The following is a 236946-nucleotide window of genomic DNA, read 5'->3' as shown; positions in this document are numbered from 1 at the left end:
CCAGAGTCCAAAGCTATGTCAAAATCTGCTCTAAGAAGTATTCTAATGTCAGACAATTATGCTGGAAGGTGAGTTTGAACATGTGTTCTTCTACCTACAACATGTAAATGAAAAAATAATTTCTAATGGTAGAAAGCAGGGTTTCTGGTTTTATATGTCAAAATTGTAGTTATCAGCTAAGAGAGTGTGTACAATACTGTAAGAGATTTAGGAGTTTTCTGCCACCCTATACTATTCTATGTAAGATTAAAGCTGTTGCAAATATTTTAATTAACCAGGTAAAATCTACATGAGTGTGTGTGTGTATGTGTGTATAAGAGTGCGTGTATGCATAATGTGTGCGAAATGGAGAAACAGGTCGAAATGCGTGTTTTATATTGTGATCCTAATTAGGTTTATATATACTATCTCCATCCGTCAGTTTATAGCAGATTTTCTCCAAATACACAAAGTAATTAAGTTGGGTATATATAGGGACAGAAACAGGATGGTGTTCTAATGTCACTTGGAAATAATTTTGTGTCTGAGAGATTGCTTCTCAAAAATATTTTCTCAAAGATTATAAAACAAGTAATGTCACCACAATATTTCCACTCTTTTTTTCTTCTTAAAATCTCTTTCAACCTATATCATCATCTGTTTAATTGAGCTGAATGCCACACATACAATACCCAGAGTCACTGAAATGTGCAGATGCCTCATGAGTTTTGTGTAAACATTAAAAAAAAGTTTAACTCAGATGATGTCAGATTTCTGACAGGTATTGTGCTGCACGAACTTCATTATACTTTCTCTACATTCTCTTTGGATAGACCGATATGAAAATGATCTGTCTCTAATCTGTCAAGGAGAAGGAATACTAATTAGAATAAAGTTTTCAACAGAATAATTTATGATTTCTAAGAATAAATCATGATCTCTTCGTCAAGTCGCTATGAGAAATTGAGACATACTTTGTATATAGAGTTTTAGCGAACAGACTAATTTAGCACAAGAAGTCTTTGCAAAGTCTTTGCCAACTCAGCTGCATTGACCTCAGTAAAAGCCCTTCCCAATTTGGGCCCCTACAAAGTATTTAAAGGGCTATAGTTCTATTATCTTACTTACCACAGTGCACTGTATTGATTTGTAAATTTTTCTCAACAACAAAACTTTGGGACTCAAGGAGCATTTCTAAATAATCTCTGGGTGCCCAATATTCAGCCATGGTCTAGCTCACATTAGGAGCTCAATGCCCATTACAAATGCCCTCCTCATTTTTGGCTCCTTAATTTAAATCACTCTGGTACTCAGAATTGGAGTTATGCAGGACCCTCCATGAAAGGGGATAATGGGAGTTAAGGCCCCCTTGTGTAGGGTTTTTCCTCTTTGTAGCCTGAATTAGGCTCTATTAGAGTGCTCTTACATTCTGTTCTTTCTTATTTCCAAGTTCATTCATTCAAAATATCTTTATTTGATATCTACTCTATGCCAGTCACTGCTTTAGGCTCTGGGATTCACCTGTGAATGAACCAGATGGAACCCTGCTTCCGTGGAGTTTACATTCAATTTGGAGAGACAGAGAAATAATCAAATAAGTATACAAAATAATGCCAGGTCGTGAAAAGTGTCCTGAAGAAAAGCACAGAAGAGGAGTTCCCACTGTGGCACAGTGGGTTAAGAAACCGACTGCAGTGGCTCAGGTTTCTAAGAAGGTGCAGATTCAGTGCCCAGCCTGGCACAGTGGGTTAAAGGATTTGGCATTGCCACAGCTGTGGTGTAGGTCACACCTGTGGCTCAGATTCATTCCCTGTCCCGAGAACTTCCATATGCCCTGGGCAAAGCCATAAAAAGAAAATTAAAAACAAAACAAACCAAAACAAAAAAAAAACCCTTAATGTATAGAATATAAAGGGACAGAAAGTTTCAAGAGATGCCATGTTTAGATAAAGTGGTCAGGCCATTTTTCCAAGGTGGTTATAGTTGATCAGAGACAGTGGATATGTGGAGAAGGGATGTTCTAAGCAGAAAACAGTAAAGACAGCAACCTGAGATAGAGCATGTGTAGTGCACTTGAGAAGTAACAAGAAGAATTGTTTGGCTTTAGCACAATAAGCAGATGGAAGCATGGTAGGAAGTGAGACGAGAGGTCATGGACATCTGACACTTTAGGATTTTGAAGGCAGTGGTACAAGCCCTGGACATTACTCTGATATATACACACTTATCCGTGTATTAATATAGTGGGGCATTATTTTCATATGGGTAACCACTTATCGTTTTGAACTGACGAAATGTGATTTGTTTGTAAAAGAGTTACTCTGATGTCTCTGTAAATTACAAACTAGAGGAAGGCGAGAGTGAAAACGGATAAACTGATACAAAGGCAGACGACCATAATCTAGGCTCAGAGTGGTGGTAGTTTGGACTAGTAGATTAATAGTAGAATGAGCGAGGAATTGTTGGTTTCTAGATTTATTTGGAAGGTCAGCCAATGGGAAATATGGATAGATTAGATGAAGGTTGAGAGGAAGAGAAAGTAAAGGGTGGCTCCATGAGTTCTGGCCTGAGCAGTTGGGAGAATGATAATATTAGTGAGATAGGTAGCCTGTGCGATGGGCAGGAGGAAGGCAGAGAGGAGCTTGTTTTGAAATGGAGAGGGAATTGAGCATTCATGATGAAGCTTTTTTTAAGTTTAGACACCAAACTGGAGTGTCCTAGATTTGGGGGATATGGGGAAAGCTGGTAGTTTAAATTTGGGACTTATTAGTGCTTTTAAGCCATGGATTCAACACTACTCACCTAGGGATTAACTACAGACAAAGAAAGGAAGACATAAGAGAGCAAGACCTGAAGTGCTCCAAATTTACAGGTCAGGAAGAGGAAGGTAACCTAGAGAAAAAGACTGAGAGGAAGCAGCTATTGAAGAAAACCACGTGGAGGACCTGTCAGGGAAGTTGAAAAGAAAGAAAGAAAAAAAGATAGCAATATCTAGTGATAACCTATTTTTGGGGTGTGTGCTTCGAGTAATTTCTTCTCATTTGCTGTAAACGTCAAAAAGTGAGATTGATTTTATGACCTAACCAATGTATTAGAAACACTCCACCTCTAATTCTCACATTACATCTCCCCAGCCTGTAAAGTGATGTCTAAATGGTCCATTGTGGGAAAAGCTGTTCCAGCTTCCATCAGCTGTTAGCTGACTTACCTACACTTAGCTTACTGTACAACACAGGTAAGGAGCCAAGATGCTTGGACTGTGTGCATTAGATTTACTCAAACCCAATCTATGAGGAATAGTTCATCTATTTAGGTCAATTTTGCTAAAAATTTATAAATGATTTGAAAGTACTTACAGAAAATGCCTTCTTACTGTCCTCTCAGCAACTGGCTTGATTGTTTCCCATTCTCTCCTTAAAATGTGCTGATTCATGATCCTAGTCAGCAATTGATCCCAGCCAGTCTTCTCTTTACAATGCCCGTGCCCTCCTGCTCCTTCTTGGATTAAGATGCTTCTCAAAATAGCATTTGTTTCCAACCTGTATATGGCAGTTGTATTTATCAGGACAATACCTAACTTGAAATATTTATAAGTTGATATAATATGAAAACAGAATACACTGCATTGGTAAGTACTGATGAAAGTGGGTTGCTAAAATAATTCTGATGATTTGGTGTTAGAGAGATTGACACAAAGTCCCCCCAAACCCAGTTCCCCTTCCAAGTTTACGTTAACCCCTCTCTCCAAAATCTTATTCCCTTTCTTGTCTCCTTCCTGTTCCCCTCAGCATTGAGGGCTATCAAAGAAAAGGGGGGATTGAAACCAAGCAGGACCCTGCAGGGCTCTCTTGGATATAAAATCCTCTTTGTGTTCCCTGTTTCTTGTTTATAGAAAAAGGTTTTAGTCGCCTAGGGCTTCTCTCAGCTCCAAAGAGCAGATTCAAGCAGTTACTAATTAGGGAAGTGAGGAAACAAAGAAACAAAGGAAAAGCAATGATAGTTTAAACAGTGGTTCAGTGATAAAACAGAGTCCTAGGTTCTCCTCAAGGGTTAGATGTCACAGTCCAATGCAGATCTTTGAGTGTTCCGCAGAAACTGAGACCTCCACCCAGGTGGTGGATGGTGATCTCATGCTGACCATGAGCATGTGGACTCCAGACTAGTTGGAACAAGATGGTTGATGATTACAATCCCCAAAATATCATCCCGTTATCTCAGCACCAACCAATCAGAAGAAAAATCTATGCGCTGTAACCCTCACTCCAAGTATTGCCTTTAAAAATCCTTTTCTGAAAGCCATTGGGGAGTTTGTGTCTTTTGAGCATCAGCTGCCCGTTCTCCTTGCGTGGCATTCTGCAGTCAACACCGTACTTTCCTTCACCACAAACAGTAGATTGGTGTCAGCAGATTGGCTTTGCTGTGCATAGGCAAATAGACCCGAGTTCAGTTCAGTAACAAGATAACTGAAAATTAGGGTGAAATTATAAAGATTAATGAAGGGTTGCAACCAAGTCCTGAATTGTAATCAAGTTTTGAATTCAGATTGCTTCACCTGTCTCTTCAAGCTCTCCTTATACTGGGAGGAAGGAAAAGAGGGGAGGAAAGAGGGATACAAAATGAAATCCATAAAGGAAGATAAATAAATAAATAAGTAAATAAATGAATAAATAAGTTGGGACTGTGAATAATGTATTTTGTATGTGAGTCACATGAGAGAGACAATATAAAACTTTAAAGAAAATGCCATGTCTGTCTCTCTACATCCAACTATTGGCAAGAAAATGCACATGTATTTTTTAAGTTAAAATGTTTAAAAGTTGTATGTATCATTTTTATTAGGTACACTATAAAACTTTTATACCTACTACTGATTTTCTTATTATATTGGTATTTATGTGTATGCATATATGTGGCTTAGAATAACCGATTAGTGTTATTTTAGAAGGGCAATGTTGCTGCAAAACAATCCAGGCAAAAAGAGCTTATTACGATGAAAGCATTTAAGAATCATTTGATTGGTAGCCTTTTGAACTTTTCATCCTATTCTTGCCATTTTACATTTGTTTAAAGTTTAAAGTTAAAAATAAGTATGGTATACTTTACAGATTTATCTTTAACAGTATAAAATCAGCAATAGTTATGTTTCTTATTTTAATTTTGAAAATCATAATACAAATCATTAGATTTAAAGTGCTTATGTGGAAAGCACAAAATGAAATAGTTAATTTTTCTTTAAAAAAAAAAAAGAGAGAGAAAATTGTTTCAGAAGAGAGAAGTAGCTGAAAGAACACCAAAGAAGCCAATTTTATGTGATTTAGTGAAAAGAGAGTAGCTCAGCTCTAAGCTTAGCTTTATCATAAGTAAGACAGCAGTTTTGAATATTTACTATAAACCAGGCACTATACTTACCCACTTAATCCTCCTATCTATCCTTCAAGGTAAATATCCTGCACTGTCTCACCTCATCTTTTCATGTCTCAATTTCTTCCTTTGGAAATTAGGGGTAACGTCATCTCTCTTCCCCAGAGCTGGTCAAATGAAATGAGAAATGAAAAAAAAAATTTTTTTAATTCTGGAGCTTTGCAAATGTTAGGAAGTGTTTATTGTTATTATCTCTCAAACAAAGTTGGAGAGCAGATGGAGAAACACTGAGCAGAGGAGCTTGTTCTGGAGAAATGGAATTGTGCTCAGTCCTCAGGCCAGAGTCCTCCAGTCTGTCCTGTCTTGTCACCCCTCATGTTAACCAGCAAGGATTCCATGGGGCTGGACAAGGTGGCCTGCATTTTTCTGCTGCTTATCATTGGGTCAGAGAACTATCAGATCACCTTTCTTAACAACTTTCTTTGATAAAGGGAAGAACTAGAGGTTGTGTAAGCAATCCAGATTTTAATAGGAGCTAGTGATCAGCTACCAGCAAGCATGGCTGTTTCATATATCTCCCACACTTGGGAGAAATTCCTAATGAAAGGAAATGACAGAATGGACACGGCAGAGAGTCATTAACTGTCTATTAGGTAAAAGATCAGGACACTGTTTTGAAAACTCATTTGAACATAGGCCTAATTTTATTAAAGTGTGGCCTCTGTGATGAGATATGTGTAGCATTCCTAAAAACAAACCAAAAACACCTCTTGCATTTATATAGAAAAAAATATTCCTGAGTGAGAGATAACACAAATGTAGTGTCTTTTTCAATAGCGTTTAATCTGTTTTTTAAATTTGTCACTGAACTCAATAATTCTCAATTATATCAGCAGCAAAAAACTCCAGAGACTAGAAGTTAAAATGGATGGCCAGATAAAGTGGCTTAGGAGTGATTAAAATTGACATTTTACTGAGCAGGAGTGAAGACGAAACCCAAGAGTGAGTTTTAAGGCAGCCAGTGTGAACAGCAGTGCTGTGTAAGTGATTCCTGAGAAGGAACTTAAGACATTTGTCGGCAGCATATCCTTTGGGAAACTCACTAATAAAGGAGATCTTAAGAACTGTTTTTTTTTTTTTTTTTTTTTTCTTCCCTCAAATGTTATATGCTAGCTTCAACTTGATACCTCAGTAAACAGGAGGGTGAGGGGAAGATAGGGGTGGAATAAGAAATACATTAAATAAATAATTTAAAAAAAGAAAATGTTCAAATTCCCATCCTGGGGTGCCTCATTTCACCATGTCAGTAGATGGTGTTTCTTCAAGTTTCCCACAGTGTCCTAAATAAGTTTCTCCAAATACTTAGCTGAAAAAAAAAAAAAAAGTACATTTCCAACTAAAATTCAAGTCAAATCACAAAATCAAATAAAACCAATGGAGGTGAACTTTTATTATGTTCCTGGGTTTGTTGCAAAAACTCATGTATGACAACTAGTATCAATCAGAGAAAAAATCTAAGTTTCAAACCCAGGTCTTTTCATTACAAAGGCTGTGCTCCTTTCAACACTATGCTGCCTATCAGCATAGTCGTTAAATGCTAATCTGGGTTGGCCTGGCACTTATTGATGAAAGAGTTCCTTCTTTCTGAAGTCCTAAATTTAGTATCTTGCATGTGTGAAGCTGATTTAATGACAGCAATAATATTAGTAGGCATTTTTAGCTTTTTGTAGTTGAGCTACAAACTCAACTAGTTTGGGTTTTCTTACATAGCTCATTTAATCATCATAATAATCCCGCATATTATAGATGGAAGATTGTCCCATCTTCCTTGTCATAAGTGATCAAATGAAATTTGTCAAAAATCCTATTGTTCAGTATAGAACAGGAGAATATGAACCCCAGCAGATGGGTCTTTAGGAGAAAAAAGCATTAAGGTGGGGGAAAGGGGAGATTGGAGGAAGATGGTCAAAATGTAGAAACTTTCAGTTATAAGATAAATACATACTAGTGATATAACAGACAACATGACAACTACTCTTAACACCGTTGATATATAAGAAGAAAGTTGTAAACAGGGAGTTCCCGTCGTGGCTCAGTGGTTAATGAATCTGACTAGGAACCACGAGGTTGCGGGTTCGATCCCTCGCCTTGCTCAGTGGGTTAAGGATCCGGTGTTGCCGTGAGCTGTGGTGTAGGTCGCAGACTTGGCTCGGATCCTGGGTTGCTGTGGCTCTGGCAAAGGCCAGCGGCTACAGCTCCCATTAGACCCCTAGCCTGGGAACCTCCATATGCCACAGGAACGGCCCTAGAAAAGGCAAAAGACAAAAAAAAAAAAAAAAAAAAAAAAAAAAGGTTGTAAACTGAGTAGATCCTAAGAACTCTCATCACAAGGAGAAATTTTTTTTCTTTTCTTTGTATTGTATCTATATGAGATGATAGAAGTTAACTAAACCTATTGTAATAATTTCACAATATATGTAAAATCAAACCATCATGCTGTCCACTATAAAACTATACAGTGATGTACATTAATGATTTCACAATAAAACTGGAAACACCTAAAAATAATTTTTAAAACGTAATATAAAGAGAGAGACAACTTCAGTAGAATTCTTAATGCCGTAAGTGTTAGAAAAAAACATTTCAATATATAGTTAAGAAAGTGTAAGTTCCTGTGTGGCACCGCTGGATAAGGATCTGGCATTGCAGCAGCTATGGCACAAGTCACAACTATGGCACAAGTTCGATCCCTGGCCTGGGAACTTCCACATGCTTTGGTGTGGCCAAAAAAACCCAAAAAGTGTGAGATAATTAAAATTGTAAGGAAAAATAAAATACTGTAAAAGAAATAAAATGGAACAAGAATTACCCTACTTGGCTCTCTAGGGCAAAATATTTACCTAGCCATACTCATGAATGCACTATTTATGCATTCAGCTAGAAAGAGTGATAAAACCAAATAGGGCCAGCGAGATAGAGAGGTGGGAGATCTAAATCTTCAGAGCAGGAACTCAGCAGATAATATTTGAATCAAATAGCCAGAAAACATGAATCTGTGTATTTTTCTCGAATGTGGAGAAATAACGATTAGAGAAAATAGATAGAGAATTAAATATTTTTGTCTTTGAGATGGAGCAATTTAGGTGTGAGAAGCAGAGTTTAGATATTCAGTATAGATCTCTTTAATATAGGGATTTTTAATCCTATGTATATATTACTCTGGTTGAAAATACCATTTAAGTGACTTTAAGAAATGAAAAATGGGAGTTCCCAATGTGGCTCAGTGGTAACAAACTGGACTAGTATGCATAAGGATGAGAGTTCAATCCCAGACCTCGCTCAATGGGTTAGGGGTCCAGCATTGCTGTGAGCTGTGTTGTAGTTTGCAGACGTGGCTCGGATCTGGCGTTGCTGTGGCTGTGGCACAGGCTGGAAGCTGTAGGTCTGATTTGACCCCTGGCCTGGGAACCTCCAAATACTGTGGGTGCAGCACCCCCCAAAAAGAAAAGAAATGAAAAATTCTCAAGACTGATCAGAGATAGATAGATAGATAGATAGATAGATAGATAGATAGATAGATATAGGTAGATAGAAAGGGAGAGAGAGAGAGAGATCTGGTGTCCACTCCTCATCCCCTGAAGGCAGGTCATGCAGTTAGCTTTGCTCCCACATGGCTGGAATGGAAGCTAAAGCACCTCTTACATGGAGATATGGGTGTGTAGGGATCAGACTGCAGGGAGCCCAGGATAAATGTAGAGAGATCATTCAGCAGCAATTTTCATTGTTCAAGTAACAAGAGTTTAGTTTGGACTAAACAGTAGAGCCAGTGAGCCTGAGAAGAGTTCTGGATATTTTGAGCAAGGGCAAGGACCGAACCCACAACCTCATGGTTCCTAGTCGGATTTGTTAACCACTGCGCCATGACGGGAACTTCCTAGAATTTCTTTAGAATTATTAAAGTGTATAGTATACATTTAAGTGCGTGTGTATGTGTCTATATATGTATATAATTTTCTAGGAATAAATATTTCTAGTGTTTTTCTAATAATTTTTTATAAAGTAGAAAATGTGCAATTTATATAATCTGTGTATTTTTATTTATGCATTTATTCTCTTACTATTGTATAAGAAAGTAATCAAAGGAAAACAAAACAGATCCCAAGAAATATTAACATGAATACTCCATTTCCTAATTGTGAAGCATAGTTACTTTTCCTCTGGGTTTCCTTATTTAACTTAAATCTTATACATTAGCACAAATTTAACATATTCCTTTTGTCACTGGAATATTCACCACTCAGCGTTTCGCAAATGACTTCGTAGTATTTTGTGAGCAATAACTTCCTTTGGCTGCTTTGCCAAGCAGTTGATATCCAGATGCTCGTAAGCACAATAATGTGTTGGCATAAACTAATTATCTGCCATGTGCAACTATTTATACATTCTCACTACATTAGTAAGATATGAAAGCGGTTTACAATTCCCTTTAAATAGCCACATGCACCTGCAGGCAGTTTTGGTTCAATAACACAGAAATGAATGATAAAGATAGGTTAGGCATCTTTGTTCTTTATGGCTTTAAGAGTTCAAATGATTATGAACAAAACATTTCTTCTCACTTTGCAGCACTGCAAATGCTGTGAGGATTTTCTTTGTATGTTCCCAAACTCATTCTGGAGTGTGACATTTTGGAAGCAAAGAAACTGGAATTCTCCCACAGAAATTAGCCTAAAGTTGTTACATTAATATATACTTTTTTTGAAGTTTGGGAAAAGTGGAAAAGAAGGTGAGGTTGGTGATTTAATGGTGGTCAAGATGAGAGGAGTCAATGGAAGGACATAGTTTCTTAACTCCCTCCATAGGTCTGAGTTTGAATCCTGTGTTTGCCGCACTGTAAACACGGTGTCTATTTTAATTTAAAATTCTCTTAAAGTTCGAAAGTAACAATTTAATATAAGAATAATTGGAGTTCCCGTAGTGGTGCAGTGGAACCGAATCTGACTAGGAACCATGAGGTGTGGGTTCGATCCCTGGCCTTGCTCAGTGGGTTAAGAATCCGGTGTTGCCATGAGCTGTGGTGTAGGTCACAAACATGGCTTGGATCCCACGTTGCTGTGGCGTAGGCCTGTGGCTGTAGCTCTGATTCCACCCCTAGCCTGGGAACCTCCATATGCCGCGGGTGTGGCCCTAAAAAAAGGCGAAAAACAAAGAATAATGAACATATAATAGTAAATCCAACCTGGATATTAATTATTTTATATGTATGTAGTTAACAAAAATATTCTTTTATTTTAAAGTAATATTTTGTTGGAGGCTTGCGAGATATGCATGTATACAGGCCATAGTGAATCAAAGAAACTAAATGGCGCTTGAAGAATGATGCTAATCTAGTCTTGCAAAGTATATAAGACTTTCCTAGACCCCTGGGGGAGAGGGAGTGAGATAGGAAATGTACGTCCTATGAGTGGCTGCTGGAAAACAAGTTGCCAAATACTCCAGATGTCTTTGATGGAAAGCCATTGACATTTTTTTTTTTTTTTTGTCTTTTTGCCATTTCTTGGGCTGCTCCTGCAGCATATGGAGGTTCCCAGGCTAGGGGTCTAATCGGAGCTGTAGCTGTCAGCCTACGCCAGAACCACAGCGATGGAGGATCCAAACCAAACCGTGTCTGCGACCTTCACCACAGCTCACGGCAACGCTGGATCCTCAACCCACTGAGCAAGGGCAGGGATCAAACCCGCAACCTCATGGTTCCTAGTCGGATTCGTTAACCACTGCGCCTTGACAGGAACTCCAAGCCATTGACATTCTTGTTCTCATGACCAGAACCCTAAGGGAATTGTAGGGAAGGGCGTAATAGCCTTAAGCGTAAAAAAATATAATATTTCTCTGGAGGGTTAATCATTTATAGCATCTATGAATACAAAGGGTCTGTGTCTTGCATATCTGTAGCCTTGATCAGTAACATTGTAAATGACATAAGTGATTCTGTACGTACAAGGAAGTAGAAAATAGTAAATAAAAATCATGACTTGGCTCGGGGGTTGCTATTGTCTCTCGAAGGCGGTAGCCCCCTGACCCCCACTCTGTTTCTTTGTCTCGTCTTTCTTAAATCTGTGGCACCGCTGACTTTGGGACCTGGTTTGACGAGCAGGTCTCATCAATATTTTATTTTATTTATTTATTGTTTATTTTATTTTTTTAATAGAGGAAGGGGCCCACAAAGGCCAAAGTGCCAAGGGCTTATGAAAATCATAGCATAGCTGTGAGTGGCCCTGTCACCTTGAATGTATAACTTAACCAGGTTGAACCCGATTCTTCTCATCTTTAAAGCAGAGCTAATATCTGAAGGGGCTGTAATGAAAAGCTGGTGAGACGCTATATCTGAAGTTCTCTGAATAGTGTCATGTACAGGGTAGATGCCTGATAAATGTGAGTTATTATTAAGTTTTACTAAAAATGGAGAACTTGGCTCCATGACTGCAGCAAAAATGAACTAAAGAGCTCTCTCTCTCTCTCTCCTCTCTTTCACTTTCTTTGAACACTGCTTGCTACATCTCACGCTACTGTATGAAGCCGACTGAGAGATTTGGCAAATTCCATAAGAATAGTCCTTTGTAAAGGTAATTGATAATGTTATAAATTAACTGCTTATTTTAATTACTCAGCTATTAAATGGAAATATCTTGCGTTGTACAGCCAGGTGCCTTAGCTTATGTGGAGCCCAGACACTACAAGGACTTGGTGTCCATTTACATGTTCTTTTTTAATTTGGATGCTTTATAAATGAGTGAAAAACTACTTTTTACCAAATTCTTAAAATGTGACTATAGGCTCTTTGTTTTAATTTGAAAAAAGACTATGTATAAACTCTTGACTTCTACCATATTAAATAGGATAGCATTCTTATGAAAAGTAATTGACTCAAAAAATTAAAGTCAGTTATAGTAGTTCCTCTTCCTGGGCACCCAGTGGTTACAGAAGGGTCAGCCAAAAAGAAAGACCCAGAAGCATTTCTTTTTTTATCTACTACTTTTTAAAAGAAAAGATGGGAAGTGAGTGGAGAGAAGGGCCTGGACATTAATTTTCTCCACATAGACTCTGATGTGAATGTCAGTCTATAAGTGGGGGCAATGTACCCCTTCCTGAGGCCAGGTGGTATATAAGGCTGGGCTTGATTTCCTGTTCTTGCCATGTTCTGGCCGTCCCATCCCTGGTTACTAATACATTAATCACACCCTCCCCCAAGTAGAGAACCTAATAAATTTTTTTTTGGCGGATGGCTTAGACTTGCTAATCTTTCATCTTTCTCTTGAGCTGTGGTCCATGGTTATAAATCTGTAATCCTTCCATTCCAGCCTGGTTACCCACGTTAGCATGTGCTAGGGTGAATTCTCTTTGGGAAAAGATGCTTAGACTTAAAACGTCTCTGGCTCTGACTTATGTCCCAATAAGCATGTTCAAGAGCTGCTTTCTATATTATCTACAAGTATTCTAGAAGTAAAGTGCCTTTTCCACCCCATGGTTTCCTAACCTATAGTGTAAGTTTCTTTTCCCTGGGAGGCCTTGTTCAAGTTCAAGAGTCTAGGCTTAGATGTGAGTAAGTTTTCTCTACCTCCTCCAGCCAACTTGTGTCATATTGCTACCTTCAGCCCTATGCCAAGTGTAGAGCCCTGGCAGCATTTTCTTAAATACCAGCTGCTCACTCCTTGTTTTCTCATTTTCAGACTCTACAGTTCTTGTGAAGAGTTTCAAATTACCCAAGTGTGCCAAAATCAATTTGGTCCCTTAGTAAAGTCAAGTTCTTTTGGTAAACATCAGTAACCACCCCTGGTTAGAGGCAGCCTCTATTCTGCAACTTCTCTATCGAAAGGAAATCTTAAGGCCAAATCTTCCTAAAACAGAAGATGGTTAAATTAATAAGCAGGCTCAATCACAGAAATTCTTTAGTTCAATTAAGAGAGTTTTTTTTTTTTTTGCCCTCATGTATACTGATCAGCATTATCCTTTAAAAACACTCACTCTGAATGGGACACAAGAAGTTCCAATGGCAGGAGGTGCAGTCTTTGTCATTGGATCCAGATGCAAGATGTCTCCAGGTCAAAGGCTTTAGACATGGTGCACTGCTCTAAGGGCACTGGTTGTTGCTGAGTTTGGTCCTCTCATATCTTATCCATGCAAGGACATGAGATTCTCTTAAACATCCCTTTACTTTTCACGTATCTCAAATCCTACTGCTATTACCAACAAAAAGTTATTTCTCATATGGCTTATGCAAATTAATTAATCCAAGGGGGTTGATTCATACTGAGACATTTCTTAGGCTAATTAACTCTCTCTAGAGTGTTAGTTAAAATTAACTTGTCCATGCACATATATACTACTGATACTGAAATATTTAAAGTTAATTACACCCAGGAAATATAATGAACAAACCAGTTTGTGGGGTGGTGGTAATGAGAGGATTCTTTAGTAATTTCCTAGATGACTTAATAAATAAAGACAATGGGATCTTGAAGCCATTCAACTTTATAGATCAGACATATAGTCCTCAGTAGATGTAGATGGTAGAATGAGTTTAGAGGGTATTTATGGTCCCTTGTAAATACTTGAGTCTATGGTTCTCTAAAGCCAGAATACTTCTTTACCTATTAAACTTTGTCAGCCTTCTCTAGGATTATGCTATTTAAGGGGCCAGACTCTTTTTCAATGTCATATAGAAAAACCCCTGAGAAAATGTAAAGGAAGAAAACAAACAAGGAAATGAGAACAGAGAGCTAGGGGGACACAGAGTTCAAGATTGTGATTGAGGTCCCAAGAAGACTAGGAGGAACAAAACAGTAACTGATGGTTTAAAGAGAGGGCATATTAAAGAGGGAACCAGAGCAGGAGTCAGATGTGGAAAAATTAAGTGCCATCCCACTTATCAAAGCCAAATTATTGGTTAGAACTTAATCAAAGAACTCTGTTACAACAATTATAAGGGCAGATCAGAACTGAACCCCAACAAGTTTAACTTGAGGTCAGGTAATCAAACCTGTTCCAGGACATTATTTTGTTCTAGTTATTTTCAGAGCTTAAGGTGAGGTCCATACTTGGGTGCAGTTAAGCAACTAATGAAAAATATTATAGGAACAAAACGGCACCTCCTTGCTTTTTTGTTTTCAAAAGTTTTATTTATTCTTAACTAGTATTAAGAATAGTTAAGTCATTGCACTAATATTTTTATGCAGTAAAAACCAGTGTTTCTACTGTGCATTTTAAGAACATTTCTCTTTCCAAAGCCACCTCCATATTTTGTTCGGATACCCATAATTCCTACCAAGTAATAGTATAAAAGTCAACACCCAAGAATTACTTGTATCAGTAGAGAGACCAATACATTAGAATTTGATTTTGTAGACAATTGCTTAATAATTGGCAGGCAATGATACCTGGATAAAGAACACAATCTATTCTTAACTAGATTCCATTTCATTTTATTTTTGCTTTTAGACACTTTGCTAAAACGTCAATTACTGTGCATTGTTATTGTTGTTGTTTAGTTCAGTACATTTTGTGAGTTAAATCCTAGAAATATTTTAGCACAATCCTGTGACAAAAGACATAAACTGTGCGAAAACACCAGGAAGTTCCTCTGCTAAGTATATGTAACATGAACAAATAATATCAACTTGAGTATTCACAGAATTATCAGGTAGGAAGGTATTTGTCTCCACAAAACTCACATTTTTACCTCTCCAGGTCAATCTGTTTTACGATCTTATGACCAATCTCAGGTGTAATCGTAGAGAATAGTAATGTCCATTTGACCTCATTATCTATCCATATATTCTTTTGTCCTTCCTTTCAACAAATTTTTACCATGAACTCACTCCTGTGCTACACAGAAGGGGTTATAGAAATAAATCATTAGTTTCTGTCTGCAGGAGTTCACGTGCCACCTGGGGAGATGGGTGAACACATTTTACAGTACAGTGTGACAGTACAAGCAGAGGATGGCTGGTATGAGAGAACCAGGGAAGTACACTCAGCAACATGGAAGATACACACAAGACCTCTTATTGTAGGGTTTTGGTGCAGAGCTCCCATTCTGTCATCAAACTCTTTCTTGAAGGTGTTCATCTTGTTTTTGCCTTGTTTTTGTTTTTGTTTTTTTTAATTTAAAATGAGGTCTAGGGTAATGCTTTGCCTTCTATAAATTGTATATTAAAAAAACACATTTTTTCAATTCTTCTCTTGGAAAAGAAGATAACAATTTGATTTACCAAGACTTTTTTTTTTTTATATTAATTGTACAATATTCCCATAGGACCTAGAAAGGAGCCTTCCCAATAGAAATTGCTAAGGAAGAGGTGTAAGACCCATTCTATTACACAGCCTGATTTTTCTAAATTGCTGCTCAGATCATAGAGGCAACTCCTTCGCTTAATTCAGAGGTTGGCAAACGTTTTGTCTTAAAGGATCAGATAGAAATGTTTTAAGCTCTGTGGGCCGTATAGACTCCTTTGCAACTCCTCTGTGTGCCATTATAGCACGAAAGCAGCTCTTAGACAGTACCTAAACAAAAAGCATGGCTATGAACCAGTAAATGTTTATGTATGAAAATAGGTGACAGGCCAGATTTGTGCAGCAGTGAATTTACTGAGTCCTGAGTCTTATTTGACCAGTTCATATCATGCTATAAATATAGGTACATATGAATGTGCAAATATTAATTTTGTTTTATATTTATATCATGTAAAATACATTTCTCTGAGCATATGCTTGGATTTATAGAGATATGGGACAGAAAAACAGTTCTTTGACTTAGGAGCTTAAGATTTAGGAATAACCGATACAAAAAGAAACTCCCCATTTGTAATAATCCTAGAGAAATGAGTCTCTTAGTAGATAAGGAGAGTTTTAATGTAAGAATGTGTAAGAAATAAAAGGCATCTTATATTCCATGCACTATAACTCCTATATGGCAAAAATTATTTTAGAATACTTATAGATCCTTCAGATGGTTCATATGGGGCTTCTAATTAGTCCTGCATTCAAACTAAATAAGGATAAATCGCCCCATTCTCGGCAGAATATACTAAGGCAAGATAAGTTGGGATAATGAATTCTTGAAGACCAACCTAGGTTTTCAGCATGTGGTCCTAGCCTTTGAAGTCAAGAATCCACTGACTTCCACCATTACCAAATGCTCCTAGATGCGCCGCTTTCCTCACTGGGAACGAATACGTGGTAATTTTTCTTATAATTTCCTCTTGCTCATCAACCACCCACAGCCCACCCTCCTTCCCCACCATCAATAAGTGTCCCCTCTTCTCATTTCTCAAAAGCACAGAAGCAGTGACATGATGTTGATCTATTAGTTCTCCATAGACGATACAGGTAGCAACAATCCAAGTTACTGGACTACACATTTGTCTGTAGGGATATGAGGTACTAGTTTTGAAAGTGACATTGTACATCTAATCCTGTGTTTGTTCCACATTTGTTTACCCTTTTATGTGTTTCAATGACTGTCGCTGTCAAGCAGTGTACTAATTGCAGGGGATACAAGGTTAAGTGAAAATAAGTGTGGTTCCTGAACTCATGGAACATCCAGACGGGTTGGTTAATAGATTTTAACCAAATAATCACACGCAATGATGTAAAAACTGAGACGAAATCTCTAAAAGGAAGCACGTATAACAAAGGAAACTAACAGAGACAAGTGAGGCTATGTCAGAGAACTCATCCTATTTTTTTTACATGAAGGATGAATTGGTGCGAATCAAATGAGTGGAAGGGGTAAGAACTTTCCAGCAGAGAAAAAATATGTGCTGAAATGACCTACAGCAGGAGAAGAAATGGTAGTAGGGAGCCCAGCACATTCCAAGAACTGTAGAAGGCCGAGCCTGATGAACCAAAGGAAACAATGGTTCAAGGCCAGGCAGGAGTCAAGGCATCTAGGCCATTTAGGCATAATTTTGGCCATGAAAAGGATTTTGGTCTTGACCTTATGAGAACTAGGAAATGTGTGAAGGATTTTAAGCGAGGCAGTGACATGAACAGATCTGTATTTTGGACAGAACTCTCAGACCACTGCATGGGGACTAGGCTGATGAGGGTCAAAACAGCTAAGGGAGGAGAGATGAGCTACAGTGAACAACGTATATGAACTCCTTGACACAGCCTAACATTCTTCTCTGAGCATCACAGGAGCATTCTTACTAAGCATCAACAATAGGAGAAGCACAGCAAGGTATAAAAAGAGAGATAAATCATAGTCTCTGGTCCCTGAAGAGCTTATTAAAGACAAGTATATTTATCTTCTTGCAATTTGCATGTTAAATTGTCACAGTGGTTTGTACTTGAATAATGTTGATTGACTTGCTAAAAGCAGTTGGAACCTAGACACTTTTGCTCCAGTGAAATGTATAATGACACCAACAGAATTCATATGGAAATTGGTGAGTAGCTGGCCTTCTCTACCTTGTTGGAAATCTCTGGAAATAGCTTTAAAACCCTTTCTATTTAGGTCAGAGTCCATTTCTTTTGTGTTTCTTTGTGTAGTAGAAATGTGAAGACAGCTCCTAACATTAACTCCTCATTGGACCAGTCTTCTTATCCACTTCTCATTCACTTTTTAAAAAATGATTTTTATTTTTTCCATTATACTTGGTTTACAGTAGTCTGTCAATGTCTACTGTACAGCAAAGTGATGTAGTCATACATATACACATTCTTTTTCTCACATTATCCTCCATCATGTTCCATCACAAGTGACTAAATATAGTTCCCTGTGCTATATAGCAGGATCTCATTGCTTATCCACTCCAAATATGATAGTTTGCATCTATTAAGCCCAGACTCTCAGTCCATCCCACTCCCTCCCCCTCCTCCTTGGCAATCACAAGTCTGTTCTCCAAGTCCATTTGTTTCTTTTCTGTGGAAAGGTTCATTTGTGCCTTATATTAGATTCCAGATATAAGTGATATCCTATAGTATTTGTTTTTCTCTTTCTGACTTACTTCACTTAGTATGAGAGTCTCTAGTTCCATCCATGTTGCTGCAAATGGCATTATTTCGTTCTTTTTTATGGCTGAGTAGTATTCTATTATGTATATGTATGTATATGTATATATTTGTGTGTGTGTGTGTATATATATATATACACACACACACACCACATCTTCTTAATCCATTTGTCTGTCGCTGGACATTCTCATTCACTTTTAACATTTCACAGTTGCTCTCCTGGTCACTGTCCCAGTCAGCCTCTTTTTCTTATCCCTTTTCTTTTTATCATTTTTCCATCCTATTTCTGAGACCTGTTGTGTGCTTTGGTCATTTACACTCCTGCTGGAACCCAATGAACACCACACTCCTTCCTCCTCAGCTCCATGTCCAGTGTCTGGGCTGCTGCAGGGCAGGATGAAGCCGAGGTTCAGAGGAAGTGTTCTCGTCAAGAACCACTGCAGACTTTGTCTAAACCCCTCTGGGTGTTTAGGTGGAGAAAGAAAGCAAAGAATGGTTAAGAGATGGAAATAAAGCACAAGTGTTACCAAGAACCAAAGAAATCAATTGGTTCAGACTGAAGTAAACAACTATTCATATGCTGTGATTTCTCCCTGCCAGAAAATACTGTGTGTGCCACTCCATCATTCAATTCTGTATGTGTGTGTGTGTGTGTATACATACACACACACACACACAGATAACCAAACTTCCTTTTCTCTTCATCCCTAAGTGGTCAGGAGAGGCCAAGTTATTCTGTGGTTAAACAACAGCATCCCAAATTTTAGAGGCTTAACACAACACATACTTATTTTAGTTCACTCTGTGTGTTCATTGTAGGTCAGCTAGGAGCTCTGATTTTTGTTTCCCTCCCTCAAGGACCCACTGAGCGACCATTTGGAGCAGTGCTGGTTATAGTCAGATAACATAGGAGGCAGCATGGTGAGTGAACACAGCAGCCTCCATCTGGAAATGGCTCGTGTGTCTTTTTCTCAACTTTCATTGGTCAGAGCAAGTTCCACTGTCACCTCTGATTTCAAGGAGAGTAAGTAAATTCAATCTGTTCATATATCTAGGCTGGAAACTGGCACTATTTGCTGGACAGCACTAATATCTGTCGTAAGCCTCTTTTAAAATAGCTTTGGAATCATCTTGGTTAAAAGGCGCACACTTGGATCAGGGAGGGCCCTAGATCTGGTCAGGTATGAAAAATAAAACAAGATAATTGGTTAAAGAAGACAAAGACCCAGATGAACTCTCCTATAAAAGTGATTTAAATCACCTCTTGGGCGCACTCCTCATACAGGGGGACACCTGTACCCTCGCTGCTGCTTTGGATATGTATTTCAGCTTTACTTCTGCCTTAGATAAACAGACCAATTCTATGTATTTCTCTGCTCTCCCACATGTTGTACTGTGTTTCTAAAAATACATTTTATACCTATTTTTACAGTCCAAAAAAATAGCTCCCCTCAAAAAATATTCTTGAAGGTTAATTTGTTAACTCCTAACTCATAATTCAAAGAGGTCTCTGATCTTCCTCTTCCAGCTGAGTAGCATGAGAATATTAGATACCTGCAAGCCACGGGAATAGCAATTTGTAACCATATTTTCATCTAGGGTATGGCTGGCTGGGTGCTGGAAGCTTCGACTTTGATTACTGTCATTGGCTGCTGGATGTTACAGATATGGGTCTCTTTTTAACAGAAGATCCAACATGTGGTGATTTCTCTATTATGGAAAAACCAGTAGACTGTTCAGGAGAGAAAGTCACTTGACTTTTCTATTCAATTCCTATAATGGATCATGTAGTATACTTGAGTGAATTTAATAGCATGGGTTTTAGAGAGATGGACACACATACACACAGACAGGGAGCCCATATATCTTTGGAGCAGAGGCCCTCATAGTCCCACTGGGCTAAACAGACACTTGCTTGCCTGTATGTACTCTTATAAACACACCTTTTTCCGTATACTAAAGACAGTGTGTGCATAAAAGCAGACTTATGCTATATATAAATTTCAAGAAAGAGGGAGGAAAAGGGGACATTAGAGAACTAACAAAAGATGGAAATGCAGGCCAAGCTGGAATAAAAAGGAGGGCATGGTATACTAAAAGGAGGACAGGGAAAAAAAAAGAGCCAAAAAAGAGAGAGAATGAGGGATCCCATGTATTCATGAGAGAAAAAAAGGCAACATAAGAGAATGTGGGTGTTTGAGGAGGTAACGATGGGAACTTGCATGTTAGTGGGAAAGAGCGGTTGGAAACATAGGGGGAAAGATAAGAATCAAAAAATTTAATAAACTCAAGGGTGAGGTGGGCGAATACATCTCACCTACTAAAGGTTGACACAGTGAACTTCAAAGCTTTCAAATAAGTCAGTGATAACAGCAAAGGCCACAGAGTGTTGCCTAAGATCCAGGTGTTGTTCTGTGCCCCAGTATCTTCTAGCACTCTCACACAGTCCCCATGAATTTGGTTCTCCAATTACCCTCAGTCTACAGGTACGAAAACTTAAGTATAAGGAGGCTAAGGAATTTATCCGAGCTTGTGTAATGAGTAACGTTTGGAACCTGGACTTGAACCTAAGTGTTTGCACCAGAGTCTGAGCGCTTAACCGCTACTCCCTTGCATCTTATTTCCTCTGAAGAAAGTATTGTGTCTCTCACATATGAAGGCACGGGTGCTCATGTAGTCTCTCATTTAGTCATTATGTTGTTCCTTCACTGATTCATTATTTTTTTCACTTATTCCTCAAGAATTCCCTTGAGAGATTACATAAGCCTGGTTCTATGCTGGGCACCTGGAAAGTAAAGGTACAATGAGGCTCACAGGTGTGAGGCAAAGGCGTTAATAAATAAGCTCAATGTGCTCGTCTAGGCTTCATGTTAAACATCTGTGCTAAGTTGAGCAGGTGCACAAAAGGATGGTATGAACAATTACATCTGGACGTATAGGAAAAAGTTTATAGGGGTGAGGCTTGAAGTGCTCACCAGGCAGATGATATGAAAATGGCATTTTGGCTGAAGGGGGCAATGACAGCTAAAAGCACAGAGATATGACACTGTTGGGTGTTGAGACAAACATAAACATTTTCCTTTGTAAAGAGAGTAGAGAATGGGATGATGTTGAGAAACAAGCATTGGTTGTAGGTGTGTGTGTGTGTGTGTGTGTGTGTGTGTGTGTGTGTGCATGTATATGTGTGTAACAAGGTGTCAGTGTAAAGACCATAGTTGAGACTAGAGATATAAACAGGTCAGATATGATGCACAAGAGTGTAGACCCTTTTTTTTTTTAATCAACAAAGGATTTTAAATAATTGAAAGATACCATCAGATGGGTTTTGGAAGACTCTTTTGTTGGTCCCGTCGAAAACAAATTGAAGAAAACTGAGATTGGAGGGAGAGAAATCAGTTAGTTGGTTACTGCTTATTGATACTACAGTAGCCCAAGAGAGGACAGAGTAGAGGAGATGGTAGGATGGGTAGATGGTAGCAAGTGCAATAGAACAGATAACAGGGAGAGATAGGACAGCAGTGGTAAATGTGTGTGAGCTGGTTTCTGTGAGTGTGGGTGGGTGTAGGGGGTGTGTGGAGAAAAAAGAGTCCAGAATGTTCAGCATTTGGGTGAGAGGATGGTGATAAGATAGCAAACATCAGAAGAGAGACCTTTTGAGGACAGAAGGTGACCATCAGTGATGTACAGTGATCTGGGAAAGCTGGAGAGAGCTTTGAGAATCACCAATATATTATAGCTATGACTGCCCAAGGTCATGGCCTTTTAAACTCTGGAACCAAGGCTCCCAATTTGTATTCTGAAGTGCTTAACTCTGTAAAGAAATCAGCAATTATTTATTGGACATCTATGAGCAAGTTACTCTGGCAAATAAAAGAGGTCTCTAGAAAGGAGAAATGGTCTGCATATTATTATTTGAAATTATCTGATATCCATAATTAATTTGCCATGGTATTATTCACTTTTTCTTAGAAATGATTGGTTTTAATTTTCTCTTTCATGTCTCTCTGACCATGACATACTCCTAGCCTGAGTGTATTTTCACTTATTTCTTCGCAATATTTATACCCTCTCTTCCTTTCATGATAGAAGAGCTTTGATGCTAAAAATAATGATACTGGAATAATCCTTCAGTTGGGACCAATCATCCCACCTGAAATGTATGTAAATAAGCTCAAATTAGGTCCTGGACTTCCTCTAGCTTCTCACTTTGTTTTTGTTATTGCTTATTGTTTTCTCCTGCAGAATTTTGCCTGTTGAGTTGTCATTATTCAGAACATATCTATATAAAATAGCTATTCTTTCCATTTTGTATATAAACCTTTCCTGTCCTAGGGGCTTTTTAAGCGGCTTTATGTGTCATAGAAGGCACTTAAGCATGTTCTTAATAAGAATCCATGTATTAATTGTTATGTGGTAACAAACATATTTGTAAATTATTAAAGGAAACACTCCCCTGTTGTATTCTTTTTCTTATGCGGCATGTTACTACTTAGTAAAAGTAGAATTGTTTTAGAAACATGAAGTTTTTATAGTACATGTATAGGCTTTGATTGTTAATTTGTTTTCAATTAACAACATGTTACGCCATGCCCTTTTTTTTTTCTTTTTAAAATTACAGTTGATTTACAATGTTCTGTCAATACAATATGATGTAAAATCCCATGAGGGTAGGGACCATGACTTCATCATCATTATATCCTGAGTGGCATCTGATGGTGTCTTATACATAGCAGACACTCCATAAGACTTGTTAAATGAAAGAGTTTCCACTGTGGTGCAGCTAGTATCCATGAGGATGCAGGTTCAATCGCTGGCCTTGCACAATGGGTTAAGGGTCCACTCTTGCCACAAGCTGCGGTATAGGTTTGCAGATATGGCTCGGATCTGGCATTGCTGTGGCTGTGGCATAGGCCAGTAGCAGCAGTTCCAATTCAACTCCTGGCCTGGGAGCTTCCACATGCCACAGGTACGGCCCTAAAAAGAAAGAATAACAAAAAGACTTGTTAAATGAATACATGGCTGTTATTAAGAGACTTATACTACTCAGATGACACCAACACATCAACAGTTAAATATTTTGTCCAAATTTTGTTGTTGTTGTTGCTTGTTTGTTTTTTCATTTTAGGGCCATGCCTGAGGCATATGGAAGTTCATAGGCTAGGGAATCAGAGCTGCACCTGCCAGCCTACACCACAGCCATGGCAACTCTGGATCTGAGCCACACCTGCAACCTATGTCACAGCTTGCACAGATGCTGTATCCTTAACTCACTATCACTAGGGAGGCCAGGGATCGAACCACCATCCTCATGGAGACTATGTCAGGTCCTTACCCCGTTGAGCCAAAATGGGAACTTCATTGTCCAAAGTTTTAATGGTGAGACTATTAGACTCCACATAAGAATCTAGAATTGTGGCTGTCAAGGAATAACATGGAGATAACACAGTATAATAACTAAACATGATTCTGGAACCATATAGCTTGGGATCTACTGCTGGCTCTCCCACTGGAATACCTTGAGCTAGTGTAATCTTTCTGTGCCGCAAGTTTTGGTTCAGTGAAATGGGAATACGGTTTAATAATAAACCTCTTCCTTGTGAAGATTAATTAAATAAATAACATGCAAAGTATTTAGAATGGGATCTAGAATTTTACACTAATGAAGACATTATAGGTTTACATGTATGGTTTTCATTATTATGATTATTATTTAGGGAACATAGCTAGCAGGCAAAAGCTGCCAATCATGTAGCAGCTTATCCTTCAATGAAATACACAGGATGTTTTCCGATAAGGGAGGTTTTGGTTTGTATTACTGGAATGTTCTCTTTACTTTAGGAAGCAATTGAATAATATGAAAATAAATCCTATAGTTTATAATTTCACAAAGGAATAGCAAAAAATTTCCTTGTAAATTACTCTCTCTATATGTTTGATGTAAGTGGTTAGTTTTTAAAATCTTAGGAAGCACTAGAATATCTTGAATGCATGATATATTTGATTTGCAAGTTGGATAAGAATTTATAAAATTATTTTATAAACAGAGAGTTACTGTTTGAAGAAGGTAATGTTCATAGTTTATCGGAGCTAGTATATGTGATATATTTAGCTCTAATGAAATGTGACCTAGATACATTAATGTAACAGAGTAGTTTTGGAATTATTTGTTTATAAGGCTAGTTACTCCCACTTTACAGCTGTTTCTTTTTGCAAAATCTTGGGAGTCTAGTGGGCATATTAGAACTATCCATCTAAATTCAACTTACAGGGAAAAATGGAACTTGACCAAGCCCTGGTTTTGACTTGAGAATTACCAAGTAGCTATTCACTTCAGTTTTTTTATTTTTATTTTTTAAGGATAATGTGGTGAATCTGAATATGTGAGAATAGACTTACACTCGAAGCACACCTCGAAATTAGTAAAGCATTTTGGGGAAAAGTACAGAGTAGTATTTAATTTTGTGAGAACAGGATAATCTACCTTTTAAGTTCCTATTTTTTCACAAATATATATTCAAATTTGAATGAATGACTCAGGAAAGTATATAAAGTGTATATACATTTATTATATGAAATACATGCTGATATTTTAAAATCTGTAAATATGATGAGATGCTATTCTTGTTGAAGTAATCCTGGTACTTCAAAGCATGCAAAAATCACTAAGCCCAAATTATGTGGTAGTGAGACTAAAAGCATTTTGTGGAAATGTGTTACATAAATGCTATTCTCATTAAAATCCTTATGCCTATTAGTTCAGATGTCTATGGGTAAATATCTGTGTATCTGACTGCATGTAGGCATGCATGTAATCTATATGTATATCTTTTATATATACCTGTATATACATATTATCTTATAGAACCTAAAGATTCATGAGGTCCCCTATATATAGATTATAGAGTAGTAGTTCCCTGGAGCAGTAGTGCCAAGTCTCTATATAGCTGAGCCCTAAAAAGGAAGCTCTACAAAATATCTGCTAAAAAACATGAACAGTTTTGTGAATTTTAAATTTTAAATGAATTTTAAAACTGCACAATATTGTGAGCTATCAGGAAACAAAATCAGACAAAACCGTGATCTCCCGATTCTTCATTTTCTTTTTTTCTTGGTCCTCATGTGGAAATCGCCTTAGGGGTATGGTTTTTAGGGATGGGAAATACATAAGAAGTGACCCCCTCACACACCCACACCAAATCCAATTTGTGGGAAAGTAATTAAACATGTTCAAACAGAAGGTTTTGCACTGCCTTAGCCTGCGCAGGAATGGATTTACTGGCAACCAGTTAGTTGCCAGTTCTTCTGCAGGGACTGGTTGCCTTAGGACCTGCTCCAAAAGGAGTGGGTGGGAAGAGCTTAGTCATGACCTACACAGGCTGGCTCTCAAATCACAGGCAGTTCGCTCAACTCTATCACAGAGAGGAAAGAAGGCTATCAGGCTGGATTTGTCAGAGGTTGGTGGAAGCTGGACAATCCTAGAAGAGATTGGACTGGACTAGTAACACAGTGAAATATCAGTGCAGATACAGCAATAAAAGTAGAGGTCTGCTGTTTGCAGTCAGCTTTTCTGATTTCCATTTCCTCTAATATGCTTTGAAGTTTAAATCACAGCTATCCAGCTTCAATAAAATTGCAAAGCATTTTGTGGGGAAGAACTAAAACTCATAGTTTTATAATGAATTTTTTGAATCCAGCTTTTTCTGAGTCTCTCTCAAGTAAGTGAGTATCTAAATCTATAGACTGTCCTACCATAGTTTTTTAAAAAGCAGATAGTAAAAATCTGCCAAAACAGCTTGAACTTTGCGAAGTTTCACATGAATGGGTAATGTGGCCAAACGAAATCACAAATTTATTAAGGGTGCTAAGGAGAAAGGCTAATTTTTTTTTTAGAACTAATTCCAATAAATACACATTTTGAGATAAAGCAATTAAAGCTAAAATCCATAATTCATCATTAGAATCCAAGGAAAAGGCTACAGTGGTGTGAGAACAATCAATGAAGATATTCACAAAATTGTGACATTCATGAAAGAGAAATTTTGGAGCACAGCAATTAAGGTTGGGAAGAAACCATGGGCTGTTTAACTTTCATTATCAAAATATAAACAATTTAGTAGTAATATAAATAGCAAAGTGATAGAGATCTTAATGAAGATTGACTCATAGCAATGGAAAGGAGGAAAATACAGTAGGAAGTGAAGTGTTCACACCGAGTAGAAGGTGTTTAGATTCCCTAGTTGCAAGGTTTTAAATGGCATGCTTTTTATCTCTGTGAATTTCAATTAGACTCTGCAGTGGGCAAGTCAGGAAGGGAATATTAATGATTGAAGAGAAAGCTGGGGTGGTGTTCCATCCTTCACCAAAGCAGCTAAATAGAGCAAGTGTTTGTTTAGGTTGTAGCTTATTAAATGCTCATTCAGAAAGTGGTGATTAATAGGTTAAAAAGAACAGCTTGAAATATTTACAATGTACAGGTTTTACTCTCCTCACATAATCTTCAAAGCAAAGCTAAAATGTACTGTAGATTAGAAGAGACTGTTGTTATGAAAACTGCGCCTTCTAGGAAAAACATCTGGATTTGGGGTTCATAACTAACGAAAGTAATGTTTGATATATATTGACTGAATGTAAAAACTACAGAAACATATCAGCATACTTTTTTTTTTCCTTTCAAAATGTCTAATATTTATAACAACTTGTCGAAGAGACAAACACCTGTTTTGCCTTAGTAGGATATGCATAACGTTCCGGCATATGTGCAGTACAAAGAGGAAACTGTCTCTCTTTGTTGTTGTTCAAGTTGCACATTTGGATTTTATCGCCACAGATAAAAAATAGAAGAGAAATGAGACAGATTAAACGCAATGTTGAAGGTGTGCGGTGGAACTGAAATTACAACAGGTTTCTATGCCAGCAAAAACCCCTAAAAGGGGAAAATCTCAAAACTAGTTACGTTCCCCTTCTCCAGAAGGAACTTGCAGAGGTAGCAGAAACAAAGCAGGTCCCTTTTTGCTGGGGGTGGAGGTGGTGGGGTGCGGGTAATGGGGAGAAGATGTAAACTTTTTAGAGCTGTTGATTGAGTTTGGTCACCAGGTAGGGAGGACGCTTGTGAAAAGAGGTCGCTGAAAAGAACCGCTGAAAGTGAGCGGATTTCCCAGTGTGTTTAATCTGCAAATGCACCTTACTGACCGGCTCCAGGGAAGTCTCCAGCCCTCAGAGTTTTGAAGGGAAATTGGTTCAGATTGCAGGAGTGTGAAGGAATGAGCGGTGCATGTAGAGGGCTCAGGAAATCAAAGAAACTTCCTGCTGTCTGATTCCACGCAACATGCCTTGAACTTGGTCCTGCGAGGATACGCTGATGACCAACTACAAGCGTGATTAGTCCCCTCGCCCTCCAGCGGGAGCGGTCCCTCTCCGTGGCAGCGACGTCGCTCCAGAACCGGGGCACGTTGCGGGGCGGGCAGGCAGCATGGCGAGGCTGGGGGTTGGGGGTGGGGGGATCTAGGGCTGCACAGACTCACATGCGTTCCCGACTGCGCACCAGCACCCGCCCGCAGCCCCCCTCAAGAACCTTGGAGCCTTGGAGAAGCCCCAGCAAGCGGCCGCGGGGCATCGTCCCGGGCGGCGCGTGGGCTCTGTTCCTCCGGCGAGGCGTGGGTGCGGGAGCCGTGCTCCGAGCGCACCCGCGCGCTCGCGACTGCCCGGGACTGCGCTGCTGCGGGTGCCCAGCGGACAGCCGGCTGTTACTCGGGATCCGGGGCGGGGTAGGGGGGGGTCCCTGTGTCCCCAGGAACCTCTTTAGCCCTCCTCCCGGGCCTGGCTCCTCCTCCAGGCGTGAGGCTCGTGCCCGCCGCTGCTTGCGTGCACAGCGCCTCCGCTCGCTTCCCCCACCCCGCCTGCTTCTGCCAACGCTTCCCCCTCCTCCTCTTCCTTCTCCTCCGCCCATCACCGCCACTACGGACGCCTTTGCCTCCTTCTACTCCGCGCGCCGCCGCCGCCGCCGCCGCCGCCGCCGCTCCTCCCGCTCTCCTTCGGCTTCCACCAGCCTATCGCTCCCGCTCGCCGGGCTGCTGCAGTCAGTCCCTCTCTCCCCTTTCTCAAGTTTCCCGTCTCCTCAGGATCAGGGCAAAGGGAGGAAAACACCCAATTCTGCTTGCTATTTCAGGTAAGGTTGCACACGTTGTTCCTATTAGGGACCTTGCTTCCCCATTTACCTTTGCCTCCCATGAGCGGCTCATCTCTCCCCACCCCACCACCCCTCACTCTCCGATGCTCCCTGGAAATCCAGGAGGCTCAGGTCGCCCCCTCCTCCCCAGCACCTTTAAAAAACAATTGCCATACTGCTTATCAGAAGCCTATTTGCAACTACCCTAAGATTCGAGCCGCCCGCCCGGCGGCACGTTAGACTGGCTCTTTTACAGTCTTCAACTTTGCACACTGTGACCGCTACTGCCTGCCTGCCTCTGCTGGATCCCGGAGCCTCACGCTCCTGCTGGGATTGTGGTCCTTGGCTCCGGAACAGCTGTCAAACGCGTCGTTTCGCAGCAGTTAATCCGAACCAGGCTGCCTCCGAGACGTGGTCGTGGGCAACTGTGGATGGGCAGGGAGGGAGGTTATTTTATTTTTATTTCAGAGGGAATAAAACTAGTGGAGACTTGAGGACTGCAGTTCACTGTAATGAAAGAATAATAATCGAAAAAAGTGGGCTGGCTGCCCCTTGCTTTTCCCACTATGGTTGCGGGGGTGGTCTTGTCTGAGGGGATTGTGGCATGAAGTACCCATCTCTCCTCCCCTTTTTCCTTCTCCCCTCTAACCCATTCTTTCCTCCAGCTCCTATGCCAGTGCACAGTACCGTGTGTTATTGCGTGTGCACAAAATAGTGTTTGCTGACGATGGGGCTGGGGGAAGTTCCTGGCAGAGCAAAGTCTGATGATTTGATCATCTTTCTGTCAAGAGAAAAAAGAAGAAGAAAAGAAAGAAAAAACCCTCTTCCAATCATCACACTCTACACACGCTCCACTGGAATAATCTCTATAGCTTTAACTCCAATTCCCAGTTGAATTGACATTCTTTTGGGGTATTTGGAGGGTGGGATTGAATGTAATTTTAAGTGTATTTTGTTTTTCTTCCTTGACTTTAAAACAGTGGTGATGAAGAGGAAACTGAACATCTCCAACATGCAGTTGCTGCTTTTTGTTTTCTTGGTGTGGGACCCAGCCAGGTGAGACAATTATTTACCATACTGACATTTTAAAATCAGGGTAAAGGTGTGTTTCTTGAATGTCCTTAATACAGAGGTGGCTTTTGAGAAGCTGAAGTATTTTAAAAGATCATTTCTAATGAAAAGAGGTTGTACCAGTGAACAGAACTATGAAGGGTCAGAGACTATTAAAAGTTTGCTGCTTCGTGTTTTTAGGGATTAAATATGAAAGTGAATACAGACATTTTCTAAAAAAAAAAGAAGTCACAGGAGAGAAGAACATCCTTTGAGTGGCATGATTTTGCAGGGAATTGAAGTGGTTGTTATATAGGATTGTAATGACACCAGAATCATGAAAGAAGCCAATAGGTTTCCTTTAAGCCAAACAGAAAAGCACAGGCTAAAGTAATTTGAGTGTTAATTTGTTTTTTCTTTTTCTCTCTTTCTTTCCTTTTTTTCTTGAATGATCTTGGCTCTTTTAGTCAACATAGAAAACCCAAATGATGTGTGAGTCTTAAACCTCTAGGTGGAGGTAGTATACAACTTCACAATCACAAACAATAAAACAAAAGCTTGATTAATCAACTTTTCATATTATTTAGAGATCTTTTATTCCTAAAATGGTGCTATCATAAAAAGTGCTTATTTTGAAAATGTAGCAAATTCTCTTGTGCCTGTGAATACAATTCTATGAACATGAGATTTAATTTCTGTTGCTTTCAGCAACTTCATCTTAATTGTAGTCTTTTCTGATTTTTATCATCAGTGGACATCTTTTATTTTTTGCCTGAATTTAGGGTATGGTTTTCAAAATACCAGAGCACTTAAAATTTAAAACTCATAAGAATATCCATGTAACCATTCCCTTAAAAATTTAGTCCTTATGATTTTATGATACCTTTATTTCTCTTTTGAATTTTCATTTTTCTGTCTAATTGTCAAAGTATGAAAATACATTCTAAAATTTAGAAGAAACCTCTTTATAAAGCTTTATGTTAAATTTGAATATATCACCTCATTAACATCTTAATATTGACTTTAGAAAGAAAATGTCACATGAGATTAAAAAACACTCTCCAGTGAAAATCTCTAAATGGAACTTTATGACTATCTTGGTGATTGGATTTAAAATGAGCTTAAGGCAATATGGAAACTTTTGAGGCTTAAAGATATGAACTAGTTTGCTTACATAATTTAAAGATGTTTGTCTTTATGTCAGTATTTTGATATTTTCTCTCAAGAGAATATTTGAAGTTGGTTACCAATTTTTGATGAACCATGACTATTTTTAGCTCCTGGCTGAGTAATCATTTAAATGCAAATGAATTCCGTCAATGATATTTCACACAATACACCTTGATCTGATTGCAATTACATATAATCATTGATTTTGAAGGAGTGAACAAACCATGGTCAGTTAATAATCACTGAAAATCCTCAGTACTTAACCATATTTCCTTCTACTAGTTTTCTGTTCTATATTTGACCAGTAATGCTCATGCCAGTATTTTATTCTATTATATAAATGATTCTTTTTTGGGGCCAGTAATTTAAATCTCTGAATCATTCTGGGGGAAAAAAATGGCAGTGAAAAGGGACATTCTGTTTTATACATCCAGTTGCTTCTGCACCAAATTGCTGGATGTCACAAAATCAGGTCTCTGGCTTTCTGATGGAGAAATAATGGAGAGAATCACTGTTTCTAGCCCTCTCCCGGTGTTTTAAAACCATTTATTCCTCCTGCAAATTTCTCTCTCTCTCTCTCTCTCTCACACACACACACACACACAAAGTAGCTGGGCATTTTAATCTTTGAATGACCTCTGTCACTCTCCTCAAGACCAGCCAGGAGGGGTACTCCTCCAAGGCTCTCTGCAGCTGTGTGTGTGTGCTGCTAATCCTTTCAGAGCCCACCTCCACCTCCTGACTACAGTGGAGCCTGGAACACAGCCAGCAGAGTTTCCCTGATGTCTATATTGCACTTGGCCATTGGGTGGAGGTATACCCCAAGTAAGGAAATCATCTTGGTTTAAAAGAGAAAAAGACATAAAAAGAAAAGACGTTCGTGAGGAAGCTAGAAAAATTGCGTACCTCCAAGGGAGGAATTTAATTTCCAATTAATATTTAAATCACTGAGGAATTATTTCAGGAGCCCCTTTGGTTTCTGTACCTTTGTAGATGTGGAATAACATTATTAATAGTAACTGCAGGTGATAATCTACAATCATAGGATAGTCTAGGGAATAGATGTTAGAAAAAAGTGAATAGTCCACACAGAATGCTAAGTGGTAGAAATATGAAATAATTTTGACATCAGACTTTCTGATAATTTAGTAGTTATTAACCGTTTCCAACAGCATGTTTACCTTTCCCATAGACACATGGGTATTTATAAACATGAAAAAAAAAAAAAAAGAAGGAAAATGGGTGGCACTGATAGCTTAGGGAGGCTTATAATTCAAATCAGAGAAGAAGAGCATGTTGGCACTTGCAAAATACACATATGTATATATATCAGCTTGTAAAATTATCTGTTTAGGTTGGCGCTGGCTAACATCCAAGAAGATGAGGCTAAAAATAACATTACCATCTTTACAAGAATTCTAGACAGACTTCTGGATGGTTACGATAATCGGCTTAGACCAGGACTGGGAGGTAAAAATAGTTTTCCTTTTCTTAAACTCTGACAAAATAATGCCTTTAAGAGATAAGGGTAATATTTATATTTTAATACATTTTATATGTGAATGCACTGCCACATATTAAAAAACATAGATAATAGAAAATAAGGTATATGAAATAAACATCATCTCTGATTCCTTTTATACATGCATAATGTATTTAACATACCTTTTATAGAATACCTGAAGTCATATAGAGCCCACACGTTGTGCATGAATAGATTTCAAATTAGTTTAGTTACAATGGCTAAATTTTTCAAACTTAGAGTATGTGAAAGCGTGACATCATTGGGCAGATATGCTTCTGTAGTATCTTTGGTTTCCTTCATTGAATTTTACAGATGCCTGTTTTCACATGGGTACGGATACATAGAAAAGAGGAACATAAAAAAAATAAAGGAATATCTGTGTTGTCTTTTAGCAAATACAGTTATTAGGATTCTCTGATGATATTTCTTTACACATACATGCGACGTTTATAAAATACAGCACCCATTTGGCATTCTTGAAACAATCAAAGACATTTTGCATATACTTTAGCTGTAGGCCTAAGTTTATTGGGTTGTGGCACAGTTTGATTTCAAATTTAGACGTTCATTTTCAACTTAGGAAAACAAATTTATTTTTATCCATAAAGGTAAATTAAATTAGACTTGATTAAAATGTTAAATTTTAATTATCCTTCAGCATAGTTGGGTGATACTAAGGAGATTAGGTCAAAGTAGGGTAGGCGTGTAATTCCTAAAAGGACTCTGAGTCATAATATTGTTACTCATCAATTCTAACATCATATATATATGTGTGTGTGTGTGTGTGTGTGTGTGTATGCATACACTCATTTACCAAATGTATATTTTACTTATTAGGATGTGCAGTTTAATAATTAATTTAAAATTAAGACAAATTAGGAGTTCCCATCGTGGCGCAGTGGTTAACGGATCCGACTAGGAACCATGAGGTTGCGGGTTCGATCCCTGGCCTTGCTCAGTGGGTTAAGGATCCGGCGTTGCCTTGAGCTGTGGTGTGGGTTGCAGACGCGGCTCAGATCCCGCGTTGCTGTGGCTCTGGCGTAGGTTAGTGGCTACAGCTCCGATTTGACCCCTAGCCTGGGAACCTCCATATGCCGTGGGAGCGGCCCAAGAAATAGCAAAAAGACAAAAAAAAAAATAAATAAATAAAAATAAAATTAAGACAAATTAGTTGAACCCTTGATATTAACCAAAGGCTTATATTAGTTAGCCTGATTATTACCAGGTTGGCAACTTTGCAGTATTAAGTTGCTTGAAAAGATGTGTATTGACTGAATGCCTGGAAATTTATGTAAATACTGTCTTTGAAAAATATGGGTGGTTAACTCTAGGAGCTGGAAAAGGTTGGAAAAGACCCAACTTGGTTTTAAATAATATGCTATTAAAGTGCTATTCATTTTTGACTTAAATCCTGAGTGGATACGCTCATATTTTAAGAGAGAAGTGCTGGGGAAAAATAATGTTCCGGATCAAAGAATGACACATTGTATCTCTCACTCAGTCCAGGAACATAAAGGAGAAGAAGAGTTCCTTAGTAATTAACATGTCTAATGACTACAAATATAAGGAATTACTGTCCTTGTTAGCATATAGAGCAAGGAACTAATGTTAAACTCATACAATAGGAATATGCCTAACTTGAGGCTGTCATAATTCATGATGGCTTGAGGGGTAGGTTGTACTAAGGCAGATATTTTTCCCAAGGCATGGATTTTATTATTTTTAAATAAATCATGTGCTGTCCAAAAAAAAAAAAAACCCTTAAAATATTTGAGCTAGATATTGGATTTTGCCTCTGAGTTTTTAGGAGAAATATTTACATTGTGGGCATGTAGTTGGGAAAGTAAAACTACCTGTTGTAGGACATAGGTATTGCCATTTATGTCTTCACAGTTCTCTTTTAATATCTCTTCCATTCTTTTTACTTGCATTGTCAGGATTCAGATTCAGATGGTTGTACTCATTCTGTAGGTTATTACAATAGACAAAGTGGCTCTTCTTGCCTGGTATCTTCCTTCCCCAGTCCGTCTCTGATATTGGACATATGCTAATATCTCACAGTCAGATTGGTCTTCTTTTAGTCAGTGCTTTTCATATGTCATTCTCTTTTCTTGATCAGATAACTTCAGTGACTTACCATTGCCTCCATAGATGGCCATGTTGGGAGGGGGTAGTGGAGGGAATATAAGCCTTGCATCGATATAGTTCTAGATTAGAATTTCTGCTCCACTGATGCATCCCAAACAGTGCCTTGGCCAGGTAATCTCTATAAAATGGCCATGATATATTTACTTTCTACCTTGTAGAGTTGTTGAGAAGATTGTATAAACCAAAGTGTACACAAAGCAAGTGCCACATACTAGTAGTTAAACACAGTCAATTCCTTCCCTCCTCCCATAGTTTTCTACTGTGACAATCAAGGTCTTTACAGTTTACTTCCCTGGCTTCATTTTTTACTTCGCCATCCATCCATCCATCCATCCATCCATCCATCCATCCATCCATCCATCCTGTACTTCAAAGGTGTCCATTCATTTTCTCTTGGTAATGGATTCACATCTGCTCCCCTGGCTCTTGATCATATTTTTCCTCTCTGTTGGTCTAACCCTACAGCTCCTGTGAAGATTACCTCAACTTGGGTCCTTTTTAGTAACAATCTTTCTTAACTGAAATGAAGCACCCATATTCAATTTTCTCCTTGTTGCATTTCGTTAGCTGTTGTTGGCCCTATATCTCATTTGGTACTTATTATATGCTCTCCTGGATTATTTATTACCTTTTTATGTGTCTCTTGTTACCTTAACAAGATTGTAAACTTATTGAAGCAAGATATTGTATCATAAATCCTCTGTACTTACGGTAACCAAATACTGATTTGCATATGGTGGCCATAAAATAAATATTGATTGCTTGATTAACTTTTCTATCACCAGTTAATCATCTGTAAAATGGGGCCACTCACATTTGGCTGACCTTTTAAATGGGAATGTTGAGGCGATATGTCAAACATTATGCTTTAGGAAGGTAGGGTGGCTTAGTGAAGAGAACCTAACTTTAGATTGTAGAGATTTAGGTAAAAATCCCAGCTCAATACTGAGCGGTCCTTTGACCTTTCCATACTTTGTCTCTCTGGGGCCACATTTGTTAGCTATAAAATGGGATTACTATTACTGTTCTTAGGGGTTTGGATGAACATAAGGTAAAATGATATATGCAAAGGATTTAACACAGTGACTGGCATAGAGGGGTAGTTAATACATAACAATAACTAGAAGACTCTGAGGATATTTGGAAATATACTGCTGTAAGTTTCAGTTATTATTATGGTGCTTTTGTGTCCAAAATTCTTTGCCTGAATGTTCATATGTCATTTCCAATAGAAAGTTCAGGGGAATTATTTGTATCATTATGTTCCAGAAATTAATTATAAGGAAAAATGATTCAGCTTTAATATATCAAACGGAGCATCTCTATTGATGGATAATCTGGATAATTAATCTCAATAATTATTATTATTTTTTCCTTTGTAATTTTAGTGTACATGAGTACATAGGAAAGAGCAATCAGTTTTGGATCAAGAGTAGAAAAATTGTTCTTTTCATCTGGCTCTACAATTTACTAGATTTTTATCCCAGACACATTACTTAGCCATTCTGAACCTTGGTATTTTCTTAAGAAAAATTGGAATAATAGTATTTTATTCTGAGGGGAAGAGGGTAAAATGAGATTCATATATATGACAAAGATTATATAATACATTGAGTGATAATATTTTAAGGCACTTTAAGGTATTTAGTAAGTAACTATGAAAAAAAAAAGCAGGGGGGGGGGCGGATTCCCATTGTGGCTCAGCAGGTTATGAACCTGATATGGCTTTGATCCCTGGCTTTGCTCAGTGGGTTAAGGAATGTGGTGTTGCCATGAGTTGTGGGGTAAATCGCAAATGTGGCTCAGATTCCGTGTCGCTGTGGCATAGGCCAGCAGCTACAGCTCCAATTTGACTCCTAGCTTGGGAACTTCCATATGCCTCAGGTGTGGCCCAAAAAAACAAAACAAACCAAAACAAAAAGTAACTATGGGTTCTCTCTCTCTCTTTTTTTCTTCTGGTTTTATTAAGGTATAGTTGCCATACAGAACTGTATACATTTAAGGTGTACAGAGCTATGCATCCTCCTTAAACTCTGGGTATAATCCCATTACTGAACTGCTCAAGATCCTGCAGTATTCTCTACTTCAGTCAGGATAAAAAACAGATTTCTTCCAGTGGCCTCTGAGGCTCTGCATGATCTGTCTTCCTAATCTTTCCTTGGCCTTACCTCACACAACTCTTCTTTCTGAGACCCCTGTCAGTCACACTGGCTTCCTTCCTGTTCTGTGAACATACCAGGATGCTCCTTGGAGCTTCTTCCCCGAGTGTCCCCTTCCCTGGCATCCCTTGATCGCACCTTCGCAGTGATGTCTGCCCTGACCAATCTAATAAATACTATGACATGTGCATCCCCTAGCAATTCTGATTCTTCTTACCTAGTTTCATTTTATCCTTATAAATAAAGGATATTTTGTATACTTTTGAAATATACAGTCTAATTTTTTTATCATTGTGTCAACTGCTTATTTTTTTTGTTTGTTTTTTGCTAGAATGTAGGTTAATAGAGATCAGGAATTTTGGCCTGTGTTTCGTTGCTTGGCTCCCTAGCGTCTAGAACAGTGCCTGGCACATAGTAAGCATGGGATTAACTATTTCTTGAATGGATTTTAATTTTATTTATTTATTTTATTTTATTTAGTATGCTACCACGAAAAGAATCAACTATACATCTTGCCTTATCCTTGAGATCATTGGGACAATTATCATTTAATTAACATACTGGCCTTTCACTATTAGCATCAGTCTAGTTTAAGCTGATTTTTGGTGTATTGAAATAATTAAAAAAATAATAAATCCCCTTTATTTTATTTACTTATTTATTTTGGCCACCCCTTGATATGTGGAGTTCCTGGGCCAGGGATCAGATCCTAGCCGCAGTTGCAACTTAAGCCACAGCTGCAGAATGCCAGGGCTGGGGATCCAACCGGCATCCCAGTGGTTCCAAGACGCCACCAATCCCTTTGTGCCATAGCAGGAACTCCTGGAAATAATTATTATATGGGTTATTCAAACTCCTGACTTATGTTAACTATAATTCTACCTTGAACTAACTGTGTGATTTTGGGTGATTCATTTATCCCATCTCTGCCTTAATTTACTCATCTGTGTAATTAGAGGAGAGATTCTACTTATTCTATTTATTGTGTAAGGATATGGTGTGGTTCATGTTAATTAAAAATTTTAAGAAAGCATAATGTTGCATACAATTGATAGGTGTTAGTATTGTTAGGAATAGCAGAGGGGAGTTTTTCAAGGCGTACATCATCTTAGAAGGTAGGATCCTTGAAAACATGCCAAGAAAATATTGGTAGGCCTTGTGTGCATTTGGTTTGGCATACTTCCTTGTAAGTCTGAAAACCTGAGATGAGTCTGCTTTCTTATCTACCAAGTCTGTTCATTCAAATGAGCTAGAACTAATAACGAAATCAAGTTTTCCTTTTGTCTTCATTTTAGTCATTGGAGCTAATAACTTGGGTACCACTTATGGATTTTTCACATTCTGTAAGAGGCTTTCAAATTGTTAACGGAATAAAAGGAGCAACAATTGTTTTTTGGACCAGTTTTATGGGGTCATTGAAAAAGCGAATGTGTAGACGACAGGCTATGTATATTTATGACAGCTAACATCCACAGTGCTCAACAGTGACAACTATTAGAAGTGACAAGGCTTGGTATCTAAATTATAGATTCAGTCTGGAAAATCCAGATTGAGCACCATGCTTAACTGCATTTTGAAAAGCTGTTTCAAGGACCTTGTCTAGATAGAATATTTTCCCCCAGTGCTTTTGTTTTGTACTCTGAAAACTTGAAGACACTTCTTGCTTAAAGCCATGAAAACCGTGATGTCGGGTTTTAGACTTAGGGACTGAAGGTCAGTTCTCAACTTCACTTTTCGATATTTATCTTCAGGCTGAAGAGAGATGGATGATAATAGATTTCTAGGAATATTACTGCTCTCAAATTTGTAAAAATAAAATATAGGCTATTCAGTGGGCAAAAATTAACTAAAGGAATCTGGTCTCTCCCAGAACCTAAGAGGGAGTCTGACCTCAGAATTAGTATCATATTATTTTATAAAGTAAAGGTTCAGATCAGTGGCTATGAATACTAACCTCTATGAATTTGCATTCTGTTGCCCCCCCCCCCCATATTAACTACGGAACTTTTAGCATGTTATTCAACCTCTCCTTGCTTTGGTTTCTTTATTTGTGAAATGAGGGGAGTAAAAGTATGTGATGTTGGTTTGTTAAGGATTTAATTTCAAAATTTTTTTCAGCGTCTAAATCCTTTGGAGTGTCTGGCAAGCAGAGAAGGCACTCAATACTTGTAGATATTATTGCTATTATTGTTGGTTCTACTGCTATTTCTACTGTGAATGCAATAGAGGCCTTGTCTCAATGGAGGCAGGTAAAATACAGGTATTGGGCTTCTACTTAAAAGCTGTGATGCTTGGCATTCTCCTCATTTAGCAGCTGTGATTGGGGCTGATGCTTCTGAAGAGGCACAAGGCAGCGGATAACCTAGTTTCCCCACGCCCTTCTGACTCAGCCTTCTGAGGCCCCCCAGGGTGCCTGGAGTGGGGTAAAACCTTCATATTTGAAGCCTGAGGCATAAGAAGATGTCAGAGCCTTTCTCATTTCTGCCACCAGATCTTCACCCACTTGAATTGGCCTAAAGGTCACAGGAAACACTAGGTTTGATTATTTCATGAGTGAGAAAATGAAAATAAGTTGAGATGACTTCATGTATGTGTGTAAGTACCTTTCGGTAAATGTATAAGTGATCGATATCAAGTTCTTTTTCATTTCCTCTTTCCTTAAAATTCTTTTGTGGGAGGCATGAAACAGAACGAGAACGTTGCTAGTTGCTTGAAGTGGGAGGCTGTTTGGGAGGCTGGAAATTCTGGATGTGACTTTCAAAATCAGTTCCTTCAATTTTGTCTGGGGCCTGTCCGAGTAGTCTCTTTCTAGCCTGGAAATAGTATGGGCTTTCTCACAGTACATGCTAGCTTAAACTAGAAAGATGGTAATATTACATGGATACTTTTAGATTCTTTTTTTTTTTTTTTTTTTGTCTTTTTAGGGTCGCAGCCATGGCATATGGAAGTTCTCAAGCTGGGGGCTGAATTGGAGCTGCAGCTGCTGGCCTACGCCACAGCCACAGCAAAGCGGGATCTGAGCCACGTCTGCGACCTACATACACCACAGCTCACGGCAGTGCTGGATCCTTAACCCACTGAGCGAGGCCAGGGATTGAACCCATGTCCTCATGAATACTAGTCGGGTTCATTACAGCTGAACCACGGTGGGAACTGTGATTCTTTTTAATATTTCTAAACAGATTAAGAATCAGCTTAGTGTTTCCATGCACCCTTATTCTAAAGCTGTGTATTATTTTCCCACTCCCTATCAGGGAATGATACTAAGACAGGCTTCTTCAGAAATGGTTAGAGTGAGGTTTTGTAAGAACTCTTTCTCAGTTTGCTCTTTTAATTACGTATGTAGCTTGTGATTATTTTATAGGAAAGGCACAGTGAGTGCATTCAGAGCAGAAGGGGATACATTAGATTAGATGGTGGCACTTTCTTCCCAAAGAACAGCTCATGCAATATTCAAGGGGACATCACTGAAGTACCTGACCCAGAGGATAGGACCCTTTTTAGTTTTTTTGGCCACACTCGTGGCATGCAAAAGTTCCTGGGCCAGGAACTGAACCCCCACCATAGCAGTGGCCTGAGCCCCAGTAGTGACAAAGCTGGATCCTTAATGCTAGCCCATCAAGGAACTTCCGACCCGTGTTTTAGTGAACTGACATTAAGGCTTTGCTGTCACCTTAAAATAATTTCGATTAATAGCATTGCTTCTCTCAACCATTGCTGCTAGAAAGGCATTGCCCTCAGTCATAATTTTGAGCGATTATTATTTTTGTTCTTTCAAGCACAAGCCTGCCTCACTCCCTGTGTTGTTTTCTCGCTAGCTTTTAAGCTCAGGTGCAATCAATGCTTTTCATTTTTTTCACCCTTTAATACACAGTAGTAAATTGGACCAGAAGCGTGACCGATCCATTTGTTTTTGTGTTATTTTTTTGATTGCTACAGCTCAATCGTGTTGTAGAAATCTATACTGATAGTGGAGATGGCCAGGTGGACAGCTTGTGTATCCAGCAATTCATTACTCTTCAATGTATGAACATGAAAAGAGTCAAATGGCATTATTCTAGTAGTCTGTTCCCTAACACATGTATATTGAAGGCTTATAATATGTGAGACACTGTAGGATCTAAAGCCGTACAAGGTGTGGTGTGGGCCTCCAGGGAAGAAGCCCCTAGGCGGGCAGACAAGGCAGGTACAGTGTGGTTCTCAAAATGAAACAGTACATGTTCCATTATAAGACCATGCTATTCGAGTTGAGCGAGGTAAAGAATCACTTTTACTTGCATCATACCACTGGAAATAGCCAGAGGTCTGTCTCTATAAGCAGAGTGCATTTATTCATTTGTTTCTTGCCAGGAGTCAAGGATTTGCTGGGTCTTGCTATAAATGCTGGAAATACTATGATGAGCAGGACCAAGTCTTTGAAGAAATTCATATTATACTATATTTTGGTTCTTTCTGTCTTTCAGGTGTCTTAACAGTGGCCTCTTCTTTCTCTTCTAAATTAAGAATATTGTGTAATTAGTCTATGTTTTTCTTTATTGAACTGTAAATCTTTTCTCATAAAGAGTGATTTCTGATGTTCTTACTGCAGACTGAGTAATATCTGTGATATTGCTGTGATATCTACAGAAGAGTGTAACCTCCGGAGAGTATGTCTTTCGTGTCTGTAGCTGTGGTGTTGAGAGCATTTTTGGCAAGAGTGGCTTTCTTAAAGGTAGTGTGGTAAGAGTTAATTCCAGTCAAAACCTCTGGATAACTCCTCAGTTCTCTTTCTAAGGAAAACTTATTTTCTGCCTCATCTTAATCCGTTTTGAGCTGCAGATGATTTAAATAATAACTAGACCTGCCCTGTGAAATAAAAAATAAATGACATGAGTTGTAATATTATAAGTATTTAATATATTTCCTTTGAGGTTTTAATGTTCCTGACCCAACACAGAATTCCAAAAACTTGTTTTTAACTTGAACTCATTCCTCAAGGCACAGATCTTATAATTTAGAAGTATAGTATCACAAAAAATAAAATTCATGTTAAAATCTCAAGAGATTTCATATAGAAGCTCATCAAATTTGGGATATCAATTTATAAGATACATATAGATCCCTTCAAATTCTCCATTGGGTTTTTGCATTTTAAGTAACTTACCTTAGGTAGTAGTTTTGATGTCTTCATGTATTTTTATTATATCTTTTTAACAAATTAAAAAACTAGCAGGTAGAAAAGTATGAGTCCATCTTCATCTTAATGTGAATTAAGTGATGTCCATTTTTATTTTTATTTTTTTTTACATTTTCTGTTTATTTAAATATTTAAAACATGCCCCTTAAAAACAAAAAAAATAGTTTGGCACAAAATTAAAAAATATAGTACTTTATTATAAGAGCATTCTTATAAATACTTTGCTAACATTCAGGATGGAAGTTCCTTTTTAGGAGAATAAATGCAAAATGTAGCACAAAGATTATTCCAGTAGCATGTATGGCATTATTCTTTCTGTATAAAAGTATTTCATTATTCTTAGAGGATAGTTTAGTTAGAATATTACTAAATTGATTTAAACATAATGAAAGAAAAGGTAAGGTTTTTCTTCTTCTGATACAGTATCCATTCTGTGTTAAAAAGAAGATACTGCCGTTTTCAGCTATTTTGTAGAGATGCTTAGTAAAGTCTAATAAATTTTATGACTATTTTAGGAATATGATATAATGAATGGTACAATTGGATTTTGTCTGTTGAGTAGAGGAATAAAGCTATGTCACAAGGTTAAGGAAGGTTGAAGAAAGGATAAAAATTATAAATGTCTCTTTAGAACATTTCCAAACCCATAGTCTAGATTTTTTTGTAGTAGGACGTAAGTATTCAGAGGGCATTTGACTTCCACTAAGAACGTGAAAGGGCCAGGCGCTTTTCGGATGGTGTGTGTGTATTAAAAACTTTTCAGGACTGAAGTGAACTCAGGCTTAAATTGGAGGAATGGTTTTGAATGAGGAAGTCAAACATCATGGAATGTTTGGAAAAAGATTGAGAGAGAAGCTTCTGGTTTCCTCCTGCTTACTCCTGAGGAGTAAATACATTTTGAAGCAAAAATGCTGAGTTACTACTCAAATATTTGAGTTGGAGGGGCCACATTTTTTCAATCGTATGAGTTTTTTAGAAGCCTTTATGAGAGAATTAAGCAAATCAGCCATAGTCAGAGAATGAGGATAAATGGAACAAATTCATTTTTGTTGCCGCAGTTGCATAGAGAAAGTCTCCGGTTTCTCAAGAACGGAACTTGGGGGCTAAAATGCCAGCCAGGTTTACAAGGAAGATTAAAACTTTGTGGATACCAAGAGAGGAAGTCGTAATTAAAAGAAAATGGAATTGTAAGGCTGGTGGTCAGGTTGGGTAAAGGGGAATGTGGAAGGGTAGATTTAATTAGTTATCTAGGGCATGTGAGAGGATAAGCATCGAAGCAAAAAATGTGAGCCTGATGATTGTGCTTCATAGAACAGCAGAAGAATCATCCAGCAGCTCTGAGAGGAAGAGAAACTCTAGATTCTTAAGAGAGTAAATGTGGTGGGTATTAGGTGGAGAAAAAGTTAGAATGGAAGGGGGTGAATGCAGAGCCATTGTGAAGGCAGCTCTCATTAAAGCATTACTAGGAGAACAAAGTCCCCTGATACCCCAGAGCTAAAACTGACTATCCTTTTATCATTTTGAGTAGCTTTTGCCTTTAGTAATGATTATGGAATTACAGGATCAAAGAGAACTAAAAAGAAAACTATACACAGAGCCTTATTATCAATAGTGCTTATGTTACAGTATGTTGCCATTTAAAATAGAATAAATATCAAAAATGCACTTGTTATTCTTAAAACATGTACAGCCACCTAATAGGGTCTGAATTCTTAAAGGAGAACACTAGGCGGATGAAGTAGTGAGGAGAATATTGCTGGAGCAAAAGAATCCCTTTTGACTTTCACTCTTTCAAGCCTCCCAGATAACCAGAGGAACTCTTGGAGGTGTTTTGGGCTGCCACCAAGCGTGGTCTGACTCACAGCATTAGCAGGGAGGGTCACTGAGGGTTCACGTTACTATCTGTGAAATAAGGGGTGATGAGAAGTCCCCGGAGGGCCCGATGCTGACTCAGGCTGGAGGTATTTATATTTAGATGCAGTTCTGCTAGTTTCACTGATGTTGCCTGCCTTTGTCACTCTCCTTTAGCTGCTGCCACACCTAATCTAGTCTTTGTCATTTTTTGGTGACAGCTTCTAATACAGGCATGTCACTCTCGGACCTCTGACTGCTACCAGTTGTGGGCACAGCTGCAGTTTCTGCCATTGTTGATGCTGCTTCAGAACATCTGGGAGGTTAAGCAAAATCTATCAGTAGATAAGGAAAGTGCTCAGGTGCATGTTTAAGTGAGTGGATATGAAAATTAGTGGGGTGGAAAGTGACTCTTCATCAAATCCCTTCCCTTTAGGGAACTGTTTTGTGGTTTGTCATTTCTGTAATTTTCCCCACCCACTCAGAGAGGGTGGTGTGACATATTACATACTTCCATCCGAAGACATTAGCAGAGGGCATCATAATCCCAAGTGGCTTTTTATAGTGCACGTTTAATGCCGATTGGAACAAAGGAAACCTTGCCCCGTAACACTGGCATAAACTAATAAAACATAGGTGAAAGAAGAATATCATGGTAGACTTTATCAGCTAAAGGTGTGTTTGTCTAAAAATGACAGAAAAATCTATCTGCTGTGATGTCGGCAGGGATCAATTGTTTTCACAGCAAGAAGTCTGGAGGTAGTTGGCTCCTAGTCCCTAGTTCTTAAATGATGGCACCAAGAACATCAAGTACCTAGAATTTTTTTTAAAAAATGTGTTCCACTTCCTCTTCCTTATTGTCGACTTCTGTCCTTATGCCGTTACCTTGTGGTCCCCAAATGGCTGCTGCAGCTCCAGCTATCATATCCATGGTGAAGATTGGAATGAAAGGAAGGGATGATGCCAATTCCAATAGTTCCCATCATCAGAAAATAAACCTTCCCAGCACTTGCAGCTGATGTCCATATTTATCTCATAGTTAATTTCAAGCTAGAAGAGCATCTGGGAAAATGAGTGCTTTTCCTGGGGTTGGGCACATTACTGCCTTAAATGAAATCAGGAATTTATTAGAAAGAAGGAAGATGTGTTGTCTACTCAGTAGGCTACTGGCAATGCCTGTCACATTTACTAATCCTAATAAAAGTTACTTAGTCTTTTTGTGCCTCAGTTTCCTGTTCTGTAAAATGGAATATATTAATTCCAGTGAGGAGTTGCCATATCTAAAGTACTTAAAACTTGAATTTGCAAACTTTGCAAATTTTTAATTTGCAAAACTTTAATTTTAATTTGCAGAACTTTTAATTTGCAAATTTTTAATTTGCAAAACTTTAATACAAATTAGACTTGTATTTAATTTGCATACAAGTGACCTGGATGATGATTGTTAAAATGCAGACCTTGATTAAGTAAATCTCTGTGAACCTCAAGATACTGCATTTTCTAACAGGCTTTCCGGTGATGCCATTGCTGCTGGTCCTTGTGCCACACCTTGAATAGCAAGGAAATACTCAGCTATGGCAGCTGTGTTGTACAACCTCAGGGGACAGTCATAAAAATTATAATGCAATGAAGAGAAGAGGCTCTTTAAGTGCTTACTAATTGTTACTATTGTTATTATTGCTGTCATGTTCTACTTTGACAATTAGGAACTCATAATTTATGTTCCTAAAGGTTGCAGTGGAAATCCTTATTTTTATCAGGGTATATAAACAGATAAATCCATTCCTTATGATATGCTTTTACAAAATTGCTAGTAAATATTAGATTGACCATTAAGGTCTGTGGATATGATATATAATGCTAAATGTAATTTCTCTCTCCAGTCATCAGTACATTTTAATTCTGTCACACTCTATAAATAAAAACATATTCCTATTTCTATCCATAATAAAAAAATTAAAACTAATTTGTGGTAAAGCCATGATGGTATTTGAAATCTGCTTCAAAGAAATGTGTTGGATACTGCAGTTAGCTTGTTGTGAGAAAAAAAAAAATGTTGAGATTAAACTTGTGAACTAATCTAGTATAAATAATTGATTATAAAAAACTAATTTAACTCTAAATACTGCATGGTGGTAAATAAAATTTTACCACTGGTATAATTTTGAGGGTATAAATAGTAAAGCTCTCTCTTTAAATTATTTTATGTTCCATCTAATTTGCTCCACTGGGAGTTCCCACTGTGGTGCAGTGGGTTTAGAATCCAACTGCAATAGCTTGGGTTGCTGCAGAGGTGCGGGTTCAATTTCAGCCTGTTGCAGTGGGTTAAAGAGACCAGCTCAGATTCAATTCCTGGCCCAGGAACTTCCATGTACCATAGGTACAGTCTTGGGGGGTTGCGGGGAATAAGGATCGTTTTTCACTTTTCAAGACATTAAAAGGAGAAGGGCCTTTACTTTGGTCAGAAGAGACTGTGATGGCAAAAGTGTACCAGAGCATAAAAACCATTAGTTTATATATGAAAAATCCCTTTTTATAAAAGGCCAATTATTATCTTTGTGCCTCAGTTTCCCAAACATAAAGGTAAGGGGGGCCATAGCTAATGACCTGTAATGCCCCTTACATCTGAAATTACTCCCATCTCTCTGTGCCTTGTTTGAAGGCAAACAGTGTAGAAATAAGCTTCTTGGAACAGAAATCTAAAACCAATTTTTTTCTTCATTGTAGAGAAATAGAGTGTGGGCCTGAATACAGGCTAGCAGAATAAGGCTGCCAGGCCTGTAAACTGACCATCTGAGAAGAGAACAAAGGCTGTTTGGTTCTTCCAACTCCCTAGCAACTCCTAGTTTGTACAAAACTAGGTACTTATATTTCATGAATATGCCAGTTAAGAACTTCTCTAAAAGCCAAGCAAGGTTGATTAGGAAGCAACTGGTACAAGTGAGGCAGTGATAAATGTGCCACATTACACTTGCCAGTGTTTTAAACATTGCTAGGCATTTTTTCTCTATGCTGGAAATGGCGACTTCTTTTCAAAGCTCACTCTCTTTGGACTTCTCTGCTCTGCTTGATACTTTAGATTTATTGCTTCTTGAAACTCACTCCTTTCCTGAGTCTCGGTCTCCCCACTCTTATTCATCTGTTTCATTCTTTGGTTCATCTTTCTCTCTTCTTTCCTGAATGTGAGTGCTCTCCAAGATTCTGTAACTCTTATTGCTTCTCACTTTCATGACTTTCCTGGAAGAATTTCATTAAATTGAATAGCTCCTGATATTAAACTACATGTAGATTCTTTCTCATCCTGCTGCTGTTTTCTGATGTAAATTTACCTCTTACTGCCCAGATGAACTCTCTTTAGGACCACCCTCTACTTTCAGAATCAAGTCCAGAGCATTGAAAGTAGTAGCCTTGAGTTCCTGTTGTGGTTCAGTGGGTTACAAACGGGACTAATACCCACGACAGTGTAGTAGGTTCAATCCCTGGCCTCACTCAGCTCAGTGGGTTATGGATCCGGTGTTGCTGTGGCTGTGGTGTAGGCTGGCAGCTGCAGCTCTGATTTGATCCCTACCCCAGGACCTCCATATGCTGCAGGTGCAGCCCTAAAAAGCAATCAATCAATCAATCAATCAATCAAGCAGTCTTCACAGCCCCTAGCCTCTGTTCACTTTTCTGGCCTTATCTCTCGCTGTTGTATCACTGTCTTGAATGGACTGGCTGAGATTCACTGACTGTGTTTCACTTTTTTTTTTTTTTAAATGCATTGGGCTTTCTCTAGCTTGTGGGCCTTTATCCAAGCTGTTGAATCTACTGGGAACATATTTTCCTTTCTGCAGGTTCCAGCTTAGACGTCATACTTTCTACTAACCTTACATGACTGTCATCCCCTCACATAAACACATCTCTGTTAAACAAATTATCCATCCCTATATTTGGCATAATATTAACATACTTTTTTGTAGCACCCTATTTTACCTGTTGGAATCTAAGATCTCTAAAATCAGAGATTTATGACTCCGTGTCTGTTGTTCTAGCCCCTGTACAGTGTGTAATGCGCCTAGAATGTAGATAGTAGTCGTAGTATTTATTGAATAGATGAATAGACTACATATGAGTTGTAGTCTGAAAGCTAAATTCATAATTTTCCACCTGAAATGGCTTTTCTTCCTGTGGTTCTCTTGCATGGTTAAAGGTAGCCACTTTTGTCAAGCTGCAAGAGCTGAAAATCCATCTGCGAATGATTTTTCAAATTCTCTTTCCTCCTTTGCAGTCACCTGACTCTAATTCTGCTATCCTCAGAAACACCCATAGCAACCTGATTGATTGGTTTGTTCTTATTTTTAAATAAATAATTAGCTGAACATATTTAGACATTAGGACATTACAGTAAAATTGTGGATTTCTTTCTGTTTTGACAATGGCAGATTTGGTGATCCTAGGCCAAAATTCCTGATGACAGAAATTGAAATTGAAATTGGATCGATGACAGCAATTGAAACTAAGTAACAGCTTTCCCTATTAGAGGAGGTATGGCCTTCATCTTTAACCAGAGATCTCATTCAGCTGATCTCACCCAGTCATGTTACCTGCCTTGATGTGTTAATAATGTGCTATCCCCCCAAACACTTGAGTATATAAACCTGTTCTACCCTTTCTATAATTGTCAGGTATTTATTTATTTATTTATTTGCTTTTTAGGGCTGTACCTTCAGCATATGGAAGTTACCAGGCTAGGGATCAAATTGGAGCTGCAGCTGCCGGCCTTCACCACAGCAACACCAGATCCAAGCCTCGTCTGTGACCTACACCACAGTTCAGGGCAATGGCGGATCCTTAACCCAGTGAGCAAGGCCAGGGATTGAACCTGAATCCTTATGGATACCAATCCAGTTTGTAACCCACTGAGCCACAATGGGGACTCCCAGATTTTTATTTTTTAATTAGAATTGATCATTTCATTCTTTTGCCTAACACTCTCCAGTGGCTTTCTTTTTTTCCTACTTTCTGGAGTGTAATCTCCTGTCTGTGTTACAAATCCTTCGGAAACCAGATCAAGGGGTTCCACACTCTACTGCTTCTTTTGGGCAGACCAGGTAAAAGAATGAGTTGACATTATGATGACTGAACAACTGGAGCTTGTATATTCCTTGTTTAAAGGAAGGTGAACTTTATCTGATATTGCCATATAAGTGTTTGAGATTAGAGTTCCTAGATACACCAGTTATTTTTCACAAGTTGTTCAAAATATCAATTTTTATGAGATGTTTCTTAATTTTAAAGGTCAACCTATTCTAATTCTAATCAAAACAAAATCTTGTACAACTCAAACACAATACACCTGAATATTATTAGTTGGCAGGTCTTGGCCCTAAACCAAAATTTCTCATTAAGGATATGAAAGGATCAATTGGAGAATTTGTTAAATGCAATTTTAACAAATCCTCAAAAATTCAATCAGTTCTGGGTCGAGCCCAGGAATCTGCATTTCATCAGAAATTTTTGATATTTTAAAAAATTGTTTTTTATTAAAGTTGATTTACAGTGTTGTGGCAATTTCTGCTGTATAGCAAAATAACCCAGTCATGTATATATATATGTATACATACACACATATTCTTTTCCTCATATCATCCCCCATCGCTTTTTATCCCAAGAATTTGGACACAGTCCCTGTGCTATGCAGCAGGACCCCATTGCCCATCCATTCTAAATGTAATAGTTTGCATCTAAAAAAAATTCGTGGTTCTGATGCAGGTGGTCCAAATGCTGGACTGAATTATTGATATTTAAGTTTATGGTTAAGAATGATGTTGTCTGGAGTTCCCATCGTGGTGCAGCAGAAACGAATCTGACTAGGAACCATGAGGTTGCGGGTTCGATCCCTGGCCTCGCTCAGTGGGTTAAGGATCCCGAGTTGCCATGAGCTGCGGTGTAGGTCACAAAAGTGGCTCAGATCTGGTGTTGCTGTGGCTGTGATGTAGGCCGGCAGTTGTAGCTTTGATTCGACCCCAGCCTGTGAACCTCTGTATGCCGTGAGTGCGGCCCTTAAAAAAATGCAAAAACAAAACAAAAGAATGATGTTGTCTGTTCTCTCATAGTGCTTTATTTGTAACCTTTAGTGAAATTAAAAAATAAATATGTATAGCAAGATCAGTCTGTCACCAGTAAGTTTGGCTAGCATTTCCTCAATAACTTGGAAGAGAAGCTTTTGTGCATCGCTGTTCTGAGGTGACTTTCAATTTTGTAGGATCAGAGCCCTGCTTTTGTTTACTAAGTGTATTAGTCTGAATTAACTAGCTTATGCTATAGCAACAACTCTGAGTTTAAAATACGCTTTATTTCTCTCTTATTTTATCTTGTTCATGACTCAACACTGCCCCCTGGGGTCTCTCCCAGGGTTTGAGCTCTCTTAGTCATCATCCTTCCTTAGGGTCTCAAGCCAGTGGACTTGCACCATCCAAAATATCGCTGATTGCAGTGTCAGGGAAAAGACATGTGATCAGGAGCACATTGTCACTTAAAGCTTCTGCCCCGATGTGGCAAAATATCACTTCACAGATTCTTTGCTCAAAGGAAGGCTTATAGATAAACATGCTTAATTTTAAGGGAGCAGAGAAGTACAACTCAACTCTACCATGTACTCAGAAGTAGAAGAATTGGGCACATTTGGCAGCAAAAGGACTACCATTCTTTTGTTTGTTTGTTTTGGCCATGCTCATGGCATGGGGAGGTTCCAGGGCCAGGGATCAAACCAAGCCACAACAGTGACAACACCAGATCCTTAACCTCTAGGCCATCAGGAACCCCTGCTGACTACCATTCCTAGCAAGATTCCCCATTTCTCAAAGTGTAACTCATCTTTAATAGTGACAGATAATATGCACTGCTTGGTGATACAAGTTATATCTTATTTCAAGATATAATTCAGGAACTATATTTTCTGGGTAACATGCTTAACATATTTAAGACTTAACTGTTACACTTTGTGGACAAATTGATTTCATATACTCTTAAAACCTTCTTCCCCAACTCCTGGGCATAAAGAACTTTGTGTTTGGGCTGGGAAGCCAGAGCTAGAATTGTAGGTATTTAAGAGGAGACAGTCTTTGAAGTGTTAGCCTGAAGTCTCAAACCTCTGTGACGGTAATTGCCCGGGAGAATGGAATTAAGTGGAGGAGGAGCAGAGGCCATGTCTTTCTAGTTTGCTACTATGTCTTCAGTGACTGGCAGAATACCTAGAATTCACTGTTTGTCAATTGACTATGTATATGCATCCAATGCTCATACATAAACATACGTGGACACATCTGTACTATGGATAGCTCCTCATTTGGGGTTTTCAGATACATTTTAGGCATTTAATAATGAGTTTTATTTTTAAATGTTAGTTATTTAGACCTCTAGCATTTCTTACAATAAATCACTCTTCTCAGACACAATGTTGATTGATATATGGGTTTGGTTGCTATGCTGAACCTTAAATTCAATAGCACACAAAGTCAGAACTGTTATGAGGGCCTTGGATTTAATATGACCAAAGGACTAATTCAGTGGCCTTCACTGTTGCTGAACTGGGGGGACCATATGAGCAATGATTGTGAAACAAAGGATCCATGGGTTCAGCACTGTATTCTAACCCTGAAATGAAGCAGGATAGAGCCACTAGTTACACATGATAGAAACAAAAGCAAAACCACAAAAATATGTCTCAGGAGTTCCTGTCATGGCTCAGCGATAACAAACCCAACTGGTATCCATGAGGATGCAGGTTTGATCCCTGGACTTACTCAGTGGGCTAAGGATTGGCTTTGCCATGAGCTGTGGTATAGGTCGCAGATGGGGCTTGGATCCCACTTTACTGTGGCTATGGCATAGGCTGGCAGCTGCAGCTCTGATTGGACTCCTAGCCTAGGAACTTCCATATACCATGGGGGTGGCCCTAAAAAAAACCAAAACCAAACAAAAATATGTTTCAGAAACTTGAGTCACATAAGTCTAAATGCTAATCTATGTTGAAATTATGCAAAACCATTATTAGTTTCATACCAACTATTCAAATTTTTCATTTGTCTTGCAGAAGCTATCTAATAACATTATAAAATGATGCTGATCATAATAAATTAATAATAACAGTATCTAACATGTTTCTAGTACCAGGTAATATTTTAAGCAGTTTACCTACGATTTAATTCTCATTATTAGTCCCACAAGGGAGGGAGGTAATTTGATGATTCCCACTTTATTTCCTCATTCAGTAAGTGAGATCCAGAGATTAATTATTTGCCCTTTGTCCCATAATTATTTTATGAAAAAATGGGCTTTTTGACCAATGCATTTTCTCCAGAGCCTTTGTCTGAGAAGTCAAGAATTAAGAACCCTCAAATCCAACAGAGGTGGTGAATTGCAATGAAAACATCTCTGCTCTGGGAGCCTCTGGATAAGTACCTCTGGAGGGTGGAGAGTGGTGTGCAACTTCACTCATTTATTTGCTTAGGCATTCTCTTTATCACATTTCTTAATCAGCTTAACTTTGAGATACATCCTGGACATGAATCTGGGCGCAGATATGAAGGGACAGAAAAGACATTGATTAATAGAAAAATCTCTTCGGACACTGGTGAATTAAGCCAGAATCTTTGACTCTTACTCTGCTGGTTTTAACCCTTCTTTGATGTGAATCAGGTCTTTTGTTACTATGTTCAAGAATAGCTAATGGGAAGGACATAAGAAGACTATGTGGTTTAGGTGAATAACTTCAATATTACTTGATGCCTAATAAATTAGTATTTATATTATTTGTGGAATTAACAATGCAATGATGCAATCAGACATATACATATCAGCTTCGATTGGCCTGTTTAAGTCACACTTAAAGAACATGGTGCATAAATGAGGGATAAGCCAGTGAAAACTTGAGAAATGAGGAATATTAAATGCACAAACCCTTTCTTCTAGACACATTTGCCTTTGTCCCCATTTGACTCTGTTAATCTTGCAAAGCAATATATTGTACCCAGGAAAGAGGTCAGAGTTTGGAGTCTGATAAACCTAGCTTTGTATTCTGGTCGTAACATGTTCTAATTATATAGTTTTTATACACATTAGTTACCTTCTCTGAGCCTCAGTTTCTTCATAGGTAAAGTAGAAATAAAACAACCAACATTCCTAAGAATGTTAAAAAGATTAAATGAAATTATGTATGTAATCTTCCCATAAAAGTACCTGGCATTGGTAGGTGTTTATTACTAGCTAACTTCCCAGCTGCCCTTCGATTCTTGCTAATATGTCATAACATGGAGATTTGTTCAGAGTTTAGAAAATGATGAGTTTAAATGAGCAGTCCTTTAAAAAGGACATGGGAAGTTATTTTTCTAAGAGAATTAATGAAATTGGATGATCTTTTAACGACTTCCCTTGGGGTTAGCTATGATTAAACATCTCCTTTTGGGGGCGCCTTTCCAGTAGGAGCTTGTTGCAGAATCAAACTTCAGAAGTTTTTAAGAATCTGTGAATTGCATGGTATTTCTTGTCACACATTGGAATTAAATGAAAGGGAATTTCTGGCCTTCCAGATTATGTCTATGGAAGTACAAAACGAAACAGGAGAATAAGGTGTTTCTGAGAAAGCAAGAGCAGGCAAGTAACAGACAGTTTACTTTGGGCTTTTTCGTGGAAATTTAAGCTCATAAATATGGTGTATCTCCTTTGTTAGAATGTTTATAACTAAACATTAATAGTATAAAACTTAAGAGATTTTATTAGGCTTCTAATCATAATTACTTATGATTTCTTCAAATCTCAGGTAACTTTTTGAAATGACTGCAAGTGTTATGCAGTAGATAGTTACTAAGATTGTTATCACAGGAGTTCCCGTCATGGCACAGTAGAAATGAAATCTGTCTAGGAGGGTTGTGGGTTCAGTCCCTGGCCTCGCTCAGTGGGTTAAAGATCTGGTGTTGCTGTGAGCTGTGGTTCACGTTGCAGACGCGGCTTGAATCTGGTGTCCCTGTGGCTCTGGCATAGCCTGGCGGCAGCAGCAGCTCTGATTTGATCCCAGCCTGGGAACCTCCATATACTGCGGGCATGGCCCTAAAAAGACAAAAGACAAAAAAAAAAAAAAAAAGAAAAAGAAAAAAGACTGTTACCACAACTACTGTGGTAGATAGATGATATATCCCCCACGATTTCTGCTGTATGTCGTATGCATCTGTTATGATCCCTGGGACTGTGAATGCATTGATTGCACGAGTAGTTTTGTTATATGGCACTTTGACTTTAAGAAAAGGAGGTTATCCAGCAGGCCCTTGCGTGATCACAGGATTATGCTTGTTAACCCATTCTGTCTGGTGCCAGAGGTCAAAGATGGTCAGAGAGGGAGAAGTCAGGGAGATTTGAAACATGGTCAGAGAGGGAGAAGTCAGGGAGATTTGAAACAGGAAAGGGATTTGACCTGAAGGAGACGGTCCGCTGCTGGAGAGGGCCATGGAGCAAGGGATGCTGACAGCCTCTGGGAGATGAGATGTGGCAGCTGGCAAGAAATGGGGACCTTAGCTTTACAGCAGCAAGGGAATGAATTTGGTCAACAGTTTGAAAGAGCTTAGAAGCAGATCCTTCCCCAGAGTCTCCAGAAAGGAACACAGCCCTGCTGACACCCTGTTTTCTGGCCTTAGACTCTGAGCAGAGGATCCAGATATACCGAGCTGGACTTCTTAAAAGGATGTTGTTTCATGCTCTTAAGATTGTACTAATTTGTTACACAATATAAAACAAATACAATCACTATTACCAATTTAAAATATACAATTTATGTTAGTGTCTAGCCTGTGCCAAGCACAGTACACTTTACAGACATCGTTTTATTTGATTCTATAAGAACACTGTCAGACTGGCACTGTGAACCCCATCTGTGAGAAAACTGTAGCACATACAATTTAAGTAAAGCACACAGGGTCATAAAATTATTATTTATAACACAGATTTGAACTTAGGTTTCTCTGATTCTAAGTTTTGACATCTTACATATCCCTTAATTATATAGGAATGAACATTCCATGAAGATGATGCCAGGCCATCTGCAGGATGAGATATGACCTTGATGTGATGCCTTGATCCATAAAATATCTTATTTATATGAACCCTTAGCAAGAGATAAACAAATTTTATTTTAGTTTTTACACAAGATTACAAGATGTGGGTGTTGTAGTTTTAAACCATTATATGTGAATGCATTTTTTCCCCTTAAAATTGTCATGAAAAAGTTGAATTATATCCAGCAATACATTTTAGATGTCGGTTGTGGCTTCACATTACCATTAATATAAATACAATTATATATTCTAAAATGACTGACTCAAAGTGCATTATTGATACATTCATAATGTTTAATTTTATTTTTATCACCCTTGCCTATATTGAATAAATGTCTTGTAAAACCATTTTAGGGTTGTTAATGTTCTTGTATCTTTATTAAATGTCTTATGAAATAGTCTCAGAGTATTAACTTTATAGCTGAAAGGCTAAACTATTACACACTAGAAATTCTATATAATAAAGTTAATTTTTTTTCTTTAAGCCTTCCATTGCTAAATTGTTCTTTGAATTAGTTACAGTCATTATATATTCTCAAATAGGCCATTATCTTGTCATATTTTTTAGTTAGTGTTAGTATGTTTCTACCTCTTTTCTCTCTTATGACCTCTTTTCTTTTTCCTTTAATATATAGAGATATTTCTTGCTTACATTCTCTTCCTGATGGTGGTCTCATGTGTGTCCAGGAATTTAGCTGCCCTCGTGTGCACGTGTTTCTAAAGTCCTCTGTTTTCTTTTTCTTTCTTTCCTTTTTCTTTTTTTGTTTTTGTTTTTGTTTTCTTTTTAAAGCCTTATCTGCGGCACGTGGAAGTTCCCAGGCTAGGGGTTGAATCGAAGCTACAACTGTGGGCCTATACCACAGCCACAGCAATGCAGGATCCAAGCCACATCTGCGACCTACACCACAGGTCACGGCAATGCCAGATCCTTAACCCACTGGGAGAGGTCAGGGATTGAACCCTCATCCTCATGGGTACTAGTCAGGTTCGTTTCCACCGAACTGCAACAGGAACTCCTCTAAAGTCCTTTCTTAGCTTAGATACATCATGCCTCTCTACATCTACAGGTGTAAGTGTCTCCTAGCTTTGTCCATTAATACTTACTGGTTTCTCCATTAATTCTTTTTAATTGAAGTATAGTTAGTTTCAAGTTTATAACAAAGTTCAAGTTTATAGCAAAGTGTGTCAGTTTTATATATATATATATAAATATATATATATATTTCTTTTCATGATTCTTTTCCATTATAGGTTATTACAAGATCTTGAGTATAGCTCAATCATTTATCTGTTTTATATTTACTAGTGTATGTCCACTAATTCTGAATACTCTCCCTGCCACTTATCTCCTCACTGTCTTGTTGAAATACTTTATTCTTTCATTCTCTGCATTCATCATCCATCCCTTGTCATCTGTCTTATCTAATGCAGCCTTATTCATTTTTCAAAAACATCTGTTTTGGAACATGTCTAGCAAGTAGCGAAGTAGTGGAACTTGTTAGACTAGATAAGGTGAGAAAAGAAAGTTCAAGGATGTCTCAGGTTTTGACTTAGGCAAATGGGTACAAATTGCTCAATTTTACTTAAAGAGGGAAGAATGAATTAGTGTTACTTTTGTGTGTGCCTTGGCTTCCTCAGTAGATTGTGAATTTCTTGAAGATAGGAACTAAGTCATCTTGATTGTTTAAACCAAACAGCATTTAGCACAACATCCTACATAGAGTATCACTCAGTAAATGTTTAATACTTGAATAAAGCAGTTTAATTTTATCATCATTTGTCCTTTTGCAAACCGGTTGCTTTACTGCATATAAATATGTTAAGACTTGATTCTCTCACTCAGCTTAATAATAACCAGCCACTATATGGCAGGCGCCTACAACCAGTCGTTAAAATTTTAGAGGCAATCCCAAGTCTTTTACTTAGTAGCTTTTTATGGTTTTATTATAATGATTTGATCTACATATTTTTGAATCTAGTTCTATTTCCAAACCATGCTTTTCTTGTTGGTTGGAATGTAAGTTAACCTGTACCATGCAAAGCAGTGTTTGGACACGTATTTTGTTTGTTTTGTTTTTAGTGGTTGTTTTGTTTTTGATGAAGTTTCTTTTTTCAAGCTTTAAGGTATGTTGCCTTTATTGTTTTTGGATTTCCTGAACAAACTAGATTCCCTAGGAACCAGGAGGCATATTATCTAGTTTCGCTGCTCCCAGAAATAATAGGACAGGAGAAGGGAATCTTCTTTTTCAGTTGATTTTCTTCTTTCTGCCCTTCTCTTTCCAGGCATGTGAGTGGAGCTCTCACTGCTCTTATAGATCTTTCATGCTCTCATTTATCATTGTATTATAATATAAACATAAAAATCACTACATGAGGAGTCCTTCCTTATTGAAGTTATTTTTGAAAAAAATAGAGTTGTGAACAATTAGCTCACCAAATTTTTTTTTGAATATTACTGGATGTATTAAAAATGTATTCCAACCAAGCAATTGTAGGTGGGTTGTTTTAGCAACACATCACTGAGTAAAGAAAGATATGACATTTGTCAAACATCTGATTTTTGATGGTGCTGACAGTGCCTTTTCTAGGGTCCTATCATGAATATCATGAGTGTCCACAATTGAAGGTAGATCCTAAACTGTCAGAGAACGTTGTGTCATTAAGCTTTAGTTTAAGACTATCTCCTTAGATTTGGAGTGAGTGATTTGTGTTAGATTTTACAACATACGTGGAGAGAATGTGTCAGACAATGTCAGGTCCCGTAAGGATTTTGTTTCCGAATATCTCCTTAAGTTTGCAGTGAGTAACTTTTATTAGACTTTACCACGTAATTGGACAATTTTTGGTAAACTTCTGCAAACCAATATCTGTAGTTTGGTAGATTTTGGGTCCAGAGGAAAGTATTTTACTTATTGCTTCTACTTAGTATCTTTATGACTCCATGTATATCATAATATTTAAGTTCTTGAGGTTTTCACTTCCTGTCTCAAAATGAAAATAGAATTGCAGATCATAGCATTTGCAAGTAACAGTCTTGGGTTTTGCTAGTTGAATGAATGGAGGAAGACAAGGAGCTGTGTTTGATAGTTATCCATTACCTGTGAAAACTACCTCAGTCCTTACATAGAGAACATTGATGAGAGTGAGATGAATGGACCTGTCACAGATGGCTAGATAGGAATTCAAATGGACAAATTTTAACAAGCAGCTGAGCTAGTGTATCAGATCCTCATAATTGGTGTGGCATGTGGATGAAAAGTTCTGTTAGAAGAGTGTGTGAAGAGTTCCTTCTGAGAGTAAATCTAGATCAGGTGCATTGGAGAAAGTAGCTATGCATGGACCCAGGGGCAGGAGTGTGCTAGTAGCCATTCCTATACGAGAACCAGCCCAGCAAATATGTGAGCCCAGAATTCCCAACTAGCCAGTGTGTTCAGCTGAGAAATGATTAGAATGATTAGAATATTCCTTTTTTTTTTTTTTTTTTTTTTTTTTTGCTTTTTTTCTGGCAGGGGTGGAGGGCTGCATCTGTGGCATATGGAAGTTCCCAGGCTAGGGGTAAAATTGGAGCTGCAGCTGCCAGCCTATACCGCATCACAGCAATGCCAGATCCGAGCCACATCTGCAACCCACACCACAGCTCAAGGCAGTGCTGGGTCCTTAACCCACTGAGTGAGGCCAGGGATTGAACCTTCATTCTCCTGCCTGCTAGTGGGGTTTGTTTCCACTGAGCTACAATGGTAACTCCTAGAATATTCTTAAAGCACTGCCAGTTCTGTTTTGTCATCTTCCTTAACTTCATAGATGTATTTATTTAGCAGTGTCCTCCTGCCATGTAGAAGACCAGGAGAAAAAATTTTTTCAATATTGCCTTCACAGTCTGGTTGAAAGTACAATATGAAAAGTGTATTTTACTTGAATGTGGCAAAACAAAACACACACACACACACACACACACACATACAAAATGACTTTCAAAGTCAGAAAAACTCAATTCCTCCTGACACAGCATAGCATATTAAATAACAGTGTCCTATAAGGAGCTGAGTATATGATTTGAGAGTGGAGTTTAGAAATCAGAATTTATGGCATAGTTTCAATTGCATCATGATGCATCTTGGATGAAGCTCAGGGACAATCACAGAGAAAGAAGAACTACATTAATGGAAAGTTTTGCTCAGAGGTGGCGGTTTCCCCTAAACGAAGCAAAGATCATCATCATCATCATCACATTATTAAGGGCTTATTATGCTCTAGGTGACACTGTACGTGTATCTTATTTACCAACCATTTAATTCTTATTCTGACCTTACATTGCAGAACTTTCAGTTTTACAGCATGAAAGCTCTGTGAACATTCTATTCTGTTTGCCTCTGAGCATATTGTGTGCCCTCAGATTCTAGAACAGTACCTGGCACAGACCACATGCTCATTAAATATTAGGTGAAGGCACAATTGAGAAAACTGAGACACTGCGAGATTAAATAATTTGCCTAATAATATATAGATAGTAAATGACATACTTCAAATTCAAATTGGTCTTTAAACTTCACAGAGTCCTAATCAACTGACATTCAACATTTTGGGTGAAAAGCCTGTATAGTGGCTTCTCTTTAGCTGTGGAGTGTCTATGAGGCCAGTAAGAAGACTCCTTTATTCCCCCTCTAAACTGAAATAAAACCTGGCCATAGGAAGCAGACATATGAAGATCATAATATCAGTTTTATTTCTGACCAGGCTAGATTGGGGAATGTGGCTTAGATATATAGTCATGGTCAAGCTTCCTTCAGGTGTTTGGGCCTGCAGATAGGTAGTCTTACTCCTGGTCACTGCTTAATGTGTGTGGAACCCCAATAGTGTAGCCAGAAAGGGACACTTGGAGCTCTGTCTCTGGATGACAAGCTTATGCCTGATGTGTGCTTATCACAAGAAGCAAGAACACAGGACACAGCTCTCCTGGGGCAGGTAGATCTTAAAACAAAGAAAGTGGCAGAGAACAACTATGTTCAGTTCCTTCTCCCAGTCTCTTTTGTCACAGTGTTCTTTCAGGGGAGGCATGAATAAGTAGGGAACAGGGCTGGAAGTGCTTGTTCATTATAGTTCTCAGGAGAATGTAAGGAACCCCAAGAACAAGGGTTCCCCCCAACACCGGATTAAACCTCCACGGGGCAGCAGTTCCTTTTGCCTTCTAGGAAAGTAGAATGTGCTAATTCTGAAACCATTAGATTTGTTCCTGACTGTCCTGTGACAGTCTCTTCAGACCCAGGGTTTATGTGAGGCTCATGAGTGGTTTTGATATGCAGACTCTAGATTCCTCAAAGGCATATTTGGATAGAGCTGCCGTGACCCCTGTAACTGCTTGATAAACTTCAAGGAGAGAAGCCATTAGATGCCATAAATTTGGAAGCTGAAAAGGGTGACTACTTTTTGTTCAGTGAGTTTGCCTTATCCCCAGATAATTGCCAAGCTGTTTCATGCCTGGGCAAAGGTGTGAAGAGGCAGAGGCAAGCAGGTTCCCAAATGGGAGATTTCAAGAAAGTCAAAACTTTGACAGGTACCTTGACTTTAGCAAATCCATAGAGAAAGACTGGCCAGGAGGATAAAATTAGAAGTCTTGGAAGAAGAGATTATAAGCAGAGCAAAAGAAAGCTGATTTTGATTTTCTAAGAAGTCCCAAATTATTAAGGTTTTCTGAGGAGCACAGTAGAGCAGTGGTTGAAGGAAGTGATTTTAGGAGTTTAAAGGTTGAATTTGAAGGAAATGGTGTGGGTGGGAGCATGGAGGGCTGTGATCTAACTAATATTTAACAGGGATATGACCCTGGTACCTGATGTGAAGCAAGAGAAGACACATTTCTGCAGGTTCAGTGAAGACAGAGATGAGGGCTCTTGACCCTTGGAATGGGTAATGTATGCATCGCCATTGTGAGAATAACAGGTGAGGAATGTAAACAAAACTGATGTAACCACAGTTAGGTCCAGTGGTCTAATAAGCCACTCGAGTGTGTATTCAGAAAGAGCATAAAGGAGTCTTGGCTTTCCAACCGACCCAGTCCTAGTTTAAAGTAATGTGGAAAAATATAGATAAATAAAAACAAGGCAGTAACCATGTAGCATATTAGATTGTCGTGTACTTTCTTCCAGTGGTGCTCTGGTAGTGCTCTGCCTCCTCCCATAGTCCTGATTACCTGAAGGTTCTTATGCCCCAGGGGAATCTTGGCCGTGGGAGGATCAAGAATCCCACACATTTAAATGAGCCATCCTGCAGAAGTGCTGAAGTGAATGCTTTGTGCATATAAGAATTCTTCTCTTGATTTCATTAATTTAATAATAATTTTGATTTAAAAAGAAATTTGAGAATCCATTTAAGAAAAATTATTTTCAGTTAAATGTTCTACCCGGGGGGAAAATGGAACATAGCTTGACCTCAAAGGATATATTATCTCTTCACTGAGCTTGCAGAGGGAGGGACAACCGCTGTTTAAGGCACTGTTTAGAAAGACAATCTGCTGCAGTATTTTTAAAGCATGATGGATGTTTAATCCTAAAAAATATTGTTTAGTGCACTGAAATGCCAGGACCCTAGTGACTGCTATGCATTCCTCTATGTTTATACCCCAAGATGCGAGCAGTGGCAGTGATAAGGACTATTCAGGTTAAGAGAATACTGACAAAAGAGAAAACAAGAAATTGGGATTGAAGCATTTAATATAAATTGCCAGCACTGATATGACTCACCAGGCAAATGAGAAAGAAAGTGAAGTGCTGGCGTGGGTGGAGGGTGCCTCAGAAGGGAGCAGACTAGGATATTTTTATCAGAATGTGCATATTAAGAGTCTCCTTGGTTCATGGCTGCCTGTTAGGTGTGTATAAAATGAGTTAGTGTGTATAATTATATCCAGGCGTCCTCCCAAGGAATTTGGAATCTGAGATACAAGTGGTACCAGATCTGACATAGATGGGGCAGGGCTAGATGAAAGATTCAAATCTGAAAGAAGATCATGTACACAAGAATATACACTGGCACCGTGAGTGAGAGACGTTAAAGATTCTCAGGCTTCATCCACACAAGACCGAGTGTTTTCATTCTTGAGACCATAGCTGAATTCAAGAGAAATGCTGGGAGCCACCGAGGATCCACTGGTTGGTTGCTTTGCATTAGTCCAAATGAGACAAACATTCCAGTGATCTGAGCCTCCTAGTTTATTTGGAAATGCTGAATTTACCAGATGGTTTGGGTACTGTGTTAATTGAAGGTCAAGAACAGAGGTCAAGCATTAGAGAAACGTAGGAGTTTTTCCCAGGGGGGGTATTGAGAATCTGGATATATTGCAGTGAAATAAAAAGATAACACATTAAAGTTCACACACGTTTCCTCAGTTTTCCTTGCCCTTTTCTAGAGAAGTTATGAGCCAGTATCTTATTTCAAAAATTTTTCTAAATTAGGATGAGACTCTGGAATAACATGGCTCTTGACAGTTACTTTCTGCTTCCCAGTCCACAGAGCTCAATCCTTGCCTACGCATAAGAGAAGTTAGGAAGATGCAGAACTGTGGAGTGAAACAAGTGTTTACCTGCAACCTGTCACAGTGGTTAATATTCCAAGTTTTAGAGTTGGACATGAGTTTCAGTCCTGGCTCTACCATTTATCTGGTGTTTAACCTTGGACAAGAAACAAATGTTTCCAAATGTCAGCTTCTGCATTTGGAGCAACAGGGAGCTCACAGTGCTTTATGAGAAAGATAAGGTAATATATGAAAAACATGTAGCAAAGCCCTGCAGTGTAGTATAGACTCAGTAAAACCTGATTTTTTTATTCATTCTATCATAAATATATATTTTAATAAGTATTCTTGGAGTGCCATGTATGTTTCAGCAGTGGTTCTAATCCATTGGACTGTTAATGAGTGAGTAAAACAGATTCCTGCCCCCAAGTTTACGCCTTTGTGAATGGGGCAGAAATAAATACACATAGTAAGTACATTATGTAGAATGATGGGAAGTGTTGAATGCTATGGAGAAAATAAAAACAGAGCAGGGAAATGACTAGTGGGAAAACTGAAGACAAGATGAGTATTTTCCAGTTTATGTAGGGTCTTCAATAGTGGTCTCATGGAGCTGTTGACATTTCCACGAGGATTTGCAGATGGTTGAAGCAGTCACCTGTATGGATGGCTGGGAAAGGAGCATTCTGGGATGGAGAGGGGGTGCAGTCAGTTCAAAGGCTTTATGTGGGAGAATGTCTAGAACAAGGAGCTCAAGTTGCTAGAGGGAAATGCAGTTAAATACATGATGGAGAAGGTGGCTTACCTCACTTGGGGCTTTGTGGGTTTTCTGAGTGTTGTATGAGTGTTGGTTTTACCCTGAGTGAAATAGGAAGTTGTTTCAGACTTCCAAGAGGAGCAGGCATGATTCAATATTCGTTTAAGACACAATCTGTATGACAGAATGAATGTAGACTCTCTGAAGGCAGCAGTAGAAGGTGGGAGACCACTTATGGGAGTATGGTTGTTATCCAGGTAAGAGATGGCAGCAGCTTGGACCAAGGTAGTAACCATAGCGATCTTGACAGGTGGTGGGATTTCTGCTACATGATAGAACTGACAGATTACCTAATGGATTGGATGTGGGTGCGAAGAGAAAAGTCAAAGATGATTATACGGCTTCAGCCTAAGCATCAGCAAGGATTGTAATAAATGTAATGAGTATTATTATTTTACAATCTGTGGATTTGTATTTTATCCACTTAAAAAAGAACAGTGAACTCACTCGTACTTCTTTGTATTCTCCACAGCACTATGAAAATGATAAGTAACCAGTTGGTGCCGAATTAGTGGTTGTTGAACCTCTGAGGAGTCTGGGGACAGCTCTCTTGGTCAGAGAAAATAGTAAGGCAGGAAAAGATACTATGACCTATCAAAGAAAAAAATTTCTTTTCCTTTATGTCTGGCCCTGCCTGTTCATCCCCCATTAAATTGTCTAATCCAGGCACTTTACTGCAGCCCTTCTCCAAAATCAGTATGGGTGCCCACAGCCTTCTTGATTTCAGAAAATGGTCCTCCTTGTTCTGAGCCCTAGCAGTGATCTGGATTCATTGTACTCTGGCTCCTTAGAGACAAATACCAAGCAGTCAGTGGAATTGGACAATGGATGAAATTACCTGACTAAATAAGTCTAAAAAGTCTATCTAATATTTTTCTTACATGGGCAAAAGGGGATCTCAGTTCTTTATGTGGTGATATATTCTTGGGCACTAAAGAGAACTGCCACAGTACTTCCTGGAAATGATGTATTTCATTTCTGTATCAGATTTATATTTTCGTGAACATTGACAGAAGGGACTCATAACAACTTTCACATTGAGAAAAGAAGCAAACATTATTTCCGGGAGGACTGAAGGAAAAATAAATTATGTGACTTGCTTGCTATTTCTGTTTTTTCATCATAATCAGTGAGTCACAAATATAAGCAAGCTACTAAGACCTAACGGTTGTAAATAAAGTTCAGAAACGTAGTGTCGGCTCCTTCCAAACAGGAGAGCTATGGGTGAGGATTAGAGCATAAATGAAATACCTTGATTTAGCTATAACTGTCCCCGTGACTATAAATTGGACGTGTTTTCCTTGCATGAGGTGTAAAGGCGCATTTATCAATGATTCTTTGCCCTTATCGTAAAAGGCTGAGAGGCCCACATTCTGAGCTCAGTGAAGGCAAACATGGGATGAATCTCTTTGACCTATTAGCTGAGGTTGTAATGTAGCTGCCTTTTAAAACTGTCTGGACATCCTTTGGAATGGGTAAGCAATGAGAGAGATCCTGCTGTATAGCACTGGGAACTATGTCTAGTCACTTATGATGGAGCATGATAATGTGAGAAAAAAGAATGTACACATGCATGTGTGACTGGGTCACCTTGCTGTTCAGTAGAAAATTGACAGAACACTGTAAACAGCTATAATGGAAAAAATAAAAATCATTATGAAAAATAAATTAAAAAAAACTTCTGGACGGCTGAAACAGCAGTTGTTAAAAGACTACCAGGAGTGACAGGAATAAGTAAGGGTGGGTAAAGTCAGAATCATTTTCTGGTAAAACCCCAATGTATCAACTTGCAAGTTTATGTAACAAATACCTTTATAGGAAGTGGTGCTGACAACTGAATTTATGATGGGAGAAAAATCTACTGCTCATAACGGTATATTAGAAGGAAAAAGGATAAAATGTAAAGGCAAATCACAAAAGAGATAAGGAAGTGAGAATATTTACCTTGAAATATTTTATGAGGGAGATATGATCAGAGGTGAGAAATTAATGGTATGCTATAGATTAAGAATGAGTAAATTTAATGTTTTCTTTCAAATATGGTTTGTAAGCACTGTCCTTAAAAGATCAGTTTTTCAAACCTAAATCTTGAATGTTATTACTCATATATGTCTTTTCAAATATTCTGACTCTAAAAAATTTTCAGTTAAAAAGTCTTCATATCTCTACTTTTTCTCTAGTAGCAAATGTCTGAAGTAAAAAAATATTTTATTCTGAAAAATACATAGACATAATTAGGATTCAGGGAGAGATCTAGAACAAAGTAAAATATTATGGAATCACAAAGGAGTCTGGGTTTGAGAACTTGCATTCAATTAAAATGAGTATTTTCTGACCAGATCTAGGTGTAGCATCTAAAACAATTTTGCACAACCACCAGAGACTCTTATCATCGCTTTAATTTCATAGTTATCTTCTCTTTTGAACCTTTCATTTATCTCCTGGCTTTAATGAATCTTTTCTGTTAAGTTCCCTCTGTTGCATTTCTGCCCTCACTTTGAGTCCAAACCCTATGCTGAAATCTGCTTTCTTAGGATGTTGTCTCTAGTTAGAAGTCTAGGCCTCCTAAAATTGTGCCAAAGAAGCCTATCATAAGAATGATTAATGGTGACAGTTAAGAGCTGTATTTCTTTTTTTTCTTCTTCTTCTTCTTTTTTTTCTTTTTTTTTTTTGGTCTTCTAAGGGGCGCACTTGTGGCATATGGAAGTTCCCAGGCTAGGAATCAAATCGGAGCTGCAGTTGCTAGCCTACGCCACAGCCACAGCAACACAGGATCTGGGCTGCATCTGCCCCCTTACACCACACCTCATGGCCATGCTGGATCCTTAACCCGCTGAGCGAAGCCAGGGATCAAACCTGCATCCTCGTGGATACTAGTCAGATTCATTACTGCTGAGCCACAATAGGAACTCCATATATTTCTATTTCTTTTTCCTTTTTTTTTTTTTTTTTTTTTAGCTTGCAACTATGAGACCAAGTAATAAAATGAGTTGAAGTGATAGAAGGGAAAGGTTTTGAGAGCAAAAGAAAACAATTTTTAAAAAACAGGCATTGTAAATAAGAGGATGGCTTGAGATGTTTTATCTGACTCCTCGGTTTCAAGTTCAGGGTCACCTCTCTTCTTACGTCAGCCGCCATGTTTGATTATTTTTACCAATTACACATGCTTCCTGGACAATCATCTATGGATGTGTTTCTTTTCCTTCAGAGAGTGTGATGGCTACACATTATGTTCTTTATTTGTATTTATTGATGTTTATTACATAGTGTAGCAGGCAATCACTCAATTATGATTTTTTTGAAGAAGGAAAGACAGGAAGAAAGCAAAGAGGAAACAAAGAAAATGTACTTATCCATTTCTTAGTATCTTAGTATCTTTCTACATGTAGCCCTCTGTGGAGTTCCAGATTTAAGACAAAGAGATATGTCTTTTTATTTAAATATGAGGCAATTCAGCACCAAAATTTATTTTTTGATGTGTATATACATACAAACATATGCATATATATCACATGTTGTAATATATTTATACACAAACCAATATATTACACATACAAACCATAAATACATATATGTAGGTGTACATACATACTAATATGTATCATATACATATTACATCATATATATAATAGAATGAAAAGTTTATATGCATATATATGTGTGTGTGTGTCACATAGATGTACATATAAACTTTTCATCCTAATCTTGAAATGACATTATGTTTTGTAAAACTAACACTGCCTGTTTAAATAAACTATAGATTTATTATTATTTCTATATTATTATATCCCCTCAAATATATAAGTTGAGACCTGGACATGACAAGTGAGAAATAAATATATATGATTTGATTATACTGGCATTACCCAAGATACTGAACAATCTTAAACTAAATAAAAAATTATGTCATTGGTTGTTTTTGAATAGCATTTTGTTATTGGAATGATTATGAGCATGAAATTTTTAAGTCAGAAAAAAAGTTTCAGTACAGCTGTTGAATTTGGCTGTGATTAAATGAATATAATTATGCACAGTTCACAGGGTGATCATGAAAATATGCATAAAAATGTAACCCAATCTATGCATATAGTAAATGCTTAATAAGTGATGTTACTTTTATTATCCTACAACCGGAATTCAACAGATAGGACAAGTATTTAAGAGTTGCTAAGTAAGTTTCTAAAACTTCCGAATTAATGTTAGGTCTAGAGTAATCATAATGTTTTCCAATGCATACACTATCAGGAAACAGTATCCAGTGATGGGTGATAAAGTTAATTAGGAGATTTTTTTTTCCTTTTATACTACTTTAGGCCAAATATATTTTTAAGAAGTTGTTACTAACATCAAATTGGAATATCAATAAGCTCCATTTTATAAGTACAGAGTTTCTTTTTGAAGTTGATCCGGGAGATTCAGGGAAAGATAGCAAGAGTTTGTCATATTGCCAGCAAGGTTCTTCATGCATTTAACTTTAGATTGTTGTAGGTGAAAAATCTTGGGTTGTTGAATATGAGAACTGAACTCTATTTGAAACAAAGGCAAATAAATGATCTTGTGCTTTAAGCACCTAAATCTAAAACCTTGTCTTAAAATTTTTCCATATCTGATTATTATAATTCAGCAATTTCCCATTATAATACTTTTCCTGCATTAATTTATTCCAGATTATCCAAAGGTGTAAAGTAATACTTTATCTCATATTGAAGTGACAGGATAGGTATGGCTTCATCCTTGATCATAATCTACTCATTATGTGATATGTAATGATAATCATTCTGTGATAATCTGTGCTGCTCCATTATTACTTGTATAGAACACAGGGCTAGGAGCTGTTGAATGGTGAATAGAGTGGAGAAACATACAACCATTTAACAACTCCTCATGCGTTAGAAGTTACAATATGATTTGATTCTTTCATTTGAAGAAGTGAAGATTTCTGGAACCAAAAGAAAGACTAATTATTCCAGGGATGGCAAGGACAGCTTCAAAAAGGAAGTGTTATTTGAGCTTATTTTTTAAGGATAAGGTTTAAATAAGAGGACATTTTTATATAAAGGAAAGAGCAATTGCTAAAAAGAACAAAAAAGGATGAAGGAGAATAATATCCAGTGTTATATGGCTAAGGCTTATAATACGGAAGAGTGTTGGATCAGGATGGAAACAAGACAAAGGTCATGAAAGGTTTGATGTGCCAAGATCTTTGAACTTGACCTTTAGACAGACAGTAGTCATTGAAGAAAAAAAAATGATCAGAGATGATACATCACATGATTTATAATTATCAGTGTCACGGAGGGTATATAGGAGTTGGTGAGACTAGAGGCAGGAAAACTAGGAGTTTTCCTGAAGTCGTTGCCAGTAAGGATGGAGAGGAGAGGAACAGTTGAGAACAATCTAGGAAATATAATTCATAGAACTCAGTGAACAATTAAAATGAAACAATAAGAATAAGTTCAGACTGAGACTAAAAGTTTGACAACTGATAAAATGATGGTGCCTTTTACCAAGAATAGGCACAAAGGAGGCAGAATCTTGAATATTTGAAGCTATGGCTTATAGAGCTTTTGAAATTGTATTTTCAATGTCAATACTTCTATTACATTTAAATGTTTTCCTTCTACAAAATAGTAAAGAAAGAACTGAAAAATTATTTTGCAAGGTAGACGGAAATATCGCTGTCCACAGCAGTATTTCCTGAGAATGGTGAAAAGGTCATAAAAAAAGTCATTTAGCATGCTTTAACTTATGGATCTTTCGTATAATAAAGAAAATGAATAGAGCCTAATTTTTTTAATCCCTTGATATTAGTTATATATCTATGAATTGCTTTTCTTAGTGCATTAAGAATCCTCAGTTTATATTGATTTATAAAATAATTCATTATCTTAAGATTAAAATATATCCTTACTATATATTGGACATGAGAATCCTTTTTTATTAGTACCTGTATTTGGGGAGCAAAATGTTAATTTGTATCAGCATGGGTTTTATTTTTAAATGCTCATAACTGAGTTGTTAAGCTGGTTTCTATCACTACTCAGAGAACAACATAGGATTTATGGTAAGGATTTAAGGTGCTTAATAAACTCCAAGGGATGACTAACTAATTCAGGGATAGTAGATCTATAATAACCTGTGCCCAGGCTGAACTCTCAGTATTCTAGCATATTCCATGTGCCCTGGATGATCTTTAACAATTGGAAATAGGATGGGGTCACTAGAATCTCCTCACAAGTGAATCTAACTTATCGAAAAGTGAGATCTTTGAAAACATCTTCATTCTCTCCCTCAGAGTCCCAAACTGAGCACACAGCAATTGCTTGATGAAACATTGCCTTGAGGAACATAAATTCCTTCTGGTACCACTAACAGCTTCCCTTTGGAAACATTCTCTCCCTTGTCTGTCAGTCAGGGGGTGTCTCTGGACTGTACTTAGGAAATCCTTAGTAGCTCTTTGTTAATTGAACCAAATGGTCCCACTCAATCCATGGGAATCGATGTGCATTCAGTCTCCTGTTCCCTTTCCTGTTTGAGCTCTTTTACTAGTACTTTGGGGAGAGAGGTGGTCTTCAGCTTCTTCACCAGGGAAGCTGGAATCACTGGGTATTGAAAAAGGATATTTCAAGGTACCAGTGCTGGTTCTAAGGCCTGAACTGTCCCAAACCCTGCTAAGGATAGAGAGACCCTCCAGTGATTTCAAAGTCAGATTCCTTTGTAACCCGTGATCAGTGACTGTCATGGTGGGATATGTTTAGTTTATTCTTTGATGACTTTGTATCTTGTCCATAAATGTACAGGCATCCTGATTCTTGTTTGGGATCCCCAAATAGGCAATACTTTTTAAATCAGTGCATTTTCATACAGGGAAAACATTGAAGTAAATAAAACTACAAGAACAAACATAATATATAAGGATTCAAAATTTTCAGAGCACCAGGAGTCTTACACTGAGAGGAAACTTCATGTATTCTATATATGCTTATGGAGTTCCTGTGTGGAACAGTGGAAATGAATGTGACTGGTATCCATGAGGATGCGTGTTCGATCCCTGGTCTCCTGCTCAGTGAGGTGGGGATCCGGCATTGCCATGAGCTGTGGTATAGGTCACAAATGAGGCTCGGATCCTGTGTTGCTGTGGCTGTGGTGTAGGCTGGCTGCTGTAGTCCCAATTCGACCACTAGCTGGGAACTTCCATATGCTGCAGGTGTGGCCCTAAAAAGCAAAACAAGCAAACAAAATATATATATATATATATATATATATATATATATACACATACATACATATATATGTTTATACTTCATGTTTCCAAATCATCACAAAGAATCAAAGGCCAAAACCTAGAACAATAATAAAAATAATTGTATGAAAACACAATTCATGCTGATTTTATTATGGTTCTTACCTCTTCCCGACTTTACGGGTGCTATATTTATCAGAGATGTCCACTGTCCACTGGGAGGAAGATACAGAGCAAGGACCAGCAATTCTTTTGTGGTAGAATGTTAACAAGTTATGTTATCAGATTCAAAGTTTTCAACTTTTAACAGGGAACATTAAGTGCCCATACACAAAAGTCACTTAAGTACTTGTTGACTAACGAAATTGATGATGACAAATGGCACATGTAGGTGTTATGGGAATCATCCCAGGAAGCAAAATGTCTTTGTTGTTGCTGAGAGAGTGAAGCAAAACAGCAGTGACTAACTTGTCTTAAAATATGTCCACGACATTCTATTTATGATGCATGGTGCACAAAATTATTAGCATCCTGATCCTCTTGAAGGGATATCATTTGCAGTTTGATTTTACTCTCCATGTTGTGAGTTTGTGCCCTTATTAATATCACTGTTACTATCAGAATTACAGGGGTGAAGACATTATAGGTGATGGCTTGGATGCTTAGCTCCAATTAATTGATGTCTTTTAATACAATTACTATCTTTCCTAAGTCCTTAATTATCATTATTTCTTCTTAGAGCAAGTGAATGATGTTGCTACGTGGCTTTGGTTTCTCTCGGAAGCAGACTTTAAGATATGCAGTCATTTGGGAAGTGATGTCAGGAGGCACCAGCTTAGGGAGGGCAAAGTGATACAGGGAAGGGAGGACAGCCAAAGCAGGGTACCATGATGAGCATGTTACTGCTGAGGGCAGTTGGGGTTTAGTCCCACTGAGATCACTGGGGAAGTGGTATAGATCATGCCTTAGAGGTGTCTCCACTAAGAGGGGGGAAAAGATGAGTTAAATTTCCTTCAGCTCCTATTAGTCATTGGCTGATGACTGTTCTCAGGGGCGCAAACTTCTCTGCATTTCCATTCTGCCCTCCACAGCCAGGAAAAGCCCCCAGGCAGAGAGAATCATAGGTGCTTGCAGTAACACTACAGCAGGTGGAGTCATCCTGATTGTCGGAAGATATGAAAAAAGAAGTTGTAGCATATGCTCCATTGGTCTTCTATGGATGTATAGTATTTTAAATGTTAATATAATTATTCAAACTATCAAACTTTTGCCTTGGAATCATCATCTATTAGAGTAAGGATGGTGCACAGATATTTTGCACATTACTCAGAATGCCTCTCTTGTCCAGGAACTTTCTTAACTTTCCTGCCACTAGACCTAAAAACCTACTTCCATTTCTTTCAACACTCTCTTCATGCCCCAACATAAGTAAGGCCATGCCCTCCTCTTTCTTTTACAGTCTCTTTTACTCAGAACACTACCTGCTGACTCAGGAATATTCCTCTCTCACTGATCTTTTCTCCTGGATATTCAGCTACTCCCTTAGTTCATCCCATCTGCATTGCCAGATGCTTAACTGTCTTCTACCTTAAACCAGCAAACAGAAAACTGTCTCTTTTCCCCACCTTTCCCTGTAGCTGGAGTCCTCGTCCCCTTTACAAGCAAACTTCTCAAGGGTTCTCAAACATCACTAGCCTTTCTGTGTTCTCCCACTTCCCTCCCTCCAAGCTGATCTCTGCATGCATTCTTTATTTCACTAGTGGCCCCCAGGTCTCTAAATATGGCAAATATTCTAGACCTCGGATTACTCCATTTCTCTGCAGCAGTGACTACATAACTCATTCTTCATACGGGTATAAACTGCCCTTGTAACACTCTAATCTCTATTTTTGGGGATACTTTATTGTCCTCTGCCTTCAATTATGTTACCTCTCTGGATTCTCCTTCCTAATTTCCTAATTCTCCTTTTATGAGTTCTTTAAATGTTGGGGCTGGGGTCATTTTTCTTTATTCTGAACATGCATGGCAGGAAAATATCCCTTGCAATGCATACATTTTTAAACTATGTCTATGAAGCCGATAAATCCTGAACTCATTTCTTTAAGGTAATTTTGCATATATGTGTTCTGAGTCTTACTGCTTAGAACCTTGAGGGTAATCTTATTTTTCTCTTTATAGATTCTTAGCTGGTACCTCACTGTCGCCACTCAGTGGTCATATTCTCTCTTACTCTTTATCTTTACTTGCCATTAGGTGTGTAAGCAGAGGGTCTTCATATCCTTAGCATGAATGTATTCGCATATTTTTTCTGTGTGTGTCTTTTTGTCTTTTTAGGGCCGCACCTGCGGCATGTAGAGGTTCCCAGGCTAGGGGTCAAATCGGAGCTGTAGCTGTCAGTCTACACCACAGCCATAGCAATGTAGGATCCTTAACCCACTGAGTGAGGCCAGGGATCAAACCCACAACCTCATGGTTACTAGTCGGGTTTGTTAACCACTGAGCCACGACAGGAACTCCTATTCACATATTTTTATCATCTCTCTTCTCTAACTTTACAACTCCAGACTAAGGAGAATAATTGCACTTGCCTCTATTTGGGTAAAGACTACCTTAACATTTTAATTTATCTCCTCTGGAACATTTTAAATCAATATTTATAATGACTAAAGTTTTCTTCAATTGTTTATCGAATAAATGTGAGTGCATGATTGATTTAGTATGAGTAAGAGTAAAAAACATGTAATTCAGATCCAGGACCAGCTACATAATTTGTGAAGCCCGGTCCATGATGAAAATGCAGGGCTCTTTATTAAAAAAATAGTTAAGAATTTCAAGAAAGCAAAAACAGAACAGTAGACCAAGCACAGAGTTTTTTTGAGGACAGAGTCCTATGTGACTGCACAAATTGTATGGCCTTGAGATGGACCCTGTGCAGGTGCTTGGGCAGGTGGCAACTGAGGATTAACTTTATAAATGTATTTCAAATGAGTTATTATAATAAAGTTCCAGGAATACCACTTTTTAAGAATTAAAATAATATATAAAATAACAAAGTTGAATGGATATACTTATTTGGAACATTATATCTGTGCTTTTTGGCACAGGGTATTCTAGTAAATAGAAATATGTAGTCAATAAGAAGACATTTTTAGTTTTAGTTTCAAATGAATTCTTGAGTGTGGTATAATGCTTTGTGTATCCCGAGAGCCAGTATCAGGAGCCAGATTGCTTGGGTCCTAAAACCTGGCTCTATCTACGCTACTGAGTGTGGGTCATGGGGAACATTTCTTTACCTTTCTATACATTGGTGTACACATATATTGGGGCGATAACAGAGAATCTCTCAGATTTATCATGCAGATGATAATATTTCAAGTTCTTTGAAGAGGAAGCATTCATCTACACTGTTATTTCAAAGTCCTTTTACTTTTTATTTTCACCTTAGTGGGTATGATATCCCAGACTTACTCTCTTTTATGGTTGTAACTAGTATCCAGTATAATATTAAAATATTACATGGTATTATTTATGTAGAATTATACATTTGACACAGTAGTTGAGGCATTCCGCACATGTCAATAGAAATTAATGTATTTGTTTTTATATAAGAACATGGAAAGGGTTTAATTTCTAAAATTTTTCTTTGAGCTTTTCCCTATTGCCATTGGATTATTTAAAATCAAAGATCTAAAACACCTTGTTAATAGAGTGATCCAGTTAATCGTATTACAGTTTATAAGCTACATAACTCTCAAATCTAATTCAGTTTAATCATAGCAGTTCAGGTATTCTTAAATACATTTAAAGACAAGGCAATACCTGTTTGGGAGTTATCCTTGTGATTAATGAATGTTATTTGCTTTTATTTTTATGTCACTGAATGCTAAAGCTTTTTGTATTAATATAAATTATATTTATTTATAATGATTAACAATGTTTTTTTGATTTACTGATTTACAACCTACAAATTAATATACTAATTTACAATCTACAAGCTATATATCTCTGCAATCATGAAACACCATCTGAAATATTTGGTTTGACAGTCAAATTTAGAACCACATCAAACAGTACTCATACTGAGAGTACTTTATTCTCCATGATGATGGCACATTTATTATAATCCACCTCAGTTATGATAGTTTCTGAGAAACTATTCATTCTGAGCAGTGTGCTCAGAACGAAATGCTTTAGTAGGATATAGTTTCCAAATAACAGTGTCATAAACCTTCTAGGCATTTAGCATTGTGAGATCCTATGAAGTAATTAAGCAATATGGTTATTTTTGTTGGTTGTAATCATTGAAAATAAAGAAGGAGCACTATTCCCAAATATCACAAAACTTTCTAACCATGCCATGTACTTGATTGCTTTTCTCTCCTATGGTTCTTATTATATAATATCAATATTCAATCTCTTTTTCTCACATCAGACAGTATTACTGAAGTCTTCACTAATATCTACGTGACCAGTTTTGGCCCCGTCTCAGATACAGATATGGTGAGTTTTTTATTCATGGAATGGGAAGAGTGTGGGGGTGGGTGGGTAATTTAGAATAAATGTTATAGCTTATGTATCATGCCTGTTTAATCTACCCCAATACATGGAGAGTTGAAGGTGTCAGTCTGCTTATATCTGTAGTGCACCATTTTAACTGGAGTATTCAGATTGACCCCTTATATTTTATGTTCTTTTCAAAACCTTCTATCTGGCTACAGTGTGGTAAACAACTGTTTAAATAGCGATGATGATATTACTGAGAGTCATTTTTGAAGATGAAGGCCCCTGCTTAACTTCCATTGTCTGACAATTTCATAGACAACTGTTTTCTACAGATTGTGGCATGGTCAGGGTTACAAATGAAAACCTTCAATGGCTTTGAGTAAGGTGGATTTCTTCTCATACTAGCTACGTAAATATACATACACATTGTAGGTACATATAAATCAATCTAAAGAAAATTAGCATCTTAATATTCTTGAATTTTATGGAACTGGTCTTTATTTTTCTTTATGCATCAGTAGAAGAGGAAGTTGGTCTGGCGGGCTAGAAATTAGAGGACTAGATTACATTATCAATCATTTCTTGATAAAGCATAAGCATTTTAGTAATCAATCTTCCACTTCTACTGCTACCTGTGATGCTCTTTTATAGACATTTTTGGTAGAAATTGCCTTTCATCCACCTTCCTTAGGGTCATCGAGTGAGAATTAGAGGAGATGCTTTGTCATTTTTCTATCTGTCATCCTCCATCATGTCATCTGTCCCCGATTTCTTCCTTTTCTCTGATACCCCAAGGGGAAGGACGACAAGTGTGGAGGTTTTCCACCTTGATAAACACACCACAACTAAAGACTTTCCCTTTTGCAGATGCTCATAAACAATATTAGCCAACTTTTATTGAAGAATAGTTGATTGTGTTCATTTCAGGTGTACAGCATAGTGATTCAGTTATTTTGTTTTCAGATTATTTTCCATTATAGGTTTTTACAAGATATAGAATACAGTTCCCTGTGCTATATAGTAAATCCTTGTTGATTATCTGTTTTATGCACACTAGTTTATATCTTTTAATCCCATATTCCTAATTTATTTCTCCCCCCTCCCCTTTGGTAATCATAAATTTGTTTTTCTATGTCTGTGAGTCTCTGTTTCTGTTTTGTATATAGATTCATTTGTATTACTTCTTAGATTCCACATACAACTGATATCAAGCAGTATTTGTCTTTCTCTCTCTGACTTCACTAAGTATAAAATTTTCTAGGTCCATGCTTATTGTTGCAAATGGCAGTATTGCATTCTTTCATTTCTATGGCTGAGTAACATCCCATTGCGTGTGTGTATATATACCACTTAAATTAATTGTCTATTGAAGGCACTTGGTTTGTTTCCGTATCTTGGCTATTCTGAATAGTGCTTCTCTGAACATTGGGGTGCATGTGTCTTTTCAAATAAAGTTTTTATTTTTTTCTAACTATATACCCAGGAGTGGGATTGATAAATCATATAGTAGCTCTATTTTTAGCTTTTTAAGGAAGCTTCATACTGTTTTCCATAGTGGCTGCACGAATTTACATTCCCATAATTATCCAGTTTATTGGGACCTCCCTGCCTTTCCTTTGGGGAATAGATATCAGTTTTTTCATTAAAAAGCTGTTTTTCTTTCACCCAAAGCCACTTCTCTGACCTCATAGTTCCTTTTTATATTAACTGAGATAGCTAAAGATGGAAGAGGGGTGATGACCCCAAACTTTGGCGAAGTGGTTGAGGCTTAACACTGCAGGTCACTGAAGTTTTTTCGAATTAGAATGCGAAGATTAAGTGCCCCTCCCCCCCAACTTCAGGCCTTAGAAACAATTCTTTAACAACAGGAAATATCTCATTTTTCAATGTAACCCTCCACCTCCTTGCAGTATTTTATATTGTAACCTGAAACATTAATCCTATTCTTTCTATAGATTAATGTCAGTGTAATTTGAAAGGATGACAGACATATTTTTAGTGAGAGTGTGTATCCCAAACATTATTGGTTCCCAGTAAAGATAATATTTCTGTGTTTTTTTTTTTCAAGTTTTATTGAAGTAGAGTTAATTTATAAGGTTGTGGTAATTTCTGCTGTACAACAAAGTGACCCAGTCATTCATATACACATATCCATTCTCTCTCAGATTCTTTTCCCAAATAGATTATCACAGAATATTGGGTAGAGTTCTCTGTGCTGTACAATAGGTCCCCATTGGCCAATCATTCCATTTGCTTCAGTGTGCATAGGCCAGTCCCAAACCCCCAGCCCATCCGTCCCAACCCCTCACCAGTCCCCTTTGGTAACCATAAGTTTTTCAATGTCTGTGGGTCTGTTTCTGTTCTGCAAAAAGTTAATTGTATTCTTTGTTTTATATTCCACATGTAGGTGATACCATATGATATTTGTCTTTCACTGTCTAACTTCACTTAGTAGAATAGTTTCTAGGTCCTTCCATGTTGCTGTGCAGCTTGTCTTAGAAAATGCTTCCACATCCTAGAGAGACACAGTGAGAATGAGAACCTAATCTCTATGGGGAGTGAAGTGCTGAGAGTCAGAATTTTGTCAGGAACTATCTTGAAAAATTAACAAAACTATATAAATTATGGTTCTTACAGTGTTACCTTTGGTGTTTTTATTCCAGCCAAAACAGAAAGGCAGATGATATAGGTCCCCAAAATATCAATGTTTAAAATGTTGTAGATTTTGTGTAGTAAATATTAGTGCTAACAGTTACTATTTTAAAGTTTTTTTTCATTTGTTCATTTTGCATGGTGAATTATTTCACTTCAAAAAATCAAAAGTGGAGTTCCTGTTGTGGCTCAGTGGTAACAAACCCAACTAGTATCCGTGAGGACATGGGTTTGATCCCTGGCCTTGCTCAGTGGGTTAAGTATCTGGCATTGCCCTGAGCTGTGGCATAGGTCACAGATGTGGCTTGGATCCTGTGTTGCTGTGTAGGCTAGCAGCCGTAGCTCCAATTTGACCCTTTGCCTGGGAACTTCCATATGCCGCAGGAGTGTCCCTAAAAAGACCAAAAACAAAACAAAACAAAACAAAAACAAAAGTAAACATACATACCTTTCCTAGACATACAAATGTTTGTTATTCAGGGGTTTTAGACAAACAGTAATATAATTTTTAGCAAAATGTATGAAGTGACTTTTTTCAAGTGGTGATAGTGGAGTAGACTAATTCTCTTCTCTTTGCTTTGATCACTTTTTTCTATTACCGACACATTTAGAAAGCTGGTAGCCTCAACTCAAAATAGATTAAAGACTTTATGTTAGTTAATACCTGAAACCATGAAACTCATAGAAGAAAACAGGAGATGCATTCTTTGGCATTGGTCTTAGTGATGATATTTTAAAATGTGACACCAAAAGCAAAAATAAAAAAGTCTAACTGACTATATCAAACTAAAATCTTCTGCACTGCAAGAGAAACCATCAACAAAATGAAAAGGCAACCTACTAAATGGGAGAAAGTATTTTCAAATTATAAGTATGATAAAGGCTTAGCATCGAAATATATAAAGAATTGGCCCAATTCAAGGTAAAAAAGAAAAAGAAAAAGAAAAGAAAACAAAAACCACAATCCAATTTAAATAAGGAAGAAAAGCTTTTTTTTTTAATTAAAAAAAGACATAAAATGACCAACAGGTACATGAGAAAGTACTCAGCATCAGTAATCATCAGGAAATAGAAACAGACTCAGAGACATAGAGAACAGACTTGTGAAAGGGGGAGGAAGGAGGGAGTGGGATAGACTGGGAGTTTGTGGTTAGTAGATGCAAACTGTTACATTTAGAATGGATAAGCAATGAGATCCTATGGTATAGCACAGGGAACAATATCTAATCTCTTGAGATAGACTGTGATGGGAGATAATATAAGAAAGGGAATGTATGTATATATATAATGGGGTCACTTTGCTGTACAGCAAAAATTGGCACAGCATTGTAAATCAGCTATACTTTAATAAAAATTTAAAAAAATTAAAATTATCATGGGAATGTAAATCAAAACCACAATGAGATATTGCCTCACATCTGTTAGAATGACTGTCATCAAAAAGATAAGAGATACACTGTATGATATCACTTATCTGCCTATATGTGAAATCTAGAAAATAAAACAAACTAGGGAATATAACAAAAAAGAAACAGACTCAGATACAGAGAACAAACAAACTAGTGGTTACCCGTGGGAAGAGGGAAAGGAGGAGGAGCGAGATAAGGGTACACAATCAAGAGGTACTAACTACTATGTATAAAATAAATAAGCTACAAGGATATATTGTACAGCACATCACAGAGCATAAGCCAATATTTTATAACTGTAAATAGAATCTACCCTTTAAAACTGTGAATCACACATTTACACCTGAACTTATGTAATGCTGCATATAAACTATACCTCAAAAAAATGTTTTTAAGGAAATTCCCTGGTGGCTTACTGGTTAGGGATCTGGTATTGTCACTGCTGTGGCTTAGTGGTTAAGTGGCTTAGTGGTTAAGGATTTGGCATTGTCACTGGTGTGGCTTGGACTGCTGGTGGCTTAGTGGTTAAGGATCTGGCATCATCACTGCTGTGGCTCGGGTTGTTGCTCTGGCATGGGTTTGAGCCCTGGCCCAGGAAATTCCAAATACCAAGAGCACAGAAAAAAAAAAAAAAAAAAAAAAAAAAAAAAAAAAAAAAAATCTTTTAAAGTTACAAATGTTGTCCAATGACATGGAGAAAGGGGGATCTTTGTGCACTGTTAGTGGGAATGTAAATTTATGTAATTACTATAGAAAACAGAATGGTGGGTCATCAAAAAAATTAAAAATGGAACTACCATATTGTTCAGTAATCCACGTCTGATATACATCCAAAATGAAAACAAGACCTCCAAGAGATATTAGCACTCCTGTGTTTTTTCACCATTATTCACATTAGTCATGATACAGAAGGAAAGATGGTGTGATATTTATGTGCCACATGAGAAGGAGCAAAATCCTGCACTTTTGACAGCATAGATGGACCTTGAGGTCATATGTGAAGTGAATAAACCAGGCAGAAAAAGACAGATATTGCATTATATCATGTACATGGGTAATTAAAATCAAACTCATAGAAACAGAATACACAAGTGATTGCCAGAGGCTGGAGGGTGGAGAAAATAGGGAAGAGTTGGTGAAAGGGTACAGACTTCCAGCTACAAGATGAATAAGGTCTGAGGATCTAGTGTAAAGCATGGTGACTATAGAGGGTGACACTGTGTGGTGTAAATGAAATTGACGAAAAGAGTACAACTTAAATGCTCTTGCCAAAGACAAATAAATAAATAAATAAATATGAGGTGATGGAGGTGTTAATAACCTAGACAGGGGGAATCCTTCCCCTACGTCTATCAGATCACCATGATTGCCTCAAATATCTTATAATTTTTTGTCGATTATCCTTCAGTAAACCTTAAAATGTAAAAATAGGTAACTGTGATCACTTAGTGTTTTCATGCAGGGATTCCTTCCAGGCATTTGTTGGGAAATTTATATATTTTTAAAAATTCTAAATTCTGAGAAAAATCCAATCAGCAAATGGGAAAAGGCATCCTAATTCTCCTGCAAGGTTTAAAGCTAAGCATAAGGAATCCACTGATGTCAAGTTGAAATCCAGAGCAGGGTATGTGAAACTGAACTCAAGGTTAAGGACAGTGTGTTCCAGAACTGGAACAGGACCGTGTCTGAGTGAAGCAGTCACGATCAGGCACTCATGTGTCTAGCAGTTGTGTGTTTGCATGCCTGTTTGCTGCTGTCATTCTTAAAAATGAGCTAAATATTAATAAGCCATATGCAAAAAAAATAAGTACAAATAAAAAGCTGGTAGCTGATGTTAGGTGGTACCTTCATTAGAACAGAACAAATTTAAACTCTTAACGCTGAATTGAATTCAGAACCTTGGTCTCTTCAGTGAATTGAGCCCAAGAACTTAAAAAAAAATTTAACAAGCTCAAGAGAAGCTTTCATAGTTTGGGCTGACACTACCACATATTATATTAAACATGAAAATGGAACTCACATTTCAAACTACCTAGGTTGCATTGAGCTGAGTAGAATTGTAATTGGCAACATTTAAAGTTTTAAAATTTAAATCACTTATGTTTGAGTTTTTAGTTTTCTTTGTGTATTCTGGATTATATATGTGTATGTATGCATACATGCACACTTGTATATTGAGATATTCCCTAAAATGAAATACATATTTAACATCTTTTAGGTTCTTGAAATTCTTGAGGGCCCCAGACGCTGTTCCTAATATACTTTCCTGGAATCACCTAGCCTAACATAGTCATAAAGAATTCTCTTTGGTCATGTCAGATTTTCCACTTTATTTCCATCTTTCCTCAACTTGTTTACTCGGTCTTACCAATAGTTAACTTAGGGGGAATCTCATTAACTGCAAGACTGCAGGCTGGGCACATACTACTTTATCATCAGAGTCCAATTAGAGGAAAGGATCCATAACAGTAATTAGAACAGGAGAAATCTAATATAATGAATTATTAACTAGTTTAAGATGGGTAAATAAAAAGAAAAAGACTCTAAGCAATATAGATTTAGCAAATGCAGAAGGCAGCATCTGCTTGTGGGGTGAAACATCACGAACACTGAAAGAACTCAGGGGTTGGAAGGAAGTCCTTCCCTCCAAGGACGAGATTTAGAGCTCACTGGAGAGGATGCTGTGACTACAGGACAGTGCAGCTGCTGCCAGCGATGAAACATAGGAAGGTATGTGCGGAAGCTGGTCCTGAGGAGCATCCTGCCTGGTGGCTACAAACTCCCAGCATGGTGGTCCCTTGAAGGCTGTGCCCAAGCCTGAAAATGCACCTGAACCAGAAAGAAGCAGAAAGAAAAGCCCGCTTGCCTGCTCTGACATCGGTACTCCCTCCAGCACTCTTTAAGGACAAGGCCTATTATTGTGTGAACTGATGAAGGGTGATGTTACAGAGCCTTTCTCCTGCATCATAAAGAAGGGGAAGGAGGGTGGATTTGACGCTGAAAGGCAATTCACTAATGACAGGTGTACATGATAGTGTGGGAATGTGGGGAGGATTTTGAGGGAGAGCAAAGAGACAGTTTGATCACTCAGCAGGGACTGTTTAATATTTGTCCAAATCTAGAGAAGAAAATCAAAGTTGAGTAACATCTGTACACATACATGCTGACACACTACTCATATTACAAATCTATTACGGAAGACACAGCTCAATTTCAAAATGTATACCTTTTGTGAAGAGAAATGATCTGGTTTTCTTGAGGCTAACACATAGAGTGGTTTTCAACCTCATTACTTCTTTTGGAAAGCAAAAAATATATAATAGAGAAAAGTTTGAATGTATATTAGTACAGATGGCCAGGTCAAGAAATGAAACTTGTGAAAGAAATGTCTCCTCTTAAAAAGCAAGAAAATTATTATGATACAAAGGAAATATACTCACATTATTATTACCCATACATAAAAGTTGATATGAAGATAATTTAATTCATGTATTACAGAAGCAACTTGTTAAATACAAGTACAGTACAGAATAATAGAATAAATTTAATTTCACTTTTGGTAGCTTAGCTGTACTCTTATTTCAATGCAGTGTGCATGCTCAGAAGAAAGACCTAAACTCTTAAGTTCTCCTGCGCAGGTCAGTGATGTAGATTTGTTGTGACATTAGCCTGAGAGGAAAAAGCAGCATAGCAAAAAGAATTAAGAACCAAAAGAGCAAACACACACACACACACTGCTGTCTCAGAATCATTAGCTAGTGTAATTGTCCAAAGAAAGTTGCAGATCTAAATTATAATTAAATATTCTAATTATCATGTTTTCAATTAAGGATTTTTTATTTCAACATTTTAAAAAATTCATGAGTAAGAAGGTAAACTTGGGGGTATACTAGTAGCTAGTTGGCAAAGTTGGTGGTAGGCAGGCACATTTAAGCAATTTATAACTCTTCTATGTTTTGTTTTGTTTTCTTTTCTTTTCTCTTTGGTCCACATCAAAGGTCTTTTCCCATACTAGTAAGCATTTTCTCTGTGTGAGCATATTCTTCAGGCATCAGTGGTATAGCCACCAATCATTGTACTAAAACCTAGACTAACAACCTCAGCCCACATGTTATCTCTTGCACTGCTAAGCAGTAGGGTTAGACCTTGAAGAATGGACACTTTGAAGTCATCAAGATATCTGATCTAGAGTTTACCATTAGATTATTAAAAAGCAGGCAGTCAGGTAAGTGATGACCTTGGTTTATTGATCATATCAATCCCCTTAGTTAGTACTTGTCTATCTTATGAAAACACAGAGTATATGATCTCCTAGAAACCCCCAAAGCTATTAGAATATTATGTAATTCAGTAGTTAACATCATAGGGGGTTTTAGAGAATTACTAGATCTTATCTGATCAAAAACTGACACTGGGTTTAAGCTGTAAACCCTTATCATAAGTTGCCATTTGTAAATAGAGCTAGATAAGGACAACTGCTACAAACAAAGCAAATACTGTATATCAAAAATAATAATGTTTCCTCACTTTTAAGCCAGAATGTAGAAGTTTATTATTGGAAGTTTATTGATATTTGGAAAGGATAGGAATTAGACTTAGGGAACATTTAGCGAATATTTTTCAGCACCCTCCTAGAATTTTTGTAATGTTCCTCAGAATGAGATTCATAGACACTTGTGTTGGATTCAGCTGGATTTATTTATTTAAAACGTTATTTCCTAGGTTCCTTCTCAGATCTGTGGAATCATAATTGCTAGTTGTAGGGCATAACAGTCTGCCTTTTACCAGGTCAAGGTTTTTGACTGTATGCTGAGGGCATAAAATTTAAGGTAATAAAAAAGACATGTGAAGAGTCAGATTTTCTGTAATCCAATAATTTGTCTTAGAGGATGCGAAAAGGAAAAACTTGTTTGAAAGCTGTTGTATACCAAGCAAGAAAGTCAAGAGTAGTGGGATTAAAGATGGAAAGAACTGAAAAGGTTTGAAGGATCTCCATGAGGTAGAATTGACAAGACTTGGTGATGTGTTGGAGGTAGAAGTTGCAGGAGAAGTATAGGATGAAGGCTTGAGGGTACTGGGTGGATGGTGGTACCATTCACTGGGATATGAACTAAGAAAGAGAGTTTTGTTTGCTTTGGTTCTGGTGTTTACAGGATGAATATCTATGTTTTGGACATTTTGAGGTGGGATCTTTGTGAGGGATTTAATTGGAGATGTCTAGGTAGCAGGCATAGACCTGGAGTCCAAGAGAAGGGCTTAGAGTACAGATGGTTTGGGAGCCATCCAATGATAGTTGAAACCATGGACATCCATTAACTTGTACAAGGAAAGAGATTAAAGTGAAATGGCCATCATACTTTTATAGAAACTCCAGAACAGAAGAGAATAACAGATAGCAGAGGAGACTGAGAAGGAACAATCATGGCTGTCTGTCAAAATGGAGGTAGGTGCCTTCCCTTCGCTGAACTAGACTGCTCTTGATTCTTAATATCAAACATCAGAGGTCACTGCCTTTCCTTCCTTATCAGATGCAACCATGTTCAATAGTCAGGTATCTATATCAGTTACACCCTCTGCCCAGGTAGGTTTCTATATGCTGAAGGGGGTATGGTTTGTTTGGTAATGGGATGAAACCATAGGTTTTGCCCACAGTAAAATCTCACCAAGGGAATAGGGTAATAGTTTCAGAAAAGAGTGCTAATTAGTTGGACTGGTTTGACTCCATCCATTATCCTTCTGCCAGAGGGAGGGCTGTAGGAACTAGGTACATCCGGTCATAGTTCACTTGGCTGCCTTGGGGGAGGAGCATTCCTTACCACTACCCCTGTCATCCTTTTGTATGTAAATAACAAATAGCTATGACTTCTAAACATGAAGTGGTTTTTAAAATAAAAATTACAGAGGTGGCCTGTTCTTTCCCCAGCGTACAAGGGTGAGACCTGTCTTTCTGGAGGAACTATGTAGAATTTGTATGCCTTGATGAAGAATAATAGAAACTGTCCTCTGGCGTTGCTCCCATATATTCTCTAAGAGATACCATAACACGTAGATTATTGTCAGACATAGACACAGAACGTCTCAGGTCCCATGATGAGCATTTTTCAAGAGTTAACTACAACACCAGGAGAGTATGGTTTTAATGCCAATGCAGGAGGGCATTACAAAAGTAGGGAGAAAACAACAGTGTCGTATATTATGGTAAAGTCAAGAAAAGGATTTAAATGCATCATTAGATTAAGAACAAGGAGATATTTGTTGATCATGGTAAAAAGCAACCAGATTGCAGTGGGTTGGGGCATGTGGGAGGTGAGGAAATGGAGAAAGAGTGGAGGCAACATTTTTAAGCAGCTTGGTTGAGGAGAAGGAGGCAAGACAGAGGGCAGTAGCTGTAAGGCATTATAACTATCAGAGAGGCTTTTAAAGATTGCATTGAACTTCTCAGTTCTCTGAATATGCCATTATCTTTAACAACTCCCTGGCCTTGAAAATGTTTTTCCCTGTTCTTGTTATGCTTCCCTTCCTCCTTTGCCAACTGGAGATCTTTCATTTATTCAAAGCCAAGTTCAAATTTCATCTTCCCTGGTGTTTTTCTAAGCTACTCCAAGTAGAGTCAGTCCTTCTTGTCCCCGTGCTCCACCACATGGTGTTCACACGTTTTTATGACTTTGCATGCTGGATTATAAAAATCTTTACATGACTTTCTTCTTTATTGCAGTCTGAGCTACTGAAGGCTTGAGTTGTGTTTGTTCTTTTTCAACCATATTTGCTAAGTACACACGCTGTATCTGTCACAGTGTTGGGAGCTGAAATCCTTAAGTATAACTAGTGCTGCCCTCATGTTGTTCACAGTGTAGTGGGGGGACAGCTAAGAAAAAGAATCATCAATTTAAAAAAAAAAAGGTGTGCTTATGTTTTTATTGAAGTTTTATGCATTAATATCGTAGAGAGGGGATGTGGGTAGAGGATATATGTGTCTGAGAAGGTTTCTAGGAAAAGAAGATAGCAGAGGAGGACAAATAAGGAGTCGCCAGCTACATAATGGGAAGAGTGTTTTAGCACAAACTGAAAGAGCATGGTGAATTTTGTAAAATGTAAAAGTTCAATGTGACTAGAGCCTAAATGCTCTTAGGGATTTGGGAAGGAGATGAAGCTAGAAAATAACTTGGAACCAGATCATGAAGGGCTTTACAGCCAACTGTGCCAAAATGCCATAAAAGCATCCCCAAATAAAACTTGAAACATAGGATATCTCTCTTATCACAGATCTTGTTATAGCCTGGCTTTTTTGATATGAGTCAATATACTTCAAAACATAACATATGATACAGAAGAAGAGCCTACTGTGAGTAATTTAATATAGTCATACAGACACACACACACACTCATGCACATGCACGTGAATGTACACACTGCACACTTGTGGAATTCAAGGTTAGGGTATTGCATGCAGGGGATGACGCAAGATATCTGAGGGTATTTCTACCACCCAGTTGTGCGGGTGCCTTTCTCCTGAGTGCCATTGAGCTGTTAATAACAGTGTTGAGCTGTTATTGCCCAGAATCTTTGTGACAGCATTTAATTTCCTGTGACTTCTCTCATTCACTTATTCCTGGACTAATTCTGGTTTATTTCCTATGTCCCAGGAAGTTAGATACTGGTTAATGCATTGAGGAAAGTAGTCATTGTCCTTGTTCTCAATGTGGAGTAAAAGTTGGCCAAATGTAGGGGTTGGCAGGGAAGAGAGATGGAAGGGAGATCAATGAGGGCGGGTGTAAGACAGAGCATGACACATCAGAGGGCCTGCAGCATCAGTATTGCTGTAGGCAGAGTATATGGAGAATTATACAGCAAGACTAGAGAGGGAAGGGAGGGAGAGATCACTGCGGGTGGTGAGAAAGCATTTGAACTTCATCCCAAGGGCTTTGGAAATTCAACTAATCAAACTTGGCAGCACTCCACTCTTGGATCTCCTTTCCCCACATCATGACAGTATCTGTGGTGCATCTGTTTTCTTTCTGTTCACTTTCAAATATCCAAGAGCCTGGTCTGGTCCGATGTAAACTTCAGTCTCTATGTCATTTAAATCTTCTCTCCTGTCTCAGCCATGGTCGCAGATGAGGGATACACAGTGGAGGACAGGCCAGGATCTACTCTTCTTCTCCTCTTTCTGGGTCTTCCAGAGTTGAGTCAAGGAAAAGGGAGATTAGAAAAAGTGGAGAGGGAGTGGGAGGGATCGGAGCTTGGGCTTATCAGACACAACCTAGAATAGATTTATAAGGAGATCCTGCTGAATAGCATTGAGAACTATGTCTAGATACTCATGTCGCAACAGAAGAAAGGGTGGGGGGAAAAAACTGTAATTGCAATGTATACATCTAAGGATGACCTGACCCCCTTGCTGTACAGTGGGAAAATAATAAAAAAAAAAGAAAAAGTGGAGAAATATTGTTTTACTTAGCTTGTTCTGTAAGTGCTTTCTTGGCAGTAGATGATATTTGCATGACTGGTATAGGACCTCTCAGGGGGCATGCTTCCTATTTCTTCTCAATGACCTCTTTATTGTCCAAAACACCAAAAGCACAGGTATCTTATTTTTCATGGACCTCTTGAGGCATCCTGCTTAGCCTTTGCCCCATCACTTTACTCTGTACCTTTTGCTGTGGGGTGTCACTCCCTTGCCAGGCCACCCTCTTCTTGAGTATGGGGAACTGGCAGGAGAAGGATACCTGGAAGGTGATTTGTACCAGGCTACCTTCTTTGATGCCCAAACTATTTCTAAGAACTTGACATGTGTTATCCCACTTCATTCTTATTAGAAGTAAGTTGTATAATTATCCCCATTTTAAAGGTAAATCAACTGAAATAAAGAGAGATTAAGTAACCTGCTCAAGGTCAAGTACCCCAGTCTTCCTGACTTAATATCTATTTTATGTTATTCAGCTCATTGTTGGTCTCCTTCAATCTTTTTTGAGTCAGTTTTAAATGTGGAAAGCAAACTGACAGAGATTCCAAAACTCCAGTCTCAGACTGCAAGTAAATTCTCCCTGTAACTTTCCATAATACATGACTAGTGTCTATTTTTCAGTCTATAAAAGAAGGAAATTTCACTCTGATGTCATGCCTCCAGCCTCCAAGGATTGTTTTTATGTATGGTACAACAAAAAGAACATGGTGTTAGGAACCATAAGGTTTGAGTTCAAATTTTGGCTTTCTCTCTCCTTGTTTGATGAAACGGCTTTTGAAGTATTTCCCACCTGTGAAGTGGGAATACTGCTGCATATTTTAATAAATTCATTTTATGAATTCATTTAAATAAATTCATTTTATGCATTTAAAATGATAAATTATATCAAAGTGAATTGCAATTAACATATAACAATTAACCATTTTAAGTACTTTGATTATATTTTAACAATCTACTATTAGAATCTGAATCTTTTTTTTTTTTTTTTTTTTGCCTTTTAGGGCCACACCTGCAGCATATGGAAGTTCCCAGGCTAAGGGTCGAATCAGAGCTACAGCTGCTGGCCTCTGCCACAGCCACAGCAATGCCAGATCCCAGCCACATCTGCAACCTTTGGCACAGTTCACAGCAACACCTGATGGATCCTTAGCCCATTGAGTGAGGCTAGGGATCAAACTCACATCCTCATGGATACTAGTTGGGTTTATAGCTCCCTGAGCCACAACGGGAACTCCTAGAATCTGAATCTTTAATATCAGTTTCTAATTTGTTTGTAAATTTGCCAGGCATCTAGTTGCAAAGAGAAAGTCCAGGCATCTTGCCTACACGATGGTCTGAACATGCAGTAGCTGTGGTGTTCTGCAGTCTGCTTCTTTGCATAATAAGGTTTTATGATCTGCACTAAGTGGGTTTATTGACACTGCTCATCTCTTCTTTTAAGACTCACTTTTTGCAATTTTTGCAATGCTAATACTGGGCTAAATTCCTGGTTCACAGTCCTTTGAGTATCAGTTGAAAATTTGGGGGCCTAACCATTCTTGTGTAGTAGTCTAAGTGTGCTAGTTCTTTAATTGCTCCATACCTGCTTCATAAACCATGTTTTTCTTCATTATAGAAGAAACACACTGATTAGAACTTATTCAGAGGAAACTAGGCTTTAATAGCAAAAGGATATAATGATGTAAATTTTGTTTCTTTAAAATACACTTGGTATGGAGTTCCCGTTGTGGCTCAGTGGTTAACAAATCCATCTAGGAACCACGAGGTTGCGGGTTTGATCCCTGGCCTTGCTCAGTAGGTTAAGGATCTGGTGTTGCCTTGAGCTGTGATGTAGGTCGCAGATGTGGATCTGGTGTTGCTGTGGCTATGGCGTAGGCTAGCAGCTACAGCTCCAATTAGACCCTCCCACCCTGAGAACCTTCATATGCCTCGGGTGCGGCCCTAAAAGGACAAAAAAAATAAAATAAAATACACTCAGTAAATCAAAGAAAATGAGAAATCAGTCCAAGAACAGTCCTGCAATTTGGTTATATTTTAGTGAGTAGACATAATTCTTCAGAAATTGGCTACAAGCATTGACTTATAATCAATGTAGCCAGGCGCTAAAAAATCTGCTGTCTTCCCTAAGTTAGTGTGTTCTTGAAACCATGTTTGGACAATAAACTGTGCAACAGAGAGTGATTTCCTTGTTTGCAATACATTTTATGGAAATGATACTTGGTGGTATTAAAGACATCGACTGGAAATTGTATCCTTCTCCAGCTTCTGCCCCTCACAAGCTTGGAAACAGGACAATCACTAAATTTATCCATAATCCCATCTGTGAAAAGGAGAAATTGAATTAAATTTCCTGTAAAGAATTTTCAAATCTCAAAATGTATGGACTCTTCAGTTCTTCAGTCTCAACTAAAAAGTCTCTTGTGTCCTATACACAGGCCAGAGGATAGCAGCATGCTGATAGGTCCTTATGACTTTTGGGTATTTATTTCTAAATTTGCTCTTTAGTTGTTTGTGTATTCTCTGAGTGATTTTGTAGTTGATCTTGGTTATTATTTATTTCTTTTAGAATCTTGGTTCATGGGACTAAGTCTGGTTTGCATGAAGTTGCATTGTTTTGTACTTTTCCAGCAATTTTCTTGTAACACACGAATCAAGTAATTACTGTATTAGTATATACTCATGTCAAACTTGAGGTTTAAGAAACCTTTCAAGAATATTCTTTTCAAATATTGAGACTGTGCATTATATTTGCAGTTAAAGGTATCACATGCAAATAATTTGTTTGGAAATCTTGCTGTAGCTTAGTGACTATGCAAGAAACATTATTTGATTGGAATGATTTCTTTCCCTGCTATTTTAATCTTGAAAGCAAAATCACAAAAACTATGAATCAACTGTATATATTTGTTTATGTATCATGTCTATATCTATATGCTTTTATAGTAATATATTGAAGTATTTTAAGAGAAGCACAAAACTAGAAATTGGAATGAGATTGAATTAAAATACACAGTTTTTTCAGGAATAATTATTATCTCATAAATAAAATAGATTTACTCCCACTTAAGATTTATATTCATGAGAATATTTTAGCAATTAATATGTTTAAATGTCCCTTATTGTTTTAAAAGTCTTTCTTAAATATAGTAAAGCAATCAAAAATATGATTCTAAATTCCTATTAATATTTAATTAACACTTATCTTAATTACAGCCATAGATGAAAAGATATATAAATTTAGATTTAAGAAGTGCATCATTGGCTATTGGTTACTGAATCATCATGTCAATTAAAAAAAAATCCGCCAATTTTAGATGTTTGTCTTCGTGTTCTGGATATTTGGTTTTCAAAATAACTTCTCTTTGCAATGTCCTTATGCTATCATTAACCAATATTTCATGGTACAATGTGTGCTTCAGATGAAACTCATCATTAAACGCAGTGGTCGTAAACTCACATTTTATGTAGCCTAATTGAAAATTATGCGTTTGCTTTCCACATTTCTTTTTAGAGTTGATTAGTTCACCATTCTTTATGTGGTTTATGAAGAACTCATATTAGACATAGAAGTGAGATGCCCTTTTCTTGTGCTTGTATAATTTTCAGTGTTTTCTTTCAATCCATGGTGTCATTTAGCAATAATTTTTAAGTCAATTGTCTATTCTCACCAGAATTAGTCTAATCAAAACTAGATATTATAACTTGAAAGTTCACCTGAGTACAAATCATAGGGCACTGAAAGCAAATTAATTCAGCATCTCTTGACCATTCCCTGTTGTGGTTTCTTCTTTTCCCACAGGATGCCTTATATACATGACCTTCATCTACTTACAGACATAGTGAAAGTACCAATATCATTCCACATATTATTTATTAGCAAAGCCTCATTTACTTGTATTTGGATAGAGTTCTGCCTAAAAGTAAAGATTCTAACATTCTCTTCCTGTATCTATATAAGTTATCCCATCTATCTTCATCATTCTGTCACTGCTAAAAATAGTATATAGCCTGGGGACAGGTCCAATATATTAGTAATTATGCTAAATGTAAATGGACCGAGTTGTCTTACTCTTAAAAGATGGAAATGGTCATATTCAATAAGAATTTTTTCTTAAGATATTTTCAGTAAATTGAAAATTTTTGGTATCTTCACAGCATAGTCCGTTATCACAAATGCAGTAGAAGTAAACATTATTGACAAAAATATAAATAAAAGAAACCAGTACATTTGGAAACATGAAAACATACCTCACAGTATCTCCCACAAAAGGAAAAAATAAGAGAGAGTATAAAATGTCTTTGACAGAACAATAATAAAAATGCTATTAATTATAATTATTTTATAGCTATAGAAACCATGACTTTGGAATTGTTGCAGACATAGATGGTAGAAAAGAAATCTCAGAACAGAGCCATGCTATATGAACACTAGACACAGAAGAGAAATGCCATTGCTGAGCTGTGGGGAAAGATGGGCCAGTCAATAAATTGTATCAGAATTTACTCTCCATTAAAAAAAAAAAGTCAGTTCTGTATCTCTCATATTCTATGCAATAATTCCAGGACTTAAATGTTAAAAGCAGAACTTTGACATCTTTAAAAGAAACATAAAAGAATATGATATTTTATATTCTTTGTAATCTTTATTATAATTCATATTGAGTTCTGTACTTTCTAAAATATTTATATATAGAAAATATAAAGAATTCCTATAACTCATTGGGAAAAAGACAACCCCAAAGGAAATTGACTAAATGATATGAACAATCGATAAAAAACTAGTGTTTAATAAACATATGAAAATGTGTTGAATTTCATGAGTTAATAGAAAAATCAAATGGCAGCACTGTGAACCATTTAACACCAATCACAATGGCTAAAATGAAATATTCTATCTATACCAAGTTGTACAGAAACAAGAAAGTTTATACACTATTAGTGGGGATATAAATATACACACCTCTTAGGATTCAACCTGACAATATCTTGTTATTTTTTGAGATTTGACAATATCTTATCATTTATTGCAATGTACGTACCTCTTACCATTTCATTTTGATATATCTTGTTATTGATTGCACATAAAATAAATTTTTTACTAAGCCCACTTGTCAGTTTATTCTGGTGCAGTGGTGGGCATGAAATGATCCATGGGCCAAATCCTGTTGGCTTCCCTTATTTCTAAACAAAGATTTATGGGAACATGTCCACTCTGAGTCATTTAAGTGTCATCTGTGGGGGCATTCACACTACAACAGCAGAGTTGAGTAGTTGTGATACTGACTACATGCCTAGCAAAGCCTAAAACACTTAACTGGCCCCTGATGGAAGAAGTTTGCCAACCTCTAGTATAGAGGAACTCTTATACCTTTGTCCTAAAAGCATCGTATAGTAATATTTATAGCAGTATTGTTTGCAATAGTGACAAGAATGAAATAGAGGGAGTTCCCATTGTGGCTCACGAGGTTACAAACCTGACTAGTATCCATGAGGATGCTGCAGCTCTGATTCAGCCCTTTGAGAGTATGGAAAAAGAGGGAATATTGTAAAGTACTCTTTCAAGGTAATGCTAGGGAGCAATGAAAATGAACCAACGATGAACCAAAGTAATAGATATATTGCTATGACTAAATCTCAACAATGTAACTGAAAAAAGCAGCCTCAGAAATATATACACAGTATGATCTCATTCATATAAATGTTAAAAATGTGACATAGAACACATGTTTATATATTAAATATGTAAGCCCATGTTTGGGAATGACAGACATCAAATCCAAGATGATTATTTCCTCATAGAGCAGGGGTGTGTGATTGAGGAGGGATACACAGGACAGAGAATGCTTCAATACTATTTGTGGTTCTTGCTGGTGTTGGCTGCAAAATGTTTATAGTATTCTTTATGCTCTCTTCTGTGTCTGAAGACGGAGTAAAACAATGCACAAATGAAAGGCATGGTGCCTTTTGTGACTCTCTGCTAGCTAGTCAGGAGGCAGAGGAACAAAGGTATAACTGGAGTATATGATCTTGCAGTGGTGGGAAACTTTACGAGTAGTACAGCTGTACAAATAGCTGATTGTGTATCATCCAGGTGTTGAAGAGACTGGGAGCCTGGCTGTGAGTAGAGTTCTTGACCCAGGCAGGTAGGGGACTTTCTCTTATCTTGAGGAATGGTGAGGATGGAGATTGCTAAACTTGCTTAGAGCAAAACATAAATGTGCCTAGTTGTGGGGAGCGGGAAAAAAGGCATAGGTCATTGGGTAAGGTGACAGGGCACACCTGGGACACTGGGAAGGCTCAAAAACAGTGTTCTTAAAAATACTTTGTAAAAAGAGCTCACCTTAAGTGTACTGTTTAGGAACTTTTGTGATGCTTCTATAGGAAATGGTTGCTATGGCAATAGCTTCTGAAAAAAATAAGATATCCCACAGTTTCATAGAAATGGAAAAAATTTTATCAACAGTTGTGAAATATATTCATTTTGCCTGAACAGGTAAAATTTCCAGTGTATTCATATCAGGCTTGGATTTGGGGGAATCACAGTTGGAAAGAAACATTTGCTTGAGTTCCCCTCGTGTCTCAGTGGTTAACAAACCTGACTAGTTATCCACAAGGACTCAGGTTTGATCCCTGGCCTCGCTCGGTGAATTAAGGATCCGGTGTTGCCGTGAGCTGTGGTATAGGTTGCAGACACAGCTCGGTTCTGTGTTGCTGTGGCTGTCATGTAGGTTAGCAGCTACATCTCTGATTTGACCCCTAGCTTGGGAACTTCCATATGCTGCAGGTGCTGTGGCCCTAAAAACAAACAAACAAACAAACAAACAAACATACATATGCATAAAAACTTATCACATAGCTAAGACTTGTCTCTTAATCTAGTTTTTATTTAAATTGAGTTATTAATATAGAATTGGGTTTAAAAAATGACTAAACCACAGAGAGTGAGGGCAGATTAGATGATAATATTTTCTCCTAAGAATCAGGAGCCCAGAGCCACTCCTCACTTCCTGTTCCTATGCCATTACCTGTTGCTGACTTACTACCTTTGTCATTCAGTTTTTGAGTGAACACTGGGAATCATTTACTTTCATTTACTTGAGTAAGATTTATACAAATAGTTTGTTATTGTCATAAGTATGTGGCCTTCTTAATGTCTTTTTTAAACATAATTTTAGTTGAGTGAAATTGCATTTGTTAGTTTTGTTGGTTGTTTTGCAAACGTGATGACTATGACTTTGTGCTCAAAAAGACCGTTTCTGAATTTTCAATCTCAGGTATTTAACTGAACATTTTAGTTATTCATATGTAAGTGTTTGCACAAACATATATTGACCAAAATTTTGATATCCAATAAATTGTCAGTATTGATCACAATTGTGAATTGAGCATCTCATCTAAAATGCATATGTTGGCATTCCTGTTGTGGCACGGTGGTTAACAAATCCGACTAGGAACCATGAGGTTGTGGGTTCGATCCCTGGCCTTGCCCAGTGGGTTAAGGATCCAGCGTTGCCCTGAGCTGTGGTGGTGGTCACAGACGCGGCTCGGATCTGGCATTGCTGTGGCTTTGGCGTAGGCTGGTGACTACAGCTCTGATTAGACCCCTCGCCTGGGAATCTCCATAAGCTGTGGTTGCGGCCTGAGAAAAGACAAAAGAGATAAAAATACATAAAATAAAATGCATGTGTTCTCTTATCCTAAGAGAGAAAGACAGAGAAAGAGAAAAGAAAGGATGTGGGGAATGAAAAAGAGAGCTAGAGAGTGAGAGAGAGAAAGAGACATTGACTAAACCAACTTAAAGTACTGTAGGATGATAATAGGGAATTGATCACTAGGTGGTCTGTAGGAATATTTAAATGTACATTTTAACTGGAAGGTGTTTATTTGCAAAATAGTCATATTTTAAATATTCTAATACCTTGTCGAGGTATTTTCATTACAGCTAATTTCATAAAGTAGACTTTACTGAAATCATCATTCCTGAATACATTCTTATTAGCAATATGATATCTATCATTTTTTTAGGATTAAAAAATAAATATTTTATAGTTTCTTTGGCAACAAGAGAAGTCATATAGATTCTTTCCCTTTCTCACTTTTTTTTAGGGCCGCACCCACGGCATATGGAGGTGTTCCTAGGCCAGGGGTCAATAGGAGCTGCCGTCACTGGCCTATGCCACAGCCACAGCAATGCCAGATCCGAGGTGCATCTGTGACCTACACCACAGCCTCACGGCAATGCCAGATCCTTATTCCACTGAGCGAGGCCAGGGAGCAAACCTGCGTCTTCATGGATACTAGTCAGATTTGTTTCTGTTGAGCCAAGATGGGAGCTCCTCTCTGTCTTTCTTTTCTTTCTCTTTTTCTATTAAGAATTAGGCTTCCTGCTTATTGAGTCTTGGGGTAAATGATTTAGGACAGTCCACCTAGATACTGCCCAAGCTTGGTTCTAAACCACATGATGCAGTGAAGCAGTTTGACTAAGACCTTGTCCATTGAAAGAGTCCAGAGAAAGTCAATTTATTATTTTTTTCGTAATAATATGTAGTTCATTGTGTAAGTGGCAATCTTTATTGATAAGGAATGCTCTTTCAAAATTCACTTCTCAAAATAGCTTTCTCTTTTTAAACTATTTACGTTATTTATATTATTTATGTTATTATTTTTTTGGAATTTTATGGTGTCCTTGTATCTAAATCAATATTTTCAAAAGAATCCTGGTTTATGTTTTAGGAATATACAATAGATGTTTTCTTTCGACAAAAATGGAAAGATGAAAGGTTAAAATTTAAAGGTCCTATGAATATCCTTCGACTTAACAATTTAATGGCCAGCAAAATCTGGACTCCAGATACCTTCTTCCACAATGGGAAAAAATCAGTAGCTCATAATATGACAATGCCAAATAAGCTTCTTCGAATCCAGGATGATGGGACTCTGCTGTATACAATGAGGTATGTTTTTAGGGTTGATATGTTGCCTTTAAATACTGAAAAATCTATGTACCAACTATAACTAGCCAAGCTAGGTGTCAAGTATTAGCAAGATGAACATTTTCACAACAAATTATTAAGGTAACCATAATATGCTTTGTAAATGCTTGGATATGAAAAAATAAAGCTAACATAGTATTTATGATTTGAATCTCATTTTAATGTGTTAAAACTTGAAAACTGCTTTAGCTGTTAAGAATTGATCTTTTTGCTATTTGCTTTTCATATTATACTTTAGTTAAGTACAATTTTAATAGTATGTATGATTTAATTTTTTCTTTATACCAGGATGTAATTTTATTTTTAATATCTTGTCAAATATCCCATCAAAATTTTAAATGATTTTTAAGCAAGTTTCGCTTAATTAAATATTTTTATCCTCCTTATGAAGTTGCTCTAGAGGAAAAAAATAATTTTATAACCTCAGACTTGCCATGTAACAAAAATTCATATGACTCAGCCTTAAAAAATTATGTAAAGAAATAGATATTTGATGACTCTAACAGCAATTCCATTTAACCCTTCTCATGAATTAACCTTTTAAAATAAGTTACTTATACTGTGTAACAAAAAAAACAATCAAAAGTCTGATAAAATGGTGTATAATCTAAATTGTAAATGTTTGATAAAGACTTTAAAGCATAAATAACTTTCTTCAGAATTATATATAGACATGTGTATTCCAGGTATTTGATGTATTATTATTTCATATTAAGCGCTGTGTAGTAGATTTTAATTGTAAAATTTATCTAAGAAAGGACAATTATACAGCCCTGGTCTTTAAGTAAAAACTCTTTTAATTTCTCATTACTAAAAAAAATATCACCTAAAATGGAAGTTAGCTATTCTTTGTGCCTCTCTCTCAGAAACTTGCAATACAGATGCTGTACCCCCTTGATTTTACATGTTGATTATCTCTCTGAATGAAGACAATGATTGCAAATTTGGGGTTTCAACAAAATGTGGGCAGAGAATACACCCACATTTGGATGTTTGGATGTTTGGGAAAATATGTAGGGTTCTACTTAAATACTTTCTTTGAAGTATATAAACTGAAATTAAATTGTTAGTCACATTTGTTTTGCTCATCATAAGCGATTCTTCTATAAGTTCAACTTAGTACCTGTTTTATATACTTCACCTTTGTGTGAAATGGAATAATTGATAATTTTCTTTGTAGCAAATTTGCTATGATTACTCTTTATGTGATCAGGTAGATACAAAAAAAGCATCATGTAGATACTTTAACATTCATAACTTGTGTCCATAATTTGATCAATAGTCTCAACAAGGTATCTCTAGGGATATATCTATACATGTATCTGTGTATATACATAAACATATGTATATATGTGTATATATATGCATCTATATACAGTATATGACTCCTTTACAATTTACATATTTTTGAAGGGAGCTCATCTGAGCCAACTGAATTCTTGTATTGTTTTGTTTGCTATATGGTTGTTGACAGGATGTTGTAAAAAAATAACATTCTTTTTAGGATAATATTTTTCATTAAGTTTTCAAACATTAACGCTGAAGTTAATGGGAAAATAACCTTCAAAAACATGTACATACCTTCTTAACTAACCAGAGCGTACAAAATGCTTAAGTAAAGTATATTTTTAAATAAATAGTGTTACTTGAGCTCAGATTTTGTACATGCTGTTGTCTTCTGAAGGATTGCCTAAATGTTGAAAGAACAAAAGCATATTTAAGTGTGAATTAGCCTAATCTGATAATGTAATGAAGGTCTTACCTCATCGTTAATTCTGTTGACAACAATAAGGAGTGGTTTGTCTTGACTTGCCAATTTACTTAAACAAAGAGTGGAATTTTGACTTTTAGGCTTACAGTTCAAGCTGAATGTCCAATGCACCTGGAGGATTTTCCAATGGATGCTCACTCGTGTCCTCTGAAATTTGGCAGCTGTAAGTATGGGGATGAAAGGACATGTTTGGGGTCAATAAAATCAAAGAAGGCAGCACAACTTAATGGTATTTTCTTCTCATATGATGGATGGTTAATACTTGCCTAATAAGATGCAGAAATAAAAAACATACTGATTTCCCTCAAGAAATCAATTGGCTCATCCTATTGTACTCTCAAGTATCATTATATTTCAGTTATCATGTTTAATTGTCATTTACTGCTAATAAAGAACATCCTGTGCTTTTAATTTTTAAACATGTGAAAAAGTAGACTGTGAGCTCCTTGAAGGTCAGGACTATGTCATTTACTTTCTTCTCCAAATGCTAGAACATAAAAAAGGCAAAATAAAGGCTTTTTTTCAAGCAAGAATGAAATGTAAAGGATAGATTCTATATTTTATCACAGTAGTGATCAGCTTATTGTAAATGGCAGGAACAGAAGCTGGATCTCTGTAATTATTTTTCAACTTTCTAATATTAGAAAGAATATTTTTTTCCTAAAACAAATTTGAAGGAGATGGTGGAGCTGGATTCCTACATGTGGGCACTTTTGTGTACATAAAATATTTCAGAAAAGGCTCTGTGCATTTGGTCATTCTAGGTCACTGAGGTTATATCTTGTATGTCAAGCAGAAGCATTCACTCTCCCAGAATAATTGAAAAGATGGAAGGTCAAATCATTTCCTTAGGCCCGCAAGGCATTCAGGGCAGATTCAGGATAAATTCACAGACACTGCTAAGCAGCTTCTCTCTTTGTGAGCCTGGCCCATAGCCTGACCTTTTCAGAAACCTTGCTCTCTCTGGCACCTCCATCTTTGTCCATTCTGGGCAGCATTTGACTTTTCATTCTCTTGAATAGAAATGCAGTTCTCTCACCTGATTAAAAACTATGTATGACTGAATAATGTGCCTTCTCCCCACAGAATGTATCAAGTGAAAAAAAAGGGAAGAATGACGGGTAATATGAATGCAAAACCCTCTAATTATTTTGATGACCATGGTTTTGTGGAATGAGAAGTTCAATCTTGTTTGTTCTGTTCATTCTTACAAAAGGTGTCAGCTCTCAATTTTCTTTGAGAATCTCCTCTTTGTCTAACTACAAAGACTTTTTTATTGTCATGGAAACTATTACTTCAATGCTGCCATTTCTTCAAAAATTATTTAAGATAGTCAATCACGTTATACAAAGTAAACATGATGCTGAAAAAATTACAGCAGATGCAGCAGAGAAAAACTCATTTGCATTGCATAAATGGCATTAAATAGAAAACTGAAAAGCCTTGATACCAAAGAAAGGCTTTATTCAAGATGCAGTAATGGTCTAAGAAGGGAAGGTGTTTTTTAGTGGACAAGTTAGTGCCATTAAGACACCAGATGTAAACAATGTGATGTCTCAGTTCTGAGTATGAAATAAATACCCCTGAAACAATTTTAAATGAAATTTTAAAATTCCTTATAATGCATCTTCAGAGTAGTATAAAATTGTGTACTTGAGCATATGGCTTTTTGTATCTAGAAGCAATACAGGCAACATACAAAATTTTTGTTAAGTATTTTTTGTTAAAGAAATTGTTTTTGTTTTTTTCTGTGTTTATTATCTGACACATTGGGTAAACATTTGCATATTCTTTGATTTATCCTGGCCAATAGGAGGTACTTGATTGATAAGTGATGATAGGATGAACACTGTCATGGAGGATAGCCTAACCAAACTAAACCTTAAAATGTTGGCATAACAAATTTTGGCAGAAGCAGCCATGGCTTTTTCTTCCAGTCATTTACTGTTCTCTAGTTGAAAAGGTTCCATTGTCTCTCTTCAAATGATGAAATTTCTGGAACTTTATCATTGTCCTTAAATAAAAGAAGCACCTTCTCTATTAATTTAAAATTTTGAATTCAGTTTTGTTTTGCTTTATTCCTATGGCCTCTTATAATCCTTAATCCATTTTATAATTCCTTGTGGTTTTATTTGACTTACAACTTCCTGGATCAAAATCTAAGAGTATTCTGGGCATTATCCCCTAAGAAGTTGTAAAAATAATTTTGGATAAAAATTAATAATTAAAAATGATTTGGGGATATTTTTGGTTATCAAATATTAAGAATCAGTCAATATGCATTTGCTGTCTCAAGCAGATTAGGGCACAAAATGGTTATCGAGCAAAATTAACTAAAATTATTTAATGGAAACCTAACCTAGATATGGAATTTATAATGAAATTTGTCTTTTTGTCCTTTTATGCTTCACTGAAAAACACTGCAATGATCTCCTAATTTATATGTGTGTTGCTGGGCAAGGAAGTACCTCTAATCTGCATTGCATAAAGTTCTGCTCTCTCTTCTCTCACCAGACTCCAAATCTAACAAAACATATTCCTGCCTAACAAATGAAATGAAAGAATTGCTTTTACATAAAAGACATGGGAAGGGTCAATCATTTCCTTTAACATATACCTGGCACCTATCTAGATTTCTATCTCCTATAACAGTAAATAACAGAATTAAAATAGTATGAGTTTATTGATTCATCTAACAAGAATGAACTGAGAATGTTTTCTTTGTAATAGGCACCTGTACCAGGTGTGAGAAGTATAGATATCAGAAAGATAGAGTCCCTCCCATCAGTCTCATTAGTTTCTGAAAACTATCACCATGTCTGTAGAGTTTCATGTTGTATTATTTATATTTAAGAGTAAACATCAAAATTCAAAAGCATGATTATACTCTCTTAAAATAAAACCTCATAATCTCTTACGATTCACAACTACTGAGTCTTGTGAGGCCTTCTGATATAAAGTGGAGCATGTGATGTCCTAATTTGTTAAATTCCATGTCATCTGAAATTTTATTGAAGAGAAGGCCATGGTATGTACTCACAGGGAAAACAAAACAACCCCTTGATGATCTGCAAATGGATTGCTAGTTAGACACATTACCATGTCACTTATTCACAACAGCAGAATCATCAATGATTAATTGAAATCAATTAATAAACATTTAGACCTTAGGGTAACTGGAATTCATTCATATACAAACTATATGAATATATCTGCTATTAAAATATATTCATATGTAATGATATATATTTTTTAGAATCCTATGCAAAAATTGTTTCACATAATTTACTTGTGGATGTAGGTGAATACATGTATTTCACTGATATCAGCATTTACCAGTGACATTCAGAAAACCAAACAACACCATAGCATGCCATTGAAAGACCACACAGTGAGGCACTCCCTGGTGACCTAGCAGTTAACGATCCTGAGTTGTCACTGTTGTAGTGCATGTTCATGACAAACAAAGCAAAGAACAGCAACTAGAAAAAAACAAAAACAAAACCAAAAACACACAGTGAATAAGACACAGACTCAGAAACATTTACTTTATGGTTACTAATGCTTACGTGGGAATGAATTTGTTATCACACATTTGGATCAAGGTGAGTACCAGGACACCCCAGAACAACTGAGATGGCAGGCAATGAGCTTTTCAGTATCCTGAAGGGTGAGCTAGAGACAGATATTGCTGGAGACAACTGGTTCTTTCTCTCCCTCAATTGAAAACACAACTGTGATGCTGAGTTTTGCTCAAGGACTAGGAGTAACTAATATTGCTAAACATTCCATGAACAGAAGTACACAGAAGTTCTTGTAGAGGTCAGTAGTAGAGCCAGAATTGTCTGTTTATTCAACTGTGGAGAGACTGCCTGCATGAAGAGGTCAGCTGTGCCCCCTCAGGACATTCCAGCTCAAGGGAAATGCCAGGGCCAGAGAAATGCTGAGACAAGATATGCTGCCTGCCTTCCAGCTTTAGAATCACTCGCTTCTGCTGAGTTCTGTGTCCTTGGCCAAATAATCAGAAAATTATACTTGGTCCATATGTGATTTGTCTCCTCCTGCCAATCCTTAGCTTAATTAGGATGCTATGGATGTATAGTCCAGTGAGATCTGTGTGCATTAATTAATTTTAAAATGAACAGGTTTTAGAAAATGTTTTCAACGTATGAAACTATAACATTCTGAGTTATTTTACATATTCTGCAAAATTCTAATTCTTCTAATGAAATGAATTGCATCATTATAGCTAAGTCATTTAATTCTTAACTAGGTAAAGGCTTTGAAGAAAAACCTGCAAAACTAATTACAAAAATAATACTTAAATAAATACCATTATAATGGAAAAAGATAAAAAATCATTATATAAAAAATAAATACCATATATGTCATCATTTTTCTCACATTATGAGCAATGCCATTTTGGGATATGATCATTAATTCATGAGCAATTTCTATTTCTATATTAACTGGTTAAATGGGCTTTGGACATTCATAAATTGTTCACTGCAATGCCTTCCTCTACTACCTTGGGTACTACAGAGGGCCATCTCAGGGCCCAGTGAATTTGCCAGTTCTTAAAGAGAAATTCACTCTTCGTCCCTCAAAGTGGTTGCAGTGAAAATACTCTTATATCCTGATTGTCTCTCTTGGTTTGCTTCCCATCCTTCATATTGAAGTTGTAAATTTCAAAGACACTTTTTGCCTTAAAAAATCTGTACATAGCAATTTTTATAGAAAGCAATGATTCTATGAAATATACAGCCTTTGATATTGCATGTTCTTGATGGTTTTACTGAAATGCTTAAAATATTTTTTTTTCCTGATTTCCTACAGATGCATATACAACCTCAGAGGTTACTTATATTTGGACATACAATGCATCTGATTCTGTGCAAGTTGCTCCTGATGGCTCTAGGTTAAATCAGTACGATCTGCTGGGCCAATCAATTGGGAAGGAGACAATTAAATCCAGTACAGGTTAGTAAAATGACTCTAAAGAAATGTAATGGGTTAAAGTCATTGGAAATGGGTCAGTTTGCTTAAAACTTTTTGCTCTTATGTCTAAGAACTAGCAGCATAGACAGTGCTTGGGAGCTTTTTAGAAATTCAGAATCTCAGGCCTCACTCCTTACTAAGTCAAGATCTGCATTTTAACAATATTTCAAGGAGATTCTAAGGTGTGCATTTAAGTTTAAAACAACTGCTTTAAAATATGCTGCCTATTCAAAACGTGCTTACCTTTTGAGACAAGCTAATATTACCTTCAAACAGTGTTACAATTTCCCTCATTTTCTAATTCTTTTTCTGCTATTCTGGATAAGTTATGACTATTTAACTCTTGACTATGGGTAATTACTACTGGCCTTTGTGGGAAAGCTGAAGCCCTTTCTAAGGGCTCCACTGATCTAAGAAAACGCAGCCATATGAACTAATCTCCCAGCTGGCAGATGTGAACCCAGAGAGCAGAAATGAAGGTAGCTATGAAGATCAGATGGAACCGATCCTAGTGTATTAGCCCAGACATATAACACAGAGATTCAGACTTGGTGGCAGGATCAAAAGTAGAAAATCTGGGCCAGAAGATCTGTCTTGGAGGTGTGGCCAGAGATCACCACTTAAAAGAGCCAGAGAAGACTGGACTGGAAATAATCAATGCAGAGGCTTGAGGTTGGTACCAGCGGGGGTGAGGACCTAAGCGGGGAAGATGATCTATGCCAGACAGTAGTTATGAACCCTCTACCCCATTAGTCTGTAAGCATGACCTAGAGAGAAAAACAAATACCATGCCATACACGTGCAGTGCTAATTTCTTGGACATTTAAAAATTTTCTTTTAAATACTCTTGCTATGCTAAATGGGCATTTAAATGCTCTATACTTTCCATGTCATATATGGGACAGATTCTTTCCTTTTTTGAATCAGGGACTGTTTTTTCTCTAATCCCTTCCATTTCCAAAATGTTCAAACTATTGACTACTACAGTTTCTTAAGCTTCTTAAATTTTTCCTCTAGGTGAATATACCGTAATGACAGCTCATTTCCACTTGAAAAGAAAAATTGGGTATTTTGTGATTCAGACATATCTGCCTTGCATCATGACTGTCATTCTCTCCCAAGTGTCATTCTGGCTTAACAGAGAATCTGTGCCTGCAAGAACTGTGTTTGGTGAGTGAATAACTACCCACTTTGCTGTACAGCACATTTTGTTCCAGAGCACACTTCCAAAACATGGTGTCTCTTAATCCTCACCCCAACAACTTGTGGTGTGTGGAGTAGGGAGTATTGGCTGCACCTTATAGATGAGGAAACAGGCTCAGAGAACTAAAATACAGAGTCAGTGTCACACTATTAATAAAATATAAACAGCACTCAGATTTTCTGAATATATTATCTTCTTTCTATTAAGTCATTTTGCTTTTCAGTATTTCTTTCCATGTTAGTATAAGGAGAATATGCTTAGAGGTTTTAATGTAAAATACAACTGTGCCATATTTCTAAGCTTTCTATCTTTCTTTTTCTTTCCTTTTTTTTTTTTTTTGGTTAGGTTTTTAGATGAACAAAGATGATCTTAGTACTTTAAGTGAGAGAGAGGGAGGGAGGAAGGGAAGAAGCGAAAGAGACCCCCTCATTCACTCCAACAGTATGTTTAATATCAAAGTTAATTTTCTTGATTTTAAACCATGCCAGGGAATTTGGCTACTGCTTTTTGGATACATGTGCATATTTGGTGACAAAGTAGATCACCTTTTTGTACTTGGTCCACTCATTTGTTTATGAAAACTTTATCGAGGATCTACTCTGTCAGGTAATACATCAGGCCCTAAAGCTGCAAAAACATATAAAATATAGTCCCTGTATTCAGTCAGCCCTGTACAGTGGAAGGCACCAGAATAAGCAGGAAAGATAATGGTAAAAAAGAAGAAAACAGTATAAAAGAGACATGTACTGGCCATTAAAAAAGATAGCAAGCATGGATCCTTTCTAAGAGAAAGAAGTCACTGAGTTAACATTTGAACTAAGTCTTGAGGGACACATAGGAGTTTTCCAAACAGATGAGATGGGACAAGAATTCTAGCCAAAAAGGATAAAGTGTGCAATGACATTGAAGGATGAAAAAAATGAGGTATACTCAGTGACAATGAGCTATTTCAGTGTCAGTGGATACACATACAAGTAAAAATATAGTTTGAGGCCTATGTGAAAAGGGCCTTGTAGGCCATGTTAATATAATGTACCTTTATTTTATAGAGTATAATGTTTTGAGGCTACAGATACGTGTAAAGCTCTTAGAACAATGCCTAGCATTTAATATGTGCAATAATACTGTTAGCAATTCTTATTATCAATGGAGAAAATTCAATTTTATTCTCAGAAACTCAAAAGGAAATTAAGAAAATAATTTCATTTATAATAGCATCTAAACTAATAACATATCAAATTTGTTCCTAATAAATTTGACCAAATAGATGAAAGACTTGTCCACTGAAAACTATAAGACTTTGCTGAGAGAAATTAAAGACCTAATTAAATGGAAAGACATCTCAGGTTTTTTGATTTGAAGATAATACTGTTAAATAGGAATAAACCCCAAAGTTATCTCTAGATTCAGTTCCATACTTGTAAAAATCCAATGGCTTTTTTTCTTCAGAAATGGCAAAACGAATCCTCAAATTCATATGAAAATGCAAGGGGCTCCAAATTGCCAAAACAATAGTGAAAAAGAAAAAGCAGTTTCTGGACTCACATTTCCTAGCTTCAAAACCTAGTACAAAGCTGCATTAATCAAAACAGTATGGTAGTGGGTTCCCATCGTGGAGCAGTGGAAATGAATCTGACTAGGAAACATGAGGTTGTGGGTGTGATCCTGGGCCTTGCTCAGTGGGTTAAGGAAGAGGCATTGCTGTGAGCTGTGGTATAGGCCACAGATGTGGCTTGGATCTGGCATTGCTGTGGCTGTGGCATAGGCCAGCAGCTGTAATTCCAATTAGACCCCTAGCCTGGGAACCTCCATATGCTGGGGGTGTGGCCCTAAAAAGCAAAAAAAAAAAAAAAAAAAAAAAAAAAAACAAAAACGAAACAAAACAAAAAAACAAACAAAAATACCAAAACAATAACAAATAAAACAGTTTGGTAGTGGCATAAGGATAGACATATAGACCAATGGAATAAAATTGAAGTCCAGAAACAGACTCAAATGCCTATGGCCAATGGTTTTCCACAACGGTGGCAAGATCATTCTGTGGGGGAAATAACAGTCTCCTCACCAATGGCACTGGAATAGCTAGATAACTGATCACCACATGCAAGGAATGAAGTTGGACCCCTGCTTTACTCCAGAACAATAGTTAACTCAAGTGAATACAAAACATTAATATAAAATCTAGAACTTTAAAACTATTAGAAGAAAATATAAGATAAATCTTGACTTCGGATCTAGCAATGGATTCTTTTTTTTTTTTTTTTTTTAATGGCCACATCCACAGTATATGGAAGTTCCTGGACCAGGGATGGAATCCAAGCCGCCGCAGCTGTCACCTATCTTGTAACTGCAGCAATGCCAGATCCTTTAACTTACTGTGCGAAGCCAGAGATTAAACCTGTACCTCTGCAGTGATCTGAGCCACTGCAGTCAGATTCTTATCCCACTGTGCCACAGCGGAACTCCTGGCAATGGATTCTTAGATTTGACATCAAAAGTGTAACAAAAAAAATGGATTTCATTGAAATTGAAAACTCCTGTATCTCAAAGTACATTATCAATAATGTGAAGAGACAGCTTACATATGGGAGAAAATATTTGTAAATTATATAAGGGTTTAATACTTTGAATAAAGAAAGAAAGAACTCTTATAACTCCAAAACAAGAAGACCAAAAACATGATTTTAAAAATGGGTAAAGATAGAATCCCTTTGTGGTTCAGCAGGTTAAGAACCTGACATATCGTCTGTGAGGATAAGGGTTTAATTTGTGGCTTCACTCAGTGGGTTAAGGATCCAGTGTTGCCACAAGCTGCAGCATAGGTTGCAGATGGTGCTAAGATCTGATATTGCTATAACTGTGGTGTAGGCCTCAGCTGCAACTCTGATTTGACTCCTACCTAGCCCAGAGACTTCCATATGCTGCAGGTGTGGCCATTAAAAAAAAAAAAAAAAAAAAAAAGGACAAAGCTCTTGAATGGACTTTTTTTTCTAAAGAAAATATGCAAGTGGCAAACAAGCACAATAAATCATGTCCCTCATTGTACATTAAGGAAATGCAAATCAAAACCATAGTAAAGTACATTTTACACACACTAGTATGGCCATAATAATTAAAAAAGAAAACAGAACAAAAGAATGTAAGTGTTGGTGAGAATACGTAAAAATAGAAGTCCTTATTTATTGCTGGGTGAATGTAAATGGTATAGCTCTGTGGACCACAGTTCAGCAGTTCCTCAAAAAGTTAAACATAGAATTACCATATGATCCAAGATTTCCACCTCTAGGTATTACCTAAGATTAATGAAAACATAGGTTTACACAGAAACTTGTATGCAAGTGTTTACAGCAGCATCATCCTAATAGTCAAAGATTGAAACAACCCAAATGTCCTTCTGTAGATGAATGGATAACCAAAATGCCGTATATATTTACAGTAGAATGTGATTCATCCATGGAATGGATAAATACTGATAACAGGCTACAACGTGCATGAATCTCAAAAACATGCTAAGTGAAAGAAGGTAGATGAAAAGGGCCACATATTATATGATTCCTTTCATATGAATTGTCCAGAATAGGCAAAGCCATAGAGACAGAAAGCAGTTTAGGCCTCAGCTGCAACTCCACTGGTTGCCAGTGGATAGATGCAGGGGAAAATGGGAAGTGATTATGTAGTAAGAACAGGGTGTTCTAGAATGATAAAGTTTCGGAATTAGAGAGGGATGGTGGTTGCAGAGCATTGTGAATGCATAAATGCCACTGAATTTTACACTTTAAAGTGATTAATTCTACGTTATTTGAATTTCATCCCCATAAAATCATTTTTAAGTCATGAGTTGAAAAAAAGCAGCTTGGAGTGAGCACACCAAGGATTTTCTAGGATTTAGGAATCTTTTAGATACCTATTTCAAAATTTGCCAATTATTGAATTAAAGGGAAAAAAATGATGTGGCTAAAAATATGAGAAAATTTCCATTCATATGGCTTGAAAAATAAGGTTACATGATTTTCAGAGCACAAATAATGCAGAAAATAAAGTTTTAGGGGAAATTACATAATTAAAAACAGAAAGGAAGTGATTAGGACAGAGTTGATACTCCAGAAAGATATAAATTTATATATAAATACATAGCATATCAGATACAATTGTATAATGAAGTATTTTTTAATAAAGGTTGTACAGAAAATAAAATATTGCTTTGAGGTAAATAAAGACAGATTTCATAGCATAGATGAATATGTTAAAAATTCAATAGAAGACTACCTAAGTATAGAAGAGAGATAAATAGATGAATAAATATTTAATTCTGAATCAACGGAATGTGTTAGTATCAAGGCTGCTATGTTCAACTATAATAAATGTACAAAAATTTTAAAAATTGATTAGAAAAACAACATATATAAAGTTAAAAATCCAGGTTGTATTTAAATGTGTAAATTTTATATGTTATATACAGTATGTATTTTCATGTAAATATGAACTGTTAGGTGATACAAGCATCTTAGTATTATCTCTACAAGTTAAACATTGTAATAAATATAATTCCATGGAAGTGTATGTGTATATGTGTGCAAGTACAAGATAATAATCTATCTTGTCTGGAGTGAGACTAGAAACCTTCCAGCCTCTTTTTCTCATTCTGTTCTTCACTATTTTCTGCCTCCTTTTGAGTTTGAACATCATCATCTGACTGATATATAGCAGTTACCTAAACAAAGTGTCTACTCTTCCCAAACTTCTCTCCCTGAATCCCCAGTCAAGGTCACAAGCTGGTGAGATAGCATTAAATCATCTGCTCTCCTCCTGCCTTGGAGGCTTTCTGTGGTGGGTAAACCCTCAAGTAAAAAACAAACAAAAGACCCAGCTATTACAGTTAAGAAATTAATATGCCCTGGGAGATAGATGTCAAATTTTTCAACGTTTGAGGTCTGGCTTCATGCTGTGAATAGAATAAGAACAGAGCAAACAAGACAGCTGGCAGAGGAGTTGAAAATAGAATGTGCACCCCTTTGATGTTAGAGAATTTGCTCCATTGTATTGGGTTTTATGTATTTGGTGTTTTGTATACTGCATTTATTTTGTGGTTGGAGAGGCAGCTCAATATTTTTCAAAGATATTTCTTCAAAGGGGCTGCCCACGTATCTTACAATGACAGATGATAAAAGTCCCCTTTGACTTTCTCTGAGTGCTTATGCCAAGTCTCTTCAACACCAGTGCATATTTATTGAGCACCTATTTATCACATGATTCTAGATGCTTGGACAAAAACCAAACAAAACTCCCTTCATGATGAGGTAGTTGCTCTCTGTTGCCAATCCTACAAGAAAGCACTGGGGAAACTTTGAACCTTAAACCTCAGGTTTTGTGCTTTCAAGGCTCTTGTCACTAAACAATGCATTCGCAATGTAAAAATCTCACTTTGTTTTTCTATAAACATATCGTTTATTCTGTAAAACTGTGGCTTCTGTTCTTTTCAGTTGCTTAACATCCTTCAGAACTTCATATGAGTAAGATGTAACCATAATGAGTTTGCCAATTACAGTGTGTATATTTGAAGCCAAATCATTTTTCAAATTTATGAATAAGTTTATGAATATATGACTATAAGTTTATACATGAACATATGATTATATGAATATGTTTATGTGTAAGAAATATGTCCTGGGATCTTTGTCGTAACATTATATTCAGTACAGAATAGGAGGGCTTTTCCTATTAAAAACTAAAACCAAATGAGAAGCATCTGTTAGGATGTATGTTTGTCTGTCAGTGCTCCAGCCATCACTTCCATATACAGGAAACAGGAAATAGTAAAGGAAAAGGACAAAAGACTCCTTCCAGCTCCGTTTACCATTAATGAGCTTTCCCCGAAGACCCTTCAAATAATCTCTAATTATGTATTATTAGCCTAACTTGGTCTCATAGTTGGAGAGTCTGAGAAGTTGCCACCCTGAATAAATTCAGCATTCTAATGTTATGGATTGACTAAATATTGAATTAACAGCTAATGATTTCTGCTACAATAAGAAAAATAGAGGGAAAAAAAAGAAAAAAAATAGTCATTTGCTATGAAGGTCATGAAATGATTAAGAGTACATATTCCGGACCCAGAGCACAGACATACCTCATTTTACTGTGTTTCACTTTATTGCACTTCACAGTTTGTTGCATTTTTTACAAATTGAAGGTTTGTGGCAACCCTGCATCAAGCAAGTCTATCAGTGACATTTTATCCAACAGCATTTGCTCACTTCATGTCTCTGTGACATATTTTGGTAATTCTCACCATATTTCAAACTTCTTTATTATTACTATATTTGTTACAGTGATCTGTGATCATTGATCATTGATGTCACTTTTGTAAAAAGGTTGTGACTCGTTGAGGGCTCAGATGATGCTTATAATTTTTTAGCAATAAAGTATTTTTAAATTAAAGTATGCACCTTTTATAAGAGATGATACCATTGCTCACTTAATAGACTACAGTATAATGTAAACATAACTTTTATATATATCGGGAAATCAGAATTTCTACCTGACTTGCTTTACTCTGTATTCTGTGACACTCACTTTATTGCGATGGTCTGGAACTGAACCTGCAATATCTCCAAGGTATGTTTGTATCTTGGTTCAAAGTCTGGCTCTGCTATTATTCAGAATAGGTGAGCTACAGAAAGTTTTTTTAACCTCCTTGTACTTTGGTTTCATCATTCTACAAAACTCGAATTATACTATTGCTTCGAGGTAGTTCAGGGATCAGTACACACACACATATTCATAGACCCATGGAACACAAAACAGTTCTGACATGTAGTAAATGCTATGTAATCATCTGAAATTATTATTACTACTTATTATTGAATACTTAATGCTCTTCTTCATATCATAAAATATGTAAAGAGTGGTCAGATCTTGTTTTACTTTAGGTTGGATATCCCAGGATGGCACAGTTCGGGAGTTTTGAACTCTATGAACTTCTAAAGACATATCTGTGCAGCAATCCAGCTTCTTTGACATTCATTATTGTCATCAGTGTTTAGCTGTTTGAAAGGAATATCAAAATCTTTGATATTAAGTGAAATATGCCAGTGATGTGTTTAGTTTTAATCATGGCTTCTTTAATTAAGGTAAAATTAATACCTTAGTTACCAAGTCAAGCTAACTTACACCTCTTTGTTAACTTCATTCTTAACTGTTCATGAGCTTGTCTAGACACACACAAGAAGCACCATCTTAGAGTCCCATAATTGAGTTAGATGGGGGTCACATTCCCACCCCTGATACAATCATCATGGACAGATTCACACTTATTAGTAAGTCTAGGAGAACTGGAGGCTATTATTAGAAGGAAACAACTTCTCACACATCCTCACTCTGCACTTTGTATCTCATTTGTATCTCGCTTGGCTCTGTGATGATGTCCTTGACTTTCACTTCACTGAGAAAATTGAAGCAACTAAAAAGAAACTCCCTAGCATCCCATAGCCTCATCTACTCCAGGTCCCACACCCATGAATGCTGCTTTGACTATATTTCCATATACAATGCTAACCCTTCTACCTATACACTGAAACACATCCCTTCTCACCTGCTTGAGGGTATTATTCCAGCAATTCTCCACATTATCTCTAATGCCACTGGTCTCTGGGGTCCTTACTCAGTCATCCCCAAAAGAAATACAAATAAAATGCTATTTATTCAATCTTCAAGTCAAATTCTCTTGACTTTACTAAGCCCTTTGGCTACCACCTCATTTCTTTGCTATCCTTTTAAGCAGATTTACTTGAAAGAGTTTACTGTGAAAGAGTCTATTATATTTACTGTCCCCAATTTTTCCTCTCCTGTGACCTTGCAAGCATACTCTAATCAGGCCTTTGTCTCTCCTCCTCCACCAGATCTGCTCCTGTCAAGGTCTTGCACATTACTAAATCCAATGGCCAATCCTCAGATCAATTTAGTTGTCCTATCAGCAGCCTTTGATAGAGCACATCCCTTTCACTAAATGAGAAGAAGTGTCTTGGAAAGAATTTCTTCCTGTGGGTTCCAAAATAGCCACACATTATTGATTTGTCTCTTACTTTTCATGCCTTCTTAGTCTGCTTTGCAAGTCCCTACTGCTTCCCAGACAAATAAAATATTAGAGGGTTCCAGGACTCAGTATTTAGCTGTTCTTACCTCTGTACTCTCTACTTTGAAGACTTCATCCTTTATCATGGCTTACTGGTATTTTCATGTGATAATTACCAAATGAATAGCTTCTGTCCAGACCTCCTCCCTTAACTCCAAACACAAAAACTCAATTGTCTTTCTTACATTACTACTTGGATGTCCAATAGACATTTCAAACTCAATATGCTGAACGTTCAATCTTCTTCTCAAAACCTAGTCACCCTGTAACGGCTGATACTGTAGACTGAGTCACCATTATCCCTCTTGATCACTACATGTCTTAGTCAATTTGGAATGCCAGAGCAGAAAACCACAGCCTGGGTCATTTAAACAACAGAAATGTATTTTCTCACAGGGCTGTTCAGGGCTGGAGGCCAACAATTCAGGGCTGTCGAGAGCTCTCTTTCTGGCTTGCAGATGCTACCTTCTCATTATGTCCTCACCTGGCCTCTCCTTGTCTGTGCACACAGAAGAGAGAGAGAGGGAGGTATGTCTCATTAGAAGGACACTAATCCTATTGAATCCAGGTTCTATCTTTAGGACCTCAATTAGCTTTAGTTACTTTCAAAGAGGCCCCAACTCTTAAATACAGTCCCACTAGGCATTAGGACTTCAACATACGGATTTTTGTGGGACACCGCCATCAGTCCATAACACTGCACTAGCCTCTTAACTGTTTCTTGTTTCTACCTTTGTGGAAGTTTGTTCCAAACATAGTAGCTAGAATAATCCTTTTCAAAATGTAAGTCAGATCATATCATACTTGTTCTCTAAACCCACTGGCTCACCAATATACTGGGAGTAAAAGCAAAAGGCCCTCCAGAAGTCAGGAGGTCCTTATGCAGTATGAGCTCCCTTGCCTTCCAAGCTGCCCCTCCTATGCCCTCTGCTTTCTTTAGCACTCAGGCCTCTTTTTTATTTCATGAATATACCAGCCATTTACTTCTAAGGCTTGTCTCTTCCCTCTGCCTGGACTTCTCCCTCCCCAGATATCTGTGTGGATAACTCCTCCATTTCCTTCAGCCTTGTCTAAACTGCCATCTTCTCAAAAAGACCTATTTGCCAATCTAAATTAAAATTGTAAACTGCTTCCCAATCCCGAGTGGTCTCCTTTCACTGATCCTACCCTCTTCTCCATTCCATATTCCATTATTTAGTAGAAAAAATATTTTTGTTAAATTTGTCTTGTTCACTAGAATTTAAATTTCAGGAGGGCAGTTATTTTACTACTTTTTAAGCTGATGGAAAATAAGTTAAACTGAGACAATAAGTAAGTGGAAGATGATTTTAAGTGGAGGATATAGATAAACACACTTGTGAGTTCAACAAGAGTTAGGTTAACAAAGACAAAATCATATAGGCTAAAAGCATAAGCAGGGTACTTTCCTAATTTTTTAATATAGGAAATCAGACTGCTGTTTCCAAATGAAGGTTGAATGGATATTGGGGGAAAAAATAAACAAATAAAAATTACCCCATTGCAGTAGTTTAGCCAACAGTGAAGTTTAGAAGGAACACAAAACAGAAGGCTGCAGTCACTCTGACCGACTATAAGTAGAGAGATCACAATGCTACTCTCGGATCTGATAATTCATCAGAACTCACAGAACACACTGGATGCTGTTACACTCACAGTGTGGTTTATTAGAGGGAAAAAATACACATTGAAGTCAGCCAAAGGTGGAAACACAGAATTGAGTCCAGGCAAAGTGCCAAACACAGAGCCATGGACCTTCCCTCATGGAATCAGGGACAGCATTACTTTCCTGGTATTGATATGTGACAACACACACAGATATTGCCAGCCAGGAAAGCTGACCTGCACCTTGGTGTCCAGAGGCATTTGGGGCTCTTTCACATGGGCATGGCTGACCAGTCTTGTGGCTGATCTCAGTTTCCACCTCTCAGGAGGCAGAGTCAATACAGTCTGTTCCAAAACTCCCACCATTAATACAATTGTCGCTATTTGTCTGGGTCAAAGCCCCCAGGCAAGGCCATTCCTATCAAGTGTGATATTCCAGGCCTAGAGATGACCTCCTGGGAGCTGAAAGCAAAGACCAGACCTCTCTTTGGTTGAGTTGAAAATTCTGTATTACATATATAGTATATGTTATAAACCAAATATTAAATATCTAATTATTAGATTATCATTTTGAGTTATTATATATCTACTGTCTTCATAGCTTTATCAATACTCTCTCTAGTCTTCTTCTTCCCTCCCTGATTCTTACCTTCCTTTTAACCTGTTTGCCTCATCATTATCTAATCCCCCATAGGTCTCCACATTAGTCTTACTCTGAGGCATTTCTCTCCTTTATCAGTATATCTAACAGGTTATTTAACATTAGAAACATCTTTGGACAGTGGAATTGGTGAGTGAAAAATATACTGCTTCATTTAGTTCTAAAGAGCTATGCAGATAGTGGGCTCTGTGTGCCTATTAAATGAAACACACTATAGGCGATCATGAAATTGGCAGATAAGATCATTCCAGTTCAGTTTTTGAGAAACCATTCATCCATTGGTCAGAAAACCCCTTAATAATGAGGTTATTATAGTTTAGTGATGAGATAACTATGATCTGAATGAAAGAATATACATATTTTTTCCTTTAATAATACAGCAAATAACAATGTTGAGTGCTAAACTATGTGTTTGAGACAACACATAGCACCAGGAATGAAGAGAACTTCTTTCAGGTCCTGATTCCACTTCTAGATTAAGCACACATGTAATCTCTCTAAAGTGTAGATGTTTTCCACTGTAAATTGATTAAACTCTTATGCCGTCCATTTCATAAGGATGCTAAGAGGATCCCAGAAACAATATGTTTACAGATTTTTTTACATCTCAAAGTAAACATATCCTTTTGTTGTTTTGTATATTCAACAAATAGCAACTTGAAATATTTTCTAAGAACCAAGGATACTGTAGAATATGCTATGAATCCAAATGGTCTTTGGATCAAGGCATGAATGAGCTGAAAATAAAAGCGAAGAAAACACTGAACTCATAAAAACAGAGAATAGAATTGTGGTGGCCAGGGGCTGGGAGTAGGGGAACAGGGAGAAGCTGGTTGAAAAGGCACAAGTTTTCAGTTCTAAGATGACGAAGGACTGAGGACCTAATGTATAACCTGATGACTATGGTTGATAACCTGTATTGTGTAACTGAAATTTGTTAGGGGAAGAGAACTTGTGTTTTCACGAAAAGAAAAGAAAAAAGGTGAATATGTGAGATGAGTTTGCTCAGTAACTGTGGTGGAGATCCTTTCATTACTTTTATCAATTCATCATATTGTACACTTTAAATACATTACAGTTTTATTTGCCAATGATACCTCAGTGAAGCTGAAATGAAATTGAAAAAAAAGAGAGAAAATCAGGAAGACCCGGATACAGCTACAGCCTGTCTAGGCTACGGAATTGGGGCAGCCTTAGAAGGAGACGTAGATGGTTTGATTTGGAAAGAAGGGAAACAGTGGCAGCAGGAGTAGAATGCCTGGTTGGTAGCAGGGTGGGACGGCAGTGAACGGAAAGCCTGTGCAGGGCAAAAACAGTCTGCAAAACTGGTTCCAAATCCCTGTCTTCCACGAGGCATGGGCTGCGGAGTGCTAACAGGCAGCACACCTGGCATCCCAGAATTGACTTTGGCACGAGGCAGCACATGCTAATCAGCAAGCTGACAGCCCACCAGCCGCCCTTTTCCCGCTGTCACAGAATCATCCCAGTCAGCCACTGCCAATTAGGAAAGTGACTGAAGCAAAATCCATTAAGACGCCATGGCAAGGAATATGAGAAAGCCTTGCTGGTTCTAGTCTAGGGGCAGTTTAAGGAGTTGTTTCAGGATTGACTGGTGAGAATGGATTATTGGGAAGGGCATAGGATGAGAATTAAAAGTGCAAGCTGTTAGTTTTGTCAGTGAATATATATATTTTTTACTTTTAGATTTTTTTTCAGAACATGCAAATATCACTTCGATACAGTTATGACCAATCAAGTTATGAGGGCAGATTATCCAATCCCATTTCCTGCATTGAAATCTGTGCAGTCACAGTGATGAGAAAAAAATTTGAAAATAGTGTTTTTGAGCATCTCTATGGGTCATGCATGGGTCATACATTGTGTTAGACACTTCAAATTGAATCATTAATTCTGGAAAAAAATAAGATATCCCTGGTGAGAAAAGTAATTATCCCTGCTTTTCAGACAAGAGTTTTGAAACCTGGTAGTGTTAAGAGACTACTCCATTATCAGAGAGCAGGTCAGTAACAAAGAAAGAATTTGACCTTTCAGTTCTCTAACTCTAATGCCTTCATTTTCTTTTTGTACTGCACTATTATGCCATCAAACTACTTTCTCCTTTTTTTTTTTTTTGGTGCTTTTAGAGCCTGAAATCAGAAATAACCGGGGTGATTGCTTCAAACGTGGGTAATTTTTGTTTGAGAGTCAGCTCACTAAACATAGATCAGAAGTTGAGGTGAATGTTCAGATTTGAACAATAGATACCTGTTGGCATCAGAGGCTGCTTATTGAAGTATTTCAGATTCCTTGCCCTATTTCCTACCCAGAAGTTGATACTATCGGATTATGATATAGAATGATACAGTAATTAATACATTGAAGGACTTTTCAAAATTCACTCCTGTCCCAGGGTCATATTCTGCATTTTAAGCAAATTTAACCTAGTTAATCCAGGACTATAAATGAATAGCTACCTATAATAGGTTCACTTTAGTCATTAGAAACTTCTGTCTAATTTTAATCTGAGGTAGAGAATTTGATTACTACTTTTTTTTTTTTTTTTTTTTGTCTTTTCCTTCTGGCTTTTCTAGGGCTGCACCCACAGCACATAGAGGTTCCCAGGCTGGGGTCCAATCGGAGCTGTAGCAACCAGCCTACACCACAGTCACAGCAACATGGGATCTAAGCCGCATCTGCAACCTACACCACAGCCCATGGCAACGCCAGATCCCTAACCCACTGAGCGAGGCCAGGGATCAAACCCTCAACCTCATGGTTTCCAGTCAGATTCATTAACCACTAAGCCACAACGGGAACCCCATGATGACTACTTTTGACTGCATTCTGTAAAACCATCCCTCTAGAATATACTTTGTCTTGGAACTCATGTGTGAAAGCTTGATAACCTTATAGAATATGTAAGGGATATTTCAGGTATTTCAAGAGGAAGGTTTTATTTCTTACTGTTGTCATTTTGTTTTGGTTTTTTGTTTTTAGTTCTTTTTTCCTTCACTTAAGCTTTGAAATAACAAAATGGAGAAAAATGGCTTTTCTACTCTGATTACTTTCCTACTCAAATAGCTTTAGGTCAATAAATACTTAGTTTTACTATAGCAAAACTTTGCATATTTATTCTTAGTTTTTATTTTTATTTATTTATTTATTTATTTTTATCCTTAGTTTTTAAACTCTCAAAAAAATTAAAGCTATTATTTATTTTCAAATATGTTCTAGTCTTTTAAGGAAACAATTTCTACTTGGGTGACCTTTTCGTGATAAAAATTATTTAATAATGAATTATTTATCACAAATAACATACCTTCCCAGTTAAATCACCTCAGGGAACTATAAGAAATCACTAAAAGTATTAACGTTTGAACAGTCACCTTGCATTTTATGACAATACACTTATAAGATTGAAATAGTAAAAAGATCTAATAACAATGGGGAGTTTGTACAGACAGTGTTTTCTGTGGTCTTTTTAAAATTGCTTTATTGTCATCATACTTAATATATTATTTTCTTTTAAATTTATGTAGTCAGAATATTACTGCTTTAGTTTAAGCCACTTTAACAGTATCATAGCCTAGGTAGTTAACAGACAACAGAAATTAATTTCTCAGCGTTTTGGTGGCTGAAAGTTTGAGATCAGGATGCCAATGTGGTATGGTTCTGGGGAGGGTCTTCTTCATTATAGGCTACTGTGTACTTTGTACCCCACAAGGCAGAAAGAGAGTGAGCTAACTCTCGTGGCCTTTTCTTATAAGGCACTAATCCCATTCAGGAGGGCTCCGGCTTCAAGACCAGGCTCCCTCTCAAAGGCCCCACCTCCAACACATCAGGGATTGGATTTCAACATATGGATTTGAGGGGAACACAGGCATACCGTCCATAACAAATACGGTGATAACTGCCAAGTTACACCAGATAGAACTTTCTTGGGTAATGGAGCAGAGGTGTGGGGATCCCAGAGTAATATACCTGGAAGGCTGTACTCAGTCATTTTTAGACCTAGCCTTACCTAGCCACAACTCCCATCTCTTGTCTGCTATCATTTGGGATTAGATGTGAACCACGCTAGATTTCTTGGAAGTCACCCACCTCTCAAATGGAATAGATTATGATTGATGGATAGCTCCTGCAAGAGGTTGGTCTTAAGTCATAATGACACCACTTAATCTATTTGATGGCACTAGGCTATCACATTATGCCTAATTGAGGAGCTATATCACATCCTTTTTAGAAATCTGGGAACAAGGAAGTTCAGTCATGAAGAAAATGTTTAAAAAGACCAGAAATGTGTGAGTCTATTCTGAAAAGATTTTTGGACATCCTTAGGACAGTGGAGGAACAGACAGCAACCCAATGCAAGGCTTTCTCCTCTCTTTCTCTGTGAGCCACATTAAATTATTTCTCAAGGTGGGAAATGCATAACTAAAATAAATTAGCCCAAGGCTTTCTAGGCAACCATTTAAGCAGTATAATCCCTAGGTGTGTTTTGATTTTTTTCTTAAACCACCACTAGATGGGACTCTTGCATCCTTGGTTTGGATTCTTAACAGCTTCATCTACACATTGGGGCCCTAAAGAACTCAGAAGTAATAAGGAAGCTATACCATTCTTTATTCAGCAGGTTCCAAATGGGACATTTGCATAAATAATTTAATGTCCAAGTATACAAAATACCGTATTACAGTATACTAGAATTCCCATTTTAGAGATCAAGTCACTGAGGCTGAGAGAGAAAGGGGGCAGATAGAGGGAGAAAGGAGGATAATTTTACATTTGTTGGACAGTTCTATGTACCAGGCATATAAGCTCATACTTTATCCTCTCAACAATCACCCCTCTGAAAAATATCATTTTTATTTTAAAGATGGAGGAAGTTATATAGCTACTGTGACAGGAGCAGAATCCAAATCCCTGCCTGACTTTTTTTCTTTTTTTCTAAAATTAACTTTATTCTCCTAAACAAGGGGGACTTGCATACTCTTTTTTTAAAATTTTTTTTATTGTTATTTCCCCAATACAATTTTTTTTTCTACTGTATTTTTGTCTTTTTAGGGCCACACATGGCATATAGAAGTTGCCAGGCTAGGGGTTGAATTGGAGCTGCAGCTGCCAGCCTGTGCCACAGGCACAGCAAAGTGGGATCCGAGCTGCATTTGTGACCTACACCACAGCTTAGCAATGTCAGATCCTTAACCCACTGAGCGAGGCCAGGGATTGAACTTGCATTCTCATGGATACTAGTTGGGTTCTCTGCCTGATTTAAATGCACATTGTGCGTAGCCATTTTTCAAGCAATGGAAACTTTTTTTTTTTTTTTCTATTTTGGCCACCCCATGGCATATGGAGTTCCCAGGCCAGGGATCAGATCCAAGCTGCAGTTGAGACCTATGCTCAGCTGTGGCAACCCAGGATCCTTTAACCCACTGTGTCCACCAGGACTGCAGAGACACCACCAATCCCCTTGTGCCACAGCAGGAATTGCTCACAACACTTTAATGTACAATATAACTTTAAAATTTTTATTTTATTTTTTGTCTTTTGTCTTTTTAGGGTGGCAGCCGTGGCATATGGAGTTTCCCAGGCTAGGGGTTTAATTGGAGCTGTAGCCGTCGGCCTACACCACAGCCACAGCAATGCCAGATCTGAGCCATGTCTGCGACCTAACACCACAGCTCATGGCAATGCGGGATCCTTAACCCACTGAGCGAGGCCAGGGATAGAACCTGCCACCTCATGGTTCCTAGTCAGATTCATTTCTGCTGCGCCATGACGGGAAGTCCTAACTTTAAAATCTATAAAGATCTTAGGGGTTGCAGTAGAAAATCACAAGCGTTAGATTCATGATAGTGAAAAATACATAATATAGGCACACAACTGGCTTTGAAAGAGAAGACCACTTATAGATTAGGCAGTACAATTTAGTGATGAGCGTGGACTTCTGAGGCAAAGTGCCTGGGTTTGTAATCCTGCCTGTACCACTTGCTAACAATGTGATTTTCAGTAAGGCGCTCAGCCTCCTTTAGCCCCAATTTCCTCAATTGTCAATGAGGATGATATTAATACCTAACTCACAGGGTTGTTATGAGAATTAAACCAATTAATACATGAAATGTTCTTATAATAGATGTGGCATATAGTTGCTGCTCCTAAGTGATACTTTTTAATGTAGGAATATATGATTTATGTGAAAAAGGTATCAATTTATACTACTATTTATATCTGTTTCATTCTAAGCCTTCTTAGTTCCTTAATCTATGTTCCTTCTTAGAGAATTTATAAATATGTTCTCTCAGTATTACTGTTTGCAGGTTTTTTTAATTATTTCATCTGATGAACCAAAAGAAAATAAGAATTTACTCTAGCCAGAATCTGGGTTAGGTGTGGCATTTCCATGTGCCTACAAGCTGCTCAGAGTATGGAGCAGCGAGAGAGGCATATAAATAAGTAAGTGAAATGAAGGATCACAGATTCTTGGAGAGAGATATTCCAAAATAAGGTAAGGGCAAAAAGGAGTTCGTGTCGTGGCTCAGTGGTTAACGAATCCAACCAGGAACCATGAGGTTGCGGGTTCGATCCCTGGCCTTGCTCAGTGGGTTAAGGATCTGGCGTTACCCTGAGCTGTGGTGTAGGTCATAGACACTGCTGCGATCTGGTGTTGCTGTGGCTCTGGCATAGGCTGGCATTTATACCTTCAATTCGACCCCTAGCCTGGGAATCTCCACATGTGGCAGGTGCAGCCATAGAAAAGACAAAGACAAAAAAAAAAAAAATGATAAGGGCAAAAAGAAGGAAGCAGTTATGTCTGAGGAAGTCAGAGAAGCCCCAAGGGAAGAAGAATCAAGTCAAGCCTTGCAAATTAGCGTAATGGAAAAAGCCATGTTCTAAGCAGAGGGTACACACTTATCAAAAGCAACTTGGAGTATAAGAAGAACAACAGATTGTTGCTCGGTTATCTCAGTCATGGGATTCGTTTGTTTGTAAGGATGGTTAGACTGAAGCCAGTGCACGTACAGCTTTACATTTCAGGCTAAAGCCATGGAAACTGATTGAAGGGTAATTTAGTGAGGGAGTAAAAGGGATGCATTTGAGTTCAGGGAAGACTGTGATGGGGAGCATTGTTTAAATAGATTGAAATGGTATGGGTGATAGAGGGTGACTAGTTAAGAGACAAATAACATCATCTGGGTGAGAAATAATGAAGGCCTGAAATAGGACAGTGAACCCTGGTAGAAAGAAAGATTCGAAAGAAGCCAGGGGAAGAGATGTGTGGGACATGGTGAATCTGAAGGGGAGATAAATGCAGGAATTGCAGAATTATCCCGGATTTCTAAGTAGGTGACTAGATAAATGTCATGTTATTCTCTACAGAACAGAATTATGAGACACGGGAGGTTATAGTTTAGACTGTAGATTCAGTTGTGAATGGAATTCTATTGTGAATAGAATTTGGGATTTCTCTGGGACTTATTTCTGTAGGATTACTGTAAAACGTTTCTCTGGTCTCTGTCCTTAGTCTTACTTTTCTTCATTTTGTTCTACATAGTCTGGCAAAGGTGGTCTTTCTGAAACTCAAATCTAGTTACAGAACCCTCTCCTGAATGAAACTTTTCCATGACCTTACAACAGCCATTGACAGACACTCTGACCATGATAATGAGGGCTTCGTGAGCCTACCCAGCCTAACCTGAGTGTACCTTTTTCTACAATGACCCACTCAGACCTAGGAACATGTTTTATTCTTCATTGAACTTATTCTTTAGACTCTTCAAATGTCCTTTATATACCAGTTCCTGTAGTGAGCTTTCTCTGAGTCCAAAATCTTGGGGAGGTATTTTTTAGGTAATCTCAGAGCACCCCATACTTTCTCCATCCCTTATCACACCATCTGTAATTATCTGCCTGTCAGTTATTTGCCTCTTCCAAGAGATTATATTCTCCCAGAGCCGATAACTCTTGTTTTTTGATATTCGTGTCTAACAAGGTGGCCAGCACTTAGCAGATTGGATAGCTTTTTTTGCTGTCTTTTTAGGGCTTCACCCATGGCATATGGAGGTTTCCATGCTTGGGGTCAAATCGGAGCTGTAGCCTCTGGCCTACACCACAGCCACAGCAATTCCAGATCTGATCCATGTCTGCGAACTATACCACAGCTCAGGGCAATGCCAGATCCTTAACCCACTGAATGAGACCAGGGATCAAACCTGAGTCCTCATGGATGCTAGTCAGATTGTTTCTGCTGAGCCACGATGGGAACTCCTGGATAGATTTTTAATTAAAAAATAATGTCATATAGGAGGATCAATAAACTTCTATTGAGTCCACTAGAGAAGATGGTCAGGCTGAGATGGGTGGCACTGGAGCTCATCAGATACATCCTTAAAGATCTTTATCATGTAGCAGCAGGTTAGGAGATCAGAGTAAATTATATTGTCCAAAGAGAGCAGTGAAGTAAGAGGAGAAGAGGAGTAACATGTGACCTTGTGGAACCTGAACAACTGAGTAAAGAACAGCCTACAGAGCAAACTTTAGAAAGGTAGTTGAAAGACAATGTGCTTAGCTTGGAGAATAGACTTGCAGTTGCCAAGGAGCATGGGGGGAGTGGGATGGACTGGGAGCTTGGGGTTAATAAATGCAAACTATTGCCGTTGGAATGGATTAGCAATGAGATCCTGCTGTGTAGCATTGGGAACTATGTCTAGTCCCTTACAATGGAGCATGATAATGTAAGAAAAAAGAATGTATACATGCATGTGTAACTGGGTCACCATGCTGTACAGTAGAAAAAAAATGTATTGGGGTAATAACAATTGAGTACAATAAAAAAAAAAAAAAAAAGACAATGTGCTTAGAGTACTAGTAGCTCTAGGATCTCTACTTAAATGGGACCTAACCACTGGGGAGTGGGCCTTGGGACTATCTCAGAGCTGCATTTGCATAGCAAGTGCATTGGAATGTCTTGCAGGAGGGTACTGCATTCCCTTATGTTGAATTTTGTTTTAATAGATAGTTTGGTATGTTAGAGGCTTACTGTGAAACACTCTTCTTTTCCTAAATTTCCTTCTTTTCCTAAATTTTCAAATAATTTACATTGTCCACAGGCCTCTGTCAGAGATGATTAGTTACTTCCTAATAACTTACAAGAACATCAGAAGTCTTGAGTCTGTCTGTGTACATCAGGTCAAGACTATATTTCCCTTCCTCCTCCACTGCTAGATGTGGTTATGTGACTAAGTTCTCAAACACATATGAGTAAAAATTAGGTGTGTAATTTTCAGCTTGCACCCTTAAGGTGAATGGGTGTGCCTCTCCTTCTCCTTCCCTTCTTGTTTACTGGAATGGAGGCCAAGTGTTGACAAGCCCTCTTCAACCTTAGGGACAGGATCATTGCCTTGAAAACAGCAGAGAAACAAGATAGAGGAAGCCTGTGTCTCTGATACCACAGCAGACATACTATCAGGGGGATATCTGCTGTGGTATCAGAGGATAGTGCAAGCCTTTCATTGTATATTGTCTGCTTTCTCATCTGCTCACTTCAGAGAACAAGGTTAGCTTAATATCTTTTCTAAGCCTTAATATTAACATTATTTTATATATATAAATGTAATTTTATAAATTTATGTTACATATATAACATTTTTATATCTGTACATTATATATACACTGTATGATATATATACTATTATATATATAAAGTATTACATATATATATTTTGACCAACTTATTGAGTGGATAAAATATTTACTTAAACCCATTTCAATGACCATGAATTTCTCTAATCCAAAAACTTCTAAAGGCACCCACTTCTTTAGTCATTGAATACTGAAAAAAAATAGCTAGACTATTTTTGTGTGTTTATGTATTTAACCCCAGACACACAGACATACCCACTCATTTCTGTATCTGTATCCACACAAACAGCAGTATTTGCTTCAAAACTATTTATTCATTCATTCAGTTAGAGAATATGTGCCAGGCGCTATGCTAGACCTTAGAGACACAAGGTAAGCAAGAAAAATGTGATCCGTATGCTCAGAAGTTATTGTCTGTTTGAGGGGATGGGAAAGTAAACAATAGCATATATTATGATACACTATATTCTGGGAATATTCAGGGTGTTACATGAATGGGGCACTCAACAGACATTTGGAATATTAACTGATACTCATAGCCTGAGTCTCCACCACCAAGTCCCCAGAGCTCTGGAATATTCATATGCATAGATGTGTATGTACTTTTACATTCACACCAAATGCAAATAAATTTCAGTCTGTATCCACAAAAGTTTTTAATACCTTACTAATTTAACTAGTGTGTAGAGATGTTAAATTAGTGTCACTATCATTACTGTATGAATTTTCTTCTTTCAAATTTACAATATGATTTTGGTTATTCTTGTAGTGAAAGCATTAAATAATTTGGCCAGATTTTATAGGTAATAATTTTGAAAAAAATATCATCAAGCCAGTTAGTGGGGGAACAAATACTAAGCAATCTGATTGAATAAATCAGGTATATATGATTAAAAACTTGGTTGATTCCTTGGATTTTCCTACTTTTACATGCTATTTTAAAATCATGTAAATACAGTAATATAATAATACTCTGACATTATATTATAATTCACTTTAATTCATTTGTATTTGTTTCAAAGTTCCTCTTTTAAGATTTCAGTTTTTGGAAACACAGTGAACCGTTAGAGCATCTGTGTTTTAAATTTAATTATGCTGGCCAAATGCAGAGATTTATGAATTTGCCTTGTTAACTATCAGTCATCTGCTGATATCAGTTAATTCTTTTTTTCCAGAAGGTTATCTATATTATCTTGATTCATTACCTTGCTGAATATTACCTAGCTTTTCTGATTATCTGTAAAATTCAACTAAAACACAACCAGAAACTCCTTGGAAGAAAAAAAAATAGACATATGACTAATAACATGGGAAGTTATAAAATACCATCAGTTAAAATCAAGGTACTGAGCATCAGGTTTTAGCACTGACATGTGAAGAGCTTGTGAGTTGTCACTCACATCCTTAAGTAAGAAAAAGCTTAACAAATGAAAATTAAGGGCTTTTATTGCACCTGTATGAGAATTGAGGTGACAGGCAAAGTGGCATCCCACCTTGTGAAGAGGCAGGCTCATTCAGAGAGATATAGCTAAGATTTATTTATTTATTTATTTATTGACCTGGAAGAGATGCTGCTGAAACATCACACAGCTGTAGTGGCTCGTAAATGGTCATTTTGATGAATTGTTAGAGACCGAGTGTGTACTTGGGTGAGTGAGAAACTCCTAAGGTCACATTCTTGTGGGGTTGTTGCACATATTCATGGGCTTTACCTCTGAGAATCCTACCGATTCTCAGAGGTAAAGAATCTGAGAAATATCCATGCCTGACAATGGCAGGAAGGGGCAAGGGAGAAGGTGTTTTTTGAAATATACCCAAAGCCTTCTCCATAACCAAAGTCCAAGTCCAAGGGAAGGGACTTGGCCAGAACCTCATCCCAGCTGACAGAAGGGCACTCCTTCCTCTCCAGCCTTCTCTAATCTTACTCTCTCACCTAAAAACTATGAGGAAATGAAACATTATCAACAGGGATCAGAATACCAAGGGAATAGATTAGACTTGCTATAGCCACTAAAAGGAGTTAGGAAGAATGGGGAACAAAGCTGTACCAGTGCAGAAATAATGGTGAAGTTACAGTCTGAGACACAGGCTGCCAAAAAGGCTGAGATTCAGTCAGAAGATTGGAGACGTCTCCCGCCTTACACTTTATGATAACACCAGTAAAGATCGTCTTACTTTTCCCCTTTTCCCAGTAAGACTCGAGTCAAATAGCAGCAGCTTATAGCAGAAAGAGCTGAAGACACAGTCTCCCTGGGAGGAGTAGCTAGGAAAGTTCAAATTCAAGAGGGGAAGTCACAAGGACACAAGAAAACCTTGAATCCCATAGCACCTGCAATGACAGCAAACATTCAACACAGCCAACCTATAGCCAGGTTAACATAAATCCTACCCTAAAGGTCTATTTATCTCAGTACCTGTTACCCAAATCAACATGGTCAGCTTTCAACAAAAAATTATCAGTGATGCATGTCAATTATATCTTTTATTGGGGAAAAATTGGAAGGCATACCAAAAGGAAAAATAAAAACAAAACACAAAACACAGTTGAAAGAGAAAAAGGAAACAGAACCAGACTCAGCCATAACACAGATGCTGGGATTAGTAGAGAAGGAATTTAAAATAACTATGATTAATATGTTAATGTCTCATTTGGAAAAAAGTAAACATGCAAGAAGATATTGGTTATATAAAAAAGAGAGATGGGAGATCTAAGAATCAAAAGAAATAATAAAAATAAAAATAACACAGAAATAGAAATGGAGAAGCCTTTAATGGGCTCATCAGTCAACTCAATAAGGCTGAAGACTGCATTGATAAGCTTGTATGTAGATCCCTAGAAACTTCCCAAACTAAAATTCAACTAGGAAAAAAAAATACACAATTGAATAAACAACAAGAGAAACACAACAAAACTTTCAGGAACTGTGCTACAAGTTCAACAGGTATAACATAGTCATAATTGGAATACCATAGTCATAAGAAGAAGAAACTGAGACCAGAAGAAGTGTTTGATGTAAACATGAATGAAACTTGCCAAAAATTAACGATCAAACCATAGGTTTGGAAAGCTCAGAGAATACCAAGAAGGACAAATACAATAGAAAGCAAACAAGAAACAGACCTAGTCATATATTCAAACTGCAATAAACCAAAGGCAAAGAGAAAATGTTGGCAAAAACTAGAGAAGAAAACAACTATCTTAACTATAGAGAAACAACAGCTAAAGGAATCCTTCAAACAAGAAACAATGACCGTTTCTAACTAATTTAAAACGAACTCTTTAAAGCTTTCCCATTGCTCTTGAGAAGTTATATCACCTTAATACCATCAGACAAGCTCTGGATAGTCTGGCTCTTGCCTCCCTCTCTGGCCTCCACTTCATGAGACCCTTCTCTTCTGCCTTCCCACCTTGCAGGCATCTCTCCATTCCTCACAAATGCCATATTTTCCCATGTCCCTGGGCTGGGCTTCTGTGCATATTCCTTCCTCAGTCTAGTATTATCTTCCCTTGTCTGGTGATCGTCTTACTTTTCCCCTTATTTCTTCGGGGATGCTTAACCCAACTTCCCAGTCTAGGTAGGTCACCCAACTATAGTTCATCATAGACCTTGCCCAGTTGTGATGCTAAGTTACTTTGTGCTCTTTTGAAAAAATATCTCATAGAGAACTCATTTGGTTTGGCTCCCATTCCATTCACAGCTCCACAGTACCCAGCACAAGTTGGGAACTTAATGCCTACTGCTTTATAAAAGAAGGGATAGATGTCTTATAATTATCCCAATAACTTAATGTTTAGTAATTATAGATCATTGGGGGAGTACTTTCAGTTAATATGTACTAATTCATTTAAAAATTATTTAATGATCTCCTACCCTCTCTTATGTACCTTTTTACATTTGGGGGAGAAGACAACAAATAGACTTTTATCCATATAGTTTTGGGGGATATACAGCTATGTAGACCAACAGAAAATTCAAAAAGGACATGATATGATGGAGATATGCATAGGACCAGGTCATAGATGCCATTAGAGGCAAAATCCTATGGAAAGAACAGGCTACATGTGTATACTTCAGCATTAGTCCAATGTGCATGCTTTGGATGCAGGAAACTTTGCTATTTTGTTCATGGGGTGTTCCTGGTGCCTAGGAAAAGCATCTGGCACTTACTAGGTGGTCTTTATTAAGAGAAGGAATAGGATTTTGTTAAATAAAAGAGAGATAGATGACAAGGAATAGATTCTTGGTAGAGGAAACAGTATGTTTCCCAGACTGGCAGAATATTCATGTCACTACAACTTCAACCTGGAATATGAAAAATGGCTTCATTCAGCTCTCAGAGGCCTTTCACTGAGTAAGGGACATTAGGATGAAAAGGGTTTAGGGAAAAGGATATGAGTTTTGGATTTCTTAAATCCACGATGTATTCCATGATGTAAGCATAAAGAAAATTTGTAATCCTTCATGGTTTTGTCTACACGATAATCAACCTTTCAAACTTTTTCTTCCAGATCATAATCAACAGTTTCTAAGTTCACAAAACTTAAATTAGTGGAGTTTGAGATATTTAGGTTTTATGGCAAAGTATATTTTCCAAGTTCTAATTTCTGCCTCTAATACATAGAAAGTTCCAACATTTTTATTATTCACATGTAGCATGCTTAATATTTCAACCTTAAAAATAAAATAAAATTGTAACCTTTCATAGTGAACTTATACTGTATTTGTATATTTATATTTATTTATTTATTTATTTATTTATTTATTTTGGAGGGAGGGAAGGAAGAATTATTACCTTGTCCACTAGGCTGAAGGGGTGGTAGGAATCCAACATTTTCTTACCAAATGTCTGTTATTTCTGCCATTTCTAGCAGTAACCAGCAGGTGGTATCAAACAATTTTACATTTCTATTCTATTACAGTTTTTGTGTATGTTCTGTTTCTGAGATTTCTCCTTCCTAACTTCCACCCCACACCCTAACCACAAACACTCACACACAAGCATTTGATAGGGATAAAGGTCTCAAGGAGGATTTGATTTTGTTTTATTTATTCTTGATTAAATATATCCCGACTTTGCTTTCAGGGTGATTTATTTTTTTTTTTTTCCCACACATGCACTGAAGTACCTTTTTATAATAAAAGCATTGCTTTACATGCAGTAACTCATTTGGTTGCTATAACAACACGATGGGAAACACTACTCCTAATCCCCACTTTACAAATGAGGAGATTGTGGAACAAAGAGGCTAGGGAATTTCCCCAAGGTCACAAAATTAGAATTCAGGCATCTGGTCCTGGGGACCACTGTCTCAGTCTTGGTGCTGAAATCATTTCCTCCTATTTGATTTTCTCCTTTCAGTGCATATTTTCATTCAATCCTTAGCATTTCTTTACTTTGACACCATTTTTTCAGCTACTATAAGTTGAGGGTTTTGGCACCTACACCTTGAAATAAATATTACATAGAATAAAATCAGAGTATAAAATGGCTATATGTTAGATATTGCTTGTGGAATGGTCACATATTTTTCACACACATGTATAGAATTCCAGTGCTGAAAGAACTTTAAAATACTTGCCTTTTATTTTACTGCAAAGAAAGTTAGGCTTCCCAAAGAAGCGTCTAGTTTCAGGGGTCACACAAAGGTGACGAGGGAAGACACATTTTGTTAAAGAAGTGTTGCGGGGACATTTATTTAGGGAGGCCCTACTAGCTAGAGGAAAATGCCCATTACTGGGAGGTGTGCATGTGGAAGGTTTGTGAGTTTTCTAGGTAAGTGCAACTCTTTATTTAATGCCTAGCTCTCCTGTCTACAGTATAATGGGACCAGCGTAGGCTGAACTAGCAGGCAGAAAGGCTGGCATACAAAAATCTTATACTTCCAGTAAAAAGAGAAAAGCGAAGGAACAGAGGGAAGGAGGAAGGAACTTATTGTCACTGTTAACAATTTTAATGTCAAGTTTCCATAATCCGATGAAAGAAAATAAAAGTTGGATATAGGGAAAATTTGAATATGGTGAAAAAGAGCCCCACAGTAGATTCATATTGAAACTGCTATAATGTTTCATTGGCTTGAATGACTAGACTCAAATCTAATTTGAGCTAAGAGTATAGACTTAGAATCATGGGTAAGTGTATGGTTTGCCATAAATTGAATATGTATTTCTTGTATATTTTCTTTAAGTCACCATTTATGTATTTATCAGTCATTCCCAAGAATTCACACTTGAATTGGAAATAATTAAATATCATTAAGTATCTCTTATTTAAGTTAAAATTTTTTGTATTTTTTTCTTACCACAGAAGCAATGCAGGCTCACTGAAGGAAAAATAAAATGGAATTTCCTTCAATGTTAATTCCCCAAAGTAGCTAATATTATTAGTTTAGATTGTATCCTTATAGATTTCATCTTTTCATGTTAATCTGATAAAATACCAAAAAAAGAATAACAGTAAAAAATTCAGTCGCGAAACCATTTTGTATTTAATCATTCCAAATTTTTCTTCCCCAAAGTGGTAACTTAAGATGAGTGCCCTTCTTGATTTTTTTTTAAACTAAGTTCATGAAGTATATCTGTATTGATGCATAAATCCATATGTATATATTTTCATGAAAATTAAATCATGAAACACTTTTAAGCAAAATATATTGTAGATATTTTGTAGTCAATATATAGTCCAACTTCATTGTTTGCAATATCATTGTGGTATTGCTAATGTAGGTATGTAACAATTTATTAAACTATTTCTCAGTCACTGATTATGCCAATGTTGGCACTATTTTACTTTTATAAGCAGTGTTTATGTAAAAGGCCCTGTACGTCATTTATCCTTAAACATTTTTCTGCTATCATTTCAATAAGATAGGTTTCTGATTAGTAATAGCAACAAAAAAGAGAATGAAAATAATTAACTTTTAATAAATTCCTATAATGTGCCAGGCTTTATGGTAAATGCATACTTAACCTTCACAACATGTTTCTGAGTAGGTACAGTTTAAAATTCTATTTTGAAGATGAATAACAGAATAGTTGAGAGATTTGCTCAAAATCACAGAGGCAGCAAGTAATAGAGCCAAAATTAAAACCGAAGCAATATGATCATAAGGCCTTCTGAGGACATAGCTACATTATTAACCAGTACTTTATACTTCCCTGGCTCATCTAGAAAAATAATTGCTAGGTCTCAGGGTAGACCATTCAAAATGTTAGAAGTGACATCAGCAAAAGTGGTAAGAGTAAGAAATTCTGAAGTTCCATATCTTCATAAAGCAGTGAAAAACAGATAAAACTGTTAAAATCAACTTTATCAGAACTTTAGAAATTAGCCAACAGCTTGCAAGCCTGAGTAGACTTATTCAAGAAAAAATGACAGAATCTTGGTAAGAACAGTAATCTTTGTGTTGTTGCAACTTACCCCAGTCCCATGCCCACTCCTCAGCTAAGTGGTAGTCTTGAAAAGAAAAACTTGAATTCCTTATACCAGTGGGAGTAAAATGGACCTCATTCTAAAAGAATTATCATAATTTCATCTGTATGGGGCCTTCCTGGAAGATCTTCCCCAAAAGCTTGTCCTTATTTCACTTGACTCAGAACTCCCCCAGTGTCAAATCTACTACCAGAGGGATGCCACTGAAACCACTTACAAGCAAATGTTTTCATTTCTTCTGCCTTAAGGCAGTGGTAACACTTGGAGCAAACATTGGGCTAACCAAAAAGTTTGAGAGGAAAAGCTGGGGAATGAACTGTACATAAGTAATTTGAAAAGCACTGACATTTTTCTTGGAATCTAGAAGGTTGCCTGCATACCCAGAGCTATGTGAATACTGAGGAAAGACCTAGAAAGCCTAGGCCTTCCTTTCCTTCTTACTGACTTTGAACCTTGACACAAGCAGGAAATGGATACTAAGGGAGAGTCGTAAACTGCATGGCTGAATGTTGATGACATACCCCAAACTACACACATAATCATTCTCCAATCATTAGATGATCGCTGAGCTAAGAAAAAAAGGTACTTTAGTGGTCCCAAATGAAAAGAATATAGACTTAACAGAATTAGTTTTTAAAAGTCACTAAAAAAGCAGAGATAATAAATACAATGAGCAGCAACTGACAGCAGACCCTGGAGAGGGCAAGAAGGTGATTTCCAGAATTGCCATGTTACAGTATTCAAAATGCACAGTTTACAACAAAAATATAAGGTCTGCAAATTAAAAAAAAAAAATAAGTATAGCCCATTTACCAAAAAAAAAAAAAAAAAAAAAAAAAGATGAAGCCCAGGTGTTAGACTAAGTAGAAAAAAACTTTAAATAAGATAAATCACATACAATGAAAGAGCTAAAGGAAACCATGTCTAAAGAATGAAAGTGTAATAATGATGTCTCACCAGACAGAGAATATTAACTCAATAGATAGAAATTCTAAAAAGTAAACAATTGGAAGTTTTCTAATTCAGAAGTTCCAAAACAAAATAAAAATTTATTACAGGAGTTTAACAGATTTAAGAAGTCAGAAGAATCAGTGAATTCAGAAATAGGTCAATTATTAAGTCTGAGCTATAGAAAGGAAAAGAAATGAAAAATAACCAAAGCCTAAGACACCTGAGGCATATTATCAAGCTTGTCAATATATGCATATAAATATAACCATAGTAATCATAGTCACAGAAGAAAGGAGAGAGACAAATGTGTTGAAAATATCTGAAGAAATAACGGCCAAAACCTTTCAAATTTAATGAATAACAGAAATCAAGACATTCAAGAAACTCAGTAAACTAGCAATAGAATAAACTTAGAGACCCACAAATAAACACAACAGAATCAAATTAGAACGATAAAGACATAATCTTGAAACCAGTTAGAGAAAAGTGATGCCTCATGTAAAAGGGACTCTCAATGTGACTAACAGCTAACAAATTATCAGAAAACATGGAGTCCGGGAGACAACAGGATATCGTATTCAAAGTGTCAAAAAGATTTTCAAGCAAGAATTCTATATCCATAAAAACTATGCTTCAAGGGAGCTCTTGCTGTGGTGCAGTGGGTGAAGGATCCTACTGAAGTGGCTTGGGTGCTATGGAGACACAAATTCAATCCCCAGCTTGGTGCAGTGGGTCATGGATCCAATGTTACTGAAGCTATGGCATATGTTGCAGCTGTGGCTCATATTCCATCCCTGGCCCAGGAATTTTATATGCCACATGTGTAGAAAACAAAACAAAACAAAACCCTCCCTGCAAAAACAAACAAAAATCCTAAACAACAAAAACTACATTTCAAAAATTAAGATAGTTCCATATAAAGAAAATTTGAGTGAGTTCTGTCAACAGTAGAACTGCCACACAAAAAATGCTAAAGAAAACCATTCAGTGTGAAATGAAGGACACTAGCCAGTAAGTCTTAACCACTGGAGGAAATAAAAAATAAGTGTATATAAAAGATAGTATAAATGTATATTTTTGTTACTCTTTATTTCTATCTGATTTGAAAGACAACTTCACAAATCAATAATTTTACATCTGTACTGATGGGCATACAAAGCATAAAGATGTTAATTTGTGTTACAGCATAGAGAAGGGGATGGAGCTATAAAGGAGCAATTTTTCATATTCTCATAATATTTCTAGTTTGTATTAAATTAAACTAGATTGTTATACATTTTAATACCCAAGAGCAAACACTAAGAAAATGACTCAAATACATATAGTAAAAGAAAGAGCAAAGGAATGAAAATGGTACATTAGAAAATAATCTGACACAAAAGAAGGAAGTAATGGAGAAACTGAGGAACAAAAAGATAAAATAGAGAAAACAAATATAAAATGGCAGAGGTAACTTTTCCTTTATGAGGAATTAATTCATATGTGAATAGATTAAATTTATCAGTTAAAAATTCAGAAATTGGCTGAATGGAAAAAATAAAAAATAAATGTGATCCAACTATATGACGTGCTGTCTACCAGAAACTAACTTTAAAGATACAAGTACGGGTAAAATAGAAGGATGGATAAAAGATATAACAACAAAAAAAGAGAGCGAGCTTGCTTGTCCACACTAACAGACAAAACAGATTTTGAAACAAATATTTCAAGAGACAAAACATAATGATACATAATAATAATAAATAATAAAAAATAAAAAAATAATCAATCAAGAAGATATAACAATTATAAGTATATATGCACCTACCAAAAGAGCCTAAAAACACACAAATCATAAATTGACAAAACTGAAGGGAGAAATTAACAGTCCAAAAATAATAGTTGCAGAGTTCATTGCCCCACTTTCTTTTTGTTTAATTTTTAATTTTTTAATTTTTAAAAGTTTTTATTTTTTTAAAATTTGATTAGAGTATAGCTGACTTACAATATTGAGTTAGTTGCAGGTATACAGCAAAATGAATCAATTTTTTTTTTTAAGGGTCACACCCATGGCATATGGAAGCTCCTAGGTTAGAGGTTGAATTGGAGCTACAGTTGCTGGCCTTCACCACAGCCACAGCAATGCAGGATCCGAGCCATGTCTGTGACATACACCACAGTTCACAGCAACGCCAGCTCATCTACCCATTGAGTGAGGCCAGAGATCAAATCCACATCTTCATGGATACCAGTCAGATTCAATTCTGCTGTGCCACAAGAGGAACTCCCTGAATCCATTTTTTACATATATATTTTTTTTTCATTCTTTTTCAGATACTTTTCCCATATAGGTAGTGGCCCACTTTGTTTTTTTTAGGGTTGCACTTTTGGCATGTAAAAATTCCCAGGCTAGGCATAGAATCAGAGCTGGAGCTGCCAGCCTTAACCCATCAAGTGAGGTCAGGGATTGAACCTGCATCCTCATGGATACCAGTCAGGTTTATAACCCACTGAGCCTGACAGCAACTCCTATAGTATCCCACTGTCAATAATGGCTTGAACTAGACAGGAGATCTCAAGGAAACAAAAAATTTTAACATCAGTATAAGGCAACCATATCTAGCAAACATCTCTGGAGTACTCCACCCAACAAAAACAGATTGCACATTCTTCTCAAGTGTACGTGGAACATTCTTTAGGAAAATAATACATTAGGCCACAAACAAATCTCAATAATTTCAAGATTAGAATCATACAATGCTTGTTCTCTTATGACAATGGAATGAAATTTGAAATCAATAACAGAAGAAATTTTAAAAATTTACAAATATGTAGAAATTAAATAAGAACTTCTAAATAACCATTGGGTCAAAGAAGAAATCACAAGAGAAATTACAAAATATTTTAGAATTAATATAAATGAAAATACTATGTACCATAACTTGTGGGATACAACAAGCGCATTTCTCAAAGAGAAATTTATGGCTGTAATGCCTACTTTATTTTTTTTAAGATCTCAAATTAATTACCTGACTTTCTACCTTAAAAACTAAAAAAAAGGTGCGTATGCAACCCAAAGAATAAAAAAGGAATTAATAAAAATTAGAACAGAGCTAAGTGGAATAGAGAAAAGAAATAACAATAGACAACCAGCACACAACCATAAGTCGGGTTTTGAAAAGGTCAACAAAATTGTCAAGTCTAGTTAGACTGATCAAGGGAAAAGAGAAGATCAAAATTTTAAATTAGGAAATAAGAGGGGATATTACTGATGATGTTTTAGAAATTTAAAAAAAAATTATAAGGGAATCTGTTGTGAACAATTGTGTGCTAAAAAATTATATAATATGGCTTAATTCCTCAAAACAAAAATTTAACAAAACTGACTTAAGAGTCTGACTAAATCTATAACAAGTAAAGCCATGAAGTGAGTAATCAAAAAAATCAATAAATAAAAGCCTAAGCCCAGCTGGCTTTGCTGGGAAATTCTGCCAAACACTGAAAGAAGAATTAACACCATTCTTTCTCAAACTCTTGGAAAAAAAACAGGTGAGGGAACTTCTAACTCATTCTATGGAGTCATTTTGCCAAGATGCCAAAATCAGACAAAGAAATCACAAGGGAGGAAAAAACAATCTGCAGATCATAAGTATATCTTATGAATATAGATGTAAATATCCTTAACTAGAAACTAAAAAGCTGAAACCAGCCACATATAAAAAGGATTGCACACTGTGACCAAGTAGAATTTACCTGAGAAACATAAGATTGATTCAACATACAAAAACAATTAATGTAATACCAAACACATTTATGAAATCTGGAAAAAGCATACAATCATCTCAATAGAGTCTGAAAAACAGTATGAAACATCCTTTCATGATAAGAAACAGTCAGTAAACTAGCAATAAAAAAGTTTTTCAACCCAATAAGCAGATATAAGAAAAGCACACAGCTAACATCATACATAGAAGTGAAAGATTAAAAGCTTTTGCAATAACGTCAGGAATAAGACAAGAATATCTGCTTTCATCAATTCTGTTCAACATCATACTACGGGTTTTAGCCAGGACAATAAGGCAAGAAAAATAAAAGGCATCTAATTTGTAAAAGAAGTAAAACTCTTTGAAGATCATACATTATTATACATAGAAAATTTTAGAAAAACACATAAAAGCTATTAGAACTAGTACATTCAGCAAAGCTTCAGAGTACAGGATCAACATAAAAATATCAGTTTTGTGTCTATACACTAGCATTGAACAATCAAAAGGAAATTAGATTGCTTTGGGTAGTATGGGCCATTTTTACAATATTAACTCTTCCAACCCAGGAGCATGGAATATCTTTCCATTTTTTGGAATCCTCTTTAACTTTCCTGATTAATGTTTTATAGTTCTTAGCATGTTAGTCTTTCACATCCTTGGTCAGCTTTATCCCAGGTATTTGGTGTTTTTTGGGTGTGATTTTAAAAGTTATTGTATTTTTATTTTTCCTTTTCTAATATTTCATTGTTAGTATACAGAAATGCCACTGATTTCTTAATGTTAATCTTGTATCCTTCTACTTTGCTGAATTTGTCGATTGATCAGTTGAGTAGTTTTTGTGTGCAGTCCTTAGGGTTTTCTGTATATATAGTATCATGTCATCTGTATAGAGTGATAATTTTACCTCATCTCTTCCAATTTGGATACTTTTTTATTTCTTTTGTTTGTCTGATTGCTATGGCTAGGATTTCCAATACTATGTTCAATAAAAGTGGTAAGATTGGGCATCCTTGTCTTATTCCAGATTTTAGTGGGAAGGCTTTCAGCTTTTCTCCATGGAGTATTTTATTTGCTGTGGGTTTGTCATAAATGGCTTTTATTATGTTAAGGTATGTTCCCTCTATACCCACTTTGGTAAGAGTTTTTACAATGAATGTATGTTGGACTTCATGAAATGCTTTTTCTGCATCTATTGAGATGATCATGTGGTTTTTGACTTTTCTTTTGTTAATGTGGTGAATGACATTGATTGATTTGCATATGTGGAACCATCTTTGTGAACCTGGGATGAGTCCCACTTGGTCGTGGTGTATGATCTTTTTTATATGTTGTTGGATTTGGTTGGCTAAAATTTTGTTGAGAATTTTTGTGTGTATTTTCATCAAAGATATGGCCTATATATACATATTTTTTGGTAGTATCTTTGTCTTATTTTGGTATTAGGGTGATGGTGGCTTCATAGAATGTCTTTGGGCATGTTCCTTATTCTTCAACCTTTTGGACAAGTTTAAGAAGGATGGCTAAAAGTTTTTCTTTGTATGTTTGGTAGAATTCATCTGTGAAACCTTCTGGTTCTGGATTTTTGTTTGAAGAGAGTGGTTTTATGACATATTCAATTTCATTTCTAGTGATTAGTCTCTTCAGTTGATGTATTTCTTCTTGATTCAGTTTTGGCAGTCTGTCAGTCTCTAGAAAGTTGACCCTTCTAGGTTGTCAAATTTGTTGGCATATAATTGTTCATAGTTTATATATTATTTATTTCTGTGGTATCTGTTGAGATTTCTCCTTTTTCATTTCTTTTTTTTTTTTCTCTCTCCTCTCCTTGGTGAGTCTTGGCTGATCTCCTTGTTTATAACGTAGCTTTCCAGTGTGTTGGTTCCTTTTTTCTTTTCATTTCTCCCCCTCAGGAGTGCTAGTCCCATTTTGATTATTTTTCAGTCTCTCTCTCTCCCTCTTTTTTTTGTTCTGTGGAGGATTTCTTGCCCTTTTTGGAGTTTTAAGTTCTTCTGCCAGTGTTCAGTAGATGTTCTATGTAAATCGTTCTACATGTAGATGTGTTTTTTGATGTATTTGTGGGAGAAGGTGAGTGTAATGTCTTATTCCTCTGCCATTTTGATCCTTCTCCTCTGAATTACTAACTCAGTTTAAAAAAAGCTGTTTTATTTATCCTATGGGAAAGTATAAAATAAAATATAAAAATTTCAGTATAAGAATGAACATTTCTTTAACATTTAATTCTCTTTTAATTTAATGTGTCCCCTATGTACATAATTAATTCTCTATTGAATCGATGATAAAACAGGTAATTGTACACATTTTTGACTTGCTGATATTGCAGGTACCTTCTGAGCTATTGCTTTCTTTTTGCTTAACCACTGTGACTTCCCTGACTATAGTCAGAAAAGCTTTATAATAAAAGCAATGAGAATATTTTTAAACCAACAGAAGTATAAAATATTTCTTAAAATTAGTGATTTACACTTGATAAAATTTGTGGTTTAGTTGCTTTATTTTCTGTAGATTCTAAGCTTCATTATGAAAGAAAGTATGCCCTCACAATGCTCGGCAATCCAGGCCTAATTTCATACTTACGTAACTATTCTTAGACTGAAGAACTTCTTAATCATAGTTCTGTTGTGATCATCAGTGTGGATGATTGGTCCATTGCTTAGACTGATTCAGATAAATGAACAAATTAATGCGAGGCTTTGTGTATGATTTTTTAAAAATTAATGTTAATGGGCAGTGGGTCAATTTCAAGTACCTGCTTTCCTCATAGGAAATTCTGTTTCAGTTTCACCACTCTTTCTAACCTCAACTGTACCAAAAAGAAAAAGGGATTTATACAAAAACAAAAAATGAAACCATTTCAGTCATCACTTCAAAAATTATAATAACCATTTATGGTAATTAACTTTGCACTGTTTTCTTTCAGAAGATTTTGGTTTGTTTGCTTTTTTAGTGGCTAGAAAGGGCAGTGAAAGTATCTTTCTAAAAGGAGTATTTCCAATGCTGCTTTGGTGGTATTTGTTGATGTTTTTGCTTCCTGTCTTTCTGCAGGAGTAACAACTGTTCTAACAATGACAACTCTAAGCATCAGTGCCCGGAATTCTCTCCCCAAAGTGGCTTATGCAACTGCCATGGACTGGTTTATTGCTGTTTGTTATGCCTTTGTGTTCTCTGCCCTAATTGAATTTGCAACTGTTAATTACTTCACCAAAAGAGGATGGGCTTGGGATGGGAAGAGTGTAGTAAATGACAAGGTAAGTGAGAACTTCCTTCCCACCATCATTAAAAGGATCCCCCAACATATTTAGCTTGTAGCAGATACTGTTTCTAAAAATTGACCTTAAGAACATTCAAACATGAAAGATTTCTTTTAAAGCATGCTCTTGCCTGAAATCCTTTAGGAGTGCTTCTAATATTACTTCTGTTAAAACCACTTGCTAGTATGTGTTGAGCTCTGCCAGTATGTCAGGCACTGTGCTAAGTTTTCGAATACATTCTCTCATATAATCTTTACAAATTTATAACTAGGGTCTCTGTTAATTCTCTCTCTCTTTTTGCTGATGAAGAAGCTATGGCTTAATGAAGTCTTTGCTTACCCAAGCTCACACAACAGATTGATAAATAAACTTGAACCCAGACCTGCTTGACCATTAAGTTCATGTCCTCAACCACACTCTTTTATAGTAAAAAGATCTGGAAAGGAAAGTTGGCATTAACTTTTCATGCTGGAGAATTTCAGGCCCTATCAGTGGGCTGAGTTACTCTTCACCTACCCCATTTCTGTTTCTTGGATATAAAAGACCTGACAGCACTGCAGTGTCTCCTGTGTTGTATGGAATAAGTATTTAGGTCTTGAAACACCTAGATGTTATAAGTTGCCCATGTAGTCTATAAGAAAAAATTATTTGTTTTATTTTTTTGGAATTATTGGTGTCCATTTTTAGGTTTCAAGTACTGAAGAAAGTGAGAGTTTTGTGCATTGATATAATAGCTGTTTTCTTTCTTAGTCTATCAATTATTATTCATCTACCTTAAGAGGAAGCTTTGGTAAATCACAAAGAGATATAAAGTATTTTAATAATTATAAAAAGCTTTCCATGGAAAAAAGTTTGAATGGGATACCATTCCACTAAAATTGGAATAACATACTTGCTGATTTTCTTGTTTCAACTATTTGAAGATAAATATTTTTTCTAATTTTTATGACCTTATTGCAGTTTAAGTATAAAAACAGTTGATGTTATAGTTTAATAGTTTTCCACTTTTCCCTGAATTTTGTAAACTAGAGAAGTTTTAATAACAGAGCTGATTAATTTCACTTTATAAGCTAGGTTCTGTAAACTGATAGCCAATGAGTAAGTATTAAAGGGACTCATTAATTTTCTATGCATAACGTCTAGGTAATTTTGCCATTTTCATTACAATTTATTATTGATTTATGTTCTCATTCCCCATATAGTATACTCTTTTTTCATTGCTATCCATGTAATTACTTCTTTTTAGTTATATTAGTTACACATGCATTTTTCATACTAGTTTTTGAAAATAAAATGCTTTGTAAATATGTCATGAAAAAAAAAATGCCCCATGTAGAAATATACTGATATATGTTTTCTTAATGCCCTGAGGGTACCAATCAAATTGTCATTGCGATTTGGCATATCAAATAATATGCCTTGTCAACCCCTGAACTTGGAAAATAGAAGTACCTATAAATACAAAATCACATTGTTGATAATGCATTCTAAAAGGAATAACCTACTACTGTCAAATACTGGATTTAAATCTAACCCACATAGAAGATCACAAAGAGAGAAGATATACCTAGGTTGAAATCATTTCTGTTCCAACCTAATTTGCAGGGGAACAACTAACAGAGTTTTTATTATTTCAGTTCTCAGTGGTTCAAGTTCAGGAATTAAGTTAAAGGGACCATTACATCAGGCATGCTGCTAGTTCTTAATCACTCTTCCATAGCTAGAATGCCAAGGCACTTAGTAGGTGGTGCCAGGCATTTAGTAGGCATTTCAGAAAGTTTTTTAGAATAAAAGAATAAAGGAGTTTCTGATATTAAACCTGGCAGTATAATAGCAGTGAGAAGACTTTTTTGCCTTTATGGAAAGTCTTTTAAAACTTTACAGTGGTGAATTTGTCAATGGGTACTCAATCTAGTTGTATGATTCAAATGGATTTTGGGAAGCGTTTCCTATTTCAGAGCAATTTATATCTGCTTTAGTTTTCCTTAGATTTAATTTTTAAATAGAAAACAATAATTTTCCTGAAATACAAAGTTTTTATCCATAGGCCAAATTGGCATCTTTTCAGTTTAACAAGACTGGCAGAAGTCCTCTTCTTTGAGGTTAGTAAACCTGAGAAATGCACTTAAATTATCTGTCAATACAAAGCGGTTATAATAAGTTTCTAATGGTTTGTTACCTGGCAAATATTAATTTGTCTCATAAAAATAATCACTCAGATTTATATTAATATTATATGTTTGAAAAAAGAAATATGTATTTAACATACAGCTTATATGTAGATTATTCTCTGATGATCTTCAAAGTTAGTTTTTGCAAATAAATAAGTAAATCCACTCACTTCATATGCAAGCCACATTTGAGCCCTCTATTAGAAGCCCACTTCGCCCTGTGATCTTGCACAAGTTATACACTGCTTTTGGCCTCAGGTGTGAAATTAGACACAAAACTTTATCATTCTAAAAATGTAGGGCCAGATAAAATAATACAACTTCAAATTTTTATGTCCTTACATATATGAACGTTTCTATTTATGCAGCCTCCCAAGTTCTTCTGGTACCTTCTTTTATACCCAGTGTTCTTCCATTTGCTCAGGACTAAATTCTTCCACTCCATCTCTTGATCCCTTTTCTTCTTGTTCTTCTTTCAATTTTGAAGCAATCAGTTATTATTTTCTTCTCTTATTTATTTAAAGCCATCTTTTCCTTTTCAACCAACTCCTTCTTTTAAGTTTTGAAAATCCTTAATATGCTTAATTTACCATGAGGCAAAACCAAAATTCTCTTCAGATTCTGTGTCACCCCTTTGCCCATCCTCAGATTCCACCCTCTTTTTCCATTCAAGTTTTTCAAAAGCCTTGCTCACCATATCTGTGTTCTCACTTTTAGTTTAATTCTCAGCTCACTGTAATCAGATTACCTTTTCATTTGTTGTCCTGTAACTGAAGGACACCAATAATCTCCACACTTTCAGATCAGATAATTTTCTGTTTTTCTCAAGGGATCCCCAGTGAACACATTGAATACTGTTATGCTCCAGAACTTCATTTCAGGTCCTACTCAGCAACTTTTTCCTTCCTTCAGGCCTTTAAAACATACCTTAGAGTATCAACTTCCTTCTTCAAATCCTGGCAGTTGCCACTATTCATTCTCTTCTTTGAAATGCTTTGCCTGAGTTTAGAGTAGATCCAGTCTCCCTAGCATCTGCTCTTGTTTTTCCCCAAAGCCAGTCCCTTAAATTTACTTTAGATTTTTGTTTCTAATATCACTATATGACTCTCACTTTAAGCATATTACTGACAACACCTGGAGGAATGTCTGCAACATTAAGCACACTATCCATCATTTATTGTCTCCAAATACGTAAAACCTACTCATCCTTAGCAAAACAGCAATCCTCAGAAAATTTCAGAAAACTTGTTTCCCCCACCCCCAAGTGTGTATAGTACCCTGCTCTTTTGCATTTAATTCTTTATCACAGTTTGTAATTGCATGTTTACATCACGACGCCTTCACTGATCATAACAACGGCCGTGTTTATTTTAATAAATAATTTATCTTTGGCCCTTTGCACAGGGTTTCGTATATATTAGTTGCTCAATAAATATGGTAGGAATGAAGTATAACCCAATCACATTTACAGTCCATACCTTTATCTTACCTTCCACAGTTATTATCTACAAATAAACTCCATGTCTCTCTTTTAACTTCCAGGTTCATATATCCAACCTGTTCCCTAGGCACTTCTGCATGAATATAACATTTCAGTCTTCACACATCTTTTTAAAAAGGTGAAAGAAACAACAAACACAATCTCCTAAACTGATTTGATATCTCTTTCCTGCCCATGCCTGCTTTTTTGGTTTTTGTTTTTTCATGTATTCCTCAGTTCCTGGCAAACCCTAATCTCAATACCAACAGCTTGGAAGTATCCCTTAAGATCTAACCAGTCATTGAATGGTGTCCGTTTTCTTAGCCCTATGTCATAGACCATGCTTTTGCCATCTCTCATTATTGTGAGTCTCTTTATTGTTCATTATTGCTAATCATGTCTCCCTTCATCCATCCTCTACAGTAGTGCCCGAGTTACTTTCTAAGAAATCTGATCATTTAGTTTTTCAGCTCTTTAATGAACTGTTGAAAGCAATTCTTCAAGCAGCTCAGCTAACATGATCCAAATATATAGCTTTCTTGTATATTTGTTTACACAATGAATAATGAGAAAAATATTTTTTGTTATTTATTGTGAACTTATTTACTGCTATGTGCCTGGGAATATCTCCATGTTAGAAATGAAGACATATAAGTTTAGTCAAGTAAAGTTACTTGCTCAGGATCACACAACTGCTAAGTGGTGCATCCAAGACTGAACTGAATAAGATCTAAGGTCCATGATCACATTCTTCCTCTAGCCATTAAAAACACCCCTAAATATCCATGCCTCTTCACATCTCCATGATGTTAGATGACCTAATCCCTCTTCCTAAATGTTCTCCCCTTCCTTCCCTAATTGAGGAACTACTTATTCCTTAAGATCTATCCAACTGAATCTAATGGCCACTCTGCCCCATAATGTTTCTACAGTACTTGATTTCTTCTGTGTAACTTTTTTATGTAATACTTTTATAATTAAATCTGTTTCTAACAGTAGGTTAATAGTCTAAGAAGGTAGTAGTTGTGTCTTATTATTTCTCTGTCACTTCTTAGTATAGCATTTAGCACATAGTTTATTTGAACTGAATTTTCAAAAATAACTTTAATCTCTTGAGATTGTTTTATTTCTAAATCTGAGCCAATGGGTCTACACTTGCCAAGAAAAGCATATTTTCTGGAAAGACACTATATATTAAATTACTTAGGAGTTCCCGTCGTGGCGCAGTGGTTAACGAATCCGACTAGGAACCATGAGGTTGCGGGTTCGGTCCCTGCCCTTGCTCAGTGGGTTAAAGATCCGGCGTTGCCGTGAGCTGTGCTGTAGGTTGCAGATGCGGCTCGGATCCCGTGTTGCTGTGGCTCTGGCGTAGGCCGGTGGCTACAGCTCCGATTCAACCCCTAGCCTGGGAACCTCCATATGCCGCGGGAGCGGCCCAAGAAATAGCAACAACAACAACAACAACAACAACAACAACAACAAAAAGACAAAAGACAAAAAAAAAAAAAAATTACTTAAAACACAGACATAGGACCATAATATCCAAACTAACATAAAATGTGCCATTGTTGTGTGATTTCACTCCATACAATTCATAGAAAACATCACATTTTAAGTGTTTTTATTCTGTTTTTTTTTTTTTTTTTTCATTTTGCATTTTTAACACACTGCCTTGTTCCAAAAGCATTTCAGGCAGTTTACCAGAAGAATTCATGTACTTACATTATCATAATAAAATATAAATAGAAGTAGAAAATCAGGATGAAGGAAAATAGATTATGAATATATCTGTCATTTGGGCCAGAACATTAGCTTTAGTCCATAGCTAGAGTAGCTAAGATTCAAATTCTGAGCTTCTTGGCTATGAGAGTTAACTATGGGGGGTGGGAGGACTTATTTTTCTTTAAAAAATGAAAGTATACATTTCCTCAGGAAAAAAAAAAAAAGATTTTCCTACACAGAATTCTCTTTTTTTAAACAATATCATATGGGTCTTATATTAGGGAAAAGCTGGGTGCTATGCAAGTAATGTCAATATTTTCCCAATAAACGCAGTAATGGATTTCATATTGATGTTTCTTGTAGTCCCCTTCAATAAAAGCTGAAGGCATTACATTAACATACAACTCAGTGAAGGCAATTCTTCAAGGAGCTAAGCTAATATGGTCCAAGTATATAGCTTTCTCATGGCCCAGTTTAATCCAAGGAAAGACTTTAGAGTACTTAGAGAAGTGGATGGACTGTATAACCTTCAAACAATCTTCTGTAAGTATCACTTTTCTCAGTCAGGATGCTTAGCTGACAGACAGTTAACAATAGCATTATCTGGCCAGGGAGCATGTTGTTTTTTTACAAAGTAATGGGCTTTCTCGTAGCCACAATGACTGTAAAAAAGCAACATGGTATGTAGAAATAGCATAGATTTGCCACTTTGGAAACCTGGAGTTTTCTCTAAAACGGTTATATTTAGTGTTATATTTATGAGAACACTATTTCCTTATTCTAAGGGACAATCTCTAAGATTCTTTTCAACGCTGAAACTATGTGATTGTTATTTTTATTTATGTGCATGTCACTTCACCACTAGGCATCTAAATTTTAGCTGGAGCATTTGTTCAACTTATTAACACATCATTTTATCTAATACTCTAAGAAAGCCAAGATCAGTTCGCCAAGATGATATAGAACATTTTAATTTTCGTACTCAGGAAATTTCCAGACTCGAAATTTTAACTATATATTTGGACATTCTAAAATAATAGACTCAATATTCTGAATCTTATAAAATGCCGTTGAAAAACAAAGTTTAATTAGTATGGGTTATATTTCCTTTTCATTCCACGTAAGTAATGGCATCAAGAGATTCCATAGCAGCATAGTTTTACATTTTCCCCAGATAATGTATAAACATAAATCATTTACTGTTTTAGTGTATAGTCATATTTTCCTGCTTCCCTCTTACACATCTCAGTCACAAGTAAAACAATGTCCACAAACATGTGGAAGTTCCACAGCATTATTTTTCAGTAGAGCTTATTTTATTATTTCCCAGCCTCCTATATCTATAGATGGTGAAATTGAGGACTTTCAGGATAATTATATAAAATAATTGAAGAACACACTATTGAAGCACAAGAATAAATACTTACTGTATTCTATACAATACTTAATATGTTTATATACATCACATATATATTATCATATTAATCATTCTAGTAAATGTCTTTCATTTATTATGAAGTGAACATTTTCTGAGTCTGTGCTATTCAGGAACTATGCTAGGAGCTCTGCATTACACATTCTGTGCTTTCAAGGAGCTTACAATCAAGTGGGGAAAAAAGAAGTGAGAAAAATTATGTGCCACTATAGAGACAAGCACTAAGGTTTGTGAAGACACATGGGGGATGCTTATTGCAGTAGGAAGTGATGTCTCAATAGATGTGACTGAGCTGAGTCAGTGCAAAATGGATCTGACTAGGGACCAGAGTGGCTTGACCAGGTGTCAGTTCCTGGCTCAACTGTGGTATCATCCACAGGTTAAGGAATACAGGAGAGTGTACAGATTTAGGATGGAAGTGAAAGTAACCTGCATTTATTTCTGGATGTTTTATGTTTTAAGTACCTGTGGGATATGTAAGTGGAGAAGTCTAGTGAAATATGCTGGGTAAGAATTCTGGTGAGAGATGTTTCAGTCATCCCTTGTTTGGTAGCAAGAGCCATAAGCGTCACTTAAAATTAATAGAAATTAGCAGTGCCAGTTTTCCTTCACCTCCCCCATTCTCCTTCTATTGATTTCATTCTTCATATTTAAACAGTGTTTTCTTTACTTACATTTTCAGCTGTGTCTGGCCTTATTCTTCAAAAGTGGCTTTCCTAAGAAGCTTAAAGTTGAAATATGGAATGATAAAATTAGACTACGAGAAATTAGGTACCACAAGCTATCAGAGCTTGCTTAGTTCTCAAAAGAAACTTTATATAGGGACATGGGCACCCCCCCAAAAAAAAAAATCTTGGGGCAATGAGTACTGTTAATACAACAATAGATGTCACTGTACTATTTCTTTTCAAGGATCTCAGGATATGAGCGTAAGCCAGGGATTGCGCTAAATAAAGTAAAATTGGTCTATTGGGGTCAAAATCCTGTTGCCCAAGCAGTCAGCCTGCTGATGGTCTGGCTTGATCAGAGACTTGAATGATATTCAAAGACTTTATAACATAGTATCTATTAAGTTAGTTCTTTTTAGTAGAAGTTAGTCATGAATAGATAAGGTGAAATCTATTAGTAATAGCCTAGAGTATGGATATTTTGGGTACTATTACTCGCAGATCTATGTCTTACAAGTCACAGTAATAGAATATATTGTGGGGACTTAATCTGTATACTCTACTTAGAAGATCTCAGAATTAAACTATGCATTATTTGAAGTCAGTTCTGAATTCAATATTATTTTTTTTTCTATACTCATGATGTTAATTTTAAATGAATAGGAGGAATTTCTTTTACTGTAGATTTGTAGTAATTATTCTCAGATAGACTGAGGGGGAGTTATTTTATCTTTAAAACAAGATGTTATAAGATTCTGAGTCAGAAAGGCTTTCCTGGGCTATGGCTAGGAACTGAGGTTGAGTCCCATGGGGGCGCCTGTTATGATTTGTTAGTGCCTCTGCCCTTCATTCGATAGACTGGTAAGAAACTACAGATGCCATTCACTGGTTTTTGGCTAGAGATAGTTGTCATTCATTGCTGTTGTACTTTCCTTGCTACTGGTTTTGAAATACTCAAGTTTCAAAGTTCTAAGGGAACATTCTAACCCCAAAGCCATCATCACTACTTATTATATTGTCCAACAGTGGCTGGGTTAAAACAACACCACCATATAAGTATAGAGGATTGATGCTTGGCTGATATAGACTGGTACAGCCCTTCTGGGTATTTACAGCTGATGTCCATTCGGACAGTTCAGAGTATCTGTTATGATTTGTTAGTGCCTCTGCTCTAGAGTTTGTTAAATATTTTTAGTGTCACCTGTACATTTAGGTATAATCGAATGGTATTCAGTTGGGAAGCAGGAAGGCTGTAATAAGAGTTAGTAGTTTCCATCTATAGATTCTTCTTGCAACAAAGGATATTTTATATTTTAACTTTCTTTGTATAAACCCTATACCATAATTCTGACCCAGGTTGAATGTCCCTCTTCCACAAAGCCATCATTATTTTCTTTGGCCATGCCCATGGCATTTAGAAGTTCCTAGGCCAGGGACTGAACCCATGCCACAGCAGTGACCCAAGCCACTACAGTGATAATACTGGATCCTTAATCCATTGTACCACAAGGGGACTCCCCACAGACCAGTTTCAAGCTTCTCCATGCCATGTTTATGTCTTCTTCCAAAATACAAAGTATATTACCTATACATCTTGTATGCCAGTAATCACTGTCTAGCTTGTATAGCCATCACCACTCTCCCCTAAGAAGTTGTGTTTCTCAGTGTAGTCCAAATATACATTAGTCCATAATTGAAATAATAATCTGTACAGTATATGTTATATACTTTAAGGGTTAAAGAGTCCTTTTTGAAGATTAACCTAGTTTTCAATTGGACTATTTAAGAAAAAGCACTCCCAGGTTTCAAATAGCTTCCTCAGAGATAAAGTCACATCACATGCTGTTTAAAGCAGGGGTTGGGAAGCCATGAACATGTGAATTTGTGTGCTTTTTCAGTCATGGGAGATCTGGTCATGTCACAAAACCTCTTTAGCATCCATTTCTGATTTCCTAACTTGGGGTTACAACATAGAACTTATTTATCCAGTAGTGAAGTTTGTCACCAATGACACTCTTAAGCTTAACACTCAACCTGACACATCCTAGTGCTCAAAAGGTGTGAGCTGTCATTGCTACCAGTTACACACTTGAGGATTACCCTCCATGTGTAACATGACTGAAAAAAAAAAATCAGTTTTATAGTTTCCATAAAGCTACAAATGGTAACCTCTTATTCCTTGTCCTTTTATGCTCCAGCCAAGTCTGGAAAAATACTTCATCAGCAAGGGAAAGAGGTGAGGGAGTACTAGATGCCAGTGAAGGATAAGAAATTCAAGAAGTGTTTTCAGATCCTATGGGGCTTTTAGAGGCCCCCTGTTAGCTTATTTTACGCAAACATTTTGAAAATTCTTATTCAAAATACTGTCATTAGAAATTCCTTTCTAAACCAATTGGTCCTATAAATCTGTTGATTTACACTATTCATTATTTTAGATAATTCACTGATGGCTCAATTTTGTTTGCATTTAGATAACTAATGGTGCCTTTACATTAGTACAGAATTTCAGATAAACTGTTTTTCAGGTTTAATTAAATACTATTATATAATACTGAATAAATAATTTCATGTTTTGTTAATTTGGCTACCTGTTATGTGCCTCGGGAGGAATCACGGTAAGCTTATAATTGTGAAAAAGACAGAAATAGCACTAGCCTTCATTGAACTTAGTCTAATAAGAAAGGAAGGTGTCAGTCAATCATACAACTAAAGAAAGAATTTACTCATTTTGAAAAATGCCTGGATGGAAGTAAAGTGGGTGCTATGAAAGCAGGGACAACATTAGATAGAATGGGTAGGAAGGCTGTTGTGAGGAAATGACATTTAATCCAAGGCCAAACTATGAGAGGGGATTGATCAGGTGGGAAATGAGATGGAGGGAAGGATTCTAGGATGAGGAAGCAGCATGACCAAAGGCACCAAAGTCCCGTGAACACAAGTTATTTCCAGCAGGACTGGTATATAATGAACATAAAAAGATACCATGGCAAGAAGTGTTGATTGTATTCTAAGTTCCATGAGCTAGTATTGAAGACACTTAAGCAGAGGCGTAACACAGTCTAATTTATGTCTTTAAAAAAATCCCCAGGGGGTATATTTTGTCTAATGATTGGATGAGGTCAAGCTAACTGGGAGAGCACAAAGTGAGAATGAAATTGGTATGTCTCAGCAGAAACACATTGTGGACGAGCTGGGCAAAAATCCAAAACTTTGTGTTTCACTTTCCTTATATGTTTTTAGCATTTATTACACTGCCATCTGTGTATCGTTACAATTTCCTACCGTCAAACTAAAGCCTTACTGTCTGATTTTGATACGAAGGGGAGAAATCCTGTTATCAAGTTAGAGAAATTAATTTTTAAATTCAGAATCTGAGATCATTCACTGTTGATGATCATTCCTTTTGTTAAATTATTTCTACACTTCATTTATTCATTCACTCATTCATTTAACAAATATTTGAGGAACTTGTAAGAGTAAAAAATGTGTCATTTATTAAAGTTGTATTTTTGATTGCCAGTGTTCCATGTAAAGAACAAAAAAAAAAAAAAATGGTTCTCCAGAAAAATGGTACCATTGATTTTACTCTGGGTGTTTCCTCACTGTCATGGTTTTAGGACTGAATAAACTCATTTTATTTATTTCCATAAATTCCTTCTCCCCAGTGGATAATGATGCTTATCAAAATACTTTTCTTCAGAATTTGAACTGGAGTTTGGAAAATGTTAAGAAGCAGTCTCAACCCACATTCTGTTAATTCTTGTATTTTTCAATAGAAAAAAGAAAAAGCCTCTGTCATGATACAGAACAATGCTTATGCCGTGGCTGTTGCCAATTATGCCCCGAATCTTTCAAAAGACCCAGTTCTCTCCACCATCTCCAAGAGTGCAACCACGCCAGAACCCAACAAGAAGCCGGAAAACAAGCCAGCTGAAGCCAAGAAAACCTTCAACAGTGTCAGCAAAATTGATAGAATGTCTAGAATAGTTTTCCCAGTTTTGTTTGGTACATTTAATTTAGTTTACTGGGCTACATATTTAAATAGAGAACCTGTATTAGGGGTCAGTCCTTGAATCTAGACCTAGGTTATCTTGGAATGTATAGCAACAGTAAACCTGGTTTGTTTTGCCATGTACAGTCTGACTAATAACTGCTAATTTGTGAACCAACATGTACAGTATGTATATAGCGACATAGCTTATAGACCTCTAATGGAGACACGCATTTGCTAACTCATGGAACTACAGGCAGAAAGCACCCCCATGCCCAAAAGCCATTGCCTCTTTAAAAGATTTACCCTAGGAACTGATTTAAAGTGGATTTCAGATGACCTGATGTATTTTCTCTTCTGACAGTGATGAAAATGGAGATCCTCTACCCCACTTTATAAACCCTTTTGATTTAGGTCTTAAGTAGGAGTACTTTCTACTGTTGCCTAACTATAATGTAAGATGACATTGTCTTTCCAAAGGAATTCCTCTAAACAACGGAACCTCATATCTCAACATCAGTTCCCTTCCTGAGTGCTCAGAATCCCTGCTACTGTAATTGGAAGCTTAGCATACATCAGAAGAAAAACTAGAGTTTTGAAATCAGCTTTTAATTACTCTGTATAGTATCTATAGCCATGTATATATTACAGCATGACAAATGCAAATAATTATGAATCACCCTGACAAGATGTTCATCATGCCTAGAATTTAATAACTATCGGAATGTCATAGTCAACACATGTTTAGCATCAGAATTTATTTGAAAGTAATAATTCAAATCCTACAGATTATTTTAATCATTGGAAACTACCTTAAATTAAACAAAAATAAGACAATAAATATGTCTTACTCTTTTGAGGTATGTGTTGTATTGAAATTGATCAGCTAAATTTTCTTGGTGCTGGTGACTGGAAAAAGCATCCAGTTTGGCTGCTGTGGAGCAACATTCATATTGGATTAGAAAACTGTGCCAAAAACTCCCACTGATGAGAATTCATAGGTGTCACATGATACAGATGAGCACTTATATGATTCTCTCCTTTCCTGTTTACTGCAAATTCTGCCTTAAGGCTTCTTTTCATCAGGACTCAGAAGCCACTAATTACAAAGGAAAGGGCAGTTAATTGGCACATTTTTCTGTCTTGAAAGCAGCTCTTTCAGATAAGAATTAATGTAAATCTGCTTTTGTAAATTGCAACTTTAAATTTCGCTGACTCAAATTTACAGCTTTGTATACCAGAAGAGGTTTTGGTAAGAGTTGAACATTTTTAAACTAAAACTTTAAAGCATCACCAATGAATTGTGGATTAGTTCACATGTGCAAACACACACACAATTCCACTCAATTAGGATGCACACACAAACATGTAGCTAAATTAAAAAACCACAGTTTTTAATTGTATATTATTACTAATGACTAATGGGTAAAATTCGTTTTTTGTTTAGTATTTTAAAAATATTCTTTATGCCCCAAAACATGTTAATAGAAGTTAATAATTGTGTCTCATGCTAAGATTCAACATTTTTGGCAAACAAAATCCTTTTGACTCACATATACATTAGCAGTTATTAGTTGACTTTTACTAATAGATACACCTTTATGATGGTGTTTTTGTAAAAACATAAGTAGTCAAATAGTGGCATTTCTTGCAGTTTTGTACAGTATTTCAGTATAGTGCATAAACAGGTATGTTCATAAAATCAATAAAAGGAGTATATTATGGAAATAAGCAAAATCACAACAAAACTACTTTTCTTTTGCCTCGTTTAAATTTCATTTTTTCATTTTCTTTGTTTCAGTGTGATTCTATTATGTGCTTTGCATGGTTGTATTAATACCAAGGTCACAAATGCATCTTATTAACAGAATTTGCCGTGAAGACAGCTTTGACCTTAAAAATTCCCTCATAAAAGGTAATCCATAATCCTTAATAAAATAAATTTGTTATATGAGCCATTAAATGTATTTCTTTAATTCCCTTCCAATAACACCTTCGTTGTCATCTAAATAGTTTTTAAAAGTGTACTTTATTCTAACATTGGAATGGAAAATATCCCATTTTCTTACACATTTAAATATAACATAGCTCTTCTGGGTGGTTTAGGGAAGGGTGCAATAATCTAAAATGGAAATCAAGGCTTGAAGGCAAGCAATAAAAATGCTTTGTATGGTATTTATTATTAGATACTTTACAAATATTATTCTTATAAGTTCTGGTTCCCCCTTAATATGTGTATAAATATGTACATATGTAAAAATACTTGTAAATAGCAGTTTCTGTAGGACAACAGAAAAGACTTATCTATACCTTTGGCAAAAGGTTGCAGCTACATTGATGGTATCTGTTGTATTAAAATTTATGGTAGATTGACCTGAAAAATTAACATTATTTTTATTTTTACTTTCAATTGTTAAAGTCTTATTTGAGCCTAAGTAACATCCTGATGGTTGAGATTTTCTGATAACGTGGATCAGGATTTTCTATTATTTCTCTAACTTTGGTATTTCTTTTACACATTTCTTAATCTTTGAAAATTTATATAAATTGAAAGGAACTTTTAGTCTTGCTGGAGAGAGGGAGGATGCTGCATGGAAAAGGATTTTAAATTCTAGAACCAAAGTCTTTAAAATTATTCTCCCTTCCATAAACCATTTTAAAAACACAAAATAACAGTGACATGGATTTATTAAAACAAGATTAATTTTTCAGGAAACATTTTTCACAAACTAACACTGGTCATTTTGGTCCATAATACTATGACTATTTTATGTAGTTGTATATTGACATAAAGAGTAATGGTATGTACAAAATGTAGATAAATACATGTACATATATAGAGATATATTCTCAATATTATATAGCTACTGCTCTGATTAGCTAACATTTATTCAACAAATATTTTTACCTCCTATTATTCACCATGCCATGGGGATGATGTTAATATACTCATATCACACCCACAGAATTTAGTTGAAAATCAAGTGCATCTCATTCCTATACAGACTTAAAATCAAAGACGAAATGTAATATATAAATTCATTTAGAACTGAGAGTTGTTTAATGAGCTATGAGATCATAAGTGTGCTAAGATGGTGGCTGTTTTGCTATTTTCTTCTATTTGTGTTTCTAATTGTTTGAATATAAAAATGGAACTAATATAACCATTTAATTTTTTTAAAAAATTTCAGTGATTTTTAAAATGCCAGTCTCAACTTTAGCAATCTTTTCAGGGATCTCTCTATTTTGAATTTGTCTCAGGTTTGGATAAGTGATCCCCTGGAGCCACATTTCCATTTTTTTTTTAATTGCTCATAGTTTATTTACAAAAGCTCTTTTTAAATAAACTAGCACAGAAGCTAGTGGCTCTTTTCATATTTCTGGTGGAAGGAACTGAACTCTGCCATGATATTAGAGATTCTAGAAGGATACCAAACCTCCAGGGAGTCTTTGGCATGGCCTGTCATCATTCCAATGGGAGGACAAGGAGAGTAGCAAAGTCATGGCTCTTCAAAATCTATTACTATTTTTTTTTCCAAATGCTCCATCCTTGTTACCCTCAGACAATGTCTGTGAACCATCAAAATGTTTTCACTTATTTTGAAATTTGGGACCATATTAATAGGTTTATTATACAGGTTGTTCCTGTTATTACTCTTCTAACATTCCTATAGCCTTCTGCATATTTTTGAAGCAATTCTCAGATTTTTTTTTCATATAAAGAGATTCAGAATTTCAAGGGACTTATGAGTTGAATAATTGCTACCCTGTAGTCTATTTATTTTCCTTTTAATTGAGGTCTTATGGGAACTCTGGGTTTACCTTTTCTAGTCCAGAGTATCCAGAAATGTAAGATTAAAATTGGGGAGAGGTGTAGTTGTTTTTAACACCTGCATCCTTGGGACCAAGAACACTGAATCACAATTACTCATAACAGTGTGGACAAGACAAATTATGATATTTTTCTCTATTGAATTCATGCTTAAAAAATGACATTCATGAGCTCCTTTAGCAGCAGGGTAAGGATCTGGCACTGTCACTACAGCAGCTAGGGTCCCTGCTTTGGTGCAGGTTCGTTCCCTGGCCCAGGAATTTACACATGACATGGGAGTGGCCAAAAAAAAAAAATGAATTTCAGTAGTCAATAAAATTATTAATTTCCATAATATTATGTTATCAACATGTATATGAAAGATACTAATCTTTTCTGTTAATACTTATGGATTCATATTTTCATCAAATACAAAGAAAAATCCAAGACCTCATAGAGGAAAAGTCAAAGAGAAAAACTCACTCAAAAAATGACCCCATTGCTAATTAAACCTAATGAGGCATTCCTCCTATTTAACTAAGAATGATGAGAAATTATACAGAGATATTTAACAGTTATGATTCTATCAAGGTAAGCATTATGATTAAAATATTAGGATTAATGAGTTCGTGTGAAAGAAATTTGGAAAAGGAGATCATCTACTTCTTATGAGAGTTTTGTATCTTTTTCTTGAAAATTCTTATTCAACATGTTTAGATTACTGTTTTCAACCTTATTTAGCAGAAATATTCTATTTCATCTGTTTATATAAAGAACTTTTTCAATAATGTAATTATATACCCCACTTCAAACCCCTCTATGTTGAAATTAATAGATAATATAACAGTTAATATTGCCAATAGGGAAGAACAAGGAACAGATTTAAGTGTCAGTTTATAGTAATTTTCTCAAAGAACTTTTCATAAGGTTTGATTAGAAGTGTCTGTGTATTTTCCAGATATAAAAAAATTTGAGAAATTTATGAAATTGAAACAATTTATTAATGGGCTTCCTTTAAAATGTATCTCTTATTAAACAAGTAATTAATTTAGTCCATAAAGAAATTTTTTCAGTAGATCCAAAAACTCGTTATTTGGAACTTAGTCTTGAGCCATACATATGGTTAGAAATAGCCATCTATAAAAGTATAAACATTTGTCTGATATATTTCTAGTTGGCTCTTTTGAGCCATTAAATTCAACATATCACAATTCTGGTTGTAAGGTAAGACAGAAAAATCTTTCAATTACAGACTTCTTAATAGAAGTTTGTTACAGCCTCCATTAGTTTTAATATCCTGTTGATCATTTGCAATTACTGTCCTGTATATGTCACTGATTAGTTTCATACCTTTTTGAATTGTACAGCAACCAAGAATCCATTTTTTTTTTTTTTTTTTTTTGGTGAAACTATCTATTCACTAACATTGGTTAGAATTTAGTTTCTGGGAATACATCATATTTTTCTTTTTGGTCTATAGGCGTAATAATGTACAAAAATGTTTAAAATTGATTAGGCACACAAAGTAATAAACACCTCTCTCTTTATTTTCTTTTACTTATTCATTTGTTTAAATTTGACAGTTGTGCTAAGGGTTGGCGAGGTTTTGTTTTTATTTGCCAAAATGTTGGTTTTATAACATTTAAAACCACTGAACTTCAAGGATTATATATTGATTGACTTCATCAATCTCTTGCAAGGTAATATTTATATGAAGAAGTCTAATCTGATATGTATAAATGCCAGCTTTGGGACTGTAAGTGTTAAAATAGCTTGGTTGACATAAAAATTTCAGTTTTTCATGCTTTGTTTTGGAAGACTTACTTTACCACAACTTTTTGCCAAATGTAAGCTTATATCATTGGATAAATAAGAGTACCTCCAATAAAATTGATTTGTGAAAACAAGTGGTATTAGGAAAGCAAAACAAAGCCATTAGACACGGAATTACTTTAGGAGTAATGGCTTCAAGCCCACCTATTTATTTTAAAATATTCAACACAGTAGTTGAAGCCATTGACTGTGTTTTAAACCCAGCATATTATGTGAAGGAGGTTAATGTATGATTTCAAAGGCCTAAATGAAACTGAACTTGGAGCTACAATTTTTGTGAATTCAACATTACCATCCATGGATAAATCCTTGATTGTTGATCTTGGGTGCCTGCTACCATATTTCAGGTTTAATGGTATCTAATATTTGTTAAGATTCTTTTGAGCAGATACAAATTCAGGTTTGGGGTGCTCCAAACTGAGGAATATGACCTTTCATGAAATATTCTACTTAGAGGTGACATGCATGGAAACTTAAAGCTTCATACATGTTGCCAAAGTAGAAAAGTAAAAACCAAAAAAGAATGAAATGGTTTCCCCTTGCTACACATTAATAATAAAATTACATGCCTAGAGAATGTATGATAAAGCTCCAACACTAAATTTTTTGTATTCATTATTTGAAATTTTCTGGGTAAGAGTATGCTTGAATGGTAGGTATTCTGGTTTGAGAAAATCATTCTGGAGCTAATAATATTTGTAATTTGTGACCTTGTTGTAATTGGGAAAAGTCATTATTTTTTATGTATGTAAGATAATTTGACCTTTATTGAATGTGTCAGTATGCTTGCTGTTTAAAAATTCCTAATTTTAATCACATGCAAAATAATGCTAAACATTATCTTTTTGTACTTATTAAAATTAATTTAAATATACTGGATGTGAACATTGTGTTTTTTGTACTCTAACCATTCACTACATATTTGCTTAAAATAATTGAATTTTTTGTAAATGTGACTTTTTTATTGGGATCTAACACTAATATTTTGTAATAGTTATTTTAAATGTTATTGGTTTCTTGAATTTCTTTTAAAATGAAAAAGTTATGAGGGGTAAGAATAGTCCAAACCTACCCAGAAATTTTAGGAAGGTATCATGAATTGTTAATGTCGATCTCTTTAACACATTAAGAAAGTGATGCTATGGAAAATATAAAAGTTCACCTAGAAAATAAGCTCCCTTCTATCATAAAATAGTGTCATATTTACATGAAACTATTAAATAAATAAGATTTTCTTCTTTTCTTTAGATAGACTCAAGTTCATCATTCTATTTGTTACCCAGAAATCTTACAGTTTTCTTGTTGGATATCTTCTCTTAACTTAATGCAATATTATTTAAATGAGTTTCTACTTTGATTACTGTTATTATTGCTAATATCACTGAAATTAAATGCTTGTAAATGTCAAAGAGATATCATAACAAAGCAATTTTCATCGATCGACGTTATAAGTTTACATGCAACATTTCTTAACACTAGCCACACTTTAACATTAACTGAGGACTTTTAAAAAGCATTGGTTATGTCTTAGAATCTTGAGTGAGGAGGGGTTATGAGAAAAACTTTTTTAATTCCCCAAGTAATTCTACTCTATAGCCATGTGTCAACAAGTTTTCATTTTATAATCCTATCATGGACTCTTTATAATGTGTCCTATGTGGAGATCTCTGCTTGCTTTTTCTATAAACTTTTAGTTTAGTCTGTATTAGTGAAAAAAAATTAAATTAAATTAAATGAATGTTACAAGTTAGTTTTTTACATGATATAGTGAATTTAAGTGACACTATCACACCTTATGTAACAGTGTTTGTTCTTGACATTTTACTACCTAATGAATTAAAGTCACTCTTCCCCATAATTTGTACCCAGTTAACTATCAAACGTGAGTATATGCGGAAGATAAATTCTAATTATTTTTCAGCATATGCTTTTTTTAATCAAATATTTTAAAAATTATTTATACTCACATTTTTTGTTTTTTGTTTTTTTTTACTATTTACCTGGAGGAAAGTATATTCAACTTAAATAATGAGGTGAATGTTTACAGCTTCAAATTCACATGTCAGTTAAATTATAGCTAGTGCAAAGCAACATTTTTTAGCACCATTTGCTAGTTTCCCAAATATCAATATATAGTCATTTTCAATTCATGTAAATGAAAGCATGCTATAAGTGGAAACATTTATGTCATCTTTGCTCTGAAGACTTCATAAAGGGAAGAACTTAGGTTTCAAAGGGTTTTCTATGGAGTTAGAAGTTTTGCCTCACCTTCAAACTGTAAAACCTAGGAAACTGCTGAGAAAGCAGTCAGACTCATAGCAGTAGCCCTTGAAGACTGTTGCATTGTCAAATGGAAAAGTTTTATATTTTTGGGCCTGTGGCCAACATTAACTTGCAAGTTCTCAAAAGAAAACTAGATAAACGGAAAATGAAATACAAGTAGTAAATAGAACTAGATCCTTCAATTGCCCCTTGATAAAATGTTGAATTATATCAAGTACTCTTGGTTTAAGAAATCAGAGAAATGGGTATTTTTTTTAAACCTGTAAGCTTAATTAAAAGTTGGAGATTAATTCCTTAGGGTTCATCTACATGGAAATTTCACTCCTGTGGAACACTTTATTCCATAAATGGCTTGAAATATTATAACATTTCTTCCATGAATCAATAAAAATAATCTTATGGAGAATTTCTAAATGTTGTCTTAAGATATAGAATAATTTAAAAACGTAAACTAATAATAAAAGCATATCAGTTTTGAATTGCTTTTGCACTTACTGTCTGAAAGCTAGTTTTACTTTGTAACTAAAATAAGTATGGAATGATAGATGAATAGAAAAATGAGAGTTTATCAATATTTAAAAGTCATTATGCATGTCTCCCAAACCAGCTTACAAAAGCTTCTGCAATGAGTAGGTACAAGATCACCCTAAGGCTTATCTCAAAACCCAATCCATTCCAGACAACGGAATCTGTACCAGAGGAGAAAAATGTTTATAATTCTCTAATTCTTATTAACTTTATCTCATACTCATCAGTTCAATTCTCTTTTTCAAATACTACTATCCTATCCAGTAATTATATTGAGCTTTTTAACTTTTTCAGGTAATTTTAGGTAATGTTGAAATTAAGATATTTTATTAAAAGTCCTATCTTGCTTACTGACAGCATTTTAGCCATAATTTCTTTGACTAAGAATAAGAGCAACTTCTAACTAGTGTGAGCACAAAAGGTACTCAGGGAAAGAGGAGCATGTCTCATAATAAGCAATAAAAGCCCTAAACTCAGGGAAGGTAGGATGGGCTTATGGACTTTATTAATGCTCTGGAATAACAAGACTTACTGCCTATATAGCTTGGTTCAAATTCTTGAGTATTAATTTGAAAGGAGCAGTGTGGTCCAATGAGCTATATGATCTAGAGTGAAAAATAAGCACAGGCTGTGTCCACTGAACGATTTCAACATACAGCTCAAAACATTGGCTATAATGCTTAAGTGAGATACTTTGGAAAAATTTCAAGAAAGTTTTAAAATGTCTTAGAAGAGTTCCCGTGGTGGCTCAGTGGTAATGAACCCAACTGGTATCCATGCGGATGCTATGGTTGCCACAGTAAAGTCAACTGCCATTAGCACTCTGCTTTCCAGCAGAAACAGCTGAAACAATAGAAGCACAGTTTTCAGATTTTATCAGTCTTTCAAATCTCACAGAATTGCACCTGATTGGTCAAACATAAGTCAGCCAGAACTTGGGCAATATGATATTTCTCTTTCAAACTTCCAAAATGTAGGAAGTTACCGTCAGTTTATGCATATGACTACTCTATTTCCACAAGTACTCTTCTTTCCATACATAAGTTTACCAAAAAAAATAATAAAAACCCATGATAGAAATAACAATAAGCTAATATCAAACATAATGAAACCATCATTGAATAGCAAAAATATTTTCAGCAACTCTCCAAGGTGGGGAGGACTAGAAGTTATTGAATATTTCTCTGGTAAGTATTTGGTCTTGATATTCTTTAGCACAACCACAATTCTGTGTTGATATTTTATAAAGAGATAAAGCCTATGTCTAAAACCACAGGCTATGTGAAATATGGACAAAAGGAAGAGAAGAGAAAAAAATGAAAAAATTTATAAATAATAGGGCAAGAAAGAAATTATAAATAAATACTTCTGTCCATTGTTTTCCAGTTGATGAGGAGGCTATGTTTCATAATTATAACATTTATCCTCCTCTAACCATTTAATTTTTGTTGTTGTTGTTGTTCTGAGCCATATTGGAAGCATTATCAATGTGTGCTCCTCAACTTATGTAGGTCCCAGTTGGAGGACCCTGACAATGGCAAACAACACTTTCTTTCCAAGGGAACCAAATGTGTTCCAGGACTATAGTTCTTGTAAGGAAACCAGGCATTAACTTTCTTTCCTCCTTAAGACATGGTGAATTGTTTAAGAGACCTTCAAGTATTTAAGGAAATATTGCCAATAGATCATTTAGTCCTGGGATTATAGAGAGCTATCCAAAATGAAGTTATACTTGATTACTCAAGGAGGCTTCTAAGAGCTGACTCATTATTCATAGGAATCTTGAGGACACTTTACCCCGAGAGTGGGAGTTACCCAGTTAGAAAAGGTGGGAGGAAATTTGTTTCCTAACTTTCTTTGAAATGATCAATGACACTACCTTGACCCATAAAGACCTTCAGGTCATTCTCAACTCACTGGACATGGTTGTTAGGGATGATAGACAGTCCCAGATTTTCTCCTTGAGGGGTAGGCCACAGTCTGCACAACTGTTAATGCATTCTGTTCTATGTAATTAATGGATCTGGACAAGGGGAAAAGTTAGGACAAAAACTTATACAGAAAACTTCCTAGCTGTTTAAGGATATCTTGATGGTTTATGGGACTTGCTCAGCTGGTTGAGTTTGAGGACCTAAGATACCATGGTTATAGTCAAAACTGCAGATCTGCTTCATCTTGCTTCTTGGAGTAGGACTTATGATAGCCCTAGTTACATGTTGTATGTGACAAAGTGAACAGATATAAGCCAAGCTACTATCAGTCAGATTTATTAGAAAAATCAATAAAGTGGCAAACACTCATGGAAAAATTCACCAGAAGCAAGGTGATATAGAAATAAGTGGCAGATCTTTTTGAAAAAATTCTCCATGACTATCTCATATTTCTGCACATTATGTCAGCAAAGGTACTGGCTGCCTTTGTCCCAGACTATCTTTTCAAATATGCTTGTATAACAAATAGCCTTGGAATAAGAAAACAGCAGCAAAGTCAAATTGTTTATAGTCAAGTATGATAAAGATAATGTCTTTGTGTGGGCATAAGTTTATTGTCCATTAAAAAATACTCAGGTTCCCTAAACTTGAAGTTTCTCTTATAATATAACCCATTGTGTGTACAGGTCTTTTCTGAATCTCTTTTTGTTGCTCTGTAGGAATTGGGGCTCGGGAAACATATACAAACATAGGGAAATGCTGGCTACTGCTATTACTTTAAGTAAAAAGCTGAGTTTTGTCTCTAACCCAGGAACTCATGTCTTATGACAATATTTGGATAATTTGGCTGGTTAATTTATTATCTTGCATACAAGGTAAAATCTTAGACTCAACAGTTCTTGACAAATCACCATCACCACAAAATAATAGCAATGATAATATTTACAAATAACAAAAAACATGCCCTTCTAGACATTGTTCTAGGCACTTTAAATATATAAGTATTTTTTTTACCTTCATTCAAAGCTATAAGTTAGTACTATGTTACAGATAATGAAATTGAGGCAGATACATTCAAAAACTTGTCAAAGGCCATTTAGCTAGGATACGGTAGAACCTAAATTTAAACATAAGCGATGATTCTCTAGTCTATGACTTCAACCAGTTTCATCTACTACCTCTCACAATTCAAGTAACCCATTTAACATTAATTGTTATAGACTATCCATAGCCCATCTCATGTTAGTAGGAACATTGCCAACTTTAAACTAGGTCATCTAATCAACTCCAAATTCTCATTCCTTTAAGAATCTATTACTATCATACCATCTTGCCATTTTATCAGCCATTGCTAAGATGCAGACTAAAGAAAAAGAAAATGAATTTTTTTATAGCATATGAATTGCACAGAGACTTACTGGAAAACTGTAGAAAGGAGGTCTAGGTTAGTGAATTCTCTCAAAGATATGCCGCAGTAGAGCTACCAAGGGAATTGTTAACTCTCCCATAATCAGAGAGGTGCAGGTGCCATAACTAAAGCCACTGCCACAATCAACCAAGTAGCTTCCATTATTATTATTAAAATCACTATCATTACCATAATTAGGAAAGTTTTTGTACCTTGCTTTAGAGCCTGTGGAGATGGAAGAGTGGGAACACTGCTAATATTATTGTAGAAAACTCTCACATTTCCTAGAATGAGCAAAGTGAAAATAGTTTTCAGTTCTTGTATGAGTGTATCTGCTGAATTTAAATCAACTCTAAAACTCTAGCTTCATAGGGACGCTAAAAAATGAAGATGCTGTCCTGACCTGGAAGACGATGGACTTAGATGTTGAGAAACAGTCCACCAAATTCTTGATAAAGCATCAATTTATAATATAGTATAAATAAAATCTGCTCCAAATAAGCCACAGCACTTAAAAAGTCACAACTACATGCAAACGAGTTTTTTTTTTTTTAATTAGTTGGTAAGCAGCAGAAAAAGGATTTCACTTAGATCTCTACTCACTTCCTGATGCCCACCTGCTACTCCTGGTGCAGGTGAGTTTGTTTGTTGCTACCTTTTGAGCTCTTTCATGTAATCTGTTATGGAGAGAAATGGATTTGAGGTGATGTATTCCAATTCCCTAAGGTAGGGATAAAGAGTCTTATCTGCTACATTGTGGAAAGACTAGGAAAGGAAGGATAATTATGATAAGTAGAATCTATTTGATGAGAAAAAAAGTAATGTCCTAGATATTAAAATATGGTATTGTCAGGAATCAATAGTATTTCAAATTGGTTTTGTTCACTATCAGTTATGTAGATCTCTTTTAAAGAGGATAGTGAACTCTGGGCTAGACATTTTAAAAATACATATAAATGGTTTCTATATAATTGAATCTCTATAAAACTCTTGAAATTGTAGAACAGTTCAGAGAACTGTGTTATGAAATGCTCTAGAAAGGTACAGTGGGTAAATTTAGCAAAAAAAAAAAAAAAGACCCCAGAATTAGAGCATTCTTCAAGCTAAAAATATATCAGCAATGAAATGCTGTATATACTAGATAAACTTCCAGCGCTTATTATGTGATGATTTTGTGGGTAGTGAAGAGAGAAATTAAGGGCATGGTACAATCTGTCCCTCAGAAGATGCATTGTGACATGCTCTCAGGAGAATGAAGAGGGAATAATGAATGCATGAGAAGGGAGCTGTTTGTGAACCAAAATATTGATGAATAAAGAGCAGACAACTCTTGGGAAAGAAGTAAAGCCATGAAGACAGGTGATTTTTAGACTTCAAGTTTAGTTTCTTATTGAAACATAGGAGAGAATGAATGTGAAGCAACTCGGAAATTATAATTATAGGGAAATCTATAACAATCACTTTTGCAAACACCTCTAAAAGTGACAGTGGGAGATTTTTAAACAAATAATTTTCAGGTCTATTGAAAAGAAATGAAGTGTGTAGTTCTCTCTTGGCACAGACAACAGCTCACTCTGTCCAGAAAATTATAGGGCAAGCAATACAGAACACTTGGGCTTCATTAAGAAGAGCGCTGCACTCTGCCAACTGGGGAACAAGTAGCAACTGGAACATAAAGCCCAGAAAGGCATCCACATCTTGCCTATTTGCCATTTTATTCAAATATCGTTGTGAAGATTTAAAATTATTCTCTCATCTCATTCTGGGTAGAAGAAAATTCCTGTTTTTGTAATGAATCCAGCTGTTCATGCAGGTTAAGGATAATGGGATGAATGGGTATGCATATTTAAAGCTAATGTACAACGAAAGGGAAGTTATTTATGGTATAACAACTATAGACTGAAAGTCAAGAAAAATAGGATTTGTCTTGCTGGGCTTATGAGCAAGCAGATCACAGCTGCATGTGCTTTCACTGTTTATGTGATTGCAATTATTATTCTTAGGCTATTCTAAGAGTGACATAAGAAATTCGCATGTGGCATAATGAACTTTCTAGTTGAAAGGCATATTACTAATCAGATATTGACATTTTTTAAGATCTATATTTTTTTGCATCAAGTCAAAATTTTAAAATTCAATTGTGGTATGCACCCTCACTTCTTAGATTCTGGAATCAAATAAATTCTCTCTGAGAATTAAACCTCGAAGTCACAAAGGAAGTTTCCAGTTCATAATTAAGAGACAAAATATCTCCTAAGTCATATGGACAAGAATATAACCTGATTACAAGTTTTAACATTTCAAAACAGCAAGTTTAAATCAGAGAACTGCTGGTTGGCCACAGAAGCCTAACAAAAGTAGACCCTTACAAGCAAACACCTATAGTGCCCATTCTAGCTCTACACCAAAAGAGAAAGACTTAGTAAGCACATTAGAATATCCTTGTCCTTGACTATGGGCAAACTCATCCCTGCTATGAGATGGCTGCATTAGGCAAAGTAAACCTAATTTAGGCCATATTCAATTTATCGTATTCTTTTGTTCTGATTACTTACTAAATTAGGTGTTCTGGTACCAGTTCCAACATGTGTGTTTGGGAAATCATGGTTTCCCTACTCACCACCAAGCAATGCTTGGTACACCAGTTGGGTGTCCTACAATTTAACTAAATTCTGACAGTATCTACCTGAGATAGTTTCAGGTTCCACAGGTTAAGAGTCCGGTCTTACAAGGCTGGTCCTCCCCCACACAGTCCGCATACCTCAGATGCCAATCACAAGCTCTGGTCTTCAGAGGCCAGTCCCAAGTCCAGGTTTGACTTATACTTCCGATCAATTAACTACAAATCAGAGGTTCCATGACCTCCTCCACGGAGTTGATTAATTTGCTAGAACAGCTTGTAGAACTCAAAAGCAATATTTTTACTTACTAGATCGTCAGTTTTATTATAAAAGAACATAACTCAGGAATAGCCAGAGAGAAGAGATGCACAGGGCAAGATCTGAGGAAAGGGCAGGGAGCTTCCACGCTCTCTCCTAGAGCATCAGTCTCCCTAGATCTCCACATGTTCACCAAAGCCCAAGCTCTCTGAACCTTCTCCTTTGGGGTTTTTATGGGGCTTCATTACACAGGCATTATTGATTAAATCTTTGGACAATGGCAATTGCTTCACTCTCTAGCCTCCTTTTCCCTCTCTGGAGGTCAGTGCGATAAGACAAAGTTCCAATCCTGTAATGACATGGTTGGGTCCCAGGGTAACCAAGTCCCCATTCTTAGCTGAGGTCCAGAAGTCACCTCACTGACATAACAAAAGACACCTTTTGGTTCACAGCACTGAGGAAACTCCAAAGGTTTTGGGTTGTGAGCCAGGAACCATGGGGAAAGACCAAATATATGTGAGAAATATATTTTGGGCATCTGAAGTCCAAATATATATTTTTCTTTTACATCACAATATCACATTTATACCCTGAGCTAACTCTTCATCAGTCCTTGGCTTCTCATTTAGGTCTGCCTACAGTGACACAATGTGCTGGATGTATGAATAAGGAATGTTCTTGCCTCTATAAATAGTTTTGTTATTATAGTTTAGCATCACGGTTGTTCAGATTTTGTACATCACTTTCACATTTAGATTACTATGAGCCTATCACCAAGAGAACTTCCAATGATCTGCTGACAATGTCATTTCTGAAGCAGATTTTAGATAAAGGTAAATTACCAAGGTTGCAGGTGGGATCCTGAAAGTCCTTTCTGGAGGAAAGCCCACTGGACTTCCCCCACTTCTAGATCACTGTATCACACATTTATTTTTCTCCATATTGGGATTAATCATAATACAGTCATTTCCTCCTTACATTTAGTGCAATTTATACTCGGTACCTTATACTCTTTGAATTAGGTAACATACAGTACCCACTACATACTGATTACCCAAAAAATGTTAGAAATCACTGGCTTTGTTATGGTTACTATTACTATTATTATTATTATTATTATTTTAAATTCACTCACCAAAAGGGATTGTCAACACAAGTATTCTTCTCTTCATCCACAACACTTAAGTTTAGAGAATTAAGCTTTTCAAAGTGCAATGCACACGTGTCATTTCCATTTCCCAGTTTCCAATCAACTTTCTGAGGAGTTCCTATACAGACTGATAATATTAGTATAAACTTTCTATTTCTAATTAAGGAGAGATATCATTGAGAGAAGAAAGAATGGTCTTGCTTCTGTTTTCAGGTGACATATTTGCACAAATGGTCCACGCTTTATTTAAAAATAAAAAAAAAATCCCATTATCTTTGTAATTAGGAGAAATGCTTTACAAAAACTAGCAGTGGGTAAATGTTAGACCCTTTCTATTGTGACAAAATTAAGTGATTGGTTTTGTACTGTGTGTAAATGTTGATATTGACATTATAAGTGGAGAACTGTGCCACACCCTGGAAATCAGAACCACGTGTAACAGAAGTGATGTAGCTACTACTGACCTTTCTCATGCTCACAGGAAAATGTACTTGCTCACCTCCACTCCCACCTTGATCACAGGGTGAAGGTGACCCAGTGTGCCATGATCCTCTACCACATTACCACACACAGGGTTGGAAGTGTTCAGGGGCATCTTCCATCATCTCATGGCTGGCTATCTTCAGGCTCTGATTCCCAGGCTCTGGTTTGGTAATGGGTTCCTCAGTTGACTGGGGCTGAATAGGCTTCCCATCCTGCTTCAGGTAGTCTTGCTGGAGAGGCCTTCTTTCTCATTAACCTCCCCATGTGGTCTACCAGGATCCAGATTTATCCATTCCTTTGCTTTTTTTAGGCTATCTCATTTTCTCTTGCTTTCTCTATAGTTAAGTTTTAATAATAGCTAACATTTATTGGGGTATATTTACTCTGGCAGTTACTTACACAAAGAATTTTCCATGAATCTACTCACTCAATTATCATAGCAAATATCAGGCAGGTACTAGTATGCCCATTTTACCAATAAGAAGCCTGAGACTCAGTGGAGTTAAGTAGCCTCCTAGGTCACACAACCAGGAAGAGGTAAAGAAAAGGACCCATGTACCAGCTCTCCCAACACACAGCACTGATGGATCATTTCCTAAGGGTTGAAAATCTTGCTCACACACACATATTTCTGTCCATGTATTTGTGATTGCTTATGAAGTGACTATCTATATAAAAATATAAAAGGAACAATAGAGGAGTTCCTGTCATAATGGACCTGGCTAGTATCCATGAGGTCACGGGTTCGATCCCTGGCTTTGCTCGGTGGATTAAGGATCTGGTGTTGCTGTGAGCTGTGGTGTAGGTCACAGGTGGAGCTCGGATCCCATGTGGCTATGGCTGTGGTGTAGGCTGGTGGCTGCAGCTCCTATTCAACCCCTAGCCTTGGAACTTCTATATGCCATGGGTGCAATCCTAAATAGATAGATAGATAGATAGATAGATAGATAGATAGATAGATAGATAGATAGATAGACAGACAGATAAATGGGATGAAAGAAAAATGCCTGAGAGGAGAGATATACAGAAAACACCAGAATAAACAGTTCAAGTTAAAACTCAAAACACAACTTATTATAGCAGATTTTAAACCTGCATATTGTACTAAATTATGTTTGAATAATTTTAATGTATAAAATGTTATGGATTTTTACTGATTTCCTCGAGTTGCTGAATAAGGTATGATCTTGCTAAAAGTTTTGTAAAACTTTAATAAAAGTTTAACAAAGAGCTCCTGTTCAATGGGACAAACTCGTTTAGCTATGTATTGGAAGCTGTTTGAAAACTATAGTGATGTTATTAAAATGTTTTTCCTCTTAGAGCATTTTAGTAGACTCTCATGATTTATTGCACAGATATATGGAGGTTATGGAAATCTTGGAAGAAATGCAAATATAAGATCTAATTTTGTAGTTTATGTCCATTAACATCATCTTACATTATAAAGAGAGAAAATTTTCCAGTATACAATAAAGCACATTTTTAAGTTATAGAGACACAATTGCTTATAAATAAATGAGTAATAAGCTAAGGGGATTTGTGGTTCCCTGAGGTATATGATTCACCCATTAAACATCTCCTTCTCTTGGGATATTTGCCTAACTCTGTAGTACTATAGTTCTGGTAATTTCCAGAGTTCTGGTGATGGATAAAGGTCATAAAATAATGAACTGATGTGTGGTTTTGGCAAGATGGTAGCAATAATTATCCTGGCCTCTTTACTTTATATCAGTCAACTTTGATATGGATTACACTAGGCTCCTTATTTACAAATCAACCCCAGAATATCCATCTCCAATGTGGTCACCAATAAACGGCAGGTGACAGTGCCGAACTCACTGAGAAGAAACATTTCAGAAGGCTGTTGGTTCTTTCACAAGGATTTGCACCTTGGTAGTCTCTGGAAGATGTTCTCTGTGTAATTAATGTGATCAATCCCCAAGATTTTAGATGCAGGTGAGTGTTTTAGAAATATTTTTGTTAATAAGTAATACTGTGAAGTTTAGGGAAAAAAATCGTACATTGAAGAGCTCTATATTCATAGTCAGTGTCTCCATTTAACAGAATACATTTTCCTGAGCAACATATGATGGGTTGCCAGGGTTTGCCAGTGAATGTAAAGTGATTTTGTATTCACCCTATTTCTGCCCAATTAGTTTTATTGTTCTGTCTTGTTTTGTTTCATTTTGTTTCCTGTTAAGAAGCCATTTCAAAGAGAATGGCATCTGAAAGTCTCTGTGGAAATGTATGCATTAGTATCTTCATATGCATGAAAATCCACATATTCACCACCATAGAGATACCTGAGTGCTGAAACATGCACTCCCAAAGGTAACTTAGGCACTGACCACCTGAGAGGACACACCGACACTGTTGGTTAAAAGACAATGCTTATAGTCACTGTATATATATATTTTCCCCTACTCTCATGTTTAAATCATCATCAATTCTTTTTTTTTTTTTTTTTTTTTGCTATTTCTTGGGCCGCTCCCGCGGCATCTGGAGTTCCCAGGCTAGGGGTTAAATCAGAGCTGCAGCCACCGGCCTATGCCAGAGCCACAGCAACGCTGGATCCGAGCCGCGTCTGCAACCTACACCACAGCTCACACCAACACCGGATCGTTAACCCACTGAGCAAGGGCAGGGACCGAACCCGCAACCTCATGGTTCCTAGTCGGATTCGTTAACCACTGCACCACGACGGGAACTCCATCAATTCTTGTCAACAACAACAAAAAAATACGCTAGGTTTAGCTGAAAAAGAAATGTTGCTTCTTTCTCTGAAGTGTCCCTTGGACCCTTCCCTGTTCCTTTTACCCTAATGTCATTACCTTCACTTAGGCTTCTGGCTCTTTCCCTGGACCTCCTGAACAAATCCTGTGCCCTATCTCTCCATTCCTATTTATCCTCCATCTCCCCAACAGAGCTTTCTTTCTTTTTTTTTTTTTTTTTTTTTTTGTCTTTTGTCTTTTTTAGGGCCGCACCTGCGGCATATGGAGGTTCCCAGGCTAGGGGTCTAATCAGAGATGTAGCTGCCAGCCTACGCCAGAGCCACAGCAAGGCCAGATCCAAGCCGCATCTGCGACCTACACCACAGCTCATGGCAATGCCGGATCCTTAACCCCCTGAGCAGGCCAGGGATCGAACCTGCAACCTTATGGTTCCTAGTCGGATTCGTTAACCACTGCGCCACGACAGGAACTCTCAGAGGTTTCTTTCTAAAGCCCAGATCTAATCACATCAGGGCACTGCTTAATAGCTAACCATCTCACAAGGAAAAATTCAAACTAAGCATAGAAGTCCTTTCATAATGTGACCCATATTTTAAATCCTTTTTTTTTTTTTTTTTTTTTTTACTATTTTTCTTTCTTCTCTCCTTCAAGCACTTTTATCTTCTATCTGTAGCAGAGTATTTCCTGACTTCTAAATGGGTTGTATTATTCCTTTTTGTTACTTGGTATGTGATTTTTTTTTCCCCTGCCATGTGCCTTAACTTCTACCCATTTCTCCCTGTTGAAAACCCTTTCATACTTCAAGTTACAGCTTTGTCTGTAGCCTCTTCTGTGAATTATTTTTATATTTCCCCAGAGGTAGTTTTGTCTTTGAGTTCCATTAGAACTTTTAATGTTATTATGTTTTACAAGCATAGAACAATGTCTATTGATGCGAAATATATTCATTTTGTGTCTGACTACGTTTATCTTCTAGGCTCTGTCCAGTGTGTCTGAGGCTAATAACCTATGGATGCTTGAAATCTCTGTAGCTCATTTTAAATCATGCCTTTAATAAATTCTCAAAGTCTATAATTCTTCATGATCTATACCTTATACTGATGCGGCATTTTTTTTTCACTTCTCTTTTTAATGAAAATAACAAGGAGGTTAAAGCTCATGTCTGTTTCAAGAATCCTAATTCCACTTGGAATGAAATTAACTCCCACAATCATACATTACAATTTATGATCTCCCTTTGTCTGCAGACTTTCAACCATCTGAAATTATGCTCTAATAACCTATCCAATTTAAATCACTTGGCAATGCTAATGAACCCCACCTGGGAAGTAAAAAAGAGACGTAGATACCCATTAATAGTAGCAATCTCAGCCAAGCCTGACCATCTCTGCACATTAAACACCATTCTTTGAAAATGGTTTCTGACATATGCAGCTATTTGAAATCTTATATGCCGTTTTGCATGAAAAAGTTTTAAGAAACATAGATTTTCCAAGTATTTTTAATGTTTTTTTCCAAGATTATAGCTAAATGAAGAATTAAAGTTAAATGGCTTAAAAACATTTGAGGAAGTAGAAAACTTTTAAGACTGGACCCAGTAGGATATACTGAATTAATTAGATATATTAAATGGAGAAGGGAAGAAAAATTGTGAAGAAGGTTAAAATACTTCATAAAATTAATTTATAATATAGTACAAAACACATGGGGTAAAAAATTTTAGATTGAAGATAAAAAGAAAAATATAACATATATACCTAAATGGATTCCCTTATTATGAAAATGTATTTGACTCCACATTTCAAATATCAAAGAGAGTTCAGGTAGTAAGAGTTTAGATAGTAAGGGTTACAGTTTTCTCCACAAGAATCTGAAAAAATATATTCAAGTTTATTGGGTTTTGAGTTTTCCTAATGAGAATGCTCTGTTTTATTAGAATTGTGTATATTTATACTAATTTCTAGGATAATTCTTTGGGCAATTGTTGTTCCATACCTCAAGAATGCCTTATATACAGTCATTTGAAATGGGTTTCTTTGAAGAACATTTCTTTTTTTTTTTTGAAATGTTTAAAATTTTCTCATTAAATAACATTGCTTTTATTCATAACTGCATAAGCAATTCTTCCCAACTTTTGTCCAGTCCTGTTTTTACCAGTTAGGAGAAAAAAGGTCTTTGAACTGAACACTTAGAACATCTTGAAATTCACTTTCAATGAACTTCAAAAACTTCATACTCCTTCCCAAGTATTTACAAAATTCTTAAACCTCATTGAGATCCATCATTTCCTCACTTCTTACTTATTTTTCCTTTTGGACTGACTTAGGACCTATGCTCCATTTATTATAATAAATATCTAACACCCAAGCATTTTGCCATAATTCCTCTCCTTAATACTCTCCTGGTAAAATCCATACCTGGTTGCTTCCAACTGTCAGCCTTCTCTGTACTTCAACCCAAACATTTGAAACATCTTGGAGAAAAGTTATACTACTTGGCAAATTATACAATTTTAAATCACTGTCTCAACTACCAAGGGTCACTTAGAATTTTGTCAACACTAAATTGTTATGCTTACTTACTGAAATGATTATTTATATCTCCTCTCTGATCAGAATTGCAACCCCATCCCCCCAACCAAATTAATTCTCAATTGATGATTCACCTTATATCTAGCTAAAAAAAAAAAATAGACAGTATCTCTTGTAAGAGACTTTTCCTACTGCACAATTCTTTGTCAGCAAGTTAGCAGTGACTAAAAATGACAGTGGTTCAAGTAAGATAGAAATACATCAATTTACATCTGTTTAGGTCTGAAGGCAGGCAGATATAAGACCTCTGCCACCCAGATCTATAGGGATTCATCTCTTTCTAGCCTATTGTCTACTCTTTCTCTGTTTTCACTTCCAAAAACACTTCATGAACTAAGCCTCAGCCATTTCCATTCCACCAGAAGGAAGGCCAAAAGGAGAAAGAAAAAGGGACATGTGGCAGCTGCCAACTGTCATATAAGGAAGATTCTGCTTTCATCTAATTGCTCAAAACTTAATTTCATGTGCAAAACTAGCTACCAGATGCCAAAAATGTAGCAATTATTCTAGGCCACCAAGTACCTAGCCAAATAATATGGGATTCTATTACAATGAAAAAAAAATCTGACTGGAGGTTTCCTAATTTTATTAATATTTTATAAGGAATACCTTTTGGCTTTGGAGATTATCTCCCTGTATACACATATACCTACAGTCATTCCTCCCTATCGGCGGGTTCCGCATCTGCTGATTTGGAGGGACAAGTTATATTTCTTTTTTTGTTGTTGTTGTTAATTTTTGTGTTTATCTTCATTTTTTTTTTTTCAGAGATTCTCAGGTTTTATTTTTTTGCTACCTTCTTCATTTAAACATTGGAATCTTTAACTCTGAAGTTTTCTGCTCTTCTAGTATAAACACTGATGGTTATATATTAGCTTCAAATATTGCTTTTACTGCATTTCACAGATTTTCTATGTGATAATTTCATTACTCCACTATAATTAATTTTAAATTTCCTTTATGATGATTTTTTCTTACTCATAGTTACAAGGAAGTGTACTTTTTAAAAATATATAAAATAATGGGAAATTTTTGTTAACTTTTACCATTGATATCTAACAAGTTGAGGGAAGATATATTATGTTTAATACAAGTTTATTTTAATTTGTTGATATTTGCTTTATGACTTAGTGTGTAAGAAGAATGTTATTTATTTATTTATTTTTAGGGCCATATCTGAGGCATATGGAAGTTCCCAGGCTAGGGGTCGAATCAGAGCTTTAGCTGCCAGCCTACACCACAGCCACAGCAATGGTGTTCAGAGCCACATCTGTGATCTGCAACTCATGGCAACATGAGATCCTTAACCTACTGGGTGAGGACAGGGATAGAGGCCTGTATCCTTATGGATGCTAGTTGGGTTCCGTACCCTGAGCCACAATGGGAATTCCAAGAATGTTTTTATTTAAATACTAGATGAGGAATTCAACCTTTTCAAACAAAATTGTTAATCACATTATTCAATATTTATAAATATTTATAAAAATTTTCTCTGCCTGACTTAAGAATAACTGAGGAAATTGCGACTGTGCATTTATAATTTTCCCTTTAGTTTTATCAATATGTGCTCTCTATAGCTGAGACTATTTTATTAGAAGCAAATGGATTTAGAATTACTGTATCTTGATGAAATAAGAATCTTATAACTTTGTAGTGATCCTGTTTTTTCCTAACAAAGATTATCCTGAAATATGTTTTTTGAATTTAATATAATTTCTATTTGTGTAAACATTTTTCCTGATTTAACTTTTTTAATTCTTTTTACTTTATTCCTTTAACTGTCTTAATGTCTTATTTAAGTTTATTTTAAACTTACTTAAATTATTTAAACTTAAGTTTCTTTTAAACAGCATGTAGCTGGATATTTTTACTCTGTTTTGTCAATTTTTTCTTAAATATTAACTTTGATTCATTTTTGTTTATTGGTAGTTTTTAAAAATATATTTGAATTTATTTCTACTTTTGTATTTTTTGATTCCTATTTAAATTCCATTTTTTTATTCTTTTTTCCTATTCTTTTTTTTTGCAGTATCCGAAGTTTTCTTCTTTCATATTCTATTTTTCTTTTTATATGTTTAGAGGTTATACCTTCTATTTACTTATGTGTTATATTTTTCTTCTTTTAGTGGATATCTATCCCTTCTGTGATCTTACAGCTTCTCCTCCAAATAAATTACCTGTTTTTCAAACTTTTATGAAAAATCTTTTCATATATTCCTGTTGGTAGTAACTTTTAGAAAAGTTTACTTATATGACCCTTTAATGGTGTATTTTTTTCCTTAAACATTTTTCATCAAAATTTTCATAATTCTTCCTGTGTTCTCTGGCTTATACTATTTCTGGTAAGAAGTCTGATGGCAACATTATTTTTCCCTTAGGATCCCGTCTTTGTATTTAATATTCTTTACTTTACACATTTTTTTTAATCCTCTTTAGAATATCCTCTGCTTTCTCTGTGGATTCTTGTCCTTTACCATCACTAGACTATATTCAGTTCTCTTCAAATATCAGATTTCTCCTTTTTTCTCTAAGCTTATTTCTAATAGTCTGATTGGGTATATGTTAGAATATTACACTCTATTTTTTATTTTGATTCATTTTTTTCCCCTTCATAATTTCTTCTTTTTTCCTCTCTTCATTGCATTCCGGGTAATTTTCTCAGGTCTTTCAGTTCACTACATCTTTCTTCAACTGTATCAAATATGATTAACTCATCTATTAACAATTTTACATCAATATTTATGGCTTATGTTTTTAAAATATCTTGTTTCATTTTTATATCTCTCTGGGAATTTTTTATACTTATTTGTTTCCTACTTATTTTTGTGATTTTTATGATTTATTTTTAAAATGTTTTCTATATAATTGCATTATTCTTCATTATATACTCTATCATCTGAAGTGTTATAGGAGATCTAAATCAGATAAGACTATTTCTTCAATTTGTTTCTCTGACCACAGTGATTCCATATGTTCTTGTATCTTTGGTGATCTTTGTTTATAAATTCAACTATTTTCATTTTAATACGTGGGAATCTAGAGTACCCATATTGCGTATCCTCTTTCCAGGGAAAATTTACATTTGCTCCTGCCGACCTCCAAGTGTAGTATTTTCCTGAGATAAATTTGGCCATTTTAAAGAGGCTAAATATAGGATATGGAGGTTTAATGTCATCATTTAAATCCAGATTCAATGTTGGGTCTTTGAGTTGATATTAGTATTTCTTCCAGGCTACCTCACTTTTTAGCTTACTGCCTTTTATTTTTCTTAGACACCCAGACCTTGATCAAAATAATGTTTTATGGGGAGTTCTCTTGTGGCACAGTGGGTTAAGAGTCCTGCATTGCCACTGCAGCAGCTTATGTTGCTGCTGTGGTACAGCTTTGACCCTGGCCCAGGACCTTCCACGTGCCATGGGTGTGACCAAAAAAAAAATTAATGTTTTATGTAGGATGTAGTTATATTAAGATTCCCTTCAGATTTCCTAGCTTATCATATCCCCAGCCAACTTTGTCCCATATTGTTTCAGTTGTCTTTTGTATGTGAATGGTTTCTTTTGTAAGGACTTTATTTCTATTTAAGCAAAGTTTATAATTTTAGCATATAGAAATATTCAACAATAACTTAAAATATATTATATTTGGTAGTAATTTATATCATATATAGGATAAATAAGTGCAGAATATTGAATGTTGGTTGTTTATTTACTAAATTGTAAATGACGGTTTAAAGCTGGAACAACTTATGTTGTTTAATACTCACTGACAATTTGACACTTGAATTTCCACATAAAGAATTGTTTTTAATTGGGGAGACTGAACCAAAAGTGAATCCTTCACTGAAGAGATAAATTTTCAGGCTACTATGACTCATAGTATGTTTAATTAATGTTATATATTGCAATATAGATATTGAAACATTTAATGATACAAAATTATATCAGTGTGCATGTGTAAAGCTCTACAAAATGTATTACCTCACTTAATCTTCACAACAAATTTGTGATTTTATAGATGAGGATACTTCTGCTCAGAATATTTAAGCAATTTGCCAAAGCTTAAATACAGGCAGAGCTAAAAGTTATTTTTCTCTTCCAAGTTAAGTGGACTTCCCACTGAATATCAGAAAGCACTTTATTTTTGATTGGTTAATAAAATATTAATTTGTCTTGACAACACCAATCAAAATAGATAATTAACCTTCATTTTCTTCTATCATCAGTATTGCCTGTATAGTTTAGCTCCTTTATAATTTTTCAGTCTTACATAAGCATGAGAAAATTATCTGAAGTTATTGTCAATTTTTTTCAGAGTCAATAATCTACCAAATGAAGCAAGACATTGGAGTACTGTTGCTGATTGAAAATTAATCATCCCTTTTCATATTTGTCCATATCAGTGTCAACTGGGATTTTACAAAATAATTTAAATTTAGCATGCTTTTGGTAAGTTTCCCAAGTGCCATTCAATATAACATATCAAGATTAGGTGACAAGAGTCATTTCCTAAAAAAAGTTAATGTTAATTATCTCAAAAGCTATTTCTATCTAAATATCTCATATTGCAAGTGATAATATATTTCCTTTCTAGCCCTAAGGAGCAAATCTAATTGGTCTATCCAATAAAGGTAAGAAAATCTAATTGTTTTTATTTCTAATTGATTATAGCTTATTCAATGGAATGTAAATTTTCTTGGTACAGTTTAGCAAAATTAAAATAATATAAATATTGTAAGAGAAGTACGTAGTTTAAAAATGTACTTTTTAAAAGAAGAAGTCAATATTGTCTTAAGAAATACATATATATGCTATTTGGCTATATTTGTAAATATTATATCCTGGAAGTTCTGTTGTGGTTCAGCGGTAGTGAACCTCACTAGTATCCATGAGGACATGGATTTGATACCTGACCTCACACAGTGGGTTAAGGATCTGGCATTGCTGTGAGCTGTAATGTAGGTCAAAGATGCGGCTTGGATCTGGCATTGCTGTGGCTGTGGTGTAGGCCGGTGGCCACAGCTCTGATTCGACCCCTAGCCTGAGAACTTCCATATGCTGCAGATACGGCCCTAAAAAGACAAAAAGAAAAATAAAGAAAATACTATGTCTTTCTTTTTATTTCCTCTTTTTACAAAAGTCATATAGTAATGTCCACTTCTATTAAAATTGGATTAACAGGGATGTGATTTGCTCCCATATCTAAAAGATCCAAAAAAAAAAAATAGATAAATACATAATGCAACACTTTTTAAACATTAAGCAATAGGTAATGGAGGACAGTTATCCTTGAGAGACAGAAAGAAAATGAGGTAAGCTCTATAGTTTTGAGAGCATTTAAAAGATAGAGTGCAAGAGTGGCAATTAAAGCTGAGCTTGGAAGATTCTGTGAATTGAGGAGAAAGACATGATTCCAGAGAAATTAACCCAGCTACAGCATGGGATAGACTACCAGAAATGAGAGAACTACACAGAGGTAAGAACTCTGGAAATTTGCAGAGGGTAATCTGGAAACTATTCATCAGAGCAAATGTCCAAAAAATATACTCAAGTCTAGAGAAAGAACCATTCCAATCAACAGAAGGAATACTTCCCAGTTCCCACACAAGGATAGTCTCAATGCCTATTCTCAGAACCTTGACTAGAGAAACTCATAATTTCACAGAGCATTGACTAGAGAACAAGGGAAGGTCTTGCCTCAGTACTCGGGGATAATCAGCCACAGGCTGATCCCTGCTCAGGACCCACCTAACAAATCACAGATGTATGAAATTATGAAACTGTTACCAAGTAAATTAACTCCATCCCAGAACAATGCTTAAAATTTATAGGAATGGGAAAAAATCTAACATTCAACAAGTTAAAATCTGAGACAGACTGAAACCACAGTGAAGTAATCATAGTTTAGGCATACAAAATGGAATGGGGTGGCCATGAGCATCTGGCCTCAGATATGTCTCTGCATCACTGAGCGCTTGAACATTCTGTGAACTGTACCAAACCCAAGGACCCTAACAGCCATTTTAAAGACAACATTAGCTAGGATAATCTGAATTCAGGGAGCCTGATTCCTCCAGCTCTTTCTTGTTTCTCAGAATTGTTTTGGCTCTTTTGAGTCTTTTTTGTTCCCATACAAATTTTAAATTCTTTTGTTCTAGTTCTGTGAACAACGCCATTGGTAATTTGAGAGAAACTGCACTGAATCTGTAGATTGCCTTGGGTAATGTGGTCATTTCGACAGTATTGATTCTTCTAGTATAAGAATATGATATATCTTTTAATTTCGTGTGTGTGTCCTTTTTTATTTTTTTCTTCAGCATTTTACAGTTTTTGGAATACAGGTCTTTTGCCTCCTTAGGTTTATTCCTGGGTATTTTATTCTTTTTGATGCAATGGTAAAAGTGATTTACTTAATTTCTCTTTTTGACTTTTCATTGTTAGTGTATAAAAATGCAAGAGATTTCTGTGTACTAATTTTGTATTCTTTAATTTTTCTAAATTCTTCTTTTATGCTTTTTAAGGGCCATACCTATGGATAATGGAAGTTCCCAGGCTAGGGGTTGAAATAATAGCTTCAGCTGCCAGCTACAGCCACACAGCCACAGCAGCATGGGATCCCAGCCATGTCTACAACCTACACCACAGCTCTTGGGAACACCAGATCCTTAGCCCATTGAGCAAGGCCAGGGATCGAACCTGCATCCTCATGGACTCTAGTTGTGTTTGTTTCCACAACAGGAACTCGAGTTTTATCAAATTAATTGATGATCTCTAATAGTTTCCAGGTAGCATCTTTAGGATTTTGTATGTGTAGTATCATGTCATCTGCAAACAGTGACAGTTTTACTTCTTCTTTTCCAATTTGGATTCCTTTTATTTCTTTTTCTTTTATGACTTCTGTGGCTATGACTTTCAAAACTATGTTGAATAAAAGTGGCAAAATTGGACATTGCTGTCTTGTTGATGATCTTAGAAAAAATACTTTCAGCTCTTCACCATTGAGTATGAGGTTAGCTGTGGGTTCATCATCTATGGTCTTCACTATGTTGAGGTATATTCCCTCTCTGCCCACTTTCTGAAGAATTTTTATCCTAAATGGATGTTGAATTTTATCAAAAGCTTTTGCTGAATCTATTGAGATAAATATATTTTATCCTTTAATTAGTTAACATGGTTTATCACACTAATTGATTTGTGGATATTGAAAAATCTTGAATCCCTGGGATAAATCCCACTTGATCATGGTTTATGACCCTCTTAATGTATTGCTGTATTTGGTTTGCTAATATATTATTGAGAATTTTTGAGCCTATGTTTATCAGAGATTTTCTTTTTGTCTGGTATCTTTGCTACAGTAATGAAAATAATATGGTACTGGAAAAAAAAAAAGCCCAGAAAGAAACCCATGCACATATGGGCAATTAATTTACCACAAAGGGGCAAGAATATACAGTAGAAAAAAGACAGTTTCTTTAATAAGTGTCACTTGGAAAACTGGACAACCACACATAAAATAACGAAATTAGAACATTTTATAACACTATTCCCAAAAATAAACTCAAAATGGATTAAAAAGCTAAATGTAAGAATGGATACTATAAAACTCCCAGGGTACAGGACAGAAAGCCCAGAATTAAACCCACACACCTACAGTCAACTAATCTATGACAAAGGAGGCAAGAATATACCTGTTCAATAAACGGTACTGGGAAAACTGGACAGCCACATGGAAAAGAATGAAATTAGAACACTCCCTAACACCATACACAAATATAAACTCCAAATGGATTAAAGACCTAGATATAAGACCATATACTATAAAACTCTTAGAGGAAAACATAGGCCAAACACTCTCCAACATAAACGATAGCAACATCTTCTCAGATCTACCTCTTAGAGTAATGACAATAAAAACAAAAATACACAAATGAGGCTTAATTAAACTTAAAAGTTTCTACACAGCAAAGGAAACCCTAAACAAAACAAAAAGACAACCCACAGAATGGGAGAAAATCTTTGCAAATGAATCAACTGACAAGGGATTAATCTCCAAAACTTATATATAAACACCTCCTACTGCTCATTACCAAAGAAAAGTGAACAACCCCATCAAAAAATGGGCAGAAGATCTAAACAGACAATCCTCCAAAGAAGACATACAGATGGCCAAAAAACACATGGAAAGATGTTCAACATCACTAATTATTAGAGAAATGCAAATCAAAACCATTATGAGGTACCACCTTACACTGGCCAGAATGGCCATCATCAAAAAAGTCTACAAACATTAAGTGCTGGAGAGGTGTGGAGAAAAAGCAATTCTATTACATTGTTGGTGGAAATGTAAGTTGATGCAACCACCGTGGAAAACAGTATGGAGATTCCTCAGAAAACTAAAAATAGAATTACCATTTGATCCAGCAATCCCACTCCTGGGCATCTATCCAGAGAAAACCATGACTCGCAAAGACACATGTACTCCGATGTTTGTTGCAGCACTGTTTTCAATAGCCAAGACATGGAAACGATCTAAATGTCCATAAACAGAGGTGTGTATAAAGAAGATGCTGTATATATACACAGTGGAATATTACTCAGCCATGAAAAGGAAAGAAATAACAGCATTTGCCTCAACAAGGATGGGCCTAGAAACTGTCATGCTAAGTGAAGTCAGTCAGACAATGAGCCACCAACATCAAATGCTATCACTTACATGTGGAATCTGAAAAAAATGACACAATGAACTTCTTTGCGGAACAGATACTGACTCACAAACTTTGAAAAACTTATGGTTTCCAAATGAGACAGTTTGGGTGGTAGAGGGATGCACTGAGGGTTTGGGATGGAAATGCTGTAAAACTTGATTGTGATGATTGTTGTACACCTATAAATTTAATAAAAAATCATTGAGTAATTAAAAAATAAAATAAAATATACTACTAAGCCATAATCAATCAATCAATCAATCAATCAATCAATCAATCTCCTAGGGGAAAGCATGGGCAGAACACTCTTTGACATAAATCATGGCGATATCTTTTTGGATCCATTTCCTAGAGGAATGGAAATAAAAACAAAAATAAACAAATGGGACCTAATTAAGCTTGAAAGCTTTTATATAGCAAAGGGAACCATAAACAAAACAAAAAGACAACACATAGAATAGGAGAAAATATTTTCAAATGATATGACTGACAAAAGATTAACCTCCCAAATATATAAAAATAGCTTATACAGCTCAATATCAAAAAACAAACAGCCCAATCAAAAAATGGGAGAATAGACTTGTGGCTGCCTGATGGGAGGGGGAGGGAGTGGGAGGGATTGGGAGCTTGGGCTTATCAGACACAACTTAGAATAGATTTACAAGGAGATCTTGCTGAATAGCATTGAGAACTTTGTCTAGATACTCATGTTGCAACAGAAGAAAGGGTGGGGGAAAAACTGTAATTGTAATGTATACATGTAAGGATAACCTGACCCCCTTGCTGTACAGTGGGAATATAAAAAAAAATTATTAAAAAAAATGGGAAAATATCTAAAAAGACATTTTTCCAAAGAAGATATACAGATGGCCAAAAGGTACGTATAAAGATGCTCAACATTGCTAATTTTAGAGAATTACAAATCAAAACTACAATGAAATTTCACCTCACATCAATCAAAATGACTGTCATCAAAAAGTCTAAAATAATAAATGCTGGAGTGGGTGTGGAGAAAAAAGAATCCTCTACATTGTTGGTGGGAATGTAAATTGGTGCCACCACTATGGAAAACAGTGTGGAGGCTCTTTTATTTTATTTTTATTATTTTTCTTTTTACAGATACACCTGCAGAACATGGAAGTTCCCGGGCTAGGGGTTGAATTGGAGCTACAGCTGAGGCCTGCACCACAGCCACAGCAACACCAGAACCAAGCTGCATATGAGACTAAACCGCAGCTTGCAGAAACACTGGATCATTAAAACACTGAGCAAAGCCAAGGATTAAGCCTGCATTCTCATTAGAAAACATTGGTTCTTAACCCACTGAACCACGATGGGAACTCCAATGGAAGTTCTTTTAAAAACTAAAAATATAGCCTCCATATGATCCTGCAATATCACTCCTGGGCATATATACAGAGAAAAACATAATTCAAAAATATACATGTACCCCAATATTCATAGCAGTACTATTAACAATAGCCAAGTCTTAGAAACAACCTCAACATCCATTGACAGATGAATGGATAAAGACAAATGTGATATATATAATTACTCGGCCATAAAACGAATGAAATAATGTCATTTGCAGAAACATGGATGGACCAAGAAATTACTTATTAAGTGCAGTAAACCAAACAGAGAAGATAGATATCACATGATATCACATATATTTGGAATCTTAAAAAAAAAGGATACAAATAAAGTTATTTACAAAATAGAAAGAGACTCACAGACACAAAAAGCAAACTTATAGTTAACAAAGGGGAGGGAAGGAGAGGGATAAATTAGAAGATTGGGATTAAAACATATATACGACTATATACAAAATAGATAACCAACAAGGAACTACTATATAGCACAGGGAACTACACTATCTTGTAATAACCTATAATGCAAGAGAATGTAAAAAAAAGAATATATATAAATGCATAATACGTGCACAAATGTTATTAGCAACATTATTCATAATACCTCCAAGTGGAAACAACCCAAATGTCCATCACCTAATAAATGGATAAATAAAATGTGTTATATCCACAAAAGGAATGATGTACGTGATACACACTACAACATGGATGAACCTTGAAAACATTATGCTATTTGATGAAAGTCTAACATGGAAGCCTTCATATTATGTGTTTCCATTTTCATTAAATTCCTAGAATAGGCAAATCTACAGGGACGGAAAGTAGATTTGTGGGCTGGATTGTGCGGAGGAGGAGGTTTGGGAGCATAAGAGAAGTGACTGCTAACGGGTTTTTGTTTTCATTTTTTTTGGGTCGGGGGAGAGGGTGATGAAAAATGTTCCCAAATTGAGTAGGATGGTTGTTGCAAAACTTTTTAAATATGCTAAAAACCATTAAATTGTAAAATTTAAGTGGATGAATTGTATGTTATGTGAATTATAGATTAATAAAACTGTTATAATTAAAAACTAAACAGAACAAAACCAACATCTGCTAGCTACATATTTATGGTCTTAAGGTTGTTCCCCCTTATTACTATGCGACCAGTTTGGCACCAACCAGTCCTTGGTTTACAAGCACTCTTCTTGCTAGCTCCAATTATCATTCTTTATAAACAATACAAATAATTAACTATGGCCTTGGCGTTTTTGCCTTTATAAGCTTCTCTATTTTCTAGTCGAGCAGAATACTTCTTGCATCTGTGTTTCCCAGGCTGCAGTCCTAACAACCCCCAAAAATGATCAGAGCTTCGACTCTGAAATTTTGATTAACAAATTCATAATATCTGGCATTCAATCAAATATTATTCAAGGCAATAAAACACAGCTTACAATGATGATAATAATCAACCAATAACAACAGACATGAATTTTAGATCAGCAGAAAAGGACATTTTGACTATGTCATATGTTGTCAAATAGTTAAGTAGGGACAAAGGACACAAATAAGATCCAAATAAAACTTCTAGATACAAAAATGCCAAAAACTACGAAGAAAGATACACTGGATAGTATTGGTGGCATGAATGGATGATAGGGATTAATTAGGCATGACAGGAGAAAAGTTTAGCAAAATTAGAGACATAGCAGTAGAAACTTTCCAAAATAAAACACACAAAGAAAAAAATTGAAAACTGAAAGAGCAGAAGTGAGATGTGGGATAACTTCAAGCAGAGAGGATCAGAAACATTTTTGAAGACATAATGGCTGAAAACTTTCCAAATTCTTCATTAAATGAGGCAGTGTGTGTAAAGCGCAATGCACAGTTCTCCAACACAGCATATGGCAAAAATTCAATTATTGCTAGCTATTTTGCATATCAAATATATCTCTGTTCCATTACTTATTCATTTTTCACCTAATTATATTGTTCTCACTAATTAGAATGATACATTTATGACTTAAAAATTTATCTTTTGCCTGCCACTTGTGTTGCAAATATTTTCCCCTGGTTTATTTTGTTTTAATTTTCTTTTTTCTTTTATATTACTTTGGCTATACAAAAGTTTTAAATCATAGGTGCTTAAGTCTACTAATCTTAAATGTATGCCCATGCATTGCTTTTAAACTTAGAAATAATTGTCTTTTTTATATAATGATATTTATTCTTTTCCATTATAGGTGGTTTACAGTGTTCTGTCAACACTGTTTCTACTGTACAGCATGTGTGACCCATGTTACACATACATGTATACATTCTTTTTTCTCACATTATCATGCTCCATCATAAGTGACTAGACATTGTATCCAGTGCTACACAGCAGGATCTCATTACTAATCCATTCCAAAGGCAATAGTTTGTATTCTATTAACCCCAAGCTCCCCATCCATCCCACTCCCCCTTGGCAACCACAAATCTATTCTCCAAGTCCATGATTTTCTTTTCTGTGGAAAGGTTCATTTGTCCTGCACTGTTGGTGGGAATATAAGCTGGTACAACCACTATGGAGAACAGTATGGAGGTACCTCAGAAAACTATCCATAGAACTACCATATGACCCAGCAGTCCCACTCTTGGGCTTATATCTGGACAAAACTTGCCTGAAAAAAGACACATGCATCTGCATGTTCATTGCAACACTACTCACAATAGCCAAGACATGGAAACAACACAAATGTCCATTGACAGATAAATGCATTAAGAAGATGTGGTATATACACACAATGGAATACAACTCAGCCATAAAAAAGAACAAAATAATGCCATTTGCAGCAACATGGATGGAACTAGAGACTCTCATACCAAGTGAAGTTAAGTCAGAAAGAGAAAGGCAAATACCATATGATATCACTTATATATCTTGAATCTAATATACAGCACAAATGAGATAATTGTCTTATTGAAGAATCAAATAAATATTCACAAATGAATTTCTTTGTTATGGCTGGATTTTCTTCTCTATTTAACCATTTAATCAATTTGGGACTTGTTGCATGATGATGAACTTAAAGGGCCTTTAAGGGCCATCACAGCAGGGAAAAAGCCATTTATCAGGTATCAGTCATGCCTCCTTTACTTGTATTCATGAGAAATCACATTAGCATATGTGTTAAGTTGTTCATTTGACAAGCTTGTATTGAATGTATACTAGACACTTGGTCACATGCTAGATCCTAGAGATAGAGGGTGAATGAGACAGAAATCATGCTTTCTTTCATGAAAGAAAAAGAAAGGAAAACTAAAACAAAGAACAAAAAAGTGTTAAAATTGTGATGTAAATGGCATGAAGGAAACAGAACATAGAGGTGGAGAACAGGAAAATATTAGAAAGATGGGAGGAGGAAATTGCTTCTTAAAATTTGACCATATTCTGGAGTTCCCGTTGCAGCTCAGTGGAAACGAATCTGACTAGCATCCGTGAGGACATGGCAAAACACAATTCAAGTTGCAGAAAGATTTTTGTTCTTTAGCTATATTCATTTTTAAATTGAGGCGGTCTTTCTTCATCACTTTGTCACTGCAATAGCCCTGTAAGGAAAATTGTGTATTGGATTTTACCACTTTGCTCTTGAACCACTGCTTCTGGGGTAGATGGTGAAGAACAACACTCAGGAAAGAGCTCCTAGCTATTATACACAGTGGGAATAAACAACAAGGTTGTACTGCATAGCTCCCATGACTATATGGAATGACTGTGATAAACCATAATGGAAAAGAATATTTTAAAAATGTGTGTGTGTATATATATAACTGAATCACTTTGCTGTACAGCAGAAAAATAATACACCATTTCAAATTAACTACATTGCAATTAAAATTAGAAATATAAAATAAAGTATCTTAAAAACACACACACACACACAAACAACAAAAGGAAAGGTCTCCTAGAGGCAAGGACATTGGGGTTAGGGCATAGGTTAGAAGGGAAAGAGAATGAGTTCTGTCTTATTGAGGCTGAAATTCATAAGGGTCTGAAGGAATTGATAGTGATCTTATTAACTAGAGATTGGGAAATAATTGGAAAATTGACGTTTACTGAAACAATAGAGATGAATGACATCAGAAGATAATCTGTCAGAGAAGTGAAGACCTAACATGAAGGAATGTTGTTGTTTACAAAAGGGACATAAATATGAATGTCTCCAAATAATACAAAATGAAAACAAAAACAAAACAAAACCAGAGTCATCACTAAGTCTTTTACAATGGTATTGTTGATAGAAAAATCTTAGGATAGTAAAGTTATTCTACTTCCCCAACATTCTGAAGGTGACCTTTCCCTCTAGGTGGATGGACTGGTTCTAGAATTATACTATTAAACCATGTTAATTTTGAAAGTCTCAGGAAGACAGACAGAAATGGAATTTATACTTTGGATTCAACTCCAAAGAATGTAAGTCTAGAACAATTTTAGAACATGGGTCCCATTAGTCTGAAATTACAAATCGGTTTGGAGCCCTGTTACCTTAGAATCTAGACACTCAAATTCCTGTTATTTTAACCTCGGGTAAGTTTCAATCTCAATCTAAACAACAATTACATTTTGTGGTAAGTACTTCAAGGAAAAGTGATGTATTGTACAGATGTTACATAGATGTAAAAATTTCTCTGTATTCAAAATCTGTATACTTCAGAGTCCAAAAGCTGTTCCTGCTCTTGTTTCTCTCATTCATAAATGCCACTAGCTATAGTTTTAGAAATTAAAAGGGAAAAATAGCGTTTTGGTTCTCAGCTTGTATTTAGCGATTCATGTATTCATTCACTTATTTGAATTTAAAAAGAGAACAAAGCCTGATTTTAGTTGTATTTGTCTGATTACATTAAAAATATATACTTGTGAATATTTGATTATTCTTTTCCTTCTCTTATAAAGTGAATATTTAAAAGAAGTTTAAGATGAAATTTGGTAGATTCTCTCTTTTCCATTGGCATAAGTAATCAAGAAATGATTAGATACACAATGTTTTGGTATTTTTTAAAATTCAACAATCTTATTGAAGTACAAGTAAATATTATGCTTCCTTCAATTCTGATCATTCTTTTTCTCTCTTCAAATCATATATTTTATAGTAACTGCAACTATCAGCAAAGAAAATAACTGGAAGATTAAATACTTTCAAATACCTTTTTCTAAAATAAAATAAATTTAATCCTTACGATTACAAGTTATTGCTTGAACTTGATTTTAGCCCAGTCTCACAATGTTTATAAATCTTACCAACCTGAGTTACATTCATCTTTGGTTGAATGTAAAGAGAAATCTTGCTGTGGTAGAGAAACTGTCAGGAATAAAACGTGTCATGTTTTATTTGTGCAATAGGTTTTATTCTTTTAAAGATCCCACATGCTTTTCTGTTGCTTTGCTGAACAAGAGTATAAAATAAAATGTGACATGTTTAGGTGGGATGATTTATTTTGTCTCTCTACCTCTAATCTACTAACTCCTTGAAGCTTGGTTATTTTACCCTTGTCAAGTGACTATAGGCTATAAAAAGCAAGTCCTACTCAAACAAATAGAATCAAAACAAACAGAATGAGGAAAGAAGCATATTTAAATGTTTTAATGCACCTGATGGAACATGCCTTTAATTACATAATTGGATCCCTGGAACAACACTTCATGGTAAGAATAATATGCCCATTTAATAGATTAGGAAATTGAAGCCCCAAAGGGCTTTATATAATAGCCTAAAGTCTCATAGATGTAAAGGAGGTAGGTTCTCCAAAATCTCCTTGGTTCCAAGAACACATTACTCTGGTTTTTAGTTGGGGATTTCACAGATAATATTTATACATGGCATTTAAGAATCAATTGATAATAATTATAATGTTGATAATCAACACATGCATAGCCAAGCACTAAGTACCTTACATAAATCAATTCACAACAACCCTATCAAATATCCTATTATCTCCATTTCATAGGTAAGGAAGAAAGTTTAAATAACCTACAAAGGTCATCAGCTAATAAATACCAAAATAGAAGTTCAATCCAAGTACCTTATGAGATTGTGGGGCTCTTTTACAATACATTTACTACAGTATTTTGGAAACAATTCTAAGAGTTCTTGGATCTTTGAAAGTTGCCTAGAACTAAATCCCCACAGGAGTTAATCAATCCTGGGGTTGAAAGATAGGTCTTAAATCTTAAAGAAAGAAACAGTTATATTTATGGCAGAACTTGAGCCGTATTATTGATTTTTTAATAGAAAGAATTGTAAAAAGCAATGTAACGGAGAAAGGAAGCAAAAAAGAAAAATGGCCATTTAAATCTACAACTGATTTAATCAGTTTGCAGGACTAGTGCAAAGCGTTATTTCCTTTTAAGTTAAATGTTCTTCCATTTAAGCAAAATACTTTGATGGGCCCAATTTGGCCTAAAAGGAGAGACAGGTGGGGTTAGAGGTGAGAAGAAAAATAATTCCTCCACTCAGTCTGCAGCAGGCAATCAGGCATCTTGAAGATGAAAGAAGGGTCTTGGATGTCCAACTCAGTGGATGAAGATATATTAGTTTTATTTGAATTATAAAGGAAAAATAATGTCAGCAGTCTGTAAGACTTAGGCCATTTCAACTGACATTTGTGTCTTCATCATGAGCTATAATACGGACCTTCCAATTCAGAGGCAGTACATTTTGTCAGAAGTCTCCAACTGATTGAACATCACTGGCAGCCGGCCAAATAGTCTGGATAATGTAGAGGGGTAGTTTTATTCCTTGTCACATGTATTTAAGGGTTTAACCATTCAATTTCTCTTTAATCATGATGTATGATTCTTTACAATCCCTCAGGGCAAAGAAAACTAATTCTACACATATCATGAATAATATAGTGCCTCTGAATAAGATGTCAGAATAAGCCCTTTAACCACCAAACAATTTCTAAGTTGAACACCTTGGAGAAGTTTTCCAATTATTTGTTATAAGTTTGAAATAGAAGATTGTACAACAGAACTCTGATTTCCACAAGTCAAAATACTGATTTGTCAAGATTCATTCCACTTTTTGCAATAGATTTGTTTTTCACTGCATATATTTTAAATGAGGTTTTTCATAGTTCTTTGGAGTATTCCTTAAATACATGCTTTTAACCATTTTGTTTTGTTTTCTTTTTTTTAGGGCTGCATCTGTGGCATATAGAGGCTCCCAGGCTAGGGGTCGAATCGGAGCTGTAGCTGCTGGCCTACACCACAGCCACAGCAATGTGGGACCCAAGCTGCATCTGAGACCTATACCACAGCTCACACAATGCCAGATCCTTAACCCACTGCGCAAGCCCAGGGATCGAAACTGTGTCCTCATGGACACTTATCAGATTCATTTCCACTGAGCCACAAAAGGAAATCCAAACTTTTAAAAAATATTTTAAAAATCAGAGTTGTGAGAGTTAATTAGCTCTAATATATTCAATATACAAATATGCTTTGAGTACAGTGGATAATTACCACAGCTGGTAAAGGACAGCATAAATCTAAATCATCCAAATTTCAAAACCTTGTCAATTACTTTGCTATGTTACCTCTTGAGTGCCTCACCATCCTTTACCCAAACAAAACAATACAATCCTGTGTAACTGATTATGCTCTTTGTGGTGTGAATGGTGTTGATGTAGTGAAATTACTATTTCATTTACTTTTCTATTCTTTGACATTGTGACATGCTAGTTAGCAAAGAAAAACCATATCTTTCTGTATATTTGCCAGAAAGCTGACTGGAGCATGTGGTTCTAATTCTCCTGTAACCTTCATTTTTTAAAATTGATTTCTTATGTTATTTTATTGCCTTTATGTAAGATATCAGCTTTTGTCTTTTGTCTTTTTTTTTTTTTGTTGTTGTTGTTGTTGTTGCTATTTCTTGGGCCGCTCCTGCGGCATATGGAGGTTCCCAGGCTAGGGCTCTAATCGGAGCTGTAGCCACCGGCCTACACCAGAGCCACAGCAACGCGGGATCCGAGCCGCGTCTGCAACCTACACCACAGCTCACGGCAACGCCGGATCGGTAACCCACTGAGCAAGGGCAGGGACCGAACCTGCAACCTCATGGTTCCTAGTCGGATTCGTTAACCACTGCGCCACGACGGGAACTCCAGATATCAGCTTTTGGATAGAACTGTGTGTGAGCTGTAAAGTGAGTAAAATTTCTATTTAAAGCCCAAATAGGTAAGTGTATAATATGCCCTACTGAATATCACAAACACCCCTTGTAAAGTCTATGATATTGTATGTAATATTTTATTGAACACAAAGATAAGTATGACAAACTCCTCTTACTATCCAAATATGTAAAATCGTGGTTCCATGAGTTTAGAAGTAGATTAAAAACAATATATATATTTAAGTTATATGAACTGATTTAGTCAAGCAAATATTATTAATAATTTTTTTCTTCTAACCCAATTTTATCTCTTCTTGTTAAATCTTTTTACAATCAATGGCCTAATAATTATAAGATGGCTTTCCAGCAAGTGTGGAAGATTCGTTATTTCTAAGAAAAGGGTTTCATTGGAAGATTATATGTCTGATATCTTAGATGTTTCAGATCCTCTTAGAACTACTCTCTGAGATCTTTTATACCATTTCATTTGATGCTGCAGAAGAGTTAACTTCTCCATACCTTCTTTTTCTGAGTTCAAATACCTGTTATTTCCCTAAATTATAATAACTACTAAGACCAATATATCAAAAAATGGCTCAAAAAAAATGGCTCAAACCCAATAGAAATGTATTTCTTACTCACCTACAGTTCCAAAATGGTATTCCTAGTCAATAACGACTCCACAAGATGATTTGGAATCCAGGCTTCCTCACCTATGGCTCCATGTCTTGGCTTTCAGGTTTTCCTTGTTTGTCTTCATCAATCTAACAGGTGCAACAGTGTAGCTGGCTGCACATAGAAGATATTTATAGGTCAGCTTAGAAAGTGATAGATACCACTTTTGCTTACATTCCATGACTACTAATATGTGAAATTGCCAAATTTATCTGCAGGGAGAACTAGGAAATGTGGTCTAGAAGTATGCATGGAAAGAGAAGTAAAAGACTGCTAATTACTCTTGCATTCTTGAACTCAAAGATAGCATAAACTGTCAAAAAATTAAAATAGGATTATTCCATACTATCCTATTATAACCAGAGAAAGAAAATGTATCCACATGCAGCAAGCCAATGAAATGAGAGATTAGCAGTAGTCAAAATGTGGTCCAAATGAGTGACAATCCTAGCATTTATTTCTGCAAAACCAGTTGTGTGGGATGATGCTCTTTCCTAGAGGGGCATCTGCCTTGGGGATTGGGAAAATTATCGGGGTGGGGTGAGTTGGGGAGAAAAATCAGTCTGCTTTTGCTTTCTTTTCCTCCAACATTTCAATGAATAGTTCCTTGCCTTAGTGTTATGATACCTAATGCTTATTTTGAATGATACAACTGAATGGATCAGAAAACAGAGAATAAAAGAATAGTATCCAACACCTATATTCTTCTAATTATCCTTGGGGCATTTCAAATATATCTATTTTTCTTAAATAGTAAAATTTAAGATTTAGTGCTTGTTAAAGGAAACACTTTAAGTCTCTAACATAGGAGGGAACCATTTAATACATTATTTCTAATATTATATTTATTGTACAATCATGGGATTCTTAGAAAAAAAAATAAAATATATAAAATTTCTTCTTTAGCCAGTTAAAGTAAACCATTTACCTACAAAGTTAAAGATGGATAATTATTTACCTATTTAATTATGGAATTTTAAAATAATGCACTGTCCTTAGAACAAAGTATAAGCAGTGGAAAATCTCTGACAACTTTAGTTATAGCAGAAGTAAAAAAGCAAATCTGAGATTCAAATAAATGCATGTGGTTGCACTTGATTTGAAGAGATCCTGTGCCTACAGCATTGCTGATCAGAGCCAACATGGAGTTCCCCAGATGCTAGTTGCCACTGTTGACAGGCAAGTGCTTTCATAGCTATTCACAAATGAAGGAAAATTTAGCTTTAGGCTTGACAAATTCTGTAATGCTGTGCAGAATCTGGGCATTGTTTATTGCTACAATCTCACTATATGCCATTCTCAATCTCATTCACTATACTGCTTATGGTATTTCCTTCTGCTTGCAATGTTTTTTCCCCCTGAACTGTTCATGCATTTTTTTTTTCCTTTTTGTCATACAGATCTCATCTCCAATGTCACTGTACTAGGCAGGTCTTTCCTGACTGTCCTATGTAATATTTTGCCTTTCATCTCTGCCCTTGGATCACTCTCTAGCAAATCACTGTCTATTCATTTTATTATTTGTTTGTTTTCCCTTCATGGTATTTAAACTACCTGAAAAAAAAATCTTATTTACATGTGTTTCTTATTCTCCTTGTATTCTAAGCTTGACCAGGAAAGTGAACTTGTCTGTCTTTCTCATTTATTGATGTATTTCCAGACCAATAACAATGATTAATGTATGGCAAGTATATAGTCAATACGTGTTGAATGAGAAAGACAGTGGGTAATGATAAGTGAGTTAGAAAAGAGGATATTTGTCCTTCTTAGTATGTAGAATACTTCTGAAATTGATCAATGAACTCTTATTTTTTCCCTGAAGTACCCTTTGGATGAAAGACAGTGGATCTTCTTATCAAAGATAAATAAATATGTAAGGCACCTACCATTTTCTATGGTGGTTCGTCAAAGAAACTGCCCTCTTTCTCTCTACTATATAATTGATCCTGGTAAAATTATGTTTTAGTTCAGAAATCTCTGAATGATTTTGAGAATACTGGTTCAGAGAATTACCTAGTCAGTGTAATGTGCAAAATAATTAATTTTACATGAACATCATTGTTACATAAAATAATTAGGGTTTATAATTATGAAAGACTATAATAATAATTAGTAATTTATAGTTATAAACAATCTAATTAACAATGAATAGCAATCATTATTGGTTCAATGAATTTTGTAAACAAAGTGCTATAATTCCCTTTTTACACATAATGACACTGAAGTTCAGTACTCTGTGGAAGGTCATAAATTCAATTATGATGAAGCCAGTTTTTCACTGCATTACTGATGCTAAAGTTTGTGCACCTTAACCATTGCACCTAATCATCATTAGCAACAAATGTTTGTTGAGTTTTGCTACATCATACAGAGCTTGAAGAGGAACCCAAACAGCCTGGGTTCCAGAGTCCATAAGTGGAACCAGAACGCTAAGTGACTTCCTCTCTAGCATTAAGTGTTTATTCTGGTCCTCAGTGGACATATATTATTCTCTTAAAAAGTTATTTTATGTTTCATTATATATTTTTAAATGATTTTTATTTTTTCCATTATAGTTGGTTTACAATGTTCTATTGATTTTCTACTTTACAGCAAGGTGACCCAGTCGCACATACATATATACATTCTTTTTCTCACAGTATCCTTCATCATGCTCCATCACAGGTGACTAGATATAATTCCCCGTGCTATATAGCAGGATCTCATTGCTTATCCATTCCAAAGGCAATCGTTTGCATCTATTAACCCCGGATTCCCAGACCATCCCACTCCTTCCCCTTCCCCCTTGGGAACCACCAGTATGTTCTCCAAACCCATGTTTATTTTCTGTGGAAAGGTTCATTTGTGCTATAGATTGGATTCCAGGTATAAGTGATATCATATGGTATTTGACTTTCTCTTTCTGACTTACTTTACTTAGTATGAGAGTCTCTAGTTACATCCAATATTATATATTTTTTAAGGTTAGATTAAACATGGTTATCTGGTCAGGAAGTCTCTTAAAATGCATAAAAATAAATTTTGAAAATGTAAAACAATGGCAATTTGGGGATTACATATCTCATTCTTAGTGAAGTAAAATGAAGAAGAGAAAAATAAAAATCATTTATAATCTCTTCCTTTCAGATATAACTAATGTCAAGAAATCTTTGGATCAGAAAACAAAATTGCACTTAACAGTAAGAAAGAAGAAAGTTTAGAAAGCATAAAACTCTACGCTTTCAAAAACAATCAAAAGGTATTTTGATCATCAGAAAAACCACTGAAGCCCCTTCATTTTTACGTGGTGTTATAGATAGAAATCCCCAAAATATGTGCAGAAAATGCCACATAGCAAGGTCACTTAACCTTTTGGCACCTTACGTCCTCCTTTGAAATATAAAAATCATAAGCCCTAGCTTGCTTCCTTCAGGATGGTTAAGGATAAAATTAGATTATAAATGTGAAAGCTACTTTGAACTATCTTGTCTCTTGCTGAGCACTTCCCCACAACTATATTCTGTAATTCTGCCCTCTGACCTTTCTTCTCACTTGAGAATCACTGCATGTAAGTTGGGGCTCTCTTTGCCTCCTTCCACACAGCACGGAAAATCACGGGACTATATAACTCTCTAGGCTACCTTTTGATTCAGTGCAATGGTTTCTGGGAAGAAATTAATGACAAAGTTGCTAGGGGGAAAAAGGCATGCAGAAAAATTTTGGAAAATAATTTAAAGATGTTTTCTGATGGCTTTGTGTGCTATTGGTCTAATCTGTCCAAGTCTTGTGAATTTCCCCTGAATAGTAAGGCTGATTGCCAAATGATGAAGCACTGAATTACAGCTGACTTTTGAACAATACCGGTTTGAACTGCATGGGCCCACTTATATGTGGATTTTATTAAATATATACATTGGAGAAATTTTGGGATATTTGCAACAATTTGAAAAAACAGATGAACCAAATAGCCTAGAAATAGAAAAAAAATAAATAAATAAGAAAAACAGCATAACTATGAATGCATAAAATATACATACATACTAACCTACATTATTATTGACTACCCTAAGCTATACACAAATCTATTATAAAAAGTTAAAATTTATTAAAATTTACTCATACAAACACTTATAGACCATACCTTTCATAGTGGAGAGAAATGTAGACAAACAAAAAGATGCAGTGTTAAGTCACAGTTGCATAAAATTAACTGTAGTACATACCGTACTACTGTAGTACAAACTGTGTAGTCACTTTCTGTTGTTATTGTGGTGCGCTCAAGTGCTGTGTGTATCCCTTTAAAACATCCTGTAATCATGTTCACGTGAGCTCTCAAGTAAATCACATATCAAGGTAAAAAGTCATCTCAAGTTTTTCCTGTATTTTTCATCATGTTTAGCGCAACTTTGTAACATAATCCCATGTGACACCATGAGATCTACATGAAGTGCCACTAGTGTTACTGGAAGTGCCTCCAAGAAGCAAAGTAAATCCATGACATTACAAGAAAATATTGAATTGTGTGATAAATACTACAGATTGAAGTCTTCAACTGTGGTTGCTCACCATTTTAAGATAAATGAATCCAGTGTAAGGATCGTTTCAAAAAAAGAAAATGAAATCATGAAGCCATCATGGCAGATGCACTGGCAGTGATAACTCTGCACTTTTTTTTTCTTTTTATGGCTGTACCTGTGGCATATGGAAGTTGCCAGGGCAGGCTTGAATCTGAGCCACAGCTACTACCTAAGCAGCAACTGTAGCATGCTGGATCCTTTAATTCACTGAACCTGGCCAGGGATCGAACCCTCACCTCTGCAGCAGTGACCCGAGTCCCGAGTGCTTCAGTCAGATTCTTTTTTTTTTTTTTTTTGCGTTTTAAAGCTTCACCTGTGGCATATGGAAGTTCCCAGGCTAGGGGCCAAATCGGAGCTATAGCTCCTGGCCTGTGCCACAGCAACACCAGATCCAAGCCCTTTCTGTGACCTACACCACAGTTCATGACAACGCTGGATCCCCCACCCACTGAGAGAGGCCCAGTATGGAACCCACATCCTCATGGATTCTAGTTGCATCTGTTTCTGCTGTGCCGCAATGGGAACTCCCATGTAGGCAGATTCTTAACCCACTGTACCACAGCAGGAACTCCACTTTGCACTTTTTTTTTTAAATAAATTTATATCTCATATTGAAAATAAAGCTTTTATGTCGGTGCAGGATTGTTATTAAAAAGGCACAATTCTAGACTAATATTATTTGAGAAAAAGCAATGTCATTATATGACAAACAAAAAGAAGTTAAAGGATCGAAAAGCTGGAGAACTTAATGCCAGCAAAGGATGTTTTTATAATTTTAGAAAGAAATTTGGCTTAAATAATTGTCAGTGTAACTGAAGAAACAGCTTCTGCTGATCAAGAGACACCAGAGGAATACCCAGCTACCATTAAGAAAATCATGAAGGAGAAAGGATATCTGTTTGAACAGGTTTTGAATACAGACAAAAGTTTCCAATTCCAGAAAAAAACACCACAAAGGATATTTCTTAGAAAGGAAGACAAGTAAGTACCAGGATTTAAGGCAGCAAGGATAAACTAACTCTGCTGTTTTGGGCAAATGCAGCTGGGTTCATGATCAAGACTACTCTTATCTATAAAGCTGCTAAACTCTGAGTCTTGAAGGGGAAAAAGCAAACACTACTGACAGTCTTTTGGCTGCACAACAAAAAGGTTTGAACAACCAGAGGCTTCTTCTGTATTGGTTCCATAGATGCTTTGTCTCTGAAGTCAGGAAGTATCTTGTCAGTAAGGGACTGCCTTTTATTTGTTTTTGTTTTGTTATGTTCACTTTTTTTGGGCAGCACCCACAGCATATGGAAGTTCCCAGGCCAGGGGGCAATCGGAGATGCAGCTACAGACTATACCACAGCCACAGCAAAGTGGGAACTGAGCCATGTCTGAGCCCTAAACTACAGCTCAAGGCAATGCCGGATCCTTAACCCACTATTGGGGCCAGGGATTGAATCTGCATCCTCATGGATCTAGCCAGGTTTGTTAGCACCGAGCCACAATGGGAATTCCAGGGACTGTCTTTTAAAATTCTTTTGATACTTAACTATGCTCCTGGCCATCCGGAACCCCATGGGTTCAATACAGGAGGCACTGAAGTGATCTGCCTGCCCCCAAAACAATGTCTAGAATTCTGCCTCTAGATGAGGGGGCCTAAAGGACTTTGACACATGGAAGTCTATGGAAAGGATTGCCAAAACTATGGTAGAGAATCCCCTGACAGAACATCATGGAAGTCTGGAAGGATTAAATCATTAAAGATGCCATCTTGTTATAGAAAAACCCATGAAAACAGTCAAGCCTGAAACAGTAAATTCCTGCCAGAGAAAACTAAGTCCAGATGTGCATGATTTCCACAGGGTTTATGACAGAGCCAAACAAGGAAATCATGAAAGAGATCACGTATATGGCAAAAGAGGAGCGGAGGTGAAGGATTTTCAAGATAAGGATCTTGGAAAAATACAAGAGCTAATAGACACCACACCAGTGGAATTAACAGAAGATGACTTGATGGAGATGAGTGCTTGCAAACCAGTGCCAGACCTAAGGAAGAAGACATGCCAGGAAGCAAACTGACACTAGACAATCTGTCAAACATACTGATTATTCAAAACCACTTTGGACTTCTGTTAATGCATGGACCTTTCTATGATAGAGTCACTAGAACTAGAACAAACAGTGGAAGAAGGATTGCTACCACATAGGAACATTTTTAGAGAAATAAAAAAGCAAAAAAGCCAGACAGGAATTATATGATGTATTTTGGTAAAGTTACACAGTGCCTGTCTCTCCTGCCTCCCCTTCAATCTCCTCCACCATTTCCACCCTGAGACAGCAAGGCCAATCCCTCCTCTTCCCCTTCCTCTCCAGCCTACTCAATGTGAAGATGAAGACTTTATGATGATCCACTTCCAATTAACAAATAGTAAATAAGCATCATGCCAAAGAATTAACATGTTTGTTGTGTACCTTTGTTTTCCTGTGAAAATATAATAACTGTACATCAAGAACAGTAAATATAATAACTGTACACAAGAACATTTTCAGGTCATCATCATAATCACCAAAGTATATCATACAGAGCATCCTATGCAGGATTTGTATTGAAGTGGATAGCCTACCTTACATAGGCATAAGGTGAGTGATATTTAAAAAGAATGAATAAAGTGTTAGTTTTCTTATTACTTTTTTTAGTGAATCACAGTGATTTATTATGGGCAATGCCCAGCATAACGAGATCTCCTTTTTTGATTTTTTTTTTTTTTTTTGGTCTTTTTGCTTTTTCTAAGGCCAATTCCCACGGCATATGGAGGTTCCCAGGCTAGGGGTCAAATAGGAGCCGTAGCAACCGGCCTACGCCAGAGCCACAGCAACGCAGGATCTGAGCCTTGCCCGCAACCTACACCACAGCTCATGGCAATGCCGGATCCTTAACCCACTGAGCAAGGCCAGGGATCGAACTCGCAACCTCATGGTTCCCAGTCGGATTTGTTAACCACTGCGCCATGACAGGAACTCCTTAATTTTTTTTAATGATTTTTATTTTTTCCATTATAGTTGGTTTACAGTGTTCTGTCAATTTTCTACTGTACAGCAAAGTGACCCAGTCACGCATATATATTCATTCTTTTTCTCACATTATCCACCATCATGTTCCATCATAAATGACTAGATATAGTTCCCTGTGCTATAAAGCAGGATTTCATTGCTTATCCACTCCAAATGCAAAAGTTTGCATCTATTAACTCCAGATTTCCAATCCATCCCACTCCCTCCCCCTTTCCTATGGCAACCACAAGTCTGTTCTCCAAGTCCATTAAGTTTTCTTCTGTGGAAAGATTCATTTGTGCCATATATTAGATTCCAGATACGAGTGATATTATATGGTATTTGTCTTTCTGACTTAGTTCGCTTAGCATAAGAATCTCTAGTTTTCTAATTATTTTATACCTCTGCTTTCAAAGAATTACCTTACTGTACAATATACCCTTCTGTATTGTAATTGGATAAAGTGCATATCAGCCTATCATTAGAATAAGTGGTTTTTAAAAAATGTAATCCTCTATCATGAAGATGACTATGATGCTGTATGCCGTAAAATTTTTACAATGATCTGTTTATTAGTATTACAGGCAAGGCTACTGTTAAGCAATCACATCAATTATATCAGGCAACCACAAGGGAATCATATTGCTATTCTTCATTATAAATTCATAAATTATACCTGTAAATAAATATGAATTTATCTTTCACATTCTCTTTTAATTTTTGCTGTCCAGTGTTAGCAATCTGCAAAACAGCTACAGTGTTTTGTATCATATAAGGCAATATTGATGTAAGTACTGAGAAATGATGCATTTTGTAGACAAATGACAAACTTAACAGTATTGCTAAAGACAGCACAGTACTGTAGTTTCTTATAATTTTCTTAATGACATTTTCTCTAGCTTGCTTTATTGTAAGAATACACATTTTATATGTGCATACAAAATATATATTGATCAACTGTTTATGTTATTGGTAAGGTTTCCAGTCAATGATAGACCATTAGTAATTAAGTTTTTTGGGTGTCAAAAGTTAACCAGTGGATTTTTGATGTGCAGAGGGTAAGCATCCCTAAGTTGTTCAAGGGTCAACTGTATTTCCATACCCACTTCCCTCTGTATTCTTGGAGATGTCATTTTATTATTTCCTACTTTATTTTACTTTTGAACTCTTTAATTCTGCATTTTCCTAATAGCATGTAAACATATCTTTATAAAGAAAACCCTCAGTTTCTCATTTCTTTTTATTACTATATCATATATCTTATCTTCACAAATAGTTTCCTCACACTGTTGTCCATATGGGCTGACTCTACTTACTTCCTTCTTCAAGCATGTTTTTTAAAAAAATCCATTATGAAAGTAATATATGCAATGAAAAACATTTCAAACAGGATAAAATAATTTATAAATATAGCCCAGAGTTTCAGTCCCATGTTCCAAAGTAAAATTTTGAGTCAATCTCAAGCACTGGAGGCCACTCATTGTCCCCTGCCACATGGCCTCCTCACAGGTGCCCTTCCAATCTTAGAGCTTGTCAATGTGAGAAAAATTTTTGCTCTTTTTTCAGGAAAAGTCTGTATCTTTTTTTTTTTTTTTTTAAAGGTTCACCTTTTGGATCAGGATAAGCCCATCTCCCTTTTTATTAACCGAAAGTCAATCATCTAAGATTTTAATTACACCTGTACAATTCACTCACCTTTGCTACATATTGGTTAGAAGCAAGTCATGGATTCCACCCACACTTAAGGAAAGGGAATTATACACCTTTGGGGTTATCAGAGGCAGGGAACTGTAGGGGCCATCTTATAATTCTGTTTACCACAGATTCCTCAGTGTAACATTTGCATTTTAGTCTATTTATGAAGGTTTTCCCACAAATACATTAAAACTTTAGGTAAACTCAATTCTATCAATCTTATTTTTCTATCTTTTGAATCTGTGCCTTGCATAATAAAACCTTCCCCATTCTAACATGAGATGGTGTGTTTTTCAAGTACTTGTTCAGCTTTATTTCCCTCTCTTTTTTTTTTTGCATTTTGTACATTAATTATTTGATATATCTAAATTTTTTTGGTAGTTATTCTTGACTTTTACTCTTGTTGTTGTTGTTGCTTAGAGATCTTGCTACTTGATCTAGGGCTATTTATTGAATGATCCAGTTTCGACCCACTGATTATAAATGCTACCTTTCTCACATAACAAATACTGTGAACAGTTCATTCTTTTGCTAAAATCTTAATTCTATTTTATTAATTAAGTCTATTTTTTTCCTGCACCAAAACAAAATACTTATTTCTGTGTTCTTATATACATGTAGCTACTCCTTGGAGGAACACTGTCTCTTTCTTTTACTTTATTCAGAATTTTCTTGTATATTTTCAAATGTTTATTTTTCATATATATTTCAGAAAGAATTTTCCTAAATACAAATAATTGATAATTTTAATAGGATCATAACATGACATAATAACTTAATAATTTATATTATAACAATATTGCATATTTTACTGACAAATAATGAATTTGCTTTAGTTAACTCTTGTGTCCTTTGGTAGTTTTGATTTTAGAGATCTTTATATATTTGTTCAGCAGATGTCTTGAATTTTACTTTCATGTTTGATTTTATAAGTGAAATATTTTCTTTTCTTATTCTTATAGTTGTTTATTTCCATTGATTTTTCCAAATTATTTGGTGCCAAAAACCAGTATTTATAAATTTTATTTTATTTTTTAATAGTTTTTTATTATTTTGAGTTTTCCAAGTATATAATCAAACTAAGTGCAGATACTGATATTTTTGCTTTCTTTTTCAATGTTATTCCTTCTTTATTTTGCTCTTGACAAGTGACACTGAAAAGTGCAACCAGAAACAGTAAATAATGATAATAATAGTGACTATTATTTACTGTTACTTTACCATGGGTATTATTTATCAGAAATAAGTATTAAGCTAGAAATTGGATTGAAATTTATATATTATGAAACCAAATATATAACTGTCTGACCTATTTTAAGAAACTCTTTAAGGCAGAATTTGATATAGTGCTTTATCAGTTAAATTTAAAAATTCTTTAAAGTTGACTATATGTTTATTCCAGCATATTACTATGGTGAATATTTTCTAATATTATTAAACTTCTCTTGTTCATGTGTATTATTTTTAAAGTGCTGCTGTAATCTAATAATAATATGTTGAATTTTTGCATGAGAATATATTGGCAAGTATTGCCAAAATACAGTAAGTTTTGTAGTAAGTTTTTGCAGTAAATTTTGTGGTAAGTTTTTACATATTTTTATATAAAAATTAAGTTGCTCTTTAAAATAACTTTCCATAGACTTCCACAATCTGAAATCTTTCTTTATTTATGTTTTAAAATATTTTAAAGACACTGGAATGATCTGTTCCTAGAATGTTTTATAAAATTTCTCTGAAGTTTTCTCAACTTTAGAATGATGTGTAATTGAATGTGATGGTGAATATGAATCACTGAGGATTTTGTTATATGCAGACTGATTTCATAAGTGTAGGATTGGGCCCAAGATTCTACATTTCTAACAAACTCCCAGGTAATTCTGATGTAGCTGGTCCTAGAAACACACTTCAAGTGGCAAGATACAGGTTTTTTCAAGGTTAAATTTCCTGTTACTTTCATGACAATTGGTCTTTGCAGTTTTTTGCTTTGTTTTTAATTTTATAGTTTATTTTATTTTATTTTATTTTATTTTATTTTGTTTTATTTTATCTTTCTTGGGCCACAACCACAGCATACGGAGGTTCCCAGGCTAGGGGTTGAATCGGAGCTGTAGCTGCGGGCTTACACCACAGCCACAGAAACCCCAGATCCGAGCCGCATCTGCAAACTACACCACAGCTCATGGCAATGCAGGATCCTTAACCCATTAAGCCAGGGCAGGGATCTAACCTGTGTCTTCATGGAAAATAGTCAGATTTGTTTCTGCTGAGCCATGACAGGAACACCTACATTTTTATATATATATATATATATATTTAAAGTTTTATTGAAGAATAGTTAATTTACAAGGTTGTGATAATTTCTGCTGTACAACAAAGTGATGCAGTCATCCACCTACACACATCCATCTCTCTAAGATTCTTTTCCCACATAAGTTATTACAGAATACTGAGAGATACTAAGTTCTCTGTGCTACATAGCAGTTAAATTTAGAAATTATGTTTTTCTAATTTTTTTCTTTTGTGCCCAGTTTTAAAATATATAAGCAAAAAGTTGGGCAGACCCTGTGAATATTTTTACTTTTCTTCTATAATATTGTGAATATAAGTTCTGTTTTATAATCATCAATTCATCAATATCTCTTGAGATTAACTTATTCCTATTAATTTTAAGTATCTGTTTAATTTATGCTCATATTTAATATTGTTCTGGTTTGTATTTATTTTTCAGCTTCTTGAGTTTGATGTTTAACTCATATAACATTAATTCATAATGATTACATTATTTATCATAGTATTACTCATAATTTTATTGAGATATACCTAAATATAAAATTCACACACTTCAAGTGTAAAAATTAATGTGATTTTACCACATTGTGCATCCATCAGCATAAATCAGTTTTAGAATATTTCACAATCTCAATATAACATTACTTTTTAATAAAAATAGGAGTCTTTTTCTACAGATTTTCCATTGTACTCTTTAAGCCTTATTATATATTTTAGGATTTGTTTGTTTGTTTCATCTTTTTTTTTTAGGGCTGAACCTGTGGCATATGGAGGTTCCCAGGCTAGGAGTCAAATTGGAGCTGTAGCCACTGGCCTAAGCCACAGGCACAGTAATGCCAGATCTGAGCCACGTCTGTGACCTGGTAACTCTAGATCCTTAACCCACTGAGCAAGGCCAGGGGTTGAACCTGCAACCTCATGGATGCTAGTCAGATTTGTTTCTGCTGAGCCAAGATGGGAACTCCATAGAGTTTTTTTTTTTTTTTTTTTGACCAAAGCTTTTTTTTTTTAATTAAGAAATAAAATATATCTAATAACTCCATGTTATTTAATTGGAATTTTATTTAACATTCACTGCATTAACTCCTATTTTTATCAAATTTTGTTAAATTTCTCAGGCTTCCAGAACATCAGTCTTCTAGTTTAGCATCTTCCTTTCTTTGCATTATTCTTAGGCTCCACTGATGTTTTTTTTTTTCTCTTTTTATCATTTTTAAATTAGATTCCACGCGTAAGTGATATCACATGATATTTTTATTTCTTTGCCTGGTTTACTTCACTTAATATGATAATCTCCAGGTCCATCCATGTTGCTGCAAATGAGTTATTTCATTATTTTTTATGGATGAATAATATTCCATTATATATATATATACACACACGTGCACATTTATATATATATATATATGTATACCATGTCTTCTTTATCCATTCCTCTGTTGATGGACATTTAGGTTTCTTGCATGTCTTGGCAATTGTAAATAGTGCTCCAGTGAACACTGGGGTACATATATCTTTTCAAATTATGCTTTTCTCTGAATATATGCCCAGGAATGGGATTGCTGGATCATAGTGTACTTCTATGTTTAGTTTTTTGAGGAACTTCTATACTGTTCTCCATAGTGGTCATACCAGTTTCTGTTCCCACCATCAGTGTAGGTGGGTTCTCTTTTCTCTACACCCTCTCCAGCATTTATTGTTTGTAGACTTTTTGATGATGGCCATTCTGACTAGTGTGAGGTAATATCTCACTGTAGTTTTATTTTCATTTTTCTAATAATTAGTGATATTGAGCATTTTTTCATGTACCTAATGGCCATCTGTATGTCTTCTTTAGAGAAATGTCTATTTAGGTCTGCTGGCTTTTTGATTGGGGCTGTTTGTTTGTTTGTTTGTTTTTTTCAGGGCCAAAGATACAATATATAGAAGTTCCCAGGCTAGGGGTCGAATCAGAGCTGTAGTTGCTAGCCTAGACCACAGCCACAGCAATGCCAGATCCAAGCTAAGTCTGCGACTACATCACACTTCACATCAAAGCCGGACACTTAACCCACTGAGTGAGGCCAGGGATCAATCCCACATCCTCATGGATACTAGTTAGGTTTGTTTCCACTGAGCCACAGTGGGAACTCATATTTTTTACACAAAGCTGCATGAGATGTTTGTAGATTTTGGAGATCAAGCCATTTTCAGTCACTTCATTTGCAAAGATTTTCTCCCATTCTATAGATTGTCTTTTTTTTTTTTTTTAAATGGTTCCTTTGCTGTGCAGAAGCTCTAAGCTTAATTAGGTCCCCATTTGTTTGTTTTTGTTTTTATTTCAATTACTGTAGGGGGTAAATAAAAAAAGATATTGCTTCGATTTATGTCAAAGTGTTCTGCCTATGTTTTCCTCTAGGAGTTTAACATATCTGCCCTTACGTTTTGGTCTTTAATCCATTTTGAGTTTATTTTTGTGTATGGTGTTAGAGGATGTTCTAATTTCATTTCTTACATGTAGCTGTCCAGTTTTTCCCAGCACCACTGACAGAAGAGACTACCTTTTCTCCACTGTATATTCTTTTCTCCTTTGTCCTGAGGAATTTATTATTTTCTATCCACCCCTCCCCCCACCTCTCTGTCTGTCTGTCTCACTCTGCCTTTCTCTTACCATATTTTGCCTGGGTATTACTCAATCTTACAGCTTAATTACTAATTATTTCTCAATAGCCTCATATGTATAATCCACCATACACGCCTTGTTAAGCTACACACTTACTTAACTGTGTAGGAACGCATTCCCTGCAATAATGCATAAGCATCTAAACTTAAACTGTCCAGAACAGAGTTTAACTGACTTGTTCTGCGTTTTATCTCCTAAAACTCCTTTTCCGTTTTGTCTATTCAATGCCAGATAAATTACAAGATACTAACTCCGTTACCTGCCGTATAAAGAAAGACTTTGGTGGTTTGGAGTGTTCTCTGCCCTACTTTCTTCATTCCTTTCCCCCTTCTTGCTTCTACATTGTCAACTCCCTTCACATACATAACTTACAGAAAATATTACAGTGCATGGTTAAAGGCAGGGACTCTGGTACCAGACTGTCTTCTTTCAAAGCTGATTCAATCACTTAGCGGCATGACTTTAAGTCTCTCTGTGCACTTAACCTCTCTGCTTCATAAAACTGTACATCCATTATAAGGCTATAATAATGATTTAATCATAGACGTATTAAAGCAATAGTGCCTGACAAAAAGTAAGAACCCAATAGCTGTTTGATCTTATTTTAGGTCAAAAATTATCTATTTCCTTTTACAAAACCAAAAAGCTTGGGAAACAGAGTTTTGGAATTTATCTGGCAAGAAAATCAAGCCTATCTTGATCTGTGTTTATTTGATTACAAGATCTGACACAAACTGAAGTGATACATTTATATTACTTACAAATTGAACTGTATATTTACATTTCTCTGCTAAAATAGATATGTTTTGAATACTGGAATGCTGCCCAAATCCCACTAGAGATATTACATAATATACTAAATATATGTGGAAGATTCTGAAGTTGGAAATGCACATGACTCTAGGATTTCAGAAGAGAGATCATGAACTGTACTGCAGTTTAGACCTTAGCTTCCATATCACACTCTTGTTAAAAATCTACCCTCAATTCCAAAACTGACTTAGAAATATCTCTTATGCACTGCAACTGTGCCTTACGTTTACTCTATCATAGCAATTTTGAATTATTTGCCCATAAAGTGCGTGCTCTTTTATTCAACATAGTACTTCGCATCTGGTAGGTATTCGGCAATTATTTAGTGCAGACTATTTGAATAAATGTATTGGGTAGAACATCCTTACACCAAAACACACCATCATATCGACATTTATTTAGTGCCATGCTGAGCATTAAAATATGTTGCATAAATTTATTGAAGCAACAAGGAATGAGACACAGAATCTGCCTTTGAATCGCCTGTAACATAGTGGTTAAAACAAGAATACTGACATATGATTTACCTTAAAGAGATTTACACTCTGATAGCAAAACCCACAGGGTGCTATGGATGCTTAGAGGAAGCCCCTTTGGGATTCTAGCAACATGTCCTAGAAAAAAAAGACATTCGAGCTGAGGGTTGAAGGAGGAGAAGCTGTTAGCTCTGCAAAGAAAGAATATTCTGAGAAGACAGAGCTAATGAGTAAAGGCATGAAAGCCGGAAACTGCCAGATGAGTGTGGGGAATCAGAAGAAAGATGATCTCTTTGTGACAAAGGCAGGTAGGAGAGGATATTAATGAGTTAATTGATATATGTTCTAGAGATTAATTAATAATCATTGTTTTCCATTTGTAAATGAGAACTCAAAATGACAAGAGAAACTGTGCTTGAGAAGAATAAACTCTTAATCTCTATTAATTGAATGATGCTTCTAATGAATTGTCCCATAATCTGAAATTTTATTTAAACTTAACTTTTAACTGACCATAGTTGTTTGTTAATTGCACTCTATAAACTTTGCTTTCCTTACCTGAAAAGAATACTGCTCAATTTTTGCCTCTTACAAGGATGACAAAAACGGAAGCATAAAATTATTTTGTCTGAATAAGTAACTATGAAAAATCCAGGGTAGAAGAAATGTCTAAGTCATCACCAAGATGACCAAAGATTAGAACACCATACTTTGCACTAATTTTGTTAGAAATATCTTGAAGGAGTTATTAAAAATTCAAATTACTGCCCTACAAAAGGTTAAAATTAGGATCTACTAGGCAATCATCAATTTGCATAGCTGGACTAGTAACCTTTATTGCCATAGGAAAGAGGAAAACATGATCAGAGAGGATCTCTGGAGAAGTCCTCCACGTTGTTGGCTTTGAAAAACCCTGTATACAGTGTTCAATTTTATCCTGTTCAGAATATAGCTATGTTGTACACAACTACTAACAATGTATTGTATCAATTATACTTCAAAAACACACTCATAGAAAAAAGAGATTTTTTTTTTCACACCAGTCAGAATGGCTATCATTAAGTCCACACATACACACACACAAAATGCTGGAAGGGTGTGGAGAAAAGGGAACCCTCCTACAGTGTTGGTGGGAATGTAAATTGGTACAACCATTATGGAAAACAGTATGGAGGTACCTCAGAAAACTAAATATAGAACTACCATATGACCCGGCAATCCCACTCTTGGGCATATACCCAGACAAAACTTTCCTTGAAAAAGTCACATGCACCCATATGTTCATTGCAGCACTATTTAAAATAGCCAAGACATGGAAACAATCTAAATGTCCATTGACAGATGAATGGATTAAGAAGAGGTGGTATATATACACAACGGAATAAAATAATGTCATTTGCAGTAACATGGATGCAACTAGAGACTCTCATACTAAGTGAAGTCAGAAAGAGAAAGCTAAATACCATGTGATTTCACTTATATCTGGAATCTAATATATGGCACAATGAACCTTTCCACAGAAAAGAAACTCATGGACTTAGAGAATAGACATGTGGTTGCCAAGGGGAGGGGGAGTGGGATGGACTGGGAGTCTGGGGTTAATAGATGCAAACTATTGCATTTGGAGTGGATAAGCAATGAGATCCTGCGGTATAGCACAGGGAACTATATCTAGTCACTTAGGATGGAAGATGGTGGAGGATAATGTGAGAAAAAGAATGTGTATATATATGTATGACTGGGTCACTTTTCTGTACAGTAGAAATTCACAGAACACTGTAAACCAACTATAATGAAAAAATAAAAATAATTTTAAGAATAAATTAAAAAAGAAAAACATTTTTGTTTATCAAGGGCAAGGGGGTGGAGGGAAAGGGAATTGGATAAAAGTAGTCAAAAGATAAAAATTTCTAGTTATAATATAAATAAGTACTAGGGATGTAGTGTACAACATGATAAATATAATTAACGCTGTTATATGGTATATTTGAAAGTTTTTTATCTATATGAAATGATGAATATCCACTAAAGTTACTATGGTAATCATTTCATGATATATGTAAGTCATTATCCTATAGACCTTAAATTTGTACAGTGTCAATTATTTCATAATAAAAATGAAAAAAAAACAAAAAAATAAAAATAAAAAATTGATGACATGAACTACTGAGTTAAAGTGGAGGAAAGAAATGCAAATACAGGGGCTGCAAATTGGACCCTATGTTAACTTCTGTCCTCAGAGCTCTATTCTGAAATTACAGGACTCTGTTTCACTACATCAAATTGTGAATTGAAAATAATGAATTATTTTTCTGGGTTTGGAAACAATTTATTCCTTTTTTTTTTCATTTTATGGCTGCACCTGCTGCATATGGAAGTGCTCAGGCTAGGGGCTGCTGCTGAGGCCTACATCAAAGCCACAGCAAGATCGAATCCGAGCCGCAACTGTCACCTATGCCACAGCTTGTGGCAATGCCAGATCCTTAACCCACTGAGTGAGGCCAGGAATTGAACCCTCATCCTCACAGAGACAGTGTCGGGTCCTTAACCCATTGAGCAACAATGAGAACTCTTTAATTTATTTTTACAAAGATAACAAACAATGAATTCTGATTTACGATTTTTTTTTAATTTAATGCCTGATCTTCAGCCTGAAAATTTTAAATTTTATTTATTTATTTATTTCCCCAATATATTATTTTTTTTCCTACTGTACAGCATATCTGGAATCTGATATATGGCACAAATGAAGCTTTCCACAGAAAAGAAAATCATGGACTTGGAGAATAGACTTGTGGTTGCCAAGGGGGAGGGGGAGGGAGTGGAATGGATTGAGAGCTTGGGGTTAATAGATGCAGACTATTGCCTTTGGAATGGATTAGCAATGAGATCCTGCTGTGTAGCACTGGGAACTATGTCTAGTTACTTTATGGTGTTTTGCTATTTAACTTCTAGGCACAATGCGGGCTTTTAGGGTTTAAAGAACCACAGTAATTCAGAGGCCATGTCTGCATGATAACAATAATAACCAGTGGACTACTGGATAAAAACAGAAACTTTCCTAGTCTCTCTCTCTCTCTATAGATATAGATATAGATACAGATATATATTTATATTTACTATAACCCATTGGATGCTTGATTACTCAATATTAAAGTGAGGTTATATCTATAAAATTCTGAAAGGCAGAAGACAAATATGGTACTTATTTCATTGAATAATAGAGGAAGGGCTATTTATTTGGACATTACCTTCAAAACCATAAAATCAAAAGTTTCCCAAGTCATTTTTCTTTCCTTTTAAGTGTTAAGGAGTCACCTAATATAAGTTCCACAAGGAAATTACTTGTATGTGTTTTATTATGCAAGGAATCTCCAGGGCCTACACAGTACCTAGAAACTGGGATATGCTAAAAAATAAAATATGATGTTGAATGAATGAATTAACATGGAGAAGCAAGGAGATCCTGCTGTGTACCACTGGAAACTATATCTAATCACTTATGATGGAGCCTGATAATGTGAGAAAAAAGAATGTATACATGTATGTGTGACTGGGTTATCTTGTTATACAGTAGAAAATTGACAGAACACTGTAAACTAGCTATAATGGAAAAAATAAAAATCATGAAAAAAAGAATGACTATACAGAGTTCTCATAGTGACTCAGTGGGTTAGGATCTGGCACAGTCCCCATGAGAATGCAGGTTTAATCCCCGGACTTGCTCAACGGGTTAAGAATCCAGCATTGCCACAGGCTGCAGCCTAGCTTGCAGAAGTGGCTTGGATCCTGTGTTGCTGTGGCTGTGGCACAGGCTGGCAGCTATAGCTCCAATTCAACCCCTAGCCTGGGAACTTCCATATGCCGTGAATGTGGCAGTAAAAGGAAAAAAAAAAAAAAAAAAAAAAAAAAAAAAGAATGACTATAAAACGGGACATTTTTTGAAGAGGAAGAATGAGAGCACTTAAATGCTTTTAATCATTACCTTGTTTAATCCTCACAATAAGTAATGAAGTATAAGTATCTTCATTTTAAAAATGAGAAAATTAAAGAGTACTGGAAGTCTCTCACCCAAACTATGTATGTATTTATATACATTTATTATATTCATATTGTATGTGTATATAATACATATATTATATATAAGGTATGTGTACATATGCATGTATTTATTACCTCTTATCTACTTGTCCATATGCCTATCATCATGTTTAAAAGATAATGGAAATTCAATAGATCTTGTCTCCTTTTCCTCGCATTAAGGATCCTACATTTAACATATGTATATTAAATAAAACCTTGGAATGAATTAGTATTTAACTCAGTCTAACACTGTGGGGTCATAAGGTGATTTAAACAAGAAAACTTTATCTGTGTTTTCTCTCTCTCTCCTCTCCTCCCTTTTCCCTCTCCTTTTCCCTCACTCATGTTAATAGTTGATTTGTCTAGCTCTCTTCCCAAGGACTTAGAAAAACATTTTTGGGTCTCAAAAATTATAGCCACCCCACTTGTTCAGAACTTCATTTCCATGAAAAACTTGGAATTTCTCCAGTATTTCACACAAATTACAATGTAATGTATTTTCCACATTATGTGAATTTGTGTCTAGGGATGTCAAAAGGCCAAGAGCTTAAAAGAAAGATACACTGAATCAGAGAGATAAGGAGATACAAAATTTAAAGTAATATATTCATTTTGATTGTGCTAACCTTTCCCTATAGACTTTGAACAAAATTACTTTTGGAAGGGAATGACTGTTCAGAGGCTTTAGGTTGCTGAGAAAATGAGGTCAGTACATAAAGCGCAGTTAAACAAATTCATAAAAATGTAACTTGAAATTCAGGTGTACTTGGAGGAAGTGTTTATGAAGTCATATAAGATGCTCTAAAATGTAGGCATCTTAACATTGTCCATTTTGGGATTAATTAGTAAGGCGTATCGAAGTACCTCAACATATCATTTTCAGAACTCATCCTTTCTAAATAATTCAACTACTTAATTGTGATTTGTGTGTTCATCTGGAAGAGACTAAAGTTTTTTTTTTTTTTTTTTTTTTTTTTTTTTTTTTGCTGGGCCAAAAAGTGAAATCCAATTCATCTTTACTTTTCCAATAATGAAAATGGTATAGATCTTTCAGAAAAGAGACAAATCCATTAGACAGAGTGCTGCTCAACCTGATTACAAACTATTTACTATTACATTGCTGACCAGAAAACATAGAAATTTAAGTTTTTAATGTAAATAGATGTGAGTGAATAAATGTAAATCTCCTTTCAGATTTGAGGTGGTTAGGGACTTGATTTGGCTAATGAGATATGTGCTTTTTTCTGACTGGAAGCTTTAAAATCCAGTGCATGGTTAATCATATGTTATTCCTCCTGCTACAGTAACCTTGAGAACAAGTCAAAGTGGAGTCTCTGTCAGCCCAGGTCTGGGGCTACAATGAGCAGAGCCCTTCTGTTGACCTTTACTGCACATGGAACACACACCTGAGAAATGTACCTGCTACCCGATTCTGGTTTTGTTTGTTTCTGCAATATAATTTAGCCTCTTATGACTAATACTCTATTATTTGGAAAAAATATTGTTTATGTATACAAATGGCATTTATGGATATTTGAAAGTATAAAGTCACATATTAAAATAATTAATAGCTTTATCAAAAAAAAACCTCTAGACACATATGTTGCATTGTGCTATAGTACCTAGAAATAAATGGTTACTCACTGTGAACCATGACTATGTTAATAAAAGTCTCATTCACAGTCAGTGAGAGAATTCAATCTGACAATAATTGTACATTATAGGGGCAGAGTAGGCTACCCTATAGACAGATTTCTTTTTGCTTTGGCTTTTAACTGGTAAGGCTATTAACTAGTTTAAGTAAGAATTTAGAATTTGACTAAAATCAGCATTAGTAATGCAAAACTGAAATACTGAATTCCCTGATTATTGCATTAACAAAAACTCAACCCTTACTTTCAAAGGGTTATAGTTTTTAATAAAAGAATAAAGCCCCCAAATTATTAGTGAGCTACTTTCTCCAGTATAAAATAATCATACTAGATGGGTTTGTATGTATTGATCACTCACAACATAATATAAATCCTGAATTATATATACATATATATGCCATAAAATTATTGGTATGTCAGTATTGATATGTGATAGAGGCCCTGTTTTCTCATATCTACATTCTTATATATGTGATGTTTAACACACATTCACTGGGTGCCTAATAAAATACCAAATACTATGATCAACTAAACCTGATTGGATTTAACTTATTTCCATAGTATAAATTTTCCTGTGATGAGAGTAGCCATTTATATTCAGGAAATACCCAAAGTCTGACAGATTTCTGCCACATCTCCTCGGTTCACTACTTTAATTTTGACTCTTAATCATTTCACTTTTTGCCCTTATCATTTCACACCACAGTAACTTTTCACTGGCTTATTGCATCCAGTCCTCCTACTTTTTATTAATTCTGCATTAAAGCACTAGAGTAACCTCCTGTATCTGTATAAATAAAACAAAACAGGCATAATGATATCAGGAGTCAGCACTCCTAAGACTACCTTCAAATCCCTTTCATATTTCTAGAGCCAAGTAATAAGAATCAAATATCCCTATTTCACTAGAGTGGTCAGTTGCTGACCAGTATTTCAGCAAGTGCTTGTATTTCCAAATGTAGATTAAGTTCCATCTTAAGCAATTTGTTCTCTCAATAAACCCCAAAATAACTTTTATCCCATAAGCCTCATTTGATATTTATTATTCATTGTATAGTATTATTAATTTCTTTGTATTATGTCCATAGGTTATTTCTGAAACTAAATTTTCAACTCATGGAGTGTAAGCATGCTTTGCTTCTTCCCAAAATACTTATGATACTTACCAGTTTGATTCTAAAAATTGATACACTTAATTTACATTTTTTTAAACAAAGAACATTTGAAAGTTGTTTCATTAGCAAGGGTTTATATGAGAATATGAGAATATGAGAACTACCCTCAAAAATGAAAAATAATTACTAAATAAAAGTGCTCTGCGATTTAAAAAAACCCAAAGATTTTACCCTCCCTATTACGCATACATTTTTGGTAGTCTTCAAAATCTCTTTTTGGGAAACGTAGTTAAATAAAAGAATTGGTCTTTCCTCACCAATGCCCAGCCTTCAGTTCTTAACATTTATAAATCATCATCTGGGCAAAGTGACTTTCTTTTTAGTATGATGATATTGTCCCCAAAATGGAGGAGAATAAAAAAATATCTTTCGGAAGATAAATATGGTCAAAGAAGAACAAGGAGGCAGGGGGAGATGGGAGGGAGGAGGAGAACGTTTACACCTGATAGAACAAACAAAAGACAAGTGGTGAAAGATTGCATTTGTCAGTAAGTAAATGGAGCCTTCGTGTTAAAGAAACAATGGGAGATGTAAACTTGGGGAAAAAAATATTGAAAAAGACAAGAATTCATAAAATTCAATGCAAATTTTTGCTAGTGTGTGGGGAGCGATAATCATATAGTGGTTGCATAGAGCTGGGAGCAGGAAACAGCAGGGTTAAGAATTATAAAGTCCTGGATATTTTATGAGTAGAGTCAGTCAGTCTATCCACTTCTCTAAGAATCTGGGAGGCCAGTGAAAAGAAAAAGATAATTGTCTCAGTTCACAAAGACTAAACCAACTATCCAGTTGCTTAAATACTAGAGATTAAAAGGTGAATTCTACAAACAGCCACATAGCTCCTTTCTTTCTTTCATATCATCTTTAAGAAACAATCATTTCAGATTAATATTTGTAAAATGTTTGGTACCAGGAAGAGAGACCTGATTTTGAAACTTTGCAAAAGATAAAGAAAACAAGTTTCCAAAAAAAGGAAAAAGGCTTAAAATTAAATCTCACACAATAGTGAATGCTTTCAGAGCAGGATTTTTTTTAATTATTATTTTTTAAGTTATTTCCCCAATACAATTTTTTTTTTTTACTGTATAGCATGGCGACCCAATTACACATACATGTACACATTCTATTATCTCACATTATCATGCTCCATCAGAAGTGACTAGACATAGTTTCCAGGGCTACAGAGCAGGATCTCACTGCTAATCCATTCCAAAGGCAATAGTTTGTATCTATTAATCCCAAGCTCCCCAACCACCCCACTCCCTCCCCTCCCCCTTGGCAACCACAAGTCTATTCTCCAAGTCCATGATTTTCCTTTCTGTGAAAAGTTTCTTTTGTGTTGTATATTAGATTCCAGACATAAGTGATATCCTATGATATTTGTCTTTCTCTTTCTGACTTACTTCACTCAGGATGAGAGTCTATACTTCCATCCATGTTGTTGCAAATGGCATTATTTTGTTTTTTTTTTTTTTTTATGGCTGAGTAGTATTCCATTGTGTATATATATCACATCTTCCTAATCCAGTCATCTGTCGATGGACATTTGGGTTATTTCCATGTCTTGGCTATTGTGACTAGAGCTGCAATGAACATGTGGGAGCATGTGTCAGAGCAGGATTATAAGACAATTCTATCATTTCCATTTTTGCTGACTTTAATCAAGGACAAGATTCACTTCTGGTGAATCTTAGTGATGACAACTAAGGCCCAGATTTCCCCTTTGCCCAGTATACAGAAAAAACAAATTACATTCATCCAAAAATAGTGTTCAGTCACAGGCTGTTCCACCTTTAGAGTTCCTATATTGAATCACTACTCTTCCTGGTATTTATTTTAATTTTAAAAATTTTCACTTAAAAAAAATTTATTGGAGTACAGTTGACTTACAATGTTGTATTAGTTTCAGGTGTATAGCAAAGTGCCTCAGTTACACATATATAAATATATCTATAATTTTTTATCATATAGTTATTAAAAACTATTGAGTAGATTTTCCTGTACTATACAGTAGGTTCTTGTTAATCCTGTGATTTATACAGCAGTGTGTATATGTTATTCCCCACCCTCCCAATGGTTTTATCTATGGTGACCTTAGATTTGTTTTGAAATCTGTTTGTTTTTATTTTATAAATAAGTTATTTTGTGTTCTTTTTATTTAGATTCCACATACGAGTAATATCATAGGATATTTGACTTTCTCTGTCTGACTTAACTTCACCCAGTAAGATAATCTCTTCATCCATCCATGTTGCTGCAGATGTCATTTTTCATTCTTTTTATGGCTGCAAAATATTCCATTGCATATATGTCATGTTTTCTTTACCCATTCCTCTGTCGATGGACATTTAGTTTAGTTCCATGTCTTGGTGATGGTAAATAGCACTTCCATGAACACTGGGGTGCATGTATCTTTTGAAATTATGGTTTTCTCTGGATAGGTGCCTAGGAGTGGTATTTCTGGGTTATATGATAATTCTATATTTAGTTTTCTGAGGTATCTCCATACTGTTCTCCATAGTGATTGTACCAATTTGCACTCCCACCAACAGTGAAGAAGGGTTTTCTTTTCTCTACACCTTCTTCAGCATTTATTGTTTGTAGACATTTTGATGATGGCCATTCTGACTGGTATGAGCTGACATTTCATTTTAACTTGGACTTGCACTTCTCTAATAATTAGTGTTGTTGAGCATCTTTAGGAGTCTTTCAAAACACACAGCCTATTTATGTTGCATTTTTGTTTTCCAGGGTTATGAAGAATTTTCCTTTAACAAAAATAGCATCTATGCCAAATCATGATGGATAGGTTGGAGGAGAGATATAGGTTTTCTCAATCCTCTGTCTTGATCTAATTTTTGAAATAACTAATCTCAATTTGTAAAATAATTTGTAATCTTAGCACACAAAAGTAGTATTTGTGGTTGTTAGCTATAGTAGTTTGGCCTTCTTGAACTCCTATTCCAATCTCCTTTTAGTGTGCTGAAACTATTTTCCAAGTTTCTTAGTAGCTAGGATCTTGGATATGAGTTCAGCTTCACCAACCAGATGAATTAGTATAAGATTTGAATTCAGAAATGAGCTAAGTGGATGAGAGGTGTTCAAAAGATGTACTTTTTCTTTTTTTCCCTGCTGGGAGATCAGTGATATGACTCCTCTGAATCCAATGTTTTGGAGAAAGATTCCTAGTTCCTGGTTATAACTATAAACTTGTGTGCTCTTGGAGCTAATAATTGCAGTGGCAACTTTCTGTTTCTTCGATTTCCTGATGTGACAGTGGTTCAGGGAGTCATTTCCAGTGGCCTGAGCCATGAGTCTCTTCCTAAATTCTTTTCTATTTAATATCTTTAAAGATATTGGAACAGAGACTGGTCCAAGGTAAACATTCAAGCAATTTAGAGTATTATCATTAACTGAATTTTTGCTTTGTACTTCCTATATGCATAGCCTCCATAAAAGTGAAGACTTGTGTTTGGCCTAATATTCTACACAAACATTCTCTTGCTGAGAGAATATAAGCACAAAAAGAATACATGAAGGTTGATGAAAGAAACTACTTTTATTCACAAGTATAAATTATAGAACCTATATTGAATTTAAATTGTATGATGAAACGAACAACAGAGATTTTATTCTGTTTCCTCTGCAGTGAATAACTTCGGAAGAATGTTTACCTTGCAATTTCATAAAAGGTAAACAATAAAGTATATTCATCAGGATACACTATTATTACAAAGGACACTAATAGAGAGTAATTAAATATGTATGATCACATTCAAGCCAAGATTTCAACGTAATTATTAAATTACTTTGATATTTACAAAGTAAAACACAACCTATGCCATTTTCAATAGATAAACCTGTTATAGCAATTTAAAATAATTTTTCATTAATATTTTAAAGATGTAATTAGTAGAAAATATTTACAGTATAACTTCACTCTCATTAAATTAATGATTATGGTAACAATTTAATTAGATTAAGAACAATTTTTTGACAAAGCTGCTGAAGAGTAAAATGTGGAATTCAAAACAAATCATAGTGAGAAACAATCATTAATATTGAATCAACTTTCTTGTTTTATTTACTTCTTTCACAGTTACAGCTAGGTTAGATATTAAAAAGAAAGTATATTAAAAGGAATCACATAAAATTTTAAGGACAAGAATAAATTTGTTTAAAAACAAGTAGAGAAATATTTTCATTCCTGATATCTTCTTGATCATTTTAATTGTTTATATAGGAAAGAACTGACAATAGCTCAAACCTAGCAAGACAGGCATGACAAGAGCAGGGTACGGTGATGGTGTGATCTTTTAACTATAAAAACTATTTTTTTATTTTCATATATCTTATTTTATATATTTCCATTTATATATTTCTATTCTGTATAGTTCTATATCATTTACTTAAATTTACCATATGTTATGTATTTTATTTATATATTACATATACCTACATATTTTATTATTTATACACATACTTTTAAATATATAGCATTTTTTTAATATGTATTCAACCGCTTAAAGATCATGTATTAGAATGCTGGTTTTTAAACTGAACTCTGTGCAGCTCTTACTGCAAAGACTGATTAAGGCCTGCTGTTGTTGGGTGGTGTGGAATACTAACAAGCAGCAGAAGAGAAAGGAAGCAGGGCTTCATAACCTGTGCCCCTGATTTATACAGTTCAGTTCTATTTTTAGCTTTTTTGTACATTGAGATTTCCACTAAATTTTAACCTGACAACAGGATTCTATAAATAAAGCCAAAACAAAACCTAAATGTTTAAGAACAGTGAATCTAGTCCAAGCTCTGCATTGTTAGATGAAGGAACTCAATCTTTAAATACCCTTTGATTAATGTCAAACTCATCTTTTTTTTTTTTTTTTTTTTGATTTTTGTCTTTAGGGCCTCACCTGAGGCATATAGAAGTTTCCAGGCTAGGAGTCCAATTGGAGATGTAGCCACCGGCCTATACCACAGCCACAGCAATGCTGGATCCCAGTGGTGACTGTGACCTACACCACAACTCATGGCATTGCCAGATCCTTAACCCACGGAGTGAGACCAGGGATTTACCCCGCAGCCTCATGCTTCCTAGTCGGGTTTGTTAACCACTGAGCCACGATGGGAACTCCCCAGTCATCTTTCAAGACCATTTCCTAATGCATGTGCCGGTCCTCTTCATGCAGTGACACATTACTCTCTTTTTTGTGAGTCTTTATTCTACTTAATTCAACTTAATTCAATAAATATATTATGTCTCTCTAGTATTCTATGCATATCTTAAGCGCTAGAGCCATGAAGGTATATAATTCATGATTGCCTTTTCTCCAAAATCTTGGTTTACTTAGGAGACAAGCAGTTAACACAGATTTCAGAATACAGAAGTAAACGTCACTATGAGGTGTCTCATATCCAAACAGGATTTTTAAGGCTCCTTAAGGTAGGAGTGTTTGAGAAAGGGACTTTATTCCTGATTTGTTCATTCTGGGTAGCAAAATCTTAATTCTAATAATCAGAAAATATCCATGTTTCATATATCAATATGAAACCATATTAAAAAGTTTTCATTTTTTTGGCCATGCCCACAGCATGTGGAAGTTCCTGGGCCAGTGATCAAACCCAAGCCACAGCAGTGACAATGTCAAATCTTTAATTGCTAGTCCACCAGGGAACTCCAAAGTGTTTTCATTTATAACTCAGAAATTTTTGAAGCTGACAAAAAGCTTTATTGAGCATACTAAATCTACACTCATTTATGAAAATTATGTTGAATTTACTGTGATATACACAATGAACTCTAAAGGAAAGTGGCTTTTATTATTAATTTCTAGTTTTTTTCATTAAGTTATTAGGTTATGAGTAATAACATCTAACCTTTTTGTAAAAGAGAAGCTGTGATCCAATCTTTTTCTTCCTGTCCTTCACCATGTTGCATGTTGTTCTATTCCACATCTTCTGATCATTCTGGGATGTTTGTATTTCTCTTCAGGGCTTTTATTACTAAAGTTTTATCTCTCCCCGCAACCTTCTCAGCAATGACTGATCTTTATTCCCAGCCTGAATAATAGTGTCTCTGGAGTCTCCACTGAATCCACATGTTCCTAAAAGTGTCAATGTTCTCCTGTCTGGTGATTAGAGATGGTTGTACATTAGGTCTCTTTGGCTACAAGACTTCCTCAATTCAACTCATTTGCACTGATGGCACTTGCAGTGATCACCATCAACAACAGCTCAAGACCTGACTTTTTAATTACTTACTTTTCAATACCACATGGTCATGCATGGGGTGAAGCTCAATGTAAGTTTAAATTATCAGAATTTGCTACAGACTTCACTGAAAACTGTGTTCTACCAGGAAATGATATCACAACTTGACAGAATTCCTCTCTCCTTTGCGTTATACATAATACTACCTTGAAGTATCTCTGAGATCTTACTTACCAAGCATCTATTTTATTATCAGAGAGTAACTTTAAGCTTCAGAGATATGGCTCATATTACTTACTTGAATGCTTTTTACTTTCTAGTATTTAATCACCTCTACTGCTTGTACTTCCATATCTGATAAATTATATTCACTTCTATAACAACATGGTTATTTAATCTTGTCTTTGAACAGGCCTAATGAGAGGGTATAATAAAGACACTTGAGCTGATGCTTGTGAAATTGACTTCATTAATAGGTTTTGATACCCTGAATTTAATTTATAATCATAAAGCAATGTCAGTAAATCTGTGCATCTAATAAATTGAATGAAAAGTAAAACATGGAGAGGCTATCTTTAAATTTAGGTGGGAAAAGTCATTTTAGTTATTTTGGATATTCAAGTCCCAAGTTTCTTTTATGATTAAAGAAATTGATGCTTTTTAACCATTGGTATCCAATTTGCAATTTCCCTCTTTGATGTTTTTCTAGCATCATGTTACTTAAATGAAGCAAATACGCTCTTAGCTTTAAGCAGCTACTTAAATTCTTTTGAAGTATAGTAGAAAGCAGCAGGATTCTGGAGTTAGGAAGATCTGGGATTTAAATACCAGCTCTGCCATTTAGTAGCTGTGTAACTCTGGGCAAGTTATTTAACTTCTCTGAATTTCTATTACTCTCTCTATAAAATAAATGCAATGATATTAAAGTGTAAGATTTCTTCTAGGGATTAAAGGAAATACTAAATATGTGCAAAAAATCTTAACAAAGATCCTACTAAAAAAGAAGTATGCATTTAATGGTAAATTTTATATACTGATATATTTCTCAATTTTAATAACTTACATTGCATACACAAATATTTATGAATAATATTACCTAATTTGAACTAATTTTTACTCATAATATTCCAGAGGCTTTCATGTAAGACCAAGACATAAGAAAGAGCTTGGCTGACATGAGGAGGAAGATAATAAATGCAGAGAAATTCCTATTCTCAAGTCTTGCAACACAGAATTAGTCTATGATTGAGGCTGGATCAGAGTGATAGCAAACCACTATGCCTGCATCCTACACAATTCAAGCACCATGTAACAAGCAGTATAGTATGATACTTGAGGAAGGGCAAGGACATGTAGAAAGATCCTATCTGTGGTGCAGTGTGCAGAAGTGACTAGTGTTGAAAAGGAGCATGGATAGCTAAAAAGTTGGGTGCCCTATTCCCTTCTTATACACAAGGTAACAACAGCCCATTACTAGAAGAATTTTAAGATTATATATCTGGGTTAGTCAGGTTTCTTTAGAGACATACATGTGTTCAGAAAGATATTTATCATAAGAGATTGTCTTACATGATTATGGAGCTTAGCAGTCCCACGATCTACCATCTCTAAGCTGGAGGCCCAGGAAAGTTGGTGTAGTTCCTGTCCAAACCCAAATGACTGAGAACTAGAAGGCTTGTGGTATGAGTTCTGGTTTTTTTTTTTGCTATTTCTTGGGCCGCTCCCGCGGCATATGGAGGTTCCCAGGCTAGGGGTCGAACCGGAGCTCTAGCCACCGGCCTACACCAGAGCCACAGCAACGCGGGATCCGAGCCGCGTCTGCAACCTACACCACAGCTCACGGCAACGCCGGATCCTTAATCCACTGAGCAAGGGCAGGGACCAACCGAACCCGCAACCTCATGGTTCCTAGTCGGATTCGTTAACCACTGCGCCACGACGGGAACTCCCATGGTATGAGTTCTAATCTGAGCCCAAAAGCCCAAGAGCCAGAAGCACTGATGTCCTAAGGCAGGATAAGATGAATGTCCCAGGTCAAGCAGAGCAAGCAGATTCACCCTTCTTCTGCCTTTGTCAGTCCCTCCACAGATTAAATGATGCCCACTTGCTTTGGTGAGGGCAATTTTCTTTACTAAGTCTAACAGTTCAAATGCTAATATTTCCTGAACATACTCTCACAGACACACCCAGGAAAAATGTTTTAACTGCTATCTTGGCATTCCTTAGCCCAGTTAAGTTGACAGAGAAAATTAATCATCATAATACCTGTGAAAATAATAATAACAACAACAAAACTCAAATAGGGTTCAACTACAAACTAAATTAGCTCATCAACAGCATGGCGGAAAGAAGCATACATTTTCAAGCATAAATACTACTTACCTTTGTCTTTATTATTTTTATATAATTCTTGATAGTCACTTAAGAAAATTATGATAAATTCAAAAAGATAAGATTAAAAAATTAAATTATTGTCAAGAGGCAAAGCAATCAAGAAAATTAGACTCAGAGATGGCCCTGGCCTTAGATATGAGATAGGGACATTTACATAACCAAAATTAAAATGTTAGAGCATCTACTGGAAAAGCGAGACAACACACATGAGTGAGGAAATTTTAGAAAAGGATGAATAATATAAGTAAAATAAGAACACTAGAATTCTAAAAAAATGCTATCAGAGATAAAGATTACTTTGAAAGATTTATTAATAGATTAGACACAAAAGAAGAGAGAAAAAAGAAAAAAAAAAGAGAATCCAAGATCAAAGAAACAACTTGGAGCAGTTAAGCATATGTATAATCAGCGTTGGAGAAGGAAAAGATAAAACTGAGGCATAGAAGAAATATTTGAAAATAAGTTGTGATAATGAGAGGTAATGGTCAAGATGCCCATAGACTCTTAATCAGCATATATGTAAAGAGTAACAAACAAACAAACAAAAATACATGCCTAGATACACTGACTACAACATGTGTGTGTGAGGAATATTTACAAATTTTTAGTGCAATCAGGAAAAAAAAAGAAAATATTATGCACAATTTTTTTTCTTAAAAATAATCTTATTGATCATAAATTATGCAAGCCAGAAAACAAGATATTTACAACTTAAAGAACTGGGGGGAACATGAAAACTCAAAGCAGAATTGTTTACCCAAAGAATATATCTTACAAAAAATAAGACGAAATAAAAAAACTGTTCATTGCTAGCAAACTATGTTAAGAAATTGTTTTGGATGATAGGCAACATGATACCAGATAAAAACTTGAATCTAGACAAAGAAAAAAAGAACGGGGAAATAACAAACATTAAATAGATGCAAATAGAAATTACATAAAACTTTCTTATTTTTAATACTCAGAACTATTTGATTATCTAAAGCAAAAGTGTATAAATATAACATGGAGGAGTTCTCCTGTGGTGCAGCAGGTTAAGGATCTGGTGTTGTTGCTGCTATGGCACAGGTTCAATCCCTGGCACATGCTGCTGGCATGGCCAAAAAAATAAATAAATATAACATAGAGCTTATAATACATATAAATGTAAAATTATGAGAACAATAGCAGAGAATGGATAGGAGAATGTAAACTCTTTGTGAATCAGTAAAACTTCATTTGAATGTAAAATGTGAACATTCATACTGTAAGCCCTATGGCAACTACTAAGAAAAAGAAACATACTGAGAAAAAGTAACATACACTCAAATTGGATTAAAAACTTGAAATCATAAATACTCTGGAGTAAAGAATGAGTAGAAAACTTCTTGATATATGTCTTGGCAATAATTTTTATAATCTGATATTGGAAGCAAAAGCAATGAAACCAAAAGAAAACAAGTGGAACTATATCAAACTAAAAAGTTTCTGTACAACTAAGGGATCCATCAACAAAGTGAAAGAGCAACACACTGGATGTGAGAAAATATTTGTGAAACACCTGTCTGATAAGGAGTTAATATCCCAAGTATATAAAGAACACATACAACTGAATAGCAAAAAAAAAAAAAAAAAATGGGCTGAAGATATGGACAGATTTTTTCCTTAAGAAGACATAATGACAAACAGATACATGAAAAGTTACTCTACATAATTAATCTTTAAAGAAGTTCAAATCAAAACCCCAGTGAGATATCATCTCATACTTGTTAGAATGGTTATTTAAAAAAGCAACAAATAACAAGTGTTGGTGAGGATGTGAGAAAAGGGAAACTTCTTACACTGCTGATGGGAATGGGAATTGGTTCAGCCACTGTGAAAAACAGTATGGAGCTTCCTAAAAAAGTTAAAAATAAAACTACCATATGATTCAACAATTCCACTTATATAAAGAAACAAAAACACTTACTCAAAAAGATATATGCACTCCTGTGTTCATGGTAGCATTATTTATAAGGGCTAAGATATGAAAACAACCTAAATGTTCATCGATGGGTGAAAGGATAAAGAAATCGTGATATATATTGTAAGTGTGTATGTATATACGTGTGTGTGTGCTTACATTATTTATCCACCAAAAAAGAATAAAATCTTGCCATTTGTGACAACATGGATGGAACCAGATGTATTATGTTAGGTAAATAAGTCAATGAAAGACAAATACTCTATGATCTCTCTCTTATGTGGAATCTAAAAACAAAACAAAACAAAAAACCAAAACAATTTCATAGATACAGGGATCATATTGGTTGTTGCCAGGGGCTGGGAATGGAGCTAAGGGAGAAATGGGTGAAAAGAAAAATGGCACATGCCTCCTGGTATGATTCATGGAGAAGTTCACAATATTTTTTTTTTCTGTTATTGCCAAAATTATATAACTTTGATCATGAGGAAATGTACAAAAATTGCAGAGAGACATTCTACAAAATAATTTTTCTACTTTCTTAAAAAATATCAAGGGTTAAATAGACAAAGATAGTTTGGCTATAAACAACATTATTGGAATAAATGTCAAAACATGAAATATGTCTACAAATTAGATAATAGTATTATAACAAGCTGAAATTCCTGATTTGGATCATTGTTCCTAATAAACAAACAAAAATTATTTAGGGTTAAGAGATATCATGTCCACAACTTACCCTTAAATGGTTCAATAATAATAATGACAAATGATAATAACATAATAATATAAGGAATAAGAATAATAATAATTATACATGGAAAAAATTAACAAAGGTATGGAAAAATTTTTACATCTGAGAATATCACAGAATGGTGTCCTGTATTTCTGTTTGTTATTCTTTTCTATAAGTCTTAAAATATTTCACACTAAAAATTTACTAAGTAAACTCCAAAAAGAGGTATAAGTAGTAGTGAAAAGAAATAAAATCATAAACATGCTCAAGTGATACAAAAATACTCAATTGACACAAAAATGAAAAGGATGAAAAAAGAAGAAAGAACAGATGGAACAAAAAAGAAAATAAGTATCAATATGATAGATTTAAAACTAATTATATACAAGATTAAGTTAAACTGAAATGGTCTAAACACCCAAATAAAATTAAGAACATATCAGATTAGATAAAAAAACTAGACATTATTACATATGTCCTATAAGGAAATCATTTAGTTTTAAAGGTATGTATAGATTGAAAGTAAAAAAGAAAGAACAGAGATAAAATAATAAAGATAAGAAATAATTTAAATTAATAACAGAAGTCCAGAAATAGGTTTACATACATATTAGCCATTCGTTTTCAACAAAAGTTGACAAAATTAATACAATGGAGAAAGAATACTCTTTTTAGTAAATGGCAGTGCACCAACTGGATAACTACATAAAAAAAAAAGGAGGCTTCGATGCATACTTTGCAAAATACACAAAAATCAACACAAATTGGATCAGAGAATTAAACACAAAACCTACAACTGCAAAACTTTTAGAAATCATCAGAGAAAATCTTTCTGAGTTTCAATTAGGAAAAGAACTCTATAAGACCAGAGTCCCCGTCATGGCCCAGTGCTTAACGAACCTGACTAGTATCCATGAACTAGGGTTCAATTCCAGGCCTTGCTCAGTGCATTAAGGATCTGGCGTTGCCATGAGCTGTGGTGTAAGTCGCAGGCAAGGCTCGGATCCTGCGTTGCTGCGGCTATGGTATAGCCCAGCAGCTACACTCCAATTTGACCCCTAATCTGGGAACCTCCATATACTGTGGGTGTGGCCCTAAAAAGACCAAAAAAATAAAAACATGTAAATTCTCACAAGTCAATAATAATAATAAGTCCATTAAAAATGGAAAAAAAAAACTTTTGAGTAGAATCTTCACCATAAAAGGTTTGGTTGGAAAAAAGCACATCCAAGAAGTTCAACATCATTATATATTAGGGAAATGCAAATAAAGACCAAGTGAGATTTCAGTCCACACCTATTAGCATGGCTAAAAAATGGTAATGCCTAGTATTGACAAGACCTAGTGTTGAGCAAATGTCATATACTGCTTCCAGGAAAGCAAAGGGTATAGTTACCTTGGAGAACAGCTTAACACTTTATATATAATATGTAAGATGCACCTGTGTATATAATATAATAAATAATATAATTTAAAATTATATAATATGCAACCCAGTAATCCTCATCCCAGTCATCTAATCAAGAGAATGAAGACATACGTCCATAAAAAGACTGTATACAAATATTTACAGCAGAATCTGGAAGCCAGAAAAATATGCATCAAGCAGTGAATGAATGAATAAATTAATCTTGGTACATCCATGCAATTAAATATTTTCCTCAATAAAAGGAATATAATATTAATAATGTATAAGAGCAAAATTTTAAATTTATTATGATAAATGAAAGATACAGAAACACAAAATTTCAGTCTTTATGATTCCATTTATATTACATTCTGAAAAGGCAAAGTATAGAGATAGACATCAAGACAGTGATTCAAGACTAGTATAAAATGAACTGACTACAAAGGAATATGATGAAGCTTTGGGGATAGTGGGACTATTCTGTATCTTCATAGTGATAATGGTTAAACAACTGTATATATTTGTCAAAAACTTTGGAATTATGCTCCTGAACAGGGTAAATTTTACCAATTGTAACAACATAAGCAATGTTCTTTATTCTCATTTGTTAAGATTTTAACTGTGTCAAGATTTACCAAAATGAAATTCTGTCATCCAGTGTATAAGTAAGCTTTCTATTCTAGCCTCGTATCTTTCACTATCTTGAAAAAAATGCCTTTTCATTTTCTTTCAGGGTGACATTGATCAACTAAATCTATACTGTCCTTGTTTGGTTGACTAACCAACTTTAAATCCGAATAGACTATAGCTACTAAACAGACTGTAACAACAAAGACTCCAAGGACTTCAAAGCCATGACCCTCCACTGTGTCTGTCAGCTGCAAGTTCCTGCAATGTAGTCATCTGAGATACAGAGAGGGTTGATGAAGTTATCTCAAAGCAACAATTTCTGTCTTGAATTCCAATATGAAAAAAATTAAGCCTCTGAGGCTATTCCACATGTAAAATAATGTGGAAAAATGATACTATTTGGTCTTGTTTCCTGATCACACTGCTTCCTTTTTATTCTAAGGGTATATAGATTCATGGTAATTGCTCTGTGCTTAAAATTTAAATGATGTTGGTTATGAGCCTAGAGGAATGATCAGCATACATGCACATCAAAAGCCTTATGACTAATTTAGGGTAATAGTTCTTAACCTTTGGGGGAGAAAAAAAAGAATCCTTCATAGGTAGTCAAATACTTATTGAATCAATGAGAATGGGATGTAATTTCTTCCCAGGGGAAAAAAAAAGATGCATGTATATTACTTGTGTAAATTGGAGTTCAAAACCTATGAATCCCATCCTTCATTTCATTAAAACATCACCAAACCCCAAGAGAAGAATCACCATTATGTTACCTTATAAATACTTTCGAAGTTCTTGGAAATATTTTAAGATTCCCAGGAAGGTGATAAATTTAGCAAAGCTGCAAAGTTGGTCACTGTATATTCAGTAAGCAAATATGTATTGACTGCATTTTGCAATTGCACAGGGTATCAGTGATTTCTAGTATGTCTATATACCCTTTACTTAAGTATCTCCTGAGAAGCTTCTTAAAAATATAAATTTCAGGATTTTACGTACTGAAACAGAATCAAGTCAGATTGTATAGGGTGGTGAAAATTCTAATTTAAAGACTCCATTAGTTCTTTCTGTTCAATAGACATTTTTGGAAATATGGTTCAAAAATTAATAAGTCCCGGGCTACTTTTTAATGTTTTTAAAGGCATTAAATTATCTAACATGTTTTTTAAATTAAACTTCTCAATGAAAAAAATTACTGATGATAATTTTTTCCTAAAGACCATGGCAGTTAATTCCATGCCTTCATAACCATTTCAAACATTTGTTCTGAGACAATAATTTATAGATGTCTTTAGCAATAATGAAGGAAACAGTAATAAATGAACTACTGATTTCAAAGAAAAACGCTGTAATAATAAAATAAACTTAAGTTTTCAGAGAATAACAGACAGATGTTCATAATTTTTCTGATTGGAAAAATATGACTGAAATTAATCTTATAAAGACTTAGCACATCAGCACTATTAATCAAATATTTAATTAGGGAAATATTTATAATCTGCATATGTATTGTATAAATTTGTAGATTCTTTCTGCTTTCCATCTACTCCATTTGTAAAATATTTTAAAATAAATGTGACATTTTTGATTTTATATTCCTCACTTCTGTGCCTCATAATTTGTTTCAGAGTTAATTGTCCATACTCCTGTTCTTTGTCACTAACCTGGATATCCAGACAAACATATTTATCTCTTTTACCCATAAGATATGGCACTATTTCCTTGATTAACTCTTGTCTCATTTTGACCAAAAAAAATGCAATTTATCACAACTCAGAAGGGCTTAACTTGCGCCAAATTCCATACCATCTCAATTTCTGATGTGAAATCTTTAGCCATATTAACCCCGATATCTCATCTGCAACCCAAATTTGTGACGTCTTCGATTTTTGATTATGTTTCCATGACTGAAATGTTGTTCTTATTTTTATAGCTAGTTATGTAGATAGACAGACTGAAAAATAAGTCATAAATTCACGCTTTTTCATTCAGCAATCACAGAGTATCTACTATAGCTAGGTACTATTAGGCACGCAAAGACAAATGAGAGAGTCTCTGCCTCCTTAAAGAGTTTGCCATATGGTGTTATGACAAATACCATAGTATAAAATACCAACTGCTAAAAGTGGGACACATACACAGTGGAGAAATACAGAAAAATAGTTGATATCTGATGATGATTGTGTATATGTGGGATCCATCCATAAGGATTCAATGCAAAAACATTTTTCACTGTGAATCAACACATTGGGCCATACTTATTCTCAAATATTTAGATACAAATATTCTTGGAGGCTTTGCAATTTGGACTTTTCTCAGATCATTCTTTACTTTCGCTCAAAATGAGTCAGACTTCTGTAGAATTTTGTGAATAGTGTTTGGGGAAGAAAGCTGGCTGTGAAGGGATGGAGAGCTTCTCACAACCTCCAGTCTTGACGACTCATATGATTTGCAGGAGAAAATGGTATCTTGGAAGGGTCCAATTTAATCCACCTGCTGCCAAGTGGCTAGTTGATGCCCTTGGGGAATGGTACCGACTGGGAACTAAGTACTAGTAGCTAATATTGACTGGTTGGAAATTTGCCAAGTCAGACCATACTTAATTTATATTATTGAATCGATGCATAACATTTATCACTTTGTGTAAGAGTACAGTCTGTAAGGATTTGGGTAGCTAAAGAAAGAGGATAACTAATAGTCATATAACATCATCTTGTTCACAGGAATATAGATGTCTTATTCTGTTGAGGTTATCTTTGGTCAGAATCCACAGATAGGGCAAAAAAATATCTTGGCATTCTGTATTCCTTCTGAGAGGTCATTTAGCTAACACCAAGGATCTCTACAGATCAAGCTACACTGTTTACTGTGTTGCCCTTGGTGTACATTTCTGTACTCATGCCCACCTTAATCTGGTAATTAAAGGCTGCCACTTGGCCCCTGACATGCTGGGGTTTTATTATGCCCATTGAATACATAAGGAACTTTAAGATCCCATGAACCACATGGAATTTGAGAATCATGGCAGTATTGTGGCAGAATTTCCTTCCCACTATCACTTTTGGCTTACAGACAACAGCCACCCAAGAGCTCTTCAAAGGAACTGGAACTTCCTTGGTGAATACATTACAGTTAGGAAGAGTAAGCTTGGACAACTTTAGGAGGGTACATTGGAGTTAGTGAGCAGGACAAATCCATGCTAACATTCATTCCTTCTTAAAACTTTGGATACCTACTTTTCGGGATCATGGATGTTTCATCTTAATAAAACTTGTTGCTTTTGGACAAAGGATTAGTCAACCATTAACTGATAGAAGCACTTTTTTTTTTTTTTTTTTTTTAATGCTTTTTAGGGCCGCATCCTTGGCATGTGGATATTCCCAGGCTATGGGTTGAATTGGAGCCGTAGCTGCTGGCCTACACCACAGCCACAGCAACACAGAATCTGAGCTGCGTCTGCGACCTACACCACAGCTCATGGTAATGACGGATCCTTAACCCACTGAGCAAGGCCAGAGATTGAACCTGCGTCCTCATGGATGCCAGTCAGATTCGTTAACAGCTGAGCCACAACAGGAACTTGATAGAAACACTCTTGATTAAACATATTGAATGTAGGATCTTTGCTGAGTGAATGTATCCATTTTAACATATTTTGACAATCCAGCATTATAATCCTTCTACCCTGATCCAATAAACTTTGAATTTATTCTCATAAGGGCTCCCCAGATTTCTGTCAATGAGAATAATTCTTTTGGTTGTGTGTGGCACCTCCTCATGGAGCTAAAAGGAGGCTTGAGGACTACTAAGGGTTTTCTGGTACTTCCATGTAGTTACTGCAAACTTTATTGAACCAAGAACTACTGTAAGACAAATGAGGGAGGAAATATGCAAGTAGAAGTAGGTTGCCTCTCTCTCTCCAGAACTTAATGTCCATAGGAAGCTATATTATTCTTTAGTTGCTAGTCAAAACCACATAAATAGACATATTGTGGGCTATTAACTAGATGAGTAGGGAGTTAGGTACAGGATAGGACCCATTCGAAGATGCTCTTGGGGCTACTATTTCAATGCCAGTCATGCTAGCAAGACATTTCTAAAATAAAACATATTAGGCTATATATGAGGTGATCGAGTAATTGATATAATAAAGCTCTATCAAGACCTTTAAGGTTTTCATTAAATGTCAGGCTTTGATGTATCTCTGAGTGCCAGACCTCTTCCTATAAGAGTCTCATATCCTGAACAGGACTATATTCCTTTGAATCATGGCTGGTTAAGGGTTATTCTTCAAAAACTCTTTCCCACCTTTGACATTTTTATGGGATGGCCCTTTAAAGTAAAATATGGAAGGTGTTCATGACAGTGATGCCCTGGTATGCAGTCACTAAAATAACAGTGTTGGTTAACCTGGAGGGAAAAGGTGTCCTGGGCAGAAATATAAATCATCTTCTTTAAAGCAGAGATCATGACTCTCTGTCATCCTAAAGACAATATCATGTAGCAGTTCAAACATGGGTTCTGAACCCTAACTCCCTAGATTCAAATCCCAACTCTGCCACTTACTTGCTGTGTGTCCTAGGAAAGTTACTAAATCTACTAGATCAATTTCCTCACCTGTCAAATAAAGGACTTATAAGAGTAACTGCCTCACAGAATTGTTTTAGGCCTTCAATAAGTTAAGATTCCAAATTAATTAAGATATTCAATGTTTAGAAAATATGAAGACTATAAAATGGCTAGTTCTTGATATTTTGTAATTCTTTGTCATATCTTCTTTAATGATTCATTTTGTACTGACAATCAAAGAGTAATAATAATATCAAAAACTAATATTTCTACATTGTTTAACAGTTTAGGAAGAGTTATATTAAGGTTATCATATTTGATCTTCTTACCCATTTTGGTGGGAGTTTTCATATTTATTTTGTAATTGAGAAATCTGAGGTTCAGAGAGATATAGTTTGCCAAGGTTCACAAAAATAGTGTAGAAAAAATTTAAATTTATGTTAGCTGACTCTAAATTCCTTCCTTCTTCAAGTATAATTTAATTATGCAATTCACTATGTTTACAAGAGTTTACCTACCAGATTCCAAATCTTTGCCATATATGAGAACTATCATGTGCTCGGCATTTTGTATTATCTAATGCTATTATGTTAATTTGTCAACTACACATTTCATATTGAAAAACTACCCTTAGAATAAATGTAAGCTTACAGAAATGAAGTATGATGTTCAAAGTTATATAAATGGTAAATGTAGAAATGTTGTAGTTCATTCATTTATTTATTCATTCAACAAATAGCTGTGATGGACAGTATCCCAGACACTGGGGACAGTGTAGAAAAGAAAATAAAAAGACAAAGCCTCTTGTCATCAAAGAGTGACAGTCTAGATAAGAGACACAAATTAAACAAATGTTTGCAAAAATATATACCTAAGAATTAAAAATAATAATTCATATTATAAAAAGCTTAATAGAATGTAAGCTCCATGAGAGCATGAAACTCATCTGCTTTGTTTATTATGATATTTTTAGCATATAGAAGAGTGCTTGAAACCCTGGTGCTCAGTGACTATTTCTTGAATTAAATAAATCAGTGAATTATGCAACACTGTAAGGGTCAGGAAGGAAAAGTACCGAATGCTATTAGATAGCATAATAGAAGATTTTATTTAAATTTGGGAGCCGGGACTTCTTTGAGAATGTGTTACTCATGCTGAGATTGAAAAGAGGACAAAGAAGTAACCAGATGAAAGATGAAGGGTGAGGTGGAGCCATTCAGGGTATAGGGAAATCATTTGCAAACTCTAACATACCAATGAGCTGTGGCAATGGAAAAAACAAACAAACAAAAAAACAAAGTAAGGTCATTCTGGCTGGAAATCATTGAGGGAAGGAAAGAGCTGCAAAGATGGAGTAGAGGAAAGAGGTAGGGGCCAGAAGAAGAGGGTCTCAAAGGCCAGGATGATAACTTTACATTTTGTTCTAAGTATACCAGGAAATCATTGAATGTAAGCAGAGTATATCAGATTTCCACTTAAAAAAAAAAAAAAAAAAACAAAACCATTCTGGTAGTAGTTATATAAAGAATAAATTACGAGTAGGCAAGTTTGAAAATGGAAGGTGCTATAGTCCAATTAAGAAATGATGGCCGTTTGGATTAATTGCCAGTAAAGCCAGAAAAAAGTCAGATAATGACCATAACAATAGTGCTAATTGGTAAGACTGAGCAGTTAGTATATGTGCCAGGCACTGTTCCAAGAGGTGTATATAAATTGATGAATTTAATTTTCACATCAATCATATGGTAATCAAGGCACTGAAAAATAAGTAAACTTCTTACTATTACACAGTTGGTAGTAGAGGATCTTAAGTTTGAACCCAGGCTATCTTATTCATGAGCCCATTGCACTGCAATCTATTTATATGGGAAGGACGAGATAAGATTTACAAATATTAAAGAGTTCATGATACATGTAACCAGGAAAAAATGAGACATTTCTGTTTTGAATAGCTGGTTGGTACTCATTTGATATATGTATCTGAAGACCAGTAGAAATTCCTAGACTTGTAATTTGAGGGGATGTGTTGGTTTTAAAAGTTGTATCTACAGCTTGTGAAATAGATGAGTTTACCCAATGTGAAAGTATGATGCAAAAAGAAGAGAAGTTGATCTCATATTTGAGGAACTCTAAAATGTTGAGATCAGGTGGAATAAGCATGTAAAGAAGCCTAAAAAGAGTTAGCAAAGGTCCATGAGAAAAAACAGGGGGAGTTCCCGTCATGGCGCAGTAGTTAATGAATCCGACTAGCAACCATGAGGTTGCAGGTTCGATCCCTGCCCTTGCTCAGTGGGTTAATGATCCGGCGTTGCCGTGAGCTGTGGTGTAGGTTGCAGACACTGATCGGATCCTGCATTGCTGTGGCTCTGGCATAGTCTGGCAGCTGTAGCTCTGATTAGACCCCTAGCCTGGGAACCTCCACATGCTGAGGGAGCTGCCCAAGAAATGGCAAAAAGACAAAAAAAAAAAAAAAAAAAAAAAAAAAAAAAAAAAAAGAAAGAAAGAAAGAGAGAGAGAAAGAAAGAAAGTAAAACAGGGAAGAATCATATTGTGACACTGAGGAGCGTTTTGAGAAAGAGGGAATGGTCAACTGGATTCGATACAGATGAGAGATCATACAAGGTGAGTATGGGGAACTTCTACTGGATTTAGCAACGTAGAACCATCAATATCATGGTACAGAAGCCAAATCACAAAGTTCGTTAAGTGAATAGGTGGTGACAAAATGGGGCAGAATGGCTATTCGTGAGGGGAGTAAGGAACAGGAATGAAAGATAGAGTGGATAATGAGGTTAGTGTAGTATATGTATAAATTTTAATGTTACACATGAGCATATTTGTATGTTGGGGAGGAAGTGAGTTAGAAAACATGAATAGACTTGTGGTTGCCAAGGGGGAAGGGGAGGGAGTGGGAGGGACTGGGAGCTTGGGGTAAATAGATGCAGAAAGTTTGCCTTTGGGATGGATTAGCAATGGGATCCTACTGTGTAGCATTGGGAACTCTGTCTAGTCACTTATGATGGAACATGGAATGTGAGAAAAAAGAATGTATACATGTAAGTGTAACTGGGTCACCATGCTGTACAGTAGAAAAAATATATAAATAAATGATTAAAAAAAAAACATGGAATATACAAGAAAGAATGGAGATAACCAGTGGCAAAAACGTCAGATTCAGAAATTACAATACACAGATAAGCTGTAAGAGTTAGAAGCTATAGAACCATTGCTTCCTGCCCCCAATGACTGGGTTCTAACTCCCTCTCTTGGCTGTACTCTAGAGGCCAGTACAGGATTAAGGAGATTGAACAGACTGGCGAAGAAATAGTGTGTGCCTTCAGTTCTGTGAAATCTCTTTGTGTTAGCCCTCTCTTCTGTTTGATTTAGATACTAATCTTACTGCATAAACTAAAGTGCCTAACTTTGTTCATTTTTTATCATGGCAACCTGTAAACAGGAAAAATAATTATTTCCCATGGTCTGATGGGAAGGAATAAGTCAAGCAACTGGATTTTGTCGTTTTAGAGCTGGGTACTTGAAACTTATGCTGTTGAAAGAGATCCCTTAATGGCTCTAGAAATACGTAAAAAGATTAATGTCATCCATGTGTCTATTCATTCAATTCTACATTGAATAGTTATTCATTCCACAGGTATTTATCAAGTACCTATTACTTGCTAGCTGTTGCTTAGAAAAAAGGGGTGAGGAAACCAAGAAAATCATTTCCTTCATGGAGCAACACTCTAGGGAATGGAAGGTACTAATCAAATGTACACATAATATTAAATACAGATAATTTATAATATTAAATATGTATATACTATAATACCAGGTCAGATAAGCACCATAAATCTTTAATATAAAAAATTTTAAAACAGAGAATTATTTTTATAGAAATATAGACAGTTTTTAAAAATGTTTTATGTTCTATGATACAAATATGACATGGTTGTTTTAAGTGGAGAGAGTATTATATGAACCTATAAAGTAAAACCATTAAGAATAATGCCTGATGACATATAGTGAACATTCAATAAATATTAACCGTTATTATAGGACAGAACTGTACCTAAGACTAGCATGCAGTGAACAGTCAATAAAGGTTCCTTGAGGGAAAAACAATGATACCTCAACTTAATCAGGAACAATCTAGAGAGATCAGGCAGATAAAGAAGAGGGAATGGTCTCCTAAACTAAAGGAATAGCATGTGCCAAGAAAAAAAATAAAAGCAATAAAACAAACAAAAGTATGATACTGAGTGATAAGTTTAGGAACCTACAATTGTGGTTTTGACTGAAGTATAGAGTCTGTGGCCATCAGAAGAAAAGCATATCAGGAAAACTAGAACATGACTCAAAATGCCTTCTTGCTATGGAGAAGCAAGGTTTCAGGATAATGTTGAGGGTGGGGTGAGAACACTGGTATCTCCTAACCTTCTCTACTCTCTCTGTTAGACTGAATATCTAGGAATTACTACTCTGTACCAGGTTCCACAACTAAGGGCTGTAGTGAATCAATTAGATTTGAAACCTGCTCTCAACAGGCAAACAACAATGAAAACATTTATGCATCATCTCTATTACCCATGTACTCCTTAAAGTAATCCCCATGTATTAATCCATTTGACCCTTAAAACAACTCAATAAACTTATAAATTCTTATCACCTTTCTATAGATGAAGAAACCAAGCCAAAATGGGATATTTTGTTCACCGTTGTATTCTTAATGCCAGGTACAATGTCTGACATCATAATTTCTTAATAAATATTTTGAATTAATATAATGGACAAGTGAATCATACAGAAATCTGGTTCTGATACAGCCAGAGTTGCACACTCATAAGCAGGTCACTGTCTCACTGGTCATTTGGTGGGACAATTATAACAGAATGGTTTTCAACTGTTTTGATGCATGAGAACCTCCAGAGGTTCTTGCTAAAAATTCCGATTCA

At 35.9% G+C, this 236946-nt stretch overlaps 1 protein-coding gene across 6 annotated transcripts; it reads left to right on the top strand.

The window, feature by feature from the left end:
- On the top strand, nt 27469-157676 carry GABRA2 (gamma-aminobutyric acid type A receptor alpha2 subunit). Of its 6 annotated transcripts, none has more exons than XM_005666628.3 (11): nt 27469-28522; nt 29503-29578; nt 32097-32212; nt 74679-74746; nt 96008-96228; nt 98119-98201; nt 102875-103018; nt 104054-104206; nt 139486-139688; nt 145428-145607; nt 150944-157676. In XM_005666628.3, the coding sequence occupies exons 2-11, from the start codon at nt 29508-29510 to the stop codon at nt 151238-151240; spliced, it is 1536 nt and encodes a 511-aa protein (XP_005666685.1). In that variant the 5' UTR covers nt 27469-28522; nt 29503-29507; the 3' UTR covers nt 151241-157676. The 6 variants fall into 6 exon arrangements, with proteins under 6 accessions (XP_005666685.1, XP_020956824.1, XP_013834099.1 ...); XM_013978643.2 differs by lacking the exon at nt 27469-28522 and adding an exon at nt 28569-28969; XM_021101165.1 differs by lacking the exon at nt 145428-145607 and having other exon boundaries at nt 27612-28522; nt 150944-155273.

Source organism: Sus scrofa, chromosome 8, assembly GCF_000003025.6.
Source record: "Sus scrofa isolate TJ Tabasco breed Duroc chromosome 8, Sscrofa11.1, whole genome shotgun sequence".
Lineage (NCBI taxonomy): Eukaryota > Metazoa > Chordata > Mammalia > Artiodactyla > Suidae > Sus > Sus scrofa.
Note: the sequence above shows the minus strand (reverse complement) of the source record. Positions and strands in the feature narration are given on the sequence as shown.

Bases quoted from the DNA above. Each gene is read 5' to 3' on its own strand.
- GABRA2 (XM_013978643.2), top strand. The intron at 103,019-104,053 runs GTTAGTAAAATG...TTTTTCCTCTAG, and splicing joins GACAATTAAATCCAGTACAG to GTGAATATACCGTAATGACA. The intron at 104,207-139,485 runs GTGAGTGAATAA...GTCTTTCTGCAG, and splicing joins GCCTGCAAGAACTGTGTTTG to GAGTAACAACTGTTCTAACA.